The sequence below is a fragment of the Ahaetulla prasina genome, chromosome 1 (genome assembly GCF_028640845.1).
Source record: "Ahaetulla prasina isolate Xishuangbanna chromosome 1, ASM2864084v1, whole genome shotgun sequence".
Lineage (NCBI taxonomy): Eukaryota > Metazoa > Chordata > Lepidosauria > Squamata > Colubridae > Ahaetulla > Ahaetulla prasina.
The window spans coordinates 362937021-363190239 of NC_080539.1; the positions used below are offsets into that span (position 1 = coordinate 362937021).

Consider the following 253219-nt stretch of genomic DNA (forward strand, 5'->3'; position numbering starts at 1 on the left):
TGCATAGGTTATGATGAGTCCCAGAAATTTGAGTGAACAAAGGAAGTTGATTTCTTTCCCCCTGACATGTTAATGTGGGTTTTTCTCTTCCTTTCTTCTCTAGTCTTCCTCACACACGCAAACACACACAACTGCTTGTGGACAGACTCCAGGCTTTCCTCCTCCCTTTTCTCCATTAAGTGACACACCATAAACCCCTTCCAACCCTGAGACCCTCTGCAGGGAGCCGGTTTACAAGAAGAGCCCACTGCTTTCCCAAACAAGAGAACCCAACGCACCACACATTTCCAGCTATACATAATCTAATATACGTTACCATAGCGCCAATCAATAACTCAGCAGGCCAATGCCGAAAATTTTTTCTCTTAAAGGAACAGCTTTTCTCAGCCAGCTTCCGAGCTCTTCCAAGCTGACTCTTGCAAAAACAGCCCCAAATGTCTAGAGGAAATAAAATGGCAGTTTTTTTCTGATTGCTCATGGCTACCTCCTACCTAACAACTTGTTACGGTGGATTGTGGCCTTTAATGATGTTTCAAACTCAGTATGAAAGCAGAAGCATGCTTCTTATATTCCTCCCAAGCCTATAAAATCAAAGATTTGTATCATCTACTCAGTGGTGGGTTTCAAAAAAATTTTACTACCAGTTCTGTGGGTGTGGCTTGGTTGGCATGGCTTGGTGGACATGGCAGAGGAAGGATACTGTAAAATCTCCATTCCCTCCCCACTCCAGGGGAAGGTTACTGCAAAATCCCCATTCCCTCCCCACTTCAGGGGAAGGTTACTGCAAAATCCCCATTCCCTCCCCACTCCAGGGGAAGGTTACTGCAAAATCCCCATTTCCTCCCTATCAGCTGGGACTTGAGAGGCAAAGACTAGATGGGGGCAGAACCAGTCAGAATTTTTACTACCGGTTCTCTGAACTACACAAAATTTCCCCTACCTGGTCAGAACCTGCTGAAACCCACCTCTGGTCTACTTGTGTTTTTCAAACTTGGCAACATTAAAATGACTTCAGTTCCTAGAATTCCTCAGCCAGCAAGCTGTCTGTAGAATTCTGGTAGTTGAAGTCCACCCAACCTAACATTGCCAAGTTTGAAAAACACTGATCCAATCCAGCCCTCAACAATGGACAGATAGCAACATAGAGACTGCGCCTACTGTATATCTGAAGATCTCATTAGTTGTTTAATGATTGAAATCTCTGGGATTCCAGCAAGGATCCATCTGCCTTTCATGGAGTCTTGCCAGATGCAGGATAGGAAGCCTTGGAAAATATGGAAGAAGTCGATGCAAGATAAGTTTTTTTCTCTCTCTCTCCAGTAACATCCAATTGGCTGCATTCTGCCAGAGTTGTGAGGAGGTTGAGCACGGACCATAAATGTTGGAGCATTTCTGACATTCAAAGAGCTGCTGCCATTAATGAGGGTTGGAAATTCTTTCTGCAACTTCCAAGATTCTGAACTTCAATACTAGCATTAAAGGCACATCCTTAAAGCTGCTGCCATTTTGGCTGTTTTTGCTTTCCTGGTCTTGCCCAGCTGGGTGGGGCTTGACCGTTTCATCCAATCCATTTAACCCAATCAGCCATTAACCCAATTTTTAGCTCCTTGTTATTGGCTCTGGCAGGCCACTCACATTGACCCGATCAAAGATCATCTTTGAAGGAACACAGAGCCTGCTTATCCCTTGAGCCCTTGGACCAGATATCATTATTTCAGTCACCTTCTTCTATTGGCCAGGTAACCAGCAGTAGTGGACTCTATTTATTTCAGTGCTCAAGGGAACTTACAGCAATTTTAAAACACAATTAAAACCTAAACCAAAATGCTTATGGCTATGTTATCTATTGCTCTTTTGTCCTTATAAACATCAGGTTTTTAGACACTATTGTGGGTATGTAATTGTATTATTTATTCCTATGTAAGCCAGGGAGTATTTTTTTGAATTGCAATAGGATGGCAATCTGTTTTAAAAACAAAATTACAATTAGTTTAGTAGTATGCAGAATTAGATCTGTATACTACGGGAGGGAGGGAGGGAGGTATTTCTGATGCACTCTGCTAGTTTCCCACAAGGAAATGGGGAATCCAGTAGGAATGCTCATTTTATTTCTCTGTGTACATAAAGAAGTATCTCTGACCTGAATGGGGCATGGATTACCTAGTAATTTTTTAAAATGTTATGAAAGAGGCATTATAATAATAATAATAACAACAACAACAGTGTTGGAAGGGACCTTGGAGGTCTTCTAGTCCAACCCCCTGCCCAGGCAGGAAACCCTACACCACTTCAGACAAATGGTTATCCAACATCTTCTTAAAAGCTTCCAGAGTTGGAGCATTCACAACTTCTGAAGACAAGCTGTTCCACTGATTAATTGTTCTCACTGTCGGGAGATTTCTCCTTAGTTCTAAGTTGCTTCTCTCCTTGATTAGTTTCCACCCTTTGCTTCTTGTCCTGCCCTCAGGTGCTTTGGAGAATAGCTTGACCCCCTCTTCTCTGTGGCAACCCCTAGTTCCGGAGCCATCACTTTCTTAATTACCTTATTCAAGAATGTAATTAAAAGATTTTCCAGACTGAGGGAGAACTTTTTCAATAAAAGTATTCCAACTGCCTCCGTTAACCAGGATGAGACGTATTCTATACTCAAGGAGGAGTGGATCAATTCCTTAAACATGGGGCTAGTCCCAAACGTCTCCTGTATATACCCTTCTCCACATTGTGATGGAGGCACGGAGTATGGAGAAGCCTCGTGGGCCTGTTCTGTGCACAGTGGAGACACAGAAGTAAGGCATAGGGTTTTTATTTACCAGTAGTCCTCAATTTACAACTGTTCATTTAGTGACCATTCAAAGTTACCAACAGCATTGAAAAAAGTAATTTACATCCATTTTTCACACTTACGACCTTTGCAGCATCCCCCTGGTCACGTGATCAAAATTCAGACACTTGGCAAATGGGTAACATTTATGAAAATTGCAATGTCCAGGGGCCATGTGATCACTTTTTGAGCCCTTCTGACAAGCAACGGCAATGGGGAAGCCCGATTCACCTAACAACCATGTTACTAACTTCAGCAGCTATTCACTTAACAAACTGTGGCAAGAAAGGTTGTAAAAAGGGGCAGAAATCACGTAACGATTGTCGTGCTTAGCCACAGAAATTTTGAGCTCAATTGTGGTCATAAGTCTTGCTTACTAACTTTGTTTGTTTGTTTGTGTTTGTTTGTTTATTTCTACAGCCATCCAACTCAATGAAGCCTCCCAGAGCTGCTCAAAGGATTTGAATAAGACTGTTTCCTTTGATTCATGGAGTCCAAATGAGTTCTCCCATTTGGACTCCAATCTCCTACCTATCCACTTCATCACTCTCAGTCTTCTGGTAAATCAAGGTGCCGATTGCTGCAAGAAAGAGCAGACTTACAACTGATTGTGTCAACCACTCACCTCTTCTCTCTATTGTTGAGACTAGACTAGACTTCAGCAGCATCCCTGTGTTTTACAAGCTGATCTCTTTCAACCCTCTCCTCCCAGGACTGGTTTACAGAGAATTGACATTTCCATTATATATCACTCTAAGACTGTACTAAAGGGGTCTCTCACAGCCTTAAGACTCCGAATCTCAATAAAATAAGAGTTTTAGTAAAGTATTATATTTGTATCTTTCCAGGTACCAGGAATGAGCCAATAGTATTGCAGAATCTGTCTTACAAATGCTGACAACACATTGTCACTCCATGCTCATGAGCGTGATACAGGTGATTTTCAGTTTGTATCTTTCCTTCTACCCTGCTGTACATACCACAGGCAGAATTTAATCCCTAAAGAGAATATAGGTAAAGGTAAAGGTTCCCCTTGCTAGTCGTTCCCGACTCTAGGGGGTGGTGCTCATCTCTGTTTCTAAGCTGAAGAGCCACCGCTGTCCGAAGACATCTCTGTGGTCATGTGGCTGGCATGACTAAATGCCAAAGGCGCATGGAACGCTTTTACCTTCCCACCAGAGATGGTCCTTATTTTTCTATTTGCATTTTTTACGTGCTTTGGAACTGCTAGGTTGGCAGAAGCTGGGACAAGTAACGTTAGCTCACCCCGTTACATGGCACTAGGGATTCGAACCGCTGAACTGCTGACCTTTTGATTGACAAGCTCAGCACCTTAGCCACTGAGCCACTGCGTACCTGTGAAAGAGAATATAAGGCATCCAGAATTCGACACTGACTTTTATTCTAAAGTCTCACTTTTTAAAGCAATCTCTCACTTTATAGGTTTTACATTTTCTTCTCTGTCCCATTTGAAAAAACAGGAATGGCATTACTGGAGCCTTTTCACATATAAAACTATGAGTATTTATTATTTATTCTGTTATTTCTGCAGTCCGGGGAAAATGCTGTGTTCTAAAAGCCTGAGATCCTCTGGCTGACAGATAATTTTTTTTCAACCAGTCTGTGCCAACTTGGTCCCCTCCAGTTGCATTGTCTAGATCATCAATCATCCCAACCCAATTGCCTGGTATGATGGGATTTGTAGGCTGACACACTTAGTTCAAGAAAACTGTTTAAAACACATCTACAGGTAGTCCTTGACTTACAACCATTCTTTTAGTGACTGTTCAAAGTTACAAAGGCACTGAAAAAGTGACTTATGATCATTTTTTACCGTTTTCATATCCCCATAGTCACATGATCAAAATGTGGACAATTGGCATTCTTTTATAATGGTTACAGTGTCCCGGGGTCACATGATTGCCTTTTGCGACCTTCTCATAAACAAAGTCAATAGGGAAGCCAGATTTAGTTAACAACCATGTTACTAACTTAACAACTGTAATAATTCACTTAACAACTCTGTCAAGAAAGGTCAAAACATGGGGCAAAACCTCACTTAACTGTCTTGCTTAGCAACAGAAATTTTGGGCTAAGTTGTGGTCGAAAGTCTAGGACTACTTATATATTTTTTATTTTTATTTATTTTTTAATTTACATTTATATCCCGCCCTTCTCCGAAGACTCAGGGCGGCTTACAGGGTATAAGGCAATAGTCTCATTCTATTTGTATATTTACAAAGTCAACTTATTGCCCCCCCAACAATCTGGGTCCTCATTTTACCTACCTTATAAAGGATGGAAGGCTGAGTCAACCTTGGGCCGGGCTTGAACCTGCAGTAATTGCAGGCAGCTGTGTTCTAATAACAGGCTTCTTACCAGCCTGAGCTACCACGGCCCTTACCCTATATATAGACGGACAAATCTTTGACTAACTGGATGTATCACCCCACATGGCACTCTTCTTCAAATTTGTAAAAGATCAGAATCGGAATTAGAATAGATCTGGAAGGGACCTTGGAGGTCTTCTAGTCCAGCTCCCTGCTCAAGTAGGAGATCCTATACCATTTCAGACAAGTGACTGTCCAGTCTCTTCTTAAAAACTTCCAGTGATGAAGTACCCACGACGTCTGAAGGCAAGCAGTTCCACTGATTAATTGTTCTCACTGTTAGGAAGTTTCTCCTTAATTCCAGGTTGCTTCTCTTCTTGATTAGTTTCCATCAATTGTTTCTTGTCCTGCCCTCTGGTGATCTGAGCAACCCTGCTCAGGATCAAGATCCCTCTTGTTATGCATTCTCTTCCTCAGTTGTTTGAAGGCCTTTAAGTGAAGTTGTTGCCAAACATAATCCCAGGCAGACAGAGACGAGCCCAAAAGGTGACAAAGTGATATTTTGCTGGCCAACGGAAGTCCTTGCAAACTGGACGGACCTGCTTACAGTGATGATGAGGCCACCATTAGACGAGCTGAAGGACCAGGTTAAGGACAGGTCATCATGGAGAAAATCTATCTAAAGTTTGTAAGTTATGACGATTGTAAAGTGACTAACCCAAATTTACAACCTTGCTTGCAGCGGTTGCTAAACAAATGCGGCAGTCATAAAACAAACACATTGTTCACTGTGGAGTGTTTTTGCCAAAAACTAAAAATGCCAGTTTTGGGCAAAAAGTCATAAAATACAAACTGTCATAAATGCGGGCTAATTACCGAGTTTCTAACATGCAGTCAGGTAACCACATGAAAGGGTGACCGTCAGAACTTGGGAACCAGGTCATCAGTATTTTGTAACTTCAAATGATCACTAAGTGACTGGACATAAGTTGAAGATTTCTGTGTGTGGTGGTCACTAAGAGTCAATAATTTAATGGCATGTAGTCAATCAATGAATGGAATTCTACATGGTAACTATAGCTAAGTCAGTTATTCTAGTAAATTCTCTCATTCATGATAAGAATAATACAACACACAAATGGACAGATACACAAGGATACACCATTTACTGGCCTGTAAGAGCACCAAAATGATGCCTCCCAGAGATGCTGACAGTAACAAGGGACAAGGTGTAGTGAGATTCCTCCCAAAATCATGTCACTGAGCAAACCCCTCCCCTTGACATGCCTGCATTATGAAGCTCCTGTGGGATAAGACTTACATGATGATGTCACTTCACCTGCTCAGGTGCCCCAAAACTACATCTTATTCTTTGCTTGCTGGCAAAAAATAGACTCTCCTCCCAGACCGGCTGGCTTATTTTCTGCCTGTAATTGCCAAGTGCTGCTAGGCTGCGTTTTTGCCAGGAAACAATAATTCAAGGACCATTTTTTAAAAAAATGGCATCCTCTGTTTGATTATTTTTTAAAGCTTTTCTGGGAATCAAGCTATGTCCATTGACTTCACCAGAAATAATGCAGACACCCTCTTGAAATTGGTGGAGAAGCAAATGTCTTTGTATTTGGTTTGGCAGACCTCCTAGCTGAATTGGAAGGGGCCACATCTAAGTCCCACAGGAATCCCCTGGCCTCTTCATCCCAACATCCATAACTTCCATTAATTCACTTCACACCCAGAGCATTGATCCTAACTATTCATCTCTCTCTGTCTCTCGCGCGCTCACTTCCTACCCCCGCCATCCCTCACCACCACCACAGCCCCCAGCCTTGCTGGCTTCTGTCCATGCAGTCTGCTTTGCCCAACGGACATCTCATCCTCCCTGCTGAATGATCCATGCAAACTCATTTACTCGAAGAAAATCAATGCACGAGAAATAGCGCACCAGGCAAAGCAAGGAATCTGTCTGAAGATTGACCGGGCAGGCAAAGAGACGCAGAGAAACCACGATAGGAATTGCCCTGACAGGCTCTCCCATGGCGAGCATGCGGATACCAAAACAAGGGAAAAAAGTCCTTCCGAAGAAGAAGATGTGCAAGAGACAGAAATCCAGAAATGTTGTCCCCTTAGTGGGGAAAAATAGGGGGGGGGGGAAAGAGCGCATTTTCATATTCTGAGGTTGGATTTACAGAATTGTACAATTTAGGATGCTCTTGAAATTCTGAAAATGAATTAAATTGCACAGTAAACCTAGTCTAAAAAACCACAAATGCTAGCAGGTTATGTCCAAGCAAATAAACCATGATAATGGTTTAATAGGATAGGCTGAGTCTCACAATATGCTGAGACAATGACTTGGATTCCTGTAACATTGAAACAACAACTATTTAATCTCAATTCTTGGCTTCTAATGTTGTAAAACCCCAAGCAGTGAAACCTGTGGAACTCAGGGCTACAAGATCAGTGGTAGCACATCCTGCTTTCCTTTCTATCAAAGACTTTGTCCCTGACTCCCCAGTTATAATAGACATTTGAGTAGAATATAATGGGAAAGACTGAATAACCGAGGTGCAGCAAGAGAAGTAGGATGAGACTATATGGATCAAGAATCAGTGTTTCCACAGAAATCTAAAGTATTTATGGAATCATAGAGAATCTAGCATCATCTAGCTCAACCCTCTGCATTATGCAGGAAAATAAATTAAACCATCTATCAAAGGTGATTGTCCAAACTCCTCAAAATTTCCAATGATGGAAGACTCATAAGCTCCATGTAGACTGTTCTAATGCTGTGCAGATATTTCTCATTGTCCATTCTGTTGACAACAACTCCCTCTTCTGAGGATGTTGGCACAATCTTTATTCAAGATCCAGCAACTGCCATGGGGCATCCTCTTAACACATCTTCTTATTTGTGTATATTCCCACTACTAAGTTCAACCTAGTCCTGATGCCCTACAACAGGGGTCTCCAAACCTGGCAACTTTGACTGGTGGACTTCAACTCCCAGAATTCCCCAGCCAGCATGAGCATTTGCTACCTCCTTCACTAAATTGTCCCATCAAATGGACTCTGACTCCTCCTATTGGCCTTGATCAACCAACCAACATCTCAGGAGACCACAGCTTTCCGTGGTTGTTGCTATGAAGGAAAGCCATTTGGGTTTGCAGCCTAGCAAGAGATGAAGCTGGATGAGCCCAAAGGCCACCAAATCCTAATTATATTTGACCAGAATTCATTTCTTAGGAATTGAATGTTGTTACTTGGCTCTCCTTGGGAACAATAACCATCATTCCTAGAAGAGAAGTCTTGCTGAAGGAACCAGAACCAGGTCATGGTTGCTGATCTTCAGAGTTAGACTGCCCTAGGATGAGCTAAAGCAGGGGTCTCCAACCTTGGCAACTTTACGACTTGTGGACTTCAACTCCCAGAATTCCTCAGGCAGCATGTGCTGGCTGAGGAATTCTGGGAGTTGAAGTCCACAAGTCGTAAAGTTGCCAAGGTTGGAGACCCCTGAGTGAAAGAGACATGGAGGGACTGTTGTGCAGAGTTCTGGGGAAAACCAGACCAGCTTGACTGGCTTAAGCAGACCTGACCCAGATCTTCATTCCTTCACCTTTCACCCACCATTTCAGAACCGGATCCTCATAAGGAAGCCCACCTCACATCTCTCAACCCCTGTCTCCATTTTGCTTTCTCTAACCAAGCTGTCGGGCCTTTTCCTTTGCTTCCTTCCACGTATGCACAGGCCCATCGATCCGAGTTCTGCAGTGACCTTTTTCATTTGAATGCAATCAATTGACCTTTCTGAACCCTGGCAGGGAAAAGGTCTCTTCTGAGTATCGGAGGTCACTAAGACGCTGACCAGCTCCTGTTGCCACGGCAACCTCCATCCATTGTCCCCCCCCCTTGTACTCCTGAATCAAGAGCTGTGGAGAGAAGCCATCAAGATTGACCCAAACATGTCAGGGGCTCTTGAGCAGCAAACCACAGAGACCATTCCTTATAATGTTGTAGTTATAGACCATCTTGGTGGCTTTTGACACCTTTCTCTCCCTCTCATTCTGCATCACTTGTTCCATCTATAATATGGGGATAACTGTCTTGAAAAGATCCCTTCCAGGGTACCAATTTAGCAACCTTCCTTCACCGTGCAATTTGCCCAAGATGGCTTACTTCTTTTGTTTTATATGACTTTTATATATTGCTCTCTATAACATTGATCCCAGAGCAACTAATAACATATTTTGTCCGTCCCTTTTTTTTTTTAACATTCCCTCCTTCATAATTAAGATCAACCAAGTTCTGAAGCAAAGGAACCTTCCACCCATCTAAACTATCCTTGGACAGAAAGGCCTGGAAGGATGAAGACCCCCATTTTGACATTAAAAAAAAAAACCACCTGAATGCAATTCTGCAGAATGATGCATGAAACTGTCTGAAAGCAGCATGCACCGATTTGATTGTCCCATCTCCCAAAAGATACTACGGAGCTGGGGAACATGCAAAGAAAGGCAACCCAATTAATTAGAGAAGCAAGGTGCTGCTAATTAAACACATTTTTCCTCATTAATAGGGTCTTCTGGATGAAGCTTTGACTGTGCGTTCTTCCTTACCATTCACAGAATGGCTGAGTCCTGGATGATAACGTACAAGCATTTCCTTAAATTATAGATACTTTTATTTTTTAAAAACGCTGTCAAAAGCTGCCATGCTGCAAAGCAGAATACTGGTCACTAACTTCATTTTATTTTCCAAGCATATCTCTGGGCCCCACACAGATCCCACAGACATCCACAGGAAGGGGGAAAAAAGGAAAATACTAAATTGCTATAGATCAATATTCTGTTTGGAAGTGTTCCTGCCTACCTAGAAAAAAAAATGTAACAAACCAAAGTTGGTAGAAAGCATTGCAAGAGAAAGGAAATCCACCTAAGTTTGCTTCCTGGGAAAACAAATCTTTCTGTAAAGGACCTTGCCCATCAGGATCAGCCATTTTGTGAAAAGACAAAATGTGGCAGCCATTTTGTGTGCGCATCCCTGCCTTGTAATATCTCATTTCTTGGGTTTTCAATTATGTTGTAATCTACTTGTCACCCTCTCTGCTTTCCTTAGCACCGTTTCTGATTTTTTTTCCCCCTGCTAGTGAAGAAAACCCTCAGGAGACCAGAGAAACACAATGGTGCAATGTATTGTGATGAGTTTTGAGCATTGAAACCATGAGTCCCAGCACAAACGAAGTGGTGCTCCAGTAGGGGTGGGGTGAAGAATCAGGTTCTTCAGAAGATCATAGCCTGACTATGGTGACTTGGTGGCTCAGTGGCTAAGACCCTGAGCTTGATCAGGAAGGTCGGCAGTTCAAATCCCTAGTACAGGTCTCCTGCGTGAGCAGGGGGTTGGACTAGATGACCTCCAAGGTCCCTTCCAACTCTGCTACTGTATCTCCTGTATCTCTTCTCTGAGAAGATCCAGGAGAGGGCAAATGCAGCTGGAAAGTCAATTTTCTAAAAGCAGTGTTTCTCAACCTTGGCAACTTGAAGATGTGTGGACTTCAACTCCCAGGATTCCACAGCCAGCATGTTGCCAAGGTTGAGAAAAACCTGTTTTAGAAGTTCTCCAATATGAGACTTTGGAGAAGTTCTCCAAAGCCTTGCAGCTTTGGAAGCCGTGCCAGGCCAGATGTGAAAACATTTCTTCTCCCTCGAAATTGGGAAGAACAAATGAAACCCCCCCAAATTTGTTACTACTATCCAATTCCTGACTGGTGCAGGTTTACAGCTTTCCCACCAAAATGATTCAGGCAGGTCAATTTGGCTTTCTGCTTCTGTTTCTCTATATAAAAGGAGAAAAATTAGGTCCAGGGACAATGAAAATTAAGAAATAACGTTCTTCACTAAGTGGGGAGGGAAGGAGGAGGAGATATTAAACTTATATGCCACTGGACAACTCTGGGTGTGGCATATAAACAAATTAAAATCCATAAAATTGAAATAAAATAAAATCGACACGGTTAGTCCTTGTTTAGTGACCACAGTTGGGACAGACAATAAAGTCATTAAGCAAAGCAGTTGCTAAATGAAACTGAGACTGTGTTTATGGTCTGCCTTCAGCTTTCATTTGCTTATACCGATAGTCTTCAACTTGTAAGCACAATTGGGATGGGACTTTCTATGGCTAAGTGATGCACTTGGTAAGTCATCATGTAACCAGATGATTTCTCCACAATTTTACAATCATTTTTTATCCTGGTCCTTATGTCGTTGACCATTCACATGGTTGTTAAGTAAATCATGCTGTCATTAAGCAAATCTGACTTCCCGAATTGATTTTGCTTGTCGGAGCTGGTTGGGAAGGTTGCACTATGCAATCAGCGGCTGCAAGATGTTGCAACTGTCATAAATGTGAGCCAGTCGCTGATGCCCAAATTGCAATCATGTAACCCTGGGCTGATGTGATAAGTCATAATTTCGCCTTTGAACAAATCAGAAGTCACTTTTTTCGGAGCCCATTTTAACTTTGAATTGGCATTAAATGAATGGTTGTAAATGGAGGACGCTGTAGGCCTGCGAAGGTCATAAATGTGAGGACTGGTCGCAAAGTAACTTTTAACCGTCACTGAATGAGGCAGTGCTAAATGAGAACTACCTATAAAACATAAAAAAGAAAGTCTCTCTTCTTTGTCGATTAAGATGAGCATAGGTAGCCATTTTAAGCACCAGTAGAGGCAGGATTAGATGAGGTCTCTTCCATTTTTACTTTTGATGATTGCAGCTAAAGCTTAGGAGAGATGAACCACAGAGGTTTGTAAAATGATGGTAAGGGTTTTTATGTTAAGTGTCAGATTAGATCAGGTTAATTTTTTTTCCCTGAGGAAGGTCTCTGAATTTATCAGGACAATCAACTCCTAACCTCTCTTGCTTCATAGGCAAGTGGAAAATTACATAAATGTATTGCCTGAAAGAAAGACGTCATATGATTGTAATGGAAAATATGGGTGAGGAGAGACAAAAAGATGATTATGGACATCTGTTTGAATGCTGAGTCAATAATGAAAATATTTGCAAATCAATACTGCTTTCAAAGGAAAGCAGTTCCTTACAATGCACTGGATTAATCTGTGGAACTCACTGTCACAGGATGAAATGGCTGCCCCTAAAAACAAGACCAGAAAAGAGACTAGAGACTAGATCTACCCATAACTATCAGTCACAATAGCAAAACATCTGGGTTCATATTGCAAATATTGCAACATCTATTCTCTCACACATGCCTAAACCAGCATTTCCGTAACTTGGGCTGCTTGCTCTCATTTTACAGATGAGAGGGGGAAATGAGGCTGAAAAGAAGAGTTTAGCCAAAGTAATCTAAAGCCACTTTATTTCTGGTTAAAGTTAGGATCTGATTTGTATTCTACAAGTTTGAACCAATTCTGCTGCAGATCCTTTAAAAATATAAAGATTTTAATTTTCTGAATTTCATAAGCACAGGTACCTCATCAGCAGGCACTCCTTCTCACACCGTTGCCAAAGAAGCAGACAAAAGAAGGGACTGATTCTGTAGCAGCTGTGCCTGCTGATTTAAAATCACCAAAGTAAAAGGAGGACACATGGCTAATCCAAAAGTTTAAAAAGAAAAAGAAATCTAATGCTATTGAGGGGGGGGGGGAGAGGAGCCAATTGAGTTGTGTGACCATCTGCATCTATGTACTCCTTAGGATGGGTCAGCATCCTAAATGCCTTTCCTGAGCTCACTTTTTAGATCTCTTCAAACATATTTCTCAAAATAATGAAGGGTTTTTCCATTTTCAGCAGGCTGTAGGAACCTACCCTGTTGCGCCCTCTAGTGTTGAAGGGGTGTATTATCACTTAACATACCAATTCTCCAATGAAGCAATAACCCAGAGATTCATTTATTTCACCCAAGGTCTTTCTTTCAAGAGCATCTCAGCAGATGCCTCTAGGATGTTTATAAAGGAGGCCTGAATGCAGGTCCAGTGTTTGATCACAGTAGTTTAAGATTAGACTGTCACCACGCATGGAAGATCCGTTGGGCTATCAACTTCCACTAACTGTCATGCTACCAGAGTGGCATCTGCTAAACGTTACTTAGGAGTGTAGGGTTCTTGGTGCTCTCTAGACTTCGTTTTTCCCCCAGACATTTTATTATCCTACTAGGTAACATCATCAGTGCTAGAATTCATGTTACCTAGCACTGATAATGTTACCAGTTGGGTAATGAAGTGTCTGCAAAAAATAACCAAGCTCAGCAGTGGTGGGTTTCAAATTTTTTTACTATGGGTTCTGTGGGTATGGCTTGGTGGGCGGGGCATGGCTTGGTGGGTGTGGTTTGGTGGGCGTGGCAGGCTAAGGATACTGTAAAATCTCCATTCCCGCCCCACTCCAGTGGAAGACTACAAAATCCCCATTTCCTCCCGATCAGCTGGGACTCGGGAGGCAAAGAACAGATGGGGGTGGGGCCAGTCAGAATTTTTACTACCGGTTCTCTGAACTACTCAAAATTTCTACTACTAGTTCTCCAGAACTGGTCAGAACCTGCTGAAACCCACCTCTGAAGCTCAGGGAGCACCTAAATTTCAACTCCAGACTACAAATACTTTCTTTTATTGATACTCCTTAGGAACGCACAAAACTTCTTCTCTTCTCCTTTCCACCAGACTTTCTGAGAAATAAAACCAATTAAAAGGGACGAAGCCAGATGGAAAGCTTAGCTCTGCATCGTGCCAGCATTTATCAGCACCAGCTCTAAACATCTCCCGAATGAGCTGTTTGCAAATTCAAGGCCAAACCTTGATTGCTGTCAAGCCATTTGGCCCATTGGCCCATCCACACACTCACACTTTTTTACATTTCAGCCCTGCAAGCAAAGTTCCTTTCCCTCCCTGGAAAGCCTTCCCAGATATATCCTACAAGTGACTTTAAAGAATGAGATCCTTTTTTAGAAACTGTATTTATCAGTTGCAGATACTCACAATCTAGAAGCTTAAATGGGGAAGAGGTTTTTTTTCCCCCCATGAATATTGTGAGGGGCCACTGATCTCTAGCCTGAAAGAAACTTTGGGTAGGGGGGGGTCACAGGCCCCAGAAGCACCACCTCAAGTCCTATGACTTGAAACCACACCTTCCCAACAAAGCAGACCCATCTTGTCCTCAGTGCATCCATGCAGAGTACGCACACGCTCGTACATGCTCCCCGCATTGCTTCTTCACACACATACACACTTACCCCCCTCCCTCAATGACTTGCTGGCATCTGGTGTCCTCCCACCAGGTCACCACCTCTGACCTTTCAGACTGACCTCCCTTGTGACCTTGCCACTCAGACCCCGGCTCCTGTCGGAAATCAGATGCTCCAAGGGGGTCATTTGGAAGGAAGCAATTCAGCCACCGTTTGCTGGCACGAGGCCAGGTTTGCCTGGAGGGTGTGGGTGGGGGAGGGAGGGAGGGAGGGGAGAGAGAAGGGCTCAGAAATGGCTGAAATGGAGGCCTGAGAAGGGTCCCAGACATCAATGAGATTGTCTAGTGTCTCCTTGAGTCACAGTGCCACCTAGCCAAGCAGAACGCAGGATGTCTTTCTTCCTGTTTGACCTCTAGTCCTAGAGCCATCTCACCCACGGTCAGTGATGTCCCGGATCCCTGTCTTTGAGTCACTTTGCAGCAGGAGAAAAGAAAACACTTGTAACTAAGCTTCCCCCCCACTCCCCATTCAAGGTTCTCTGCATCAATCTCTAGCTGGGAAACTGTTGTGGTCTACCAGCAGTCTGCAGACCTGGCAGTGGAGTCGGACAGTGAGGAGGCTGAGGAGGACAATGGGCCAGTCCTGGGGTCAGGGATACGAGGGCTCTGCGTCAGAGACAGAGATGGGGCCAGGACCATCTGAGAGCGATGCTCGGACTCCGGAGCCTCCAGAGGCAGACAGCAGAGAGACAGAGGAACAGGAGGAGCCTGTTCCTAGTGCACGCATGAGAAGAGCTGCCAGAAGGCAAGAGCAGCTGAAGCAAAAAGGACAACTCGGGAGTAAGGCCAGAAGATGATTGGCCACTCCCATAAGGCTTAAAAGAGCAGCAACGAACCATTGGGTTCTTTGTAGAAAAGCAACATTGATTCCATTGCTTCTTGTCAGCGGCTCTTGAACTTTGTGGGGGTTTTGCTAAGAAAAACCTTTGGCAGGTTGCCAAAGACAACAAAGGTTGGTGATAAGGCCTAAGGACTGTTTAGGAAGAATTTGTTTTGGACTAAATTCAGTGCAGCGGCCTGCACTGGCTACCGGTAGTCTTCCGGGTGCAATTCAAGGTTTTGGTTACCATCTTTAAAGCGCTCCATGGCTTAGGACCGGGATACCTTCGAGACCGCCTTCTGCCACCGCTTGCCTCCCCACGACGAGGCGCTCCCACAGAGTGGCCCTCCTCAGGGTGCCGTCGACCAAACAATGCAGGTTGGCGACCCCCAGGGGGAGGGCCTTCTCTGTGGCGGCACCAGCCCTGTGGAATGAGCTTCCTCCTGGATTACGATAACTCCCTGACCTCCGGACCTTCAGACGTGAACTGAAGACTCTATTATTTCAGTGTGCGGGACTAGCCTAAGAACAAAATGTTTTAACCAAATTTTAATGGGGGTTTTATTGGTTCTTATTGTTTTAGTGATCAGGCTTTGATAATATTTAGTTTTAATCTGGGTCTTAAATGTTATTTATTATATTGTTTTATATTGTTTTAATATGCCTGTGAACCGCCCTGAGTCCTATGGGAGATGGTGCGGTATATAAGTTTAATAAATAAATAAATAAATAAATTGAGAATGAATTAATTCTCAGCTGTTTTAATAAAATAAATTTGTTCAGGACTAATTGTGTTTGGTAATCAGTACTTGGGCCTCAGTCACAACAGAAACATTGCTATATAAAGTACAGGTTGTCCTCAGCTTGCTTACTTTATTTATTTAATTAATTAATTTGTCGAACATGTACTAGATAGATAAATATGAACATGGACATGAACGAAGGAAATGAATACAAATAAATGGGGATAGTAGGACAGGGGTGGTAGGCACGCTGGTGCGCTTACGGACCTCTTAAGAATGGGGTGAGCTCCACGGTAGACAGTTTAAGGTTGAAGCTGTGGGGGTTAGAGGATGTAACAACGGAGTCAGGTAGACCATTCCAGGCGTTGGTAGTGTACAACCACAATTAGAACCAGAATTTATGTCGCTAAGCAAGGCAGTTGTTAAGCGAGTTGCACCCAATTTTATTACCTTTTTTTTTTGCACAGTTGTTAAGTGAATTCCTGCAGTTTTTATGTGAATCACACAATTGTTAAGCAATTCCGTTTTCCCCCATTGACTTGGTTTGTCAGAAGCTGGCTGGGAAGGTCACAAATGGTGATCACATGACCCTGGGACATCCCAACCATCGTAAATACACGTTGCCAAGTGCCTGATCATGAGCAATGGTTATAAGTGTGAGGATCGGTTGTAAGTTATTTTTTTAGTGCCGTAAATTCAAATGGTCACTGAATGAATGGTTATAAATTGAGGACCATCTGCAAATGACGGCTGCATTTTCACTACAGGTGTATTCTCATTACATCCTTCCTGTCTTTGCTGAATTACTCTCTTTTCTCAGTTTGCACAAGACGTGTAAAGCATAAACTTGTGTGTCAGATTCAGATTTAGAATGTGTGCTTTGAGAGAAGATGCACACTTCTCAGCCAGTGCCAGAAAAAAGTGATCTTGCAATTTTAGTTGGGAACCTCTTCTGATTAGTCCTGTTTGCAGACCACGCTTAATGGAAACATAGAGAAAGTCTTAATGGAATCATAGAGAAGGCCTTAACGGAATCATAGAGAAGGGTTTAACACAGGGCTGTCAAACTCATGGCCCGTGAGCCGGATGCATCACATGCTGGCCACGCCCATACCCGATTTAGTGAAAGGGGAAAAAGTCCCAATAAGTCACATGACAATGCCATGATGCGAGTTTGACACCCCTGGCTTAATGGAATCATAGAGCTGGGTTTAACAGAACCATAAGAGGGCTTCATATCCCAGCCTAATACCTAAACCCAAGCAGCTGAAATAGAGACCCCGAACCCAAAGAACCTTTTATCCTGAAACAAACCGGAGGCATTTGAAGTGAAAATGATTTTGCTGACTAGCAAGTTTGTGTGAATAGCATAATCAGAGTAAATTGCTTCTTCCTTCTCTTAGAGCTGCTATTTACGACTGTGAAACCTGGACTCTGAAAAAGGCAGATAAGAGAAGGATGGACACCTTCAAATTGTGGTGCTGAAGTCGACTATTACACATCCCATGGACTACGACAATCACAAACAAGATCGCCAAACAGAGGCTGTCGTAGTTTAGCCATGTCATGAGAGCTGACTCACTCGAAAAGTCAATCATGCTAGGAGTGATTAGTGGAAAAAGAAGAAGAGGCCGCCATAGTATCCATTGGCTGGACACTATAAAGGATGACACCAGAGTTGTGGTCCGCCAGCAGCCTGTGGAGCTGGCAACGGAGTCAGACAGCGATGAGGCTGAGGAAGAACATGGGCCAGTCCTGGAGGCTGGGGAAGGCCCAGACGAGGGCTCTGCGTCAGAGGCAGAGGTGGGGCCAGGGCCATCGGGGAGTGATATGCGGACTCCAGAGTCTCCAGAGGCTGACAGTAGTGAGGCAGAGGAACAGGAGGAGCCTGTTCCTAATGCACGCATGAGAAGAGCTGCCAGAAGGCAAGAGCAGCTAAAGCAAAGAGGACGACTCAGGAGTAGGGCCAAGAGATGATTGGCCCCTCCCATAAGTCTTAAAAGACCAGCAATGGCGTTTGGGCTGTTTGCCAGAAAACAATGTTGATAGCTTTGTCTTGTTGCATTTGTTTCGTATTGGCGTCTTCTGAACTTTTGCCAAGAAAGGCCTTTGGCAGGTTGCCTAATTAGACCAAGGTTGGTGATAAGACTGAGGGATTGTGTTGGGAGGAATTTGCTGTGATTTAGTTTGGACTACGCTGAGAATGAGTTAATTCTCAGCTGTTCTAATAAAGTTTGTTTGTTTTAATAAAGTTTGTTTTAAGTTGAGTTTGCTACTACCTACTTGGGCCAACAACCAGGATGACCATGGCAGATCTAAAGGAGCGGTGCAAGACAGAGGGCCATGGAGAGTGCTGATCCATAGAGTGGCCGAGGGTTGGACACAACTGAATGGATCACAGTAATGATGATCTCTTAGAGCAGACCTTGCAAAAAATGACACTGCTTACTTTACTTTGGCGTCGACTGAGGAGTGTGTAGCTTCTCTTACAATACACATTCTGACTCTGACACAAGAATTTCTGCTTTGGGGTCTTTACTTGGGGGCCCCCAATATCTGTGGTAGGTTACTAGAGGAGCAAGGAACTAAGAGAAAGCACCCCAACATCTATTAGTTTTAACCCTAATTGATTCATTTCTGTGCCATCAAGTTTTTTTCAATTCAGTTCCTATGGAGCACACAGAGGTAGTACTCGACTTACCACCATTAATTTAGTGACCATTCAAAAACACTGAAAAAAATGACTTACAGTCATTCCTCATACTTACGACCATCACAGCATCCCCTTGGCCCCATGGATTAAAATTCAGGTGCTTGGCAACCAGCGTGTATTTTTACCAGCGTGCATCCCAGGGTCATGTGATCACTATTTGTGACCTTCCCTGCTGACTTCTGATCAGCAAAGTCAATGGGTGGAAACTAGATTCACTTAGTGACAGTATGATCCACTTAACAACTGCAATGATTCACTAATGACCACAGCAAAAAAAAAAAGTAAAATCAGACATGACTCACATAACAGCTTACCAAGATTGCTTAGCAATGAACAACAACATAGTTTAGAAATGAAAACTCTGGTCCCAATTGTGGTTATAATTCAAGGATTACCTTTAGATAGATTTTTATAGTAAGAACAGAGTTGGAAGGGACCTTGGAGGTCTTCTAGTCCAACCCCCTGCCCAGGCAGGAAACCCTACACCACTTCAGACAAATGGTTATCTAACATCTTCTTAAAAACTTCCAGTGTTGGAGAATTCACAACTTATGCAGGCAAATTGTTCCACTGATTAATTGTTCTAACTGTCAGGAAATTTCTCCTTAGTTCTAGGTTGCTTCTCTCCTTGATTAGTTTCCACCCATTGCCTCTTGTTTTGCCCTCAGGTGGTTTGGAAAATAGTTTGACTCCTTCTTCTTTGTGGCAACCCTTGAGATATTGGAACATTGCTGTCATGTCTCCCCTGGTCCTTTTCATTAAACTAGACATATCCAGTTTCTGCAACCGTTCTTCATATGTTTTAGCCTCCAGTCCCCTAATCATCTTTGTTTTTTCGCAGCTGCTGGCCCATATCTAAATGATTGTCCACTAGGATTCCAAGATCCCTCTCACAGTTACTACTATTGAGCAAGGTAATAATAATAATAATAATATTTTAATTTGTATACCGCCCTTCTCCCGAAGGACTCAGGGCGGTGAACAGCCATATAAAAACAACAATCAAAAAACACAATACAAATAAAACAATAGCTAAAAAACTTATTTAAATCTGGCCCAAATTTAAAATACATTTAAAATCCCAAAAAAATTATACCACATATATGGTACCTGTGCATTTTGTGATAAAATAGATGAACCATATATGAAACATATATATATATATATATATATATATATATATATATATATATATATATATATATATATATATATATATATATATATATCGTTTGAAGTCTCAATTGTCATCTTCAGGCTTCAGCTTCGTGAAGCTTTGCTCCCAGAAGCACGAAGCTGAAGCCTGAAGATGACGAATGAGACTTCGTCGAAACGTCGCCAAGACATTTCCAATTTTACGCGGGAGAAAACCCGAATAACCAAAGACCTACATATAAATGTTTATATATATAAAACATATGAAAACGGCTGCAGGATTTGGGTTTGGCTAGTCTAAAGAAAAGAAGAATTAGGGGCGACGTGATAGCAGTCTTCCAGTATTTGAGGGGTTGCCACAAGAAGAGGGGGTGAAATTATTCTTCAAAAAACCAGAGGGCAGGAAAAGAAACGATGACTGGAAGCTAATCAAAGAGAAAAGCAACCTGGAATTGAGGAGAAACCTTCCTAACAGTGAGATGATCAACCAGTGAAATGACTTGCCTTCAGAAGTTGTGGGTGCTTCATCACGGGAGGTTTTTAAGAAAAGACTGGACAGTCACTTATCTAAATTGGTACAGGTTCTCCTGCTTGAGCAGGGGGCTGGGCTAAAAGATCTCCAAGGTCCACAGGTGGTATTCAGTCGGCTTGGACCAGTTCAAGTGAACCTGTAGCGGAAATCGCGGGTGGGTCCGCCCACCTGCCCTGGCTCCATGCTGTCCTATTTAGGCATGTTTTTTAGGTTGGGCACATGTGCGGAAGGCGCACACATGAGCAAAGCGCGTGCACGGAAGGCAGGGCGCATGCGCGGAGGTAGTGCATGTGAGTGAAGCAAGCACACACACAAACACGCTCATATTTTTGCTGCTTTTGATCCAGTAGATAAATTATATGAATCCCACCTCTGCCAAGGTCCCTTCCAGCTTATTCTATTATAGAAGGTCTATCTATCCCTAACTTTGTAACTTTGTTGCTGGCAATCCTTATGATTTATATTGATATATTGACCATCATTTGTGTTGTAAATGTTGTACCTTGATAAACGTATCTTTTCTTTTAGAATAGAATAGAATAGAATAGAATTTTTATTGGCCAAGTGTGATTGGACACACAAGGAATTTGTCTTGGTGCATATGCTCTCAGTGTACATAAAAAAAAAAAGATACGTTCATCAAGGTACAACATTATGTACATCAAGGTACAACATTATGTACACTGAGAGCATATGCACCAAGACAAATTCCTTGTGTGTCCAATCACACTTGGCCAATAAAATTCTATTCTATTCTATTCTAACTTGTCTCTTAACCAGTATACTTTCTTAAATTTCGTGGTAGCTATCGCCACCTTGTGGCACAGCTATGCACTTTGTTTTCCTGCAATTTTACACCTAGAAACGTTCCTCATTTATCAGCCAGAAGATAAATCCAGGAAACCTCCACTGGCACTTGCACAGCATCTGCCCAACAACGTTAACATCGATTCCCAATGGAAAGCCTAATGGGTCGCTGAGCATCCAGACATACAAATGACCCCACAAAAATGGTGGCAAGGCTTTCAATTGCCACATCAGCAATTCTGACTAGGATTTGCGCCTGTGGTGAAATCCAATTTTTTTAACCTACGGGTTCTGTGGATGTGGCTTGGTGGGACTGGCAGGGGAAGGATACTGCAAAATCCCCATTCCCTCTCCACTCCTGGGGGAAGGATATTGCAAAATCTCCATTCCCACCTCACTCTGGGGCCAGCCAGAGGTGGTATTTGCCGGTTCTCTGAACTGCTCAAAATTTCCACTACCAGTTTTCCAGAATCTGTCAGAACCTGCTGGATTTCAGCCCTGATTTGCACCTCACAAAGTGTCTACTGGGACTGTCTGTATAAATGGGCCATAGGGCTCTCCCCTCAGTGTGACTGCAGGGTCCCATGTCAAACTGTAGACCCAGTGGTGGGTTTCAAATTTTTTTGCTACCGGTTCTGTGGATGTGGCTTGGTGGGCATGGCTTGGTGGGCATGGCAGTGGAAGGATACTGCCAAATCTCCATTCCCACCCCACTCCAGAGAAAGGATACTGTAAAATCTCCATTCCAGTGCACTCCAGGGGAAGGATACTGCAAAATCCCCTTTTCCTCCCAATCAGCTGGGACTTGTGAGGCAGAGAATAGATGGGGGCGGGGCCAGTCAGAATTTCCGCTACCGGTTCTCCAGAACTGGTCAGAACCTGCTGAAACCCACCTCTGCGTAGACCACATCGTGACCAACTGTAAGCTGAGGGCATTAGACCGATCCAGTATCTGATTTTTTTTCCCCCACATAAAATATGCTGTGCTTCAATGGTTAGATTAGAATAACAGAGTTGGAAGGGACCTTGTAGGTCATCTAGTCCAACCCCCCACCCAAGCAGGAGACCTTACACCATTTCTGACAGATGGCAGTCCAGATTCTTCTTGAAAGCCTCCAGTGATGAAGCTCCCACAACTCCCGAAGGCAAATTCTGTTCCATTGGTTGATTGTTCTCACTGTCAGAAAATTTCTGATGGCGGCCTAGACATTGGTTTTTGAACTTAGATCTTTTTAACATTTATATTAAATGTCAAATATTGAACATTTTACTGTGTTTTTATTCTGTTTTACTAATCTAGTAAACACAATTACGCAATTTACACAATTTTTTCATGTTTTACTAATCTAGGTAAAACGTTAATATATATTGCTAGTCCATGTATGATATGCCATACATTAATTAATAAACAAACAAGCAAACAAACAAACTCTGAGACACAAGTTACTATATTGAATCTCATCTCTCCTCACGGAAAAAGAAATCAAACAAATTCCTTGTGCAATGAACAAGTCATTCTCTCTCAGTCCAACCTACCTCACAAGGCTGTCATTGTGGGGTGGTGGGCAGGGGTGGGTTCTACTTACCTTTACTAGTGGTTTGCAATGGGAGCGTGCGCTTTTACTCATGCACAGGTCACCAAATACGATGTCAGGGTGGGTGGATGGAGCCTCCCGCCGATTTTACTACCGGTTCTCAAGAACCAGACTGAACCGGGAGTAACTCACCATTGGTGGTGGGAGAGGCAGAAGAAGCATTGTGTATAATACCATGAACTCCTAAACAACAGATAGATTAATAATTAATAAATAAATATTTCTAAAACCTGATTTCAGATTGGGCGGTTGCGGCAGCCACAGCCTGAAAAGGAAGATACTTTTTTAAAAGGGTAGACTATTTTTTGCAGTCATTAGCCAGCTGCAAAATTTAATTTATTGATCAAATCTTTAATGCTAGGGTCCAGTCTTCCAGAATCGAGAGTAATGTAGCTGAAATTTCTTCTGAGTGAATAATCAGAAAACTGCAGTCTAAACATTTTTCATCAATTAAAAACATGGTCTGACCAAAGTTTTCTTAGATGACCAGCAATATTTATTTTTGAAAACTGTGCAAACTATATTTACTCAGAACTAAGTTCTATTGATTCTTTGAAGGAAAACCAATATAATATTCTTGTGCATGTGTGCTTGCTTTTCAACCAAGGCTGACTCTTGGCAACTGCCTGGACTAGTCCCTGCAGTTTGGCCTTAGCAAAGCTGGCTGAGGAATTCTGGGAATTGAAGTCTACAAATCTTAAAGTTCCCAAGGTTGGAGACCCTTGCTTTAGTGACAGGTCTAAGTTACAATGGCACTGAAAAAACTGACTTATGACCACCTTTCACACTTATGACTGTTGCAGCATCCCAATAATCATGTGATTAAAAATCAGATTCATATTTATGACAGATGCTGTGTCCCTGGGTCATGTGATCACCTTTTTTTCAACCTTCTGACAAGCAAAGTCCATGGGGAACCCAGATTCTAAGCTAATAATTGCAGCGAGTCATTTAACAACTGTGGCAAGAAAGTTCGTAAAATGGAACAACATCCACTGAACAATTGTTTCTCTTAGCAACAGAAATTTTGGCTCAATTGTGGTCATATGTTGAGGACTGCGTGTAGATAAAATCATAATCAATCCACAGAAACTTTTCACTGAAAGGGAAGACTGTAAATATGAAAGTAGTTGAATCAATGGAAGGGCGGGAAATGGTGGCCTTCAGTTGGAAGTGCTGTCATCCAAGGAATCAGAAATGATTGGCAAAAGTAGTGGAGTACCCCAAGGCTCTGTTTTAGGCCCAGTACTCTTCAACATCTTCATCAATGACTTGGACGAGGGGATAGATGGGGAACTCATCAAATTTGCAGATGACACCAAACTGGCAGGAATAGCCAACACTCCAGAAGATAGGCTCAAGTTACAGAAAGATCTTGACAGACTTGAACATTGGGCGCTATCTAACAAAATGAAATTCAACAGTGAAAAAAGTAAGGTTCTACATTTAGGCCAAAAAAACAAAATGCACCAGTACCGTATATGTGGTACCTTGCTCAATAGTAGTACCTGTGAGAGGGATCTTGGAGTCCTAGTGGATAACCATCTAGATATGAGCCAGCAGTGTGCAGCAGCTGTTAAAAAAGCCAACACAGTTCTGGGCTGCATAAACAGAGAGATAGAATCAAGATCACGTGAAGTGCTAGTACCACTTTATAATGCCTTGGTAAGGCCACACTTGGAATATTGCATCCAGTTTTGGTCGCCACGATGTAAAAAAGATGTTGAGACTCTAGAAAGAGTGCAGAGAAGAGCAACAAAGATGATTAGGGGACTGGAGGATAAAACATATGAAGAACGGTTGCAGGAACTGGGCATGTCTAGTTTAACAAAAAGAAGGACTAGGGGAGACATGATAGCTGTGTTCCAATATCTCAGGGGCTGCCACAAAGAAGAGGGAGTCGGGCTGTTCTCCAAAGCACCTGAGGGTAGAACAAGAAGCAATGGGTGGAAACTGATCAAAGAAAGAAGCAACTTAGAACTAAGGAGAAATTTCCTGACAGTTAGAACAATTAATAAGTGGAACGACTTGCCTGGGCAGGGGGTTGGACTAGAAGGCCTCCAAGGTCCCTTCCAACTCTGATGTTATGTTATGTTATGTTATGTTAAGTCTGGGGAAAACAGCAGATTATTTTGCCTGTACTGTTCAGACACCGCTTCAAGCTCCACTCCATTTGAACACTCCACTATCAGAATGTGCCACCATTGACTCGGAACACTTTTCATCTTGAGTTCTACCAACCTAATGAGGCTTTAGTTAAGCCCTGAGCCCCCAACCATAACGGCCAGTTTGGTCTACTGGTTAGAGCACCAGACTAGAAACCTGGAGTTCCAGTCCTGACCTTGGCATGTGTTGTGATCCGCCAGCAGCCTTCGGAGCTGGCAGTGGAGTTGGACAGCGATGAGGCTGGGGAAGGCCCAGATGAAGGCTCTGTGTCAGAGGCTGAGGTGAGGCCAGGGCCATCCAGGAGTGAGGTGCAGACTCCAGAACCTCCAGAGACTGATAGTAGTGAGGCAGAGGAACAGTAGGAGCCTGTTCCTAATGTGCACATGAGAAGAGCTGCCAGAAGGCAAGAGCAGCTCAAGCAAAGAGGACAACTCGAGAGTAGGGCCAAGAGATGATTGGCCCCTCCCATAAGGCTTAAAAGATCAGCAACAGCGTTTGGGCTTTGCCAGAAAACAACTTTGATAGCTTTGTCTTCTTGAATTTATTTTTTGTATCGGTGTCTTCTGAACGTCTGCCAAGAAAGGCCTTTGGCAGTTTGCCTAATTAGACCAAGGTTTGCGATAGGACTGAGGAATTTGTGTTGGGAGGAATTAGCTTTAATTTAGTTGAACTACGTTGAGAATGAAGTAACTCTCAGCTATTCGAATAAAGTTTGTTTGTTTTTTCACTGACTTAGTTTTCTACTACCTACTAGGGCCTGGGTCACAACAGTATGAAAGCTGGCTGATAGACTTTGGGCCAATCAGCAGGGAGACTGTGAGTTCTAGTCCCATCTTAAACTTGAAAGTTGGCTTGGTGACTTTGGGCCAATCACCAGGGAAACTCTGGGTTCTAGTTCCGCCTTAGGCATGAAAGCCAGCTGAAGGACTTTGAGCCAGTCGCTCTCTCGCTCTCTCTCAGCCCAACTCACCTCATAGGGCTGGTGTTGTGGGACAAAGAGGAACTAGTATTGTTTGCCACCTCGAGTTTATAAAAATAATATAGGTGGGATATAAAATAAATAAAATTAAAATGTTAAAAAGAGAAGTCCTTTGGAGTTTCATTTTGCTCAGGCCAGAGGAAAATGCATGAAAAGTTGCTAATGAACTGTTTTGAAGAAAGCTGAGAAGATCATGTTATAAGCCCATCATAGTCATTTGATGTTTTGCTTGGCAATGGAGTAGCTGCTCCCATTTGGGTCACTAAGCAAGGACTGCCTGCACTGATGGGTGGGTTGTTCAGGGAAGGGGAGATGAAGCCAGGGGAATGTATCAATCATTTTCTCTTAATTTGCCTCACTCTGGAATTGCAAAGACTGGAGCACTTACTATCCTAGTTACTTATCAGCCCAGAGATCAGCCAACTCTCTTACCCCCATCAGCCTTATTCTAACCCAACTGGTTGGGTAAGGAAGGTAATAGGTATCTTAAGGAGCCATGGTGGCAGAGTGATTAGAATGCAGTATTGCAGGCTAACTCGCTGCTCACTGACAGGAGTTCGATTCTCACCAGCTTAAGGTTGACTCAGCCTTCCATCCTTCCGAGACGGATAAAATGAGGACCCAAGTTGTTGGGGGCAATATGCTGACACTGTAAGCCAGGAGTCTCCAACCTTGACAACTTTACAACTTGTGGACTTCAACTCCCAGAATTCCTCAGCAAAACTGGCTGAGGAATTCTGGGAATTGAAGTCCACAAGTCGTAAAGTTGCCAAGGTTGGAGACCTCTGCTGTAAGCTGCTTAGAGAGGACTGTAAAGCGGTAAGCGGTATATAAATCTAAGTGCTATTGCTATTACTAAGGATCATCAGTTAAAACAATTTTGACTGGCGGGATCCAAGAAAAGGGCCTTCGCTACTGTTGCTCCACCCTTGGGAATATCTCCCCCCCAAATTAGGTGGGCCCTCTCTCACCTGGCCCTTCAAATTTAAAGAACCCTGGTGGTGGCGGGTGCCTTTCTCTGCCTTCTAACTTTTTACTTATTCTATTCTTGTTGTTGTTGTTTTTTTATCTGGCCCTTTTTATTGAGGCATTATATTTTTTTATATATATTTGGTTTTTTAGGCTTTTATATTTTTAATGGTACATCACCCAGAGTCACTCTGTGAGCAAGATGGTTTGTATTTAAAATTTGACAAGTAAATAAATAAATAAAACTAGGTAGCAAATGTCACATTGTTACATTTTTCTGCCAGCTCAAGGACTGGAGGATTGCACTTTAATGCAGCCATCTGCTGTACCCAGAGGGAAATTCTACCAGCTAACATCCGTAGATAGCTAATAACTTTATTTAAACAACCTAAAGATCCCCTTTAGTCAAACTTGGCTCCTGTTTACAGCTTTCTGCTTTTTTGGCATTGGATGGGTTGTTTTCTTCTGGATGTTGTTAGCAGGGGCACTCGGACAGGAGGGCAAACGGTGACCACATGAACCATGACATTGTTATGCAAATAATGTAGCTTTGAGATTGTGTCAAACGTTGTGATACAAGCACACATAATTGTACGATTTGTGTAGGAGTGATATTTGGACATTATTCTGGCATCTGACGGTCACAGCTAGTCTTAGACACTGTTCCCTCTAAACTGCGCGCGTGCGCAAATGCGCACTGCTGACACGGTCTCCGCGCACAGAAAATCTGTGCTGCGCAGCTAATCAACGCCTGTCAAAACTTTTAGCTAGCCAATTCTAGCTAAAAGTTTTAGCTAGAATGGCTAGCTAAAACTTTTAGCTAGAATGGCTAGCTAAAAGTTTTAGCTAGCGAATCTGTGCTGCGCAGCTAATCAACGTCATTTGACAGGCGTTGATTAGCTGCGCAGACAGAATGGCTAGCTAAAACTTTTAGCTAGAATGGCTAGCTAAAAGTTTTAGCTAGCGAATCTGTGCTGCGCAGCTAATCAACGTCATTTGACAGGCGTTGATTAGCTAAAACTTTTAGCTAGAATGGCTAGCTAAAACTTTTAGCTAGCCGAATCTAGCTAAAAGTTTTAGCTAGCCGAATCTGTTTGATTCTTTTAATAAATCATGTGACTTGAATGGATGGATTTAATAAATGAATAATAATAATAAATAATAATAATAATAATAAATAAATAAATAAATAAAATAAAAAATAATAATAAATAAATAAATAAAATGAATGAATGGATTTAATAAATCATGTGACTTGAATGGATGCGATGCTGGCATGACCCGCACGTCTGATGTTGCTCACAGTGGTCCAAGGGACCGCTCAGGGAGTTAGTGTGCTTGCTCAGACTCGTGAAAAATTAGAGGGAACATTGGTCTTAGAACCAACCCAAAGTGCAGGAAGGAGTTTTCTTATCAGCCCTGTGAGGTAGGCCAGTCAAGAAACACATACAGGAACAATTGTAGGAATGCTACTTCTTCCTTACAAAAGTTTGTCCCATCATATACCAAACATATTCAAGGTGGGGTTATTTGAATCTTTGTCTCACAATTGGTTCAGTCTCAGTTGGAGCAGTTGACAATTTAAAGCTGTGTGGGCTTTAACTCCCAGAATTCCTCAGCCAGTATACTAGCTGAACAATTCTGGGAATTGGATTCCATGCCTCATAAAGTTGTTTCTGGACTGCGCAATCTGTTCTCCCTCCCTCCGTCCCTCCCTCCTTTCCTTCCTTCCTTCATGTGTGGTTATGATGCTGAGTTTTTAGATACCTTTCCTATAAATGCTCCTGAAGCAGCAAGTTTAAATCTAGACCAGATGTTTTGGCCATAAGGTCTGCAGATAGACACCAGTCCCAAGATAATTGCGATAGTGAACTGAATGCAAAGTTAGAATTAGCCATGCCAGTATCAAATTCCTTCTAACATTCAGCAACATAGAGAAAAAGGCATTTCCCCCATCCCTGGTTGCTGTTTTTTCACATGTTTTGGTGAAAATAATTGAGGAACTGCGCCTCTCTTTTGTGTGGCTTTGAGTTGTTATATATTAGACTCCCATGTGGATTTTAGATTTCTCTCTCAGTGTTTGTGAACAGCTGTGATGGTTTTTGATCAGTTCCCATTAGGACCAGCAGAGGGCAGGCCAAGCTTAAGATTCCCCCTCTCCCCCCCTTTCCCCCCCCCACTCCTGTTCAATTGTTTCCAATTCTCAGACAAGTGTTGTCTGAGCTTTGATTGTTTTCTTGCAGACATTTCATGACCCAAACTAGCTAACATCATCATTACACCATGCGTAACCAAGCTCAGCGAGCACCAAGACCCCCGATTTCAACCCTGAGCTACAAATATTCTCCTCTATCTGTCTCAGACAAATCTCTGCAGGATTTTTAGCAAGGTTTTTCAGAAGTGATGTGCCATTGTCTCCAGGGGTGGGCTTCCACTTACCTTTGCTACCGGTTCGCAACGGGAGCGCAGGCGCAGGTTTCTGCGCATGCGCAGATCGTATTTGATGACGTCCGGGCGGGTGGGCGGAGCCTCCCGCCACCGTTACTACTGGTTCACAAGAACCAGATCGAACTGGTAGCAACCCAGCACTGATTGTCTCCTTCCTAGCATTGAAAGAAAGTAACTGGGCCAAGGTCAGTAGCCAGCTTTGTACCTAAGGTTAGACTAGAATTTTGGGAACTGAAGTCCACACATAGAATAAGAAATAAGAATAAAAAATAATAAATAAGAATAAAAATATGAATGGATAGGATAGGATAGGATAGGATTAGGATAGGATAGGATAGGATAGGATAGGATAGGATAGGATAGGATAGGATAGGATAGGATAGGATAGGATAGGATCAGGGTTGAAATGCTCCCGGTTTGGACTGGATCGCCCAATCCAGTAGCAATGGTAGTGGATGGTTCGGAGAACCGGTAGCAAAAATCCCTGCCCCCACCCCACTCCAGCTGAGCCACGCGATCATCAGAGGTTTTTTTTTTACTTTTAAGAGCATTTTTTCTTCGGCCAAAAAATGCATTTAAAAGTTAAAAAAAAAAAAGCCTAACAGGTTGTAGAAAATATGCTTTTAAAAGGTTCTGGCGATCAGGCAACTCAGCTGGGATCATCAGAACCCTTTGAAAGCTTTTTTTCCTCTGGCGATCCCAGCTGAGTTGCCTGATCATCACAGGCTTTTAAAAGCATTTTTTATAACCTCTTCGACCAAAGAGGTTTGTAGAAAAAATGCTTTTAAAAGTAAAAAAAAAAAGTTGGTTGCACCCACCCAGTCACATTACATGCCCCCCACCAAGCCACACCCACAGAACCAATAGTAACAAATTTTTCATTTCACCCCTGGATAGGATAGGATAGAATAGGACAGGACAGAAGAACAGAACAGAACACTTTAGTGTACTTTGAATATACACTAATCAGTATACATTAAAATGAAATTACGTTGCATTGGCCAAGGCTGAGAATTACTGGCTTATGCGAATCAAGAAATTTGCATGGTCAGACTTCAGATTATTATTAATTTTTTTTGTATTGCTGACTCTGTTCTAGATTGACGGTGTAAGATGCTTTCAGACACAATAGCCTTCATCATGCGTTGCCTGTACTACTATATGTTTGCATCATTGTTTGTCACGGTTGTCTTTTCTCTTTTTTAGAAACTTTTACGGTTCCTTCATTCAACCAGGGACGATTTATTCTCAGCCTCAGGATTAGGTGAGCGGTCTCTTCAAATTCTGGGCATTATTATCTGACTTCCTTTGAATGTGTGAAAATCCCAAATTAATGTCTTCTTGGAGATCTTGGGTCAGGACAGGAGTCTGCAAACTTGGCTCTTTTAAGACTTGTGGACTTCAACTCCCAGAGTTCCAAAGCTGGCTGAGGAACTCTGGGAGTTGAAGTCCACAAGTCTTAAAAGAGCCAAGTTTGCAGACCCCTGGGTCAGAACATCAAATTCACATGGTATATATTTAGGGTTTAGTGCCTTCCTCCATAATCTCACAAGTTTGCATGAGAGAGGGCTGAAATCTCTCTCATGATTTGACTATCGGGGGTTTTTTTTTTCCATTTAATTTTGGTGGCCATATAGTTCTTCACAGCAGTTGCCACGTTACCAAGTTCTGATAGAATTCTTCAATCTGCGTCACACCTTTATCTGCTCTGTTATTATGGTTGTCTAATTTGAGTTGTTAGCACTGGACTGCACTGTAGTCAGGGATGGACTTCAAACATTTTAGCAAGGGGTTCTCTGCCCGGTTTGCTGGGTGGGTGTGGGCCAAGGTGGGCGTGGCTTAGTCAGCCTCCTGCACCACAGCAGGAGGGCGTTTTTGCCTTCCCCAGGCTCCGGAGGCTTTTCTTGAGCCTCCGGGAGGGCAAAAACGGCCTCCCCAGGCTCTTGAGACCTTCTGGAGGGCCTGTTTCTGGCCTTCTCGAACTTCCTGTAGGCCCGTTTTTCACCCTCCCTTAGCCTCCGCACATGCCCTGCACTTACCTGCATCCAAAACAGGCTGCGTGGGGGCTCCTGGGAGGAGAGGGTCAGGTTGGGCAGGGCCAGCCAGGAGTGGGATTTGTGGGATTCTCCGAACTGCACAGAATCGTAGCTAGAGGTTCTCCCAAACCCATGTGAATCCCGGGCAGCCCACCCCTGATTGTATTGTATTACATATTAAGTGATTTATAATCTACATTGGCCTTTCTACCTTCCTTCCTTCTTTCCTTCCTTGGATTTATATGGTTGCCCAAACTGAACAACTGTAAACAGCTGTACCGTTTTTAGTAGTAAACAGCTAAAAAACACAATACAGCTAAAAATAACAACCAAAATCAATAGGCAGTTGGAATCCAAAATTCTATTACAGCTCTGCAGATGGCAACTCCAATAGTACTGGTTCCAGTGAAGATCAGCAAGATCAGACCAATCCTATACAGGTCCTCAACTTACAACAGTTCATTTAGTGACCGTTCAAAGTTACAACGGCACTGAAAAAAGTGACATAACTACTTTTCACACTTATGACTGTTGCAGCATCCCCATGGTCACACGACTTACATTCAGAGGCTTGACAACTGACTCACGTTTATGACGGTTGCAGTGTCCCAGAGTCAGAAACAGAAATCTGTTTTCCGAATATCCCCTTTTGCGACCTCCTGCCAAGCAAAGCAGGGGGAAACCAGATTCATTTAAACAACCGTGTTGCTAATTTAAGAACGGTGTGATTCAGTGAACAGATGGGGCAAGAAAAGTCGTAAGATGAGGCAAAACTCACTTAGCAAGTATCTCACTTAACAACATAAATTTTGAGGCCAATTGTAGTCATAAGTTGAGGGCTACCTATATCCTCCATTTGTAAAGTGGCCTAGACCAAGGGTCTCCAACCTCAGCAACTTTAAGCCTGGCGGACTTCAACTCCCAGAATTCCCCAGCCAGCAAAGTTGGCTGGGGAATTCTGGGAGTTGAAGTCCGCCAGGCTTAAAGTTGCCGAGGTTGGAGACCCCTGGCCTAGACATCTTGAGCTGGCCCATCTGGATGGCAGCAGGACAAAGAAACTAATCTTAGTTAACGGTATCTTATATGATATGATAAAACGTAGAGTTTTAGAAAGTACAAGTAAAGATTTCCCCTGTCCAGTTGTGTCCGACTCTGGGGTAGTGGTGCTCATCTCCATTTCTTAGCCAAGGGAGCTAGCACTGTCTTCTGTGGTCATGGAGTCAGCATAACTAAATGCTGAGGCACATGGAACAGTGGTGGGTTGCTACCGGTTCGCCCAGAATCGGGTAAACCAGTAGCAGCGGTGGCGGGAGGCTCTGCCCCCCCGCCCAGATGTCACTGCACATGCGCAGAAGCACGAGCACCCACGAGCAAACCGGTAATGGCTGAAATTGAAACTCACTACTAACATGGAATGCTGTTACCTTCCCACCAGAGTGGTACCTATTTATCTACTTGCATGTGCATCAGGGGTGAAATCTCCCAGTTTGGACCTGATTGCCTGATCTGGTAGCGATGGCGGTGGGTGGTTCGGAGAACCGGTAGCAAAAATCCCTGCCCCCACTTCCCCTGCATGCCCAGCTGAGCTGCGCGATCATCAGAGGTTTTTTGTTACTTTTAAAAGCATTTTTTCTTCAGCTAAAAAAATGCTTTTAAAAGTTTTTAAAAAAGCCTCTGATGATCACGCGGCTCATCTGGGATCGTCAGAACCTTTTTAAAGCATTTTTTCTACAACCTCTTCGGCTGAAGAGGCTGTAAAAAAATGCTTTTAAAGTGTTCTGGCGATCAGGCAACTCAGCTGGGATCATCAGAAAAGCTTTTTTTCTCTGGCGATCCCAACTGAGTTGCCTGATCATCACAGGCTTTTAAAAGCATTTTTTACAACGTTTTGTAAAAACGTTTAAATGTTTTTTACAACCGTTTTTTACAATATTTTTAAAAGTAAAAAAAAAAGCCACACCCAGCCAATCACATTACCACCAAGCCACACCCACAGAACCGGTAGTAACAAATTTTACATTTCACCCCTGATGTGCGTGCATTAAAACTGCTAGGTTTGCAGAAACTTTCCAAAGTACGAACACTCCTCAATTTATGATCGATAATTTAGCAACTGTTCGAAGTTATGATGGTGTTGAAAAAGTGACTTATAACCAGTCCTTACACTTAGACAGTCGTAGTATCCCTGTGATCCTGTGATCAATACCTAGGCATTTGGTAACGGGCTCACATTTATGATGGTTGCGGTATCCCAGTGTCACATGGTCCCCATTCACAACCTTCTGACAAGCGACGTCAAAATTGGAAGGCACGCAAGGGTTGTAACATAAGCATTCCCAGAATCTTGCAAAGACGCTTCTCACCATGGTTAAGCAAGCTTCATCCTTGTTGTACATACATGCGTGGCGCAATTGTTCATACAAAAGGTGCAGGTTTAATTCAGAGTGGTGTAATCCTATTTTTCTTATTTTATCCCTCCTCTCCTTGTTTCTGTGTGGTCACTAGGCAGCCAAAATTACTACGAGCCTAGAACATATTTCTTGAGAGGCAAAATTAAAATGCTCGTAGGGGGGGAACATGATAGAGGTACACAAAATTAAATATGTCAGGGAAAATACAGGCAAAAAATATTGTTCTTTCTTTCAGCCAATGTTACAACTTTTTCATTCCTGCAGCTTAAATGGTGAGGGAATTAGAAGCTGTTTCTTTATGCAACATATGTACAAGGGAAATCTTGATATCCTGGAACTTATAGGCAACACACCATATTTCCATTGTGGTTTACATGATTTGTGTAATAATAAAAATCGACACCAATGGCATACATTGATCTAAATCTTCGTTATAACATTCTCTCTGATTTAATGGACACTGCTTCCCTCCATCCAGTTCAATAAAACAAGCGTGAGATTGTTTGGCAGCTATTTGACCGCATGATTCAATTAAGAACTGTAGTATGTGTATGGAGATTCTCAGTCATCCAGATCAGGGGTCTCCAACCTTGGCCACTTGAAGACTTGTGGACGTCAACAATCAAGAACTGTAGTATGTGTATGGAGATTCTCAGTCATCCAGATCAGGGGTCTCCAACCTTGGCCACTTGAAAACTTGTGGATGTCAACTCCCAGAGTTCCTCAGCCAGCAAAGCTGGCTGAGGAACTCTGGGAGTTGACATCCATAAGTCTTCAAGTGGCCAAGGTTGGAGACCCCTGATCCAGATCATGGTTGACCCAAAGGTGGTTGGGGGTTTTTTCCCCTTGAAAACGTTTCGCTTCTCATTCAAGAAGCTTCTTCAGTTCTGACTCAACAGTGGAGGATGGAAGGAGTTATATTTCAGTCATCTGGTCCTTAGCACTCTCTCTGAGAGTCATTGAGGCCACGTGAAGGTTAGGGCACAGGTGGCCTCAACGACTCTCAGAGAGAGTGTTAAGGACCAGATGACTGAAAGAAATATAACTCCTCCCATCCTCCATCATTGAGTCAGAACTGAAGAAGCTTCTTGGATGAGAGGCGAAACGTCTTCAAGGAAAAAACAAAGTCCAGTTGCCTTTTGAAAAAGTACCTTTGGGATAAGAACTGTAGTGATTCTCTTAAGAACCCTGACAAAAAAAGATCATGGGTCACGACTCACTTAGCAACGGCCTTGCTTAGCAATGGAAATTCTGGTCCTCGGTTGAGGACTACCCTGTGTTCATCTGATCGGTTTATAAATTTCTCAAATCCAACCTGCTGGTCACCATAGCACACAGGAAGCTGGGCTAGATAGCGTTGTTCATCTAAGTCAAAGGTGCCTCTTGCTCTTTTTAAGAAGAGCGAGGGCTCGTGACACATCAAAAGCAGCAACAGTTGTTTTCCCCCAGTAAATAAATCCATGTATCTCAGATGTTCCCAGGTGCGACCTTCAATGGAACAAGAGAAATATGTGTCTTTGGCCGTGAGTCAAAAAGTCGGCTGCAGTTCAGTCTCCGGAGTATTGGGCTGGATTGATCAAGACTGTGGCTTGGCTTGTATTATCCCCTGAGGCTGCAACTGTAGAACGAATTACAGTATATGCGTTGGATTAGGGAGCCAGAGTTTGAGGGGGGCTCTAATGTTCACTCTCAGCGTTGTTGATACAGTCCTAGGCGGAATAAGGGGGAGGGCCGAGGGAAGAGATGGGTCAAAGGACAGCCCCGGAGTGGGGAAGGCGGTCGTCGCGTCCTCCGCTTGGGGACTCATTGTTTAGCAAGCCATCTTTTCAGGTGGTTTGTCACACTGCGTTATTTCCACTACACCAACCCCAACTGCAAACCTCAGAGAGACAGATGCTATGAGCTGGGCGAAGGGGAGGAGAAACTTTAACCAAGTTTGACATAAGAACAGAAAACCGGATGGCCAAAGGACTAGAGAGGATGGGCTGAGGGCAGAGGGTTGCGTTGGTTGCTCTCCTGCAAATCCTCGTAACAGGAAAAGGAAAAAAAGGAAAATCAGAAGGAGTCTGACAGCACATTTTCTGACTGGCCAATGTTACTCAAAGGCATCAGCTCATTTCATCGGTGGCGTCCATTTTAGGCGTGGGTCTATGCATTGGATCAGGGGTGGGCTTCAAAAATTTTAGCAAGGGGTCCTCTGCCCAGTTGCTGGTGGGCGTGGCCATGTCGGCCTCCTGCACCATGGCCAGAGCTCCGGAGGCTTTCTTCGAGCCTCCGGGAGGGCAAAAATGGCCTCCCCAGGCTTCGGAGGCCCTCTGGAGGCCAGAAACAGCCCATTTCTTCCCAAACTTCCGGTAGGCCTGTTTTTCACCCTCCCCGAGCCTCCGTGTGTGCCCTGCACTTAACTGCATCCAAAACGGGCCGCGTAGGGACTCCTGGGAGGGGCAGGGCAGGCAGGGCCAGCCAGGAATGGGATTTGGGAGTTCTCCAAACTGCACAGTATCTTAGTTAGAGGTTCTTCCGGACCCCTGCAAACCCCCAGCAGCCCACCCCTGCATCGGATCTATGACATCACGCTCTGCATTACTGTATACATCAGATGAAATGAGCAGCAGCTTCCAGAAGCTGACAGCTTTTAATAAAATTAGTCAGGCAGAAAAGATACTGCTACATTTCTCCTGAATTCTCAGCTTTATGGACCACTTTAAGATGTGTGGACATCAACTGCCAGAACTTCCCAGCCAGCAAGCTGGGGTTGCCGCCATAGATCATTGTTTCTGAACTTTGATAAGTTTAAGATGTGTGGACTTCAAGCCCCAGAACCCCACAGCCAGCAAACTGGGATTGCCATCATAGACTACCTATGTTTCTCAACCTTGGCTACTTTAAGATGTGTGGATTTAAACTCCCAGAATTTCCCAGTCAGCAAGTTTAAATCCACACAACTTAAAGTAGGCAAGGTTGATAAACAGTGAGACTAACACAGCTCTCCTCCACAATGCTGTTTACAGCTATGAGGGACTGTTCTCCAAAGCAGGGGTCTCCAACCTTGGCCACTTTAAGACTTGTGGACTTTAACTTCAATTCTGGGATTTGAAGTCCACAAGGCTTAAAGTGACCAAAGTTGGAGACCCCTGCTCCAAAGCACCCAAAGGCCAGACGAGGAATAATGGATGGAAACTGAACAAGGAAAGATTCAACCTGGAAATAAGGAGAAATTTTCTGACAGTGGGAACAATCAACCCATCAACAGCTTGCCTTCGGAAGTTGAGCGAGCTGTATCACTGGAGGCTTTCAAGAAGAGACTGGACTGCCATCTTTCAGAAATGTTGTAGGGTCTCCTGCTTGGACAGGGGGTTGGACTAGATGACCTACAAGATCCCTTCCAACTTTGTTATTCTGCTATCAATCCACTTCCAATAAGACAATGCTTCCAAATTTTTCCTTCATTACCCAAAACCACTTATTTATTTATTTATTTATTTATTTTTTATTTATTATTTAAATTTGTATACCGCCCTTCTCCCGAAGGACTCAGGGCGGTTCACAGCCAAGTAAAAATACACAATACACTATAAATACAATTAAAATACAGTTTAAAAACTTATTAAATTGGCCACGATTAAAATTTAGGACTAAAAACCCATTAAAACCCATAAACTTAAAAAACTAACCCAGTCCAGCGCAGATGAATAAGTGGGTTTTAAGCTCACGGCGAAAGGTTCGGAGGTCCGGAAGTTGACGAAGTCCTGGGGGGAGTTCGTTCCAGAGGCGGAGCCCCACAGAAGGCCCTTCCCCTGGGTGTCGCCAGACGACACTGTCGCGCCAACAGCACCCTGAGGAGTCCCTCTCTGTGAGAGCGCACGGGTCGGTGAGAGGTATTCGGTAGCAGCAGGCGGTCCCGTAAGTAACCCGGCCCTATGCCATGGAGCGCTTTAAAGACGTTCACCAACACCTTGAAGCGCACCCGGAAGGCCACAGGTAGCCAGTGCAGCCTGCGCAGGATAGGTGTCACTCGGGAGCCACGAGGGCTCCTCTATCACCAGCGCAGCTGCATTCTGGACTAACTGTAGCCTCCGGATGCCCTCAAGGGGAGCCCCATGTAGAGAGCATTGCAGTAGTCCAGACGAGACGTCACAAGGGCGTGAGTGACTGTGCACAAGGCATCCCGGTCTAGAAAGGCGCAACTGGCGCACCAGGCGGACCTGGTGGAAAGCTCTCCTGGAGACGGCCGTCAAATGGTCTTCAAAGACAGCCGCTCATCCAGGAGAACGCCCAAATTGCGCACCCTCTCCATCGGGCCAATGACTCGCTCCCGACAGTCAGCCGCGGACTCAGCTGACTGTACCGGGATGCCGGCATCCACAGCCACTCCGTCTTGGAGGATTGAGCTTGAGCCTGTTTCTCCCCATCCAGACCCGTCGGCTTCCAAACACCGGGACAGCACTTGATAGCTTCATTGGGGTGGCCGGTGTGGAAAAGTACAGCTGGGTGTCATCAGCGTACAGCTGGTACCTCACACGAAGCCACTGATGATCTCACCCAGCGGCTTCATATAGATGTTGAACAGAAGGCGAGAGAATCGGCCCTGCGGCACCCCACAAGTGAGGCGCGGGGTGACCTCTGCCCGTCAACACCGTCTGCGACGGTCGGAGAGATAGGAGGAGAACCACCGATAAGCGGTGCCTCCACTCCCAATCCCTCCAACCGGCGCAGCAGGATACCATGGTCGATGGTATCAAAAGCCGCTGAGAGGTCTAATAGGACCAGGGCAGAGGAATAACCCCTATCCCTGGCCCTCCAGAGATCATCCACCAACGCGACCAAAGCCGTCTCAGTGCTGTAACCGGGCCGGAAGCCGGACTGGAACAGGTCCAGATAGACAGTTTCCTCCAGGTGCAGGGGGAACTGATATGCCACCATACTCTCTACAACCTTCGCGCGGGCGGGTTGGAGACCGGACGATAATTACCTAAAACAGCGGGTCAGGAAGGCTCCTGGGGGAGGGCCCTCACCACCGCCTCTTTCAAGGCGGCCGGAAAGACTCCCTCCAACAAGGAAGCACTCGTAATCCCCTGGAGCCAGCCTCGTGTCACCTCCTGAGTGGCCAGCACCAGCCAGGAGGGGCACGGGTCCAGTAAACACGTGGTGGCATTCAATCTACCCAGCAACCTGTCCATGTCCTCGGGAGTCACAGGGTCAAACTCATCCCAAACAACATCACCAAGACCGCCCTCAGATGCCCCGTCCGAATCGCCACAATTTTGGTCCAGACCGTCCCTAAACTGAACGATTTTATCGTATAGATAACCGTTAAACTCCTCAGCACGTCCCTGCAACGGGTCATCCCGCTCCCCCTGGTGAAGGAGGGAGCGGGTCACCCGAAACAGGGCAGCTGGGCGGTTATCTGCCGACGCAATGAGGGAGGAGGCGTAGCAACGCCGCTTCCTCAGTGCCACTAGGTAGGTCCTAGTATAGGATCTAACTAGTGTCCGATCAGCCTCTGAACGGCTGGACCTCCAGGAACTCTCTAGGCGCCTTCTCCGCGTTTCATCCCCTCAGCTCCTCGGAGAACCAAGGAGCCGGTTGGGATCTGCGCCGGGTCAGAGGCGCAAAGGCACGACACGGTCTAAAGCCCCAGCCGCAGCCCGCTCCCAGGCTGCAGCTAGTTCCTCTGCCGTGCCGTGAGCCAGACCTCAGGAAGTGGCCCAAGCTCCGTCCGAAACCTCTCTGGGTCCATCAGGCGCCTGGGACGGTACCAACGTAATGGTTCCGTCCCAGTGCTGTAACCGGGCCGGAAGCCGGACTGGAACAGGTCCAGATAGACAGTTTCCTCCAGGTGCAGGGGGAACTGATATGCCACCATACTCTCTACAACCTTCGCCGCGAAGCGAAGGTTGGAGACCGGACGATAATTACCTAAAACAGCCGGGTCCAGGGAAGGCTTCTTGAGGAGGGCCTCACCACCGCCTCTTTCAAGGCGGCCGGAAAGACTCCTCCAACAAGGAAGCACTCGTAATCCCCTGAGCCAGCCTCGTGTCACCTCCTGAGTGGCCAGCACCAGCCAGGAGGGGCACGGGTCCAGTAAACACGTGGTGGCATTCAATCTACCCAGCAACCTGTCCATGTCCTCGGGAGTCACAGGGTCAAACTCATCCCAAACAACATCACCAAGACCGCCCTCAGATGCCCCGTCCGAATCGCCACAATTTTGGTCCAGACCGTCCCTAAGCTGAACGATTTTATCGTATAGATAACCGTTAAACTCCTCAGCACGTCCCTGCAACGGGTCATCCCGCTCCCCTGGCGAAGGAGGGAGCGGGTCACCCGAAACGGGGCAGCTGGGGGGTTATCTGCCGGCGCAATGAGGAGGCGTAGCAACGCCTCGCTTCCTCAGTGCCACTAGGTAGGTCCTAGTATAGGATCTAACTAGTGTCCGATCAACCTCTGAGCGGCTGGACCTCCAGGAACTCTCTAGGCGTCTTCTCCGGCGTTTCATCCCCTCAGCTCCTCGGAGAACCAAGGAGCCGGTTGGGATCTGCGCCGGGTCAGAGGCCGCAAAGGCACGACACGGTCTAAAGCCCCAGCCGCAGCCCGTTCCCAGGCTGCAGCTAGTTCCTCTGCCGTGCCGTGAGCCAGACCCTCAGGAAGTGGCCCAAGCTCCGTCCGAAACCTCTCTGGGTCCATCAGGCGCCTGGGACGGTACCAACGTAATGGTTCCGTCTCCCTGCGGTGTTGGGTAGCGGTCAGAAAGTCCAGGCGAAGGAGAGAGTGATCTGACCATGACAAAGGTTCAATGACTATTTCCTTTAAGTCCAGATCTCTCAACCACTGACCAGAGACAAAAATCAGGTCCAGTGTGCCACCCCCGATGTGAGTGGGGCCATCCACTACTTGAGTCAGGTCCAAGGCCGTCATGGAAGCCAAGAACTCCCGAGCTACCGTCGATGACGAGCCGGCAGATGGCAGGTTAAAGTCCCCCATGACTAAAAGTCTGGGGGTCTCCACTGCCACCCCGGCAAGCACCTCTAGGAGCTCGGGCAGGGCAGCTGTCACGCAGCAAGGAGCCAGGTACGCGACCAGCAAGCTCATCTGACATCTATGACCCCACCTCACAAAGAGGGATTCACACCCGGCAATCTGAGGTACAGTGGTCTCCCTCGGCTCCAGACTCTCTTTGATAGCAACCGCCACCCCTCCACCCACCCTTAGCCGAAAGTCCTTATTTAAATATCCCTGTTGTGATTGGATATTGAGTTTATGTATCATTACCCAAAGAAAAAAAAAAACACTTTTACCCTGTTTTGGATAATTTGCCCAGATTTGGGAAGGTTTCAATTCAAGATCTGTCTTCCAATTCATACTACAGAAAGACTTGTCCTCCAACTTTTTAAAAACCTTTTTCCCTTGCAAAAAAAAAAAAAAAAAAGGGTGGCGGGTAGGTGTCCCTATACTGAAACCCCCCTCTTGGAGGGTTTTGGAATTTCTTCTGAACTTTTCTGGATGGTACAGTTAGCCCTCAACTTGCAACCACAACTGAACCCAAATTTCCACTGCTAAGCAAGACAGCTGCTAAATCCCCGTTTTATGACCTTTCTGGCAATCGTTGTTAAGTGAATCACTGCAATTGTTAAATTAATAATACAGCTGTTAAGTGAATCTGGCTTCCTGTTGAATTCGCTTGTCAGAAGGTTGCTAAAGGTGATCACATGACCCCGGGACATTGCAACTGTCATAAATACATGCCAGTTACCAAGCATCTGAATTTAGATCATGAGGATGCTGCAATGTTTCTAAGTGTGGGGAAAGGGCATAAGTCCCTTTTTTCAATGCTGGTGTAACTTTGAACGGTCACTAAATGAATGGTCCTAAGTCGAGGGGTTACCTGCATCTTTAGTTGACTTTATTGTTGCTAACACCAGAGGGTGCTACTTTACCTGCTTCGTTTTCTGCTACACACCTTTCCCTTCTTTAGGGGCCTCTCTGGCAGTCACACCTCCCAAACTGACAACTTCCCTGTGGGAAATGTCCTCCTCCTGATACTTTCCTCTGGAATTTAGTGGCAGCATGAGAAGCCAAGAAGACTGGGGGGTTCTGGCAAGAAAGTGGGGTACAACCAGTGATGGGATTCAGCCAGTTCGCCCCACTTCTGGAGAACCGGTTGTTAACTCTCTGAGCAGTTTGGTGAACTGGTTGTTGGAAGAAATCATTAGGGCAGAGAACCGGTTGTTAAATTATTTGAATCCCACCACTGGGTAAGAGAAGTGACAGGACGTGCCGATGGGCACCAGCTCTTAGCTCAGGAAGTTTCAGAAGTTTCCTAGATTAAATCCACAAAATTTATTCAACGCAAGATAAGGGAGAAACAAGAGTACTATATGGTATGGAATAAATGGTATGAATGGTTAGAGGACAGGTGTAAAGGGTAAAGGAAGATTAAAGGAAGAAGATATATAGGAGTTAGAACTTAGTAACAAGCTCGTAGAAATGGGAATGACACATAATGTATGATTGTATTTTAGTATATTGACATATTAATATGTATAAATAAATAATAGAACCACATGTATAGATAGGTAAATTGAAGTAAGGGGGGGAAAGGATATATATAAAAGATGTATACTGGTGTGAAAATGTTGTAAAGAAGAAAATTGTCAAAAAACTTTTTTTAAAAAAAAAACTGTTTAATAAAAAAAATTTTTTAAAAAATAGCCAACATTCATTTCTCCCTTTTGAGGGATATCCTCAAAAGCAAACTCTCTTCCATCGGACAGAGTGAGCATTAGTAGGAAGAAGGAAAAAAGGAGCGTAGAGGAGTTGTTTGTCTTCAGGATCCTGCTTTCAATAACCCCATTGTGCAGTATGAATCACAGATGGCCCCTCAACCATCGATGCACTTAGATCAGGGACAGTGAACTCATGTCGCACCTATCAAAGGTGAGGTGCCACTACATTTTGGGTGACACACCAGCATTCACCAACAACACCCAACAACAACTGCAGGTAGTTTTCGACTTAAGACTACAATTGAGGCCAAAATTTCCATTGCTAAGCAAGACGGTTGTTAAGCAAATTCTGCCTCGTTTTACAACCTTTCTTGCAATATTTGTTAAGCGAATAGCAATAGCAATGGCACTTAGACTTATTTACCGCTTCGTAGTGCTTTTACAGCCCTCTCTAAACAGTTTACAGAGTCAGCCTATTGCCCCCAACAATCTGAGTCCTCATTTTACTGACCTCGGAAGGATCGAAGGCTGAGGCAACCTTGAGCCTGTGAGGATCGAACTCCTGGCAGTGGGCAGATCCAGCCTGCAATACTGCATTCTAACCACTGCGCCACCACAGCTCTGTACTTGTTAAGTTAGTAATATGGTTACTAACACAGTTAATGAATCTGGCTTCCCCATTGGCTTTGCTTATCAGAAGTTCTCAATAGGTGATCATGTGACCCCAGGACACTGTACTCATCATAAATATGAGCCAGTTGCCAAACATCCAAATTTTGATCACATGACCGCAGGGATGCTGCAACTGTGAAAAATGAGAGCAATTAACCAATGGAATAAGTTGTGGTTGCTCCCTCACTGAAGGCTTCCAAAAAGAGACTGGACAACCATTTGTCTGAAATGATATATAATATAACAACAGAGTTGGAAGGGACCTTGGAGGCCTTCTAGTCCAACCCCCTGCCCAGGCAGGAAACCCTACACCATCTCAGTCAGATGGTTATCCAACATTTTCTTAAAAATTTCCAGTGATATATATATAATGATATATATCTCTTGCTTGAGTAGGGGGTTGGACTAGAAGACCTTTGAGGTCCCTTCCATATTTTTCTATGTTCTATGGTCATAAGTCATTTTTTTTCAGTGCCATTCTAACTTCAGATGGTTACTAACCAAATGGTTGTAAGTCAAGGGCTATCTCTTTTTTCAAAAGCATACCCTGTTGTGTGATTTTCAGAGGTTGCATGTGAATGGGATCTTTTGTTTGTTCTACTTCTATTTCGTCTTTGTAATTATTTGATGTTTCTTTATATAATAACTAGCACCATACATGATTGGTCTGTATTTTTTTTCCAAGTAAATAAATATGTAAAGAATTGTTCTTTTGTTTAGGGGAAGGTGACATGCCAACAAAATCAAGGTAGGCATTTTTAGAATTTTTGACACACTTTATTTATTTTATTTATAATTTAATTTCTATACCGCCCTTCTCCCGAAGGACTCAGGGTAGTTTACAGCCATATTAAAACACCAAATACAAATAACAATTTTAAAAGCGAATTAAAACCAAATATTTAATAGGCCAGATCAACTAAAACGGTCAAGGACCGACATAAAACCCATTTAAAATTACAATTAAAATTATACCTAGGCTAGTCCCGCACGATGAAATAATAAAGTCTTCAGTTCACGTTTGAAGGTCCAGAGGTCGGGGAGTTGGCGTAGCCCCAGAGGCAGCTCATTCCAAAGGGCCGGTGCTGCCACAGAGAAGGCCCTCCCCCTGGGGGCCGGCAACCGAAATTGTTTGGTCGACGGCACCCTGAGGAGGCCCACTCTGTGGGAGCGCACAGGTCGTTCGGAGGCTATCGGTGGCAGAAGGCGGTCTCGTAAATAACCCGGTCCTAAGCCATGGAGCGCTTTAAAGGTGGTAACCAACACCTTGAATTGCACCCGGAAGGCTACCGGCAGCCAGTGCAGGCCGCACAGGACACTGAGCCTAAAAGGTTTACAATCAGTGAACTACAAAGTTAATTAAGCAGGGATGTCCATCAGAGAGGGCAAAAAAAGCAGGAAGAGGAGAGGGACTACAATTGTACTATCAAACTCCATCTCATTTCTTACATCTGCGGCATGGACAACATGCTTTAAAAATGTGCATCTGACATCTTAATTTTTGGAGTCCTGCCGCTGCGGATGCCCCTGGAATTAACCCATCTTCCATATTTTCAAAATGCATTGAACCATAAAAAGAACATATACTGGATACCATTGTTTCTCAATGTTGGCAACTTTAAGGATTGTGGACTTCAACTCCCCGAGTTCCCCTGCTGGCAAATTTCTGGATCATGCAGAGCAAGAAGTTCTAGGGGTAAGGACCGGAGAGTAGAAGTGTTTACGAGAATTAGCAGAAAGTCCTCTGGAACAGGGGTCTCCAACCTTGGCAACTTTAAGACTTGTGGACTTCAACTCCCAGAATTCTGAGAGTTGAAGTCCACAAGTCTTAAAGTTGCCAAGGTTGGAGACCCCTGATCTGGAAGAGTCATGTTGGTGCAGTAATTGAAGTGCTAGCCTTGTCCCACCTTAGGTGTGAAAGCCAGCTGGGTGACTTTGGGCCAATCACCAGGAGACTGAGTTCTAGTCCCACCATAGACGTGAAAGCCAGCTAGGTGACTTTGGGCAATCACCAGGAGACTGTGAGTTCTAATCCCACCTTAGATGTGAAAGCCAGCTGGGTGACTTTGGGCCAATTACCAGGAGACTGTGAGTTCTAGTCCCATCTTAGACATGAAAGCTGGCTGGGTAACTTTGGGTCAGTCACTCTCTCTCTCAGCTGAGCCCACCTCACAAGGTTATTGTTGTGGGGAAAATAGGAGAAAAAAGGAGTATTAGATATATTCACTACCTTGAGTCATTTATAAAGTAATAAAGGCAGGATAAAAATCAAACCTATAAAATAAATAAATAACTGACCAGCCACATCACGCAACAAAGACAAAAGAAACAATAACATTTAATAAATAAGAGACTTGAGGGCCATAATATCGAAGGGGTAAAAACCAAGGAACTTCAGGACAAATTTTTCTAATGCCCCCAAACCAGCCATTGTGCATATATCCATTCATCCATTCTACATTTTTGTGATTGGGATGGTTCAAAGTGCGTGGGTGGGGGCTCATGTATGGAGAAGGAAGGGAAGTGAAATGGAGGACATCAAGAGAAGAAAGCAAAAGGCTCCCTTCCTTCTTCATTGTCTACCTCTTCTTTCTTTCTTTCATCTCCCCCCTCCGCCTTGGAAAAACACTGCAGCAAAAAAAAAAAATATTAGCAGCACTGCAATCATTAATATGCAAAAATGCAAATGAGGAGGTAATTAAGCCACAGTCCTCAGGAGGATATTTCCATCATAATGAATTCTATTGTCAGGGAAAAGCAGCCAGGCGCATTGATGGTAGCGTAAAGGAATATCAACTACCAAGATCGATCAAAACAGGGTGCCCCTCGTTCCCCATTTTTTGGAAGTGGGCTAAAAGCTGGGATGAGGGGCTGAGGCTCTGGAGGGGGGCACTACTGTTTCCTTCCCTACTGCAAGGACGGTTTGCTCCCTGGGATAGGGAGGAGGTGAAGGCAAAGAGTTTGGGGGTACTCCTAAAGCAGAATGAGAAAAACAAAAGCTGTTTTGCACCCTCCCTGCAGCTAGGCGCCATGCCTGTGCCAGCTCATATACAAGAAAACTCATATATGGGGAACATCTTCTTCCTGGCATGCACAGAGCACCAGCATGCCAAAGAGGTGCCTGTTTTTAGGGCATAGCAACGCATGAGAAAATGTGGAATCTTTCGGCTAACATGCTCAGGATGAGCATTGCAGGATGCTTGGATACCTCTGGTGTCCTTCCAGCTTTTCGCTCACTGAAGCCAGGGCCGAATCTACACAAAGGGGGAACTCGCTGGTTCAAATGTTTAACGAAACAGTGTAAATCAAAGGCACTCCTTCATTTTTCTTGGAGATCTTTGACGTAGGTTGAAGGGAACCCCTAGAAAAATGAGAGGGCAGGCTCCCTTCTTGAGAGGTCATCTTTGGAGTCCACAGTGTTGGACAATTTCTGTCCAAACTTCAACCTTCCCCCTTTTTTTTAAGGGAAGATGGTTGAGAAGGTGGTTGGCACAAAGCAGCAGAAGGTCTTGAATCAAATGTATTATCTGGACCAGGGGTAGGCAACTATGGCCCTTTGTGACCTGTGGACTTCAACTCCCAGAAGTCATCTCTTTGAACAGCCATTTGTCTCCTGCTTGAGCAGAGGACTAGACTAGAACAGGGGTCTCCAAGCTTGGCAACTTTAAGACTTGTGGACTTCAACTTCCAGAATTCTGGGAGTTGAAGTCCACAAGTCTTAAAGTTGCCAAGCTTGGAGACCCCTGGACTAGAAGACCTCCGAAGTCCTTTCTAACTCTGTTATTCTGTAAGTAACACGTTTTAAACATTAGGAAATGCTGAGATGTTTCTTTTCTTTTTTTAAAAAAAACTTTTATAAGCCGCAATGCCACTTAAAACAGTCCTAAAGTCTTTCAAGTATAAAGATTTCTTCTCGGACAGTTCCAGGTTTGGTTCCGTGATCATGCAAAACTCTGCCCTTTTTTTTTTTTGCAACTGCTTTTCTTTAAAAAAAGATAAAATAAGCTGTTCCTGACAAATTTCAGATTTTAAAAGATGCTCTAGTTCATTCTTCCAAATTTTCTTCAAGGCAGTGGTGGGTTTCACTTACCTTTGCTATCGGTTCGCTCACACACGTGCCAGTTCTGTGCATATTTGATGACGTCTGGGCGGGTGAGTGGAGCCTCCCACCACCGCTACTACCGGTTCGCCTGAACCGGGGCGAACCCGTAGCAACCCACCACTGCTTCAAAGTTAGGAAAAGATTGGTGGATTAGAAACTTCCCCTCAAAAATCCAGTTAAAATGGGACTGATCTGCCCCATATATCGGGAGTGGTAAATTTAATTTTGGGCTTTATCCTCACTTTACATACTATTAGGTATGTAGGGGGAAGAATCAGGGTTGAGAGGGAATAAGGCATAATATGATTAATTTTCGCTTCATTTCAAGCTTCCTCTCACATCTTTTTAAAAGGAGTCTTCTGCTGATATTTTGTCAATATGCTCTTTTCTTTTCTTTCTCATTAATTAATTGATTGCCTGGGGGAAGAAGTAGAGAATGAATCAGCTGAATGACTTCTAAAGATGGTAGATTCTTCAACCTAGTAATCCAGTCAATGGTTAGAATTCATAAAGATACAGAAAATAAAGTTTCACACACTAAAGCGCTGTTTCTCAACCTTGGCCACCTGAAGTTGTGTAGATTTCATCTTCCAGAATTCCCCAGCCAACTTGGAGATGATGGATGTTGGAATTCCACCCAACCTCTCTACGGTTAAGAGTTCCTGAAGATACAAGATACAAAAATGAAGTTTTACACACTAAGGCTGTGTTTTTCAATCTTGGCCACTTGAAGTTGTGTAGATTTCATCTTCCAGAATTCCCCAGCCAACTTGGAGATGGTGGATATTGGAACTCCGCCCAACCTCTCTATGGTTAAGAGTTCCTGAAGATACGAGATACAAAAATGAAGTTTTACACATTAAGGCTGTGTTTTTCAACCTTGGCAATTTGAAGCCAACATAAGGAATTCTGGGAGTTGAAGTCCACACATCTTCAAGCGGCCAAGGTTGAAAAACTCTGCTGTGAGGAGAGGATGAGTTCATCCTTCCCAGGGCAGGCAATTCTGGGAAGTTATGAATTCATTTTAAACCACTTTGGGGGGGCGTTGTTTCATGGCTTTGACAGCCCTCAAATTTTTTAGCAGCTGTGTCAATAGGGACAGAGGGAGGGTAACATATATGATGTGTGGAGAAAGGAAGTGACAGGTGTGTGGCAACAGGCCATATGTGTACGTCTGTGTGTGTTGAGATTAGTAAGTAGATGGTTCTCTATGATGCTCCCATCTCCATTTCTTCTTGGACTTCTGCCATATCCAGTATAAAGCCTCTGGCTATATTATTGCTATTTTTCAAGGATTTCTCTTGCTGTATATATGAGATGCTTAGCTTGCCCCCCACACACACACACACACATCCCCAAGAGGAATGGAGGTATTTAGCTATGATGGAGGCATCATCCAAACATAAATGGCATCTCTTAGTGGTTTCAAATGAGAAAGTTCCTGTTTGCAGGCACTTCTTTTTCCATTCTCCTAGCTCTTAATCTTAAAATCTAGACTCTTCCCAAGTCCTACATACATGCCTAGTCATTTAAATCAGTGTTTCTCAACATCAGCAGCTTTAAGATGGACGGACTTCAACTCCCAGAATTCCCTAGCCAGCAAAAGAAAGCTGGCTGGGGAATTCTGGGAGTTGAAGTCCACCCATCTTAAAGCTGCTGACGTTGAGAAACACTAATTTAAATAATTTACCCTCCCTCCATGCTGGCCCTTGTACCCAAAACGTCTACCAATATCTTACAGCACAGGTAGTCCTTGAGATATGACCACGATTGCGATCAGAATTTCCATTGCGAAATTAGGCAGTTGACAAGTGTGAGACATTTGATTGTACGACTCTTTATGCCATGGTTGCAAGGAATTGTTAAGTGAATCACGCAGTCGTTAAAAGTGAATCTGGTTTCCCACTTTGCTTGTTGGAAACTAGCTGGGAAGGTCACAAATGACATTCATGTGAACCTTGGATGGTGCAGCCATTGGAAATACATTCCAGTTGCCAAGGGCTTGAATTTTGATCATGTGACAGTGGGGATGTTTTGTTATGTAAGTGCGAGGATTGGTTGTAAGTCACTTTCTGCAGTGCCGTTGTCTCTAAACGAATGTTTGTAAGTCGAGGACTACCTATATCCCATTTTTCTAAAAGGCTTTCCTTCTCACCCATCCCCTTATTGTGACAAATCCTTCACAAATCTTCATTCTATGACTCTTTCCTTCCTTCTGTTGCTTGCTCTTATGGTGTAACCCAGGGATGATATTCACTTACCGTATTTTTCAGAGTATAAGACGCACCTTAGATTTTGGGGAGGAAAATAAGAAAAAAGCTGATTGGCGGGTAGATGAGCCTCCCGGAATATCCCCAATCAGCTGTTCCCAGAGGTGAATTTTAGCAACAGGTTCCTTGGTTGTGAGCTTTGTGCCTTGCTTTTTTTTTTTTTTTGCTTTTTTTTCTGCCTCTAAAAATCCTTTCAGAAAAAACTTTTTTCTGCCTCTGAAAGCCTCTGAAACAGAGCTTCAGAAAAAAAGCCTCTGAAGCTCTGTTTGGGAGCTTTGTTTCTGAAGCTTCGTTTCTGATGCTTTTTTCAGTCTCTGGAACCTGAGTTTGAGAAGCTGAGTGGGGCTACATTCGGAGTATAAGACCCACCCAGATTTTCACCCTCTTTTTGGGGGGAAAAAGGTGTGTCTTATACTCGGAAAATTCAGTACTTTCCCTACCAATTCACAAATGTAAGCATGCGCCCAACGCATCCACGCATGCCCCATCCATGCATGCGCCCGGCCTTCTGCGCATGCACTTTTCTGGCGCACGAACTTTCCCCGCAAGTGCCCAGACTCAAAAACAGGCCTAAATAGGATGGCAGAGCTGGGACGGGTGGGCAGGCCCAGCCACAATTTCCGCTACCGGTTTGGGTGAACCGATTCAAACCTGCTGAATACCACCTCTGTGTAACCCGTCTTACAAGACCCATGTTCTACCTTTCTCTCTTTTCCACAACCTTTCTTCAAATCCTTCTTTCGCACTTGAACTTTCTTATCATTGCAATTATTATTATTATTATTTGCACCTTTTGATTCCAGAAACAATCCCATCAAAACAATGGTCTTCAGGAGGTAATTCAGAATCTGTATGCACCAACAGGTCCATATAGGAAAGAGAGAAAGGGAAGGGAAGGAGAGTTGCAGAGGAAAAGGGAGAGAGCAGGTGAAGTTAACTTTTTTTTTAAAAAAGTGACAATTTTTACTGAAGGGGATATTAAATATGCTCTTTTTAGGGCTCTTGATGGCTGCTAGCAAAGAAGATATGAGGTTAGAACAGTGTTTTTCAACCTCAGCGCAGGGGTGAAATCTACTTACCTTCCCTACTGGTTTGGAAGTGTGCGCTCTTGTGCGTGCGCACATCACATGCGATTTTGGACCCTCTGCACATGCGCAAAGCCATAAAAGCAGAGGGTAAAAAAAAGTTAACACCAGGAAGTAACAACAACCAGGCGGATGGGCAGAGCTTCACACTGCCGCTAGTACAAGTTCTCCAAACCACCCGCCCCAGCCGCTGCCACCAGTTCGGCCAAACTAGGCCAAACCCCTGCCTCAGCAGCTTGAAGATGTGTGAACTTCAACTCCCAAAATTCTGGGAGTTGAAGTCCACATATCTTCAAACAGCCGAGGTTGAGAAACACTGGATGGAAGTAAGATGGTCAGCCAGATTGTGTCCCACTGAAAGAAACAAGAATATTGATGACAAAAGTTAAGGTTGCAAGGAAAGGAGTAAATTGGAGAGAGGATGTGTGGACTTCAGAATTGGCGACAGGAAGGGCATCCGGCCATTAAAACACTCTGCTAGCTCAATTCTGTTGCCCAAAGTCCACCCGGCAAGGGATTATGGGGTCGTTAAATGAAGATGATAATGATGATGTGTGAACTTCAAAATGCTCAGCCAAAGCTATTGAGTAGGGGAATGCTTGGAATCATAGAGCAAGCTCTATCTACAGATAGTCTTCAACTTACAACCATTCATTTAGGGATGAAGTTACATCACTGAAAAAAACATGACAGTTGCAGCATCCCAAATGGTCACGTGATCCAAATTTGGACAACTTGGCAACTGGCTCATATTTTTTTTAATATTTTTTTGGTCACAACAGTATATACAATCATCAACATAAACAATAATTCATCATGAGAGAAAAAGTATATATAAGTAAAAGTATAAGTAAAAGTAAGCATATAATACTATAATGAAGAGAACAATAGGACAGGAACGGTAGGCACTTTTGTGCTCTTATGCACGCCCCTTATAGTCCTTTTAGGAATGGGGTGAGGTCACTAGCAGACAGTTTTTGGTTGAAGATTTTGGAGTTTTGAGTAGAGACTATAGAGTCAGGTAGTGAGTTCCAAGCGTTAACAACTCTGTTACAAAAGTCATATTTTCTGCAATCGAGTTTGAAACGGTTGACATTAAGTTTAAATCTATTGTTTGCTCTTGTATTGTTGCGATTGAAGCTGAAGTAGTCTTTTACAGGAAGGATATTACAATAGATGATCATGTCGGAGTCAGCGGAGTTCTAAGTTTTCTAAACCCAGGATTTCAAGCCTGATGGTATAAGGTATTTTGTTGTTTTCAGAGGAGTGAAGAAGTCTTCTAGTAAAATATTTCTGGACGCGTTCGATAGTATTAATGTCAGAGATGTGGTATGGGTTCCAGACGGATGAGCTGTATTCAAGAATAGGTCTGGCAAATGTTTTGTATGCTTTGGTTAGTAGTGTAGAGTTTTTGGAAAAGAAGCTACGTAAAATTAAGTTTACAACTCTTAGAGCTTTTTTATTGATGATGGTTGCATTGTCCCAGGGTCACGCGATCCCCTTTTACGACCTTCTAACAAGCAAAAGCAATAGGGGAAGCCAGATTCGCTTTACAACCGTGTTACTAATTTAACAACTGCAGTGATTCACTTAAAAACTGTGGCAGGAAAGCTCATAAAATAGGACAAAACATGCCGTCTCGCTTACGAACATAAATTTTGGGTTCAGTTCAATTCAATTCTGGTCGTAAGTTGAGGACTAGCTGTACTTAGAGCAGGGATCTCCAACCTTGGCAACTTTAAGACTTGTGGACTTCAAAGATGGCTGAGGAATTCTGGGAGTTGAAGTCCACAAGTCTTAAAGTTGCCAAGGTTGGAGATCCCTGACTTAGAGAGATCTGGACAAGACAACAGAAAGGGGCATTTTGTCAGATAAGTAGGACCAAACCCATTTAAGTTTCAAGGTATGGCTTTTAGTCACCAAAGGAATACAGATAATCCTCACTTAACAACGATTTATTTAGCAATCGTTCAAAGTTACAATGAGTGACTTATGACCAGTCCTCGCACTTATTGCAGTGTCCTCATTGGGCACATGATCACGATTCAGGAACTTGAATCCAATGGTATTCAATGGTTCACTTGATCACCATTTGCAACTTTCCCAGCCAGCTTCTAACAAGTTAATAAGGTAGCTGGCAGGAGATCATTAGTCACTATCCTGGGATGTTTTGCATAAGAAGTGCAGGTGATTCCCTTACCCATTGCAATGGGACTGCCACGTCTGCTATCAATAAACAGGGCAGACATGTGCTGTTTTGCTTAATGACCGCTTTGCTTAGTGATGGAGTTTCCAGTCCAACTGAGGTTGTTGAGCAAGGACTACTTGTATTTTCTTAAAAGTCAGGGAGGAGAAGGAATCTGATGGGATGCTAAGACAACCTTACTGGGGCCCCTGGGTGTCATATTGGGGATCCTAACAGCACTCCAGTTTGCTTGGAAATAACATGATATTGCAGAAATAGATTGTCATATATACACGAATCATCATCTGTCGGTGTAATTGACAAGGCAGCAGTCTTAGAACTGAACTGATCCAATACACAATTTATTCTGACATTTACATGTGTGCTTACATGAACACAAAGATCTCTTCGTGATGTGCAGAGAAATGAGGAGGCAGATTGAAAAAAAAATTAAAAATGATGTCCTATTACAGTATATCACTAAGTTGGCTGGGGTTTCTTCTTTTGAAAGGCCAAGGGACTAGCAACTTAAGATTGCTCCTGGATTTAAGTTGCACGCCGCTTCCTGGATTTGGCCTCAGTTTAACATCGCCCTTCTTTCTTTCTTTCTTTCTTTCCATCTCTGCCGAAAAGCAAAGGCTGACTCAAAATGAGCGGGGTTGGCTTGATGCCATCTTGCAGCTGGTGTCTCGCATCTTAAGCCTGTCGTTTTTCAAATGTCAGCCAGCCAGAGAACCCAGGCGAAGGTTTGCGAGGGTGCCTCAGCCCTAGGATGGGGCGGAGAGGAGAGTGGGGGGGAGATGAAAAATCACACTTGAGGGAGGAAGAGGAGGGGGGCAGAGGAGGGAAATGGTGTGGTGAGGAGGTGGGGGGGAGAGACTCCATGAGGCTGCAGCTGTTACCAGCAGAGGTGGCAAGGGGGGGAGGGAACGGTGGGGGTTGAGGGAAGTGTCAGTGAGCAGCGAGGGCTCAGAGACCCCCTCCATCTTCTTAGCACTTTTGTGGTCATTAAGCAAGGGTAGAACTGGAGATGGAAGAGCTAAACAGTTGCTTCTACGGTTCTTGTCCCCCCTCCCGCCCCTCCTTCGTAGTTCTGCAACCATGCTTGATCTCAGCCAGCACGTGTTCCAGCTGTCCCAATACAAGTGGGACGGCCCCTTCTTTTGTGGAAATCGTCCCTGTTCAAACTCTGCCCTTATTTTCTTGAGGGCAATGCCTTTGAAAGCAGCCACCGCAACAAAAAGACTCGGATGCATGCGAGGTGGCCTAACATTTGCAAATCTCTAGCAGCTTCAGTGTCTTGGGTGCCAATAGACACAAGTCTTATCTCTTGATGGAGCAAAAGAGTGTGGGCAAAAGTTTTTTTTGGGGGGTGGGGTTGCGCTTCAAGGGCAGGCTGCCCTTCAGAAGAATCGGGAGGGGCAAGAAAACAGAAGAGGTTTAGATAGAGATTGTGGGTGTCCGGAAGGTTAGAAATGGGAGACACTGTTCATGGTTTTGAGTGCGAGTTTCACGTCTAAGACGTAGCAAGAGAAAATGGAAAGTGGTCTAGCAGAGGTGTAATTTTCCCACCAGCAGAATAAAATGTAATAAATATGCCAATTGCCAACAGAGGCAATTGAACTGACGGAGGCCCCATCTGGGTCTCAAGACTGGTGGAGAGAGAAGTTCCCTGAGAATGGGTTCCAGCATGGATCTGAAAGCTCGGAAGACTAAACCTCTGGTCCTGGTGACTGATCCAGATTGGATCCTGCAAACATTATCCTGGGACATGTATATTTTGTCTTCATTCGTAGTGAATGGAAGCTGAGTGCATTAAGACAATCTACACATTTTCTATTTGAATTTGGTAAATCCTTGGATACTTTGCTTTTTAGTGAGAATCTGAATACTAAATAGCCTTTTAGGAAACCATTCTGCTCCGTTTCGTAACACTTTTCTTGCTTCAGAAGCTGATGTTAAACAACAGGTGCGGAAAACTCCAGCAGTGTCCCAGATCCCTAGGTCTGCCCCTATTTTTGCCCATGAAAATATTAAAGGCTATGTACACAATAAGTAGAGAAATGGAGGAGGAAACTAGGCCTAAACAATAGCCAGTAAAATCAGCAAAATCCATCACTGCAGATTTAAAGAAAGAATTTCCTGTACTGAGGCTCCTCCTCTTTCTTATAAAACTCCTACTATTGCCCAAACTCCTCCTTTTCTGCTGGAATTATATAAGTTAGTTTGGAGATAGCCTTGAAGATGGTTTGGAAAACATGACTGTAGCCCAGAAAGAGGGCATGGGGTAAGGTAGAAACTCAAGGTTGTCCCATCTTGACTCTCTTTCGTATAAAAGGGAATCCTTAACTTACGACCCCGATTCGGATTAGAATTTCCATTGCTAAGCAAGGTCATTGTTCACTAAATCATGCTTGGTTTTACAACCCTTTTTACCATGCTTCTTAACTCCAGCTGTTAAGTGAATCAACAGTCATTAAGAAAATCTGGATTCCCCCATTGACCTTGCTTGTCAGAAGCTGGCTGGGAAGGTCACAAATAGCCATCGCCTGACCGCAGGAGTCATACAGGCTGGTTGCCAAGTGCCTCAATTTTGATCATGTGGCCACAGCAGTGTGGGTTTCAAATTTTTTTTACTACCGGTTCTGTAGGTGTGGCTTGGTGGACGTGGCATTGCTTGGTGGATGTGGCTTGGGCGTGGCAGAGGAAGGATACTGTAAAATTTCCATTCCCTCCCCACTCCAGGGGAAGGATACTGCAAAATCCCCATTTCCTCCCAATCAGCTGGGACTCGGGAGGCAGAGAATAGATGGGGACAGGGCCAGTCAGAATTTTTACTACCGGTCCTCCAGAACCGGTCAGAACCTGCTGAAACCCACCTCTGGGCCACAGGGGTGCTGCAACAGTCATAAGTGTGAGGGCACTAATTTTTTCAGTGTTATTTGAACTTTGAACAGTCACTAAATGGATGGTTATTAAGTCGAGGACTACCTGTTTCAGTACTTCTAAGCTTTAAGATCCCTAATATTAAAATGTATGGACTTCAACTCTAGTTGGATAATTTTGGGAACTGAAGACCTCAGCTCTTAAAGTTTGCAAGGTTTTCTTGAAATACTGCCCTAGGACAGGGCTCTGCAAACTTGGCTCTTTTAAGACTTGTGGACTTCAATTCCCAGAGTTCCTCAGCCAGCAAAGCTACGAAGTAAATTACAGGCGATGATGTCCCTTGTGCAGGAAGATAGTCCTGATGAAGATGACTGTCTATTTAAAATGGGTGAAATGACACATTGCAAAAGCTATTGGAGAAGAGCTGGAATGGATCTGTATAGAGCAAGAAATAGCACTAGAATTGTGGACGAAAACATTTTGCAGCCCCACCATGAATGAATCTGTCCTTATTCTGAGGCAGATTATTCTCTCGTTCTTTTGCAGATCAATCGCGGGTAGACATGATTTCTTTCTCATGAGGCTTAATTTCAGCATTTGGTTCAGACAGCATTTGATTACTGACATGTGATATTCTTCAGTGTAGCAATTAACAGGAACACACAGTGACACCCAACAACAGTCTCTAGTATTAGCATTACAGAAATAGGAATAAAAATATGTTAAAAATCATCAGGCTAGGAACGATCAAATCACCTTACATAAGGTATAAAGTAAATGAGCTTCCATGTTTGTCAGTTTGCAGGACAACACAACTCTTGACAACACAAATGACGAAGCCACATGATTGCCTTTTAACAAGGCTTTTAAAATAAATATGAAATGACCTATACAGATTTCAAAGTACAGGTACTTACACCACATGCAACTATTTCTTTAGTGGCCATTCAAAGTTACGATGACGCTGAAAAAATGTCACTTACAATCAGTCCCCGCACTTACGACTATCGCAGCTCCCCATGGTCACGTGACCAAAATTTGGGCCCTTTGGCAACTGGCATGTATTTTTTTTTTTTTTTATAAAAAAGTTTTATTTTTACAATCTTGTCAAATAATTCATCCAATGTACAGTTATATACAATTAGTCGGGCCTGCCCAGTCACCACCCCCCTTTTTAACCTTCTTCCCTCTTCTACCTTCTTTTACTTTCCAAACCTTCCTCTCCTTCTCTTATCTACCTCCTCTCCTCCCTCCACCCTACACTCTTCTCCCTCTTCTACCCCTCTTCCTTCCTCTTCTCCTCTTTCCTACCTCCTACTCTCTCTTTTTTCCCTCCCCACGGTTCTAAAATGGGAACTGGTCAGACCCGACCCTACATTAATTATATTTATACATCTTCAATAATCCCTGTACATTAACCATCACTCCATCACTGACCTCAACCCCCAATTCCTTCCCTTTACCCCCACCCCCACCCCGACTTCCCAGAACAAAATGCAGGGTATCAAAACTAACAATCATAATCTAAAATAATTCCTAAATTATAATCTCTAGTCTCTCCACGCTTATTCACACTCTCAATTCCCCTCTCCTTCAAAAATATATCTAATACAAATTATTTCCTAAATTTACTCATATGCTATTTGATATTTTTTTATCTGATACTTATTTTGAATATAATCAATCCACATTTTCCATTCTAAAATATATTTTTCTTGTGTATAGTCTTTCAAGTAAGCAGAGATTTTTGCCATTTCTGCCAGATTTGATACTTTGAGAGTCCATTCTTCAATTGTAGGTAATTCTTCTTTCTTCCAATATTGAGCAATCAAAAGTCTTGCGGCTGTTATTAAGTTCAGAATCAATTTAGTCTCTATAGCTACTGGCATGTATTTATGATGGTTGCAGCTCCCTGGGGTTATGTGATCCTCATTTGCAACCTTCCCAGTCGGCTTCCAACAAGCAAAGTCAATGGGGGAAACTAGACTTGCTTAACAACTTCGTGATTCGCTTAACACGTGCGGCAAGAAGGTTATAAAATCGGGCACCGTTCCCTTAACCGCCACCTGGCTTAGCAACGGGAGTTCTAGCTCCAGTGGTGGTCGTAAGTCAAGGACGACCTGCATTTGTTTCAGTTCAGATACAACACCCAATTAGTGAACAAGACAAGGAGAAAGAGCTAGCCCTTTTCTCCGACGATATCCTGACCTGCTTCTTCTTTCTTTTCGGGTGAAAAAGAACCTACTGCCAAATGGGTTAGCCACACCTAAATTTAGAGGTAGCCCTGTGCCGTTGGTCCCCTCACCCACCTCCCCATGATACCACACTCCCCATTCCCTGAAACAGCAGAGAAGCGAAACAGATTGGGAGGGGGGCTGGTAGAAGTTGTCTTTGCCACCTGCAAAGGGCTGTGGGATTTCTAATTACAGCTGGCCCATCTTTGCCCACAAGGAGAATGTTGTTTCCATTCTGGGCTAACCACAACGTTACCTCTCCGGCTCCGCTCTTCAGCAGAGTGCGAGTTCTCCTACCATCACCACCCGGCTCTTTGATGACACAAAGCCTGCAAAAGCACAACTCTTGACAACACAAATGACGAAGCCACATGATTGCCTTTTAACAAGGCTTTTAAAATAAATATGAAATGACCTATACAGATTTCAAAGTACAGGTACTTACACCACATGCAACTATTTCTTTAGTGGCCATTCAAAGTTACGATGACGCTGAAAAAATTTCACTTACAATCAGTCCTCGCACTTACAACTATCGCAGCTCCCCATGGTCACATGACCAAAATTTGGGCCCTTTGGCAACTGGCATGTATTTTTTTTTTTTATAAAAAGTTTTATTTTTACAATCTTATCAAATAATTCATCCAATGTACAGTTATATACAATTAGTCGGGCCTGCCCAGTCACCACCCCCCTTTTTAACCTTCTTCCCTCTTCTACCTTCTTTTACTTTCCTCACCTTCCTCTCCTTCTCTTATCTTCCTCCTCTCCTCCCTCCACCCTACACTCTTCTCCTCTTCTACCCCTCTTCCTTCCTCTTCTCCTCTTCCTACCTCCTACTCTCTTTTTCCCTCCCCACCGTTCTAAAATGGCAACTGGTCAGACCCGACCCTACATTAATTATATTTATACATCTTCAATAATCCCTGTACATTAACCATCACTCCATCACTAACCTCAACCCCCAATTCCTTCCCTTTACCCCCACCCCCACCCCGACTTCCCAGAACAAAATGCAGGGTATCAAAACTAACAATCATAATCTAAAATAATTCCTAAATTATAATCTCTAGTCTCTCCACGCTTATTCACACTCTCAATTCTCTCCTTCAAAAATATATCTAATACAAATTATTTCCTAAATTTACTCATATGCTATTTGATATTTTTTTATCTGATACTTATTTTGAATATAATCAATCCACATTTTCCATTCTAAAATATATTTTTCTTGTGTATAGTCTTTCAAGTAAGCAGAGATTTTTGCCATTTCTGCCAGATTTGATACTTTAAGAGTCCATTCTTCAATTGTAGGTAATTCTTCTTTCTTCCAATATTGAGCAATCAAAAGTCTTGCGGCTGTTATTAAGTTCAGAATCAATTTAGTCTCTATAGCTACTGGCATGTATTTTATGATGGTTGCAGCTCCCTGGGGTTATGTGATCCTCATTTGCAACCTTCCCAGTCGGCTTCCAACAAGCAAAGTCAATGGGGGAAACGAGACCCGCTTAACAACTTCGTGATTCGCTTAACACGTGCGGCAAGAAGGTTATAAAATCGGGCACCGTTCCCTTAACCGCCACCTGGCTTAGCAACGGGAGTTCTAGCTCCAGTGGTGGTCGTAAGTCAAGGATGACCTGCATTTGTTTCAGTTCAGATACAACACCCAATTAGTGAACAAGACAAGGAGAAAGAGCTAGCCCTTTTCTCCGACGATATCCTGACCTGCTTCTTCTTTCTTTTCGGGTGAAAAAGAACCTACTGCCAAATGGGTTAGCCACACCTAAATTTAGAGGTAGCCCTGTGCCGTTGGTCCCCTCACCCACCTCCCCATGATACCACACTCCCCATTCCCTGAAACAGCAGAGAAGCGAAACAGATTGGGAGGGGGGCTGGTAGAAGTTGTCTTTGCCACCTGCAAAGGGCTGTGGGATTTCTAATTACAGCTGGCCCATCTTTGCCCACAAGGAGAATGTTGTTTCCATTCTGGGCTAACCACAACGTTACCTCTCCGGCTCCGCTCTTCAGCAGAGTGCGAGTTCTCCTACCATCACCACCCGGCTCTTTGATGACACAAAGCCTGCAAAAGCGCAGCTCTTGTGTTCCGAGACCAAAAAGACCTACATTGGACTCGGGGGTGGGGGTGGGAGGAGAGGATGAGTTACGTTTTGAACGATTTATCCTTAGCTAAAAATTGGGAAGGACGGAAAGAGGGAGGCAGGGAGGGAGGGAAGGAAGGAAGGAAGGAAAGGAAGAAAGGAGGGAGGGAGGGAGGAAGGGAGGGAGGGAGAGAGGGAGGAAGGAAGGAAGGAAGGAAGGAAGGAAGGAAGGAAGGAAGGAAGAAGGAAGGAAGAGGGAGGAAGGAAGGAAGAAGGAAGGAAGGAAGGAAGGAGGGAGGGAGGAGGAGGGAGGAGGGAGGAAGGAAGGAAGGAAGGAAGGAAGGAAGGAGGAGGAGGGAGGAAGGAAGGAAGGAGGAGGGAGGGAGGGAGGGAGGGAGGGAGGGAAGGAAGGAGGGAGGGAGGGAGGGAGGGAGAGAGGACGGGAGGAAGGAAGGAAGGAAGGAAGGAAGGAAGGAAGGAAAGAAGGAAGGAGGGAGGGAGGGAGGAGGGAGGGAAGGAAGGAAGGAGGGAGGAGGGAGGGAAAGAAGGAAAGGAAGGAAGGAGGGAGGGAGGAAGGAGAGAGGACAGGAAGAAGGAAGGAAGGAAGGAAGAAAGGAAGGAAGGAAGGAAGGAAGAGGAGGGAGGGAGGAGGAGAGGGAGGAGGAGAGGAGGAGGAAGGAGAGGAAGGAAGGAAGGAAGGAAGGAAGAAGGAAGGAAGGAAGGAAGAGGAGGAAGGAAGGAAGGAAGGAAGGAAGGAAGGAGGGAGGAGGAGGGAGGAGGAGGAGGAAGGAAGGAAGGAAGGAAGGAGGGAGGAGGAGGAAGGAAGGAAGGAAGGAAGGAGGAGGAGGAAGGAAGGAAGGAAGGAGGAGGGAGGGAGGAGGGAGGAAGGAAGGAAGGAGGAGGGAGGAGGGAGGAGAGGAGGGAGGAAGGAAGGAAGGAAGGAAGGAAGGAAGGAAGGAAGGAGGGAGGGAGGAGGAGGAAGGAAGGAAGGAAGGAGGAGGGAGGAAGAAGGAAGGAAGGAGGGAGGAGGAAGGAGAGAGGAGGAAGAAGGAAGGAAGGAAGGAAGAAGGAAGGAAGGAAGGAGGAAGGAGGAGGGAGGAGGAAGGAAGGAAGGAGGGAGGAGGAGGAGGAGGAGGAAGGAAGAGGGAGGAAGGAAGGAAAGAAGGAAGGAGGGAGGGAGGGAGGGAAGGAAGGAAGGAAGGAGGAGGGAGGGAGGGAAGGAAGGAAGGAAGGAAGGAAGGGGGAGGAAGGAAGGAAAGAAGGAAGGAAGGAGGGAGGGAAGGAAGGAAGGAAGGAAGGAGGAGGAGGGAGGGAGGGAAGGAAGGAAGGAAGGAGGGAAGGACAGAGTTGGAAGGAACATTGGAGGTTTTCTAATCAAACTCTCTGCTCAGCAGGAGACCCTATATACCATTTCAAACAAATGGTTGTCCAATCTCTTCTTTAAAAACCTCCAGTATTGGAGCACCCACAACTTCTGGAGGCAAGGGGGAAGGAAGGAAAAAAGGAAGGAGAAAATCTCTCTGAAAGTCAACAAGGCCTCACAAAATATTTTCCTTTCAAGCATACAGTATGTGTAGGCTACTTTCCTCTCTGCCAAAACTACAGGTCCGGAATTAGGCAGCTGGGTTTGGCCAGGTTTCCAAACCCTTTGACTAGAGGTCACAGCTGCCATTGTGCAGGGCAGCATTCCCCGGTGATCAGTGCAAATATGGGTCAGATTCAAATGGGTCATCCTTGTCCAAGGGGATTAGGAAAATAGGGGCATTGCCAAGGCTGGACATTCTGCCGACTATTTCAGCCTGGCTTTCTAGCAGGACATAGAAAGGATGAATTTGCTTTGGTGGATATCTCTTCACAAATCCATCAATGTCAGGAACAGTGAGATTCGGGTACCAATCTTCACATAGCTCTGTGTGGGGGTGTCAAACTCAAGGCCCATGGGCAACATCCGGCCCATGGGGTGCTTCGATCTGGCCCACGGAAACAGCGGAGGACCGGCCCACGGTGCCTTTGCCAGCGAAAACAGGCTCTCAATCTCCGTTTTTGGCTGGGACAGCCTCCTACAACCCTCTGCCAGCAAAAACGGCACTCAGGAAGGCCACACGCGTACCCCCACTGGCAGAGGGTTGCAGGATGCTGTCCCAGCCGAAAACGGAGATTGGGAGTCTGTTTTTGCTGGCAGAACCCTCGGGCCTGACACGAGTGACATTAAGCTGGCCACACCCACTCTGGCCATGGCCCCCCTGGCCCCCCCCAGGTCAAACACAACCCTGATGTGGCCATCAATGAAATCGAGTTCGACACCCCTGGTATAGTCTTTTTCAGCTTGACCAAAACTTGTTTGCTATAGAGAAAGATCTCTACTTCTAAACTCCCTTGAGCTCTCAGAGATTTTTATTAATTTAACTATGTGTTTCTTTATTTAATTTATTTGCCACCCAGCTAATATCCAACAACTCTGTACAAAAGCTGTACAAAAGAGATGGTATGCATCCATCAAAGAAAGGGACTGAGTTATTTGGCATTAAATTCAGGGATTTTTCTGGCGAAACATTTAAACTAAACAACGGGGACAGAGAATTAATTAATGCAGAACATTCCTGTCCTCAGCAATCTAAAACTAATAGGATTGTCAGTACTTGTAACATACAGTAGATGTTTGCGTGGATAAGAATATCAACCTTGCTGTCAAGGAAAGTCACGCTTTTGATAGTGTGTGCCCACACCATATGCCCTAATCAAACAGGTGGTAAGGAAATAGGGGAACTCAAGACACCAAACAGGTTCTGTAGAAAGTCTACACAAGTTCTGTCAAAAAGGACTCAAATGCCTATACATCAGCATTTTTCATGGAACATGAAAAATATCAAAAACATTTTTTAAAAAACATCCATTATAAAACAACAGATAAAACATTAACGATCATAGAGACAAGATGGTAGAGAAGGGAACCGGACACGGGGGGAGGGCCCCCCTAAATCTAATTAGCCAACCACCTCCAGAATGAAGCCCCCCTAATTGGGTCCCCAAGCTATCTGACACAGCCAGGTCTTCAGGCTCAAGCAGAAGGTCAGGGGGATGGGGGCTGATCTCACTTCTGGGGGCAAGATATTGAATAGAATAGAATTTTATTATCACCTTAAATGTACACTAATCAGCATACATTACAATGAAATGTTGTTGCATTCAGCTCTCAAAAGATAACCATTATGCATATACCAGCACACACATACATATATGATATACAATATATATGTTCTAGAACAGGGGTCTCCAACCTTTGCAATTTTAAGACTTGTGGACTTCAATTCCCAGAATTCCTCAGCCAGGCTGGCTCAGGAATTCTGGGAGTTGAAGCCCTCCAGGCTTAAAGTTGCCAAGGTTGGAAGACCCCTGTTCTACAGCAAGGATCTCCAACCTTGGCAATTTTAAGACTTGTGGGCTTCAACTCCTAGTATTCCTCAGCCAAGCTGGCTGAGGAATTCTAGGAGTTGAAGTCCACAAGTCTTAAAGTTGCCAAGGTTGGAGACCCCTGGACTAGAAGACAGGACCCACAGCAGAGCCCAAGTTTCTAGTATGAGCAGGAGGCATCTGGGGTCCTCTGTCCCTTATGTATCACTTAGGAACAGCTTTGTCCAGCATGGTGCCCTCCAAATGGATTGCTCTCAACCCACCATCCACCCATTATATATTAGACCAGTTTTTCCCAATCTTGGGAACTTTAACAAATATGGACTTCAATTCCCAGAATTCCCAAGCCAGTATGTGTTTTGGCAAAGTTGTGGGAGTTGAAGTCCACATTCAAGATGGACACAAGATTGAGAAACACAAACATTGGATTAGACTAAAATGAAGTTGGGTTGCACATGACCCAATTAATGTGCTATGAGAATCAAGCCGCCAAACTGAGTTATAATATAGTTCCTTCCTTTGAGCGTAACATGATCTATAGAGATTATTGGGGGGAGGACGTTCAGTGAGGATTGGGCATGTTGAGCTGGAGGAGCAGTCGAACCAATTAAACCAACTTCCTACTAAAGAAAGGAACTCAGAACAACAGCATCCTTAATAGGTGGCTGTCAAGCCTTTGTATGAATATATCTAGCAAACAAAATCTTTCCATAGAACAGTGTTTCTCAAGTTCAGCAACTTTAAGATGTGTGGACTTCAACTCCCATAATTTCCCAGCCAGCATATTGCCTTGGGAATTCTGGGAGTTGCAGTCTATACATCTTAAAGTTGGTGGACTTGAGAAATATTGCCCTAGAGCAGAGGTCTTCAAAGTTGGCAGCTTTAAGACTTGTGGACTTCAACTCCCAGAAGTCTATTTTATTTTATTTTATTTATTTTGTCACAACATCATACAAAAAGATTATATAGTATATACACATATAAACATATATAGGAAGAAGAAAAGAAAAACAATAGGACAGGAACGGTAGGCACGTTTGTGCGCTTACAATCTTAAAGCTGCCAACTTTGAAGACCTCTGCCCTAGAGACTGGGTTCCTCTTACTGAGTTACCATCAATATCCAGATGTGGTTTTTTTGCCCTACCTTTGATTGTGGTGTGTGTTTGTATGTATACATATATGTTACTAGTGGGCCTAGAACAAGGTATTGCCAAATAGTCTTCAAAGTGGCAGATTCTGAATGGACTCTGGAATTCTTACCCATCAAACAGTAGCTACTGATACAAAGGAAGTTCTAAAGTTCTTCTAGAAATTTGGGGAGATTTTGCACCCACTGATTTCCTCCTCCTAAAATGCTTTTGTATATATGTAAATTTGGGGGCTCTCCCAAGCCTCTGGCTGCCCTCCTCTTCTGTGCAGGTGGTGCCATGTTCCCACCGTGTACAATTATTGTCACCAGCTAAACGTTAGAATGAGAAGAAATGAATTTATTTCACCTTGTGGTTATGTAACACATCCTTGTGGGTTATTTTGGCCAGCTATTCTCTCTCAGCCCAATTCATCTCACAGGGTTGCTATTTTGGGGGAAATAGGAGGAGGGGAGGGGAATATTAGAAATGTTTGCCACTAGTGTTACTTTTTTAAAAATAATAAAATCGGGATATCAATAAATAATAATAATAATAATAAATTGTTTGTATAAATAATACAAATAATAATTGTTTGTACAATACAAATAATACAAATAATAATTGTTTGTACAATTCGCCAGCCATCGTGTAGTGCAGTGATGGCTAACCTTTTCTGGATCGAGTACCCAATGTGCGGGTGGCCCCCACGCATGTGCCCCGCCCCCACGCATGCATGCGCTAGATCCACACCCCCACATGTGCATGCAGCCTCACACAAGCTGCCCAGCACATGTGCGGCAGAGACCAGATGACCAGCTGGCCAGTGGAAGGCACACACACATGCTGTGCAGTGGAACTGAACTGTGACGACGGCTCACGTGCCCACAGAGAGGGCACTGTGTGCCACCTGTGGCACACGTACCATAGGTTCGCCATCACGGGTGTAGTGCATTATGTGAAACCCACTCCAAGGGTGTGAGGCAGAGGTGGGTTTCAGCAGGTTCTGACCAGTTCTGGAGAACCAGTAGCGGAAATTTTGAGTAGTTCGGAGAACCAAGTAGTAAAAATTCTGACTGGCCCCGCCCCCATCTATTCTCTGCCTGCCGAGTCCCAGATGATCAGGAAAAAATGGGGATTTTGCAGTAACCTTCCCCTGGATTGGGAAGGGAATGGAGATTTTACAGTATCCTTCCTCTGCCATGCCCACCAAGCCACACCCACCAAGCCGTGCCATGCCACGCCCACCAAGCCAAGCCCACAGAACCAGTAGTAAAAAAATTTGAAACCCACCACTGGGGTGAGGGATGTGGGATTGTAGGTTTTTTTTTTTTTTGCATTTATATCCCGCCCTTCTCCGAAGACTCAGGGCGGCTTACATTGTGTTAAGCAATAGTCTTCATCCATTTGTATACTATATACAAAGTCAACTTATTGCCCCCCAACAATCTGGGTCCTCATTTTACCTACCTTATAAAGGATGGAAGGCTGAGTCAACCTTGGGCCTGGTGGGACTTGAACCTGCAATATTGCAAGCAGTTGCTGTTAATAATAGGCTGCATTAGCCTGTTGCGCCACCAGTTAGCCATGTTAGATTTTGCAATACACTTTGTCCTTGCCCTACAACTGTTGGCTTAACGACTGTGTGAAGTTAAGGATGGACTTACCTGGAAGCTAATGAGCAGATTTGAGATTTCAATAGTTGGACACCCGCCTGAGGTCACATGACCACATTTTGGCCAACCCGTTCGCATTTACAGATATTTGCAGCATCTCATGGCCACGTGACTATTTCTGATGATGGTTTTGCCAAAAATCAGCGTTTGCTTCCGGTTTTTCTTCAAAACTGTTCCCATAGTGAGCCACTTGGTTTGCTTAATGACTCTGGCATTTGATGGCCACAAAAACGGTCGTAAAATTGGGTTCAGTCACATGACCGATCCGTTTGTGCAAGCTTCACGCCTGACAACTGTGATGGGCAGGCGGCCCCACTGCAGTTGTAAATCGGGAACAACCTGTGCACATTTGTGCATCAATCCAAAGGTCATGGGTGGTTCAGTGGCTAAGACACTTAGCTTGTCAATCAGAAAGGTCGGCGGTTCGAATCCCTACTACAGGTCTCCTGCTTGAGTAGAGGGTTGGACTAGATGACCTCCAAGGTCCCTTCCAACGCTGTTACAGCTACTGTATCCGAGGAGCAACCATCACCACTGGACCAAGCGCACATCCATCACAATGCTTGTGAAGTTAAAGAAGAAAGCTTTAAATTTCTAGTTTCTATCATATCGCAAGATCTAAAATGGACAGCTAACATCAAAAACATCATCAAAAAAGGACAACAAAGAATGTTCTTTCTGCGCCAACTCAGTAAGCTCAAACTGCCCAAGGAGCTGCTGATTCAGTTCTACAGAGGAATTATTGAGTCTGTCATTTGCACCTCTATAACTGTCTGGTTCGGTTCTGCAACCCAACAAGAAAAACACAGACTTCAGAGGATAATTAGAACTGCAGAAAAAATAATTGCTACCAACCTGCCTTCCATTGAGGACCTGTATACTGCACGAATCAAGAAGAGGGCCGTGAAAATATTTACAGATCCCTCACATCCAGGACATAAACTGTTTCAACTCCTACCCTCAAAACGACGCTACAGAGCACTGCACACCAGAACAACTAGACACAAGAACAGTTTTTTCCCGAAGGCCATCACTCTGCTAAACAAATAATTCCCTCAACACTGTCAAACTATTTACTAAATCTGCACTACTATTAATCTTCTCATCGTTCCCATCACCAATCTCTTTCCACTTATGACTGTAACTTTGTTGCTGGCAATCCTTATGATTTATATTGATATATTGACCATCAATTGTGTTGTAAATGTTGTACCTTGATGAACGTATCTTTTCTTTTATGTACACTGAGAGCGCATGCACCAAGACAAATTCCTTGTGTGTCCAATCACACTTGGCCAATAAAATTATTCTATTCTATTCTATTCTATTCTAAGAAGGAGAGAGGGATTTGCAAAAGCAGCTCTCCCAGCGAGGCCACGTTTGAAGGGGCACAGCCCATTTCTGTTGTGTGATAACAATCTTAGGAGTTTCTCTCTTTCTTTCTTTTTTTTCAATTTTCCATTGAGAGGGCAATCCCCCACTCACTACGATCATACAGCGAAGTACAAAAGGTTTCCTGAGTCTGTAGGCGGATGCTATATTCAGCCTCCCAGCAGAAAGGGGAGCGCCACCTGAAACTAACAGCGAAAGAGTTCCCTTCCCTCTTCTTTCAAAGAGAGAAAAACTTTCCAACCAGACAATGGTGAGGCTTCCCCATTTCCTCCAAGCACCTTCGATGTTTTCTACGCTCACCCTTAAGCTTCTCGGAACTTAAAAGTAACCAAAAGTAGTATCGAAATGCAGTACTTTCAAAGGGAAAGGTAATTTTGGAGAAAGGTTTTTGGGGAAAACATACTCCTCGTTAACTTCTTTGATTGTCAGGTAGTCCAGATAGGGGTGTGTATAAACGTCAGTGCAGAAGTATCTGTCAACTTGCTGACTCCATGGTTTCTTTCGCTTTGGTTAGGACCGAAGGCAGGAAACTTTTATTTTGCAATGAATAAAAGAAGAACAGAGCTGGAAGGGACCTTGGAGGTCTTCTAGTCCAACCCTCTGCTCAAGCAGGAGTCCCTATACCATTTCAGACAAATGGTTATCCAATTTCTTCTTAAAAGCTTCCCGTGATGGAGCACCGACAACTTCTGGAGTCAAGCCCTTCCACTAACTGTTTTCACTGTCAGGAAATTTCTCCTTAGTTCTAGATTGCTTCTCTTCTTGACGAGTTTCCATCCATTGTTTCTTGTCTTGCCTTCTGGTGCTTTGGAAAAACCCCTCTTCTTTGTGACAACCACTCAAATACTGGAACATTGCTATCATGTCCTTGTCCTTCTTTTCACTACACTAGACAAACCCAATTCCAACAACCGTTTTTCGTATGTTTTAGCCTCCAGCCCCCTAATCATCTTTGTTGCTCTTTTCTGCATTCAGAGTCTCAACATCTTTTTTGATATTGTGGTGATCAAAACCAGATGCAATATCCCAAGTGTAATCATACCAAGGCATTATAAAGGGGTACTAACACTTCTCGTGATCTTAGATACAGATACAGATTAAAAGGGTTGGAAGGGACCTTGCAGGTCATCTAGTCCAACCCCCCGCCCAAGCAGAAGGCCTTACACCATTTCTGACAGATGGCAGTCCAGTCTCTTCTTGAAAGCTTCCAGTGATGAAGCTCCCACAACTTCCGAAGGCAACTTTTGTTCCATGGGTTGATTGCTCTCACTGTCAGAAAATTTCTCCTTATTTCTAGGCTGAATCTCTCCTTGATCGGTTTCCATCCATTATTCCTTGTCTGGCCTTCGGGTGCTTTGGAAAATAGCTTGATCCCCCTCCTCTCTGTGGCAGCCCCTCAAATATTGGAACGCTGCTATCATGTCTCCCTGCGATTCCAGAGAAAATTATGAAATTATTGCCATTCCCATTTCTTTGTGGATTTATTCCCAGTTAATTAGTCTTGTCTCCATTGGCTAAAAGGCACATTTTATACAGACTGTCTGCTGTGCTGTATACATAATTGCAATACAGATAGTCCTTGACTTACATTGCTTCAAATAACCGGGAACTGTGTTTAAGTGTCAGGGTTCTCCTTCAATCAAGAGGTCTGAAGTAAAATTCTGTTGCATCTTGAGCTACAGGAGAATCTTTTTGTAACAAGAGACGGAAAAGGCTCTGACTGAGATGGCAGAAAGCAGCTGCCATCCAAACAAATAATGCAGGCTAAGTGTCTGGTTCATCTAGGAGCCTTTTTTTTTTCCCTACAGTTGGAACAGGCTTTGTTAACCTTTGATGTTAATATCAATTAGGATTCTGATCCAGAATTAAAAAAAATACAAGAGAAAGTCACTCTTGGCTGATCTTGACAAGCTAAGCGGGATTAGACCTAGCTAGTACTTGGGAAAACTTCAGGAAATCCAGGGCTGTAAAATTAGATTGGATTTACAGGGATGTCAAACTCAAGGCCCACGGCTGCGGGGTGCTTAGATCTGGCCCGTGGGGCCACCCTGGAAACACAAAAGACCAGCCCATGGTGCCTCTGCCAGTGAAAATGGAGCTTGTGAGGGCCATGCGCGGCCTTCCGGAGCTCCGTTTTCAGCTGCAGTGGCCTCCTGAAGCCCTCCGCCAGCAAAAATGGAGCTCATGAGGGCCATGCGCTGCCTGCCTGAGCTCCGTTTTCAGCTGCAGTGGCCTCCTGAAGCCCTCTGCCAGTGAAAATGGAGCTTGTGAGGGCCATGCGCTGCCTGCCTGAGCTCCGTTTTCAGCTGCAGTGGCCTCCTGAAGCCCTCTGCCAGTGAAAATGGAGCTCGTGAGGGCCATGCGCTGCCTGCCTGAGCTCCGTTTTCAGCTGCAGTGGCCTCCTGAAGCCTTCTGCCAGTGAAAATGGAGCTCGTGAGGGCCATGCGCTGCCTGCCTGAGCTCCGTTTTCAGCTGCAATGGCCTCCTGAAGCCTTCTGCCAGCAAAAACAGAGCTCATGAGAGCCATGCGCGGCCTCCCGGAGCTCCGTTTTCAGCTGCAGTGGCCTCCTGAAGCCCTCTGCCAGCTCCATTTTTACTGGCAGAGTACTCGGGCTGCCAATGGGCCTCCCAACATGAGTGATGTTGAGCTGGCCATACCCACCCTGGTCATGCCTCCCCAAGCCCCCCCTCCCCCGAAGTCAAACACAACCCTGATGCGGCCCTCAATGAAATCAAGTTTGACACCCCTGGACTGGAAAGTCAAATATAATCATGAAGACTTCTCGGTTTGTCCAAGGAAACTACAGGTTGTCCTTGACTTACAACAGTTCCTTTAGTGACCATTCGAAGTTACAACGGCACTGAAAAAACTGACTATTTTTCACACATGACCACTTTTCACACTTATGACTGTTTCTCACACTTACGAACACTGCACCATCCCCATGGCCATGTAATCAAAATCCGGATGCTTGGCAATGACTCATACTTACGACGATTGCACTGTCCCAAGGTCATGCGATCGTCTTTTTATAATCTTCTGACAAGCCAAGTCAATGGGAGATTCACTTAACAATCATGTTACTAACTTAGCCACTGTGGTAATTCATTTAACAACTATGGCAAGAGAGGTCATAAAATGGGGAAAAACTGATTGAACAAATTTCTTGCTTAGCAACAGAATTTTTAAGCTCAGTTGTAGTCATAAGTCGGGGACTACCTGTACGTAAATATTGACATGTAGTCACCAGGAGTTTGACTCGAGGGGATATATTTTGGTTTTGTTTATCTGGCACGGCAATGTGTTTAACTATCAATCATTTTCTGCATTTGCAGAAAACAAAAAATTATACAGTGACTTACAACCATTTGCACTGCAACTGTTTGAACTTGCAGGGGCACTAAAATGTGACTTACAACTAATCCTCACACTTAATAGCCATCACAGCATTCCCAGTGGTCACGTGATCAAATTTTGGATGCTCCAATTTGGTTGCAGTGCAATTGGTTGCAGTGACCCAGGGTCATGTGATCATTATGAGCCGTGGTGGCGCAGTGATTAGAGTGCAGTGCTGCAGGCCAGTAGTAGGTTCCAAATCCCATTGCTACCGGTTTGCTTGTGGGCACATTCCTGAGCATGTGCAGAAGTGTCCGGGCAGGTGGATGGAGCCTCCCGCCGCCGCCATTACTGGTTTGCCCGATTCGGGACAAACCGGTAGCAACCCACCACTGCTGCAGGCTACTTCTGCTGACTGCCGGCTGCCTGCAATCTGGCAGTTCAAATCTCACCAAGGTCAAGGTTGACTCAGCCTTCCATCCTTCCAAGGTCGTAAAACGAGGACCCGGATTTTTGGAGCAATATTCTGACTCTGTAAACCGTTTATAGAGGGCTGTAAAGCACTGGGAAGCAGTATATAAGTCTAAGTGCTATTGCTATTTGCAACTTTATAAATTTAAATTTATAACTTTACAAATCTAAATAATAAATAAATAAATGAACTTCCCAGCCAACTTCAGACAAGCAAAGACAATGGGGGAAGCCAGATTGACTTAACAACTACAGTGATTTGCTTCACAACCATTGCAAAAAAGGTCATACAATCAGGTGTGACTCACTTAAACACCTTGCTTAGCAACTGAACTTCTGGTCTCGATGATGGTTGTAAATTGAGGACGACCTGTAGATTAAAAATGGGTTGATACAGGTCATCCTTGACTTACAACACCAATGGAGCCCAAAATTCCTGTTGTTAAGCGAGACATTTGTTAAGTGAGTTTTGTCCCGTTTTACAACCTTGTTGTTAAGTGAATCCCTGCAGTTGTTAAGTTAGTAACCCAGTTGTTAAGTGAATCTGGCTTCCTCATTGAGTTCGCTTGTCAGAAAGTGGCAAAAAGTGATCACATGACCTTGGGCCACTGCAATGGTCATAAGTATGAACCAGTTGCCAAGCATCTGAATTTTGATCACATGATCGTGGGGATGCTGCAAAGGTCGTAACTCTGAAAAACAGTCATATGTGTGTTTATCCTGTACTGTGCTAAGAAGAGCTGGAAGTCATTGCCTTTTCTTTCTTTTTCTCTTCCCCCTTGTATCTCACACCCCTTTTTCCCTGCTCCCCTTCCCTCCCTTAATTTCCTATTTTCTTCTTTTTCCTTTGTATTTTATATAATAAAAATAAAAATGACAATTGTTGTAACTTCAAACGGTCACTAAATGAGCTGTTGTAAGTCGAGGACTATCGGTAGCCATGGGTTTCTGTGATGTGGAGATGTTGCTGAAGAAACTGGCTTAGAGGAAGCCAGTGGAGTGGTAAAAAAATAAAACACTCATCATGATGGCCAGAGTCATGTGATCAAAGCCACATTTTGAAAATGTGCATTAAAAGGGGGCAGAGCTTCGGTTGTGGCTACCATGTTTTGACTCTCCTCGCAGAGCACCCTGAGCTGGGTTATCAGGTTCAGCCATTTGGGAATAATATTCTAGATCCGGGGTCTCCAACCTTGGCAACTGTAAGCCTGGAGGACTTCAACTCCCAGAATTCCCCAGCCAGCAAAGCTGGCTGGGGAATTCTGGGAGTTGAAGTCCACCAGGCTTAACAGTTACCAAGGCTGGAGACCCCTGTTCTAGATGAAGTGCACAGGCTGAGGAATCAGTGTACCAGCCTTAGACTCTTTTGAACATCATCCCCCATTTCTCTGTCTGCCTCCCCCTCTCCGATCCTGCCCTTCTTTCTCTCGTTCCCTCCTATGTCATTTTCTCGGATCTCCGTGTCTCTCTTCCCCAGTGGGAGCCCGTCACATTTTAAAATCTATAATCTGATGTCAGTTGGATATTCCATGTTTATGCAAACAGAACAATTGACTTTTTTATTCACCTGGGTTCAGAGCTTAGTATATGCTGTGAAACTGAACCCAGCTTCTCTGCTTCTTCTTTCTGCACCCATTTAACAGGCGTGAGTCCCTCCCTCTCTCCTTCCTTCCTTCCTTCCTTCCTCTTCTCCTTCTCTTCTCCTTCCTCCTCCCTCCTTCCTTACTTCCTTCTTACTTCTTCCTTACTTACTTCCCTTCCTCCCTCCCTCCCTCCTTCCTTCCTTCCTCTTCTCCTTCTCTTCTCCTTCCCTTTCTTTCCCTTTCCCTCCCTCCTTCTTCCTTACTTACTTCCGTTCCTCCCTTCTTCCTTCCTCTTCTCCTTCTCCTTCCCTCCCTTCTCCTTCTCTTCTCCTTCCCTTTCTCCCTCCCTCCCTTTCTTCCTCTTCTCTTTCTATACTCCTTCCCCTTCCCCTTCCCTCCCTCCCTCCTTCTTCCTTACTTCCTTCCCTTCCTCTCTCCCTTCCTCTTCTCCTTCTCCTTCCCTCCTTCCTTCCTTCCCTTTCTCCCTCCCTCCCTCCTTCCTCTTCTCCTTCCCCTCTTTTCCTTTTCCTTTTTCTTCTCCTTCTCCTTCTCCTTCACCTCTTCTCTTTCTCCTTCTCCTTCTCCTTCTCCTTCTTGTGAGGCTATGGTTGAAAGGAAGCCAATCACAAGAAAGAAACTCTACTGATTTTTAGCCAAAGATGCAGGAAAACCTTGTAACTGGCTGAAAGTCACTCGGAGGGCTTTCATGCCTAAGGCGGGACTGGAATTCACAGTCTCCTGGTGATCGGTCCAAAGTCATCCGCCTAAGGAGAGACTGGAACTGACAATCTCCTGGTTTCTAAACTGGCTCCTTCACCACTAGACTAAACTGGCTTATTTAATGAACATCTCCAGTTATGGCTAAAACCCAAGGGAAGTTATGTTGCCAGGAAAAATAAGGTCAGGGCTCATTGTTTAGCGTTTACCGCTATACCTCCCTGGCTTCTATGTCTAGCCTAATTCCAGAATGCCAAATTTAAGAGAGAAAAAATTGAAAGGGCCATGGGAAGAAAGGCAGTAGCAACGTACCCACGCTATGCTTAACCGGTTTGGCTAAAAACCTAGCAACTGACTAACGTTTTTGGATTGAGTTTGGTGTGGGTGTGTTATATGAACCCAGCCTGTTTTGCTAGTTAGCTTAAAGTCCTCCAGGGAATTTATCTGGCTGAGGGGAAGTGGAACATGGGTCTCCCTGCTCCTAGTCGAGTAGCTTCACGCCACAATCTCCTGCCTTTAAGGCTGGTAAGTCTAGTCTAGTGAAAAGAAGGCTTAGGGATGACATGATAGCAGTCTTCCAGTATTTGAGGGGCTGCCACATAGAAGAGGGAATCAACTTATTTTCCAAAGCACCAAAGGCAAAACAAGAAACAATCAATGGAAACTACACAAGGAGAGAACCAACCTACAAATAAAAGGAAATTTCCTAACAGTGAGAACAATTAACCAGCGGAAGGGCTTGCCTTCAGAAGTTTAGGTGTTCCATCACTGGAGGCTTTTAGAAGAAATTGGACAATGATTTGTCTGAAATGGTATAGGGCCGTGATGGCGAACCTATGGCACACATGCCAGAGGTGGCACGCAGCGCCCTCTCTGTGGGGACGCAAGCAGTCACCCCAGTTCAGCTCTGTCACGTATATGCGTGCTTCTGTCGTGTCCCACTCCTCCGCTGACGGCCGGGTCAGGGAAATCCGAATCAGGCATGCCTCTGCAGCTCTGCCAAAGTCCTAGCAAAGTTCTCAAGGCAGGCAGGAGACCAGAAAGTGACTTCAGCAAGATAAGGTAGACTTTGCCTGACTCAGAGAATGCCAGAAAGCAGATCCTTTATATAGGCCATGGGGTGTGGCTCCATGACTCAGCACTTATCCCGGCCTGCCCCTCCCTTCCTTCTGTTGACGCCGCCTATCAATTCTTCTGAAGCGAGGGTCACTCCAGTCTGCAGCTGTTGGTAATTGACCTTCCTCAGGCTCACATGCTGTGGGGGAGGGGGAGGGGTCTAGTTGCTCCGTTTGCCTGGGCATGGAGCCAGGGCTGGGGGCTGGAGGCGCTTCTTCTTCCTCAGCCTGTCTGGGCATGGAGCCAGGGCTGGGGCCAGGAGGCATGCTAGGACATTCCTCAGCGTTCAGAAGCAGATAAGAAGGCCCCGGCTGCGGGGAAAGCGGACGAGGCACAACAGCTTCCTGCCGGCCAGCTGGTCTTCAGGTCCCTGCTGCGCATGTGCAGGAGGGTGGTGCCCGCATGCGTGGGGGGTGCATGCGAGGGGCCATGTGCGTGGGGACACACACCGGGCAGGGATGCATGCATGGGGGCTTTGCACATGCAGGGGCATGTAGGCCTGCAGGGGGTAGGGGGCATGCATGGGGCAGGGGCATGCATGGTGCCGCACGCGCATTGCATTTTGGGGGTTCGGGCGCACGCACACACATTCGTGCGCGCAATCACACGCTTTGGGCACTTGGTCCGGAAAAGGTTAGCCATCAGTGGTATAGGACCTCCTGCTTGAGCAGGGGATTGGATTAGAAAACCTCCAAGGTCCCTTCCAACTCTGTTATTCTGAGTGGGGGGGACTGGTCCAAAATCTGCCTGGAAGCTTCCTTAGCTGAGAAGGATTCAAATCTGCCGGTCCCCACTGCTAATCAAATCTTTTTACCACTGCAGATAGTTCTCGACTTACAACCAGGGGTGAAATCCAGCAGGTTCTGACGGGTTCTGGAGAACCGGTAGCAGAAATTTTGAGTAGTTCGGAGAACTGGCAAATACCACCTCTGACTAGCCCTGCCCCCATCTATTCCCTGCCTCCCGAGTCCCAGCTGACTCGGGAGGAAATGGGGATTTTGCAGTATCCTTCCCCTGGAGTGGGGTAGGAATGGAGATTTTGCAATATCCTTATCCGGCCACGCCCACAAGCCACACCACACCCACCAAGCCATACCCACAGAACTGGTAGTAAAAAATTTGGATTTCACCACTGCTTGCAATCATTTGTTTAGTGACTGTTTGAAGTTACAATGGTACTAAAAAGAGTTACTTATGACCAGTCCAGTTATGACCATCATAGCCTCCCCACAGTAACGTTATCAAAATTTGGGCACTTGGCAACCAGCCTGTATTTATAATGGTTCCAGAATCTTGGGGTCATGGGATCCCCATTTCCAACCTTCCAAGCTGGCTTCCAACAAAGGAAGGCAATGAAGGAAGTTGGACTTAATGAATGTGTGATTTGTGAGCCGTGGTGGTGCAGGGATTAGAATGCAGTATTGCAGGCTAACTCTGCCGACTGCCAGCAGTTCGATCCTGACTGGGTCAATGTTTCCATCCTTCCGAGATGGGTAAAATAAGGACCCAGATTGTTGGGGGCAATATGCTGACTCTGTAAACTGCCTAGAGAGGTCTGTAAAAGCACTACAGGTAGTCTTCGACTTACAACAGTTCACTTAGTGACCAAAGTTACAACAGCAATGAAAAAAGTGACTTATGACCATTTTTCATGCTTATGAACTTCAGATGCTTAACCACTGACTCACATTTATGATGGTTGCCATGTCTTGGGATCACGTGATCCCTTTATTGCGACCTTCTGACAAGCAAAGTCAATGGGGAAACCAGATTCACTTAACGACCAGATTACTAATTTAACAACTGCAGAGATTCACCGAACAAATGTGGCAAGAACAGTCATACAAGGGGACAAAACTCGCTTAACAAAATTTCTCACTTAGTAACATAAATTTTGGGCTCAATTGTGGTCATAAGTCGAGGACTATCTGTATGAAGCAGTATATAAGTCTAAGTGCTATTGCTATTCATTTAACGGCTGCAATGATTAGCTTAATAATCATGACAAAAAGTGTTGTAAAATCAGGCATGACTCACTGAACGCTCAACTTGATTATCAATGAAAATTCTGGTCATAACTTGAGGACTACCTGCACACCATTTGAGACCTCGTGTATACTGGCTATGAAGAGGGGAGAGGGGTCACCAACCTTTTGGACCTCAGGGACCACTAAGTTCATAGTTTTAAATCCCACGGACCACTAATATGATCCGCCTAAGGACCAGCTGGGTGGGCGTGGCTAGGTGGTCATGTGATTGGGTAGGTGTGGCCAACTCAATGTCACTCATCTCGAGGGGTACCTTGCCAGCTTCTACTCGCCCCTCCCCTCCCAGCCACTCCTCACCTCCCCATCCAGGCTCCTTAGGGCCCCAACAGGAAGCAGTTGTTGGAGCTAAGCAGCCGCCACGAGAAAGAGTTGGCAAAACAGCTCAGTTCAAATTGGATCTGGCCGAGAAGGAGGCTCAGCAGATGCACCTCACTGAGGACTACGAGCATAGGCTTTCGAAGCAGAGGGAAGATCTACGGGAGTGCAAGACCAGGTACCGGCGCCTGGAGGCTCAGTAGGCTGAGATGGTCAGCCAGTTCCAGGCTATGATGCAGTCCCACTGGAATGAAGTCCTCCGGCTCTTCTCCACAGCGCCACTTCCCAGGAGGCTGAAGCAGATCTCAAGTCAGAATTTCTGCCCCCCCCCCACTTCAACCCGCACAAAAAGACCCCGAAGGGGAAGACTCTCTGCAGCAACACAAACATTCGTTGCACATATCTGGCCCAGGGGCCTTAGTTTGAGGACCCCTGATTTAGTGCAATATAAAAAATGCAAATAATTTTTCTGCGGACCACCAAAATTTTCTCACGGACCACCAGTGGTCCACGGACCACCGGTTGGCGACTACTGGTCTAGGAAGCCCCCTCCCCCAGGTGACAGGCCTGCAACTCCATCATTTCAGGGACTTTTCCCACCAGCCCTGGCTCTAGCCCCATGGACCCCCTGGAAATCACTCTGACATCTCTCTTAAAATCATTTTATAACCTCTCACTTTCGATTGCAAGGGCCATCATTCTGCCAGTTTCTCTTTCCAAAGGATCATTAATTTTGCTGGGTGGATGTTTCCTTTGGGGCCTATTCATTATCAGCGACAGACGCTGACAGGCTCTGGGAACATTTTGAAGCAGCCTCGGCATGATTATAATTCTATCAGCTGAATTATGACAGTAAATATCTCCCCAAGGGGAAAGGAGAGGACTGGGGGAAACCACAGCTATTGATCCAAACAGAGTCCGGTTGTGCTTGGCTCTGCCGGGATGTGTGTCAAAGAACGATCGCCAGCATCGTTCTTGAAAAATTAAGATGCGTGCTGCCTGCCAGCAGAGCAATCAAAATGGGAAGAGGCTCTCCGGAAGCTGGTGAAGGACGGAGGCTAGAAAAGAGAGAGATGGAGGTGCCAAAGGAGGACCTACAGGAAAGGGAGAACTGTACTTCCTACGGAAAAGTTTTCAGGTTGGGCCCTGCCAATTTCCACTAAGCTAGAAGGCATCATCTATGATTAGGGGACTGGAGGTTAAAATATATGATGAACGGTTGCAGGAACTGGGCATGGCTAGTCTAGGGAAGAGAAGGACCAGGGGAGGCATGATAGCAGTGTTCCAATATTTGAGGGGCTGCCACAGAGAGGAGGGGGGTCAAGCTATTTTCCAAAGCACCCGAAGGCCAGACAAGGAATGATGGATGGAAACTGATCAAGAAGAGATTCAACCTAAATTTTCAGGAGCCAATATTATTGGAAACTTGGGAAAAAATTTGGGTTAGAAATGTTAAATTCACGCAGGCACAGAATCTGAGGGAAAATTTTTATAAAATGTTTTATAGATGGCATCTAGATCCTAAAAAATTATCGTGTATGTATCCAGATATGCAAGCAAAATGTTGGAGATGTAATTGTGATGACGCTACATATTTTCACATTTGGTGGACTTGTAAGGACATAAAGACCTTTTGGATAAAAATTTGGTGGATTTTACAAAATGTTTTGAAAAAGAAGATAAAGTTCCTGCCGCAATTTTTCTTGTTGGGAATTATTACGGATTGTACAGTAATTGAGACTAAATTGATTTTAAACCTAATAACAGCAGCAAGATTACTAATAGGACAATACTGGAAGAAAAAAGAAGTACCTACAATAGAAGAATGGATATTGAAGGTTGCCAATTTGGCTGAGATGGCGAAGATATCAGCCTTTTTGAAAGACAATACGCAAGAAAGATACTTAAAGGAATGGAAAAAATGGATTGACTATATTCAACGAGAGTTATCAGACTGTTTTTGAATGATTATGATGTATTATTCTTGATTGTTTTTGGGGGAAGTTAGGAATTGATGATTGTAGGGGTATAATTAAGTTGGGATGAAAATTTTTTAGCATATGTTTGTTTTATTTTTAACTATACCTTGTGCCCGTTCCGGGAAGTCGGGGGGGGAGGGGGGTTGTGAAGGGAGGGGAGAGGAGGGGGGAAAGGGGGAAAAAATTTTTGTAAAACTTTTTGAATAAAAAAAAAAAAAAAAGAAGAGATTCAACCTAGAAATAAGGAGAAATTTTCTGACAGTGAGAGCAATCAACCCATGAAAAAGAAGTTGTCTTCAGAAGTTGTGGGAGCTTCATCACTGGAAGCTTTCAAGAAGAGACTGTTAGAAATGGTGTAGGCAGGGTCTTTTGCCTGGGTGGGGGGGCGGGGTTGGACTAAATGACCTACAAGGTCCCTTCCAACTCTGTTAATCTGTTAATCTAGTCTAAGAGAGCCATAATAGCAGTTTTTCAATATTTGAGCAGCTGCTAGAGGAAGTCAACCTATTTTGCAAAGCACTAGAAGACAAGACAAGAAACAATGGATGGGAACTATTCAAGAGAGAAACAACCTAGGACAGGGGTCTCCAACCTTGGCAACTTTAAGCCTGGCGGACTTCAACTCCCATAATTCCCCAGCCAGTTTAGCTGGCTGGGGAATTCTGGGAGTTGAAGTCCGCCAGGCTTAAATTTGCCAAAGTTGGTGACCCCTGACCTAGGAGATATTTTCCAATGGTGACAAAAATCATCCAGTGAAATGGCTTGCCTTCAGAATTGCTGGGCAGTCCATCACTGGAGGCTTTTAAGAAGAGACTGGGCAGCCACTTGTCTAGAATGGTATAGGGTGCTTGAGCAAGGGGTTGGACTAGAAGACCTCCAAGGTCCCTTCCAACTCTGTTATTCTACATTCCAAATCATGATTAGAGGTAGTCCTCCACTTACAACAGTTCGTTTAGGGACCGTTCAAAGTTACAATGGCACTGAAAAAAGTGATTTATGACTGTTTTTCACACTTAACGACCACTGCAGCATCCCCATGTTCATGGGATCAAAATTCAGCCGCTTGGCAACCGACTCATATTTATGATGGTTGCAATAGTCCAGGGTCACGTGATCACCTGTTGCAACCTTCTGACGAGCAAAATCAACCACATTCACTTAACAATCATGTCATTCACTTAACAACTGCTGTGATTCACTTAACAAAGATGGCAAGAAAAGGGGCAACGTGGGGCAAAACTCACTTAACAAATGTCTCAGTTACTAACCAAAATTTTGGTTAGCTCTATTGTGGTCATAAATTGAGGATTAGAACCAATGGTTTGCTATATGCACGGCTTTGCTGAAAACCCACAGGTAAAAGCCAAAACAGCCCATCCCCAGATAAGAAAGAAGCTCAGGCTGGATCCTCCCTCATTTCATTGGGTTATAAGAGGGAGAGAAGGGGCAACACACCTGGGGCTCTCAATATTCAGGTAATATAACATATGTCAATAAAGTAAAGCTCCTGAGAAAAGTCTGTTTCTTGACTTGGGCTACTTTGGAGGGCTGGCACCTATTGAAAACAACCCCCAAAAAATGGCAGGGCAAAGGCATCCGTAGACGGCAGACCAAAAAAGTCGAATTGGGAGTCACAACTCTTGTGATCCAAACCTCATCTGATGCTTCAATGTCTTACTGCACAACTTAGTTTTTGGTCTCCTACCATACTCAGTTTAGTTGTCCTTCCTTGCAGCTGTTCCAGATTGTCTGAACCAGTGGTGGACTTCAAATTTTTTTATTACTGGTTCTGTGGGCGTGGCTTGGTGGGCATGGCAGGGGAAGGATACTGTAAAATCTCCATTCCCTCCCAATCCAGGGGAAGGTTACTGCAAAATTCCCATTTCCTCCCAATCAGCTGGGACTTGGGAGGCAGAGAATAGATGGGGCCAGTCAGAATTTTTCTACTGGTTCTCCGAACTACTCAAAATTTCCACTACCGGTTCTCCGGAACTGGTCAGAATCTGCTAAAACCCACCTCTGGTCTGAACCCTTTGTCATGCCTTCGGTGCCTTATATTTTTCAGGGAGGGAGGGAGGGAGAAAGAGAGAGAGAGACTGGTACTTTGTACAAATGCAGATGTTGGACAGAACTGCAGCTTTACTTTATAATCTATCCAAAGAATACATGTCATTTTTCCTGCTTAGTAAAAGATAACATGAAGTTTGAAATTCTAAATAGAAACACAATACCGCAAATCCTAAATCCATTTTTAACAAAAGAGCTTTCTGCATACCTGAAACAGACTCTGCCGGGGCATCCAGAGTCAAAAAAGTCAAGATGGCAGCTGCAAACACACAAATCAAATTCAAATTCCTGCCTCCTTCTGTGTCTGCTGTATCCCTGTGGCCCACCTGAAAGAACAAGGATTTAATGCATTATGGTTTAACAGGATAGCCCAGTACCATAAAAAAAAGGCCTTATTCTCACAAGACATTGAATTACAAAATATATAATTGCATTTTAGCCTAGTGCCTTTGTCCACAACAAATATTTCCCAAGGGCCAAGGTTGTTGTGTTAGAAAATGAAAATGAATGAACAATTTCAATATAAAGAGTGAACATTTAAAACATGTACCGTAGGTAGATTTGTGGCAGAATTCTTAGTAAAGATGGGGAAATAGATGGAAAAATGAACGAAGACTTGTAGAAAGGTAATAGGAAGTATCCATCTTTATGAGGATTGAATGTCTAAAGAAGCAAAATTGTTTGCTTCTGCTATCTATCCATCCATCTATCTATCTATCTATCTATCTATCTATTTATCATTCTGTTCTGTTCTGTTCTGTTCTGTATTGTACTGTAGCTTACTAAAAAGCAAAGACATCACCCTGCCAACAAAAGTGCATATAGTCAAGGCTATGGTTTTCCCAGTTGCAATATATGGCTGTGAAAGCTGGGCCATTAAGACAGGCTGAGCGCCAAAGAATGGAGGCCTTTAAACTATGGTGCTGGAGAAGACTCCTCCGAGTCCCTGGGAGTGCATGGTGATCCAACCGGTCAGTCCTAGAGGAGATCAACCCTGACTGCTCTTTAGAAGGCCAGATCCTAAAGATGAAACTGAAATACTTTGGCTACTTAATGAGAAGGAAGGACTCACTGGAGAAGAGCCTAATGCTGGGAACGATTGAGGGCAAAAGAAGAAGGGGACTGCAGAGAACGAGGTGGCTGGGTGGAGTCACTGAAGGAGTCAGTGTGAGCTTAAATGGACTCTAGAGGACGGTAGAGGACAGGAAGGCCTGGAGGAACGTTGTCCATGGGGTCGCGATGAGTTGGACACGACTTCGCAACTAACAGCAACATTGTACTGTCCTGTACTGTCTGTCTATCTACATCTATCTGTCTGTCTATCATCTATCTATCTATCCGTCCGTCCGTCCGTCCGTCCGTCCGTCCGTCCGTCCGTCCATCCATCCATCCATCCATCCATCCATCCATCCATCCATCCATCTATCTATCTATCTATCTATCTATCTATCTATCTATCTATCTATCTATCAAATTTATTGGCTTCCCATTTTACCACAGGATAACTCTAGGTGGCTACTTGTTACTTGGGAGCAAGACCATTTTGGGAGAAACAAAAATAAGCTGTCAGGTGAAAAATGGTCATAAAACACTTCTTTCAATACCCTTGTAAACTTCAAACAGTCACCAAACGAAAGGTTGTTATGTCAAGGGCTATCTATATTTCAGAACACGGAAAGTGACTCATGCACAGATGCCACAGAGAACCTCTGTGCAAACCTAGCGGAGCTTGGATATTATTTTATCTTCAGCTTTGGCTTCTGGGAACAGCTACTGTACAACCTTTGGCTTTTAAAGAACCCAAGACGGAAGAATTTTTAAAATATCCATTTAAGAAATAATTCAAAGAGTTTTTTTTAAAGAAAAGAATCCAGTTAGAGCTTTATTAGCTAAATGTTGATGTTACGATTGAGGGGATATTTTTCTAAGAGGAGAGAGGTTCCACTCTATGTTTGAACTTATTACCTTCACCAGTTGGACCATCGTGCCCTGTTCCGTCAACGCCCTGTCAAGGCCACTGCTGTGGGGAAGAAAGCAAATTTCAAGGAAGGGATCATTAGAAAAGGATTTGAAAATAAAGCATCCATTGTTATAATGCCTCTATTTAAAAACTATGGTGAGGTCACCTTTCAACATACTGCGTAGGGTTCCAGATGCCCACATTTTTCTTCTTCTTCTTTAAAAAAAAGAAAAAAGTAGAACTGAGAAATGTGCAGGAAATAACCACCCCAAATAAGCTAACAGTTATTTCACCTTTCCTGAAAGAGAGGCTTCTAGCAAGAGGTGAGATTTATAAAACAATAAATAGCAAGGAGAGAGTGAGATGTTTTCCCCTTCCAAATAATTCTAGATCTTCTTCAGAGATTCTTTGTTCTTATATCTGTCGTGTCCCACTCCTCCGCTGACGGACGGGTCAGGGAAATCCGAATCAGGCGTGCCTCTGCAGCTCTGCCAAAGTCCTGGCAAAGTCCTCAAGGCAGGCAGGAGACCAGAAAGTGACTTCAGCAAGATAAGGTAGACTTTGCCTGACTCAGAGAATGCCAGAAAGCAGATCCTTTATATAGGCCATGGGGTGTGGCTCCATGACTCAGCACTTATCCAGGCCTGCCCCTCCCTTCCTTCTGACGCCGCCGCCTATCAATTCTTCTGAAGCGAGGGTCACTCCAGTCGGCAGCTGTTGGTAATTGACCTCCCTCAGGCTCACATGCTGTGGGGGAGGGGGAGGGGTCTAGTTGCTCCGTTTGCCTGGGCATGGAGCCAGGGCTGGGGCCGGGAGGTGCTTCCTCCTCCTCAGCCTGTCTGGGCATGGAGCCAGGGCTGGGGCCGGGAGGTGCTTCCTCCTCCTCAGCCTGTCTGGGCATGGAGCCAGGGCTGGGGCCGGGAGGCATACTAGGACATTCCTCAGCGTTCGGAAGCAGATAAGAAGGCCCCGGCTGCGGTGAGAGCGGGCAAGACACAACAATATCCATATTTTTTCTGGGAAGACGGTTTGTGAAAGAATGCATGGGGTTGGTGTTTTTGTTTTTGTTTTTGGACTAGACACTGCCAGAGAAATGGAGCCGACTATGGATTCAGGATAGACAAGAAAAGGCATTTCTTCACACAGTAGCTGCATTCACATGTCATACTAAACCAGCACTTATTCATGGTTTGTAGAATAAACCTTAATGCTCTGATTCATATACTGTATAATGCTAAGCCATAACGAATATGTCAATAACAGGAAAAAGACTTAGTAAGACATGTGAATCTGGCCATAATATAATTCTGAATTAATCACATTACAGCTGGATTCACGTCTAATGTTAAGCTATGAATGGTACTAAGCCATCAATCATAAGATCATAGGATTGGAAGAGGATTGGAAGACATTCTCTTCCATCATAGGATTGGAAGAGAACTTCTAGTCCAAGTTCTTGCCTATCCCAAGATTCCTACCCTCGGCAGAGATTTGGACCAGAACCCAGAATAATAGAGTTGGAAGGGACCTTAGAGGTCTTCTAGTCCAACCCCCTGCTCAAGCAGGACACCCTACACCAATCCAGGCAAATGGCTATCCAATCTCGTCTTTAAAACTTGCAGTGTTACAGCAGCCACAACTTCTGAAAGCAAACTATTCTGCTGATTAATTTTTCTCACTGTCAGGAAATTTCTTCTTAGAAATCCAATTCTTAGAAATTGGATCTCTCTTTGATAAGCTTCCATCCATTACTTTTTATTTATTTATTTATTTTTCGCATTTTTATACCACCCTATCTCCCTAGGGACTCAGGGCGGTTTCCAGCCAGAATAAAACATACATATAAATACAGGATAAAACAACAATTAAAAAACTTATTAAATAGGCCGAATATTTAAAATAGAAATACAAATAATAAAACCCCATTAAAACAAAATTCAAAATTTAAAAATTCAAAAATTCTAGTCCAGTCCTGCGCAAATAAATAGATGTGTCTTAAGCTTGCGGCGGAAGGTTCGAAGGTCAGGAAGTTGGCGAAGTCCTGGGGGAAGTTCGTTCCAGAGGGTGGGAGCCCCCACAGAAAAAGCCCTTCTCCTGGGTGTCGCCAGTCGGCACTGCCTGGCTGACGGCACCCTGAGGAGTCCCTCCCTGTGAGAGCGCACGGGTCGGTGAGAGGCAATCGGTGGCAGCAGACGGTCCCGTAAGTAACCCGGCCCTATGCCATGGAGCGCTTTGAAGATAATTACCAAAACCTTGAAGCGCACCCGGAAGGCCACAGGTAGCCAGTGCAGTCTGCGCAGGATTACGTCTTGTCTTGCTTTCAGGGGCCTTGGAAAATAGGTTGTCTCTCTCTTCACAGAGGCCCCACACACCTGTGGTCCCTGGTGCACAAAACACTTGGGGGCCACTCATCTAGCACCTTCATCACTGAAACACCCTGGCTTTCTGAGGAAAGCACATTTGTTGTGCAGAATGTTTGGTGTACCCGTAATGGCATGTAGGCAGACATTGGAAGACAAAGCAAAGAGACACAGTCGAGGGAATGATCAGATAAAAGGCAGCTGAGACCATAGCAAAAAATATGAATGGGGCAAGAAACTCAAAGAGACTCTCCCTAGTTTTTTGGGCCATAAAAGCAGTGGGAGTGGGGAGAGATATACTTTCGGACTTGCAAGATTTTAAAACAGAACAGAACAGAATAGAATAGGAACCGTGATGGCAAACCTATGGCAAGCATACCAGAGGTGGCACGCAGAGCCCTCTCTGCTGGCATGCGCGCCATCGCCTCAAGTCAGATCTCCGTGGTGTTTCTTTTGTGAGCTTCTGTTTCATCGTTTGCAGGGAAACAGAAGCTCATGAAAGAAAAAGATCTTACCTTTTGCCACACTGCCAGTGTTGGGATGCCCTGCCTCCCTCTGGCCAGCTGGTCTTCAGGTCTCTGCTGCACATGTGTGCATGTCTGTGCATGTTTGCATTCATGCATATCCACGCATGCACAACGCGCATATCCACGCATGCACACACACGCATTTCCATGTGTTGTGACCTAGGCCCAAGTTGGTAGTAGGAAACTCAGTCAGTGTAAAAACAAACAAACTTTATTCGAACAGCTGAGAATTACTTCATTCTCAGTGTAGTTCAACTAAATTAAAGCAAATTCCTCCCAACACAAATTCCTCAGTCCTATCGCAAACCTTGGTCTTATTAGGCAAACTGAATTTTCTTGGCAAAAGTTCAGAAGACACCAATACAAAATAAATGCAACAAGATGAAGCTATCAATGTTGTTTTCTGGCAGAGTCCAAACACCATTGCTGGTCTTTTAAGCTTTATGGAAGGGGCCAATTATCTCTTGGCCCTACTCCTGAGTCGTCCTCTTTGCCTGACCTGCTCTTGTCTTCTGGCAGCTCTTCTCATGCGTGCATTAGGAACAGGCTCCTCCTGTTCCTCTGCCTCACTATTGTCAGTCTCTGGAGGCTCTGGAGTCCACACCTGACTCCCCGATGGCCCTGGCCCCACCTCAGCCTCCGACGCAGAGCCCTCATCTGGGCCTTCCCCAGCCTCCAGGACTGGCCCACGCTCTTCCTCAGCCTCATCACTGTCCGACTCCATTGCCAGCTCTGCAGGCTGCTGACTTGACCACAACACCATGCATGCACGCGTTCACGCACACCTTTCCATTTGGGCATGTGCGCATGCGCAGTTTGGGCACTTGGTGTCTAAAAGGTTCGCCATCACTGTCTTAGGATCTTCAGCTCCATCAGCCTACTTTATAACAGGGGTCTCCAACCTTGGCAACTTTTAAGCTTTGCTGACTGGGGGAATTCTGGGAGTTGAAGTCCGCCAGGCTTTAAAGTTGCCAAGTTTGGAGACCCCCTGCTTTACAAGACATTGGACAAAGGAACAGAGTTTAAGCCCAGGGATCTCAAAATTCTGTGTTCTCATGTAATTAGCCTGGCTCCTTCCAGATATATCTTGAACTGCAATTCCGAGAACATCCAAACCTTTCTAGAGAAAGTGAATTTGGAGAAGCTGGGGAAGGGAAAATATGTGCCTTGAGAGGTTGGGGAGTGATTCTGATGAAGGAGGGGAACAGAAAGAGAGGCCACCTGTGTCAAGAAGAGAGAAGTCCGTTCAGAGACGTTTTGGCCACAGAAGTTTTGGGATGCCTGGTTCATGGTATAATCAATGCTTTGCTACTGTGTGAAGCTTCTGTAAAGGGAAGCTAGCATGCAAAAACTGGACAGGGAATAACCCTCTTCCGTTGGCCATGGTTTCAAAGCGGTCAGCTGCCTATGATGAATGTGAATTTGCTTTACTGTAGGAAGACCTCAGTCTTTTAAGTTCTCTTTTCCTTTTTCTTGACAATGACTTCCTGTAGGGAGATCTGCTCTAATAAGGTAATCCTCGACTGACAACCATTTTTTTTAGTAACCATCAGGGGTGAAATCCAGCAGGTTCTGACAGGTTCTGGAGAACCAGTAGCGGAAATTTTGAGTTGTTCGGAGAACCAGCAAATACCACCTCTGGCTGGTCCCAGAGTGGGGTGAGATTTTGCAGTATCCTTCCACCAGGAGTGGGGAGGGAATGAGGATTTTGCAGTATCCTTCCCAGTGGTGGGATTCAAATAATTTAACAACCGGTTCTCTGCCCTAATAATTTCTCCCAACAACCAGTGTGCCAAACTGCTCAGAAAGTTAACAACCGGTTCCCCTGAAGTGGTGCGAACTGGCTGAATCCCACCACTGATCCTTCCCCTGCCATGCCCAACAAACCACACCCACCATATTCACCAAGCCACGCCCACAGAACCGGTAGCAAAAAAAATTGGATTTTTTAAAAAAAATTTTTTAATTTACATTTATATCCCGCCCTTCTCCGAAGACTCAGGGCGGCTTACAATGTGTAAGGCAATAGTCTCATTCTATTTGTATATTTACAAAGTCAACTTATTGCCCCCCCAACAATCTGGGTCCTCATTTTACCTACCTTATAAAGGATGGAAGGCTGAGTCAACCTTGGACCTGGTGGGATTCGAGCCTGCAGTAATTGCAGGCTGCTGTGTTTTAATAACAGGCTATCTTACAGCCTGAGCCACCACGGCTGAGCCACCACTGGTGACCATTTGAAGTTACACCACCACTGAAAAAAGTGAACAATGACTGTTTTTACAACCGTTGCAGCATCTCCATGGTCACAAAGATCAAAATTCGAACACTTGGCAACTGGCATGTATTTATGAAGTTTGCAGTATCCCGGAGGGTCATGTGATCACCTTTTGTAACCTTTTGACAATCATAAACTTAATGGGGAAGCCATATTCACTTAATTAACGGTGTTACTAACTTAACAACTGCGGTGATTCACTTAACAACTGTGGCAAGAAAGGTCATAAAACGGGGCAAACCACACTTAACAGCTGTCTTCTTAGCAACAGAAATTCGGGGGCTCAGTTGTGGTCGTAAGTCGAGGACTCCCTGTAATTCTAACCATTCTGTACCCATAACATTAAAAAGGTGGCCTTTCCTAATGTTCATGACTTTCCCAGAATGCACCCAACTGCACTATGCTAAGACATCACAGTAAATCAGCCAGCAGATTTAGGCATTAGCGTACACGCTAAGTCTCAGCTATTGACTCGTGATTCTTTCAAACAAATAAACATCAAACGCTATTGTCTGGGCATTCAAATATTCTTGCAAATTTTTTATCAGAGATCAGCTGCTACGTGTACTAAATGGGTACCTAACAGCCAGATAAGGAGGTGGGCAGACAAATAGACATTTCCACCTCTTTCACCCCTTCCTGGTGGAAAATCTGTTGAACTAATTTTGCTCTATTTTTGGAAAATGTCTTGGCTGCTTGCTTGAGCTTCTGCGTATTAGAAGAATGATTCCATGCTGATGCAGGAATGTGAAACCCATTTGGATTGTTGTTCAGCTTTTCAAAAGTGAATTTCTGTTGTAGTTGCTGTGGTTCTTTTCAGTTTTAAGTTAAAATGGAAGCTGGGAAGAGGAAGGAAAGAAGGAAAGAAAGAAGGAAGGAAGGAAGGAAGGAAGGAAGGAAGGAAGGAAGGAAGGAAGGAAGGAAGGAAGGAAGGAAGGAAGGAAAGACCTCCCCCTCCAAATATGTCAGATACGAACATAATAAAACTGATTGATTACATGACATCAAGTCATTGATTGCTTCAGTGACTCCATCCAGCCACCTCGTTCTCTGCAGTCCCCTTCTTCTTTTGCCCTCAATCTTTCCCAGCATTAGGCTCTTCTCCAGTGAGTCCTTCCTTTTCATTAGGTGGCCAAAGTATTTGCGTTTCATCTTCAGGATCTGGCTTTCTAAAGAGCAGTCAGAGTTGATCTCCTCTAGGACTAACCAGTTTGATCGCCTTGCAGTTCAAAGGACTCGCAGGAGTCTTCTCCAACACCATAGTTCAAAGGCCTTTTTGGCGCTCAGCCTTCCTTATGGTCCAACTTTCACAGCCATACATTGCTACTGAGAAAACCATAGCCTATGTGACTATTAATGGTTATTTTATCAGAATGCCAAGCTTCTAGAAATTCCCTAGTGGTTTTGGACTTGGCTTGGTCTAGGCTAGGATGATCAGTTTCCCAGTTGAAACTATGGTTAAGTCTGTCCACATGGTATGAAAGAGCTTTCATCGTATCTTCTGACTGCTACTTGGTGTTCATGAATGTGTTCTGCCAGTCTTCTGCCTGTTTGTCCTATGTAGTTGCTGTTGCAGTCATTATATGTTGTAGATGATTCCTTGCTTACTAGCTGCAGTGTTTAACGACAATTCAAAGTTATGAGGGTTGAAAAAAATCAGGTTTGCAACCAATCTTTGCATATATAGCTATTGCAGCATCCCATGGTCATGTGTGCACCAGACAATTCACCAATGGCGCACATTTACGACCACTGCAGTGTCCCACAGTCATGGGATCACTGTTTGTGAACTTCATAGATAGCTTTCAATAAGCAATATTAATGAAGAATGTGAAAATCAAAATGGAGGCCATAGTGATTACAAAAGATTAATAACAAAAGTGGATAATAAGTCCAATATAGTTCTAGGATTTTTCGCTTAGTAACCACAGCACTTAGTGATGGAGTTGCCAGTCCTAATTTTGGTCAGTAAGTTAAGATTACCTGTAAAGGTATGATTGATTTCTACATACAGGTAATCCTTGATTTACGACCGCAATTGAGCCCAGCATTTTATTTATTTATTTATTTATTAATTAATTAAACTTTTATACCGCCCTTCTCCCGAAGGACTCAGGGCGGTGTACAGCCTTCATTTAAAACAATTAATATACATATTAAAATAACAATTAAAAAGCTTATTCAATAAAAGGCCGAAATTAAAACCGTCCAATTGACCATATAAAATACCCAGTAAAATTACAATTTAAAATTTAAAATTTAGAATTTAAAAATCAGGCCAGTCCCGCTTGGATAAATAAATAAGTTTTCAGTTCCCGGCGAAAGGTCCGAAGGTCAGGCAATAGGCGTAAACCGGGAGAAGTTCGTTCCAGAGTGTGGGAGCCCCCACAGAGAAGGACCTTCCCCTGGGGGCCGCCAGCCGACACTGCTTGGCGGACGGCACCCTGAGAAGACCCTCTCTGTGAGAGCGTACGGGTCGGTGGGAGGCGTGTGGAAACAGCAGGCGGTCCCGTAAGTACCCTGTTTCTGTTGCTAAGCAGAACAACTGTTAATTTTGCCCCAGTTTACGACCTTTCTTGCCACAGCTGTTAAATGAATCACTGCAGTTGTTCAATAAGCAACTCAGTTGTTAAGTGAATCGGGCTTCTGCATTGACTTTGCTTGTCAGAAGGTTGTAAAAGGTGAGCACGTGACCCGGGGGAAATCTGCAACTGTCATAAATACATGCCAGTTACCATGCATCCAAATTTTGATCACATGACCATGGGGATGTTGCAGAAGTTGTAAGTGTGGAAAACAGTCATAAGCCACTTTTTCAGTGCCATTGTAACTTTGGTCACTAAATGAGAGGTTGTAAGTCTAGAACTACCTGTATTCTGTCTGTTGTTATCTGTGTATAGAAGCACCATTTTGGTTCTTTAAAGACTATTTATTATTATTTATTATTATCATTTAGCATATGATGAGAACATGACCGAAGTGAAGTAAAGATATATGTACAGCCTATGTAATTATAAGAAAAACCTCTATGGGGGGTATTCCAGTGGCCTCATACCTGGTGCCCACTTGATCGTCTCTGGCATTACTTTGTGCAAATCTTCTAGGGAGCCAGGGACCACACCTTGTGGGCACTTTTGCACAATATATTTAATAGTTTGCATATCAACACCACAATCGTAACAAGGGGAATCCTTTTATCCCCACGGATACTGTTTGAAGACTGTGTTAGCTATGAAGAAACCACCAGAGTGCAGGGGTGGGTTCTACTTATCTTTACTACCAGTTCCAGCGGGATTGCGCGCATGCGCAGAAGCTTCCTGATGATGTCGTGATCGGTGGGCGGAGCCTCATCCCAGTTTTACTACCGGTTCGCAAGAACCAGTCCAAACCGGGGGCAACCCACCACTGCTGGAGTAGCAGAAATTGATAAATCTGCCTCCTGCTTCATTCCAATGTCCTAAGCCACACACTCCAACTGCATTTGCCTTTTTTCATCTTTCCAACTTTGGCACTCCAGTCTTTGATCACAAATAGCACATCTTGCTTGCATGTTCCGTCAATTTCAAATTGAACTTAAGCCTCAGACTTATCAACTTGCTCTTCTTCTGTATTGGTAGCTGCGGCATAAACTTGAATGATCATCACATTAAAGTGTTGTCCACGAAGTCTAATCGATATTATTTGGTCATCGATTGCATTGTAGTCAAATACGGTTCTTGCTATACTCTTTCTAATTGTAAAAGCAATACCGTTTTCTTCTTTGTTTTTCATATCCTGAGTCATAAGTCACAACAAAAAAAGTCACAACAAAATACCTTATGCCACCAGACTTGAAATTTTGGGCTTAGAAAATTTAGAACTATGCCGCCTTCGGTATGACCTGAGCATAGCTCATAAAATCATCTGCTACAATGTCCTCCTACCTGTCAATGACTGCTTCAGTTTCAACCACAACAATACACAAGCACACAACAGATACAAACTTAAGGTAAACGGCACCAAACTCGATTGCAGAAAATATGACTTCAGCAACAGAGTGGTCAATGCCTGGAATGCACTACCTGACTCTGTGGACGCATCCCAAAAACCCCTAAATTTTAACCTAAGACTGGCTACTGTTGACCTCACCTCATTCCTAAGAGGTCTGTAAGGGGCGTGCATAAGAGCACCAGCGTGCCTACCGTCCCTGTCCTAATGTTCCCTTTAATTGTATTCATTTCATGTATTCAATTCATGCTTATACTTATATATATTATCTAACACGCACTCAACAAATAAATAAATAAAATAAAATAAGCAATAAAATAAGCAATGCAATCTTCTGATGGAAAGTGTCCGATATCAATTTGCTGCTGCCTCAGATGTCAGTTTATAGTTGTTTCGCTTAATCTTTCAGAATGTTAAACTTTCCTAATATTCATGCTGCTTACATTCCAAGTTCTTACTGTAATTCTGACTTTGCAGTTTTGGATGTTCTTTTCCTGTATGGTAGGGATGTCACATTCAAGGCCCGCAGGCTGGATCCGGCCTGCGGGTACTTAGATCTGGCCCCGTGGGGCTGCCCTGGAAACAGCGAAGGACCAGGCCATGGTGCCTCTGCCTGCGAAAAAAGGCTCCCAATTTCCATTTTCGGCTGGGATGGCCTCCTGCAACCCTCTGGCAGCCAAAATGGAGCTCAGGAGGGCTGCATGTGGCCCTCCCAAGCTCCGTTTTTGCTGCCAGAGGGTTGCAGGAGGCCATCCCAGCCAGTGATAAAATCCAAATTTTTTTAATACCGGTTCTGTGGGCGTGACTTGGTGGGTGTGGTGTGGCTTGGTGGGCATGGCAGGGGAAGGATATTGCAAAATCTCCATTCCCACACCACTCCTGGGGCCAGCCAGAGGTGGTATTTGCCGGTTCTCCAAACTATTCAAAATTTCTGCTACCGGTTCTCCAATACCTGTCAGAACCTGCTGGATTTCACCCCTGATCCTAGCCAAAAACGGAGATTGGGAGCACTCGGGCCAGCACAGGCATCACTGACACGAGTGACATCAAGCTGGCCACGCCCCCCCGCCACCCATCCCAAGGTCAAAGACAACCCTGATGCGGCCCTCAATGAAATTGAGTTTGACATCCCTCCTGTATGGCAACATCAGCAACTAGACGTCACACCCCAAAGGTGTTTTTTCAAAAGACAACTGGAGGTGGTGCCCAGCAGGTAGACTTTGAGGACCGCTGTCTTGAAATGGGGGTCAAAGAAGCCATCTACTTTAAGATTGAACAGGCCTCTCTCAACAGAGGGGGAAAGATACAATACCACCAATCTCCTATTTACAACACAGTCCTTTCAGTGGTTCCAAGAAGGTGCCACACACCCATTTGCACTATTCAGGTGATTCTGATAGCACAGATAAAACCCCAAGTGGCCTCAATGACTCTCAGATTGAGTACTAATGACCAGATGACTGCAAGAAACCTAAATCCTTCCATCCTCCATCTATTCAGTCAGAACTGAAGAAGCTTCTTGGATGAGAAGCGAAACAACTTCAAGGAAAAACAAAGTCCAGTTACTTTTTGAAAAAGCCTCTTTGGGATATCCATGGCCTGGATAACTGAGAATCTCCAAAGATGTTTAGACGTCACACACCATTTATACTCCAGAAACATCCTCAGACCTTCCTCACTAGCATGGTGAGTGCCGTCTAATAATTTTATATTCTCTGTCCATGTGATTTTTCTTAGCAAAAATACAGGTGTGGTTAATCACTGACATCTCCTGCATAGCACAGATAGTCCTTGATTTGATTTAAATTTTAAATGTCTAAATTTTAGATTTGGTTTTAAATCGGGTTTTATTATTTATATGTCTATTTTAAATATTTGGCCTATTTAATAAGTTTTTTAGATTAATGTTTTACTTTGTATATTTATGTGTTTTTTATATGGCTGTACACCGCCCTGAGTCCCTAGGGAGATAGGGCGGTATAAAAGTATGAATAAATAAATAAATAAATAAATAAATTTGCAACCCATTAAGCAAACCTGTTTTCATCAATGGCCATTTTTTTGTTGGAAACTAGAAGTAAATGCCAGAAACCAGCAAAAAACCACCATCAAAGATGTTTAGACTTTGGAAAAGTACAAAGATGATTAAAGGCCTGGAGATTAAAACATATGAGGAACAGTTGCAGGAACTGGACATGGCTAGTCTAGCGAAGAGAAGGACCAGGGGGGACATGATAGCAGTGTTCGAATACTTGAGGGGCTGCCCCAGAGAGGAGGGGGTCAAGCTATTTTCCAAAGCACCTGAAGGCCAGACAAGGAAGAATGGATGGAAACTGATCAAGGAGAGATTCAACCTGGAAATAAGGAGAAATTTCCTGACAGTGAGAACAATCAACCAGTGGAACAGAAATTGCCTTCGGAAGTTGTGGAGCTTCATCACTGGAGGCTTTCAAGAAGAGGCTGGACTGCCATCTGTCAGAAATGGTGTAGGGTCTCCTGCTTGGGTGGGAGGGTTGGACTAGAAGAGTCTCTTCCAGCTCTATTCCAAGGTCTCTTCCAGTTCTATGCTGATTCTATTCTATTCAAAGTGAGTGCAAGACACTGCAAACCGCCGTAAAAGGGAGCGTGAAATGTAATCTTGTCACCGTGGGGGCTGTGGCCATGGAAACTTCAAAATGAGGTCCTAAGCAGCTCTGGGAAGGTCCATCATAACGTTGAACGGCCACTAAGGAACTGGTTGTTAAGCGAGTACAACCTGTATTTATATACTCCCAACATTCTTCACCCATCTTTCCCAGGAATGCTAACACAGAGACATACAAGCATACACACAGCCTGAATAAGGCAGCAAAACAGGATTTGGGGGTTGTTGAATGAAATTAGTCTTATATAAATATTTGTATCAGTTATACAATTAAATTATTAACAAGCAAGTCCGTTTACTTAACATTGGGGAGGGAAAGGAAACTAACCTTATACACTAGTATCTGCAATTCAGATTTCTAAGTAATCCTGTAATTGGGAGAATCAGCAATAAAATGCCTGTTCAAATATAGAGATGAGGCTAGGTTCTCAGTTATCATCTTATTCCTGCCATTCCCACTGGACTTTCATTTACAATGGCTTTATCACGGTTTATTGCTGCCTGCCAGTGCTGTGAATCACAGGATTGAATTACACCGCTCCATCTCCACAGCAAGCAACAAAATGCCTTGCCGAAAGATGGGGTTGCATTCGTGAAATATCAGTCAGGGCTCGTCTCCTGAAGCCATCTCTTAATACAGTATCACTTGGGAGTGGGTGGGTGTTGTAGGGGCATCAAGTTGAAATCTCAACTCCTCCCATGGATGGTGCGGCCCTTGAGATCACTGCAGGCTAACCAATGGCAGCTCGGAGGTGCCGGAAGGCCCATGCATGGGACTGTAATTGAAACAAATGCTTCATTTTGTTAGGCCTTCTTTTTACAGCACAGAATCAGTGGGCCTCTTTTCAAAATGGTAGCGGGCCAGCCTGGTGGGAATGTCTTCAAAGGCTTAGTAGGGGCAGCTGGCTAGGAATTAATATCCTAAAGTGATTTTTCAGGCCCAGGTCTGCATTCTGAGGTACAAATAATTCTCAATTTACAGCCATTCGTTCAGTGACCACTCGAAGTTCCAAGGGCACTGAAAAAACTGACTTATGACCAGGGGTGAAACCCAGCAGGTTCTGACAGGTTCTGGAGAACCGGCAGCGGAAATTTTGAGTAGTTCAGAGAACTGAGAAATAACACCACTGGCGGGCCACAGAGTGGGGTGGGAATGGAGATTTTGCAATATCCTTCCCCCAGGAATAGGGAGGGAATGGGGAGTTTGCCATATCCTTCCCCTGCCACGCCCACCAAGCCACGCCCACCAAGCCACGCCACGCCCACAGAACTGGTGGTAAAAAAATTTGAATTTCAACCACTGCTTATGACCGTTTTTCACAAATACAACTATTGCAGCATCCCATGGTCATGTGATCAAAATTCGGATGTTTGGCAACGGGTTCATCTTTTCGACGGTTGTAGGGTTCTCCGGAGTCATGTGATCCCCTTTTGCAGCCTTCTGACAAGCAAGTCAATGGGGAAGCCAGATTCACTTTACAACTAACTTAACAACTACAGTGATTCACTTAACAACCATGGGAAGAAAGGTGGTAAAATGGGGCAAAAGTCACTTAACAACTGTTTCTCTTAGCAACAGTAATTTTGGGCTCAACTGTGGTGGTAAGTCGACAATTACTACCGTATAGTAAAATCTTGCAGCAGAGAAAATCTTGCACCTCTCCTCTTCTACTAGTTCTCATTCTACAAGGAGTCCTCAGTTAAGTATTGTAACTGGAAGCAACAATTATGTCACTAAGCAATGGAGTCATAAAGCCGAAAATCACATGACCATGACAATTGAGGATGGCAGTTCTGGTTGTGGTCACTAAGTGAATCACAGAGTCATTAAGCAAGACATCACATGACCACAATTTCTTACACCGATTTCCCCATTGACTTTGCTCCTCAGAAGCCAGCTGTGGGGGCCGCAAATGGTAATCACATGACCAGGGGGACACTGCAACAGCTGCAAATTTGAGCACAGGGATTGTAAATCTCCTCCTTCGGTGCTGTCATAACATTGAACAGTCACTGAGGGAGGGATCATTACAAGACTATCTGCATTTGATAAAAGAAGTACCAAAATGCAATACTTTCAAAGGGAAAGGTAATTTTGGAGAAAGGTTTGAGGGAAATATGCTGTTCTTTAACTACTTTGTTAGGCAGCCTAGCTAAGCGTGTGTATAAAAGTACAGAAGTACCTGTCAACTTACTGACTCCATGGTTTCTTTCACTTTGATTATGTCCCCGGGCAGAAAACTTTTACTTTGGAATGAATAACAATAACAGAGTTGGAAGGGACCTTGGAGGCAGGGGTGAAATCCAGCAGGTTCTGACAGGTTCTGGAGAACCGGTAGCGGAAATTTTGAGCAGTTCGGAGAACCAGTAACAGAAATTTTGAGTAGTTATGAGAACTGGCAAATACCACCTCTGCCTGGCCCCAGAGTAGGGTGGGAATGGGGATTTTGCAGTATCCTTCCCCTGCCACACCCATCAAACCACACCCACCAAGCCACACCCACAGAACCGGTAGTAAAAGAATATGGATTTCACCACTGCTTGAAGGTCTTCTAATCCAACACCCTAATCATGCAGGAGACCCTGTATCAGGGGTGTCAAATTCAATTTCATTGAGGGCCACATCAGGGCTGTGGGTTAACCTCAGTGTGCGCGTGGGGTGGGGGGCAACTGGATGGGTGTGGCCAACTGGGTGGGCGTGGCCAGCTTGACGCTACTCCCCAAACTGCTGCCACGTTTCCTCTTTGCATTGGGTAGACCAGGCCGAAGCAACATGGACATGTAAGAAATCCCTCAAAATTATCCATTTAATTTCTCTGTTCATTCAAGTTTGGGGAGAATCTTACCCACTCATTTGCCCCCAACCTCCACTTTTAATAGTGTGGAGTAGTGGTGGGTTTCAATTTTTTTTACTACCAGTTCTGTGGGCGTGGCTTGGTGGGCGTGGCATGGCTTGGTGGGCATGGCTTGGTAGGTGTGGCAGGGGAAGGATACTGTAAAATCTCCATTCCCTCCCCAATCCAGGGGAAGGTTACTGCAAAATCCCCATTTCCTCCTGATCAGCTGGGACTCGGGAGGCAAAGAATAGATGGGGGCGGGGCCAGTCAGAATTTTTACTACCAGTTCTCCCAACTACTCAAAATTTCCGCTACCGGTTCTCCAGAACTGGTCAGAACCTGCTGAAACCCACCTCTGGTGTGGAGGAGAAAATAGGAAAGGCAAAATTGTGAAATACAGTATAGAAATCTTGCTAGCTTGGCTGCGAGCCTTCTGATCAGGAGCAGTCTATCTGACCAGTAGAGACTAGGGATTTCCAGAAATGGATCCATTTATTTATTTATTTATTATCCTTGGGCTAATTGTTTAGCTGGGGATATGAAGGAAGTGGGATATTTATTATTTATTTATTATTTCTTTTGTCGAGTACATATTAGATAATACAGTATATATAAGCATGAATTGAATACATAAAGTGAATACAATTAAAGGGAACATTAGGACAGGGACAGTAGGCACGTTGGTGCTCTTATGCACACCCCTTCTTGGTCTATGTTTGAAAAATAGGGCAAAAAAAGTTGGCAGTCTTCTTTGACCCACACTTAAGAGGACTGGTGACATATTCTGCTCTAATGGGAACAGGACGTGAATAGGGGAATACCATAAACTGTGCATTTAGCTCAGGAAGATACTTACTAAATGACCATGTTTCTAATCATATCCTAAAGTTTCAGAAGGGTTTGTCATGGGTGTGACAAAAGCATTTTAAATATTTCTCAGGCAGTGCTCATCTGGCATTCAAAAATGGAGATATTCTCTCTTCCCCCCCCCCCCCCTCTGTTCTGTGCCAGAGAAATAGAACTACAAACTAAGTTCAAATTACAATATATAGTTCAAACTATAACAAAGTTAAAGGCGGGCAAGGGAACAAGCTTATCGCATTAATTTATCAGAATTAAAAAGCCTTATTGCCTTCAGTACTTAAAAACTTGAGGGGGGGGGGAGAGAAATCAGCTCTTCCCTTTCACAGGGAAGTAATCCAGAAGGAAATGTATTGTTTCCAAGTTCCGTGTGAAACCAATGTAAGGAATAAATAGAAAGCCTGAGAAAAGTAGCTGGATGGCTGGACATTTTGACCTGTTTCTGATAAGGACAGAGAGGCAATTCAGTTCGGGCCTCTCTAGTCGCTATTTCAGAGCATCGGAAAACTTATCTAGCTCTAACAGGAGGCTGCCTACTGGGGCTCTGGTTGAGTCCCTGTCCTGTACAGCTCCATTCTAGCGAAGATGTCTAATGTCCTTTACGTTCATTAGGTGTGACTCTATTATTCTGGTGCTCCAGATCAGAGGATATGCCCGGAGTTTTTGTGGTTACCCCGTTTGATTCTTTTCCAAATTTTTATTTGGAAAGAAGTTGTAGTTTACAAATACAGGTAGGCCTTGACCAGTTATAATAATAACAGAGTTGGAAGGGACCTTGGAGGTCTTCTAGTCCAACCCCCTGCCCAGGCAGGAAACCCTACACCATTTCAGACAGATGGTTATCCAACATTTTCTTTAAAATTTCCAATGTTGGAGCATTCACAACTTCTGCAGGCAAGTTGTTCCACTGATTAATTGTTCTAACTGTCAGGAAATTTCTCCTTAGTTCTAAGTTGCTTCTCTCCTTGATTAGTTTCCACCCATTGCTTCTTGTCCTGCCCTCAGGTGCTTTGGAGAATAGCTTGACTCACTCTTCTTTGGGGCATTGGAACACTGCTGAGATATTGGAACACTGCTATCGTGTCTCCTCTAGTCCTTCTTTTCATTAAACTAGAAAAGAAGAACTAGGAGAGACATGATAGCAGTTGAGGCCAAAATTTCTGTTGCTAAGCAAGGCAGTGGTTAAACATGAAATGTTTTGTTTTATGACCTTTTTTGCCAGCTAAACAAATCACTGCCATTGCAGTTCAGCGAATCATGCGGTTGTTAAGGGAATCTGCCTTCCCACATTGACTTTGCTTGCTGGAAGCCACCTGGGAAGGCTACAAATGGCGATCACATGACCCTTGGATGCTGCTACCATTGTAAATACATGTTGTTGTTGTTGTTGTTGTTAGTTGCAAAGTTGTGTCCGACCCATCGCGACCCCATGGACAACATTCCTCCAGGCCTTCCTGTCCTCTACCATCTAGCATGTAAATACATGCTGGTTGCCAAATGCCCAAATTTTGATCACGTAAACTATGAGGATGCTGCAAGGCTCCTGTGAAAAATGGTCATAAGTCACTTTTTTTCCCATGCTGTTGTAACTTTGGTCATTAAACAAATGGTCGTAAGTCAAGGACTTTTATAAACAAGAATGTGGAGGGCATGCAAATTCTTTTTCATATTGATTCTGGAAATTAAGTTTGTGTGTGTGTGTGTGTGTGTGTGTGTGTGTGTGAAGCAGCCCTACTTGAAAACCGTGCCTCAGCACTTAAGATATTTGGGAGAAAACAGACAAGAAAGCAAATCTCTTTTAGTTTTGAGTGACTAATGTACGTTTTTCTCTACAATATAACCATAAAGTCCTGCTGTCCCCATTTATTCGTACTCATTTCCAGTGTTCGTGTCCATGTTTATACATGTTTGTGTTCATGTCCGTGTTTATATGTTTTCTCGTACATGTTTGACAAACTAAATAAAATAAAATACATAAAAATAAACCACGGCACTTTCTTTTTTTGCAGCATACAATTTCCAGCAATAATATTGTGGAATTATTGTTAACACTCAGTTCGAGAATAAATTCAAAGTGCTGTTTGGGGAGTTTGGGAGAAAACTGACGAGTGGGAAATACGACTACAACTTTAATCAACAGAGCTTCCCCTCCCCCGCTCTATTTTTCTCCAAAGTGATCCTATTTCTCCTCCCCCCACTTTTTTTTTTTTCTTTCATTCTTTCTTTCTTTTAGCTCCACCACTGGTCTATGAATCAGCCCAGACGGATTGATTTCTTGTTTGCTATTATGAACCTCGCAAAGAAAGACAGGGTAGGGCAAAAGCGTAAAAATCAGAACTTTTAAGCCTGTAGCCGTTCAATGTTTGTTTGCCCATAAAATAACATTAGACTCAGATGGGTTTATTTCTGAGAAGACACACATAAAATGGGAGTGTCAAGTCGTCTGCTGCTTCCATGCAATATCTATTCTACCAACTTACAAGAATGCATAACTTTGGAAAAAGTACATTAAGAATGTAATCCCTAGACCAAGTCACTATACATTTTGGGACTGGATTCTTAAATTCTGTTCCATTCTGGCATCAGATGTGATTTAATAGTGCAAAAGCAGCTGTTGTTTTTTTTTAATTACCTATCATACCTTGCTTTGCACATGCAATTCCAAGCCAATTACGGAAATGTATCAGCGGTTCAAGATGCTGGAATTTTTATTATTACAAAATACATGATGCCAGGAATTGCCAGCCATAAAAAATAGATCCTATGGTTCTATAAAGGCACTTTATATAAATGCTATTGGTAGCATAAGCATATAGAGGTCTAGCCAGAGGATCAGGTTGAATTCAACATACTCTAACATGGAAATTATACATTCCCGTCTTTAAAAGTCAAGATACCTCATTGAATTCAATGCACCTTGCTTCTGAAGTCATATTCGCAGTTAGATATTTTGAATACTCCTATTCGCAGCTTTTGCACGTTTCAAACACTTTCTGAAGAATGTAAAGCTTTAAAAAAACATTTTTAAAAAGTGTAACGCATCTCCGCTCTAAATAGATAGATCATATTTATGTTCATCTCTTTCTATCACTTGTCTTAATAAGCAAACGAGAAAGTAACCAAATAAAAGCAAAATTACGACCGTTTGTTTTAAACTATTATTTTTTTACAAAAAATATCACTCTCATCCCAGCACTTGTGTTACATTCACTTCTTTTCAATTTCTCCTCCCGATTCTTTTTTTTAATCAGCCAAACCGCTAAACAAAAACAATTCACAAAAATAACTCGGCCGAGGCCCGTTAAACAAAAGATCACGGCAGCTGCCTGCACGGCCTCCCCCTTGCTCAGTGGGCGAAAAAAGGGCTCGCAGGGTTAGGCAGGCAGTCAGTCAGATGGAGGGATGGAGAGGAAAGAGAACGGAGGCTGGCTCTGATTGGTCAATCTTCTTGCTACTCCACGGCATCGTGCCGTTCCATTGGATCCTACCCCGCGGCCTTATCATTCCATCTCTTCGGTGCTCCCATTTCGTCACGCTGCTGCTGCTGCTGCTCTTGCTCTCGTTTTCCCTACAACAATTTTTTGTATCACTCCGCTCTGAAAAATAGTTCGTATTCCTCCACCTCTCGGCATGGCTCCTCCCAGTTCCACCCACTCCACGGAAACTCCTCCCACCCTACCTTTTTCAATGATCTGTTTTCGACAAGTGCAATTGTTTCCACAGACGAATAAGAATCCTAAAGAAATTTATGTATACACATAAAGTGTATACATAAATAAATAAAATAAAAAAATAAAATAAAAAAGTATACATCTTAAAGAACTATACATTGGACAAAGAAAGTTATGGCATGAAAAATAATGCTAAGGATAGCACAGCAATGTTGACTACTATAGTATAACAGAAAATTCCAAAATTTGTATAAATGCGTACTCTTGATTTGACCAACTCAGAACTTTAAAAAAAAACAACCCTGTTCAATGTCTCCAAAAATTGTTATCAGGCAGAAGGAAGGAAGGGGAATATTTGTAGCTCAGGGTTGAAATGAGGGGTGATCGGTGATCTTTGAGCATTTTTATTTTCTTGCAGATGTTTCATTACCCAAACTAGATAACATCATCCTAGCACTGCTAGCATTGATGATGTTACCTAGCTTGGGTAATGAAACATCTGCAAGAAAACAATCAAGCGCAGAGAGCAACAAGGACCCCTCAGAGCAACCCTGTCACTACGTTGTCACGTGACGTATAGCGACTTTTCCCCTTCGATAAACCAGGGGTGGAGGTGGCCGTGGCCCAGGGGCCACGAATTTAACACCCCTGCCTCAGAGGAAACCTAGGACAAAAAATGGAACAAGGGAAAATGAAAAAACTATGTCTTCAAGCTTCACTTTGGGAAAACCTAGTTTTGTGAAATGTTATACATATGTTAAAATAAAAACCTCATAAGCAGAGACTGCAGATATTCAAATTAAGGTAAACCAGGTTAATAACTTAGAGCTTTTTCAAAGAAAAAAAACTTTGTCTTGTGTCACTGAGGTCACATGGACATATACCCACCAAGGGGTCAAATTTATCCTTGTTTAAGTTTTATTTATTTATTTAAACTTTATTTAATTTTAAATTTGGTTTTAAATGGGGTTTTATTATTTATATTTCTATTTTAAATATTCGGCCTATTGAATAAGTTTTTTAAATCAATGTTTTATTCTGTATATATTTATGTTTTTATCTGGCTGTAAACCGCCCTGAGTCCCTAGGGAGATAGGGCGGTATAAAAGTATGAACAAATAAATAAAATAAATAAATAAATAAAATATTGATATTGATTGTTTCCTGATTGCTTATTTGTAGCCTAGAACTAACATTAAGTGTTGTATCATTAAGTGTTAAATTTGTACCCTATGACTATCACTAAGTGTTATAAGTGTTGTACCTTGATGAAGGTATCTTTTCTTTTATGTACGCTGAGAGCATATGCACCAAGACAAATTCCTTGTGTGTCCAATCACACTTGGCCAATAAAAAATTCTATTCTATTCTATTCTATTCTATTCATTTATACAGCTTACCTACCATCTCAATAGTCTTCACAGCCTCTAAGATTGAGGATTGTCAGTTTATGGAATTCCTTGCTACAAGGTAAAAATAATCAAGATTGTATTTTTTTAACCAGACAAAATCACAGAGAAGAAAGGGTTAATTGTGAGCAAGCAAAGAAAACCTGTGTTTAGAGACTGCTCAGCTTTGAAAGCAAAATACTGTGGACCGGCCACCAAGGGATGATGGAGTTAGTGCAATGTAGAGGATCTGCCTGGCAGTTTTTAAAAATAAAGACTTTTCCATTACAGTATTTGAGCCTTTGCTCTGACTCATCTTAGATCTTCTTATGCCTTCTTAACGAAAGAGAACATCCATTGGTAGACACAGACTACTTTTTAGGAACAAGGTGCTAGGATTAAGCAGTAGAGCAGCATTTCTCAAGCTCGGCAACGTTAAGAAATGTGGGCTTCAACTCCAGGATTCCCAGCAGCCAGGCTGGCTAGGGAATTCTGGGAGTTGAAGTCCATACATCTTAAAAGTTGCCGAGCTTGAGAAATGTTGCTCTATATTCTCCACTTTGAAATCCCCTTTCACTCTCCCCTTTCCCAAACAATATTTGGGTATTGTATTTGGCCTACACGAGGGAATCTACCATGCTGGCTGGGGAATTCTGGGAGCTGAAGTCCGTGAATGTTAAAGTTGCCAAGGTTGAGAAACGTTGCAATAGGGCAGGGATGTCAAACTCAAGGCCTGGGGGCCAAATCTGGCCTGTGGGGTGTTTAGATCAGGCCGCCAGGCCGCCCTGGAAACAGCGAAGGACTGGCCCATGGTGCCGAGGCTGGCCCGTGGAGCAGAGGCTGGCAGAAGGTTGCAGGAAGCCATCGCAGCCAAAAATGGAGCTTGTGAGGGCTGCGTACGGCCATCCCGAGCTCAGTGGCAGAGAATTACAGGAGGCCGTCCCAGCTGAAAACGGAGCTCTGGAGCCCATTTTCGCTGGCAGAGCGCTCAGGCTACCACAGGCGCCCTGACATGAATGACATCGAGCTGGCCACACCCACCCCAGCCACACCCATTCTGCCCTCCCCAAGGTCAAACACAACCCTGATGCGGCCCACAGTGAAATTGAGTTTGACACCCCTGCAATAGGGGAAGGCTGCGTCTCTGAAACATAGCTGTTAGTTACAGAGCAGATTAATATTACTGCTGAGAGCAGCTAATAGGACTTTATCCTCTTTTGTGGGCATTCTAAAGTCATTGTAGAATCCCATTTAACTGCATTCAGAATCCAATCCTTACATCCTCATTTCATCTCGCTAGGCCTGTAGTGAGGAAGCACTGGGTGTGATGTCCCTTGTGATGTCCTTCTGCAAAATATATTGTGCACGTGCAGTGGTGCGTTTCAAATTTTTTTACTACCGGTTTTATGGGTGTGGCTTGGTGGGTGTGGCATGGCTTGGTGGGCGTGGCGGGGGAAGGATATTGTAAAATCTCCATTCCCTTCCCACTCCAGGGGGAGGTTACTGCAAAAATCCCCATTTCCTCCTGATCAGCTGGGACTGGGGAGGCAGAGAATAGATGGGGGTGGGGCCAGTCTGAATTTTTACTACCGGTTCTCTGAACTACTCAAAATTTCTGCTACCAGTTCCCCAGAACTGGTAAGAAAATGCTGAAACCCACCTCTGATCACGTGTCATTGTGTTTAATACCTGATATCTATGTTATTGCTTAGGATTGGAATGATGGTGGTGGGGTTCAAAAATATCAAGATGGCAGCTTTGGACCAGGCTTCAATCATGTAGGTTGCTGACACTGTTTTGATGCTTTTCAACCACCACCCCCTGCAGATACCCCTGGGCCCCATCTAAGAAATTAGACTAAGCAAATGGCTTCATATATTGTGTTAGGTCACTATCTACCTACCCATAGTTTTATCGCAGTCTTCCCCAAGCTGGTGCCCTACTATGATGTTAATCTAATTCTCCCAATCTCCAGCTAGCACACTAGCTAATCATGTTAGAGTTTAGTTAACCATTTCTGGAGATCTGCAAGCTGAGGCTATGTGATTCAAGGTCTCAGTTCCAATTAGTTTCAACCATGAACCAAGATATAAACCACGATTCACACACCATCATAGATGGATTCACATAACATGCTAAGCCAATACCAAATACACCCCATTATGACTCTGTGCAATATATGGGCATTGTCTAGGACAGCGGTGAGAAATTATGACCAGCGGTGGGCTTCACATTTTGTTACCACCGATTCACTGCATGCGCACCTTCCATGCAAGCACTCGGCCTTCACGCATGTACTTTTCTTACATGCGCGCCTTCCGCGCATGAGCCCTGCCACAAAAACATGCCTAAATAGGATGGCAGAGAGGTGGGGGGGACGATTTCTACTACCGGTTTTCCCAAACCGGTCTGAACCGGCTAAATACCATCTCTGACTATGACCCTTTTATGACCTGTGGACTTCAACTCCCAGAATTCTGGGAGCTGAAGTCCACAAGTCATAAAGTCTCCCTAGTTCCCCACTGCTGGTCTAGGAGTTTTTGAATGGGAATGTATGATCCTGCAGAAAGAGCAATTGCATAGACCAGGGGTGTCAAAACTCGCAACATCACATCGTCATGTGACGTATCACTTTTCCCCCCTTTGCTAAACCGGGGGTGGGTGTGGCCAGTGCGTGACGCATCTGGGCCATGGGCCGCGAGTTTGACACCCCTGGCATAGACAATCAGTATGTGTTTTCCTGTGCAGTATTTTAGTAGGAGGTCCACTCAATAATCATCCAATCTTTAAATTGGCAGGAGCGGAAAATATTTGCTTATTGTTCTTTTAAAAATATTCTAACATCTCCCAACCCACTTCACAGGGTGGGGAAAACTGGAGGAGGAGGGAGTATTAGGTATGTTCCTCGCCTTGAGTTATTTATAAAAAATAATAAGATGGGGTAAAATAAAAATAAAAACTGTTGATTCCTGATGATCTATGGACATGCATCTGGGCGATTTGTTTGCAACAGCGTGGAAGAGCTTTGCCAGCCTTTTCCTACATAATGTTTTTGAAATTTTACAACCAAGCCCTCAGCTTTGGCAGCCTCCTTTCCAACCATGAACAACATCCAATTCTGCTTAGCATCAGATCTCAGGCCCTATCAGATGGCTAAAGCCCACTTCTTAAGATCAGTCAATTCCTCAAGATGGTTCTATATTTTTGATGGGGAAGGGACAGATGCTGTGGGCTGCATATTTGCGGGATCACTAATGTGTTTTGCATGGGATTTTAATTGAATTGGACAGCTGTGCGAAGAGGTTTTTTTCTTATAAAAAAAAAGGTAAGCGAGTTGGGGTGGAAATGGGAAGATGTGCTCTAGACATTGGGCAGTGCTTATGTGGAATAATGTGTTCATATCAGGGGTGGGTTTCACTTACCTTTGCTACCAGTTTGCTCATGCGTGCACCACTTCTACGCATGCGCACATTGTATTTAATGACGGGTGGGTGGGTGGAGCCTCCCGCCACCGCTGCTACTAGTTCGCCTGAACTGGGACGAACCTGTAGCAACCCACCACTGGTTCATATGACATGGCATGTCCCCCAATAAAATCAAATTATGGCATAACATGATGCTGGCGTTCACGAAACATCTTTAAAATAATGGCTGGGTTCCTACACCCTATTCATCCAGAAACTAGCAACCCATTTATCCCAACAGGTTGAGGAAAACCAGTCATTCTCTAAGGTTAGAGCACAGATGTCAAACTCACCGCATCACGTTGCCGTCATGTGACATTTTGCGACATTATTTCCCATACACCGAGCTGGAGTGGGCGTGGCCTGTGTATGATGTATCTGGCCTGCGAGCCACCGGTTTGACACTCCTAGGTTGGAGGAACAAACATATAATTATGTTGGGAACCGTGGTGGGTTTCAAAATTTTTTACTACTGATTCTGTGGGTGTGGCTTGGTGGGTGTGGCTTGGTGGGCATGGCAGGGGAAGGATACTGCAAAATCCCCATTTCCTCCCAATCAGCTGTGAATTGGGAGGCAGAGAATAGATGGAGGCAGGGCCAGTCAGAATTTTTACTACCGGTTCTCCGAACTATTCAAAATTTCCGCTACCGGTTCTCCAGAACTGGTTAGAACCTGCTGAAACCGACCTCTAGTTGGGATGAGTCTTAACATTATTGGGACCCACAAAACCAATAGGGACAATCCTTTGGCCACTGTCTTCCTCTCTCTTTCACACTCAGAATTGAGAGTCATGGCTGTAATTCCTTGACTCTTTACAGGCAGTCCTTGATTTACGACCACAATTGGGATCAGAATTTCTGTTTCTAAGCAAGGTGGTTCTTAGGTGAGTCGTGCCCAATTTTATGACCTTTCGTGCCAAGGTTCTTCTTAAGTGAATCACCGCAGTTGTTAAGTGAATCATGCGGTCATTCAGCGAATGCAGCTTCCCCCATTGATTTTGCTTGTCGGAAGCTGCCTGGGGGGAGAGGTCACGAATGTGACCCCTTGACCCTGGGATGTTGCAACTGTTGTAAAATACATGCCAGTTGCCAAGCATCCGAATTTTGATCACGGGAGTGTTGGGGGTTGCTGCAACAGTCCATAAAGTGCAAGGGCCCATTGCAGAGGTCTCCAACCTTGACAAGTTTAAGCCTGGTGGACTTCAACTCCCAGAATTCCCAGATTTCTGGGAGTTGAAGTCCACCAGGCTTAAAGTTGCCAAGGTTGGAGACCACTGGCCCATTGTAAGTCCCACTTTTTTCAGCACCCTTGAACGTTCAAATGGTCACAAAACAAAATGAATGCAAGTTGTAGACTACCTGTACAAAACTACCTGGCTAGTGAATCTTAATTGCAAAAAAGAAAAAGAAAAAGAAAAAAAACCTTACTACCAAAAAGAGCAGCAGAATGTTGGGATGGGGGGAGTGGGAGCGGGAAGTGTGTCCTTAATCTTTCTACTCCTATCTGTAGTTTGCCTGGAGTTTTGTAGGCAAGACCTACTAGTCCATTCAAAAGCCCTCCTTCTCCTTTTCCACTTTCCCCGGAAATATTTGAGCTTGCGGAGTTTTTACTATCGGCCGGTTGTTAAGTAAAACGAGAAAAAAAATCCCATTGGGAAGAATCCCGCTTCCCATTCTTTTCCCAACTACTTGGGAGCTCCCAAAAGAACCCTGTGGGCAAAATCAACCGTGTCCCTCCCTCCTTCACTCCTCCCCCCCCCGCTTTTTTGGGGGCTTGTGCAGCTGGTAGTGATGGTGGCTGCTGCGGCGGAAGGATACGCCAGAGAAGGAGGGGGAAGGTCTTGATGCGAGTGTGTGTGTGTTTTCTCTCTCTCTCCCTCTCTCTCTCTCTGCGCGTGTGTGTGCATGTGTGTGTGTGGATGTGTGGAAGCAAAGGAGGAGGAGAAGGCGGCGAAGGAGAAGGGGGCGCCCGTCCGCTGCCCCAGCGAGCGAGGGGGTTGAAAAACGCAAAGAGAAAGAAGCTCAGCTATCATGAGCCAGCGAAGCAAGCGCTAAGTAGGGTCCGCGGCCGGAGGATCGGAAGCACTTTTATCTTCCAAACGCGGATGGAACGTTGAAGAGGCCACATCAAAAGCTCCTGGCGGGGGGGCAAAAACACCCGATCGAACGTTGGGACAAACATTCGATCGAACGTCGGCGCGGCCGAACTCGCAGCCCGAGGGGGCACAGACAGACTGAACCTTCGGGGGGAGCGCCTTTCCCCGTCCTCTCTTAATTTATTTTCCCACTCTCGCTTTTTTTCTTCTTCTTCTTCTCTTTTTCTTTTTCTTTCTTTCTTTTTTCTTTTCTTTTTTTTAAAAAAAGCCTCCCTCCCTCGTTTTACTACACTGTAGCCATTTCCGTTTGCTTGGACATTGTTAAAAGCTGCCTCCACCGTCTCCGTCGCCGCCGGGAGAACAATAGGAAGGCAGGAGGGGCGACCGGGGCGCCCACCCCGGCTGCGCCCCGGGAATCTTCAGCCATACTTGTGGATGTAACCCTCCCCCACCACAAAGCTGAGCAGGTAAGCCCGAGGAAGGGGGGGATGGGTTAAGCAACTAGGGGAGGGCCTCTGCTTTTAATTTGGGGGGTTCGTTTGTGACTCCTCCTCCACGGAACTATTTTATTTTCGGAGGGGGCAGAGTTGACTTAAATCTTGAGTCTTTTCTTCTCTTTCTTGCGGCTCTGTAGATTTAACTTTGCTACTTTCTTCGGCTCTGTCCCTTACTTAGTAATTACTGTTACTCTCTCTGTTGTTATTTAGGTGTATTTTTTCCTATTCTTCCCCCAAACGCACACTTGTCCTTTCTTTCTCTCTCTCCCCCCCCCCCGGAAGTGGCATTAAACTTCATGGGGCGGGAAGTTAGCTGAAGCAAAAGGGGGGGGTCTTAACTCCTTTTGAGGGTCTGGGGAGGGGAAAGCAACAAGCTTTTTACTCTATTGAGCTTTCCTTTAGACCTGCAGGGGAAGTTCAGCTTTTTTTAGGGGGGGGAGAGTAATAACCTAAAGCAGAAGGGGGCTGACTTTCCCCCATTTTCTTGCCTGTGAAGTTTATTGTCCTTAAAGAAAGAAACACTGGGAAGTGATGTCTTAATTTCCCCGGCAAAGAATATGGATGCTTCTTTTCAGTTGCAGTAGTTTGTTCATTTTAATGAAGGGATCCAGAATTCACTATAGTAGATTACGCACATGCACAAGAGTCGTCCCCCCACAACCCCAAAATTCCCTCTTGCCTATGGGAAGTTTTATTATACTTTGCCCAGCACCAAAACTTGGTGTGTTGGCTCTTATTATTTAGTGTGCAATTGGCTATTGTTATTTAGTGTGCAATTGGCTATTGTTATTTAGTGTGCAATTGGCTATTGTTATTTAGTGTGCAATTATCAAACGGTGTGGATTCGAGAGGGCTGAATCCAGAAGATACAATCAGGATGATTGTATTCCTGATTGTCCCACTTTTGCAAGACACCCTTTCTAAAGAAAGTTTTTAATGGTCTCTCTTCACACTCTCACTCTGGAGAGAAAAGCACCCACCAATTTAAGGTCCCTGATAACAATATCGTCTCCCTTTTAAATCCCAGTTTGTCAATTCTTTCCCTTTCATCCCACAGACGCCCACCCTAATTTATATTTTACCCTCCCTTTATATTATACGACCCTCCCTTTATATTATACGACCCTCCCTTGCTTAAAAACAAAACAAAACCCCAGCGCACGCTAATGAAAGTGACAAACTTTTAAAATGAGAACGTTTCACATCAATGTCACTGCTTGACTGGATTATTTATTTTAATTTATAAATTCCCTCTCCCCCCACAACAAATCTCCATTCCTTTTGTAACTAATATTTCTACAGCAGATTTGATGTACCAAACCCAACGTATGCCACCCTCCTCTCCACAATTACTAGATGATCTACACAAAGGAAATTGGGAAAATACAAGGTTTAGGCCACGGATGAAATTAAGCAAAGCCTTGGGATTAAATGCCTGCTTTATTTAATTATTTATTTCAGCTTTTTGACTTTATTTAAGGTATGGTATGGTTCACCCCCCCACCCCACCCTTCTCTCTTTTCCCTTCAGCAATTTCCTTGCGAAGTTTGTATGGCAACAATCTAGGCCTACTTTAGAATATCCCAGAATTTAAGTGCAACCACTAGATTTTTGGAACTCTGTGGGGAGAATTCTTTCTGAGAATTTAGTCTGTCGGCAAAACTATTTCTTCTGACTTCGGTGTCCATGTGTATAAAACAATTGTCTCTGGTTTAAATATTTGTTGTTGCTGTTTGCCAATCAAATGGGCACAAACCTCTGTTTTTTTTAGTTTTTGAGAAAGATGACAAATAGCTGCAAAGTTCTTGTGTAATTTGAAATAATGCTTCAAATGCTGAGTGAAACTGTTCCCCAGGCCTTAAATAAAACAGGTCATTATTTATGCTGAGTTGTACGTAGATCTTTTTACTTTATCTGCCTAGATAATGTTTTCTTCAATCACTTGTTCCTGTACTTATATATATCACATGTCTAAAATCTATAAGTTTATCTGTGTGAAATCATTCTATATACCTGTGCGTAGTATTCTCGGAAGCAGCACAATATATTAATGAATCTGCTAATTGGCTGCTTTATTGTGAGCAAGTTGTTGATGGCTGTAAAATAAGTTAGGCCTCAATTGCTGAAAGAGAAAAGGGAGACCCCCACGCCAGTCCTCAGATACAGCATTTATCGTCCAGTAATATGGGTGCATTTGAGGAGGGGGGTGAGGCCCCAGATGGCAGCTGCTTGCATATAAGAGATTCCTTGTCTGCTGCATTAAACCAAACTGGAAAGGGGGGGGGAACCTAATGTGAATTCTCCCCCCCCCTTCCACCAGTAATTTAAAAAGAAATTCTAAAAAGCTCTGTGTGAACATTGGAAGTAGATGTCGGGAGCCTTTGAGCTTATTACAAACTTTTCTTTTTAATGCACAGGCAAGACCTCCCCCTCATACACACACACACACACATACACACTTTGCTTTGTGTTAGATTTGTTTTCCCCTGGCTGGCTCTCCACCTTCCCTCCCCCTCCGCTTTTTGATCTGTTTGTGGCTACTTTAAGTTGCCTAAAGAGACTTCTAGCAAATATCCATGAAGCTGCCTGGAGTTTGTTTAATTTTTTTTTCTTTAAAAGTATGGTAATAGGGGATGGGAGAGGAGGAGGGGGTGGAGGAGGGGCCTGGGGGTGGGGGGAGGGTCTGGGGGAAGCTGGTTTGGAGTCTTTGTCCTGAAGGGGGGGAAAAAATGTTCCGCTTCTAGTAGTGAAAGGAACCCCAAATGAGTCAGGTTGAAGGGCAGCAGGGAGAGAGGAGAAGAACTGCTTGGAATGGGGGGGGGAGCAGGTTGGGGGCCGCCCATCAGCTGGGGGGACAGCAACTTTCTCGGGCAGGAGCAGGGGAAGGGGGAGATTTGAAGAAATATTTTGGGGAGGGGAAAACTCAACGCCACCGCGTTTCCTGCCTGAAGTCCAGCCGCCTTCAGTTTGCCCTTGTGTTCTTGTGTGGATCTTTGCCAGCAGAGAGCAGAGAGAGAGAGCACCAGCCGACTGGCAGGGCTGAACCCCGGGCTCCTAGAATATCCATATCCGTGTCTGGAGTTAGTAAGACCGGGTTCATCGGTTCATCGGCCGGATCCAGGCAATTGCTCATGCTGAGAGCACGTGTCTGGGATTCTGCCATGCCTCGGCTTAAGACTGGCAAGTGCCCTCAACGAAGGAGGGGTGAAATGCCGTTTAAGGGGGTGCTTTTTCCATCTCCGCCCCCACATATGTCAATGGAGCAGGGGGAGATTTATTTTTGTAAAAAAAAAAACACCTTGATAAGGAGGTAGATTGGTAGGGTACCAGTTCTTTCTCCCATCCGTTTCTGCTCCTCACCCCAAAGTGAGGAGAAATTCTAGGGATACCCCACATCTTACTTTGATTTCATTGCTACCATTCCTCCTGTGTAGCAGTCTGCTTTTTCCAGATTATCTTCATGAGGTAGGCTGGAACTGAGAGGAAGAGACAGGCCCGGTGAGTTTTCCAACAGTGAGTTGAATCCAGGTCTTCGGGAGTGCAATCTGGCCTTCTGGGCGAATGATCAAAAGTTTTTGTTTTCCACCTTCGAATTTAGCCCTTATTACAAGGAGTTTCTGGAAACACGCTTAGCAACTTTCAGATAAAAAGTAATTGCCAGATAGTTGGCTGAAATTAAAGGCTCTATTGCACCATTACTCAATTGCCTTCACTAAGTTCATAGAGAAAGTGAGTGGGTGTGAGGCTTTCTTTTTCCTTCTAAATTACAGAGTAAACTGGATTGGCTGCACAGTCTTGTAACCTCATAGTATTCAGTGGGACTCTCTGCCCATTACATGGCGTAGCCTGAAAAGTCTGGATTACAATCCTAATTGTGCTTTGTGTGGAGTAAGGCCCGTTGGCAATCATGGAGCTTACTTTCAAGTAGACATGTCTAGGATTCTGGAGTTTCTACCCACCCACTCAAGTAACACACATCTATCTATCTATCTATCTATCTATCTATCTATCTATCTATCTATCTATCTATCAGCAAAGGTAAAGATTGCTATTCCCAATGTGTCTGTTACATAAGATCAACAATGAATATATAAGGCATAGTTAGAGTTTTTTATTTACAAGGGGCAATGGGGCCTGGGGGCATCAGAAAAGGAAGAGAACCAGTAAAGGAATCACAGGAAAACAGAGCAATTAAATTTGTTGAGTTGTCAACCCCTGATTAGCATGTATTGTAGAAAGTGTGCTCTGGCAATTTGGGGCAAACCCCACTTGTGCATTTCTATGGGGGGGGGGTGTCTCCCATTTTCATCCAAGCAGAAATAGGAGCATTGAGCAGGAGAGTTGATTGATCTAGTGATGAAGGCGCCAGGCTAGAAACCAGGAGACTGTGAGTTCTGGTCCTGCCTTAGGCATGAAACCTGGCTGGGTGACTTCGGACTAGTCCCTCTCTCTCAGCTCAACCCACTTAACAGGGTAGTTATTGTGAGGAAAATAGAAGGAAGAATAGAATAGAATAGAATAGAATTTTTATTGGCCAAGTGTGATTGGACACACAAGGAATTTGTCTTGGTGCATATGCTCTCAGTGTACATAAAAGGGGTATTAGGTATGTTAGCTGCCTTGTGTTATTTATAAAAACAATAAGGGAAGGATATCAATAAATAATTGGGTGTATCTTTCCTTCCAAGTCTGATTCCATGTGAGCGTAAGTCCACAAGTATCTTTCTGTTCACGAGCCTCAAAGAAATTAAGGATTCTAGTATTTGTTTTGTGCCCTGACATGTCTCATTTGGGATCAAAGGCCTGTGTGGAAATTAAATCCCACTTTTATGCTTAAGAAGTACTAAAATCTTTCATTTGTCCTCTTGTCTAATTTGAATTCCTTTCTTTTTTTTTTTTTATAATGAATGGCTTGTACCATATCTTGTGGCAGAGAGTTATACATATTTTTGTTTGTTTTTGTCGTTGGTGGGTGACCGATAAGCTCTAAAGCCTTATGAGGGGGTTTTAAATAAAATATTATTTTGGGTAATAATTATATGTTACAATTCCTGAGCCTTGAAGTTTCTCTGATCTGTAGGTTTTACCAAAACAAGCGAGATTAAATGTGAGGACATCTCACTTCACAGTGTGAAGTAATTTTTTCCCCCTGAAGACTACAAATTTAAAGATGGTACCTGGCTGCTTTCCTAGGCTGCATCCCCATTGATCGGATTCACACAACCAGGACAACTCCCCCCCCACCCGCCCACCCCCCAATGTTTTACAGCAGCCTTTCCTTGTTGACTAAGGATTGTGGACATTGTTGTTGTATATGGAGGTCCCCAGATGCACACACACACACACAAATCTGCACTTAAAAGGGTTGCTTAAAACTGGGCCAGGTTTACTCTGCAGTAGATCCCACTGAGTTGTGCAGTGTTTACTTCACTTACAAGTACAATAAACTATCTGTGTTCTCATGGTGCGAGTATAAAGCTACGCTCTTACAATCCAGCAAGTAATTTGGGTCTTTATTTTGTAATTCTTGCGCTGGCTGAGCAGGGGGCTGGATTTGATGACCTCTGTGGCCTCTTTCAAGCCAAGGAGCCTGTTAGTAATTATTGTTTATTTTACATATTTGCATGCCACCCACTCCCAAATGATTCTGGGTAGCTTGCAAAAAAGACAGACGTTAAAAACCACACAGTCAGCAGCATGGGGCAGGCAAAATTAACAAAGGCTCTCTGCCCCAAGGACACTACAGTGTTTATTTTTTTATATAGTTTTATTTTTTTATGTGGGGAGAATGAGGCTGGGAAGGATTGAAAGCGAGGCCGTTGATTAGAGAAAATTGTTCCTCGTCAACACAGCTAGCTCTTCCACAGATAAAGCAAAGCCTGTGTGTGCAAAAGATGGAATTTTTGTGTTAGCTGTTAACCTGAATTTTGGTACATACGACATGCCATTTATTTATTTATTTATTTATTCATTTCATTTCATTTCTGCTCAAATGTTCAGGCAGATCAACAGAGGTTAGTGTAAGATTTCACTGCAATTGCCCTGCGGGGGTTGGATCACACACTGATTTTTAGTTTTTAGAGATTTTAAGTATTTTCTACTGTGTCTCTTAAGGGTGCAGAAAATGAAACCCTTGCTTTATTATTTGCGGGAACAAGAAGTCCTCTAGTCCGTATAAAAAAAAGAAAAAAAATGGGGGGGGGTTGTGATTGATGGATTTGTAAATATTATTAGTATTAACTGCAGAATTACTTTGGTAACTGGAGTAACAGGTGATAAGGCTAACCTTTAGATTTCTGCTGTCTTCCCATTCCTGTGTTTATTTGTGATTTTTAAATTTTTTTAAATTGATTTTGAAGTGACCCCAGTCAAGAAATTGGCACTTAAAGATACTCTGTGTGTGTGTGCGTGTGTGCGTGCGCACGCGTGCCTGTGTGTGCAAGAGAGAGAGAGAGAGTTTTAATTACTCACTTGTTGCTTGCTAGAGAATTTTTGCCCGGGAGGATTTATAATTCTGAGAAATAGTTGCATATTGTATCTAGTATTGAATAACATGAGCTTATTTTGAAGCGCTTCCATTCCATTAAAAAAAAAATCTCTTTCTTCTCCACTCCTATCCTGCTTCCTTTCTCCTCCCGTATCGCCCCCTCCCTCCCTCCCTCCTTCCCTCCCCGTGTCCTTTTTCTAAAAAAGACAGGCACCATTTCAATCGGTGGGAATATGAACCAGCAACAAAGAATGGCTGCAGCAGGAACCGACAAGGAATTAAGCGATCTCCTAGATTTCAGTATGGTAAGTGAGACGCTGGGGGCGATGGAGGCTCAGTAAATTTCCTGAATTTGGGGTCGTTTTGTGTGTGTGTGCGCGCGCCCCGCGGGGTGTGGGGGGGAGATGTCTAAAAGAGCAGCAGCTCCATTTTGTACCCGGCATGCTCTGGGCTTCAAGGGGAGGGGTTGGAGGATACCCCTGGCAGAAGGGAGGGGGGTTAACTGGGAGTCGCAAACTACAAGCTTCAACTTGTTTGTTCTCTGTACTTAAGAGTGTCAAGGGGGACCAGTAATTGCATAGTCTCCTTGTTGTGAAGGCTTAAGGAGGTACAGTAGTTTGGCCTGATGGGAAGAAAACAAAGCAGGTAATCAGTCAGATGTCTTCTTCCACCCTTTAAATTCTTCCCTCCCCCCCAAAAAAAAACCCCAGATAAAAGTATAAGGTTCTCCTAACTGACCAAAATGCTACCGTTAATCCTGGATTCGCCTTCAGACCGCCCCTCTCTCTCCGTCTGTTTTCTGGCCAAGCCCAGAATTTTAATTTGTGTTTATTGTAACTGGGAAATAAGTCCTGCTGGCCGAATTTCTTGCAAACCATCTGAAATGGACAGGGAATGTAGCGTTGGCTTGTTTGAGTAGGTACGCTTGCCTAAAGCAGGAATTTAGAGGGATGTGTCAGAGAACAGGCGAAGCTCAGAAATGGGGGCTGATCAGTTTTTGTTTTTACTGGAATGTATGGCGCCCAGGTGCCACACACTGTTCACGCATCGATTTGACATTTTTATAAAAAAATTTTTAAAAAAAACTTAAAAAAAAAGAAAAAGAAATGGGTGTTGTTTGGGGGCTGCCCCAAAATCTCTTAATTCTTCCAGAGAGGGTATTAGTTGGATTGGATTGGCTTCTCTGTTGCATCTTTCTATACCTGTATTAAACCCAAATGTCCCAGACTAAGCGCTAAGGATCTGAGAAAATATCGAGGGTACTTCCTTTGCCCTGGAGCTGTGTTTTTCAAAACTTGGCAAGGTTAAGATCTGTGGACTTCAACTCCCAGAATTCCCCAGCCAGCTATGCTAGGAGTCCACACATCTTCTCCAGCCAGAATTCTGGGAGTTGAAGTCCACACATCTTATAGTTGAAGTTTAATGAACTGTGTATTAGGTCCTCATGGCCATTGGCTCCATATTTTGCTGGATGTTTCACCGGTAGGTCCACCATCTCTTTCTCTTCTCAATACTTTTCTCAGCCTTCACTGACACCAGGAGTAGATGCAGTTGGAAAACTGTCATTCAAATTGTACTTCAAAGGGTGGGAGACTTTGGCTTTTTAAGATAAAAGCCTTTTTAAGATAAGAGGCTCTTTGGAAGGAAGCTGGCAGAGACTCTCCACACCGTGGAGGGAGATAAAGAGATAAGCGCAGAGCAAAGGATGACTAGGGACGATCCTTGCTGGATCCTTGCTCTTTTCCTGGCTTGCTTCTGGCTTGTTCAAACGGGGAACATCCTGGTTCTGCAGCAGTGTCCCTTCTGCCCACGTATGTGGTTTGTTCCTCAATATTCTGTGGCCCATGGGAGGATCAGTGGGCAGATTGTGTATTTTTTGTTCTGGTTAGTTCCCTTTGCTCTGTTAATGATTGGTTAGTATTTTCTCCTGGTCATGAATGTTTGGGGGCGTCATGCAGTGATCATCGAGGGTTGCTGCAAAGGCTTGGTGTTTTTTTTCCCCCCACATTGTTCCACATTGGCAGGAAAAGTTTTCTGCTTAAAAGGGGCTGCCATCTTCTTTGTGGTCCGTTCCCTTCCCCCAGTTTTCTCTTCCTCTAATTTTTTTTATTTTTTATTTATATCCTGCCTTTATTGTTTTTATAAATAAGGCAATGAACATATTCAACACACCTTCCTCCTCCTCCTATTTTTCCCATAACAACCACCCTGTGAGGTAGGTTGGGCTGAGAAAGAGTGACCCAGCCAGTTTTCATACCTAAGGCAGGATCAGAACTCACAGTCTCTAGGTGATAAGTCCAAAGTCACCCAGCTGGCTTTGATGGCTAAGGTGGGACTTGAACTCGGTCTCCTGCTTTCTAAACTGGCGCCTTAATCACTAGATCAAACCAAATTCTTACTCTTTGCAAATGAATGTTACGCCCCTTAACGTGGTGATGGGAGTCCACATTTTCAGGCTCTTTTGAATTAACTATGTATTTGCATCATGAAGGTAAGTCTTATAGTTAAAAGCTAGAAGCTGGGAGACTGTGAGTTCTAATCTTATCTTAAGCACAGCTGGGAGATCTGGTGCCAGCCAGGTGTCTCTCAACCCTAGGAAGCTGACAATGGCAAACCACTTCTGAAATCTTGCAGAAAACTATAGGAACTTATCCATGTAGTCACCAGGAATCAAGACTGTTTCAAAGATACAGGTTGTCCTCGACTTACAAGGGTTCATTTAGTGACTGCTCAATGTTACAATGGCACTGAAAAAAGTGACTTTGACCATTTTTCACACTTATGACCATTGCAGCATCTCCATGGCCACGAGATCAAGATTCAGATGCTTGGCAACTGGTTCATATTTAAGACTGTTGCAGTGTCTCGGGGTCATGGGATCCCCTTTTGTGACCTTCTGACAAGCAAAGTCAATGGGGAAGCTAGATTCACTTAACAACCATGTTACTAACTATACAACTGCGGTGATTCACTTAACAAATGTGAGAAAAGTTGTAAAATGAGGAAAAACTCACTTAACAAATGTCTCACTTATTAGCAACAGAAATTTTGGGCTCAGTTGTGGTCGTAAGTTGAGAACTGCATATACATATGACCACAGTTGAGCCCCAAAGTTCTGTTGTTAAGTGAGTTTTGCCCCATTTTACAACCTTTCCTGCCATAGTTGTTAAGTGAATCACTGCAGTTGTCAAATTAGTAACGGTTGTTAAGTGAATCTGGCTTCCCCATTGACTTTGCTTGTCAAAAGGTCGCAAAAGGTGATCACATGACTTTGGGACATTACAACTGTCATAAATATGAACCAGTTGCCAAGCTTTGAATGTAAATCATGTGACCTTGGAGATGATGCAACGGTCATAAGTGTGAAAAATGATCACATATCACTTTTTCCAGTGCCATTGTAACTTTGAACCATCACTAAATGAACTCTTGTAAATCGAGGACTACCTGTATTACACAGAATGGCCTAATATGGTGTGTTCCCTCACCATAGCTATCCTGGACTGAAACAATTTAGTGCGATCAAGCAGAGGCAATCTACCCTAAAACTAATGTGCCACAGAAAATGCCACCTGGCCTGTTAATTTTCTGCATGCAAGTATCTCAACGTCGCATATCATAGTCACATCTCCTGCAATTTCCAGGGCTGGAAAAAGAATCTCGCCTGGAAGATCGGTTACCGACAGAGAGTATCATGGTTGGCTTCATGTATCTTTCTAGGATTTTTTGTTTTTTTCCAACTGAAAGAGCATTCGGCTCAGTTAGACACTGGCCATGTCTGAAGGAACTAACCTCGATTCCCACAAGATTTTTCCAGAGCCTTAGCCAATCCCTTCTCTGGATTGAGCCTACACCTTAGAGCAGGATCCATTCTTCTTTACAAGTTGCTGGATTTTCTGACAGGAGCTTCAAACCAGACATTTTTATTGGCAGAGAGGAGCAGCTAGGACTGTGATGGAGAACCCATGACACGCATACCGGAGGTGGCACCCAGAGCCCTGTCTGTGGGCATGCGTGCCATCGCCAGCTGTTGTTCTGGTTTCCGGTGCGTGCGTGTGTACCAGCCAGCTGGTCTTCGAGTTTCCGGGGCTCCGGCGCACACGGACGTCCTGGTTTGGGCACTCAGGGCCGAAAAGGTTCACCATCACTGGTTTAGGAGGTTAGGTGGCTTGAAAAGCAGTCTGTGTGAATGATGGGAGGCCCAGCGATGAATTGGAGCTGAATCAAAAGCCATAAATTGATAGCATGCAACATAGTAAAACTGGGAAGCCAGTAATTGGATCTATCTAAGGAGTTCATTTTGATAGTGTTAACCATCTTACTTGAAAGCAAAGCAATAGCAGATACATGATTGCTATTGTAATAGCTGGCACTTGAAGACTAACTAGCTTTTAATATATGTTATCAGTTAGATACAATTTTGTGTTTGTGATTTTATAAACAGGTCTCATTTGAAGCCTCCTCAGTGCTGGATTGATAAAGATATTTTCAGAGGCCTTCCTGTGGGGTACAAGCAGAAAGATTTTTTTATTTGGAAGGGAACTTCCAGCTGGACTGAGACTGCGAATGTGTATTAAGCAAGGGTAAAATAAGCGGAGTGATAAATGTGGGAGATCTTTCCACTTTTATGATTTTTTTTTTTGCATCGTGCAAATGTTTTTGAACTGGTCTGAGTTTAATCTGCCTTCCTTCCTTCCTTTCTCTCTTGGCCCGAAAGAGAACATTTCCCAGACAGATGGGATTAATTTTGTCGTGTTCGGCAGGTCACTGCAAGTGCTGCCTGTTTTACTGTTTTGCTATTGTTCTTAAGATTTGGCGTTTCTTATCTTACACAGCCTGTCACATTTGAGGGTGAGCAGGAAGTAGAACTCCCAAGGATCTGGTGGGGGTGGGGCTATGCAAATAAGGTCTCGATGGGTATTGGATGTTTTTTTTTAATCCATATGTTTAGTGTTAATGTTGAAATTTGACAAAAAAGTTTTCAGAAAAGCAGGATGATTTTTTTAAAAAAAAGACTACTCCTTTGAATTAAAATGGAATAGTATAGTATTTGTTAGCGCCAGTTGTTTTAACCTGGCTGTTGAGTGAAGAACTGTCTTCTGTTTCTAAATAACAGCTAAGTTAAAGGCCTTAGTCACTTCACTTGATAGACCAGGGGTCTGCAAACTTGACTCTTTTAAGACTTGTGGACTTAAACTCTGGGAGTTTCTTCAATTTTTATTAAAATTTAATAAATTTTAATAAATAAATTTAATTTAAACATTAATATTGAAATATTATTTAAATATTAATATTTAATTAAATATTATTTATTATTAAATATTAATATTTAAAAAAATATTACAATTTAATTAAAATTTTAAATTTAAAGTTTCTTAATTTTTTAAAAAAAATGTTTCTCATTTTTTTAAAAATGAGAAACATCTTTCCATTGTTTTATACATGCAGAAGGTATATATTGCAGCCATCACTCCCTGAAAACAGCATCCTCCCTTGTTCCACACGAAAAAAAATGAGGGCGTGTGGCATTACTATTTTATTAGTTCTATTTTTCTATGGTGTTTTTAGATCCTTGTAAGCCGTCTTGAGTCGCCCACGTGTGAGTAGGTGGTAATATAACTTTTCTAAATTAATAAATTGCTCATATGAATAAAGGAGAATATTTGTTGCTCAGGATTGACATTGAGTGGTCCTGAGCTTGCTTGTTTTCTTGCAGATGTTTCATTACCCAAACTAGGTAACATCTTCAGTGCACTGATGATGTTACCTAGTTTGGGTAATGATACGTCTGCAAGGAAACAAGCAAGCTCAGAGAGTAACCAAGGACCCCTCACTGCTCATATTCCCCATTCCTTAGAATAAGTGGAAATACCTTTCCACAAAAGAAGCCTTCCGTTTTTGAGAAGCAGAAAAGCAGAAAGGATCAGAGGATCCTTCCAAAGGATCTATGGGACCAACAGAAGAGATTATTTGTGGCTTAGGGTTGAAATGAGGAATCCTTCATGCTCTCTGAGCTTAGTTGTTTTCTTAGAGACATTTCATTACCCAACTAGGTAACGTCTTCAGTGCTACTGAGGTTACTTAGCTGGGCAATGAAACATCTGCTAAAAAACAACCAAACTCAAAGAGCACTAAGGACTCCGCATTTTCTATGATGCCTTGCTGGACCAGGGCAGGGATGCCTCTTAAGAGAGGGCCTGACAACTTGCGTTTCACTGGTAATACTCCCAATTGAGAATTTGAAAAATGCTTTGTAGCCTAATTTGATTAGATCACCAGTAGTCCTCAACTTGTAATTATTTGTTTAGCAACGGTTCAAAGTTGCAACGGTGCTGAAAAAAGCGATTTGCAACCAGTACAGCATCCCTAAGGTAATGTGATCAGAATTTATCAACCAGCATGTCTTTATAACAATTGCAGTGGTCCCATGGTCATGTGATTACCATTTGTGACCTTCCCAGCTGACTTCTGAGTGGGGGAAAGCCAAAGTCACTTAATGACCAGGTGGTTTACTTAACAACTGCAGTGAGTCACTTAACAACTGTAGCAAAAAAGATTGTAAAATTCGGTGCAACTCACAAGAACTGCCTTGCTTAGAAATTCTAGTCCCAATTGTAAAACCTATTTTCCAAAGCAGGACAAGGAGCAGTGGATGGAAACAAGTCAAGGAGAGAAGCAACTTAGAAATAAGGAGAAATTTCCTGACAGAACAATTAATCGGTGGAATGATTTGCCTCCAAAAGTTCAGGGTATTCCATCACTGGAGGTTTTTAAGAAGAGATTGGACATGCATTTGTCTGAAATGGTATAGGGCAGTGATGGCTACCCTTTTTGCCATTGTGTGCCAAAAGCGGGGGAAGCGCGGGGTGGTGGTGGTGGTGTCACTCATGCATGTGCCCACACCCATAATTCATTGCACCTCCGCATCCCACATATGCGTATGTGACCCCCCCTGTGTTCCCCTCGCTTTTTGCATGCGATGGCATGGTGGGCCTGTTTTTCACCCTCCCCAGGCTCCAGAGGCTTTCTTGGAGCCTGGGGAGGGAGAAAACGGCCTTCCCCACCACCCCGGAGGCCCTCTGGAGGCTGGAAACAGCCTGTTTCCTGATTTCCAGTGGGCCCGGAAGGCCCGAAAATCAGCTGGCTGGCATGCGCATGTGCGCTGGAGCTGAGCTAGGGCAACGCTTGCATGCCCAAAGATATGACTCCGCGTGCCACCTATGGCACCCATGCCATAGGTTCACCATCACGGGTATAGGGTCTCCTGCTTGAGCAAAGCGTTGGACTAGAAGACCATCAAGGTCCCTTCCAAATCTCTTATTCTGTTAATTATCTTTAGTTCAGTTCCTGGCATCTCCATGTAAAAGTGTTACAATTGCTATAGGCATTTTCCTGTGGCAGGATATTGACCTTTAGCTGTCTTATAGAGAAGACAGAATAATTGGGTTCACACAACATCTTCTCCCCTAACCTATTTTAACAAAAAACATGCCATTTCTAAGTTTCCATAACATATTATGTTGGAATTAAAAAGCCGTATGTGGGCTAAACGTGACATCCTGGTTTGAACATGTTGAGCCGGACTACTCGCCCTCTTTCTAGTCTGGTTGTGTGAATCCAGTCTGTGGTCCTTCCAGATGTTTCTGGACTGCAGCTCATGCTATCTCTGACCATTGGGCAGATTGGCTCAAAACAGAGGAATGGAAATTAAAGCTGGATAGACCCAGAATGCAGAATGGAGATAATAAGCCAAGCCCGTGACCTGACTTCTCACTGGACAGTTGCCTATGCCCATCAGGAGCATTCTTCATTCAGCCAAGACCTTGGAGTGACCCTTGAGTTGATCGGCCTTCCCCAGTTTGACGCCTTCCAGATGTGCTGGGTCTCATCCTGACACATCTGGAGGATATCAGGCAGGACTGTTTCAACTCTGGTTTGTGGGGACTGTTCAGTTATTTTCTAGAATGGGGACTTCTCTCTTCAGCCTTTATGGGCAGCTCACTTAGAAGGGGAAAGAGGCATCAAATATGTCTATACAGAAGGACCAATATAAGACAGTATAACGGCTTCCAAGGCTGTGTGGGAAAAGAGGTGAAAACACACACACACACTGCTGGAAGTTAGAGTGTGTTGGTCCTTCCTCCCTCTTCTCACTGCTCAGGTTAATCTGCCCCTTACCTGCTCAGGAACTGGTTATTGCTTCATTTAGATAACACGCCTGATAGCAGGTTGGGGAAAGCTATGCTAACAGCTGTGCTTCTACCTGTCCTTTGGGGAAGGACAAAATCTACCTTGTATTTTTTGGAACGATTCCTAAGTGAACATAACTGAGATCTTTTAGAAATGCAGTTTTAAGGAAATAGAAATGCATTTCTAACTGATCATCCACATTCATTTTAAGAATCCACTTCTTTGACTCCTTACGGGATCAGGCTTCCTCTGTGAAATGCAATCCCTAGAGATGCCCTTCTGAAATTTTTGATATCCAATCGATGTTTTCATTTCCTAGGCATTTGAAGAACTATTTCAGAATACTAGAACATTAGGGCTTCCTTGCTGCTTTATTCCGATTTTTATGCTTTAATTTATTGCCTTGATTATTGCGGCTTCTGATTTTTATCTTATCGTTGCAACGCTCTCTGGGTGGGTTTTTCTATTGTTTGCATAGTGGTTTTTAAATAGCAAACAGACCCAAGATAGGCAGCCCAATAATTTAACCCTGCAGAAGATTTATGGTCTATCTAGCAATTGCACACACAAAAACAGCAAAAGTTTTTGCAAACAGTTTGAAGAGCTCACTGATGAAATATGACAGCTTTGTTTCATTTTGGATTTTGGCTAGATAGCTAAACCTGTGGCGGTACCTCTCAGAATGTTTTTAATTGCTGAATTATTTCCCGTTCTTCCCACACCCATGTTCTCCGATGTTTAATCTTGTTATTGTTTGCTTTCTTTTTTCTAGATGTTTCCCTTGCCGGTGACTAATGGAAAAAACAGGCCCACGACTCTTGGTAGCACGCAGTTTGGTGGATCAGGTACTGTTTAACTTTCTCTTCCCTTTGAGGAGAAAAAACCCAAACTCTTTGATATAGATGTAACATGTTTTCTAATATTCAGACTATGGTTAAAAATCTGGTCCAGGGACTTAAGGCTTCCTTTCCCCAGTTAAACACCACTATTTCTTTCTCTCTCTCTTTTTTTGTTTGTTTGTTTGCCTTGATCTCATCTGGTGGGCTGTTCCCATAAAAGATGATCTGGAGCAGGGGTCTCCAACCTTGGCAACTTTAAGACTTGTGGACTTCAACTCCCAGAATCCCTCAGCCAGCAAAGCAAAGCTGGCTGAGGAATTCTGGGAGTTGAAGTCCACAAATCTTAAAGTTGCCAAGGTTAGAGACCCCTGATCTGGAGCAAGAATCTAAGGAAGAAAATGACATCCTGCTATTTTGGCTGTGCTATGGGTTGTTTTTTTAAAAAAAAGAAAACGTGGGCTTTTTTGAAAATGTACTTCTTTATGCACTGATGATGTTACCTAGTTTGGGTAGGTGAAACATCTGCAAGAAAAACAAACCAAGCTCAGAGAGCGTGAAGGACCCCCTCATTTCAGCCCTGAGTTATTCTTCCTTAATGGCACTTACTTATTTAGCAAAATGTTCATATTTTACAAGCTAAATGACATATTCTTCTTCTTTTTTTTTTTGCTTTTTAAAAGAAGTGTTTTTCAATCTTAGCAACTTTAGCATTCTGCAGGAGACTACTAGGAGTTGAAGTCCACACAAAGTTGCCAAGATTGAAAAACAGTGATTTAAGCAATTAAAGCATCTATCTCTCAGTGTTTTGTATGGCAGCTCTGGAACTGTCAGATCGAGAAACGAGAGTGCCACAACTTTCAACCCTGGCCTTCTAGCCATGGGCAAGAGATGGAAGAGGCATAGTCCCAAACACCTGGAAGGTCCCCCACTGTGAATGAAAAGCCAAACAAAGTTGAAAACGAAGGGAAATTCCCACCCTTTTTTTAATTTATTAATGGTATAAAGCTACAGAGCGCTCTCTTTTCTTTTGGGCTGGTCCTTTAGCATGAAAGTAAAGAATTGAGCTCCATTGTCACTGGGGATCACTTTCATTTGAGGTGTGTGTTCGAGAACACTCTTATTTTCTGCCAGCGGGCGATACAAGTTTGTGCAAGTGTCGAGTGTTGAAGCTACAGGCGGTGAGAACAAAGCCAAATTCCCCGCCACATGTTCTGTGCCTGAAGGTTGTCGTGTCTGCTGTGTTTTCCCCCTTTGATGCTCTTTTTTACCAAAAAAAAAAAAGTGTTTCAAAATGAAGATACTTGCCACAATCAACCCTTATGGGATATATTTGCTTGAGGGGTATTGTTGTTGTTCTTTGGTTCCATACTTAAGGAATCATGCTTGGGATTTGGATCCATAAGTTTACGCTCCAGCTCTGCCTGACTTTTGTTCTCTAGGGCTGGAAGAATATCCACCACCTTTGTGTCAGCTCCTTTTGACTCAGGCTGCCGGCTTTCTTAATTAAAAGACGAGCTGGGTGAAATGGCATGGACGCATTTAAAGAAAAGAGGGCAGGGCATGGGCCCACCTAACCCCATATTGCCACAGTACTAAGCAGTCTTTCTAGGACAGTATTTCTCAACCTCTTGTTGGCTGGGGGAATTCTGGGAGTTGAAGTCCAGGCATCTTAAAGCTGCTGAGGATGTTAAGAAAAACTCTTCTAGACTCTCTCAAACAGAGAGCTTTCCTTCCATCTCCTGTTATTTCCTCACCAGAATAGAATAGAATAGAATAGAATAGAATAGAATAGAATAGAATAGAATAGAATAGAATAGAATAGAATAGAATAGAATAGAATTCTTTATTGGCCAAGTGTGATTGGACACACAAGGAATTTGTCTTTGGTGCATACGCTCTCAGTGTACATAAAAAGACAAGATACATTTGTCAAGAATCATAAGGTACAACACTTTATGAACTGGAAGTGCCAAAGTCTTAAACTTAGGAAATTCTGCACCCAGACTTGCTCTTTCATCTCGGAGCAACTGTCTTTCTGATTTATCTCTGAATGATACGCCCAACACTTACACCCATCCAAACATGTTCCCAGGATTTCCTATCAGTTCTGTGTGTGAATTCCAGAGACCAGGAGCGTCAATCAACCACTCAGATCAGTTGTGCGGCCTGTAAAATTGGCCCGGGCCGGCTCTGCCCCATTATTCGGCGGTTTTAATTCACCAATTATTATGGTGTTTTCTCCATCCTCCTCCTGCCACACCCACTAGCTACACCTTTGCGGATGCAAGAAAGGCCAACAGCAACTAGAGGATCTGCCATTCTGGAGAAAACAACACATTACAGATTTGGAAGAATGTTTTTCTCTCTTAAGCAACAACTAATGTTTTGCTCATACATTATGCAAAACCCTGGTCTTTTTAACCATTCTTTATTGAACAAGCCATACCTATATGTTGGCAGAACAAGACTAGCTTTGGTCTGCTGGATGCACACCTCACAAAAAAACCCAAACCAATAATCTTACAATTATTATACTAGGAACCATGCCCTCTTCAGATGCTGCTTCAGACCGGCTGCAATTAATCACCCATAATATGGACAAAGAGATGCGGTGGCTCAGTGGCTAAGACGCTGAGTGTGTCAATCGAAAGGTCGGCAGTTCAGCGGTTCGAATCCCTAGTGCCGCATAACAGGGTGAGCTCCCGTTACTTGTCCCAGCTTCTGCCAACCTAGCAGTTTGAAAGCACATAAAAAAATGCAAGTAGAAAAATTGGTACCACCTTTGATAGGAAGGTAACAGTGTTCCGTGCACCTTTGGCGTTTAGTCATGCCGGCCATATGACCACAGAGATGTCTTCGGACAGCACTGGCTCTTCGGCTTTGAAATGGAGATGAGTACCGCCCCCTAGAGTCGGGAACGACTAGCACATATGTGCGAGGGGAACCTTTACCTTTTAATATGGACACCTTGCTTAGATACAGAAAAGTAAATTTGCAAAAATATCTATTTTTCCAGGACTTATTTATTCAATGCCCTGCCCTCTGGATCCTCCCATCATGCCCTCCCAACCTGGTAAAGATTACTAGGAGTTTAATCCAACCACTCAGAAAAATGTTAATAATGGAGTTATAGTTTTTACCAAATTTCACTGTGAAGCTGGATGTCCTAGAATAAGTTAGCAAAACTCAGCTCCCTTCCAGATTTTTCCTTTCTCTAATGCACTGATGGGGCGGGCGATGGATAAATTATAATCCCAATTTAATTTGATTTCATGCCAGTGTTGTCATGGGTAGTTTTGAGCTGCTGCCACTGCTGCTTTAAGCGTTTATATACACACAAGCCTTTTCTAAGGGCATGCAATGACTAGGCTATGTATATATAAGCTGTGTATAGATAAATAGAGAGGAGAGATCATGGAAGTGGGGGGAGGGGGCAATAAGTCACAATGATGGATGCAGCTGTACAGTCAAAACCTCTCTCCCTTTTTATGTGCATTTTGGTGACCTGGAGGGAGGGTTTGGGTTCAGAGTAGTGATGGGATCCTCCTGGCTTAACAACCAGTTCGATGATTGTGCGCCTCCGCAGTTTGAACAAATCTTCACTTCCAGGTTTCTTCAGAGGAGTAACACAGCTGATTCACGCGGCAATCAATTCTGCCGCGCGAATCAGCTGAGGAGATAAAGGTAGGAAAATAGTGCAGGTGGGTGGGCGGGCCCATCTGATCGTCAGGGAGAACCGGTTCGCTCCCAGCTGATTGTTGGAGCTACCAGTTCGCCCAAACCGGTCCGAACCAGTAGAATCCCACCACTGGTTCAAAGGCAGGGTGGCCTAGTATGAATAGTGCTAGACTAGGAGTGGGGAAACCCAGGTTCAATCCCCCTTTCAGCCATGGAAGCTCATTGGGCCAGGCCTCCCCCCTCAGCCTATCAGGTCTAGTGGGGAAGGGGCTGGACTAGGAGTGATTAGACCTACAGATTCTAGTTCCCTCTCAGCCATGGAAGTTAATTGATTGACTTCGGACCAGTCTCTGCCTCAAAGCCCAACCTTGTACCATTCGTGTAGGGAAAACTAGGAAGAGGGATCACTATGTAGGCTGCCTTCAACTTCTCTACAAAATGCTGTATATTGCTCAGTAAATAAATATAACAATTTTTTTCCTTCTAGAATGACCTGAAGCCTCCTAATCATCTAAGATAAAGAATGGGGTTTCTTTGTGCATGTGTGTCTATGGGGAAGGGAGGGATTTTTGCAAACTAGCTTTTAACCTTTTTTTTTTTAAAATGTCTTTCCTCTATATTTTTGAGGCAGCTTGTAGCAGTATCAAGGCAGCAGACGTGACCTTTTTGAGAAGCTGGAAGGAGGGAGGAAAGCTTCAGTATAATTGCTCATAGTATGGCAAAGGAGCTTTTACTGTGTTTTTAACCCTAGTTTGAGGAGGTGGGGATAGAAGTGTGACATTTCTGGGCAAATGGGCTGCAGGGATAGAATTTTAGCATGGCCCCTGGAGGACAGCAGAAAAGCATGTGATTTAACCTGGAGAATCCCAGGTTTGAGATAACATGCTGTAAAGTGCATGGTCTATTCCAGGAGTGTCCAAACTTGGCAACGTTAAGACTTGTGGACTTCAACTCCCAGAATTCCTCAGCCAGCAAAACAAAGCTGGCTGAGGAATTCTGGGAATTGAAGTCCACAAGTCTTAACGTTGCCAAGTTTGGACACCCCTGGTCTATTCTAATGTTTCTCAACCTTGGTAGTTCAGACATGTGGGCCAAGCAATGCTGGCTGGGGAATTGTGGGAGTTGAAGTCTTAAATTTGCCAAGGTTGAAAAACAGTCCTCTCCTCCCTGGATAGGAAGGATATAGTTCCACCACATATAATCATTTATGTGTGTGTGTGTGAGAGAGAGAGAGAGAGAGAGCGCCTCCATTTTGCCATAAGAATTTTCCTCATGCTGGCTAGAACATCTTTGAGGGGATGGGGTGGGCGTGGCTTGACTGGGTGGGTGTGGCCAGGATGGCACGGGCCAGTCCCTCGCTGTTCCGGGATGACCCTACGGGACAACTCTGGGCCTATTGCAGGCCGGATCCAGCTCGTAGGATGCATGTTTGACATGTTTGTTCTAAGCCTTCCACAAGTTGCCCCTAGACTGCGATATTTTAAAAGTAAGAAGGGGCAAAAAGAATGAAGGCATGGGAATTAAATTAACCTGCATTTAATTTACGTAATCAGATGACAAACTGCATTATTTCTCCTGGCTTAACTCATTTACGTTAGGCTTTTGGTTTATATATCAGCCTGTTGGCCCAAGAAATAATATGCCAAGCATTGTATATATTAAAAAATTACCCAGTTTTATCTAAAAATTAAAGCTTATGGTATGGCCCATTTTTTACATGCACACAGGCTGAGATATAGTTCTCATTGCCCTTTAAGAGGTTAATACTGGGAAAAACCTTGGGGCAAGTTAGTAGTCAGAAAAAAAACCTGACTCGATCCTCCCACATGCTAAGCCATAATGTGGCTTTTTGGAGAGTTGTGAGAATCTATCATAGTTTGTGAGCTACAGGTGATGATTAACAAAAGTGATAACCCAGCCAACAAAGAAACATGGCTTAGTCCAATGAGCCAGACCAACGTAGGGGTCTAAGCAGACTCATCTGGTACCAGCATTCTCCTAAGTCCCTTGAACTTTTGTGAACTTATAAAATCCCTTTTTTTAAAAAGGCCATCTGGTCTTTATCTCATCTGGCAGTGATTTGTCAAGTTGTGCTTCCCTTTTTGCCCCATTCTTCAAAAAACATTTTTGGGGGTAACTCCCCCATTCTCCCCTCATGCAGATGTCCCTAATCTTGGGAGCCTCCAGATGTTTTTCTCACCACATCTGCAGAGTATCAGGTTGAGCAAAGCTGTGCTAATATAGTTAAGAGAGGAACAGGGGGGAAACGATGTACCTTCCCTGCTGTTTGCACAGAAAAAGTTTATACCTTCATCAGATCTGCCAGCTGCTTTTATGCCTCATGTTTTTGTTGTCTCTTTGGAAAGTTGGGATTCTGCTCTTTTTCCCATGGGTGTGTTGACAGCGTGCTGGGTCACCACACCTCAATCCGGGGGTGTCTTGCTGTGGTTCTTCTCTTTGCATTCTCCCACTTTGTTTGGATTTGAGCACAGCCCCAATCTGAGCAATAGCAGGCTTGACTCTTACAGCTTTCTGGAGCATCTGTGGCAGGTAGAATATTTGCTGATATGGCGCAAGAGCATGAGAAACATGAGTCAGAATTCAACCTTCCATTAAAAAAATAATTAAAGTCCCAAGTCTGTGTTAAAAGTGTGTACGTAATCGATAGTTAAATAAGAATAGCAACTATTAGGGATGATATGTCTGTCTGTCATAAGGCCACCTGACTCCAGACAACCCTGCATATCCTAGAGGTATAAAGCATGGCGATTAACATCAGCCAATAATTAATCCAGAGGGGATGCCCCATATTCTCTTCGCACAATCACAATTGTTAAGGAACCACACCCCACATTCTAACCAAATCCTTTGAGAAAATCCTGGGGGGCCGGTGGGGGGGGGGAGAGAGACATTTTAATTACCTTTATATGCCACCTATTTTGCTGTCCAAAGTGGTTCTTGAGTGGCTTACAATAGAAGAATAAATATTAAAATTTGCAAGAATCAGGAAAAAAAAAACTTCAAAACTTTATTTATTTACCTTTATTATTACATGAACTCATTTTTCCGGGTTCGCGTAATGTATTGGCAATTTTGACCAACCAAATGGGCTGGATTCATTTGTTCAGGTAAAAAAGTGACAGGGTTGAACCCTTAACCAGTTTTTAATATGTTACTCCAGTGTAGCCACTTGGTCTTTAAATGAACTGGTTAAGTGTCTTGGGTTGAGCCACTGCTACTTGCAGTTAGAACAGACCGTACAGAACTGAAATGGATTACATAAATGGCTTCCTAAAGTAAATTAGCTTCCTTATATTTGTGTCTAATGTTATACAGAAAATTAAGAGGATATCCTGGTAAATGCCAGCATCCTTCCTTTCTTAAAAATAACCCAATGAGTGCCAATGACGTATAGGGGTTAAGGAGCTGTACTGTGTGGAGATCTGGGGTTTAGTACTCTTCCTCCCCACTTCCTTTTCTGTCTCACACCCATGAAAGCCAATGGCTGGTTTTGGGCCAATCCTTCCCTCTCAACCAATCAAGAGCAGTGAAGGGCCTGGATTAGATGTGGGAAAACCTGGTTCTGGTCCCCCCCACCTTTGGCCACGAATATTCATTGGCAGGCTTTGGACTGATCCCTCCCTCTGAGTCCCAGAACCAATCAAGAGCAGCGAAGGGGCTGGACTAGGAGGAGGGAGATCCAGGTTCTTGTCCCCTTTTCAACTGTGGAAATTCATTGGCTGACTTGGCCAGTCAGTCCCTTTCAGCCCCATAGCTAATACAATCCAATGGCAAAGGTGCTGAATTAGGAGTTAGGAGACTCGGGAGTCCAACTCGGCTTATCTTGCGAGGTTGGCATGTGGAAAAATTGGAGGGGTCATATTATACACTGCCTTGAGCTGCTCTGGAGGGAAGGTGGCATATAAATCAATATGTAAACACCGTTCCTGTCTTGGTATTTATGCCTTGAAAAGCTTAAAAGCCATGTACAAAGCTAAACATGCAATTTTGTGGACAAGGCTGCTGCCAGAGGGTGGAGCACCATGGTGAGATAGTCAGCAAATAAATTTAACAAATAAATATAAATAAAAATAATCGGGGCTGGGAAAACAAACCCTGGTTGGCTTTCCTGTGCACATCAGTGTAATTAAAATTAAACGAGTGGGTTCTGCATGGCTACCGCTCTTAAAAATTATACAGTAGAAGCCACTTTTGCAGTTTCTGGAACTTCAGACTATACATTGCTGGCCTAGAAAAAAATATGTATGTGAGAGATGAAACTTGTGTGCACAGCCACACTTAGTTCTGCAGTGAGAAAGAGCTGTGAGATCCAGGATTCAGTTTCGCCAGTCCTTTTCTTTTTAAGTTCCTAGTCCTCAAAGATTGAGACAGTGTCTTTAAAAAATGAAGAGCTGAAATTGAGGAAAATCTCAGGAAGTGTTCTAAAGCAAGGGTCTCCAACCTTGGCAACTTTAAGACTCATGGACTTCGACTCCCAGAATTTTCTGGGAGTTGCAGTCCACGAGTCTTAAAGTTGCCAAGGTTGGAGACCCCTGTTCTAAAGGCTGGTGAGATGGCAGTGCATATTGTTCCTTCTTGGACCCTCCTTGGTCCCCTAACACCTGCCACAAAAAAAAAGGAAGTGCAGAATGAAAGAAGATCGACAAAATTGGCCGAACTTCTAACAGTTTTGGGCACTGCATTTGAGGCTGTGAGTTGCCCTAGGAAAACTTGGTTTTGAAGGATGAAATATAATACAGATCTTAAAAATAAAAGTTACATATACCCCTGGGTTGTCGTATTGTTCATGCCCGCACTGTGTGATTTTTGTGCTGCTCAGATCTCTCTGGGCCCACCCAACCAATCACCCATCTCTTGACCCAGTAATCCCTTTGCTGCCTTTTTTAGCTACCTTTTTGGCAAAAAAAAAATGTATTGGGGAAGGCTTTAGAGTTCTTTCCTGGCTCTGAATTTTCTTTTTAATTGTTAACCTGGCACGCTTTGATCTCTTTCCAAAAGAGGGAGAAAGAAATGTGTTGGCAAGGCTTCTGAGAGCTGCAGCGGTCCCTGCAACAAGCCTCTCTCCCTCTTCATCTCCCAAACAAAGAATTAAACTGCTAACCTGGATAGAAGAAGGAATAAAGTCTCCACCTTTTATTGTAGAGCCGTGGATGATACCAGCCTTTCTGTTCACCTGCTTAAAAATAAAAATTTGGCAACGGTGTTTTGTAGAGCTATCCGTTTGGGGTTTAAGGAAGTTCAGATCTCCGTGCAAGATTTTTACAAAGAGCTACGTAAACGTGAAGGAAAACTTTAATAAAACCATAATTATCATTACATCCATCTTTTCCAACCCTGCTCGCAGCCTTTCTAGAACAAGGTTCTAGGCCTGGGCAGGGGGTTGGACTAGAAGGCCTCCAAGGTCCCTTCCAACTCTGATGTTATGTTATGTTATGTTAAGGTGACTAGCAGTCCCAGAAACATGATGCCAGCCTAACAAACCCCTGGCTCAACACAGCAGAACGTTTTTGAGGTCTATGAATCTTCTCATTCTCCTTTTCCAAGCTCAATAATGCAAGGCAAAATAAGATGTTCTTCCCAAAATTGGTCCTCCACTGGCTGGCCAATTTACAACGTGATGGCCTTCAGGAACAAGATCCACGACGTATTGTTCAAACACCTTGCTTGACTGGGCATCCAATTTGGATTTCGGAGCCTGTTGCAAAGTGTGTGACACCTTGCCCTCCACATTTTTGTCCAGTAATCTTAACTGGAAGAAAACAAGCAAGTTGTGTTTTTTTTTAATTAAAAAAACTGAGTTATGCAAAGTGTCTGGAGAGTCTCCAGGTTGCCCTATCTCTTGTGCACACATAAAATTTAAATTCCAACTTCTGTCTTAATCGTTGCAGACCTCACAAACTGGTGTTATTACTGTAGTAATTGGTACCATCAAAAATATTTGCTTGAGATTTTAACTAGGCTGCAGTGAAATAATGTGGTGCACATCACATAGAGCCAGCAGAAAACATAGGCAAAAAAGAATCGCATTTAAAACACTACCAAATCAAATGTTCTTGGCCCCTGCCTTAGCATTAAAGGCATTATACTGGCAGCAGGGTCTTTAAAATTTCCAGATCTTTAGAAAATGTGCTACTTTTGCAGCAACGACTTTTAGATTTATTTCCCATTCCGAGATCTGCTGTAGTGGAAATAGCAAAGAATTCTGAACTGTAATATCTGGAGACCAATGGAAAAGAAAATGTTCTTTGGATTCACAAGTTTCTTTTCACCCAAATTATTTATTATTATTATGATGACAGTATACACAGCAAACGAGATAACTATGCTGGATTTCGTATCACAGATCACTAGTTGAACACTTCCCAAGCGTTTAGGACTGCGTAATGTATCGGCGAATTATGCGAGCAGATCCCAGTAAGGTGGCCTTCTGCAGCTGACCAATGGTGATCTTGTCAGCACCAATTGCTTTTAAGTGCTTGCCTTGGTCTTTAGGCACAGCTCCCAGTGTGCCGAGTACCACTGGAACCACCTGCACTGGTTTATGCCAGAGTCTCTGCATTATTATTATTATTGTTGTTGTTGTTGTTGCTGCCTAGATATGGTCTCCACTAAAGATTAAATCCAGTACCTGAGACAAAAATTCCTTTTGAGAGGTGTGTATTTATGTATGTCAGAAAATAAGAAGAAATCCAATAGTACTTTTCAGACCAACAATTTTTATTACAAGGCATAACTCACTTTTATAACAGTAAATAGAGAGGTGGTGGCGCAGTGCTTAAAATGCAGTATTGCAGGTTAGTTCTGCTGACTGCTGGCAGTTCAGCAGTTCGATCCTAAACAGCTCAAGGCTGACTTAGCCTTCCATCTTTCTGAGGTTGGTAAAATGAGGACCCAGATTGTTGGGGGCAATATGCTGACTCTGTAAACCATTTAGCGAGGGCTGTAAAGCGGTATATAAGTCTAAATGCTATTGCTATTACTTTTGGTATAAATTGTTAATCTGAATAAGTGTTATCAGACTCCTTGGTTTTGGGACCACATAGCTCCCTTCTTATAAGTAGTCCTCGATTTACAGATGGTTCAAAGTTACAATGGCACTGAAAAAGTGAGTTGTGACCAGTGGTGAAATCTGAACCAGTTTGCTACTGGTTTGCTGTCTGTGCATGCATGCACATACACACACGCAGTTCACCCCAAACATGCGCTGCGCACGCATGCACAATACCCAGCAAAAGGAGGCTTGGAAAGTTAAGCAGAAGAACGAATCAGCTGTGGCGCGCAAGCTTCAGAACTCTTTTAAAAAAAAAATTAAAGCATTTTTTACTATCATTCGGGCGAATAGGTAGTAAAAAAAAATGCTTTAAAAAAAGTAAAAAAATAGGCTCGGATGATCACATGGCATAGCTGTGATCGTCCAAGCCTTTTTTTTTTACTTTTTTAAAGCTTTTTTTTTTTAGGGACGCGGTGGCTCAGGGGCTAGGACATTGAGTTTATCGATCGAAAGATCAGCAGCTCAGCGGTTCGAATCCCTAGTGCTGCCGTGTAACGGGGTGAGCTCCCGTTACTTGTCCCAGCTCCTGCCAACCTAGCACTTTCGAAAGCACGTAAAAATGCAAATAGAAAAAATTCCTTTGGTGGGAAGGTTCCGTGCGCCTTTGGCGTTGAGTCATGCTGGCCACATGACCACGGAGACATCTTCGGACAGTGCTGGCTCTTCGGCTTTAAAACGGAGTTGAGCACCGCCCCCTAGAGCCGGCAACGACTAGCACGTATGTGTGAGGGGAACCTTTAACCTTTACCTAAAGCATTTTTTAACTACCTATTTGCTCAAACTGGTAGTAAAAAAATGCTTAAAAAGTAAAAAAAAAAAAGTTCCGATGATCAGCTGAGCGATACGCAATCATCGGAACTTTTTTTTTTTACTTTTTAAAGCATTTTTAACTACCAGTTCCAGAGAACCGGTAGTAAAAAGATGCTTAAAAAGTAATAAAAGAAAGTTCAGACAATTGCGCGTTGCTCAGCTGATCGTTGGAACTTTTTTTTTTTAACATTTTTTTACTGCCGGTTCAGCAAACCAGTCGTATTTTTTTACTACTGATTCGGACAAACCATCCTGAACCAGTAGCATTTCACCCCTGCTTATAACCATTTGTACCTCTTGGCGCAGTGGTTAGAGTGCAGTATTGCAGGCTACTACTGCTGACTGCTGGCTGACTGCAATTTGGGCAGTTCAAATCTCACCAGGCTCAAGCTTGACTCAGTCTTTCATCCTTCCGAGGTCAGTAAAATGAGGACCCAGATTGTTGGGGGTAATAGGCTGGCTCTGTAAACAGCTTAGAGAGGGCTGTAAAGCACTATATAAGTAAGTGCTATTGCTATTGCTATTTTTCACACTTACGGTTGTTGTAGTGTTTCCATGGTCATCTGAGCAAACTCTGGGCGCTTGGCAACTGACATGTATTTATGATGGTTGCAGTGTCATGTATCACCTTTTGCAACCTTCGGACAAGCAAAGTTAATGGGGAAGCCAGATTCACTTAACAACCACGTTATTAACTTAACAACTTGCAGTGATTCACTTAACAATTGTGACAAGAAAGATTGTAAAAACTCATGTAATAATCGCCTTGCTTAGCATTAAATTTTGTGCTCAATTGTGGTTGTATGTCAAGGACTACCTGTATGTATCAAAGGATCAATTTTGGCTCAAACCCAGAATTATGCATCATGGATGAGTCCTGTTTCTCCAGGTTTATCCTTGTGTTTTTTTACCCAAAGTGGGAAAACTCCAGTTTGCTCTCTAAAACCAGAACCTCAAGACTGTTAAATAAGAATAAGGAAAAGAAGGAGTGCGTATTTCTTTCTGTATTTGCAAGCCAGGGTATTAAAAATTATATATGATTACACTAAAGACGCACAATTTAAGACCACATGGCCCGCCTCCTTTATAAACTTTGAATGCAGCTCTAGACATCCAAAAGCTGTTATCAAATTGTAATTTTAAACATGACCTAAGGGGGAAATTACAAAGACATGACTGGAGAATAATCGCATTATAACTATATAACGTTAATGAAACTAACATGTCATTGAGATTAAATTCAATTTGATTTTGCTGCACATATTACATTGTGGTGTGTAACCCCCAACACATGGCTCAAACCCCTTTGTAACCTTTATTTTTTCATATTCCTGTTTTTTGTTTTTTATTGCTTTTTAATAACAAAAAAGAGTAAGTAAAAAGAACAAAACACAATCATAATAATCAAGATACATACATTGTCAAAAAGGAGGGGAACAAAGAACACATAAAAGTATTCTAAGAAAAATGAAAGAAATACAACAAAGAAAATTATAGTATGATAAACCATTATATAATTTTCTTTGTTGTATTTCTTTCATTTTTCTTAGAATACTTTTATGTGTTCTTTGTTCCCCTCCTTTCTGACAATGTATGTATCTTGATTATTATGATTGTGTTTTGTTCTTTTTACTTATTCTTTTTTGTTATTAAAACATTGTACTGTGATATACTATTATAGGGACGTGGTGGCTCAGTGGCTAAGTCGCTGAGCTTGTCGATCGGAAGGTCGGCAGTTCAGCAGTTCGAATCCCTATTGCCGTATAACGGTGTGAACTCCCGTTCCTTGTCCAAGCTTCTGCCAACTTAGCAGTTCGAAAGCACGTATAAAATGCAAGTAGAAAAATAGGGACCACGTTTGGTGGGAAGGTAACAGCGTTCTGTGTGCCTTTGGCGTTGAATCATACCAGCCACATGACCATGGAGATGTCTTCGGACAGCGCTGGCTCTTCGGCTTTGAAACGGAAATGAACACCACCCCCTAGAGTCGGGAATGACTAGCACATATGTGCGAGGGGAACCTTTACCTTTATACCATTATAACAGTAAACAATTACACTTCCCGGCATACTTATCTAATGCAAATAATGTATTACCTAAATAATGTCAGACTGGAAAGACCAGGTCCACACATGTGAATGTCCAATCAAACTGATTTATTGCTAAAAAAGCTTACAAATAGGAATCTTCTCAAATTAAAGGATAGCACTTGCTTGGAGTTAGATAAGGCTCAATGGAATTCAAGGGAGGTTGGACTTAGTTCACTTGTGGCTACGTAGGAATTCTAGGCTGATCCCTCTTTTAACGCTGGCCCCAGGTTCTGCCACTCATCCTACAAATATGTATATATTTCTAATACATTTATGGAACTATCATTTTTATACCTACTATATTCCGCATAAATGAGTCCCATGTTTTATTATTTTGTCTATACAACGTCTACATAGGCTTTGTATATTCCTGATTTATACACTGTACACCTTCTTAAAGTTTATTTTTGACGGTCTACTTAGTGCAACTTGCCACTGCAATTTTATAAAGCACACATGAGGACATGGTATTATTATACATGAATCAGGCTACTTTCATTCATTCCACAAAACCAGAATTAAAGCACGGGTTAGCATGATGTCTGTTTGTAGCCACAGTCAAGATCACAGCTTCTGATTACTAGTTTTGGTATAGTTGGAAAGCCAGTTGTGAATTAGGGGCAGTTCTTTGTAAGCATCCCATGTTAGTGGTGGGCAATACATTTTGTCACAAATGAAGACAAATATACATGTCCTAGGATAATGTTGCAGGATCCAATTTAGGTCACGTCCCTGGGACCAGAGGTTTAATCTTCCAAGCTTTCAGACTCGTGTTGGAGCCCGTCCTCAGGGAGCTTCTCACCAGAATGCGTGACATTCCCTGAGTGGGTTCTAGCATGAGTCTGAAAGCTTGGAAGACTAAACCTCTGGTCCCAGTGATTGACCCAGATTCAGGGGTTCGCTGCTGGGGGTTCACAGGGGTTCGGGAGAACCTCTAGCTAAGATTCTGTGCGGTTTGGAGAACCCCCAAATCCCACTTCTGGCTGCCCCGCCTACCCCGCTCCTCCCAGGAGTCCCCACACAGCCTGTTTTGGATGTAGGTAAGTGCAGGGCACAGAGGCTTGGGGAGGGAAAAAAACAGGCCTATCGGAAGTTCAGGAAACCTCCAGAGAGCCTCCAGAGCCTGGGGAAGCCGTTTTAACCCTTCTGGAGGCGCAAAGAAAGCCTCCGGAGCCCGGGGAGGGCAAAAAGCTACACCCCCCCCGGCTATGGTGCAGGAGGCCAACTAGGCCATGCCCACCATGGCCACGCCCACCCAGCAGCCGGGCAGAGAACCCCTTGCTAAAAATTTTGAAGCCCACCCCTGGGCTTTAGCATGAGTCCGAAAGCTTGAAAGACTTAAACCTCTGGTCCCAGGGATTGACCCAGATTGGATCCTGCAGTTCATTTTGTGGCCAGCGTCGATTTGTGCGTGTGAAAGAGAGCGAGTTGACTCCACATTTGTGCCAGTCTGTGCAAGACACAGGCAACAGAAAAGCAGTTGGCAACTGAACTATGAAATCCCTACCCATCTCCGAAATTGCCTGGCAAGCTTAACCCTTCGTTTACCTCCGGATTTCCTTGGTTCCCCACCAAGTCCCCTGGGAAGGAGAGAAGGACATTTCCAGAGAGAAGAAACAAGGGATACCTGTAATTTAGCTTCTCTTCTAAAAAAAACATGCTCTCCATTTGTTCCCTCCCCCCCCCCCGGGAAGGAGGACATATTTGCCATTTTAACTATAGATTAACCCTTATGCTTTTGGAAAATAGCTTCAGAAAGTCCAAAAAATTAGATTGGACAAGCAGGACTGGAGCAAAGACCCCCCCCCCATTTCAGGAATCTCCTCTTTTCTTCTTCTTCTTCTTCTTTCTGCCTCCCTCCCCTCCCCCCATACTATTGGGAGCATGCTAATGAAAAAGGATGGTGTCATGGGGTGAGTGACGCTCCCCTTTTTCTCCAGCTTTTGCCCAATCAATTTCCTCTTCCTTTTTCCCTTAACAATCACAGTGGTCTCCTTTCCAAAAGCTTGCAAATACCCTATTAACATTGTTATACGAAACAGCAGTACACCATTTAATTAGGAAAAATAAGAGCTAACCTCCACCATATGTTATGCTTCTGTTGGTATTTGCATTTGAAAGTCCAACTGCATTTCAAACGCAGAGCTGGGATTTTCGCCATATGAGCAGCCTCCACATTTGGGTTGCTATGGGGGAAGACTGGGGCGGGGGGGGGGAGGTGGAGGAGAAGGGAGAGGAAATTCAGTGTACTTTCCTGATGGAATTGAAATCTGTTTATTTTTCCGGAGTGTGTTTTCCTTTTTTAAGAGGTGAAGGGTTTTTTTTAATTGAAGAAGATGATATCTTTTGCAAATTATTAGCAAGGATTGGGTTCTGGCATATGTTTTTGTGCAAGGAAGCTCTTCCCACCCATATGGACCTGTTGGAGGAATATTTATTTGCAGATGCATATATATATATATATATGCAGCCTTTCTCACTCTCTCATCAAATTGTCCTGTTAATTTGCCTTTAAAAATTAAAGAGCTTTCTCTTATTGGGTATGAGGGGTGGCTCAGGGGCTAGGACATTGAGCTTGTCGATCGAAAGGTCGGCAGCTCAGCAGTTCGAATCCCTAGTGCTGCCATGTAACGGGGTGAGCTCCCGTTACTTGTCCCAGCTTCTGCCAACCTAGCAGTTTCAAAAGCACGTAAAAATGCAAGTAGAAAAAATAGGGACCACCTTTGGTGGGAAGGTAACAGTGTTCTGTGTGCCTTTGGCATTGAGTCATGCCGGCCACATGACCACGGAGACGTCTTCGGACAGCGCTGGCTCTTCGGCTTTGAAATGGAGATGAGCACCGCCCCCTGGAGTCGGCAACAACTAGCATGTATGTGCGAGGGGAACCTTTACCTTTACCTAGTTTAATGAAACGAAGGACTAAGGGTGACATGACAGCAGAGTTCCAATATCTAAGGGGCTGCCAGAAAGAAGAAGGAAGGGGGTGTCAATCAATTTTCAAAAACACCTGAGGGTAGAACAAGAAGCAATGGAAGGAAACAAATCAAGGAGAGAACCAACCTAGAACTAGGGAGAAATTTCCTGACAGAACAATTAACCAGTGGAACGACTTGCGTCTAGAAGCTGTGGGTGCTCCAATATTTAAGAAGAGATTGGACAATCATTTGTCTAAAATGGTATAGGGCAGGGGTGTCAAACTTGTGGGCCACAGACCGGATCCATCACGCGCTGGCCACCCCCACCCCCAGTTTATCGAAGGGAAAAAGTCACAATATGTCACGTGCAGGGGTGGGTTTCAGTTACCTTTACCACCGGTTCAGCGCACGCTCGTTTGCTTTGCGCGGGTGCATGTTGTCTGTGAATTCACCCGGCTTTCCACACATGCTCTTTGCTCGTTCATGTGCTTTCCGCGCATGCACCCAGCCTCGAAAATGTGCCTAAATAGCACGACTTGGAGCCAAGGTGGGTGGGCAGGCCCATCCGTGATTGCCGCTACCGGTTTTTCCGAACTGGTACAAACCGGCTGAATATCACCTCTGGTCACATGACGACGATGTGAGTTTGACACCCCTGGAATAGGATCTCTCGCTTGGCCAGAAGGCTAGATTAGAAGACCTCCAAGGTCCCTTCCAACTCTGTGGTTCTATTTTTAAGCTGCAGAGAGAAAGATGCTGGGCTAAGACAGGGAGACTTGGCTTCTAACCCCCCCCTCCTCCTGTCCCCCAACCATGGACATTCCTCAGTGATTTGGGGCAGAAGCTGTCCTGTTAAAGACAGGATGATATTTTATTATTATACACACAACAATATGAAATCACAGCTGTCAGTTCTTTAACTGGTGTTGGCCTTCATACACATCAAGGTCTTTCCAAGAACCTAGGATGTCGTAATGTATCGACGCATATGTGCAGATCCAAGCAGTGTGGTCTTTTGTAAATATGGTTCGTCGCATAGTCAGCCAGATGTTTAGACTTGATTTGGCATTTTTATCTCCCTATCAAGTCCTTCCCAAGGACCGGAGATAGGCCTATTATTATTATTATTATTTATAATACGGATATGAAGCATCTGACGCTCTCCAGATGCAACTGAACCAAAATCCCAACAGCCGGGGTGTTGCGGTAAATATAAAATAGAGTCTAAAAACATCTGGAAGGTGATGCTGCCTCCAGCCCGGGTTAAAGCTATTCCGACCTGTCTCCAATCTTCCCTTTTTGAGAAAGATGGTCGCGCAGCAGCTCCAGAAGTTTCTGGATGAAACAGATTATCTCGACCTCTACTAGTCAGGATTCAGGCCTGGATTTGGGATAGAAACAGCATTGGTCGCACTTTTGGATGATCTCTGGCGGGAGCGGGATGTGGGTAGTGCATCCATCCTTGCTCTACTTGACCTCTCAGCAGCTTTCGAGACCATCGACCATGGTATTCTCCTGGAGTGGCTTCAGGGGATGGGAGTAGGAGGCTATCCTGGTTTACTTCCTTCCTCTGTGGCTGCTCTCAGTCAGTGTTGATCGGAGGGGAGAGATCCAGCCCTCGCCCAGTGCTTTGCGTGTTTCCGCAGGGCTCGGTACTCTCTACGCTCCTGTTCAACATTTATATGAAGCCACTGGGTGAAATCATCCGTCACTATAGACTGAGGTTTCACCAATATGCTGATGATACTCAGCTGTATGTGTCGGCCCTGGTGAGTTAAGTGATGCCATGGCCTCCTTCTTGTAGTGCCTAGAGGCTGTTTGGGGTTGGATGGGGAGCAACGGGTGAAACTAAACTCTGGCAAGACCAAGTGACTCTAGGTTTAGGGTTCATTGGCTCAGGGAGAATTGCCACCTTTGGTCTTGGATGGGGTGGCACTATCCCAAACCGACCCTGTGCGTAATGTGGGAGTTCTCCTGGACTCACGACTCCTGCTAGAAGAGCAGGTGGCGGTCATGGACAGGAGGGCCTTTGTGCAACTGCAGGTTGTGCACCAGTTACGCCCTTTCCTGGATCAACAATCCCTACTCACAGTCACTCATGCCCTAGTCGCTTCTTGTCTTGACTATTACAACGCCCTCTATGTGGGACTGCCCTTGAAGAGCATCCAGAAGCTCCAGTTGGTGCAAAATGCAGTGGCCCGCATGGTTTTGTGCAGACCCCTGTGTACACATGTATCACCTCTCCTGCGGGAGCTTCATTGGCTGTTGATTTGCTTCTGGGTGCAATTCAAGGTGCTAGTTGTCACCTTTAAAGCCCTTCATGACTTGGGACCAGGTTATCTGAGGAACCGTCTCTTGCCGGTCACATCTACCTAACCCATCAGAGCGGGGAGGGAGGTCCATCCCCAAGGGAGATACACCTGGTGGGACTCAGAAGAAGGGCCTTCTCCGTAGTGGCTCCCTCTCTCTGGAACATCATTCCCCCACTCTAATGCTCTTCCAGAAGGCACTGAAGACCTGGTTCTGCCAGTGGGCCAGGGGAACCCAGAGCGGGATGGAGCCCATTAAAAGGCTCGGGTGTTCTGCTGTCACCGGGGTGGGGGGGTGATTTTATTATATTATACTATATTAATTTATTTGATTCTTTTTATTAGTTTTATTGTGTTAAATGTGGTTTTATATTCTGTAAAGCCGCTTTGGGTCACCATGGGCAAATAGATGGCAATATAAATTCAATAAATAAATTAAATAATAATAACAACAACAACAACAACAATAATAATAATAATAATAATAATAATAATAATAATAATAATAATAATAATAATAATAATAATAATAATAATAGCTGGCAGCTCCTTTGGCCATTAATTCGGTGTGGCTTAGATTCGTTGACCACGTAGGTCTTCCCCAGCTGACTAAAACTGTAGGTCATTGGAAGCTGTGGATTGACCACACCAAGTGTCTGCATTTGACACCTGTCATTTACCCCTCAAGCAAATGAAACCTCTCCACTGCTCTGGGTGTGTCCTCCATTTTAAGAATATAGGTAATCCTCAATTTACAACCACAGTTGAGTCCAAAATTTCCGTGGCTAAGCAAGACAGTTATTAAATGGGTTTTGCCCTGTTTTATGACCCGTCTTGCCATTGTTGTTAAGTAAATCACTATAGTTATTAAATTAGTAACACACATGTTAAGTGAACCTGGCTTCCCCATTGACTATGCTTGTCAGAAGGTCCCAAAAGGTGATCCTGGGAAATTGCAACCGTCATAAATATGAGTCGGTTGCCAAGTGCCTGAATTTTGATCCTATGGCCCTGGGGATGCTTCAACAGTTGTAAGTGTGAAAAACGGTCACAAGTCTCTTTTTTCAGAGCCGTTCTAATTTTGAACAGTCACTAAATGAACTGTTGTAAGTCGAGGACTACTTCTAGTCTTCAAGAAGCTTAGGAAGATAATTCATTCTTCCAAAGAAGGGATCTAGATCAGGGGTGAAATGCTCCCGATCTGGTAGCGATGGCGGTGCGATCGTCAGAGGGTTTTTGTGTTTTTTTTACTTTTAAAAGCATTTTTTCTTCAGCCGAAGAGGTTATAGAAAAAATGCTTTTAAAAGTTTTTTTTTAAAGTTGGCCACGCCCACCCAGTCACATTATTCCCCCACCAAGCCACACCCACAGAACCGGTAGTAACAAATTTTACATTTCACCCCTGATCTAGATCCTCTTTTTCCTAACCCTGGAGACCACTTTCTTCCCTAACTCTGGACAAGAGTCTCTTCCCCAGGAGAGGCCAAGAGTGAAACGAAAGACTTGCATTACTTTGCTAAAGAGGAAGGCTTGCATAGTTAACATGCCAGGTCTTTTATATCCCTGATGACAATTCCAGATCTGGGGAATAGCGCTTCAAGCCAGGAAGTGGGCCTGAAAAACTAATTTTAACTCCATTGGACTGGCTATTTTAAATTGCCTAGGGAATTTCTTCTGCCTTCAGCTCCCTCTTTCCCTTCATTCTGGCTCCTGGATTATGGTTACTTTCCTGAAGCCATGATATTTCCCCTAGGAGAGTAGAATTGAGCCTTTAGCTTCCACAGAAGGAATATTCCCACTTAGACCCTCATTGATGAGCGGTGAGTGTGAGATCTTGCCTGGCTGGATCATGTTTGAATGAGTCTTATCTTTTAACACTTTTGCAGTTCAATAAACCATATTCGAAATCACAGAAAATCCTGGTTTACTGTTAGCATGTCACTCAGAGATATACTGCCACTGAAATGGAGGCTGTTAGTTACAATGGCCAGATGGACTATCTGGCACAGTTCCAGATAGTCCAAGTCCAGAATTTCAAGCCTCGTAGCATAAGGGATTCTGTTGTGAGTAGAGGAGTGGAGTACTCTTCTTGTGAAATATTTCTGGACCCGCTCAATTGTGTTAATGTCCAATATTACAGTGCGGATTCCAGGCGGATGAGCTATATTCATGGACCAGAGGTGGGTTTCAGCAGGTTCTGACCAGTTTTGGAGAACCGGTAGCTGAAATTTTGAGTAGTTTGGAGAACCAGTAATTATCACCTATTCTCTGCCTCCCAGCTGAGTCCCAGCTGATCGGGAGGAAATGGGGATTTTGCAGTAGCCTTCCCCTGGATTCGGGAGGGAATGGAGATTTTACAGTATCCTTCCCCTAGAGTGGGTTGGGAATAGAGATTTTACAGTATCCTTCCCTTGCCATGCTCACCAAGCCACGCCCACCAAGGAGTGCCACGCCTACCAAGCCACACCCACAGAACCAGTAGTAAAAAAAAATTGAAACCCACCACTGCCCTGGACCTTCAGGTAAACCTTCCTACATAGTTTCGAATGTAATTCCACTCAGAAGCTCTTGTATGCAGTGTCCCATTGCTGTTTCCTGTGGTATTAACATCTACATTTTATACTTTGTGTCAGGGTGGATTTGGTTTAAATCGAGTCGATTTAAATCACGATTTAAATAATTATTTAAGTCACTAGTAAAAAGGCTTGATTTAAATCAACTTGATTTAAATCATAATTTTTAAAGCGCAACTGTCATCTCTGTCCCGCAGCAGCTCCTCCTCTGACCTGCTGTTGACTCACTATATTTTGTATATTACAAAATATACAGCCTCATGCTACATAACTAAGCTCCATTTCATGCTGAATAAACTAGATTATTAATGCATCTTAAATAGAAAACTATTTTTAGATAGATTTTTACTCCAAAAGCATTTTATTAAAATAGGATAGAATAACGGAAGGGACCTTGGAGGTCTTCTAGTCCAACCCCCTGCTTAGGCAGGATACCCTACACAACTTCAGACAAATGGTTATCCAATCTCTCAAATAAATTCGATAAAAATTTTAAAAATCCAATTTAAATTTTAAAAATCCAATTTAAATTTTAAAAATCTGATTTTTTTTATTTTTTTAAAAATAAGATTTTTACCCACCCTGCTTTGTGTGTCTGCATATGTATATAGACAAACACGCTGTCATTTGTTGTCCTTTGTCATTTGTTAGAATTTGAAGAATAAGAAGGCTGAAAACTTTCCTAAATCGTTGTACACCCTATGATTTAGATCTGTGTTTATATGTGCGGGTATAATTCTGAAATGCAGAATGTTGACGCGTTCCGAATCTTACCTTTGCACTTGGTTGCGTTTGTCATTTGGGCCATGACTGGTTTGAGTTCCTGTGCCCTGCTTACTAGGCTTGTCTATCCTGAGATTTACTTACTGCATTCAAGTTATCAGGAATGAGTTTAGGGCTTCTGATTATGATGATTAGACAGGATAGATTATTGAAAGAAGATAAGATGATGTAACTGGAGAGAGAAAGAGAGAGAGGGAGGTCAAAATATATTTATAACTGCTGTAAAGAATACCAGAAGCTGCTTCTTTACAAACTTGTAGTTTTATATAAATAAATATATTGAACATTTATATTTACAACAGACAAGATGGTCGGGTATACACTAACACCACGAGGTTATCATGGAGCATATAGAGCAGGGCTCTCCAACCTTAGCAACTTTAAGCCTGGAGGACTTCAACTCCCAGAATTCCCCAGCCAGCAAAGCTGGCTGGGGCATTCTGGGAGTTGAAGTCCTCCAGGCTTAAAGTTGCTAAGGTTGGAGAGCCCTGATATAGAGCACACAGGGAAAAAAGGCTGGGAACTTTACACCCACAGCAACCAATCATAGCATAGATTGCTTCATGCAGGAGCCAGCACTCTCCAACCCTGTGGTAGTCAACCTGGTCCCTATCGCCCACTAGTGGGTGTTCCATCTTTCATGGTGGGCGGTAGGGGTTTTGTCCGATATTGAAGTACTTTCCTTTTTTTTAATTTAATTGACTTTTTTAAAAAAATGCATAAGATTATTTAAAAACATTTTCATTAAGTTTTCATAAAATTCCCCGTGACAATTTAAACTTCTGAAAATATACTATTTGTATCGCCCGCGCACAAGTTTAGTTCACGTTACTTAAGTGAAACTAAATGGCGCTATAGTGCGACCGCAAACAAAAGAGCCTCGTCCCAGAATAGCTCGCGCATCTCCCCCCACACCACCAAGCTGTAACAGACAAGCAGAGCTGGTAGCCGTCGCCCCCCCCACCCCAATCCACAATGGGCGAGAGACATGCGCAGACGACGATACACAGTACATTACTGTGAAACCGGTGGGCAGTTAGAAAATTTTACTACTAACAGAGATACAAAAGTGGGCAGTAGGTATAAAAAGGTTAACTACCCCTGCTCCAACCAATCAACTACAACAGTGTATTCTGGCCCATTATACGCTTTACTGTTCCAGCTACTAAATTTAAATATTCTAACAAACTAGAGCAGGGGTCGGCAACCTTGAACACTCAAAGAGCCACAAAGGTCCTAACCAGAAGCCCCTGTTCAATTCTGGAGCTGACCAGAAGTCTGGTTCCCCCATCATAGTCTCCTCCTAGCATGGCGTCCTTTTTCCTCTTATCAATTGCGGAGCCGACCAGCAACAGGGAGCCACAGCAGAGGGATGAAAGAGCCACATGTGGCTCCAGAGCCGCGGGTTGCTGACTAGAGAGAGAGGGGGGGTCAAAATATATTTATAACTACTGTGAAGAATGTCGGAATCCACTTCTTCATACTTCTTTGTTTCTTCTTTGATTTCTTTCCCTTTCTTACTGTCATTTGCTTGTGTTAGCTTTTACTTCTTTTTTAAAAAAAATTAATAAAAATATACTAAAATGAAAAGAGAATGAATTTAGAGCTCAAACCTGTTACCTTTAAAATACAAAGGGTGTTTTCACTTTCCATGTTAGTGTGGCAGTGCCATTGCTTGGAGTGGTGGAGGGTGGTATCATAGCTACCAACTCAGTTGGAATCACAGGATGCAACAGGGCTTATTCAAGTAGAGCTAAATTAGAAATGTTCTAGAGCAGGGATTCCCCAGCAAAGCTGCCTGGGGAATTCTGGGAGTTGAAGTCCGCCAGGCTGAAAGTGGCCAAGGTTGGAGACCTCTGTTCTAGAGTTGAAGAGTTAATTTGGCTAATTATTGATGAAAGCTGGGTTCTCTCTTGACTGAATTTACATATTGGTCAGTTTTATCCATGGTTTGTTGAAAACAGTGGCCTGATGCATACATCTGACAAAGCTGAGAACCATGATTTTACATCCTACACAATTGCTGGGTTTGCAGATCACATAAACTCAAATTCAAAGAAACCACATTATGATTGTGCAATGCACAAACTGGTTTTGCTTTTTTCATCCAGCAAAATATTTGGGAGTATATCTCTAGATTATTATCTTTTGGGGGGAAAGATTTGTCCTATTAATCTGAAAGTTTTGCCATCGTTTGATACAAGCTGATGCAGCAACGAAGTTGTTTGAGAATCCTGTTTTGGAGATTTGAGCCACTTCAACCAGGAATGAAGGCTCTTTAAGGTGTTGCTAGTTTTCTTGTTGTGAATTCTCCCAGTGACACCTGCAAAGTACTTAGGCCCCTTTTCTTACTTTGTTGATTGTATTCTACATTCCATTGCAAACTTCCCAAAATTGTTTTTAAGGTGGGACGCCTCTAAAGCTCAGAAATAAATAAGGAATATTTGTAATAAAAACAAAGCATTAAGTTTTTCCTGCTGATAAAGGAAATGATTGTATGTTAAACCAGCGTCCATCAGTCCAGGGGATGGACGGGCTTAATGTTTCCAGTTCAGTGAGTAGACTTTTACACATAAGTTTTTTAAAAAAACAACAACACCACCAGGGTGTCCCCAAGAAAAGAAAGTAATCATTCCCTTTGTTGTGGCAACTGGAGTTGAAACAACAGCCTTTAACAAAAGGCTGCCAGCCGAAGGAGTTTCCGCCAGTTTTTAGAGAGGCAGGTGATGGCGGAGGAACACTTTGTTTTAAGGAAGAAGGGGGGGGGGAACACAGTTGCTTGTTTTTTTGGTACACAAGGAATTGTCCTGCCTTGCGCTGAACAATTCTTCTTATCTCTTTCCGCTACTGTGAGTCACCGTCTGGCTTGTGAGCAATTTATTTACCGGAAGCGACCCTTGGATCATGACTCCTTCTTATATTTCCTGAGCGCCTTACTTGCTCTCTAGTGCTTAAAAATAAGATGGATTGGACACGTGTTACACATTTTCTTGCATCCAGGTTCTTTGGCTAAAAGTATCTGCCTACCACTGTTGTTTGTTATTTAACTGTGTTGTTATCACCGTTCCTTTAAGTTATTTTGGTTTGGAGTGGAAAGGGATTTTTTTTTAAAAAAAGGAAGAGTTAAATTTTTATTACAGTTGTTACCATTTTTTTTAATTTACATTTATATCCCGCCCTTCTCCGAAGACTCAGGGCGGCTTACAGTGTGTAAGGCAATAGTCTCATTTTATTTGTATATTTACAAAGTCAACTTATCGCCCCCCCCCAAGAATCTGGGTCCTCATTTTACCTACCTTATAAAGCAGTGATTCCCAAAGTGTGAGCCGCGGCTCCCCAGGGAGCCGCGCTATCGTCATGGGGGCGCCGCGGAATATCTGCGCCCGCTGGGTCTGGCGCTGATGCGCCATTTCTGGGGCGTCTGGTGCGCATGCGCAGTTGCAGGTCGGATTTCCGGGGGAGCCGCGGGCGAAAAAGATTGGGAACCTCTGTTATAAAGGATGGAAGGCTGAGTCAACCTTGGGCCTGGTGGGATTCGAGCCTGCAGTAATTGCAGGCTGCTGTGTTTTAATAACAGGCTATCTTACAGCCTGAGCCACCACGGCCTCTTCCACGATGGAATTTATAAGTCTTCCTTCAAAGAATTTGAGATTTGAGAAAGTACTACTCAATTTATTCTTGCAAGGTGAGAACATAAAACCTGAAGCCTTGTCTTGTTGGATTAGACCCCAGACCCTTCTCGTCTTGCAGTCTTTTCTCACTGTGGCCCACCAACTGCCCAAGAAAGCCTGCTAGGCTCCCAGCAGATGGCCTTTAAAGAGCAAACTCACTGCCCTCAGAGCTAATACCCATTTCTACCCACAATTTCCATGAAACTTTTCTGAAGCTAGCCAAGCTGATAGCCAGCACCGCATCTCATGGTAGCCAATCCCAAATGGATTGTTTAAAATAGAATAATCTGTCCTGATTCTTCCACGATGGAATTTCATTGGGTGACCTCTAATTCTCACATCTATAGAATGGAGAAATAGTTTCTCCTTGTTCTCTTTATCCTTGCCGGGCTTATATTTTTTATAGATAGTCCTCAATTTAAGACCACAACCGAGTCCAAACTTCCATTGCTAAGCGAGACAGTTGCTAAGTGAGTTTTGCTCCACTTCACAAATTTTCTTGCCACAGTTGTTAAGTGAAGCACTGCAGTTGTTAAGTTAGTAACACAGTTATTAAGTGAATTTGGCTCTCCTGTTGTCTTTGCTCATCAGAAGGTTGTAAAAAGTGATCACATGACCCCGGAAAATTGTAACTGTCATAAATATGAGCCAGTTGCCAAGCATCCAAATTTTGATTATATGGCCATGGGGATGCTGCAACTGTCAAGTGTGAAAAAGTCTATAAGTCACTTTTTCAGTGGTCGTGTAACTTAAAATAGTCACTAAATAAATGATTGTAATTAGAGGACTATCTTTATATCTCAAACATGTTCCCTCTTGTTCACCCTTTCTCTAGACCAGGGAGGTCCAAACTTGGCCCCTTGAAGAGTGGTGGACTTCAACTCCCAGAATTCCCCAGCCAGCAACTTGCTCATATTTATAGCTCATTCTGGCTAGGGAATTCTGAGAGTTGAAGTCCACCACTCTTCAAGGGGCCAAGTTTGGACACCCCTTCTCTAGACAAAGTAGACCCAAGTGTCACAACCTCTCTTCACAAGAAAGCTGCTCCAACCCCTTAAATCAGCGGTTCTCAACCTGTGGGTCGGGACCCCGTTGGGGGTCGAATGACGATTTGCCAGGGGTCGCCTAAGACCATCGGAAATATGGGAAGTATACTTGCGAGTCGAAGAATCGCGCTCCAATGGTTGACTCCACAAGCCAGCTGCAGGCTCTTCAAATGATTAGCCGAATTCAGCTTCAGGTGCGATGAATTAAAAAAGAGAGAAATCTTTGCTCTGATGTCTCCCTCTCAAGCCAGCTGCAATCACTCCCAATCGCTAGCCTAATCTGGCTTCAGGCGCGATAAACTTAATAGGGGAGGAGTCTCCGCTTTAATGTCTCCGTCCTCAAGGCAATCGCAAGCAGTTCAGATTGCTAGCCAATACGGCTTCAGGCGCGATAAATTCAAAACGAAAATAATTTTATGGTTGGGGTCGCCACATCTTGGGGAATTGTATTAAAGGGGTCGCAGCACTGTAAAGGTTGAGAACCACTGCCTTAAATCATCAGAGTTGTCCTTTTTCTGTGTTTATTATTAGGCTTAGAGAAAGCGACTATTCAGTGGTTTCTCACTCATTCTCACTGCTGAGCAAGGATTTGAACCCAGGATGGAAATGTAACACCTTCAAATCTGACATCTCACTCCCAAACAATAGCTCCTTTCTGAACGATACAGTTTTCATTAGGTTTTGCTGCTGTGGTACACTATAAATTAGTAAAATGGGCTAGAATGCTCATTTCCAGAGAATGCTATAGAGATGTAAACAAATAAAAAAGTTATTGCTTAATAGAACACTTAATTTTCTCCTAGCTTGGATTAGCACAGCATGTTAAACCTGGTTGAACCAAATACAGTCCCCATGTTAGTATAATTTGTTATACTTGAACAAATAAACTGCATTTTGACATGATAGGAAATCTGATTCATACCCCCCCCCCCGCTATCCATCCCCTTTTAGTTTAGCATGTGTGAATTCAATATCAGAGTATGGGCTGCTCTCAAGATGTGAGCTAATGCAATACAGTCTGGATTACAATCGGGCAAGTGAACAGCCATTTATACTGGCACCTTCTGCCCATGAATTTGCATAAATCTAATAATGAACCCATTTCTGCGTCTCCATCTCTGGTAACAAAAATCTTTCCTTTTGAAATTCTGAAGACATTTGATCCAAAGAGAGGCTGATGAAACAAGGCAGGAGTTGGGAAGTTTGAGCATTCTGATTATCTCCAACATGCAGGTTGCAGAAGATGTCACAACACATTCTATCATTGTAGACCTGTTGCCCCGCTCACATTTCTTTGCTTGCTTGCTTGTTTATTTATTTAGCTCACGCACACCCCTTTTAATATTTTTACAAATAACTCAAGGCAGCAAACATATCCAACGCACTTTCCTTTTCCTAATTTCCCCACAACAACCCTATGAGGTGGGGCTGGGCAGAAAAAGATTGATTGGCCCAAAGTCACCCAGCAGGCTTTCATGCTTAAGGCAGGACTAAAACTCTCGGTCTCTTGGTGATTGGCCCAAACTTACCCAGCCAACTTTCATGCGTAAGACAGGCCTAACATTCATGATCTCCCACATTCTAGCCTGCTGCCTTAACCAGTGGACCAAACTGTCCTCCCACAAGTGTGTGTGTGTGTGTGTGTGTTTTGATATGTGTGTGTGTTTTAAATCTGATTTTATTGTAAGACTTTGAACTCGCTCCCTCCCTCACATACACATACACCTTTTTTTTCCACTCAGTGCTGCTCCTTCTGGAGTCCTTTGTTTGCACAATTGTTTTTACAGCTGCCGGGAAGTGTTTAGGGCACTGATTTACTTCTCCATTCTCCCCAGGTGCCACTCTTCTCTCCTCCTCCCCCCCCCTTGCTGAATCAACTGCTCGCCTCTACAAACTGCTTCGTTTGCTCCCTGCAGGTATCCCTGAAAACTACCTTCTCTAGCGTGTCATCCCACTGACCTCCGCTGCTCCCAGCCATGCTGCCCAGATTGTTTTGAGAGTGATGAAATCCATTCTCTACTACATCTGGACAAGGACACCAGATTGGGAGGAACTGCTCCAAAAATGTCTGTTGTTCCAGCCCCATTCAGGAAAGGCTCTAAAACAAGGGTGTCCAACCTTAGCAACTTTAAGACCTGTGGACGTCAACTCCCAGAATTCCCCAGCCAGCCATGGGAGTTGAAATCCACAGGTCTTAAAATTGCTATGTTTGGAGACCCCTGCTCTAAAAAGAGTTTGCAGCTTGACAGCGACATTCGTTGCCTTTAACAAGTAGGAAAACTCAGCAGTAACTTAAAGCCATCTTCTCTGGATGGAGAAAAACATGCCTTTGGTTCCTTATGCAATTCCTATTCCTTTGTTTTGAGCAGGAAATAGCAGTGACTGTTCTGACCAATACTTGTTCTCCTTGATTAAAGGTCCTGTTCTAAAATATATACTTTGGTCCTTCAGACAAGCTGGATGTAGTGGTTAAGTCTGTAAAGCAGGAATTCTAGTCCTGCCTTAGCCATGAAAGCTAGTTAGGTGATTTTGGACCAATCACTAGGAGGCTGTGAGTTCTAGTGCTGACTTAGCTATGAAAGCCGGCTGGGTGACTTTGGGCCGGTCCCTCTCTCTCAACCCAACCCAACCCAATCCACCTCACTGGGTTATTGTGTGGGTAAAATCATATTAGGGAGGAGAATTATGTATATTTGCCACCTTGAATTACTCATAAAGAAATAAAGGCAGGATTTAAAAAACCCTAATAATTAAGTAAGGTCTTTTGCTCTGTGGCATACTGTTTACTTGAGGCAAGGACCTCCAGGACAATCTTCTCATTGAAGGAGGATGCTGACTGGAGTGAAACCTTTGTAATTTGCCATCATTGCTGGACAATATTAACAAAATGAGCACAGCCAGAGATTTAATGAAAGAATAAATGATGACTGTGTTGCAAGGGGCCCAACAGCACAGTGGTGTTGAGCGCTAAATAAGCAAATGGTGAGAAAGGGGGGGGGGTTCTGTGGGAGGGGGTCTCTACATCTGTTCTCTGCATAAACTGGTCCCACAAGCTTGGTGGGAAATCCCCTTTCACTCTCCCCTCTCCCAAACAGTATTGGGCCTACATGGGGGAACTACCCCTTGAAGGCTACTTCCTCTGCTCACAAATCCCCAGTTCCAGCCCCACGTGATATTTTCACGCAAGTGTGAGCCAGGATGTGTTGGCCATGCGGCAGTGCGTGCATGCAATATGCATAACATTAAGTATACTCTACAGCCCAGCTTCTGCTTCTTGGCATCAAGGTAGAGAATACAGAGCAGTGTTTCTCAACCTTGGCGGCGTGAGGATGTGTGGACTTCAATTCCCAGAATTCCTCAGCCAGCCAGCAATGACTGGCTGGGGAATTCTGGGAGTTGAAGTCCACACATCCTCACGTGGCCAAGGTTGAGAAACACAGATATAGAGAACAGAAGAAGGCAGGCCTATGGAAATTAGTCTTTGGCAGAGTTTGGCTAAATTGATGTGCCCTAATATTTATTGAGATATAATTAGAGGGAAATAACATCACTTTATTGCCTTTGTAAATGACATGGGAACGTTTAACCTGCCATTTTATTTCTCCAAGTGTGTCCCTTGGTCATGCCTATGGAAGTATCTGATGTACTTTAAAAGCCAGCACACACACACACCCAATGCACTGCTCTTAGTCTTCTTCCCACGAGAGAGCTGAATGTCTCTTCAGATGAAAAAAGGTCGTGTTTTTTGCCTCAGTTAATAAGTAGCCTGTTGATGTTACATGGAGCTTTCCTATCTGCACGTAAAAGATGTCCTGTTGCCTCAGTAATTTAGACAAGAAAATGGTTTCTTTGGCATTTGCCACACATGAAATTTGAACCAGGGAGTTTCCAATCCATGGGGGCTGGGTTGCAGAAAGTTATCCATTTTAGTGACATCCTTATATTGGATGACCAGATTACATTAGACTGCCTCAGATTGTTTACAGAATTAACAGTATAACAGAATTGGAAGGGACCTCCGAGGTCTTCTAGCCCAACTCCCTGCTCAAGAAGGAGATTCTGTACCATTCCAGACAAATGGCTGTCCAATGTCTTCTTTAAAACCTCTATCAGTATTCGATGTTGTTCAGCCAGGGATGGTGACTTGAATGTGAAAACAAAAATGGATTGTGTAAGAAGCTAAAGGCAAGAGCCGTGGTGGTGCAGTGGTTAGAATGCAGTTTTTCAGACTAATTCTGCTGATTGCCGGCTATTTGGGCAGTTCAATTCTCATTGACTCAAGTTTGATTGAGCCTTCCATCCGCCCGAGGTCGGTAAAATGAGGACCCAGATTGTTGGGGTCAATAGGCTGACTCTGTAAACAGCTTAGAGAGCGCTATAAAGCACTGTGAAGGGGATATATAAGTCTTAAGTGCTATTCAGTGGTGGGTTTCAAAAAATTTTACTACTGGTTTTGTGGGTGTGGCTTGGTGGCCGTGGCTTGGTGGCCGTGGCAGAGGCAGGATACTGTAAAATCTTCATTCTCTCCTCAATCCAGGGGAAGGTTACTGCAAAATCCCCATTTCCTCCCGATCATCTGGGACTCGGGAGGCAGAGAATAGATGGGAGCAGGGCCAGTCAGAATTTGTACTACTACTAATTCCGAACTACTCAAAATTTCCGCTACCGGTTCTCCAGAACTGGTCAGGACTTGCTGAAACCCACCTCTGGTGCTATTGCTTGTGGGAAGGAATCCAGTTTGCAGCAGGTGACTGTAAATCTCGGTTGGAGGAATGAATTTGGTGCACAGAGCACAGGGTCAGCAGAAAAATTACATTTCCTGACTCTTGTGCTTGCACACACCTAGCAGCAGATATACAGTTTATTTAATTCCAGACTGCAGGCAGCAACATTTAGCAGGCAAGTGAAACACTTGATAATTCAATTCATCTGGATTTGTGGGCTCTTGGGTTTTCTTCTCCTTTTTTTTTCTTTTTCTTTTATATTTACTCTATTTACTCTTGCCACTGCACTTCCCCCTTTAATTTTAATTTTAATTTTCTTTTAGCTAGGGTGAGGTGCACATAGAAGTATCCTGGGCAAGACTCTGTTGTAGGGCAGAGAAAAAATGAGCCTCAGCCAAAGGAAAGAACTCTACTTTGGGGTCTTTTTTATTTCCCTTCCAGAAATTATGTCTTGGGAGATGTGACAGAAAATAGATTTGCTGCCCTTAATGGCTTGAAGAGGTACCCACAGCTGGTGGATATTCTGGCCCCCTGCCCATCACCCTGTACAGTCAACCAATCCTTCTGGACTATGTTTCTCCCAAGGGGTTTCCTCAAATATCTTAGCCTCAGCAATTCCTCAATGCCGTAAATCAAGAAACAGAGAAAATGTTTCCTTAAAGGCTGCTCATTCTGGCTTATTCCGTAGCAAGGCACTATATCTCTGTCGAGGCTGTGCTACTGCAGATGGTAGGAATGGATGAATTGCTTCTGTGCGATTATATTTAAACACCCAGTTATATAAAAAAACAAATGTGCTTGTTTCCTATATTCAAGAATTTTATCATGAGGAAGGACTCGGCCCTATGTGAGAGTCTTCCCATGGTCTGAAGTGAGACAGTACAAATTTAAATTGTTTGGCTCTGTATGAAGTTCTGATCAGCATATTTATTTATTTGGGTCTGAACTGGGCCTCTGTGGGCCTGTTCACAATTTTGATCCAGTTAGGGAGAAATATCTGTTGGGTCTTTGGTGCTCTCTGAGCTTGCTTGTTTTCTTTCAGATATTTAATTACCCAAACTAGGTAACATCATCAGCACTGATGATGTTACCTAGCTTGGCTAATGAAACGTCTGCAAGAATACAAAGCAAGCTCAGAGATCACCAAGGATCCCTCATTTTAACCCTGAGCTACAAATATTCTCTTTTATTGGTAGGCATATCTGCATTAGATAGGTTAAGTAGGTGAAAGACAGACTTTTTTTCCCTCAGAAATGCTATATATTATTCTAAATATTCTTAAAAGGCACCCTCAAAAGCCTTTTAAAAGAAAAAAGTAATAAAAATTCTGTGAGATGTCAGTATTCTCACTTGAGTTTGCTCAAGGTCCATGGATGAGAACACAACGAATCTCATGATATTTAGGCATTTCAATTCATTCATTTGTTTGCTAAGTTTATGTCCTGCTTTTTTTTCCAGGAGCCCCAATTGTCATAAATAGTATTTCCTCTCCTTTTTGCTCACAGCAACAATTGTGAGAGGAAAAGTTTGGCTGGAGATGCATGGCTCTCCCTGGCTGATAAGGGGACTTGCAGCTGAATTTCTGCTCATATTCCAACCTCTTCACCAATATCCTATCTGTACTTTAAGATTTCACAATGCTATACAGTCCCTGGAAAATTTACTAGTCTTCATTTTTTTTTAAAAAAAATTCGCACAACACTCATGGATGTCTCTGCACTCTGCCCAAACTGTCTCACAAGGCTCTTATGCAAATAAAATAAGAAACCTGTTGGGCTCCCATAGAGAAGGTAAAGGATAATTGTAAACATCAGTAAACAAAGTAATAATAAATAAACCATAAGTCAAATCTTTGTGAGTTAACCCAGGTGGGCATCTTGCAGATTGGTTGAGACCAACATTTGGGGAGTGTTGTGAAAAAACAAAAGAGTTATCTTAGGTGTTATCAAGGCTTAAGGGACACATGTCACCCTTAAAAAACAAAACAAAAAACAAAACAAAACCCCAACCCAATAATTTTAAAAACATTTAGGAATTTTAAAGAGCAAACTCGGTTTGGTTTCATCAACTAGCAACCACAATCGAGCCAAAAATTTGCTAGTTGAATTTTCCTCCATTTTACAACCTTTCTTGCCACAATTGTTAAGTGAATCACTGCATTTAGTAAATTAGTAAAACGGTTGTTCAGTGAATCTGGCTTCCCTATTGACTTTGTTTATCAGAAGGTCGCAAAAGGTGATCAAATGAGCCCAGTACACTGCAACTGTCATAAATATGAGTCAGTTGCCAAGCATCTTGATTTTGATCACGTGGCCATGAAGATACTGTAATGGTCATGAAGTGTGAGAAAGGGTCATAAGTCACTTTTTTCCAGTGCTGTTGTAACTTTGAATGGTCACTAATTGAACTATTGTAAGTCGAGGACTACCTGTATAGGTAGAAGTGACTTGACAGACCTCTCCAATTAATCATGGTTCCACTAATTGTACCGTCATGATGCTCAGGCACCTCTTAACAAGCTGTGGCCAGTCAAAAATTGCTCTTCTCTAACTTACTCTAGATTGAGCCTTCCAGTCTATCTGGGTGATACTCAGATTTTTGGCCTGGCAGTTTATCAGCACTGACTCCCGAGACTAGATATAGAAATACAATTATTCATTAACTATATAGGGCCGTGATGGCCAGCCTATGGCACGCGTGCCAGATGTGACATGCAGAGCCATCTCTCCAGGCACGTGAGCTGCTGCCCATTGCTCTTCCAGCGCACCAGCCAGCTGATCTTTACGTGCGCGGGAGCGCTGGAAACCGGAAGAGTAGCCACCTGGTGTGTACATGCGCCAGAAAGATGATCTTCCGGTTTCTGGTGCACCACATAGTCTTCCAGTTTCTGGCATACGTGAAGACCAGCTAGTCGGTGCGCATGCGCACTGTCGGAAACCGGAAGATCACCTTCCTACTCTGCTCTTCCGGTTTCCGGCGCATGCAGTTTCTGGCCAGCTGGTCTTTGCGTGCGCATGCACAGCAGAAACTGGAAGACCAGGTGGCCAGTGCGCATGTGTGCGCCGGAAACTGGAAGACCATCTTCCTGACGCGCAAATGCTGCTGCTCTTCCAGTTTCCAGCACTTGCACACGTGCTCTTGTTTCGGCACTCGGTGCCAAAAAGGTTCACCAACACTGATATAGGGTATAATCACATATAATGCACATATTTAAATGCTTTCAATGTAGGCCGGGGATGTCAAACTCAAGACTCTGATGACGGATCCAGCCTGCAGGGCGCTTAGATCCTGCCTACAGGGCTGCCCTGGAAACGGCAAAGGACCAGCCCATGTTGCCTCTGCCAGCGAAAATGGAGCTCGGGGGAGCCGTGTGTGGCCCTCCCGAGCTCTGTTGTGTGTGCGTCCCCGAGCCAGGGCCCCTGCCAGAAAGTGACTCGGAAAGTGAGGGGGAAGGGCCATCAGGACTTACCTCTGGAGCACCGGCTTTCCTGGCTCAGCTCCAGGAGCCAGAAGCAGGCCAGGTGGAGGAGATAACGAGGCCTCCGTCCCCTGACTCTTTTCCCCCCTAGGCCACGCCTCCAGACCCGGCTGATGGTAATCAGGCCTGGCTGGACCCTAGGTTTCATAGGCAGGAGAGGTGGGAACAACAGAAGCAAGAGTGGGGCAGGTCTAGGAAATGCTGAGTCATGGAGCCACACCCTACAGGATATAAAAGCAGTAAGGGTTGCTATACCACTTCGTGGCAAGCAAATCAACTGCCTAACTACAGCTGAAGTACTGTTTGTTCCTGGGTGACTCATCGGCATCAAGAGAGATAACAGAGACACTTGGCAGACGTTTGGTAGTTTCTGCCAGAAGCTGATAGTTGCCGGCTAATTAAGTCATCGCTCAGACTGAAGCGAGGCGGACAGAACAAGCTCCATTTTCATTAGCAGAGGGTTGTAGGAGGCGGTCGCAACCAAAAATGGAGCTTGGGAGCGTGTTGTCACTGGGAGAGCTCTTGGGCCACCACAGGTGCCCCCATCACAAATGACATTGAGTTGGCCACGCCCACCCTGGCCACGCCCCACCCCGCCCCCCTGGGGTCAAACACAGCTCTGATATGGCCCTCAATGAACACCCCTGATGTAGGCTAGCCTTCTACTTCTGTTCTTGGTTATCTTGTTGACCGCTAGGAATCCTTTTTCAAATAGAAAAGTGAGATAAACAGCTTTAAACTGCATAAATGTGAGCAAACCGCATGAAGCAGCTGCCATAAAAGCTTATGCTCCATTAAAAGCGTAATTTCCAGATCAGGGGAATTAAAACCAGCAGAAGCATCTCACCTCTAAATTCTCCCTCTGCGGAGGGTATCTCTGTGGTGTTCCTGCCCTTCCCCCAAAAATTGAAAGAGAAAACTTTGCTTAAGGGTACAGAACCAATTGGAAAAGGATTTGTATGTATGTATGTATACAGACATGTACATCTGTGTTTGCTTTTCAGGTGTGGATTAGTGGCAGATATACTACAGTAGTGTGTTAGCATGCACAGATGCTCTCTCTGCAAGGCCTCTAAATTCATTTCCCTACAATGGAAACGGGCAGGAATACTCACAGCATGGACAAGGATAGTTTGAACCTCTTGGCTGCAGATCTTTACTTCCTCTCACTTGCAACTTTGATTTGAAAAGTTTTTTGTTTTCATAAATGTCTAGTATTTATTTGTATGTTATTTCATCATATATGCCACTCGATTCCAAGAATTCCAGGCAGATTATCATTACTAATTGTCCTTGACTCAACAACCATTTGTTTAGTGACCGCTCAAAGTTACAACAGCTTTGGAAAATGTAACTTATGACCATTGGAACACTCCCAACAATCATGTGATCAAAATTTGAGTGCTTGGTAACCAGCATGAATTTCCAATGGTTACAGCAGGGGTAGTCAACCTTTTTATACCTATTGCCCACTTTTGTATCTCTGTTAGTAGTAAAATTTTCTAACAGCCCACCAGTTCCACAGTAATGTGCTATGTATCGTTGTCTGCGCATGACTCTCGCGCATCGTGGATTGGGTTTGGTGGGGGGGCGCCGGCTACCAGCTCTGCTTATCTGTTACAGCTGGGTGGTGTGGGGGGAGATGCATGAGCTATTCTGGGACGAGGCTCTTTTCTTTGCGGTCACACTATAGCGCCATTTAGTTTCACTTATGTAACATGAACTAAACATTTTTACGCGGGTGATTCAAATAGTATATTTTCAGAAATTTAAATTGTCACAGAGAATTTTATGAAAACCTAATGAAAATGTTTTTAAATAATGCTATGAATTTTTTTTAAAAAGTCAATTAAATTAAAAAAAGGAAAGTGCTTCAGTATTGGACAAAACCCCTACCGCCCACCATGAAAGCTGGAACGCCCACTAGTGGGCTGTAGGGACCAGGTTGACTGGGTTACAGCATCCCAGAATCTTGTGATCACCAGTTGTGACTTTTCCAGCCAGCTTGCTACAAGCAAAGTCAGTCAGTTCACTTAAGAACCTCATGATTCACTTAACAACTGCAGTGATTTACTTAATAGTGGCAAAAAAGGTCATAAAATTGGGCATGTCTCACTTAACCATCATGCTTAGCAGCAGAAATTCTATATCCCAATTGTGGTCGTAAGTTGACGACTGCCTGTAACATTAAATTTAAATTAGAACCAATAGCAAGGTAGGTCCTAATAACTCACCATTCAGACAAAGAAAAATCTTACAGCTTAGACTGCGATTCTTATTTTACTGCTTTGGAATTTCTGCATGCTGCCTTGATGAATGTCAGAAAGGCCTGATAAAAATACACCTCCCAAGAAGTTTAAAAGCACGTGGGAATTGACTCTCCAGGGTCCATGCAATCGAATGTGTTTTCCTCTTTTGCAAAGCATGGTTCAGAGAAATGGGTATCCTTGTCTGTGGGAGAATGGCATTCCTGTTGTGGGCAGCTAGTGGGAAAACAATTTTGCTATGAGAATTAAAGCTAATTATCAGTCAACTAATTTCATTGATTTTTCCAAATCTCACTCAGCAGTCTGCTTGTCCCAGGCTGATTCTCAGGCTGATTAGGCAGCAAAAGCGGCTTATTATGAAAGTGTTTATCATGGCAGCCGTCTGCCACCTCTTTTTCAAATCAAATTACCGCATCCCTTATTCCCCTCTTCCTCGAAGAAGCTAGAAGGAGAGAAGCAACTTAGAACTAAGGAGAAATTTCCTGACAGTTAGAACAATTAATCAGTGGAACAACTTGCCTGCAGAAGTTGTGAATGCTCCAACACTGGAAATTTTTAAGAAAACGTTGGATAGCCATTTGTCTGAAATGGTGTAGGGTTTCCTGCCTGGGCAGGGGGTTGGACTAGAAGGCCTCCAAGGTCCCTTCCAACTCTATTATTATTATTATTATTATTATTATTATTATTATTATTATTATTATTATTATTGTTATTATTATTATTATTATTATTATTAGGTGCATTTGGATACCAAAAGGATTCTAACATTGGGTCTCACCACCTCCTTCCCATGACCTTTTAAGTTTTGGCTTTTGTTTTACGACATCCAAGAACATTGTGTTCTACATGCTAGAGTTTGGGTGTGTACACATAGAAAAAATTAGTGAAAAATTGTACTTCCTTCCTCTCCCCAAGAGGTAAAAGATTTTGAACTTTTATAGATTGTTTGGCTCAGGTGGGATGGAATGGGAACAAATAACCAGAGGGGAGGAGGAGATCCTTCTTCTTCCATCCTCCGCCTCCCACTCCTCTTTTTCCTTCCCTTCTTTCTTCTCCCTTTTTTTGTTTTTTCTCTCAACTCTCCTTTATGGATTAATTAAAGATATGAATTAAAAACATTCTTTGTGGGATATTATGAACTGCAGTGGTGTGGTGGTTAGAGTGCAGTACTGCAGGCTACTTCTGCTGACTGCCGGCTGCCTGCAATTTGGCAGTTCCAAGTCTCACCAGGCTCAAGGTTGACTCAGCCTTCCATCCTTCCGAGGTGGGTAAAATGAGGACCCAGATTGTTGGGAGCAAAATGCTGACTCTCTAAACCGCTTAGCAAGGGCTGTAAATTGCAATAATAGTAATAATAATAATAATCAGCTTTAATTGCAATAATACTAGAGCAACCAATAGATTTAAACTTAATGTCAACCGCTTTAATCTAGATTGCAGAAAATACGACTTCTGTAACAGAATCATCAGTGCTTGGAATACTTTACCTGACTTTGTGGTCTCTTCCCATAATCCTAAAAGTTTTATCCAAAAACTTTCTACTATTGACCTCACCCCATTCCTAAGAGGACCATAAGGGGCGTGCATAAGCGCACAAACGTGCCTACCGTTCCTGTCCTATTGTTTTTCTTTTCTTCTTCATATATATATATATATATATATATAGGTCTTTGGTTGTTTGTGTGATCGCAGCTGTTTCTTCCTTTAAAAGGAAGTTTCTTCCAGTTAAAAGGAAGAAACAGCTGCGATCACACATTGCTCCCAGAAGAAGATGACGAATGAGACTTCAAACGCCGCCAAGACACTTCCAATTTTATAATATATATATATATATATATATATATATATATATATATATTTGTTTTCTGAGGTTTTCACGGTGTTTGTATATAGGTCTTTGGTTGTTGGGTTTCTCCGTGTAAAATTGGAAGTGTCTTGGCTGACGCTTTGAGCCAAGACACTTCCAATTTTACACGGAGAAAACCAACAACCAAAGACATATATATATATATATATATATATATATATATATATATATATATATATATATCTATATATATATATATATATATATATAGGTCTTTGGTTGTTTGTGTGATCGCAGCTGTTTCTTCCTTTAAAAGGAAGTTTCTTCCAGTTAAAAGGAAGAAACAGCTGCGATCACACATTGCTCCCAGAAGCTGAAGCCTGAAGATGACGAATGAGACTTCAAACGCCGCCAAGACACTTCCAATTTTATAATATATATATATATATATATATATATATATATATATATATTTGTTTTCTGAGGTTTTCACGGTGTTTGTATATAGGTCTTTGGTTGTTGGGTTTCTCCGTGTAAAATTGGAAGTGTCTTGGCTGACGCTTTGAGCCAAGACACTTCCAATTTTACACGGAGAAAACCCAACAACCAAAGACATATATATATATATATATATATATATATATATATATATATATATATATATATATATATATATATATATATATATATATAGGTCTTTGGTTGTTCGGTTTTCTCCGTGTAAAATTGGAAGTGTCTTGGCGACGTTTCGAAGTCTCATTCATCTTCAGGCTTCAGCTTCGTGCTCATTGCTCCCAGAAGCACGGCTGAAGCCTGAAGATGACTTAATGAGACTTCAAACGTCGCCAAGACACTTCCAATTTTACACGGGAGAAAACCCGAACAACCAAAGACCTATATATATATATATATATATATATATGCTTATATATATATATATATATATGCTTATACCTCCTTATATTTACTCATATATGTGTTTATATACTATATAATCTTTTTGTATGATACCTACATATATTGTTGTGACTAAATAAATAAATAAATAAATAAATAAATAAATAAATAAATAAATAAAAACACTGTAAAGCGGTATATAAGTCTAAGTGCTATTGCTATTATTATTATTCAGCGAATTTCTTTGCCCAAGGCAAGAAAACCTTATTCCTAGTGTTCAATCAATACAAGATTTGGGGCACTTAAAGTTGTGGGGCTTCAGATCAGTAGCTTGCTGGATCACCCTGTAGTTTATGATGGCTCACAATTTGGGATGGCCGGGAGTGGGGCGTGAGGTTTACTGATTGACTGTACTGGTTTACTCTACCTAGCTACTTCCTTACATGGTTAAATAGCCATCCTGCATCATCTCTGCCTCCCTGTGCAATTGGGCACCATTTCTTCAGTGCCATGCAAACAGACTGGTTGAACCAATCCAAGTTCTGAACTTTGAAAAACTGAGGATGGAGAACCTATTTTCCAAAGCACCAGAGGGCAGGACAAGAATCAATGGATTGAAGCTAATCGAGAGAGAAGCAACCTGGAATTAAGGAGAAACTTCCTAACAGTGAGGACAATCAACCAACGGAACAGCTTGCCTTCAGAAGTTATGGGTGCTTCATCACTGGACGTTTTAAAGAAGAGACTGGACAGCCACCTGTCTGATACGGTATAGGGTCTCTTGCTTGAGCAGGGGGTTGGACTGGAAAACCTCCAAGGTCCCTTCCAGTTCTATTTGGATTGATTGATTGATTGTTCTCTCCCCTGAGTCATCAAACCTGACTTCGTACAATTCATTCTCATTCTGTTGCAAAATTTTAGCAGAGACTCTGTATCACGTGAAGTAGGCTTTCTCTGCGCGTGCAAATAGTGACAAGCACTTGACCCTAATCTTAACTCTTTCCTTCAGCAAGAGCACGTGCAGCTGTTATTCCTTTTTTCAAAAAAATTAAACACTATAGTTTGTTTGTGTGTGTGTCTGTGTATATATTTGCCTACTACCTAAAGTTCCCTTTTTACCCTGCCTAAATATGTCTTTAATGTTGAACTTCGGTGAGATATTTTTATCTGTGCTGTGGGTCACTGGGTGAAGTCAGTCTGTACCTACCTGCATCTACTCCAGTGTAAAAAAATGACGGACCGGGGGGGGGCGGCAGGGAGAGAGAATGTTCTCTCTTTCTGACAGCTACATCTTATACTATTAGTATATTTTAATTAGAACATGAGCACAGAATGCTTCATGAATATTCATGAGTGGGGTTATTAAAATGCATAATTAATCTATAGAGTTTCTATCTCCACCCCCCCATTTTAATAACTCTATTAATGGAATGGGGATGGGTGAAGCCAGGGGCACAGAGAGAGGGAGAGGGGGAGAGAGAGAGAGAGGGAGGGAGGGAGGGAGGGGGAGGGAGAGAGAATGAGTGTTTTCTTATCCCTTCCAGTCTGGGAAATAACATGCAATGTTATTTTAGGAAGTTTTGGCAAGCTGAAAGCATTATCTGCTGTTTATTTTCCTGTTCCTTTTATTTTTATTCCAGTTAATGCTCTCCTTTTCCTCCAGAGAGTCCTCATGTAGGGTTGCCCCCAATTGTTTATGAGCTTTGTGATTAAATGAGAATTTGAATGTAAATCTCTTGGTTTTAATCTGGTACTCTAATCTGTCCTCCATCTTGATGTGTTTCAGATATGTTGAAACATGTCTGTGCCGGCTAAGGATGATGGAAAATGTAGTAAAATAAACCTAGAGGCTGGGGAAAGCTTCTGTAACCGCAAAAACGGATGTGGACATTTTTTATGTTGCATTGTATTACGTCATTGCATTAAATATTAAATTGCATGAAGATACAATGTGCATGTATATCTGGCTGCATAGAGCGTGCCTAGCAATATTTATGTTTTTACTCTATTTTGGAGTTTAGAGGGCTCTTTGTGAGCATTTCCCCATTGGTCCCATAGCACAAGGGAAGATGTTTCTTCTCTTTTTTAAAAAAAAATGAAAAGGCTCAGCAAAACATTGAATCTTTTTGAACAGAACTGAGTTTGTAGGTTCCAGTTTAATTGGACAAACCATCTCCTTCAGCTGGTGAATGCCTTATGAAGTGTGAAATTTGAATATTTCAAATATTTGAATATTTTACACTTTCAAGATTGGTAGCTATCTTAAGAAATGGAAATGACACCATTTAAGGCAGAACTAAAGATTTCATTTTAAGGAAACTTACAGTTAGTTCTTGACTTACAACCAGTTGTTTAGTGATCATTCAAATTCATAATACACCCAGAAAATGGGACTAACACACACACACACACACACACACACCACAGTCATGTCGGCAGAGGTGGGTTTCAGCAGGTTCTGACCAGTTCTGGAGAACCGGTAGCGGAAATTTTGAGTAGTTGGGAGAACTGATAGTAAAAATTCTGACTGGCCCCGCCCCCATCTATTCTCTGCCTCTCGAGGCCCAGCTGATCGGAGGAAATGGGGATTTTGCAGTAACCTTCCCCTGGATTGGGGTGGAAATGGAGATTTTATAGTATCCTTCCCCTGCCTCGCCCACCAAGCCATGTCATGCCCACCAAGGCACACCCACAGAAGCGGTAGTAAAAAAATTTGAAAACCACCACTGCATGTCAGTACTTCTGATTTTCAGTGGAACTGTGCCCATAGTGAATCTTTGGTTCGCTTAACGACCATGGTGTTCTGTGTAATGCAGGAGTGAAATCCAGCAGGTTCTGACAGGTTCTGGAGAATCGATAGCGGAAATTTTGAGTAGTTCGGACAACTGGCAAATACCACCTCTGGCTGATCCCAGAGTGGGGTGGGAATGGAGATTTTGCAGTATCCTTCCCCTGAAGTGGGGTGGAAATGCAGATTTTGCAGTATCCATCCCCTGCCACACCCACCAAGCCACACCACCAACCAAGCCACTCCCATAGAACCAGTAGTAAAAAATTTGGATTTCACCACTGATGTAATGATTGTGGATTCTCTTATTTCCGCTTCAAAAAAGGTTGTAAAATTGTTTTGCCAACCATCAAGATTTACAACCATGATGAGCAATCTCTGGTCATAGATCATAGGTCAAGGACGATGCCTTTAATGTATAATGTATTTATTGTAAGAGGAAACATTCTGAATTGATTTGAGATGATCTTTTAGATTTGTCTCTGCCAATTGGTGCATCCATGTTATTTGTGGCTTCCTAAGACCTTGAGATGGCTTGGGGAAGAAAGATTTATAGTAATGAAATGAAAAGAAAAGTTATCCATTGTGGAAAATTTAGTGGGAGTGTGAAACCTTGGCCTTTAATAGATATGCCCCATATTACCTGGTCATCTGCCTACTTTCAATTACCTTTATGCTTTGCAGAGGCAGATTGATATTTGGATATTGAGATGGATATCTAAATTTAGGTATTTTGATAACTAAATTTAACAAATACTCATTTCCAAGGTGGGAAAGTCAGTCATATCACCTTGATTTGAATTCATAAAGCATCTCCATTGATTTCTAAAACAAGATTCGGCATCTTCTCTTCACAGAACCCTAGATAGCTTCTGAGTACTTTTCATTTTAAAAAAAGCCTTAAGTGAATATAAAAATGGGTTTTTGTGTTCTTTTTAAACATTACCTCCTGTGCTTCCTTACGTATTTCAATTACATTGTTTTTAAGCTTGAGTACTTCATTTGAACACAGTGGCTGATTATAGGTCCCTTCCAGAAAAGGGACATGGATCCCAACTCCTCCTTTATTTCTGTATTTCTTCCCCGTGTTATGCGCTTTGCAACTCCTTGGGGCAGGATCCTTTTGCTAACAGAAGACCTGGGCAGGTGGAAAAATAAGAAATTGGGTATGTCTAGTTCAATGAAAAGGGGCACGGTGGCTCAATAGCTAAGACACTGAGCTCGTCAGTCGAAAGGTTGGGAGTTCAGCGGTTTGAATCCCTAGTGCCATGTAACGGGGTGAGCTCCTGTTACTTGTCCCAGCTTCTACCAACCTAGCAGTTTGAAAGCACGTAAAAAATGCAAGAAAAAAATAGGGACCACCTTTGGTGGGAAGGTAACAGCGTTCCATGCGCCTTTGATGTTTAGTCATGCCAGCCACATGACCACAGAGACATCTTCAGACAGCGCTGGTTCTTCGGCTTTGAAACAGAAATGAGCACCGCCTCCTGGAGTCGGGAACGACTAGCACATATGTGCAAGGGGAACCTTTACCTTTACCTTTAGTTCAATGAAAAGGACTAGGAGAAACAAAGGATCAATCTTCCAATATTTGGAAAAGCTGTGGCGGCGCAGTGGTTAGAATGCAGTATTGCAGGCTAGTTCTGCCGACTGCCAGCAGTTCAGCAGTTTGATTCTCACTGGCTCAAGGTTGACTCAGCCTTCCATCCTTCAGAGGTCAGTAAAATGAGGACCCAGATTGTTGGGGACAATATGCTGACTCTGAGCCACTTAGAGAGCTGTAAAAGCACTATGAAGCGGTATATGTCTAAGTGCTATTGCTATTTGAGGGACTGCAACAAAAAAAGAGGGAGTCAACTTATTTTCCAAAGCACCTGAAAGCAGAACCAGAAGCAATGGATGGAAACTAATCAAGAGGAAAACCAACCTAGAAATAAAGAGAAATTTCTTGACAGAACAATTAATCAATGGAATGGCTTGCCTCCAGAAGTTGTGGAGGTTTTTAAGAAGAGATTGGACAACCATTTGTCTGGAATGGTATACAGGGTCTCTTACTTGAGCAGGGGGTTGGACTAGAAGATCTCCAAGGTCCCTTCCAACTTGGTTATTCTGTTAATTTTGTAAACAGCCTTTGAACGTTATCACCTTTCCTACCTTTTAAATTTTGTGTGTATCTGTCTGGAACGTACTTCGGTTTGATCACCCCCCTCCAGTTTCAGAAAACACAGCTGATACCCTTCTGAAAGAGCAGGATGGAAAGGAAGAAGTAAAACATTAGCAGAGCAAAATTTGCAGTATTGCCAGCCTTGGGAAGAAGAGGTAGCACTTTTGGTGTTTTTCGTTAGTTGCATTAAGCATCTTGCTTCCACCGCCAGCCTCAATCCTGCAACGTAATCACATTGGAATTTTTTTTTATTAGAAAACAAACTCTAAATGAGAGTTATGAATATTCATTAGGAGTGGAGATTAATATGCATAATTATGCAAATTAGACAGCAATTAAACACCAATTCTCCGGGGAAATGATTAACACAAAAGGCTTCGGAATGGAAGCATGTAATTTTGAAAGAAATTTCTGGTTAAATGAACAGTAGGGAGAGGGAAGGAGAGAAAAAGATGGTGTGTTTCTCATAATAATATGCTTTAAAAAAAACACACGTATACAAACATAGTAGAGTTGGACTTCAAAGCCTTCTTGTGATGATGATAGAGCTGTAGTTACTATCTGAGCATGAGATGAAATTAAAGGAATCGTTCTAAGATGGACACCGTCTCCAAATGAAGCTGGTTTGCCATCTTGGTCTTGGCTGATTTCCAAAGCTCTCATTCCTGCGTTAGTCAAGGAAAGGAAACATCCTATTGGAAACGAAAAATACCCATTGTACACACAAAACGTTCCCTGCCCGTAATAGGTTGGACATGGACATTTGCAATCGTATCAGAGCAGAGGTGAAGCTAAGGAAATCAGGAAATCCAGGCAGTTCAAAGGAATACATAGGTTTATTGTATGCTAAAGCTTTCTACAAGAATCTGAGCTACTAAAGCAAATTGGCAGTAGATAAGATTCAGTGGAATTCAAGGCGGGGCTGGACTTAGATCTCTTGTGGGCACGAAGGGATTCGAGACTGATAACATGTTTGACACCCCCCTCCCTGGAGCTCAGCCTGGTCATCTCCTACGATAGGACTAAAACGGTCTTCTGACATATTAAAAAATGCCTGAAGCTGTTCACTGGGAGAAGACCAGCATAGAGTTGCCATCCTATTTCGTAGGGACTTCGCTTATTTATTTATTTGCAGAATTCACCCTGTTCTCATACAAAAACACTTGGCAGCTTGAGAGGGAGGGGCTGCTCTAGTCTAAGGAGAGCAAAAATAGTGGAATAGCTTCTTCAAAAGGCAGTTAGCTCATCTTAAGCCATCTTCCTCTGAAGGGAAGCCAGGAGTACATTCTTGATTCTTCTTGTACTTTGTCAGTATTTGAGTTGGACCTTCCCCAACTTGGCAGTCTCAAAATGCGTCGGGGCTAAAATTCCCAGAATTTTCAGTTGGAATGGACAATTCATAGTGTTTGTGAATGTATATAATACTACAGCGAGATCTAGCAAGCTTCTCCCAAGCGGATGTCCATAGCCACTTCCCAGAATCTGTAATTTGCAGCTGTGCTGCTACTTCCATAACAAACACGAGGAATTAAATCTCTGTGTGGATGAGAAATAAAGAGGTCTATTTTGCTGCAACATTTCTTCAGACTTCAGGGAAAGGCGGTTTGCTTTTTGGGATCCACATTTCCTATCTGGGAGCAGATAAAGTTTAGTCAGTGCTGAAATTGGATGGAGATATCAACGAAAGAGGAAGGTCCTTGTTGATGATAACAAGGGTCTGTGAAATCTCGGCACGGCCACCTCAGCGCGGCCATCTTGCCATGGCCATGTCGCCATGTCCATCTCGGCATGGCTATCTCGGCACTACCATCTCTGTGTGGGACAGATTGCCAGCCTGCTGGAGGCTGGACCCAGATCTGGAGACACAGCCTGTTGCAACGTTGTGGTTGACAAAGGGATATGCCACACCGAGTTGAGTGAGTTTCCCATGGTGATTTGTCCTGTGCTAAGATGGTGGCACCAAGGTGGCCACGCTGAGATGGCTGTGGTGACATGGCCATGGCAAGATGGCGGCGCCAAGGTGGTGCCGCCAATATGTATCATTCTGGACCACTTATAATTTCTTCTAGAACGTAAATGGTGGACCAGTTAGGTTTGGCTAAGAAAGAAAATAATTGGTTCCATTAACTGTCTCCTTCCCACCCACTCCCCTTCATAATTTGAGCATACTGAATTTTCCCACCTCCTTTCCTGTAATGTTCCTCTAGCCAAAGCAACTTTGGAGAAGGTAAGTTGTGTGTGTTACAACTCCCTTGAGGTGTTACACATATTAAATAAAATTTGCCCTCTCACAATTTTGCCAAACATATCAACTGAGGCTCCTTTGAAGCTGAATCTGTGTGGAAAATTTGCAAAACAGGAAAAGTCAGTGTTGGTTTGGGATTTTCATCCAAATATTTTTGTATTTGTGAAAGGAAGAGTTAACTTTGAGAGAGTCTGTCTTTTGAAGATCCTATAGATCAAAGTAATCTTTGTTTTTTTCTCTCCCCCACCCTTTCCCCCAAAGGTTTGGATGAGCGACCGACTTCAGGTTCTTGGGCAACAGGAGATCAGAACAACTCCACGTTTGACCAAGTCAGGGTAAGGATCAGGAAGATCTGTTCTCTGCAAGATCCCAAATGGATCTTTGGGGGTTTGTCTATAGATATGTCTTTTGAGATGGGAAAGTGAACTATCTTAATTCCCATTTTTTCTGGAAATATAGGAAAAGTAACTTTCTTCTCACCCTAATTCTTGCTATTTAATTTTGAGGAATCAAATCTGTAATTTTAAGGAATTATTTCCTGAGAGCATCCTGTCATATATCCTGTAGGAAATCAATCAATAAGCATGAGGTGAAAACAACAACTTTCTTGCTCACATATGCTTAATGGGATCATATTTGAAAGATATTCTTTACCTTACTCTTTAGCTCCTAAATCTCCCAGACCTGCTTACATACAGTAATGTAAAATCGGTGCTGCTCGTTCAGCTTATAGTCTAATACAAAAAGAAAAAAGGGATGAAGAAGGAAGAGGAAATGACAGGCTTACGAATCAATTCTTAAAGTTCTATTGCAGTTCAAGTTAAGTTCAGATCATAAAATGATCTGCTGGAATGGAAGTAGTTGAGAGAAAAACAGAGCCTGAAGGAATTGGTATTTTAACAAAGTTGAGGTTTATTCCATGGAATCTAATGGAATGGCTGATGTACACTAAGAGATTGTCCATGAGATTAAGGTTCTGTTCAGCTATCTCAGTTAAATGTTTGGTTATCTTGTTTTTGAGTCTCATCTGTCTTCCTTCCAACATTAATCATCCATCTTTTTGAACTACATTTGACTTATTTTCTTTCCCACGATAATAGCAGGTGAAGAGAATGGTTTTTCCAGAACCTTCCCTATTCTAGAGAATATCATATTTATTTAGTTATGGAATTTAGAAGCAACTCATCTAACTCTGAGGTGGATTCCGTCTTTTATGATGGAGACTTTCTGTATGTGCTGAGGTTGGGTGATTTCCTCACTTCCCTCCATAACCCTGAGGCAGCATGGCTTAAGGGAAATGTGTTGACTTTTTTAACTTGTGCACCGCTTCAGCCGAGACCCAGTCTGGTGTAAGGCATCGGGCTAGAAACCGGGAGACTGAATCATAGTCCCGCGCCTTGGGCAAGAAGCCAGCTGGTTGACCTTGGACCAGTCATTCTCTCTCAACATAGGAAAGAGGCAATGGCAAAACACCTTGCCAAGAAACTTCAGGGACTTGTCCAGGCACTCTTTGTGAATCGGGCATGATTGAACAGAAGAAAAAAAATATTGGAAAATGAGAGTATATAGAAACAGTTTGCTAGTCAGTTGGAGTTGATTTGATCCATCCCAAGATAGCTGGCCTTTATAAGATCCAACTAAATTGAATTTTAAAAGTGTATTTTGATTTGGAAATGGTTCTGGGACACCCATAATCTTGTGGATTGAGATAGGAGCAGGTAGGCAATGTGCTTCATGACTTTGTGCGTATGGATCCTAATTTTTTTCTTCCCCTTATAGCAGGGTTATGGCGAAGGTTCACACTACAGTGAACACAGGGACCTGCCATCCCATAACAGCATATCTTCGTCATCATTCCTGGGGTCTGGAATAGTAGGTAAGTCTCCCTGCTTGGAGCAAGTCTTGACATTGTAAAATTTTGCTCATCTGGAACGCTACCCACTGGCAAGATGGCTGCTGTATTTGATGGGACTGGCCGTGTTTGATTTTAGTAGAAAGATAGATGATAGCAGAATGTAACCTACTTTCTTCCTGGTCATCTCATCAACTTTCTGATCAGGGGTGAAATGTAAAATTTGTTACCACTGTTTCTGTGGGCGTGGCTGGGTGGGAGGGGGAATGTGACTGGGTGGGCGTGACCAACTTTTTTTTTTTTTACTTTTAAAAGCATTTTTTCTACAACCTCTTCAGCCTCTTCGAAGAGGTTGTAAAAATGCTTTTAAAAACCTCTGATGAACTCAGCTGGGATCGCCAGAGGAGCCTTTTAAAAGCATTTTTTCTATAACCTCTTCGGCTGAAGAGGTTGTAGAAAAAATGCTTTTAAAGGGTTCTGACAATCCCAACTGAGCCACGCAATCATCAGAGGCTTTTTTTTTTACTTTTAAAAGCATTTTTTGGCCAAAGAGAAATTGCTTTTAAAAGTAAAAAAAACAGCAAAACCCTCTGATGATCGTGCGGCTCAGCTGGGCATGGGCAGCGGGGGCAGGGATTTTTGCTACCGGTTCTCTGAACCACCTGCCGCCATCGCTACCGGGTCGGGCGATCTGGTCTGAACCGGGAGCATTTCACCCCTACTTCTGATGATGCTTTCTTGACCACCTTGGTTATTAGTCTTTGTTTGACTTGTCTCTGAGCCATCACCATTTTCTGATTTCCTTGTGTGATGTGTGGAAAAGAATGGGAAATGTCGATCTTGCTCAGAATCAGAATTCTTAGTTCATAGGAATTGCAGGGCTGTTTAACACAGAATTTTTCTGGCTGCCCCCAGTTAAATGGAACCAGCAGGGTCGCTTTTTTTGCAAGGCCATTTCTGAAGGTGAGGGGATCCTTGGTGCTGTCTGGGTCTGGTTGCTTTCTTCCAGTCATTTCACTACCCAGTCTAGTAACAACATCATCATCATCATCATCATTATTATTATTATTATTATTATTATTATTATTATTATTATTATTAATTTATTCGATTTTTATACCGCCCTTCTCCCGAAGGACTCAGCCAAAAGTAAAAACAGGCAATACAATATACAATTAAAATACAAATTAAAATACAAATGAAAAAACTTATTTTATAATTGGCCTAAAAAACTTTAAAATATATAAAACTAAAACCCCTTAAAATTAATAATAGAAAATTTAAAATCAATAAAATTTAAGCCAGCCCCGCGCGAATGAAAAGATGTGTCTTCAGTTCGCGGCGGAAGGTCCGAAGGTCAGGTATTTGGCGTAAACCCGGGGGAAGCTCGTTCCAGAGTGTGGGAGCCCCCACAGAGAAGGACCTTCCCCTGGGGGCCACCAGCCGACATTGCTTGGCGGACGGCACCCTGAGAAGTCCCTCTCTGTGAGAGCGTACAGGTCGGTGGGAGGCATGCGGTAACAGCAGGCGGTCCCGTAAGTACCCAGGCCCTAAGCCATGGAGCGCTTTAAAGGTAGTGACCAAAATCTTAAAGTGCACCCAAAAGGCCACAGGTAGGCAGTGCAGCCTGCGCAGGAGCGGTGTTACGCGGGAGCTACGCGTAGCTCCCTCTATCACCCGCGCAGCTGCATTCTGGACTAACTGAAGCCTCCGAGTGCACCTCAAGGGGAGCCCCATGTAGAGAGCATTACAATAATCCAAGCGAGAGGTAACGAGCGCATGAGTGACTGTGCACAAGGCATCCCGATCAAGGAAGGGGCGCAACTGCCGAACCAGGCGAACCTGGTGGAAGGCCCTCCTGGAGACGGCCGTCAAATGATCTTCAAACGACAGCCGTTCATCCAGGAGGACACCTAAGTTGCGCACCCTATCCTTTGGGGCCAATAACTCGCCTCCATCATCAACAGTGATGACGTTACAGATAGTCCTTGAATTATGACTGCCATTAAGGCCAAAATTTATGTTGCTAAGTGAGTTTTGCCCCATTTTACGAACTTTCCTGCCAAAGTTGTTAAGTGAAATCACTGCAGTTGTAAAGTTAGTAACACGGTTGTTAAGTGAATCTGACTTCCCCCATCGACTTTGCTTCTCAGAGAGTCGCAAAATGGGATCTCGTGACTCTTGGGACACTGCAGCCGTCATAAATATGAGTCAGTTGCCAAGCATCTGAATTCTGCTCACTTGCCCGCGGGGATACTGCAAAGGTCGTAACTGTGAAAAAAATGGTCATAAGTCACATTTTTCAGAGCTGTTGTAACTTTGAACGGTCACTAAACAGACTGTTGTAAGTCGAGGAATATCTGGTTTGTGTAATGAAACGTCTGCAAGAAAACAACCAAGTTCATACAGCACCAAGGATCCCTCATTTCAACCCTGAGCTACAAATATTCTCCTTTGGAAGCGGGTGTTTGTACACATAAAGCCACATGGCTCACATTTTTGAGGTACTCTTTAACGGATACCCCTCCCCCACACCTCCTGAGAGTATTTGTGAATTAATCAACAGTAAGGGAGAAAAGCAAAGAGGTTGGTGGGAATTATTTAACTGTTAGGAAGGAAACCAAACCGCCTGAGTAGATCTCTTTCAAGTAATTATTTCTAGCAATTAACTCCTTTTCAGGGCTAAGCTTGCTAATCTAGCCAGCATTGTAACTGGTGTGCATCCTGGACAATGGGTTTTAATCGGTTCACAGTCTTCCGCTCCTCCCTCCCAACTGCCTTTAATCTCAACATGTTATCTGTTCCCTTGCTAGGAATTATACACTTAATAGAATGACTGGTTTTGAAAAATCCCATTTTTTTTCCAAATGCCATAGTGAGGAGGGAAACCCTTTGTGTTCCTTGAAGCAGACCCCAAAATATCCACATGTTCGTGTTTGGCCACCAGCTGAGACATGCTAGCCATTTGTAGGGCAGAGGGGTACGCAAAAGAACATTTGCATCTTTCTCCTGAATGCCAATCTTGCTGCTGCCCTGGGATGGCCTGGCATTTTTTCCGGAATTTAATCCTCTTGAACCAGAAGCTGTTGGGGTGTGTTCTGGCCAAGATCCTGGAATGTTGGGTTGTGCTTATGCCTAGGATTACATTGGCTGCGTCCTGACCTAATGCTAAGCCAGGATTTGTTAACCATTGTGTGTTGAAACATCCAAGAGCCTGTTCATTTACGCAGCATGTGGGGAAAAAAGTGATAGATAGGTTAATTGATCCTGGAAAGTCAGCTGCCAACCAAATAGCGTTTTGTGTAGATGAGCCAATGAATGCCAACCATAGTTAAACATACTTTTTTAAAAAAATCCCCACAGGTAAGGTAGCTTCTCTCCCTCTTTGATTGAGAATTAACAAATTTGTATCTTTGCCTATCATTCTTTTAGTGCGAGCAACAAACTAGGCAGAGCAAGCTAAACCATAGTTTCCACTTACCTTCGGGTGAAGACAGTAAAAAACCATGGTTATTGCGAACCCAAGTTAAGCTTGTTTGGATCGTGATTCTACTTTTGCTGGAGTTAAGCGCAAAAGTTCACAAACGTCAAAAAGTTCACAAATGTGTATCTGCATAAGGCCTATGAGGAGTAGATGTGAAATTCTGAATTTCTCCAACCTACTAATTGGATTAATTGCCTTCTCTCCTCCCCACCCCCTCCAGCCAATCTGTCTCCTTATTAACAATTCTTAACCCTTTCCTGAAACAGACGTGCTTTAGAGATGCAATCAGAATTTATTTTATTTATTTATTTTATTTGTTTTATTTTGTCACACAGTATATATAAGCATAAGCATGAAATAATTGTACAATATATAAGCATATATATGAGTATGTATGTAATGACTATATTAATTGGATATAACGAAAGGAAACAATACGACAGGAACGATAGGCTCTTATGCACGCCTCTTACAGACCTCTTAGGAATGGGATGAGGTCAATGGTAGATAGTTTTTGGTTGAAGCTTTGGGGATTTTGGGAAGAGACCACAGAGTCAGATAGTGTATTCCAAGCATTAACAACTCTGTTACTGAAGTCATATTTTCTGCAATCAAGATTGGAGCGGTTAACATTAAGCTTAAATCTATTGTGTGTTTGTGTATTGTTGCAATTGAAGCTGAAGTAGTCTTTGACAGGAAGGACATTGTAATAGATGATTCTATGAGAAACTCAGGTCATGTCGAATTCAACATCACTTCCTTCCTGCTAAGGCAACCTGCTTTCCAAGCAGAATATATTTGATCCATGCATAGAACGAGACATGTTTTCTGTTTCATATGTACGTCTACTGACCACCCTTACAGCAGTGTAGATTTCATCATAATTTCCTGAAGTTAGCAATGATGATTTTAAAATTAAATGGTCAGATCTAAGAATTATCAGGGGGGGGGGGGCAGAGACAGAAAGGTCCTAGGACTGTACCAGTTATCTGATAGTGGGGGACGGGGAAGGTCCTGGCACTGAAGCCAGTAATTCTTTAGGCATTTTGATAGTGTTAACCATCTTGAAATCAAGCAATAACAGATGCATGATTGCTGTTATAATAGCTGGCCCTTGAAAACGTACCAGCTTTTAATATACAGGCAATCCTCAACTTACGACCATAATTGAGCCTCAGATTTCCATTGCTAAGCAGGACAGTAGCTAAGTGAGTTTTGCCCCGTTTTGCGACCTTTCTGACCACAGTTATTAAGGGAATCATTGCCATTGATAAGTTAGAAAACATGGTTGCTTCCCCGTTGATTTTGCTTGTTCAGAAGGTCACAAAAAATTTTGAAAATTCAAAATGCCAAGCCTCTGAATTTTGATCCCGTGACCATGGTGACGCTGCAACGGTCGTAAATGTGGGGAAATGGCACTAGGTCACTTTTTTCATTGCCGTAGTAACTTCAAACGGTTCTGAAATGAATGGTTGTAAACCGAGGACTACCTGTATTACAAAATGAGATGGTTGCAGGGGGCAAGGAAGGAGAGATGGCTGCAGTTCTCTTCTCCCACCAGCCTCGCGTCATGTCTGAGCAGCAGCTCTGATTTGAAGGCATCCGTGTGTAAACTCCCAGTAGGCCGAACGAATTGCCTGTGCGGAACACACCTGTTCTTCCCTGATGAAATCCATTGTCAAATGGAGAAAGATATCCTAAAGTTGCTGGTGTGTCTCTCGTACTCTGCAGCTTTGCTTTAATTTGGTTCATTGGTTGCAGCTCTGAATGTTCTGTGTGTATGTGTATCTGTATGCACGCATGCAGCTAGGGCCATTACCTCAACTGTATTGCAACTCTGCAGAAAGGATTCAGGATTGTTGTGTGCCAAAATCAAGAAATCCCTGCTGGCAAAGCCTCACGGAATTTCCATCTTGACCATCCCTTTTTCAATGATGACCTTACCCATGACCTGCAATTTGTATATTAATGGCCCTTATATGATTCAGATTTCTTATTTAATAATAATAATAATAATAGCAACAACAACAACAACAACAGAGTTGGAAGGGACCTTGGAGGCCTTCTAGTCCAACCCCCGGCCCAGGCAGGAAACCCTACGCCACTTCAGACAAATGGTTATCCAACATTTTCTTAAAAATTTCCAGTGTTGGAGCATTCACAACTTCCGCAGGCAAGTTGTTCCACTTATTAATTGTTCTAACTGTCAGGAAATTTCTCGTTCGTTCTAAGATGCTTCTCTCCTTGATTAGTTTCCACCCATTGCTTCTCCTGCCCTCAGGTGCTTTGGAGAATAGTTTGACTCCCTCTTCTTTGTGGCAACCCCTGAGATATTGGAACATTGCTGTCAGGTCTCCACTAGTCCTTCTTTTCATTAAACTAGACATACCCAGTTCCTGCAACTGTTCTTCATATTTAACCATGATTTGGTTGGTGTGCTAGACCTTTGTTATTTCCAGTTCATTCATATTTGAAAAATAAGTTTGTATTTTAATTTACTCCCGAAGGCTTTTTGAAAAAGAATCATAGAGTCGTAATGAGAGAATCTGACAACTTCCATTTAGCTTAGCTGCTTATTTCTCCAGTCTTAAAGTTATATTGCCTGGTTTCCTCTCCTGTTTATGAATTTTCAAGGGAATCTGCATAAACTTGGCAACCGGCTCACATTTACGTCCAGTTGCAGCATATTATGGTCATGTGGCTGCAATTTACGATATTTTTTGCCGTTTTATAGCAGAAAATGTTTAAAAAAACCCTCCTATTGGATACACTGGATTTGCTTAACAACCCTGTGGTTCGCTTACTGACTGCGGTGACTTCACTTTACCACCATTGTAAAAATGGTCATAAAATCGAATTTGGTCACGTGGTAACCTGCTTAACCACCACCACAACAGCTTACAACCAAAATTCTGGGTTCAGTTGTGGTTGTAAATCAAGGTCTACAGTCTTAAGTCAATGTGCCATGCCCCCTCCTTTATTCCTTTTTGCTAAAATACAGGAGAAAATTAGTGCATTAGAAGTGCTTGCTGTATCTATTTTGTCTCACCCAAACAAGGCTTCACTCATTGTAGAGACATGCAATGTCCCTTGCAGCACTCAGAACCCAAGGGGGAAATAATTAACATTAAATTAAAAATTAAAATACAAATGCCTAGCCACAAAAATAATATTAACCTGGACGTATTAGCAAATACATGGCAATTGATTAAAAGAAAGTTAGTTAGAACAATTAATCAGTGGAACAACTTGCCTGCAGAAGTTGTAAATGCTCCAACACTGGAAATTTTTAAGAAAATGTTGGATAGCCATTTGTCTGAAATGGTATAGGGTTTCCTGCCTGGGCAGGGGGTTGGACTAGAAGACCTCCAAGGTCCCTTCTATTATTATTATTATTATAAAATAACACGGACTCACACTAAGCCAGGAAGTAGATTTCTAAAGTGCTTTTTTCCCCCTGGGAAAAAATAGCCAAGAAAGAGGAAAATCCCCTCCCCCACTCATTTACCTTCCCTCTCATCCTGATCTTGTCAAGATTAATTCCTGTGCACAGCTATAGAAGCTCCAATCTAGAAGGAAAGGTTTTGCCATTTGCTTTTCGAAGGCTCCTGAACTTCTGTGTTGTGGTTTAACCCGAGTCAGCAGAGTGGCAAAAAAACCACCGGGGCTATTTTTGTGTGGTGAGAGGGGGGCGGAGAGTAGAATGAGGGCAGTCATATGGCAAAATTAGTTCCTAAACCGCTTTTAAAAAATTAGGTCAGTTAAAAGATTTCGCCCTACAACCTTTTGACCTCCTGTTTACTTAATGCTAAGCCTCTCAAATGAATGGGAATGTGCGTGGCATAATGCCTGTTTGCTATTGAAAAATGTTATATCACCGCTGGGTTTTCCAACCGGTGTATATTTGAGAAAAGTCAGGATCGGCCTTGATGGCCGAATGACTGCCTCTGAAGGGCATCTGCTGGGAGATTGGTGGACTTCCTGGTGCAGGTGGTGGGCCATGGTGAGAACAGGCAGCCGAACCAGATGGGAACCGGGGATCTGAGCCAGCTGTTTGCGTTCATGTGTTGGAAGAAATATCCATCTGGGTTCAGTTCCAAGTGGGGACAAAGACACTGGAAACATGGAGACTGCTTGGAAAGATGGTTTAATGGTGGTCAGGATCACATGGCTTGAGTTCCTGAACAGAAAAGGGCGAGATCCTGTGCACTCCCTGGCTTTATGCTTTCTCTGAGCTTTGAATTTCCTGGGGCACAGGAAGAGTACCCTGATTGGCTGTCAGACTCCCAGGGGGTGGGGGTCTTAGCTAGCCTTGCTGGCTGATGTAATCTTCCCAGGTACCATGTGGTGAGTTTCAGTTGCTAGATGGGTTCTATTATGATGCAGATGATGGCCCATTGACAAAGGTGGGGGGTGGCAGGAAGTTGCAGGGAGCTGCTTTGTCTTTAAAACATGTTTCTCCATTTCTCATCCAGGGAAATATATTCTGCCTTTTTAAATATTTTCTAAAATATTTCATCTTCTAGGAGGGGGGTGGGTGCTAAATTCCTACACATGTGAATGGTACATTTATTTTAGTGTGAGTTTTCAACATGGGAGTAATAGTTATCAGGTTCACACATGAAGTTTCAATAAACTGATTTTTTTGCTGAAAGCCTATGCGCAGGAATCTTTTATTGCTAAAAGCTTATACAAAGGAACTTCTTATTACTAAAAACCTATGCACAGGAATCTTCTCAACTAACAGTGGACACCTGCTTAGAGTTAGATAAGAGTCAACGGCACTTAAAGGAGGCTGGACTCTGTTCTCTTATGGCTACGCAGGGATTCTAGCGGTGGTGAAATCCAATTTTTTTTACTACCAGTTCTGTGGGCATGGCTTGGTGGGCATGGTGTCGCTTGGTGGGCATGGCAGGGGAAGGATTCTGCAAAATCCCCATTCTCTCCCCACTCCTGAGGGAAGGATATCGCAAAATCTCCATTCCCACCCCACTCTGGGGTTAGCCAGAGGTGGTATTTGCCAGTTCTCCGAACTACTCAAAATTTCCGCTGCCGGTTCTCCAAACTGCTGAAAATTTCCGCTGTTGGTTCTCCAGAACCTGCTGGATTTCACCCCTGGATTCTTGGCTGATCCTCCTTTTCACTCCACCCCATGTTCTGCCATCCGTTCTCCCACGGTGGCTGAAATAATTTGAGCTCTGAGACACATTTATATGCTAAAGTCTAACAGCCTCTTAAGCTTTTGAACAGATGTCTATGGAGATCCTCTGTTATACAGGTCGTGGTTGTCCCCAAAGCGCTTTTTCAAAAGGCAACTGGACTTTATTTTTCCTTGAAGATGTTTCACTTCCCATCCAAGAAGCTTCCTCAGTTCTCTCATTCTTGAATGAGAAGCGAAACGTCTTCAAGGAAAGACCAAGTCCAGTTGCCTTTTGGGCGGGGGGGAAACACCTTTGGGTCTTGAAACAAATGCCATGAAGCTGGCGGACGATGAAGAAAAGAGGACCGGAAATTTGGATAATTCAGAGGAACCTCCTGTAGGAAGGCAGCTGGAGAGTCAGAAGTTCTGGCGAGAGCCAAGGCTGATCTTGCTTCTGAGCCCCCTCTCTCCACCAAGACTAACTGGCTGCTACCCAAAACAAACTTTGAATTAGATGGAATGAAGGGGTTCAGCCAGCAAACAGTTGGGAGATTGCAGTATTCAGTCCTGGCGAGATCATTGGAGAAGGAAAAAGCTGGGTTTGAATCCTTGTGGTATTTTTGACTGGCACGCCATCTTACCCTGATTACATTGCTTGAAGGATGAAAATCTTAAAAAGTAGGGAGAAATATCGATGGCTGCAAGCTAATTTGGAGAGGGGGAAGGAGGGGGGGCTAAGAAAGGAAAAAGAAGGCAGATACTGGGGAGATTCTGAAAACTGGTGAAAGCAAAGTTATCTGCCTTATCCTGGCTTTCTTGCCTTTAAAAAAAAAAAGGTAATTAACACTAAACAGTTTTATTCTTATCTCCATAAATGCAATCTGAGGTTCGTATGAGTGTGTATACATCAGTGAGAGGGTGACTTTGGCGTGCATTCTTTCCCATGGGTGTAAAATGGACGTCTAATGTTACGTCCATTCGGCCCCATAAACATCCTGTCTGTGTATAAAACATTGTTTCTGGAATAAAGGGGCCCACCGAAAAATTGTTTTATTTCATTTCCTTATAAGATTTGGCATACAAACGTGATTAAATAAATAATAGAGGGAACTGGGTTTGTGTTCTTTTTTTTTAGCGGAGGGAATAAGTATGGTTACAAGATGCTTCATCCATGTCTCGGATAAGATCTAGACTTTTGCCCAGGGCCACAGAAATTATAATGCTTTATTGATGCAAATATTTGCAGATCCCTCGCATCCTGGACATAAACTGTTTCAACTCCTACCCTCAAAACGACGCTATAGAGCACTGCACACCAGAACAACTAGACACAAGAACAGTTTTTTCCCGAAGGCCATCACTCTGCTAAACAAATAATTCCCTCAACACTGTCAGACTATTTACTGAATCTGCACTACTATTAATCGTTTCATAGTTCCCATCACCAATCTCTTTCCACTTATGACTGTATGACTATAACTTGTTGCTGGCAATCCTTATGATTTATATTGATATATTGATCATCAATTGTGTTGTAAATGTTGTACCTTGATGAACGTATCTTTTCTTTTATGTACACTGAGAGCATATGCACCAAGACAAATTCCTTGTGTGTCCAATCACACTTGGCCAATAAAATTCTATTCTATTCTATTCATAGAGTTCCCATATGAAATGGGGTCTTCTCAGTTAGAATAGGGAAAAGATGGAATCTTTTCATCAGAACAAGGGTGTCAAACTCAAGGCCCGCAGGCCAAATCTGGCCCACAAGGTGGTTGGATCTGGCTCGTGGGGCCATCCTGGTATACCCAGTGCAAAGAGGAAAGATCGGCCAGCATGGCATTGGCCCGGTCTACCCAATGTGAAGAGGAAACATGTCAGCAGTTTGGGGAGTGGCATCGAACTGGCTACACCCACCCAGTTGCCCATGCCTACCCAATTTGCCACACCCACCCGGCCCCCTGAAGTCAACCACAGCCCTGATGCTGCTGAAATTGAGTTTGACACCCCTGACCTAGAATATGGAGAAGATAGGATCTTCTCAGAATATGGAGAAAGTGGGGGTCTCAACCAGAAAATAGAGAGGATGGGGTCTTTCCAGCTAGAATGTGAAGAAGATGGGGTCTTTTCAGCTGAAGTATGGAGAGGTCTTCTCAACTAGAAATTTATAGGGTTACTTCTTTCAATTAAGAAAAAAACGCACTAATTTTATTTCATTTCATTTCATTTTAATTTTATTACCAACGCGCCAAATATCTCAGCTGCTAACGTATATTTATTTTGGATGGGTTTTTTTTTATTGTTTTAAAATGCTCCCAGTGTTTTAATTATGATTTTGAATTGTAAGCTGCTGAGAAACATTGGGATGGGCAGCTATAGAAACTGAATAAATAATAATAATTAGAATACTGGTTTGAGAAGATCTGGGATATTGGCAGTTGGTAGGGAAGTGCAATGATTTGAATCCAGAATTGAAGAGTAGCCACAAATACGGCTGCAACACCCATCAGCGCTTCCTCTGAGAAGCCATGTCTTTTTTTTGGGAACTCATGTAGCAGCCAGGAAAATATCCTTTTGTGTTATCCAGATATGCAACAAACTGTTTCAGGGTGTGCTGTTGCTATTTCCTAAACCAGGGTCTGCAACCTTAAACACTCAAAGAGCCATTTGGACCCGTTTCCCACAGAAAAGAAAACACCGGGAGCCACAAAACCCGTGCCTGACTATTTCTTGAGTGGTCACAAAACTAGCATATGTGGTTGAATTAAATGTTCTGTTTTCTTCTGAAACTTTACTTTTCTTGGATTTATCCATGGTTGGCCTACTGGGGGTTGAAAAGCTCAATAAATCGCGTGCCGGCAGGTGTCGCATATTGGCGGTTGTGACACACATATTTTGAGTATTAGGGAGCCGCAGCAGGGGTGAAAGAGCCATATGCGGCTCCAGAGTCGCAGGTTGCTGACCCTTGTCCTAAACACAAATGTATGTTTTCCTGCAATCCTACAGCAACAACACAAGCCTGGGAAAACATACAGTTTTTAAAGGATGTGCCAACCATTGCAAAGTAACTTTCTGGCTTCAGATCCAAAATGTTGCACATCCCAAGGTGTTGGCTTTCCAACAAAGCTCCAACATATCAGGAAAACCTTTGTTTTCTCGCTATATTCTGACTTACGTCTCCATTTATGGGTAATTTTCTTAACACTTCGATTTGCTCCGAACAGATTGGAGGTGAGACTAGGTATAAAATTCTCGTTATCACCAGCTCTTGGGGTGCTCATTGTTGGGGAACCCGGGTGTACATAAACAGGCTGCCTTGAGATATTGTTGAACTGTGTCTTATTTTTAACCCTGATTTGACTTTTAGAAGGTTGAATTGGGTTTTGAGAGTGTCAGATAAAAAGATGCAACAGAATTGGAAGGTGAATAGAAATGGAGGGTTAATCCCTACCACCTGCCTGCTTTCAACTATCCTAATATTTCCCCAGACAGACTTTTGTCTCTTTGATTGTTCATCTCTAGGAAAAGGTACAGAAAGAAGCAACTACCCATTTGGAAGAGATGCAGGCATGCCAGCTATCAATCAGGTAAGCAGTGCTGCTCTTTTATTTTAGTTAATTAATTAATTAATTTGAAATGCATTTTAAAGGCTTATTTTGCAAAGTCTTGATCTCTTAGATTAGAACGAAGAGATGAATGTTTTCTTTCTTGCAAGCAGAATAAGGAAATTTCACTTTTCCTCTAGGGCAGGGGTCTCCAAACTTGGCAACTTTAAGCCTGGCGGACTTCAACTCCCAGAATTCCCCAGCCAATCATTCCCCAATAGTGGGAGGGAGGCTATTTAACCCCCATTTGAAAAAGTCCACAAGAGAGAGCCATCATTTAGCCTCCAAGGAGGAATCCACAATTCACTGCTGAAGCTCTCTGGCTTTCAGATCCAGCTTAAGTCTTGCCATCCACACTTTTTATCCAAAAGAGATGTGCCAGACTAGACCAAGTCCTGCTAATGCAGCATTTTCATTTTTTCCAATTCTGATCAGGATCTGGGTAGCTTCACAAGTAGAGTTTGTTTACCTGTCCGTCCATCCATCCATCCATCTACTCATCCATCAATCCCTATCCCTATAGCTATATATCTATAGCTATAGATATATAGTTACTTATATACAGTGGTGGGATTCAGCCAGTTTGCACCACTTCGGAAGAACCGGTTGTTAACTTTCTGAGCAGTTTGGCGAACTGGTTGTTGGAAGAAATCATTAGGGCAGAGAACTGGTTGGTAAATTACTTGAATCCCACTACTGCTTATATAGCTATGGTTATAGCTATAGCTATAGCTAGCTAACTTATTTGTCTCTATTATCTAGCTATCGCTATCTGTCTGTCTACCTACCTATCTATCTATCAAAATTAGAGGTGTGCAGGTAGTTTGAAAGTAGCAACTGTCATATTGGCTGTCTTGAGATCAGTGGTGGTATTCAGACAGTTCTATCAGGTTCGGGCGAACCTGTAACAGCTGCTGCGGGAGGCTCCGCCCACTCACCTGGAATCATCACGTCCCATATTTGACGCTCTGCGCATGTGCAGAAGGCTCTGCACATGCGTGGAGGTGGCATATGCGCTCACATTTGCGAACCAGTAGCGAAGGTAAGTGAATACCACCCCTGCTTGAGATCTGCTACTTATTTATTCTCTCCTTGCAAGTGGAATTTGCATTACATTCCCATGTTCAAATACCTTCACTTCCTTGGGTTTCCCTCCCCCTTTTTCAAATAAAAAAAAAAGAGTCTTTTTTTGCAGTAGTGTAAAAACTGCCTGTCTCTGAACACTGTAAACTGGTAACCCCTGACTCTCCTTGTGAGTTTCTTGCAGTCTGCCCAGAATGCTGGGCTAAACGGACTTGGGAGATTCATCCTTCATGGTTTGTGTTACAATCTGTGGACACAGAGATGAGGTTTAGGCCAGGGGTCCCTAAACGTGGCAACTTTAAAGACAACTTGTGGATTTACAACATCATGGCTGGCTGAGGAATTCTGGGAGTTGAAGTCCCCAGTCATTAAATTTGCCAAGTTTGGAGACTCCTAGTATAGACAAATGATTTGTTGAAGGAATCAAGCACCACACAAATGAGAGATCCTCTCACTTTCACAGTTATACTAATCATTCCTGCCGGTTGATGTTCTCTAAATATTTTGGATTATAACTCTTCATTCCTAATGGGTATGTCAGCTGGGAATTACAATTGTTATTCCCAACCAACACATTTGGAGGGTGTTAGGTTGGGGAAGAGAAAGAGTGGTGAGTAACTGCTCCATTTTATTTTACACACACACACACACACACACACACACACACACACACACGTATTTTTTGGACTATAAGACGCACCTAAATTTAGAAGAGGAAAACAACAATAAAAACTTTTTGGGCACCGTGCGCTCCATTTTCAGCCCTTTTTTCAGCCCTTTTCCAGCCTTTTTTCTGCCCGTTTTTGAGGCTTTTTTGGGCCCATTTTCAGAAAAAAACAGCTCCAAAAGAGCCCCCAAAACAGGCTGAAAAAAGCCCCAAAAACGGGCTGAAAAAAGGCCTTAAAAAGGGCCCAAAAATGGGGCGTGCGGAGGCCCAAAAACAGCCCAAAAAATCGGCTTTGCCAATATTCAGTCTATAAGTCGCACAGATATTTTCACCCTCTTTTGAGAGACAAAAAAAAAATGTGTCTTATAGTCCAAAAAATACAGTATATATATATTCTCCTCCATCTCGTCCCCACCTGTTCCTGTCTGAACAGAGTGGTGCCACACTCACAGTTGGTTTAAATGTTTCTTCTGAAGGAAAAATAAGATAAGATCCTAAAATGGTGGCAGGAGAAAAAAAAAAGAGAGGGTTTTTTCCCCCTCAAAACATTAGACCAATTTTTCCAAAAACTTCTGAGACAGGCGGAGATATATATATATATATCTCCGAAATATATATATATTTCTGCTGAATTTCAAAGCAGATGTGCGAGGACTGCTGTGGGTGCCAAAATAGATGTAATTTTAAAAACAGGGCAGGAGTCTTGCCAGCCGGCCATGTGTTTAAATAGTATGGGTTTGGAGTTTGCTTGTGTTGTTGTTGTTGTTTTAATTTGCTTTCTGGTAGGAGGAGGAGAGAGGCATAATTGAAAGGGTGACGTCATGAATGGAAGAGTCAGTGGGAAGAGCAGGGCTCTTGCTGGGCAGACCATAAATCAAGGGGAAGAAAGCATAGCCTGTAAGTTTTTCTTAGGCAAGGGGTCTGCCAAATCCAACATTATTGGTGAGACACAGTCTAAACATTTCCAGCAACAACTCTTCCGCGGTAGAATGCTTTTGAACAAGGAGTTTTCATTCCCCCCCTACTCCCCACCCCCACCCCAATACAGGTAGTCCTTGGGAGTGGTGCAGTGGCCTAGAGGTGGAGCTCTCACCTCACAATCAGGAGGCTGTGAGTTCGATCCTAGGTAGAGGCAGATATTTCTCTCTCTGGGCACACTGAGAATATATCTGCAGAACAAATCTCAGCATTGGCGTCAGGAAGAGCATCCGTCCAGTAAACACTCTGCTAGCTCCATTCAGTTGCCCAGACTCCATTCCGCCAGGGATTATGGGGTCGTTAAACGATGATGATGAATATAGGTAGTCCTCGATTTATGACCACAATTGAGCCCAAAATTTTGATTGTTAAGTGAGACTTTTTTCAGTGAACTTTGCCCCATTTTACGACTTTTCTTGACACAGTTCTTAAGTGAATTGCTGCAGTTTATAAATTCGTAACACAACTGTTAAGCGAATCGGGCTTCCCCATTGACTCTGCTTGTCAGAAGGTCGCAAAACTGTGATCCCATGATCCTGGACACAGCAAAGGTCATAAATATGAAACCAGTTGTCAAGCCTCTGACCACTCATGTGACCATGGGATGCTGCAGTGGTCGTAAGTGTGAAAAACCATCATAAATCACATTTTTCAGTACCGTTGTAACTTTGAACGGTCACTAAATGAACTATTACAAATCGAGGACTACCTGTACTTACTAGTTACTGGTCTTGTAAGACTTAGTTGAGATGAACATACTGATGAGACAAAACCAGATGTTTTTCAAGTGTTCCTCAAGCAAGACAAAAAAGGAACAATTCCCGTTTACTACAGGTAATCTTCAACATACAACCGTTCGTTTAGTGACCGTTCAAAGTTACAACAGCATTGAAAAAAGTGACTTATGACCATTTTTCACACTTACGACCATTGCAGCACCCGCATGGCCACATGAGCAAGATTCAGATGCTTGGCAACTGATTCATATTTATGACGGTTGCGGTGTCCTGGCATCATGTGATCCCCTTTTGCGACTTTCTGACAGGCAAAGTCAATGGGGAAGCCAGATTCACTTAACAGCCGTGTTACTAACTTAACTACGGTAGTGATTCACTTAACAATTGTGGCAAGAAAGGTCGTAAAATAAAACAAAGTTTACTTAGCAAATGTTTCACTTAGCAACAGAAATTTGGGGCTCAGTTGTGGTCGTAAGTCGAGGACTACCTGTATTTGTCTTCCCATATCTAATGTTTATCTATTTGTAAAATTTACTTATTTGTAAAATTTATTAGTCGCCCATATTGCCACAAGGTAACTCTAGGCAGCTTAGAGTAGAATGTTTAGAATATTCTAATTGTGACACTCCAAGATTTTGCTGCCAAAGATACTCCTCCACTTACAACCATTTGTTTAGTGAATGTTACAAAGGGGCAGGAAAAAAAAAAGACTTTACAACCAATCGTTTGCAAAGCTGGCAGGATCCTGTGGTCATGTGATCACCATTAGCAACTTTCCAGAGGTCTTTTGGCAAGCAAAGTCAGCGGGGGAAGCCAGATTTATTTAATGGCCACGTGATGCATTTAACAGTTATGGCAGAAAAGGTCAAAATCAGGGTGTGATTCACTTAACTTAGCATTGCTTAGCAGTGGAAATTCTGGTCCCAATTGTTGTCGCAAGTTGAGAAGTACCTGTAATGCATTTCTTTTCTTTTTTCAGAATTGAAAATGGAAATCCTCTCTCTTGCTTGCTTACTTATGCATTTATTTGAAAAACTTATATAATCCCCTAAAACGATGGGAACCCTCCAAATATTTAATTTCCTCCTTAATCCTTCCTTCCTTCCTTCCTTCCTTCCTTCCTTCCTTCCTTCCTTCCATCCATCCATTTATTTATTTATTTATTTATTTATTTTTATTTTATTTAATCACATTTTTATACTACCCTATCTCCCGAGGGACTCAGGGCAGTTTACAGCCTATTAAAAACACAAAAACACAAATATAAATACAAGATAAAACACTAATTAAAAAACTTATTGAATAAGGTCGAATTTAAAATTATAATTAAAATACTAAAACTCCATTAAAAACTGAATTAAAATTAACATCCTAGCCCAGTCCTGCACAAATAAATAGATGTGTCTTAAACTCGCAGCGAAAGGTTCGAAGGTCGGGAAGTTGACGGAGTCCCGGGGGAAGTTCGTTCCAGAGGGTGGGAGCTCCCACAGAGAAGGCCCTTCCCCTGGGTGTCGCCAGTCGGCACTGCCTGGTGGACGGCACCCCAAGGAGTCCCTCTCTGTGAGAGCGCACGGGTCGGTGGGAGGCAGTCGGTGGCAGCAGACAGTCCCGTAAGTAACCCGGCCCTAAGCCATGGAGCCATCCATCCATCCATCCATCCATCCATCCATCTATCTCCAGGAAGTAAAATCCTCATCTTACGGCCACTATTGGGACCACAATTTCCATTGCTAAGTAAGGCATTTGTTAAGTGAGTCGCATCTAATTTTACAACCTTTTTTTAGCATGATTGTTAAGTGAATCAAGAGGTCGTTAAGCAAACCCTGCTTTCCCCATTGACTTTGTTTGTTGGAAGCCAGCTGGGAAGCCCACAAATGGTGATCACGTAATCCCAGCATGCTGCAGCCACAATAAATGCATATCAACGGCCAGATGTCCAAATTTTGATCACGTGACCATCGGGGATGCTACAATAGCTGTAAGGGTGACGACCAGTTGTAGGTCACTTTTTTTAGTGTCTTTAATTTTGAACAAACCCTAAGGAAATGGTTGTAAATCAAGGATTGTCTGTATATTGTGTAGAAATTAGTCCTTAAACTGGAGAGTACCATTTAGCCAAAGCTGAGGAACCTGCGGCCTACCAGAAGTTGCTAAACTACAACTACCAGCATCCCTTTCTTGGTAAAGGTGTGGAATCTGCGGCCTACCAGAGGTTGCCAAACTACAACTACCAGCATCCCTTTCCTCTTGGACATGCTGGATAGGACTGTGTGTCTTGGACTACAATCCTGTGCTATTGCAGAGGTTGAAGTCCATCCTACCCAGAGGTTATCACTGAGGAAGGTTGCTATGGATTTCTGCCAAGTTGGCAAAGGTATGAAAGAACTAGACTAGCCAAACCGGTATATAAACCTGGCACTACCGCTCCCATGCATCCACATCTGGCACTCGGCTCCTCGTTTTGGAAAACCATGTTCGGCAAGAGATTTGGGTTTTGTTCAGGCTGTGATGGCACACTCTTGTTTTTCTTGTTTCTGCAGCCTGGCTTTCTGCCTAGTGAAATAGGGATTTCGAGTCCCAGCACGCTCTCCCCAACGGGGGTGAAGGGAAGCTCGCAGTACTACCCATACGCCAACAACCCTCGCAGGAGAGTCGCAGACAGCAACATAGGTATGTGGCCTTGGTGAGGGTGTTGGCTGGAGCAGGTTGCCTTTGTGAGGGTTGTGTGTAGCAAAAATTCTTGGTTGTAAAGAGGAAGACCAAAAAACGTTCCCTGTCAGGACCTCATTGTAGCCCTTCCATGACAGTTCCTTTCCTATTGTTTTGAGAGTTTCTCAGATTCATCTAAACCCCTGTTGTTGAACCTTAGCAATTTTTAAGATGGGTGGACTTCAATTCTCAGAATTCCCTGTGCAGCATGCTGGCTGGGGATTCTGGGAATTGACGGCCACACAGTTTAATTGCCAAGGTTGAAAAACACTTATCTAAACCAGGGGTCTCCAGTCTTGGCAACTTTAAGATTTGTGGACTTCAACTCCCAGAATTCCTCTGCCAGCAAAGCTGACTGAGGAACTCTGGGAGTTGAAGTCCACAAGTCTTAAAGTTGCCAAGGTTGGAGACCTCTGATCTAAACCACCATTCTTGCTCAAACGGGGAACAGCCAAGGGCTTCTAAGAAACCCAATAATTAATTATGAAGGCAGTAATCATCTCTGACTTATTTTTAACCCATAAGCCAGCATTTGGAGGGAAGATTTCTATGTAATTGTATCAGTCTTGTCTTTCCTAGGGAGGGACAATTGTATTAGGCCCATACTGAATAACTGAATACTATAGAGAGGAGATGTGCTTCCCACAACTTTTCTTCAAGGTTCGATTAATTCCAGATAATCAGCCTCCTTTGAATCATCATCACCAGTAGCCTGAAATAGACCTAATTCTGAATTTGTTTTCTTCAATTCATTATTTTCCTACCATTGGATGACCCAAGAATCTTAATATTTAGAGACAGAGAGGGGAAAAAAATCTTAACACTGTAGATCAGCTGTACTCAAATTAGTTTCGCTCTAAATGAGCTATGACAACAAATTCATAGAAACTGAAGGTTTGGGATTTTAAAAAAAATTACTTTTTTTACTTAAGAAATTTTATATGGTGGCCCACCTCAGTCTCAGTGACACTGGGTGTCTTACAAAGATAATTTGGGGAATTATGATCCCAATGTATCTGGAGAGGTACCAGTCATGGGTGTGGCTTGATGGGCCTGGCTTGGTGGGCGTGGCAGGGGAAGGATACTGTAAATTCTCCATTCCCTCCTCAATCCAAGGGAAGGATACTGCAAAATCCCCATTTCCTCCCAATCAGCTGGGACTTGGGAAGCCGAGAATAGATGCGGGCGGGGGCAGGCAGAATTTTTACTACCGGTTCTCCAAACTATTCAAAATTTCTGCTACCGGTTCTCCAGAACTGGTCAGAACCTGCTGAAACTCTGGTACCAGTTTAGAGATAGAGATTCTAACTCAGTCTATCTCAAGCTTGGCAACTTTAAGATGTAAGAACTTCAACACCCAGAATTCCCCAGCCGGCATGGCCGGCTGGAGAATTCTGGAAGTTGAAGTCACATGTCTGAAAGATGCCAAGGTTGAGAAAAAATGCTCTAACCAATGCTATCTTGTTGAAACTGTGTCCGAAACCTTACAAAGTGGCCTTCCCTGTCCAAGAAGTCCACCAATTGTTGGTACTGGGTCTCCAAAAGGTGTTGATCTACTACTGACTCATAGTTTGTCCATGATGTAATATAATAACAGCAACAGAAGCAATATTTATTTTACAAAGGGAAAACGGCCACGTATATTTGTTACAACAGAAACCATCTTTTTGTGACAGTTTCCCAAGTGTTTCCCAAACTGTGAGGTGTATCTCCTTTGAGGAGGTACAGATAGAATCCAGGGGAAGTGTGAAGAATCCCGGAAAAGTGTGAAGAACTTTTTAGTGTACAATTACAGTACATCCAGCTCTCCCATACTTTCATTGTGTTATTTCCATCGTCGATTTAGGTTCCTTTTGATGTTTGGATTTTTTTAGGGAAGGTGTGATCCATGCGGTAAAGCCTTTTGTGGAATCCATGAGTCCAAGAAACCTTTGCCTTAGTAGCAATATTGTTGTCATTTTAACAATGTTATGACAACGAAAACAAAATAGACAAAATGTCATTATTACCATATCAAATCTTTCCCCTCAAGAAGCTGAAATTTGCCTGAATTGTTGTGGTTCGTTCATTCATTCATTCATTCATTCATTCATTCATTCATTTCCTGCCTTTATTATTTTTTACAAATAATTCAAGGTGGCAAACATATCCACTATACCTTCCTCCTATTTTCCCCACAACAACCATGTGAGGTGAGTTGGGCTGAGAGAGAATGATTGGCCCAGGTCACTTAGCTGGCTTCCATGGCTACAGTACAACTAGAATTCACAGTCTCCCAGTTTCTAGCCTGGTGCCTTAAACCATTAGGCCAAACTGGCTCTCTTCTTCCTGTTTTATTCATCTATAGACTATGCAAGGCAGATTCCTCTGACAGTGAATGGGTCTATTGTAAAGGCAGGCCATAGAGTAAAGATGGGATTTGAATCCAGGTCTTCTGATACCCCTCCACTCACCTTGTCATGTGGGGTGTGAAACAAATAGAGAAGGCCAGAAGATTAGTGAGCTGGGTACGACCTACTTCCTGTGTGAAGCATCTTCAGGTGCTCTGTGCTTTGGGAAGCTCAGCCAGCTGCCAGGTATCCTGCATCCCATTGCTTTGAAGTCAGTTCCCCAGAAAGCTGCAAGCAACATCAGCTAGAGAAGCTTCAAAAATGAATTGGAGTCTCATAAGGATGTTTTGAGATCGCTTCCAGCACATCCTTCCTGGCAAGCAATTTTGCCAGCCAAATCCAAGCTGCATGTAAATATTCCTTGTGTCCTCCCCCACCTGCTCGATGGGCACCTTGTCCGATTCAGAGGAGCAGAGGGAGGATGCTAGGAGATCTTCCTTTAAAAAGCCAACCTCCCATCTCTTTCCAAGCGACAACGCCCCTCCCCCACCCACCCACACGCGCGCACACACACTCACACTCTTTATGAGGTGGAATGGAGGTAGTTGCTCGATTTTGCCTTCAGGAGAACCCAGACATCTGGCATTCATTGATGGAAAAGAATCTCAGGAATGGAGTCCTTTTAGTGAACGTAGCCGTGCGGCTTTTTCTCTGCCACTCGGCGGCCAGGACCAAAGGTGGGGGAGAAATCAGCCATTTGCAATCATTATTAATGTATATAACGCTGTCTGGGTAGGCGGTGTTTTGCAAAGAACAGGTGCGCAGGTCCTGGCCCCATTTCCCTGGCCTTAGAATTTAAAACAGACCCAGGAAGAGAGAGAGAATAGAAAAGGGAGAAACAGAGGCGGCAGCAGAGTGGAGGGCCACACTAGCAAGGGATGAAGAGAAGGATGGACTGGTAGGGTAAAACACTCAGGCCTTTATCCATGCCTTCTTAATCATCATAACAAATAAAAATTAATAATTAGAGGTGTGCAGGAATCTGACCCATAGCGGGAGTGATGTTTTCAGATCTGGCATGAACATGATAAACAAGGGGACCCATTTTAGCCCCGAACCATCTTTGCTGCTTTAGATTTGTGCATTGCATATTTTAAAAAATAATACATCTAGTCCAAATTTCGCTTCAGCCTCAGCCTTTCGGGAGTTTGCTAGTCAGCCTTTGAACTCTTATGCTTGCCTCCTTTTGAGAGTTTACAGGTAGACCTCGACTTATGACCACAGTTGAACCCAAAGTTCAATTACTAAGGAAAACAGTTGTTAAGTGAGTTTTGCCACAGTTGTTTAGGAAATCATTGCAGTGGTTAAATTGGCAATTAACTCACTACTATTGCAAATAGTCCTCGACTTACAACCACACTGGAGTTCGGAATTTCGGTTGTAAATCATTGTAGCTCTAAGTTGAAGGCACCACATGACCAGACTCGATTTTATGACTCTTTTACAACAATCGTAAAGCAAGGCAACGTAGTCACGAAGTAAACCAGGAGGTTGAATCAAATTATGGCATTTTTTTTGGGTGGAAACCAGCAAAAAAATTGCACGTTGTGCTTATGTGACTGCAGGACCCTGCAACCAGTTGTAAAAGTGGGCCAGTTGCCAAGGATCTAAAATATGAACACACCACGGCACACCACATGACCAGACTCGATTTTACGACTGTTTAACAAATCATTAAGTAAATCATGTGGTTGAATCGTTGCAACAAGTCACAACTTTGACAATGGGTTGTAAATAGCTTTTGTTCAGTCCATTGTAATTTTGACCAGTTGTTAAACAACTAGTTCAAAAGTCAATGTCTGTCTGTCTATTTTTCTCTTTTCCCCTCTTTCTGCAAAATAGCTCATTTAAAAGAGCTGTTTTCTTACTTCCAAGAAAACCCTGAAAAGGAGAACCATATTTTAAACCTAAACAAAGTCTATAATGCTCAGCCTTATCCTTCTTTTTGAGCTTGTGAGGTAGAGGGGAGAATAGCTTCACAGAAGTGGAGTTAAACCCTAGCAGTTTTTCCCCCTGGATCAATTCTTCTTTCCTCTTCTTTTATGAAGATCCTGCCAAACAAAACAAATGCTTCCTTCCTACTATGATTCAATTCGTTCCCCTCATTTGTATGTCAAAAATGTTCTCAAGAAGAAAGCACCCTCCGTGATCAATTTGGACTTTCTCTCCAGCTCAGTACTCTCTGGGTACCTTGAACTACAAAATCCATCATCCTTAGGGAGTTACAAAGGTGTAGTCCAGCAGATTTGGGGATGTGCTGGGTAGAGGAAGATGGGACCTAAAGAATGTATCATGAGGTGCACAGGCAGTTCATATTTGATGAATATTTAAGGGGCCATCTGTCTCTGGTAGAGTTGGCGTGCTTTGAGTCCCATTGATTGAACAGAGCTACAATGGGCCCCACCTTCTCTGTCACAGCATCTGCTCTCCAACACAGTATCTCCAGTGGTTCAGATCACGGGTCTCCAACCTTGCAACTTTAAGCCTGGCGGACTTCAACTCCCAGAATTCTGGGAGTTGAAGTCCGCCAGACGTAAAGTTGCCAAGGTTGGAGACCCCTGGTTCAGATGACCCCTCCCCATCTGACCTTGTTTAAGCAAGTCTTGAAGATTTGGCTCTTCCCCCAATCCATGGGTTAGGGAGTACATCAGTCCCTCCTTAACCCTTGGGAATCTGCAGAGATAAGGGTTACAATTTTATGCTGTACCCGGATGTCTGTTAATTCTTTTTCCTGGCTAATAATGTGCTGTTCTTAATATTGTACATGGCTCAGAGTCATTATGGTGTCGGGTGGCTTTGGAAAATTTAACAAATGTCACTGGAAGTGCAAGCTTCACTAATAATGGGATATAATTAACAAGAACGAAAGGAAGACAAAACGGTGTGAAACTGTGAATGCCAAAAATACACGCTGCCTTTATCTCAAAACATTGCTTAGCAGTCATAAGCAGAGCTCTGTTAGATAGCCCAGTTATTCGGTCCCTAGTAAAGGACAGCTAAAGCAGGATATGAAAAGAGCGAGTAGATTCAATCACACCCTTGTTATATATATATATATATATATATATATAACAATATATATATATTTTCCCTCCAAAAGTTAAAAATGGGCCTTTTTTGTCTGTGGAGATTCTCAGTCATCCAGTTTGTGGTTGCCACAAAGGTGCATTTTCAAGAGGCTTTTTTTGTTTTTCCTTAAAGACATTTCGCTTCCCATCCAAGAAGCTTCTTCAGTTCTGAGGATAGAACTGAAGAAGCTTCTTGGATGAGAAACGAAATGTTGGCCTCTTGAAAAAGCACCTTCGCGACATGGACCTTACTTTGCTCCCCCTGGCTGATGAATTCTAACAGATACTCCATTTCTCCTTGATAAGCTTTTTTGTCCATTTTTAGAGCCATCAATATCTTTAGCTTAACATTACTGGTATACTCCGTCTTACAACTAATTGTGTCCACAATTTTAGTTACGGTCATAAAGTGGACCATCATGTGACCCATCTGATTTTATGACCTTTTAATGTGGTGGTTGTTAAGCAAATGCAATGGTCATAAAGTGAATGCCACAGTCATTTAAATGAACCCATTGTCCAACATGGGGTGTTTGAGGCCAGAAACCAGAAGTAAACACTGGTTACCGGCCAAAGTGACATAAATTGTAGTCTTATGGCTGTGGGGTGCTGCAAATTGTCATAAATAAAGACCAATGGCTGAGCATCCAAAATGAAATTACATGACTTCATGGTGGGGCATTCATCGGACCTTTGAGTCTGGGTCGTAAGTCTCATGTTCGGGGTCTGTCAAAAATGCAAACGGTCGCTAAGCGAGTGGGATAAAGTTCTCTTTTTTCTTCGTTCCAAATTTTCTTGATTTTATTGGGGGGGGAGACGGACACTCCACCTTCTACTTCCTTTCTGACTACAAAGTCCATCAGTGCAGATCAGGGTTCAACCAGACATTGGGTTCATCTTTTGTATTGAAATCAAGTACAGAAGAAATCTAATCCTTTGCAGAGGATGACCCAGGATGAGCTGGTATTTCTCATTTTAACCTAGAAGATGTACAAGATGGTTGCAAGGATGTGTTTGGGGGAATACATTTGCTGTCCTCAGCTTTATGGAAGAAGATGAAAAATAAATATGAAACCGAAATTTATGTTGATGCAAGGGCTATTTCATGATGCTGTTTTAGCTGAGTTTTGTTTTAAAGCTGGTGGGTTTTACCTGCAGTCATTCCAAATATCTTCAGTTGCATATTTTGAGGTTGATTTTTTATTTTTAGTCTGTCTCCAAACATTCATTTGGAAGAGCAGAGTACTCTACAAATTCTTAAATTGAAGTTGTTGTTGTTAAGCTCTGGTAAACCTTGGGAAAATCAAGGTAACCAATCTGTAAAATGAATTTTGAATTCTGGATCCAAATCTTCCTGCTATATAGTGCTGCTCCAAAGCTTTATCTCTTAACTGGTTTCGTTTTTATCTATTCCTTTGTTTTTCTACTCCACGTTCAGATGGACAACCGAAAAAAGTCCGAAAGGTGCCTCCAGGACTCCCGTCTTCAGTAAGTTATGATTTTCTCTACCCATCTATCAAAGTTGATCAAGAATCCAGCCATTGGTTTATGAAAGGCAGTTCCTGATCTTTCCCTCATTCTGATTGGTGGAACTGCTGTGATGTCAGAGAATATTTGAAAGCCACTGGCAGGGGGGGGGGAGAGAGGGGGGGAGGGAGAGGGAGAGAGAGAGAGAGAGAGAGAGAGAAGGATGCTGGTAGAGTGCCAAAATGGTTTCTAACTAGTAATATAAAGAAATGTTTCCCAACCTCGGTAACTTTCAGATATGTGGACTTCATCTGGCTGGGGAATTCTGGAAGTTAAAAGTCCACATATTTTAAAAGTTGTCAAGGAAACACTGCTGTACAGGATATTATAATAATTTCAATTGTAATCTTGATCTAAGCGGGTTAGATTTTGGGGGATACCTATATTTATGTAACCATATTTTGCATCATTCTGGCAGCCCATGTGTGTGATATTTTGCGCATTGTACCTTTGTTTCAATTACAAATTAGTGACAACAAAGCTGAGCGATAAAACACCTAAACCTTTCTGACAATGTGGGTGCGTACCAATATACCCAAAAGACTGGTATTTAGAGAAAGGAGCTTTCGAAAACCCCTTTTAATATTGCCTGTGAATTTATGTGCCCGTGCTTGTAAAGAAAGGCTGGAATAAGAGAAGTTGTATTCCATTAAGATATGAATCACTGCTTTCTCACTCCTAGGCAAATCAAAGGCTTGTAAGGGAATCATTTTTTATTGTTGCAATGTTGTGTTACACATCCTTTTGATGCAAATTCTTTTGGTTATTTTCTTTTAAGAAGGAATATGGGATTTTTTTAAATTAAACTGAACGAATGATTTCCACCTGTCCATTTTGGTATCTCCTACAGATAGTTCTTCACTTACAACCACAATTGAGCCCAAAATTTCTGTTGCTAAGCCAGACAGCTATTAAGTGAATTTTGCCCCATTTTGCGACCTTTCTTGCCACAGCTGATAAGCGAATCACTGCAGTTGTGAAGTTAGTCGCAGGTTTGTTAAGTGAATCTGGCTGCTTCTTTGACTTTGCTTCTCAGAAGGTCACAAAAGGTGATCACATCACTCTGGGACCCTGCAACTGTCATAAATATCAAGTCATTTGGCAAGCATCTGAAGCAATGGATAGAAACTTATCAAAGAGAAAAGCAACCTAGAATTAAGGAGAAAGTTCCTGACAGTAAGAACAATTAAATCAGTGGAAAAACTTGCTTCAGAAGTTGTGGGTATTCCATCACTGGAGGTGTTCAAGAAGAGATTGGACAATCATTTATCTGGAATAGTATAGGGTCTCCTGCTTGAGTTGGGGGTTGGGCTAGAACAGGGGTCTCCAACCTTGGTCCCTTTAAGACTTGTGGACTTCAACTCCCAGAGTCCCTCAGCCAGCAAAGCTGGTTGCCGGTGGTCTTCCGGGTGCGATTCAAGGTTCTGGTTATCACCTTTAAAGCGCTCCATGGCATGGGACCGGGATATTTATGGGACCGCCTTCTGCCGCCAGTAACCTCCCTTCGACCTGTGCGTTCCCACAGAGAGGGCCTCCTCAGGGTGCCGTCTGCCAGACAATGTCGGCTGACGACCCCCAGGGGAAGAGCGTTCTCTGTGGGAGCTCCGGCCCTGTGGAATTAACTACCTGTGGGGCTACGTCTTCTCCCTGATCTTCGGACCTTTAAGCGCGAGCTCAAAACCTTCTTTTTTCATCAAGCAGGACTGGCCTAAATAATACAGTTTTAATTGAGGGTTTTATGGGGGTTTTAAGGGGTTTAATATATTTTATTAATTTTTACATACTAAATTTTTAAATTTTCTCAGCATATTGAATTAGATTTTTAATTTGTTACTGTATTTTAAACTTTTTGATATCTATGTTTTTACCTTTGCTGTACACCGCCCTGAGTCTTCGGATAAAGTCTTTCATATAAAAATATGAAAAATAAATAAATCAAGCAAGCAAGCAAGCAAGCAAGCAAACAAGCTGGCTGAGGAACTCTGGGAGTTGAAGTCCACAAGTCTTAAAGGGACCAAGGTTGGAGACCCCTGGGCTAGAACATCTCCAAACTCCTTTCCAACCTTGTTATTCTATTTTCTATGTTCTTTTCTGCCTGTCTTCCGACACTATTCTATGGGCTCCAAATATCCTGCCTTTTGCTGCAAGCTCTTATTCACTCCCTAGATGTGAACTACTGCTCTATCCGTTTTCACATTTCCCCAGTCAGGGTTGTGCATTTATGTCATGATAGAGGCAGGCAAATAGGGGAGATGCAGAAAAGTTTAGCAATAGCACTTAGACTTATATATACCGCTTCACAGTGCTTTTACAGCCCTCTCGAAGGGGTGTTACAGAGTCAGCCTCTTGCCCCCCCCAACAATCTGGCTCCTCATTTTACCCACCTCAGAGGGATGGGAGGTCTGAGTCAACCCTGAGCCTGGTGAGATTCGGAATTGCCAAATTGCAGGCAGCCAGCAAAAGTAGCCACTGCGCCACCAAGGCTTTTCTTTAGTTTAGACGCAAAATGCTTTTTAAAAATGATTATCATTATTGAATGGGGATGAAGTTTGCAAAGTGGGAGAATTCTTCTAGTTCTCTACTCTTCAAATGAGAATTTTAAAGCAGGGGTCTCCAATCTTGGCGACGTTGAGCCTGGAGGACTTCAACTCCCAGAATTTCCCAGCCAGCAAAGCTGGCTGGGGAATTCTAGAAGTTGAAGTCCTCCAGGCTTAACGTCACCAAAGTTGGAGAACCCTGTTTTAAAGGGAGGAAGGAATCTTGTCTGTAGAATCTGGAGGATCTTCCTCCTCCTCCTCCTCCTCCTCTTTGCTGACAGCAGCATAAAATCTGAGTTGGAGAAGATGGGGGGGGGCTTCTGTGGGATAGGATGAGGGGAAATGGGGGGGGGTTTGAATAACCCACCCACAGGGGAGATAAACTTTGATTTAGTGTTTCCTGTTTGGGTAACATTTTCTGTCCTCGTCCCTTTTCCGAAGTGGATCTGGCTAGAGAAGCATTTGCAATCTGCACTAGCCTTTACATCTGGGGTTCGTTCTGGGGCCCCCATTTCTTGGCTTCCCTCCAGTGGGAAGAAGGCGATCATGGCATGTGTCCGCCTGGAGTTCACTCTTTTCTGCGGTCACTCTTTCTCGCCTCTCGTTTTATAACTGTGCAAATTCCATGTTTTATTTGCCTTGCCCATCTCTTCTTCTCATCTCAGGCTGATCCAGTGGAGGTGCCATTCATAGATAGGAGTGTATTTGGGGGAAATTCAAAATCTTTCACACTGCTTCCAGTCCTCCTCTTCCTCTTTCTCTTCTTCCTCCCCTTCTCCTCTCCTTTCCTTCCTCTCCCTCTCCTTCCTCCTTCTCTTCTTCCCTTCTCCTCTCCTTTTCTTCCTCTCCCTCTCCTTCCTCCTTCTCTTCTTCTCTTCTTCCTTCTCCCCTTCTCGCCTTTTCTTCCTCTCCCTCTCCTTCCTCCTCTTCTTCCTTCTCCCCTTCTCCTCTCCTTTTCTTCCTCCCCCTCTCCTTCCTCTTTCTCTTCTTCTTCTCCCTTCTCTCCTCCTTTTTTCCGCCTCCTCTTCCTTCTTCTCTTCCTCCTCCGCCTTCTCTTCTTCCTCTCCTTCTCCTCTTCCTTCTCTTCCTCCTCCCCCCCCTCCTCCTCCTCCTCATCTTCTCCACTTCTTCTCTTCTCTACCTCCTTCTCCTCTCCTCTATTCCTTTTCATCCTCTTTTTCCTCCTCCTCCTCTATTCCTCTTCCTCCTCTTTTAGCATTTCAGGTGTTGAGGGAGATATAAAAGTTCTCTTTTTTGCTCTTCTGACAGCCTCAACCATTGTTATTTGATGCTGTTATAGTGTTTCTCTGCTTCACCACAAATTAGATATTTTTCAGCCCTTGAAAATCCTATCAGGAATTAGAAAAAAAAAATCTTTAATAGAGAGAGTACACAGACGAGAGTCAAGATTTCTTACTTCTTTCTGTTGCATCTCATTATTTTACCTGAAAACACATATGTGGTTTCTGCTTCTTCTTTTTTTTTCCTATTCATACCCAACTTTAAAAAAAAAAAAAAAGCCGACAACCATACGGTTAAGTGTGGCACACTGGCGGAGTATCATTTTGACGCATGTGGTTGTTCTCTTTCTCTTTCTTTCTCTTTCCATTTTTCTTCTCTCTCTCTTTATTGTTATTTAAAATCATTCCCCCTTCTGCCCCTCCCTTGCTCTGCAAATAAAGCCTTGATAGAAATATGGTGGCGGCAGAAAACTACTCTGTTTGGGTAGATTGGTGCTAGAGACTGAAGCACAGCCGCCTCCATAAAGGAAAGGCTTGAATGTTTATGAGGGAAGATAGCTGGGGGGGGAGAGAATGTTTAATTTAACCCGCAAACTTTACGAATTTCAGACTAACCCTGAGTTTCAGCCCTCTCTTCCTTCCCCTCAGAAGATGGTGTGTTAAAGGGAAGTAAGGAACTTGCCAGCCATCCTTCCCCGTCCTCCAATATGAGAAGTTGGAAATGCCTTGAATTTTAAGCTGCATTTCCCCCTTCCCTGTTTCTCCCCCCCCCCCTTTCTTTTTCTTTCTTTCTTTTTTTTTTCTTTTTGTCTCTTTCCTCCCCTCCTCCCAACCCAGCACCACACAGCTGCCTGGAGAACTGGCCAGGTGCCAGGCACTGGCAGATGGCGCACGGCTATTATTCCTCCTCCTTCGCTCAAGTCCCAGTCCCAGCTCCTGCTATTTAATCAAATTATAGGAAAAGGCAATTTACTGGATTTCTTATTCTTTGCAGCGAGTTTCATTCCCCCGCACTGTGCTCTCCTTCTCTCTTCCCCCCCCGCTTTGTTTCCTTCCCCCACCTCTTTCCTTTAGTAGTATACATCTCTCTCTCTTTCCCACCCTCCCTGAACACACACACACACACACAGAGAGTGCAGGAGGTAAAGATTTGCAATTGACAGGGAAGTTGGTTTCTTGGATTCGATCCTTCCACCTTGACACACAGTAGGTTGGGTCTTCGCTAAGAAGGCCATCCAAGGGGCCATTAAGATGTACAGGCCCAACCTACAGGAAGAAAAATCCTTTAATAATAATAATAATAATAATAATAATAATAATAATAATAATAATAATAATAATAATAATAATAATAATAATAATGCATAATAAGGCAGCCCAGTGATATGCAAATGAAACAGAAATCCACCTCACTCTTTTTAATGCCTGAGAATCTTTCGAGAGGCCTAATTTTACAAGCGGTGTTCATTCTGAAACTCCTCAGTTGGTATCAAAAGAGGCCATGACTGATGCTTTTCTTTTCTTTTCTTTGATTAGTTATTTAAGCTGAGGGTTGGTCTCCGGGTTCCAGAGCCCCGGTTAAGTCTTAAAATGGCATAATAAGATATTATAAGTAGTTCTCGACTTACGACTACAATGGAGCCCCGAATTTCCATTGCAGAGGGAGACGTTTGTTCAGTGAGCTTTGCCCCATTTTACGACTTTTCTTACCACCGTTGTCAAGTGAATTGCTGCCGTTATTAAGTTACTAACAAAGTTGTTAAGTGAAACAGGCTTCCCCCTATTCATTTTGCTTTGCCGGAAGGTCGCAAAAGGGGATCACATGACCTTGGGACACTGGAACCGTCATAAATATGAACCAGTTGCCAAGAGTCCAAATTTTGAACCTGTGACCATCAGGATGCTGCGACGGTCATAAGCATGAAAAATGGCCATGTCACTTTTTCGATGCTGCTGTAATTTCAAACGGTCACTAAATGAATGGTTGTAAGTTGAGGACTACCTGGATGCCTGATGTCACGGGATTGGTTGGACAGCAGCACCCACCGTCCTCCACTATGCTGGTTGAGGATGTTGTAAAAACAAGCCAGCATATCTGAAGAGGACCAGATATTGAGAGACCTCTGGAATGTGAACAACTCTCCATCCTTCCCCAATGAGGTGCCCTCCAGATACGTTGCGATTTTATTTATTTATCCCATTTCTACACTGCCGACCTCATCTAAGTGACTCCTGGTGGCTGGGGACTTTTGTACATTGCTGTCTCCATAGGAGGAGGGTGGTAAGTTTGCCCTCAGCTTAGCAATGTTCCAATATCTCAGGGGCTGCCACAAAGAAGAGGGAGTCAAGCTATTCTCCAAAGCACCTGAGGGTAGAACAAGAAGCAATGGATGGAAACTAATCAAGGAAAGAAGCGTCTTAGAACTAAGGAGAAAATTCCTGACAGTGAGAATAATTAATCAGTGGGACGACTTGCCACCAAAAGTTCCAACACTGGAAGTTTTTAAGAAGAGATTAGACAACCATTTGTCTGAAATGGTATAGGGCAGGGATCTCCAACCTTGGCAACTTTACGACTTGTGGACTTCAACTCCCAGAATTCCCCAGCCAGCGCATGCTGGAATTCTGGGAGTTGAAGTCCACAAGTCGTAAAGTTGCCAAGGTTGGAGACCCCTGGTTTAGGGCAGGGGTGTCAACCTTGTGTCGTCACATCATGTTTCACGATGTTTCCCCCCCTTCTCTAAACCGGGCGTGGGCATCGCCAGTGCGTGACACATCCAGGCCATGAGTTTGACAGCCCTGGTATCGGGTTTCCTGCCTGAGCAGGGGGTTGGACTAGAAGACCTCCAAGGTCCCTTCCAACTCTTGTTATTCTGCTATTCTAACCAAGATCCATTGGGAGATGTTCAGTTAACAGGTGGACTAGAGATAATACCAACAGTAATAGAAATGTGTGGCTTGACATAGTATAAGCTGCCCTGAGTCTTCGGAGAAGGGCAGGATATAAATGCAAATAAAAAAAAAGGACAGGAAGTGTCATTCAACCTTAGCTGAAGGGTGGGGAGACAGTCTAGGATTTAAAGCAGAGAGAGATCTTTCCCACTGCCCTAGAAATGCATAGACAAATACAAAAACTCTTGTACAAAGCAGATGAGCCTTTCGCAATTAAGCCCAAAGACCAGGTTTTGCTCTACCTAGAAGCAATTCTGCAAGAAATCCACCAATTTCTGCTGGCAAGTTGCGGTGCCTGCTGCTCAGTCTCTCTCTCTCTCTTCCCCCCCACCCCACAATCTCTTGATGCTGAGTGTTTTTGACTGTGCCTCCCAGCCAACCAAAGCCTTGCCTTTCACTTGCCATTTTAGCACAGGCTTACTCTGTTCTGAGAAGACAAGTTACAGTATTTGTTTTAACTGATGCGATTTGAATCTTGCTTAACTGCTTGGCCATTGGTAAGGATGTGTCTCCTGAATTTTCAAGGCTTTTTTTTTTTAAGCTGCCATCTTAAATCCTTTGGGGTTTAAGGATTGGGAAAGAAGGGATCAAGTAGCTACTCCTGCTAAGCTTGAGTATTGAGGGTTACTAATTTCTCATAATGGTGTATGTTAGAGATCTTCAGAGGTCTGATTTTTTTAAAAACCACCTACACACACACACACACACACACACACACACACAGTCATCACAAAAAGCTTGCCTGTCTTTGTTGTTTCCAGAATCAGAACTAAAGCTAATCTACTCTTTGTTCCTGCTTCCAAAAAAAAACCACAACCCACCCCTTTGCCAGTTTACCCGGCAATGAGAGCTAAGTTTGTGTGTAACCGCCTAGCCTTGACTTATGACCAACAGTTGGAACCAGAATTTCTATTGCTAAACAAGGCGGCTGTTAAATGAGTCACACCCAATTTTTATGACATTTTTGCCATGGTTGCTAAGTGAATCAATGCAGTTATGTAAATACACGGTCTTTAAGTAAATCCAGCTTTCCCCATTGAAAGGACGCTGGCTGGGCGGGTCACAAATGGTGATCACATGACTGCAGGACAGGGCAACCATCCTTATTACATGCTGGTTGCCAAGGGCCCAAATTCTTATCACACGGGGATGTTGCAATAGTTTTTTGCAGTGCCATTGTAACTTCAGATCAGAGGTGGGTTTCAGCAAGTTCTGACCAGTTCTGGAGAACCAGTAGCAGAAATTTTGAGTAGTTCGGAGAACCGGTAGTAAAAATTCTGACTGGCCTCGCACCCATCTATTCTCCGCCTCCCAAGTCCCAGATGATCGGGAGGAAATGGGGATTTTGCAGTATCCTTCCCCTGGAGTGGGGTGGGAATCGAGATTTTACCCTGCCACGTCCACCAAGCCATGCCGCGCCCAACAAGCCACGTCCACAGAACCGGTAGTAAAAAAAAATTGAAACCCACCACTGCTTCAGATAGTCACTAAACGAACAGTTGTAAGTTGAGGACTACCTGTAACCCTGCTTGTTTCTTTTTCTGCCTTTGCTGAGGTCTGCTCCAACCTGCACTTCCAAAAATTGACATCCTGGGTTCCTTCCATTTTGAATTGTTCAAAGCAAAAGCTTAAAATAGACTGAACCCAGCTAAACAAAGACTCATGCGCACACACACACACACACACACACACACACACACACAAAACCCAGAGGGGGAAAAACAGCACAAAGTTTTGACCTGCCTCTCTTGCATCACTGGTCCTGCCCACTCACAGCCCTTGCCTTCCCAAAATATGTTGATTGGCTTCTAGCCATCAACAACCACCTCTTCCACGATCTAGCCAGTTGTACTTTGTGTAACGCTATTCCTTGTCCATGGGGCTGCTCCTGCCCTCTCCTCTCTGAAAAGGGGAATTCCAGCGTCTACACCAAGAAAGGTAGACTTTGCCATTTGCCCCCATATATATGCCTGCATTTGCAAACGAAACAGACATTTAAAATGTCTTCAGCTTTTACCCTTCAGAGATTAAAAACTACAATTGTAGCTCAGCGTTGATAAAATCTCTCCCAAACCCATAGATGCAGCAGCACCCAAAACAGGGGAGACACCCTGTTACAGAGGTGTGCCACTCCTTAAACCAGCCAGAACCAAGAGATTAAATAAAGAACATCATCTTGCAAAATTTTGATGCGGAGGGGAGATAACGTTTGTTTTGACCTGATATCCAATAGCCAAGGAGGGTGCTGTGAGTTTGTTCCCCTTTGGCAGGAAGACACAGAAATGTAGTTTCCCATCAACTGGGAGCTTGCAAGCCTCTCTCTATCCTTGAGGACTAGAAAGTTGAGCTATAAAACAGGAAACAGCATTTCCCACTAATGGTTGGTATCCTCAGCTTTGTCTTTAGGCATTCGTGTATTTTGGTATTAGTGGAACTGATACCAACTACACCAAGGGCAATTACCTTGACGTGGTGGGAGGACTCAGAAGCTCCAATGAACCTCAGCACGGCATTGATGGGAACGGCTGATAGACTCACTCTTGCCAATGGGGTCAAAAAGAGAGGAGAATTGAGAGATCATTACTCAAACCAGATTGGATGACGGCAACAGCGCTCTTGGAGATTTAGCCACTGTGCATTTGGGTCTTGCATCAGCTATAATCCCAAAGTGGGATGGAAGAGTGGTGATAATCTTCAAAAGAAGTGTAGTGACCGCTTCGGAGGGGGTGGGTTGTGATTGCCAAAATGTGGACTGGAGAGACCTGCTAGGTCAGGGGTCTGCAAACTTGGCTCTTTTTAAGATTTGTGGACTTCAACTCCCAGAGTTCTGGGAGTTCAACTCTGGGAGTTGAAGTCCACAAGACTTAAAAGAGCCAAGTTTGCAGACCCCTGCACTAGGCGCATGAATGTCAAACTCGCTGTGTCACATTGCCGTCACGTGATTTTCCACAATGTTTTTCCCATTCGCTGGAGCTGGGGTGGGCGTGGCCTGTGCATCATTCATCCGGCCCGCAGATTGCCAGTTTGACACCCTTGCAACTAGGGATTCTGCCTATAGAACAGGGATGTCCAACCTTGGCAACTGTAAAACTGGTGAACTTCAACTCCCAGAATTCCTCAGCTAGTTCTGGGAATTGAAGTCCACCACTCTTAAAATTGCCAAGGTTGGACATCCCTGCTGTAGAAGATAACATCCACCTTTCCTCAACTCCTGAGCTTTAATTCAAGGCTGGTTTTGGAGTGTTGGGGGGGAGGTTTAATCTCTATGCCTTTAGGTGGGATCCTGAGAAAACCTAGGAATTCAGTTTCCATGACAGCCATGAACTTATCCCTGGTAATCTTGGGTCATACTTTGGATATTGTCTTCTCTTCAGAGCAAAGTGGTGTATGATCTGAATTTGGAGGACATTTCAGTGAGTTTTTTGAGATGGTTGGATCCCTTCCTGGTTCACCTAAGCTTAGTCGCTATCCCCAACTCCAGCAGGATAGAAGGACCCACTAAAAGTTGGCTTGCTCCAGGAGGTGGATGGATCTGATTAGATCCCCACAGGTGCTGGGGAGTTCCTAGCAATTTGGAAGAGAGGTCTAAACACTTGGTCCAGCTGTGAAATATGGAAGTGACCACAGTGCTTTTAAGGAGTTCTGTTTCCTGATCCTGAGGAACATCTGGAGATGAAATAGCAAAAGGAGACAACAAGCATCATTGGAGGAGAACCAGAAGGAAAGATGTATGAACTCATGCTTGAGTCTCTCCTGTGGCAATAAAGGTGGTGAAGCTTGTATTTCTCCGCTGTTGTTGGGTTGGTGAATTTTGTCCCAGTAGCTTGTTGGGAGTAACTATGCTGTGTTGTGTAGTTGGAGTCAGCAAGACCTCCCAGTAGGCCTTCGTGAAGTTTTATGGAAACATTTTGCAATGTTGCCCAAGTGTCAACTCAATATGGGTTGCGTTGGTGGAGATGACTAAGTTATCATCGGAAAGCCCATCCTCATAAAAGCTAATAGATTGCTTCCATTGGACTTTATTGAATAATTCACAGCTGGCTGGGTTCACTGCGCTTCCAGTAGTTTGCAAAGCAAAAAAAACACATATACAGGAATGACTTACAACCATTCATTTAGCGACCATTCAAAGTTACAAAAAATGACTTACGAACCCTTTTTCACAAGCCCATTGCAGCATCCCCAAGGTTACATGATCAAAATGGGGCACTTGTCAGCTGGAATGCATTTCTGATGGTTGCGGAGTCACCTTCTGACACACTAGGGGAAGGCAGATTTTGCATAACAATCATTATGTTATTAACTTAACAACTGGAGTGCTTCACTTAACAACTGTGCCAAGAAAGGTAGTAAAATGGGACAAAACTCGTTTGACAGCTATCTTGTTTAGCAAGAGAAATTTTGGACTCTACTATGGTTGTAAGTCAAGGACAACCGATACTGTGCATTGAGTAAAGCTAGAGTCATGCTGCATAATTTGCATTGCTTAATCCAGGGGTCTGCCAACTTGGCTCTTTTAAGACTTGTGGACTTCAACTCCCAGAGTTCCTCAGCCAGCAAAGCAAAACTGGCTGAGGAACTCTGGGAGTTGAAGTCCACAAGTCTTAAAAGAGCCAAGTTGGCAGACCCCTGCTTAATCCATAGGCAGTGTTTTACTCTGAGGGACTTCTGATGAATGAATGATCCATATGTTTGTGAGAGAGTATTTTCTTTTCAGTGGATCAGTTGATAACAGGGAATAGAGAGCAAATATAGAGTTCTGTGTTTACCAAGTTATCTGTCAGTCTAAGCCACCTTTCTCAACTGGGAATGTTGAGACTTCATGGCTGACGGATGGAGACAATGGGAAGCAAGAGTTCTAAAACACCTGCAGGAATCTTAATCTGTCAGGCTGGATCAAGCAGTTGGCTATAAATCTGCTAATCAGTCCTAACACGATTCCCTTTTTAACATGCTTTCATATGTAAAGAAGATCTCGTATCGTTTTTTTAAATGTGGTACTCATTTTGGGCATAGAGAAGGGATCTCTTGAATTTACAGGTAGTCCTCGACTTACAATGGTTCATTTAGTGGCCGTTCAAAATTACAGCGGCACTGAAAAATGTGACTTACGACCATTTTCACAGTTGCGACCTTTATGGCATCCCCATGATCCTGTGATCAAAATTCAGACGCTTGGCAACTGGTTCATATTTATGACTGTTGCTGTGTCCCAAGGTCACGTGATCACCTTTTTTGCGACCTTCGGATGAGCAAAGTCAATGGAGAAGCCAGATTCATTTTAACAGCTGGTTTACTAACTTACCAACTGCAGTGATTCACTTAACAACTGTGGCAAGAAAAGGCGTAAAATGGGGCAAAACTCACAACAAACATCTCATTGACAACCAAAATTTGGGGCTCGGTTGTGGTCGTAAGTCAAGGACTACCCGTAGAACGGTCTCATTGTTCCAACTTTCATGACATGGAAAGATGGAATATAAAAGATTTAAAATTAAGGTTTCCTAACTTTGGTGACTTTAAGATGTGTGGATTTCAACTCCCATGCTGGCTGGGGAATTCTGGGAGATGAAGTACACACGTCTTAAAGTTGCCAAGGGTGAGAAGTCCTGCTCGAAATAAAGGAAGCAGGCCTTCCTTTCAAAAACCAAAAAGAAACAAACGACTAGAAATGTAATATAACTTGGAAAAAGTTAAATTCTGCCTCTTTTCCTCCCAGGTGTATCCACCCAACTCAGGTGATGAATACAGCAGGGACTCAGCCAACTACGCACCTTCCAAGCCTCCCAGCACCGTCTACCCTGGAGCCTTCTACATGCCAGGTAGGTAACCTAAAGCAGGGGTCTCCAACTTTGGCAACTTTAAGACTTGTGGACTTCAACTCCCAGAATCCTTTGCTGGCTGAAGAATTCTGGGCGTTGAAGTTCACAAGTCTTAAAGTTGCCAAAGTTGGAGATCCCTGACCTGAAGAATTAGTAGCCATCACCAACTTATATACGTTCGGGGATGCAGTGGGGGTTGACCAACTCCCAGAATTCTCTGCAGTGGCTATGCTGACTGAGGAATTCTGAGACTTTCAATTAGTAGCTCTGGGGAGTGCTAGTTGGAGAAAGCTGGACTTTGGGGGAAATGGGGTGAGGTGAATTTTTTTGTTACACGTCAGGAAGTCGTTGCCATTACAGGTAGCCCTCGACTTAAAAACAATTGAGCCCCGAATTTCCATTGCTAAGCTAGACAGTTGTTAAATGAGTTTTGCCCTTCTTTTACGACTTTTCTTGCCACAGTTGTTAAGTGAACCACTGCAGTTAAGTTAGTGACACGATTGTTAAGTGAATCTAGCTTCCCCATTGACTTAGCTTTGTCAGAAGGTTGCAAAAGATGATCACATGATCCTGTAACCGTCATAAATACATGCCAGTTGCCAAGCATCCAGGTCTTAAAGTTGCCAAGGTTGGAGATCCCTGACCTAAAGAATTAGTAGCCATCACTAGCCATCACCCAGAGGTTGCTGCAACAGAGTCATAACCGTGAAAAACAGTGATAAGCCACTTTTTTTTTTTTTGCCGTTTTGCTGCCAGTCACTAAAAGAATAGTTTGTAGAGATTTTCAGTCATCCAGGTCATGGTTGTCCCAAAGGTGCTTTTTCAGGAGGCAACTGGACTTCCTTGTTTTTTCTTTGAAGACGTTTTGCTTCTCATCCAAGAAGCTTCTTCAGCTCTGACAGGATAGTGGGGAATGGAAGGATTTATGTTCCTTGTTGTTATGAATTGTTCATAACAATTCCATGAATTGTTCCTTGCAGACAATTACCAACTGTCTGCAAGGAATATAAATCCTTCCATTCCCCACCATCCAATCAGAGATAAAGAAGCTGCTTGGATAAAAAGGGAAACGTCTTCAAAGAAAAAACAAAAGTCCAGTTGCCTCCTGAAAAAGCACTTTTAGGATAAAAGAATGCTTATTAGCTGAGGACTACCGTACATGCTCAGTGGCTAAGAGGCTGAGCTTGTCGTTCAGCGGTTCGAATCCCTAATGCCACCTAACGGGGTGAGTTCCCGTTACTTGTCCCAGCTTCTGCCAACCTAGCAGTTCGAAAGCACATAAAAAATGCAAGTAGAAAAATAGGGACCACTTTGGTGGGAAGGTAACAGTGCTCCGTGAGCCTTTGGTGTTTAGTCATGCTGGCCACATGACCATGGAGACATCTTCGGGCAGCGCTGGCTCCTCGGCTTAGAAACAGAGATGAGTACGGCCCCCCCAAAGTCAGGAACGACTAGCACATATGTGCGGGAGAACATTTACCTTACTACTGTATATGCAATATCTCATAGTATTACAGATATCATACTTGAAAATAAATAATTAAAATGACTGCAGGCGAATTCTGAGAGTTGCAGTCTGGCATGACTGAAGGGTTCCAGGTTGGGGAAGTCTATCTTAAGGGCTTCTGGTGGGAAAAAGGATGTTGGGCTGAAGGTTTAGCTGCATAATCCTTAGCTCAGGGGTCTGCAAACTTGGCTCTTTTAAGACTTGTGGACTTCAACTCCCAGAGTTCCTTAGCCAGCTCTACTTTTTTTTTTTTTACTTTTAAAAGCATTTTTTCTATAGCCTCTTTGGCTGAAGAGCTTGTAGAAAAAATGCTTTGAAAGGATTCTGATGATCCCAGCTGAGCCGCGCAATCATCAGAGGCTTTTTTTTTTACTTTTAAAAGCATTTTTTTGGCTGAAGAAAAAATGCTTTTAAAAGTTAAAAAAACCTCTGATGATCGCATAGCTCAGCTGGGCATGCAGGGGGGAGGAAAGGGTGGCAGGGATTTTTGCTACTGGTTCTCCAAACCACCCACTGCCATCGCTACGTCCGAATCGGGGGGCATTTCACCCCTGGCTTTGAGGTCTCTAGTGCCTGCCTATCCAAATGTAGATTTCCAGATTTCCAGTTATGAAACCTTCTCCTACTTGTAGAGGGTGTGAAGCGGAATGGGTAGCCAGCTCTTCCACCCGATTGTTTCTGATTCTTCTCTTTCTGTCTTGCAGATGGGCTTCACAATTCAGCAGACCTGTGGAGTTCTTCCAGCACCATGAGCCAGTCGAATTATGGGGCCATCTTGGGCGCTTCTTCCTCCCCGCTTCCCCAGTCTAGCAACTTCAGCAATCTTCACCAGCATGAACGCATGGTAATAAAACCTGGGTCTCTGGTGTGCGTGTGAGTACATTAGAAATGGGAAGATTCTTTACAGGTAGTCCTCAACTTACAACCATTTGTTTAGTGCACGCATACAGTAATCTCCCTGCTATTCCGTGTCAAATTCTGCCTTGAATTGTCCAGTTCCATGAATCTGTTTTGAATCATTTTTAAATCAAGAAAACCATTGACTTTATCATCAGTTGTACTCTTGAGTTTATATTTCTTCCCCTTGATAAAATTCTAATATCTGACCGTAGGTTATCCATCTCTCCTCACCTATTATTTCTTGTCTATAAAATGCTTCTTTGTTTTGAGAGCCCTAACAGTGTTTTCAGGCACAGCCTGATTTTGGTATCTATTCCATATTCTTAATGTGGCACGTCTCACATAACAAGTTTTGAAATCTACACTAACTTGACTTCATTGTACCATGAGTATCCATGCCACCCATAGTTCAGGTAATGTTCTTCTGACTCTAAAAGTCTTTTATTTCTCTCATACATCCTATTCTTTCATCCAAAGCAAACAATAAACTGCAAATTACAATTTCAGATCAGGTTAACCCAAGTCCTTTCCTTTACATCTTGATAAAATCTTACATTTAACTCTTGGCTTTTTCCTTTGCCATACAAACTTAGTTATATCTTTTGGCCGTTGTTTAAATGGTACATCAGTTGTCAAAACAAGTATTGTGTAAACAGAAACATCATTCTAGACAAGGCATTCATCTTTATCATAGAAATTCTTCCCAATAGTGACATATGTCATTTCTACCATCTTAGCTTGTCTTTTTAAATTTCATTCCATGTCTTTGAAATAACATATAATTCATATTTGTCACCCAAATATTTTACTTCTTTCTCAATCTTTAAACCAGTTTTCTCTATCAGTTCTGTTTGATCCTGTATTTTCATCTTTTTTATTTACATTTTCACCCTTCTGGCTATTAAATCTTAAAGTCTACTATCGTAGTTGTGAGTTCCAGATTACTCCAGACCTCTTCCTTCAGGGGGAAAAGCCATGTCATTCAGAGTCAAGGGGAGCAAATTACTTCTGTACAAACAAGAACTTTATTTTGTTAGTCCCAAAGATCCTTTTTCCAAAAGGCCACTCGATTATCTTGGTTTTTTTTTCTTTGAAAATGTTTCGCTTCTCATCCAAGAAGCTTCTTCAGTTCTAACTGAACAAAGTTAGAATTGAAAAAACTCGCTGGATGAGAAGCAAAACATTTTCAAGGAAAAAAACAAAACAAGAAAGTCTATTTGCCTTTTGTAAAAAACACTTGTGGGACAATCACCATAGGCATTCATCTTGGTTTTTTTAAAAGTTTTATTTATTTACAATACTTTTCATCTCCATCAAACAGTGTGTGAGCTGGGTACAGTTATTTGAAAATTCATAGTTCGCATACTTGTTATTATATTCATTACAATAACATTAATAATGTAACTGTATATCAAAATAATTTACAATAGTACATAACATCATCATAAACTTCTCTCCATGGCAACATTTTCTCTTCTTATATCTCCTCTTTCCTAACTTCTGTTTTCTATTCTCTAGCCATTGATAAAATACATCCCACTTCAGAAAATATTCAGTTCCTTCTCTGCCCTTAATAATAAGCGTTAATCTGTCCATTTCTGCGCATTCAACTTGTTAGTTCAACTTCAGGGCTTTTTTATTTTTAATGGCAAAAAGATCATAAAATGGGGCAAACGCTCCCTAACAACTGCCTTGTTTAACAACAGAAATGTTGGGCTCAGTTGTGGTCATAAGTTGAGGACTACCTGTACTGCTTTCCTGAGGTCCACGTTGAGAGTAGAAAGAGTAAATCCTGCTTCTATCTCCTAAATTTCTAAAGTGAGTCTGAAAGGAGAAATGTAATGGAAGATCCCCATTGTGTATCCCCCTTCCTCCCTTTGTAAATGGTTTTCTTTGTTCCCTTCTAGAATTATCAGATGCATTCGGGCGAAGTCAACGGTGGACTCCCATCCGTCCCTGCATTTTCTTCAGCCTCCACTCAATATGGAGTGTCCAGCCACACTCCCCCGATTGGTGGGACAGAAAATGTCATGGGTAAGTATTTGGTCTTTTTTCTCCATCAAAGCCATGGAAACACATTTAAGTGCTTTCTTTCTTTTTCATTTTTTTTAATTTTGCATTTATATCCCGCCCTTCTCCGAAGACTCAGGGCGGCTTATACTATGTTAGCAATAGTCTTCATCCTATTTGTATATTTATATACAAAGTCAACTTATTGCCCCCAACAATCTGGGTCCTCATTTTACCTACCTTATAAAGGATGGAAGGCTGAGTCAACCTTGGGCTTGGTGGGACTAGACCCTGCAGTAATTGCAAGCAGCTGTGTTAATAACAGACTGTCTTAGCAGTCTGAGCCACAAGAGGCCCATTTTAAGGGTTGAGCTACCATAGGAAGGGATGTGGTGGCTCAGTGGCTAAGACGCTGAGCTTGTCGATCAAACGTTCAGCGGTTCGAATCCCTAGTGCTGCATAATGGGTTGAGCTCCCCTTACTTGTCCTAGCTTCTGCCAACCTAGCAGTTCAAAAGCACGTTAAAAAATGCAAGTAGAAAAATAGGGACCACCTTTGGTGGGAAGGTAACAGCGTTCCATGTGCCTTTGGTGTTGAGTCATGCCGGCCACATGACTACGGAGACGTCTTCGGACAGCACTGGCTCTTCAGCTTTGAAACAGAGATGAGCACCGCCCCCTAGAGTCGGGAACGACTAGCACGTATGTGCGAGGGGAACCTTTACCTTTACCATAGGAACTTACAAAGTTTGAGAATCCAAATTGGGGAGACTAGATATTTTCAAGATCAGATAGCTTGCCAAAAAAAAAAAAAACTTCTTCCCCATTTCTCTGATTTAAGTCAAGAGCTATTTATAAAATATTTCTTGATTCTGTTTTAATTTTACCTCAGACAGAGAGAGAAGGTTCAAAACAGTAGCCGCAGCAAAGCAATGGAAACCAACATCTTGACATTGTGAATATGTGGTAAACATATGATTGAAAGCAGTAGTTCCAATAAGATTAAAATAATAGAATAACAGAATAACAGAGTTGGAAGGAACCTTGGAGGTCTTCTAGTACAACCCCCTGCTGAGGCAGGAAACCCTATACGCATTTCAGACAAGTGGTTGTCGGATCTTTTTTTTATAAAACCTCCACAACTTCTGGAAGCATGTCGTTCCACTGATTCCACTAATTGTTCTAACTGTCAGGAAATTTCTCCTTAATTCTAGGTTGGTCCTCTCCTTGATTAGTTTCCATCTCTTGCTTCTTGGTCTACCTTCGGGTGCTTTAGAGAATCGATTGACCCCCTCTTCTTTGTGGCAGCCCCTGAGATATTTGAATACTGTGAGCTTGTTGAAGAAATTTCAAGCACTCGGGTGGATTTTAGACTTAGAAGCATGCTAAGGGGCACCAACTATGGTGGGAGGGAGAAGAATGGGGCAGAAATAACTCTGGATGTGTCTGCTTCCTAATCATACACCCACATAACCTGCTTTGGGTGCACTGCCACTCTTCTAATGCAAATTCCTCCCCTTCTCGTGTCTTCCTGGCACATGAAGGTTAATCCCTCAAGAGTGGCTTTGGGCCAGGGGAGCCCAGCAGACGGAAATAGATCTATTTAGCTTTAAGCCCCTGTCTGGGGGACGTACTTAGTAATGTCTCCCCATTTTGACAGCCAGACATAGAATCTTCATCCCTCACACGTTTATTACATATAGACTTGAAGACTTGTTCTTAATCCTCCTGCCCTCCCCTCACACTGCTGCTTGGGGAGGGGAGGAAAGAGACGAAATGTCACCTCGATTCATCTGCCAGATCCTTCAAAATAGTTGGAAGTGGAGGTTGCCTTTACTTTACTTTACTTAAGGAAGGGCCCATTTTTAATTTAATGAACTTCAGTCATAGAGGCCCGACAAATCCTAGAGGCACCCGAGTGAGACAAATAACAGCAGTCCCTGGGAGTTGCTGTTATAAACAAGGATTAAAAGGGGGGATAATGCGGATCAAGGAAAAAGAGACCGGGTGATTTAGATCCATTGGGGAAATGATGGGGGCTGACGCTGAACCCAGCCTTCCAGTCACCTCATTCTCATGTGAACCTGTTACAAATCTTTTCTCTTAATGTTTTTAATTTAATAAAATGAGCAATTTTATAATTGTTTATTATTATTAATATATTATTATTATTATTGTTAATTATTTTATTACCAATTAATAAAAGTGGCAGGCCATGAGTTCAAGTCCCACCTTAGCCGTGAAAGCTGGCTGGGTGGCTTTGGGCCAGTCACTCACTCACTCTCTCTCAGCCCAACCTACTTCACAGGGTGGTTGTTGTGGAGAAAAAAGGGGGCGGAAGGTTTATTGGATATGTTTGCTGCCTTGAGTTATTTGTAAATATAATAAAGGCAGGATACAGTGGTGGTGGGTATATAGTGGTGGGTACAGTGGTAGGCATGTGTTTAAATGGACTCCAGAGGATGGTAGAGGACAGGAAGGCCTGGAGGAATGTTGTCCATGGGGTCGCGATGGGTTGGACACGACTTCGTAACTAACAACACAGTGGTGGGTTTCAAAAAATTTTATATCGGTTCTGTGGGCGTAGCTTCGTGAGTGTGGCAAGGGAAGGATACCGTAAAATCTCTTTTCCCACCCCACTCCAGGGAAAGGTTACTGCAAAATCCCCATTTCTTCCCGATCAGCTGGGACTTGGGAGGCAGAGAATAGATGGGGCGGGCCAGTCAGAATTTTTACTATCGGCTCTCTGAACTACCGCTACTCAAAATTTCCGCTACCAGTTCTCCAGAACTGGTCAGAACCTGCTGAAACCCACCGCTGGCGGGATACAAATAACTTATTTCCCTGCAATTAAGAAAAATTAAATAAAGATCTGCAATCCCTTTGAAAGGGCCTCTAATTCCTTCTATAGATTTCGGCAAAGTGGTTGGTGGTGGAAATAAAGTCACTGGGAGGTGACTGATCAGTTTCCCCGGAAAAGGGATCTGGTCCTGAGCGTTAAGTCACCAAACATCATCATCCCCTCTTCATGGACACATCCTGCACCCACCCACCCACCCCCGGTCACAAAATCTGAGTAGAAAGGGGCCAGTCAGAGCCTCAGATCCCGTCCCTGTAGAGGAAAGAGGTGTTTTAGCCAAGGAACAGGAAAAAACACATCTCGCTCATGTTTTCCTAAGCATTTGCATTCATCCCATCCCCAAAGACAGATGGGGGACGGACATTCTATGGATTTAATGTTGTAGCTGTTCCTTTGGGTACCATTGCTTTGTTCTGTTTGATTTATAATGGGTTCTATTTTAATGTGATTTTTTTTCTCCTGTTACTAGTCACTCTGAGCCTGGCTTGAGTGCATTGTAACTGGATGAAATAAATAAAATGTGAATTCTCTGGGTTTGGACAAAGTGTTTCCACGTTCTAACACTTTGTCCCAAGTTTTGGATAACATGAGACATTTTAATGTTCTTTCTTATATAAAAATGGGGAACTTGGAACATGTTTTGGCTCTTAGCTTTATTTCCTATAGTCATAATGTTTGGGAGGTGGTAGTCAAAGCTACATAACACCCAACCTATAAACAATTGGAATACAGTAATATTTTTTTAAAGTTAAAATTCCCAGCAGGAGCAACAATTAAGCCAGAATGCATTTTTTTTTGTATCCTACTTAAATAATAACAGAATAACAGAGTTGGAAGGGTCCTTGGAGGTCTTCTAGTCCAACCTCCTGCTCAAGCAGGAAACACTATACCATTTCAGACAAATGTTATCCAGTCTGTTTTTAAACACCTCCCATGTTGGAGCATCCACAACCTCTGGAGGCAAGCTGTTCCACTGATTAATTGTTCTCCCTGGTTCTAGATTGGTTCTATCCTTGATAAATTAAAAATAGTTTCTGTGGTGAATTGGATGGTAAGTAGCACGTGTCATGGATGACTGTGTACGTCGGCATGTCTCCAATAAAGAATGGGTGAGCAAGGGGCTTCTGCATGCAGGATACTTAACCAATACCAACAAAGCAAACATATTCAAGAAGTTTTTACAGAGACTTTCCAACGGGGATGTTCCAAACTCAGAATTTCTTGTGGTTGGTTCATTCGTAGTCCTAAAATTTCTGGGCTTGATATTCCATTTGTTTATTTGTCCTTCTTGATTTTAATCTTCCTTCAGGCAATCGTGGAACCACCGCTGGCAGTTCAGGGGATGCACTTGGAAAAGCATTAGCTTCAGTAAGTCTCATTATGATTTCTCATTCTAATAACCTTTGATTTTTATCTGCAGACGCTTTGTACATTGTTTATGGAAGACGTCCAAAACTAGCACAACGTAGATCTGTTGGAGCTACAACTGTAAGGACTGTTTGTTTATTATAGGCTGTCCTCAGCTTACAACCATTTCTTTAGTGACCATTCAAAGTTACAACTGCACTGAAAAAAGTGACTTATGACCAGGGGTGAAATGCTACCGGTTCGAACTGGTTCAACAGAACCGGTAGTAATATAAGCTACCGGTTCGAATGAACCGGTATTTCCAACAAACAGCTGTGCTGTGCGATTTATATTCACTAGAAAGCAGAAAATCCTACTTTCTAGAGAATCTAAACCCGGCACAGCTGTCCCCCCCCCCTCATTGTTCTACTTTCAGCGCTGCGTGGTAGTGCCTGCGGTGCGCAAGCGTGCATTTGGCACTCAGTGCATGCGCAGCAAACCAGTAATAGACCTCGGAGGATTTCACCACTGCTTATGACCCATCCTCGCACTTAACAAGTGTTTCAGCATCTCCATAGTCACAAGATCAGAATTCAGGCACTTGGCAACCAAGCATGTATTTACAAAGGTTGCAGCCTCCTGGGGTCACATGATCGCCATTTGCAACCTACCCAGCCAGCTTCCGACAAGCAGAGTCCATGGGGAAAGCTGGAGTCACTTAATGACCATGTGATTCACTTAACAACTGCCTTGCTTAGCAATGGAAATTCTGATTGTGGCCAACCTCAAGCAAAAAAGAAGACTTGGTTTTTCAGGAGTATTTAAGCACGATATTTTTCCCTCTGTTCCTTCTCCCAAACTCTTTTCTTTTTTCTTCCTCCCCAGATCTACTCTCCAGATCATTCTAGCAATAATTTCTCTTCGAACCCATCCACTCCGGTGGGCTCCCCTCAGGGAATAACAGGTAAGCTGTAAAATTTTGCCTGTGGAAAAGCAGTATAAATCTAGAACAAGCAGCAGTGGGCGGAAATCTCAGAGGAGAAGCTGGGGTTGGCCTTTCATCAATTAGTTTTTCAAGATAAAAGAAGCCTTCTTCTTCTGAACCTGATCCATTGTTAGACCCATGATCCAGTTTGGGGTAACATGCAGAATACGGGGTATCTGTGCAAACAATTCAGGACCTCCCTCTGTATCAAATGTCTGGATTCAGTAAAATGTGGAAAGTATTGAGTTTTTGTAAGTTCGCCCCTTACAGCCTATTGAGCAAGGTCTACACCAGTGTTTTTCAAACTTGGCAACCTGAGGATGTAAGGACTTCAGCTCCCAGAATTCCCCAGCCAGCATGAGTGGCTGGGGAATTCTGGGATTTGAAGGCCACACAACTTCAGGTTGCCAAGTTGAAAAACACTAGTATAAAGGTTCAGTCGATCAAACTTCTATATCCACCGAAGTTGGTCACCAGTGGAATTCTTTTGTTCCTCTTCTTTAAGACATGGTGAAAAATATGTCCTTTAATTCTTTTGCATGTGAACAGAACTCCGATGAGATAGGGGAAGAATACAGATAAGTACTTGTGGGTTTAACTAATGCTAATAGAAAGTTTTGCAGAAAGCGATTTAAAATTCTTGGTTTTGTAAAGTAAAGGTAAAGGAGCGTATGGATTTTACTCCACTAGTCGTTACTTACACTAGGGGGCTGTGCTTGTACCTGTTTCAAGGCCATTGAGCCAGCACTGTCTGAAGACATTTCTGCGGTCATCTGGCCAGCATGACGTCACAGAGTGCTGTCATCTTGGTTTTGTACCGGACTGAAAAGTGTGGTATCTGAATAGTTTTCTATACTGCAGGTTTCCCTACTTCCAAAGACCTAAAGGGATGTGTAATAACTACAATAGAAGAATAAAACGCAAGTGAATTTTCCTTAAGACTACTAGCTCAAGGCAACCCTTTGACCACAAAATGTCCTGTTAACCTGAGATTGAGTCAGCCTTAGTCTGAGATGTATTAAGGCTTAGCTGCACAGTTATGGCTCCAGGATATATGTGTGAAATCAACAGATCTGAAGTTTGTGGGTTGTTGGCTCCACCTGCTGTCACATGGAAGAACTGCATGCAAACTCATGGCAAGTCGGGTTTCAAAAATGATCATCTTCACTCGGCATTGTGGCATGTAAAAACTGACCTGGAGAAGGCTTCTTTCCTGCCCAATTCATTTTGTCCTGACTTTTTAAATAACATACGAAAAGAAGACTACAATGTAATTTCTATCTATCTTCTAGGTAGAGGATAAAAGCCCTTTTCATGAAACGCATTTCATTAAAACATGATATGATGTTTCCAAGATGTGGTGGTGCTTCCTTGTTGACATTTCTGTGACAGGAAAGGAAGCGAGCACATTTCTAATGGAAGGAAAAGGCTATAACCGGTTCTCAAGCTCAGCAACTTTTAAGATGTGTGGACTTCAACTTTCAGAATTACCCAGTCAGCATGCTGATTGAGGAATTCTGGGAGTTGAAGTCCACACATTTTAAAATTCCCGAGTTTTAATAAAATTGGCTGTAAAGAGCAATTGATCCTGATGGATGGAACTCCTGAAGTTCCGTCTGGCTTTTGATGCATCCTGGAAGTGTGGAGTAATTAGTGCTCCCAGAGTTTGCTTGGTTGGTTGTTAGAATAGAATAGAATTCTTTATCGGCCAAGTGTGATTGGACACACAAGGAATTTGTCTTTGGTGCATATACTCTCGGTGTACATAAAAAGAAAAGATACATTCGTTAAGAATCATAAGGTAAAACACTTAATGATAGTCATAGGGTACAAATAAGCAATCAAATCATACTAGGAAACAATCAGTATAAATCCTAAGGATGCAAGCAACAAAGTTACAGTCATGCAGTCATAAGTGGGAAGAGATGGGTGATGGGAACGATGGGAAGATTAATAGTAATGCAGATTTAGTGAATATTTTGACAGTGTTGAGAGAATTATTTGTTTAGCAGAGTGGCATTCGAGAAAAAACTGTTCTTGTTTCTAGTTGTTCTGGTGTGCAGTGCTCTATAGCGGGTAGGAGTTGAACCAATTTATGTCCAGGATGCGAGGGGTTTGTAAATATTTTCACAGCCCTCTTTTGACTCGTGCAGTATACAGGTCCTCAATGGAAGGTTGGTAGCCATTGTTTTTTCTGCAGTTCTAATTATCCTCTGAAGTCTGTGTCTGTCTTGTTGGGTTGCAGAACCAAACCAGACAGTTATAGAAGTGCAGATGACAGACTCAATAATTCCTCTGTAGAACTGGATCAGCAGCTCCTTGGGCAGTTTGAGCTTCCTGAGTTGGCGCATGAGTTTGCAATGCACTGATGATGTTGCTTAGTTGGGTAATGAAATGTCTGCAAAAACAGCCCAGCTCTGAGAGCACCCAAAATTCCACAGTTCATCCCTGAGCTACTTCTATCATCCTGAAAGTATTTCCTGGCAGTTGTGAAGAGAAAGGATGTCTTTGCTATCTATCTATCAGATGTATTTGCTAATGGGCAAAATGTCCCCTATTGTTTGTCCTCTACTCAGGTTCTTCGCAGTGGCCCCGAACAAGTGGACAGGGTGCCTTATCTCCAAGCTACGAAGGCACCCTCCATACTTTGGTAAGTAACCCTCATCGTCATACTTGCCATTGGTTTTTGTAGTAAATAATTACAGGTAGTCCTTGATTTACAACCATTTGTTTTACCAACGATTCAAAGTTAAGACAGCACTGGGAAAAGCAGCCTTTTCGTGCTCATCATTGGAGTTCGGGTGCTTGGCAACCAGCTCACCTTTACAAAGGTTAAGGGTTGTGTGATCACCATTTGTAATCTTCCTAGCTGGCAGGTCAGTGGGGAAGATGTGAGGAAAGGTCACAAGTCATGATCATTTAACCATTTAATATCTTGGTTCCTTAATAATGAATTTCCCACCCCCAGTTGTGGTCACAAATCGAGGATTATCTATACATTCCTAGAAGATAGCAGTAGAAATAGCAACCTTAGTAGTAGCATAGTTTGGATTGTCCACCAGCCTATTCTATACTGATAACATCCCCACAGCGGCTTTCTCTTTAGCCTTGGTTCTTCTGCCTGAAAAGTCGGCCTAGCAATGGCCTACGTGATCAGGAACGTAAAGAAAGCCTCGTGTCCAATCTTCAAATGTTGTCTGTGTTGTGTCTGCGCCCCCCGAGCCAGGGCCCCTGCGAGAAACTGACTTGGAAAGTGAGGGGGAAGGGCCATCAGGACTTACCTCGGGAGCTTCCCTGGCTCAGCTCCAGGAGCCAGAGGCAGGCCAGGTGGAGGAGATAATGAGGCCTCAGTCCCCTGACTCTTTCCCCCCCCCCAGGCCACACCTCCAGACCCAGCTGATGGCAATCAGGCCTGGCTGGACCCTAGGTTTCATAGGCAGGAGAGGCGGGAACAACAGAAGCAGGGGTGGGGCAGGCCTAGGAAGTGCTGAATCATGGAGCCACACCCCACAGGATATAAAACCAGCGAGGGCTGCTATGCCTCTTCGTAGCAGGCAAATCAACTGCTTAACTAGAGCTGAAGTACTGTTTGTTCCTGGGTGACTCATCGGCATCAAGGGGGATAACAGAGTCACTTGGCAGACGCTCACTAGTTTGCTGCCAGAGCTGATAGTGCCGGCTAATTAAGCCATCGCTCGGACGGAGGCGAGGGGGGACAGAACAATTTGCTTTTTGTTTTTAACTTCATGCCTGGTTTGGTGCCTGAATCTCAACTGTTGGCATGCACCTCCCCACCTGCCCGCAGTGGCTGTGGTGGACACCTCTTTCACATTCTTTCCCTCCCTTCCGTCCTTCAAGCAAAACAAAATGGAAGACCACTTGGACGAAGCCATCCATGTGCTGAGGAGCCATGCAGTGGGCCAGACCAACCACAGGGACATTCACGACTTGTTGGCATCCGCTTCTGCGCACAGCACTTCTGTGGGCAGCCTTAGCCAGTCTTTCTCCCCGGCTTCTGTCTTGCCAATTGCTAGTCGGCATACGAACTTGGTAAGATAGGAATTGGAGGGGGAGGGAGGGGGAGAGCTGTGTTTTAGACTTGCTTTACTGTTCAAAACTTTATGGCTTCTCCTTTCAGGAAGCTCTTTAAAGGCCTATTTGCATAATTTGGCGATTAATCCACCTGATCCAGGCATTTTGGTCCACGGTTCCTAGAATCCATTGACTTTAGATATACACCTGGAGGTTGGTGGGACTTGGTTGGTCCAAAGCGTCAGGAGAGCAGAAGTTCTCCGTGACTGATCGAGCTTAGTATAACTAGCAATCAAAAGTTCCCTTACTACCTTTTTCTTGAAGATGCTGGAGATTGGGGTTAGTCTCTTGTGTCCTCCACTGAACTATGGGCTGCCCATGTTAAAAATCCTTCTTGCAGGGCTGTGTAACGTTCTTCATATTCAAACGTCCTACCAAACTTAGACCCTTTCATTGTGGGCTGGGACTTTGTTGTACCAGTCGAGAAGCGGAAAGGAGAATATTCTATGAAAGGGGTCTCCAAGCGTGGCAACTTTAAGCCTGGAGTTGAAGTTGCCACACTTGGAGACCCCTGTTCTATGATATAAGGTCATGGCTGAGGGACAGAAGTCAGGATATCTTGAGATCGAAAGGCAGTTTCCAATGGCCTCTACATTCAGCAATAAAATTTTATCCAACTTTTCTCTGACAGCTGAGTTTCAAGAGCTGAGTGGGATTTTTCCTTCTTCCAAATTTGGGTTGCATCCTACAAAATGTCAGGGTGCTTATTCAGGGCTTGCTTGTAGGAAACTGTCTAATCGAGAGTCTGGGTGAAATGGGGTTGTTGTTTTTTCAATCTCATTGGTCAAATCATCAGCTTTGCACTGATCTTGTTACTAATTTGGTTAATGAAACCAAAACTGCAAGAAAGCCACCAAGCTTAGAGAACACCAAGGACCTCACAATATTGCAGAACTTGATTTATTTTTATTTTTCCATGAATCAACCTCTGCCTGTTTTTACGTACTTTATGACTCACTCAAAATCAGGTGGAGCTTCAGTAACACCGCTGTGGCGGTCATCCTGCCCTTTCCTAACTATGTCCTGCAGACACTTGATAGCGGTTGATAGAATGTGTCTTTAGGATTCTACGAAAGGGCTGCTAGATCTAAAAATTTTATCTATAGACCTGGTTCACACATCAGATTATGTCCTAATATAGGTGTACTGGGCAGCACAATAGTTCAGCAGTTAAGATGCTGGGTTTATCAGGTGGAAAGCCAGCAGCCCATGTTCAAGCCCCGAGCACCACGCGATGGGGTGAGCTCCCCGTCCTTGCCCCAGCTCCTGCTAACCTAGCAGTTTGAAAGCATGCAAATGTGAGTAGATAAATAGGTACCACGTCAGTAGGAAGATAACAGCACTCCGTGACGTCATGCTGGCCACATGACTACAGAAATGTCTTTGGATTTGAATCGAAGATGAACACTGCCTTCTATATTCGGCAACGACTAGCGGAATAAAATCCGCAGAGACTCCCTACCTATAGGCATACTGGACTAATGGCTTAGCATTATGTTCAAACCTGAATTGTATTTTTTGATTAGCAACCAGTACTTAAAACAATCCTGGTCTTCTCCACAACCATGTTGCTCTCCCTGCCCAGACCAGCTCGCTTCCTGACCTCAGCAGAGGACAGTCTTCAGATGCCTTTAGCGGTAAGGGTGAGTTGCACAGTCCGAATGCTGAATCTCAAAACCCCAGTCTCTTGGCTGGTGCAAGGTAGGGTGCCGGACAAGTGAGATATTGAAGCCCTTGCAAAATTACAGTCGATATTTTCCCTTTATAATTAAAGGAAAGGAACAAAAATAAATGGACTCTTCTCCATGAAACTACCGTACTTTTCAGAGTATGAGACAAACTTTCCCCCCCACCTAAAGGAGGATGGAAATGTTGGTGTGTCTTATACTCAGGTGCATCTTATAGTCCGAAAAATACAATAATCCTCCCTCTTCGTGTCTATGGAGATGCTCAGTCAATCCAGGTCATGGTTTTGTCCCAAAGGTGCTTTTTTCAGTTCTGATGGTCAGAACTGAAGACGTTTCTTGAATGAGAAGCAAAACGTCTTCAAGGAAAAAGCTTTTGACAAAATAAAAAAACCCTTTGGGATCTTTCTCTTCATATGAATCAAACTCAGAATCCAAAATTATTTCATTATTATCTCTAGCAGACAATCAAGGTCTAATCTTTTTCTTGAAGATGCTGGAGATTGGGGTTAGTCTCTTGTGTCCTCCACTGAACTATGGGCTGCCCATGTTAAAAATCCTTCTTGCAGGGCTGTGTAACGTTCTTCATATTCAAACGTCCTACCAAACTTAGACCCTTTCATTGTGGGCTGGGACTTTGTTGTACCAGTCGAGAAGCGGAAAGGAGAATATTCTATGAAAGGGGTCTCCAAGCGTGGCAACTTTAAGCCTGGAGTTGAAGTTGCCACACTTGGAGACCCCTGTTCTATGATATAAGGTCATGGCTGAGGGACAGAAGTCAGGATATCTTGAGATCGAAAGGCAGTTTCCAATGGCCTCTACATTCAGCAATAAAATTTTATCTATAGACCTGGTTCACACATCAGATTATGTCCTAATATAGGTGTACTGGGCAGCACAATAGTTCAGCAGTTAAGATGCTGGGTTTATCAGGTGGAAAGCCAGCAGCCCATGTTCAAGCCCCGAGCACCACGCGATGGGGTGAGCTCCCCGTCCTTGCCCCAGCTCCTGCTAACCTAGCAGTTTGAAAGCATGCAAATGTGAGTAGATAAATAGGTACCACGTCAGTAGGAAGATAACAGCACTCCGTGACGTCATGCTGGCCACATGACTACAGAAATGTCTTTGGATTTGAATCGAAGATGAACACTGCCTTCTATATTCGGCAACGACTAGCGGAATAAAATCCGCAGAGACTCCCTACCTATAGGCATACTGGACTAATGGCTTAGCATTATGTTCAAACCTGAATTGTATTTTTTGATTAGCAACCAGTACTTAAAACAATCCTGGTCTTCTCCACAACCATGTTGCTCTCCCTGCCCAGACCAGCTCGCTTCCTGACCTCAGCAGAGGACAGTCTTCAGATGCCTTTAGCGGTAAGGGTGAGTTGCACAGTCCGAATGCTGAATCTCAAAACCCCAGTCTCTTGGCTGGTGCAAGGTAGGGTGCCGGACAAGTGAGATATTGAAGCCCTTGCAAAATTACAGTCGATATTTTCCCTTTATAATTAAAGGAAAGGAACAAAAATAAATGGACTCTTCTCCATGAAACTACCGTACTTTTCAGAGTATGAGACAAACTTTCCCCCCCACCTAAAGGAGGATGGAAATCTTGGTGTGTCTTATACTCAGGTGCATCTTATAGTCCGAAAAATACAATAATCCTCCCTCTTCGTGTCTATGGAGATGCTCAGTCAATCCAGGTCATGGTTTTGTCCCAAAGGTGCTTTTTTCAGTTCTGATGGTCAGAACTGAAGACGTTTCTTGAATGAGAAGCAAAACGTCTTCAAGGAAAAAGCTTTTGACAAAATAAAAAAACCCTTTGGGATCTTTCTCTTCATATGAATCAAACTCAGAATCCAAAATTATTTCATTATTATTTTAGAGGTTTTATTTTTAGATTTTTTTTAGCCTGCCTTTATTATTTTTATAAATAACAGAACATAAGAATTATTTCTTCCTCCTATTTTCCCCACAACAACAACCATGTGAAGTGACTTGGGCTGAGAGAAAGTCCAAAGTCACCCAGCTGGCTTTTGTGTTTAAGGCGGGACCAGAACTCACAGTCTCCTGGTGATTGGCCCAAATGGCTTCCATGCCTAAGGTGGGACTAGAACTCACAGTCTCCTGGTGATTGGCCCAGCTGACTTCCATGCCTAAGGCAGAACTAGAACTCACAGTCTCCTGGTGATTGGCCCAAAGTCACCCAGCCAGCTTTCACACCTAAAGCGGGACTAGAACCCACAGCTTTCTGGTTTCTAGTCTGATGCCTTAAGTACAATTATGCTGAAGATTTCAACTTACAACTCAGGTGGTAGATGAGGGGAAAGGGTGATTTTCCTACATTTCTCACTTTATTCTTGGGTCAACCTTCTACTTGGTTTGGTCCCATTGCAGGCTTGACTGGGGGCCTGGGAAGGGCCAGCGTCTCATCTGGCACCAGTGAGATCAAGCGGGAGGACAAGGAGGATGACGAAAACACGTCGGTGGCTGACAATTCAGAAGAGGAGAAAAAGGAACTGAAGCCATCTCGAAACAGAACAAGGTGCTCACTGAACAGGTCTCAACCTTTCTCTGTTCCCTTTGGCGGCTAACCAGGCAGGACAAAATCCTGACCCTGTAAAGAAAGGCTAAGGCAAAACAGCTGCCTCCAAAAACTTTTCAGCCTTGAGGAGAATCCGCCCAGTTTTCCAACCTCTAGGAACCTACTACAAATATTAAAGGGCCAACTTCTTCGCAAGACTGGGCAGGTTGCCTTGTTGGAGAAATGGATCAGGAAGAGCCTCCAACTAATTTTTATTTATTTTATTTGGTAAATTTAGAAGCCATCCACCTCCTTCACAAAGGAGGGATTTTCCAGTCAGGCAATTCCTTCGGCTGGCTAATTGAAAGAAGATAAAATATATTGAGGTGGTGTTTTGTTTTGTTTTCCCCCAAAATTAATTTTAATTTTATTCGGGGCATGCATATTTTCAAATTTTGCTACTTTTCCCTGAGAAATTGTGGAGAAGCAGAAGCACCCTATCGAGACAACTTGACTTAAAGCTTTTGGTTCTATTTATCTTCCCTGATCCTTTGTCTCCCCATCCCTTCCCTTCCCCCCTCTCCCCCCAGCCATTTCCCTGCAAAGATCCTGAGTAGAAGAGAAAGGCATGGCTTACTTCCTTGAGCCTCTCTTTTTACCTCACACAAATGTAAAATGTGCTGTAGGACATCTGACAGTCTAGGACAAATTTTATTTAGAGAAAACGGCTCCATTCAGAACATTGGGGGGTTGGGCACCCTGTCAGGCATGCCATGTAGTAAATATTGACCAAAGATGGCAAAATAGATTAATTTCTAGTTTTTCTTTTCAAATACCTTTTTAAAAAAACGCCATTGTGATATGTTTGTTTTCTGTCGTGTGTGCATGTAGGGGTGCGCACATGTGTGTATTATATGTATTACAGTTTTCCTTTTTTTTTTTTTTTTTTTGTGAACATATTCCGGTGCCGAGGTGTGCACACACGAAAAATGTCCCCCCTTCTCCTTGTTTCATTCTTATTTCAAATTATCAGTCAAGATGAGGATGAGGAGGACGACCTTCTTCCCCCAGAGCAAAAAGCCGAGCGAGAGAAAGAGAGGCGGGTGGCCAATAACGCTCGGGAGCGCCTGAGGGTCCGCGACATCAACGAGGCCTTTAAAGAGCTTGGGCGCATGTGCCAGCTACACCTTAACAGCGAAAAACCACAGACCAAACTGCTAATCCTACATCAGGCTGTGTCGGTTATTCTGAATCTGGAACAACAAGTTAGAGGTCAGTGGAGGCTTCCGATGTGGTGACGTTTCGGAACGGCATGGGGCTGTCTGTCTGATCCTTTCAACCTGGCCCCAGCCCACCGTGGTGGGCAGGCCTGCCCGACGCTCTCCATCCTGCTGACGTTTTCCTGCATCCTTTTTTTTTTTTTATGACGATGCCTTAAGTTTGGTTTTGTGTTTTCTCTGTTCCATTTTCTTTTGTTTTTGTTCTGTTTTGCATCCCCTGTAATTCCTGTGCTGCGTTTGGAATAAGAAAGAAGCTGCACTTTCTGCATGCCAGCCAGCCTCGTGCCTGTGCGGGGACTCTGCTTCTCTCTCCCTCCTTCCCTTCTCTGCTACTTAGCGCTGTAGAGGGCGGCCCACCTTGGACCTCAGCGCTTTGTTGCTAAATACGGGGAAAGGACAGCGTCTGCAAAGACCAAGGTTCTCGTGCCTACTGAGGATGAGTTCACTGCAAAACCATGTATACAATATCCTTCTTATTGATTGGAACACCCTTTCCAGCCCCAGCCTCCTAGAACATTTTCCTACATGCCTCTTAAATATAAATAGTCCTTGACTATTCATTTAGTGACCATTACAACAGCACTGAAAAAAGCGTCTTATGACCACATTTCACATTTACAACTGGTGCAGCATCCCCATGTGATCAAAATCCAGACGTTTGGCCACGGGCATGTATTTATGACGGTCGCAGCAGTAGTGGGTTTCAATTCCCGTTGCTACTCCTGCGCATGCGCAGACGTCCGGGCGGATGGGCAGAGCCTCCTGCCGCCACCGCTACCACCAGTTCACCCGAATTGGGGCGAACCGGTAGCAACCCACCACTGGGCCGCAGTGTCCTGGAGTCATGCGATCACCTTTTGCGACCTTTGGACGAGCAAAGTCATTGGGGAAGCCAGATTCCACTTAACAACTGCCGTCATTCCCTTAATAACTGTGCCAAGAAGTCATAAAATGGGGCAAAATTTTACAACAAATTTTACAACAAATGTCTCCCTTAGCAACATACATTTTGGGCCCAACTGTGGTCAAGGGGTACCTGTAGTAAAATGTAAATTTAGGGTATAGGGAAATCCTCAATGCTGAAAAGAAATAGTACCATGTCTTCAAAGTTACTACCTCTGCTTCCCCATTCGAGATCTGGTTTTGGCGGGACCATTTCTCATCCTGTGAGGAACATTCCCTATGGAAAATACATTACCGTAAATCCCTCTGCCTAGAATAGTCTCAAGACACATGTTGTGTAGTCTGTGTTGTAGCTCTTCAGGGTCTTTCTCTCTCTCTGCCCATCACCAGGAATGACTGAATTTTGACCATGAGTGATACCTTGACAAGCAGGTATACAAAGAGAATAGGGAACATACAACTGAGAGACACATTTGTGTCCGAGCTTCTGGAAGTGTTAAGATCTGGTAGTTTTTAAGATCTGGGACCAGCAACTTGAAGCAGCAAAAGATGTTCAGAGGATCTGGGATTTTACTCACATCGCAATATGTGAGGTTCTGACTATGAAGGTCATTTTCTGTCTATAAGCCAAGTCTTCCAGTTGGGTCCCGTGGTCCCAGATCCCAACTTAAACCTCAGAAGTTATCCCTGCAAAGGTAGAATTCAAGGATTACTGTTAGGATTCTAGGATGTAGAATGTCCTGGAGGGAGGGAGGGAGGAAGGAAGGAAGGAGAAGGGGGAAAGGAAATTTGAAATGGGTCTCTACGGCTACCCTAAAGGCAAAACAGACTCCCACCCAGTGTAGTTGTGCTAATTTTTCTTCTGGGAATGCTGCAAATGCTTGGCTCTGCATGTGAGCATCTAACCTTCCTTTCTTTGGAAACCCATCCCGTGGGGTTACCTTGGCAGATTTGACTCTTTTCCTCAAGAGAGGCGGCTGCATTTACCGTCAAGATCCACAGCCTGTTTTGTACTCTTCTGTCATGTTGCAATGCTGGAATTCATTTATGCTTTTCTCTCTCTCTCTCTCTCTCTTTTTCTCTCTTTCACTTTTCGTTTCCCTTTTTTTGCCTGTCATAACATGTATAACTTTGATTTCCTTGTCCAATGTTTTCTTCTTCTTCTCCCCTTCTCCCCCAATCCTTTTACCTGCTTTCCTACAGACAGTCCCCAGCCGTGACCTCTCGGTGGTTCCCACCCTCTACCTTGTACTTGCTGCTTGCTCAGAGAGAGAGAGAGAGAAAGAGAGAGAGAGAAAGAAAGAAAAACAGGACTGGGGAGGTGGGTGTGGCACAGGGAGCAGGAAAGGAACAATCTGTGAGCAGAAGAGTTGGCGCGTGGTCCTCTCACGTGGAGTTCAGGCTCTCGGTTTTCAGTTCCCAAAAAATACATAGCATTTTACCCGAGGTAGCAGTTGAGCAAAGTTTTGGCTTGACTGGTGAGCAGTTGGCATTCCTCCATTTAATCCCCCTGCAAAAAATATATATATATTTTCCAATTGGATATCTTTATTGGAGTCCTTGCTTCTTTCTGAACTGGCTTATTTTCTTGCAGATACTCAATTAACCAACTAGGTAACATCAGTGCTAGCACTTCCCTAGCATTGATGATGTTACCTAGTTGGGTAACTAGGTAACTACCTACTGAAATGTCAGCAAGAAAACAATCGAGCACAGAGGATACGCAAGGACCCCCCGCAGTTCAACCCTGAATGACAGCTATTCTCTTCTGTGGATATTTTTGATCCCTTGGACATTTTTACCAGAGAGCTTAAGAAGAGACAGTATCCATAAAAGGAGCTTCATATTTCTGAGAGTTGACGTCTATCATCCTAGAAAAGGCAGCCCATAACATTTTCTCCAGCAAAAACACAGTAAAGATTGAAGTTAGAACAGGACCCTCACTAAACACAAGCTTCTGCGTCTTCTAGTACCTTGGATGGATTTTCTGTAGGGTTTTCTCTTCTCCCTTTCCATCCCACCAGTTACAAATTTATTTAAGAACTATGTTGCTATCCTTTTGAGAGTATGCTACTTTATTCTATAAAGGCCAAAACACTGTGGAACATCTAGCTGGTCTTAATCAGGCAGCACTACAACTGATAGCTATTCTTAAATTTAAATTTGCTTTGGGATTGCACATGATTATTACAGCACATGAACGGTCTGGATTCCTTCTATGACAGGAGCCACTGAGCCGAAGGGCTAAATGCAACCCCAAGAGTTTGGATACAGCTTCAATTTTGGTTGCTATAATCCTCAACTTATATTTCTTCAATTCATAGTTAGCTATTACAGTTTCTGTTGGGTGTGGGTATGTAGGTTTTAGTTTTAAACTGAATTTGACAATCCTTTAAATAATTATGAATTTAAAATGTGAACTTGGCTTGGAAATACGTCCTGCTGCATTTAGTGAGGCTTGCTTCTCAGCAGTATTGATAACTCCCACGCAGGTGTAGCAAAGTGACTTGGCTTCCACTTAATCATGGTTATTATTGGGGGGGGGAAAGTCAACTTGGTTAATTTCAAATTTGGTTACTTCTACTGTTGCTTAGTTTGTTGTGGCTAGAGTTTGCTTGGATAATTTGTAGTTCAGCGTATAAGGTGTTAATTCTGGGAGAATGGTTTAATTCTGTAACTCGGATAAGTAAACTGTGTGAATCCATACCTTTCTTGCCTGAATTTTGAAGACATACCAGAAAGAGATGGCACTTAAGCAAGCCCTGCATTTTTAGCCACAATTTTTAAAACCATGGGATCAAAAATCATTAGGCTGAATTCCCAGACAAGATCATAGGAGAATCCAGACTGACGTTTGACAGTGAAGCTTACATCAAAGAGTCATATTCAGAATGAAGTTTCCCAAGTAGCGAATCACTGAAAAGATAAAGTAATTGATATTTTTCTGCCTTGCCCTTTGTAGTTTAGGACAGTGTTTCTCAACCTTGGCCATTTTAAGAGGTCTGGACTTCAACTCTTGGAGTTGAAGTCTGGAGTTCAAGTTGGTGCAGACTTCTTAGAGTGGCTAAGATTGAGAAACACTGGTTTAGAAACACTTGGACATGAAGAGCACACTAAAATACATCTTACTTTGTCTTGCTAGTTGGGTAAGAAAAGGATTGCTTAATTCCATGCTCCGCAGGCCCTAGAATTGTGCCTTCGCACACTATTTCATTTCCAGTGGAAAACAGTTGCCTCGTGTCCTTAATTCATTGAGGACATCTACTATGCCTTGTCAAAAGAAGGCAATTATATCTACCTTTTCATGGATTTTCTTCTTCTTTTTTGCTCTGGGGAAAAAGGCTGTCTCCCTGTATAAAAACAGGACATGACGGGGCATGATGGGAGGGAGAAGGATTTCTTAGGTTCAACCTGCCAAGAGTTTAAGATGCTGCCAATGCTCATAATTATTTTAGAAGGGATCAGTTTTGATGCTGTGTTTGGTTATACCTGGAAGCTACAGTATTTTGCCTGATTGGGTGGCCTGGGGGGAAGATGGGAATCAGAGAAGTAAGTTCTTCTTTGTTTTTTAGATGGTGATCTCTCCAGAGCTGGTACAGGTAGTCCTCGAATTACAACCATTCTTTTAACAACTGTTCAAAGTTACGATGGTGCTGAAAAAAGCAATTTAGGACCAGTTCTCACCCTTACAACCATCACTGTGTCCCTACGGTCATGTGATCTAAATTTGGGCCCTTGGCAACCGATATGTATTTACAACAGCTGTAGCATCCTAGGGTCATGCGGTCAACTATTTGCGACCTTTCCAGGGAGCTTCTGACAAGCAAAAGTCAGTAGGGGAACTCTGGTTCGCTGAAACATCTGTGTTGTGCCTCGTCCACTGTGTGATTCATTTAATGAGTTGAGCAGTCATAAAATTGGATGTGACTCATTCAACGAGTGGCTTTGCTTATTTCTGCTGCATAGACTCCATTCGTGGCAAGTGTTAGGAAGCTGCTTTACACAACCAGTTGCGAGTTGTGGCTTCCATTTTCTATTCTCCTGTAAGAGAAGGAGTGGCAGAACCTAGGGATGGAATCAAAAGAGGACTCAGCCTAGAGTCTCTAAGTAGCCACAAATGGGTGAAGTCTCACCCCTCTTGAATTATGTTAACCTTTACCTGGTACCAAAATAGTGCTATTAGTTAGATTCCCATGGATTTGTTGTTGTTATTAGTTGCGAAATCGTGTCCGACCCATCGCGACCCCATGGACAACATTCCTCCAGGCCTTCCTGTCCTCTGCCATCCCCCAGAGTCCATTTAAGATCAGATCTTAGTAGATCAGATCTTAGTAGATCAGATCTTAGTAGATCAGATCTTAGTAGATCAGATCTTAGTAGATCAGATCTTAGTAGATCAGATCTTAGTAGATCAGATCTTAGTAGATCAGATCTTAGTAGATCAGATCTTAGTAGATCAGATCTTAGTAGATCAGATCTTAGTAGATCAGATCTTAGTAGATCAGATCTTAGTAGATCAGATCTTAGTAGATCAGATCTTAGTAGATCAGATCTTAGTAGATCAGATCTTAGTAGATCAGATCTTAGTAGATCAGATCTTAGTAGATCAGATCTTAGTAGATCAGATCTTAGTAGATCAGATCTTAGTAGATCAGATCTTAGTAGATCAGATCTTAGTAGATCAGATCTTAGTAGATCAGATCTTAGTAGATCAGATCTTAGTAGATCAGATCTTAGTAGATCAGATCTTAGTAGATCAGATCTTAGTAGATCAGATCTTAGTAGATCAGATCTTAGTAGATCAGATCTTAGTAGATCAGATCTTAGTAGATCAGATCTTAGTAGATCAGATCTTAGTAGATCAGATCTTAGTAGATCAGATCTTAGTAGATCAGATCTTAGTAGATCAGATCTTAGTAGATCAGATCTTAGTAGATCAGATCTTAGTAGATCAGATCTTAGTAGATCAGATCTTAGTAGATCAGATCTTAGTAGATCAGATCTTAGTAGATCAGATCTTAGTAGATCAGATCTTAGTAGATCAGATCTTAGTAGATCAGATCTTAGTAGATCAGATCTTAGTAGATCAGATCTTAGTAGATCAGATCTTAGTAGATCAGATCTTAGTAGATCAGATCTTAGTAGATCAGATCTTAGTAGATCAGATCTTAGTAGATCAGATCTTAGTAGATCAGATCTTAGTAGATCAGATCTTAGTAGATCAGATCTTAGTAGATCAGATCTTAGTAGATCAGATCTTAGTAGATCAGATCTTAGTAGATCAGATCTTAGTAGATCAGATCTTAGTAGATCAGATCTTAGTAGATCAGATCTTAGTAGATCAGATCTTAGTAGATCAGATCTTAGTAGATCAGATCTTAGTAGATCAGATCTTAGTAGATCAGATCTTAGTAGATCAGATCTTAGTAGATCAGATCTTAGTAGATCAGATCTTAGTAGATCAGATCTTAGTAGATCAGATCTTAGTAGATCAGATCTTAGTAGATCAGATCTTAGTAGATCAGATCTTAGTAGATCAGATCTTAGTAGATCAGATCTTAGTAGATCAGATCTTAGTAGATCAGATCTTAGTAGATCAGATCTTAGTAGATCAGATCTTAGTAGATCAGATCTTAGTAGATCAGATCTTAGTAGATCAGATCTTAGTAGATCAGATCTTAGTAGATCAGATCTTAGTAGATCAGATCTTAGTAGATCAGATCTTAGTAGATCAGATCTTAGTAGATCAGATCTTAGTAGATCAGATCTTAGTAGATCAGATCTTAGTAGATCAGATCTTAGTAGATCAGATCTTAGTAGATCAGATCTTAGTAGATCAGATCTTAGTAGATCAGATCTTAGTAGATCAGATCTTAGTAGATCAGATCTTAGTAGATCAGATCTTAGTAGATCAGATCTTAGTAGATCAGATCTTAGTAGATCAGATCTTAGTAGATCAGATCTTAGTAGATCAGATCTTAGTAGATCAGATCTTAGTAGATCAGATCTTAGTAGATCAGATCTTAGTAGATCAGATCTTAGTAGATCAGATCTTAGTAGATCAGATCTTAGTAGATCAGATCTTAGTAGATCAGATCTTAGTAGATCAGATCTTAGTAGATCAGATCTTAGTAGATCAGATCTTAGTAGATCAGATCTTAGTAGATCAGATCTTAGTAGATCAGATCTTAGTAGATCAGATCTTAGTAGATCAGATCTTAGTAGATCAGATCTTAGTAGATCAGATCTTAGTAGATCAGATCTTAGTAGATCAGATCTTAGTAGATCAGATCTTAGTAGATCAGATCTTAGTAGATCAGATCTTAGTAGATCAGATCTTAGTAGATCAGATCTTAGTAGATCAGATCTTAGTAGATCAGATCTTAGTAGATCAGATCTTAGTAGATCAGATCTTAGTAGATCAGATCTTAGTAGATCAGATCTTAGTAGATCAGATCTTAGTAGATCAGATCTTAGTAGATCAGATCTTAGTAGATCAGATCTTAGTAGATCAGATCTTAGTAGATCAGATCTTAGTAGATCAGATCTTAGTAGATCAGATCTTAGTAGATCAGATCTTAGTAGATCAGATCTTAGTAGATCAGATCTTAGTAGATCAGATCTTAGTAGATCAGATCTTAGTAGATCAGATCTTAGTAGATCAGATCTTAGTAGATCAGATCTTAGTAGATCAGATCTTAGTAGATCAGATCTTAGTAGATCAGATCTTAGTAGATCAGATCTTAGTAGATCAGATCTTAGTAGATCAGATCTTAGTAGATCAGATCTTAGTAGATCAGATCTTAGTAGATCAGATCTTAGTAGATCAGATCTTAGTAGATCAGATCTTAGTAGATCAGATCTTAGTAGATCAGATCTTAGTAGATCAGATCTTAGTAGATCAGATCTTAGTAGATCAGATCTTAGTAGATCAGATCTTAGTAGATCAGATCTTAGTAGATCAGATCTTAGTAGATCAGATCTTAGTAGATCAGATCTTAGTAGATCAGATCTTAGTAGATCAGATCTTAGTAGATCAGATCTTAGTAGATCAGATCTTAGTAGATCAGATCTTAGTAGATCAGATCTTAGTAGATCAGATCTTAGTAGATCAGATCTTAGTAGATCAGATCTTAGTAGATCAGATCTTAGTAGATCAGATCTTAGTAGATCAGATCTTAGTAGATCAGATCTTAGTAGATCAGATCTTAGTAGATCAGATCTTAGTAGATCAGATCTTAGTAGATCAGATCTTAGTAGATCAGATCTTAGTAGATCAGATCTTAGTAGATCAGATCTTAGTAGATCAGATCTTAGTAGATCAGATCTTAGTAGATCAGATCTTAGTAGATCAGATCTTAGTAGATCAGATTATTGCATATAAATTGCACTGAATAAACTTGTAGTGCCTTTGAACTTTATCCTGGCTCCTGATTTCTTGCATCTGACGCATAAATGGTTATAAAATGGATCGATCACATGACCAGCCTGAATTTAGGCCTTTTATTGCAGTGGTGGTTCAGTTGTTAAGCAAACCAGTGGTTCGCTATGGGCATGGCTTTCCTGAAAACCAGTCGAATAAGTGTCGTTTTTGGGCAAAACCATCATAAAATGCAGTCATGTGACCCCAGGACCCTGCAACGGGCTATAAATGTGGCCATGTTGCTGAGCATTCCAAGTTTGGTCATGTGACCGCGGAGGGAGGGGTGGGCTGACTGTTGGAACGTCAGATTTAGGTCGTAAGTCCCCTTTTTCGGGTTGATTGTTAACTTTGATCGGTCGTAAGTCGAGGACTACCTGTGTGAGGGTCAATTTCCTGAGGACATTTTGGATGGGCTGGGGCAACCTTTGTGCACTGTTTCTTGGTATTTATTTGTTTTTTGTTTTGTTTTTTTGCCTTCGAGGGCTCATGGCTGGTGTTCAAGTGGCATCACAGACCACTTGTTTTATTTTTGGTGATGGGGGGCGGAGTTACAACATGGTACTCTCTTTGTGCTTAAATATGTGACTGTACTGCTACAAAGCACAAGCTGAGGGGGCCCCAGAAGCCATAAAATGGTATCCAGGTTTTACAGCCCATTATTTTTAATGCTTAACTTGGATTTTACTGTTTTTTTCCCCTTCCTTTCTAAAAAAGCAGAGAGAAAGTCTGATTTTTAATTCCCTAAGGGAAAATAAAAACAAATACATGGACAATACAGATTCCTACTATTTAAGGCTTAAATCTTTACTATAGCAGTGGAGAATCTATTGTTCAGCCAATCTCTGGGGGCGGGGAACGAAGTTCCCACTTTTGCATTAGTGATTGCTTTGTTGTTCGCAAACCGTGATTCTCTCAACTTGCAAAGGAGAGTCCTCACTTTAGCGTCGAGCATTACTGGTTTCCTCTGATGAAGGAAGGAATTAATTTTACATAAAAGTCTTCTGTTTCTTTAAATAGACCGTCTAGGAAATAAAGGGCAGAGGACTTTAATCCTGCCCCAGAGTCCTTGGCAGCTTCTTAACTCTATGGTACAATTCAAGGGTTTCCCTACGATCAATTGGCCTGGCCCGTCTTGGCTTGTAGTGGCCTCCTGTGGACATTTTTCCACCACACCTTGGCACCGTCCCCCTCTCTCTCTCCCCCACCCTGATTCCCAAGTCACATTTTGCTCCCTGACTAACCCCTGTGGTGCTGTGTGAACCCAGCAGTACGGATGAGGCGCTATCCCTGGAGGACAAAGATCTGAGGGACCGGGAGAGGCGGATGGCCAATAATGCAAGGGAGAGGGTGCGCGTACGGGACATTAACGAGGCCTTTAAAGAGCTGGGACGCATGTGCCAGATGCACTTAAAAACAGACAAAGCACAGACCAAACTCATCATCCTTCAGCAAGCAGTACAAGTCATTCTAGGCTTGGAACAGCAAGTACGAGGTACGGCACTAGGGGTGCCCCACCACCCTGAGGTCATTCTCTTGCATGGGTGGGAGGCTGTCTCTTTCCGGGATGTCCCCCACATGCCCTTCTTCGCATGAGTGTCTTCTATGCCTGTCCCTTCCATCCTTTGCTCGGGGCGCTAAGCGGAGCAGTTTTGGTTGCAACATCTTCTTAGGTTTGCTTTGCTTTATTGCTCTGTCAGCTGCATGTGGACCACTGCGGAAATGATCCTCAAAGAACTGAGGATCATTCTTTGTCTAGAATGAAGGCTGAACAGCCCGTAACTCTTCAGAGGTGGGAATATGCAGAGTCTAAGCAGATCAAGTTCGAATTTGCTATCCGGAGCAAGCTGTTGCCTGCTTACAGACAAGCTGATCACTAGGTGGCAGCAAAGCCTGAGAATTGTCTGGTTTTTTCCTTTGCTGCCATCTAGTGACCATCTGCCTTGATAGCAGCCCAAAGTCTAGCTATCCAGCTAGCTAGCCCAAGTGGCAGCCTTACTGCAGCTCCCCCCAAACCGTGCTGTTTCCCTTGCTGGGATACTTTCTCTCACTTGAGCAGCATGTGTATTCAGCCTCTGTTTTTCTACTCTTATGCTTCTTGGGGAGGACATCAGAAAGACCATGGTCATTGCAAGATATTTTACCCTATCTAGGTTTTCTCCTCCTTCCCATGGCGCGTGTTTTTTGTCTTCTCTTCCTCCTAGAGCGCAATCTGAACCCTAAAGCAGCTTGCTTGAAACGTCGTGAAGAGGAGAAAGTGTCTGGCGTGGTGGGTGATCCCCAGATGGCACTTTCAGCATCTCATGCAGGCTTAGGAGATGGGCACAACCCCGTGGGACATATGTAAAGGTACTTTCTGCTGGAACTGGGATGGGACTTTTCCTGAAAACAGAAGTATGCAGCTTTATGAATGAATGAATGAATACCATATTTTTCAGAGTATAAGACACACCTTAGTTTTTGGGGAGGAAAATAAGAAAAAAGCTGATTGGCAGGTGGATCGGCCTCCAGCTGACCCTCAATCAGCTGTTCCCAGAGGTGAATTTCAGCAATAGGTTCCTTGGTTGTGAGCCTTGCTTTTTATTGCTTTTTTTTTTCTGCCTCTGAAAGCCTCTGAAACAGAACTTCAGAAAAAAGCCTCTGAAGCTCTGTTTGGGAGCTTTTTTTCTGAAGCTCTATTTGGGGGCTTCTTTTCTGAAACTTCTTTCAGCCTCTGAAACCTCTGTTTGAGAAGCTGGGTCGGCCTACATTTGGAGTATAAGATGCACCTAGATTTTCACCCTCTTTTTTGGGGGGGAAAAGGTGCGTCTTATACTCCAAAAAATTCGGTATTTATTTGCCACCCGTCTTGCTACAGGTGACTCTATAACGTTAAAAACAATAAAACCACGAGAAAGAAATATTACTGATAACAGTACAAATACAAACTGTAATTAAAGATGGGGAGGGAGGGGGCAGGATGCGCAGGGGAGTGACATCTTCCATTGGCCCATCAACTACCTCCAGTATGATATTCCCCCCCAGTGGGGGCCCAATGAACTGGCAGAGGCAGGTCTTCAGGCTTTTGCAGAAGGCCAGGAGGCTGTGAGTTCTAGTCCCACCTTAGGCATGAAAGCTGGCTGGATGACTTTGGCCAATCACCAGGAGGCTGTGAGTTCTAGTCCCACCTTAGGCATGAAAGCTGGCTGGGTGACTTTGGCCAATCACCAGGAGGCTGTGAGTTCTAGTCCCACCTTAGGCATGAAAGCTGGCTGGGTGACTTTGGCCAATCACCAGGAGGCTGTGAGTTCTAGTCCCACCTTAGGCATGAAAGCTGGCTGGGTGACTTTGGCCAATCACCAGGAGGCTGTGAGTTCTAGTCCCACCTTAGGCATGAAAGCTGGCTGGGTGACTTTGGCCAATCACCAGGAGGCTGTGAGTTCTAGTCCCACCTTAGGCATGAAAGCTGGCTGGGTGACTTTGGCCAATCACCAGGAGGCTGTGAGTTCTAGTCCCACCTTAGGCATGAAAGCTGGCTGGGTGACTTTGGCCAATCACCAGGAGGCTGTGAGTTCTAGTCCCACCTTAGGCATGAAAGCTGGCTGGGTGACTTTGGCCAATCACCAGGAGGCTGTGAGTTCTAGTCCCACCTTAGGCATGAAAGCTGGCAGGGTGACTTTGGGCCAATCACCAGGAGGCTGTGAGTTCTAGTCCCACCTTAGGCATGAAAGCTGGCTGGGTGACTTTGGCCAATCACCAGGAGGCTGTGAGTTCTAGTCCCACCTTAGGCATGAAAGCTGGCTGGGTGACTGTGGCCAATCACCAGGAGGCTGTGAGTTCTAGTCCCACCTTAGGCATGAAAGCTGGCTGGATGATTTTGGGCCAATCACCAGGAGACAGGGAGTTCTAGTCCCATTTTAAGAATGAAAGCTGGCTGGATGATTTTGGGCCAATCACCAGGAGACAGGGAGTTCTAGTCCCATTTTAAGAATGAAAGCTGGCTGGATGATTTTGGGCCAATCACCAGGAGGCTGTGAGTTCTAGTCCCACCTTAGGCATGAAAGCTGGCTGGATGACTTTGGCCAATCACCAGGAGGCTGTGAGTTCTAGTCCCACCTTAGGCATGAAAGCTGGCTGGATGACTTTGGCCAATCACCAGGAGGCTGTGAGTTCTAGTCCCACCTTAGGCATGAAAGCTGGCTGGGTGACTTTGGCCAATCACCAGGAGGCTGTGAGTTCTAGTCCCACCTTAGGCATGAAAGCTGGCTGGATGACTTTGGCCAATCACCAGGAGGCTGTGAGTTCTAGTCCCACCTTAGGCATGAAAGCTGGCTGGATGACTTTGGGCCAATCACCAGGAGGCTGTGAGTTCTAGTCCCACCTTAGGTATGAAAGCTGGCTGGATGACTTTGGCCAATCACCAGGAGGCTGTGAGTTCTAGTCCCACCTTAGGCATGAAAGCTGGCTGGATGACTTTGGCCAATCACCAGGAGGCTGTGAGTTCTAGTCCCACCTTAGGCATGAAAGCTGGCTGGATGACTTTGGCCAATCACCAGGAGGCTGTGAGTTCTAGTCCCACCTTAGGCATGAAAGCTGGCTGGATGACTTTGGGCCAATCACCAGGAGGCTGTGAGTTCTAGTCCCACCTTAGGCATGAAAGCTGGCTGGGTGACTTTGGCCAATCACCAGGAGGCTGTGAGTTCTAATCCCCCCTTAGGTATGAAAGCTGGCTGGATGACTTTGGCCAATCACTAGGAGGCAGTGAGGTCTAGTCTCACCTTAGGCATGAAAGCTGGCTGGGTGACTTTGGCCAATCACCAGGAGGCTGTGAGTTCTAGTCCCACCTTAGGCATGAAAGCTGGCTGGATGACTTTGGCCAATCACCAGGAGGCTGTGAGTTCTAGTCCCACCTTAGGCATGAAAGCTGGCTGGATGACTTTGGCCAATCACCAGGAGGCTGTGAGTTCTAGTCCCACCTTAGGCATGAAAGCTGGCTGGATGACTTTGGCCAATCACCAGGAGGCTGTGAGTTCTAGTCCCACCTTAGGTATGAAAGCTGGCTGGATGACTTTGGCCAATCACCAGGAGGCTGTGAGTTCTAGTCCCACCTTAGGCATGAAAGCTGGCTGGGTGACTTTGGCCAATCACCAGGAGGCTGTGAGTTCTAGTCCCACCTTAGGCATGAAAGCTGGCTGGGTGACTTTGGCCAATCACCAGGAGGCTGTGAGTTCTAGTCCCACCTTAGGCATGAAAGCTGGCTGGGTGACTTTGGCCAATCACCAGGAGGCTGTGAGTTCTAGTCCCACCTTAGGCATGAAAGCTGGCTGGGCGACTTTGGGCCAATCACCAGGTGACTGTGAGTTCTAGTCCCACCTTAGGCATGAAAGCTGGCTGGGCGATTTTGGGCCAATCACCAGGTGACTGTGAGTTCTAGTCCCACCTTAGGCATGAAAGTTGGCTGGGCGACTTTGGCCAATCACCAGGAGGCTGTGAGTTCTAGTCCCACCTTAGGCATGAAAGCTGGCTGGATGACTTTGGGCCAATCACCAGGAGGCTGTGAGTTCTAGTTCCGCCTTAGGCATGAAAGCTGGCAGGGTAACTTTGGACCAATCACCAGGAGGCTGTGAGTTCTAGTCCCGCCTTAGTCATGAAAGCTGGCTGGGTGACTTTGGCCAATCACCAGGAGGCTGTGAGTTTTAGTCCCGCCTTAGGCATGAAAGCTGGCAGGGTAACTTTGGACCAATCACCAGGAGGCTGTGAGTTCTAGTCCCGCCTTAGTCATGAAAGCTGGCTGGGTGACTTTGGCCAATCACCAGGAGGCTGTGAGTTCTAGTCCCACCTTAGGCATGAAAGCTGGCTGGATGACTTTGGGCCAATCACCAGGAGGCTGTGAGTTCTAGTTCCGCCTTAGGCATGAAAGCTGGCAGGGTAACTTTGGACCAATCACCAGGAGGCTGTGAGTTCTAGTCCCGCCTTAGTCATGAAAGCTGGCTGGGTGACTTTGGCCAATCACCAGGAGGCTGTGAGTTCTAGTCCCACCTTAGGCATGAAAGCTGGCAGGGTGACTTTGGGCCAATCACCAGGAGGCTGTGAGTTCTAGTCCCACCTTAGGCATGAAAGCTGGCTGGGTGACTTTGGCCAATCACCAGGAGGCTGTGAGTTCTAGTCCCACCTTAGGCATGAAAGCTGGCTGGATGACTTTGGGCCAATCACCAGGAGGCTGTGAGTTCTAGTCCCGCCTTAGGCATGAAAGCTGGCTGGGTGACTGTGGCCAATCACCAGGAGGCTGTGAGTTCTAGTCCCACCTTAGGCATGAAAGCTGGCTGGATGATTTTGGGCCAATCACCAGGAGGCTGTGAGTTCTAGTCCCACCTTAGGCATGAAAGCTGGCTGGATGACTTTGGGCCAATCACCAGGAGGCTGTGAGTTCTAGTCCCGCCTTAGGCATGAAAGCTGCCTGGGTGACTGGGCCAATCACCAGGAGGCTGTGAGTTCTAGTCCCCCCTTAGGCATGAAAGCCGACTAGGTGATTTTGGGCCAGTCACTCTCTCTCAACCCAACAGACCTCAGAGGGTTGTTGTCATGGGGAAAATAAGAGGAAGGATGTGCCTTTGCTGCCTTGAGTTGTAAAAATAAAAAGGCGGGACACAAATAAGTAAAATAAAAAATAAATTACAGGTAGTCCTCAACTTACAACAGATCATTTAGTGAACATTCAAAGTTACAATGGCACTGAAAAAAGTGACTTATGATCATTTTTCACACTAAACACGGTTGCAGTATCCCCACAGTCACGTGATCAAAATTCAGATGCTTGGCAATTGACTCATATTTATGACGGTTGCAGTGTCCCAGGGTCATGTGATCCTTTCGTGACTTTCTGACAAGCAAGGCAGATTCGCTTAACAACCATGATACTAACTTAACAGCTGCAGTGATTCATTTAACAACTGTGGCAAGAAAGGTCATAAACTGGGACAACATTTACTTAACAGGTGTTTCACTTAGCAACAAATGATTTGGGCTCAGTTGTAGTCGTACGTTGAGGATTACCTGTAGCTGGTTCTGCTGGTTCTTACAAAGTGATCTGTGTAGAACATCAAGGGCCGGTTTAGCTCTGCCTGGTAAGGCCTGTTATTAAGAACACAAAGCCTGCAATTACTGCAGGTTCGAGCCCGGCCCAAGGTTGACTCAGCCTTCCATCCTTTATAAGGTAGGTAAAATGAGGACCCAGATTGTTGGGGGGGCAATAAGTTGACTTTGTAAAAATATACAAATAGAATGAGACTATTGCCCTATACATTGTAAAAATAAAAAGGCGGGACACAAATAAGTAAAATAAAAAGGCGGGACACAAATAAGTAAAATAAAAATAAATTACAGGTAGTCCTCAACTTACAACAGATCATTTAGTGAACATTCAAAGTTACAATGGCACTGAAAAAGTGACTTATGATCATTTTCACACCCCTGCTGGGTGTCCACGCCAGAAACTGCAGTCTTGTTGAAATACTAAAAAAAAAAAAAAAAAAAAAAAAAAAAAAAAAAAAAAAAAAAAAAAAAAAAAAAAAAAAAAAAAAAAAAAAAAAAAAAAAAAAAAAAAAAAAAAAAAAAAAAAAAAAAAAAAAAAAAAAAAAAAAAAAAAAAAAAAAAAAAAAAAAAAAAAAAAAAAAAAAAAAAAAAAAAAAAAAAAAAAAAAAAAAAAAAAAAAAAAAAAAAAAAAAAAAAAAAAAAAAAAAAAAAAAAAAAAAAAAAAAAAAAAAAAAAAAAAAAAAAAAAAAAAAAAAAAAAAAAAAAAAAAAAAAAAAAAAAAAAAAAAAAAAAAAAAAAAAAAAAAAAAAAAAAAAAAAAAAAAAAAAAAAAAAAAAAAAAAAAAAAAAAAAAAAAAAAAAAAAAAAAAAAAAAAAAAAAAAAAAAAAAAAAAAAAAAAAAAAAAAAAAAAAAAAAAAAAAAAAAAAAAAAAAAAAAAAAAAAAAAAAAAAAAAAAAAAAAAAAAAAAAAAAAAAAAAAAAAAAAAAAAAAAAAAAAAAAAAAAAAAAAAAAAAAAAAAAAAAAAAAAAAAAAAAAAAAAAAAAAAAAAAAAAAAAAAAAAAAAAAAAAAAAAAAAAAAAAAAAAAAAAAAAAAAAAAAAAAAAAAAAAAAAAAAAAAAAAAAAAAAAAAAAAAAAAAAAAAAAAAAAAAAAAAAAAAAAAAAAAAAAAAAAAAAAAAAAAAAAAAAAAAAAAAAAAAAAAAAAAAAAAAAAAAAAAAAAAAAAAAAAAAAAAAAAAAAAAAAAAAAAAAAAAAAAAAAAAAAAAAAAAAAAAAAAAAAAAAAAAAAAAAAAAAAAAAAAAAAAAAAAAAAAAAAAAAAAAAAAAAAAAAAAAAAAAAAAAAAAAAAAAAAAAAAAAAAAAAAAAAAAAAAAAAAAAAAAAAAAAAAAAAAAAAAAAAAAAAAAAAAAAAAAAAAAAAAAAAAAAAAAAAAAAAAAAAAAAAAAAAAAAAAAAAAAAAAAAAAAAAAAAAAAAAAAAAAAAAAAAAAAAAAAAAAAAAAAAAAAAAAAAAAAAAAAAAAAAAAAAAAAAAAAAAAAAAAAAAAAAAAAAAAAAAAAAAAAAAAAAAAAAAAAAAAAAAAAAAAAAAAAAAAAAAAAAAAAAAAAAAAAAAAAAAAAAAAAAAAAAAAAAAAAAAAAAAAAAAAAAAAAAAAAAAAAAAAAAAAAAAAAAAAAAAAAAAAAAAAAAAAAAAAAAAAAAAAAAAAAAAAAAAAAAAAAAAAAAAAAAAAAAAAAAAAAAAAAAAAAAAAAAAAAAAAAAAAAAAAAAAAAAAAAAAAAAAAAAAAAAAAAAAAAAAAAAAAAAAAAAAAAAAAAAAAAAAAAAAAAAAAAAAAAAAAAAAAAAAAAAAAAAAAAAAAAAAAAAAAAAAAAAAAAAAAAAAAAAAAAAAAAAAAAAAAAAAAAAAAAAAAAAAAAAAAAAAAAAAAAAAAAAAAAAAGAAAGAAAAAAAAAAAAAAAAAAAAAAAAAAAAGAAAAAAAAAAAAAAAAAAAAAAAAAAAAAAAAAAAAAAAAGAAAAACAAAAGAAGAGAGATGGTACAAGAGAGGTTTGCATTTTGGCGCTGAGAAAGTCACGTGCGTTTAGCGAGCGGGTTAATAAAATCTTCCCTAAGGCTAGTAGCTTTTATAATTAAGAGAGAAAGAGAGGGAGGAGAAAATACTGATTATCACCTCAGTTCCTTTTTGTCGCTTGGAATATTGGAGGGTTGGAGCGGGAATGAATCCGTCAGCTGCTACTCTTTGTGTCGTTGTGGCTTATGTCTTTCACCCAAAGGATGAAAGTTGCAATTCTTGAAAGCTTTGTGTTTGGTCTGGCCCTCTCCCATCTTCCCTGCCACTCAAAGTATTTCCAATCCCGTCTAACAAAAGAGGAAAAAAAAGACAAAAGAATGACACACGGCATTTCTGAACATTGGTTGGAAAACATGGCTTTGAGTTGGGTGGCAGCCTCTGTATCAGGCGCAAAGAATCGGGACAGTACGTTAAGTTTTTTTTTTTTTTTTTTTTTTTTTTTTTTTTTTTTTTTTTTTTTTTTTTTTTTTTTTTTTTTTTTTTTTTTTTTTTTTTTTTTTTTTTTTTTTTTTTTTTTTTTTTTTTTTTTTTTTTTTTTTTTTTTTTTTTTTTTTTTTTTTTTTTTTTTTTTTTTTTTTTTTTTTTTTTTTTTTTTTTTTTTTTTTTTTTTTTTTTTTTTTTTTTTTTTTTTTTTTTTTTTTTTTTTTTTTTTTTTTTTTTTTTTTTTTTTTTTTTTTTTTTTTTTTTTTTTTTTTTTTTTTTTTTTTTTTTTTTTTTTTTTTTTTTTTTTTTTTTTTTTTTTTTTTTTTTTTTTTTTTTTTTTTTTTTTTTTTTTTTTTTTTTTTTTTTTTTTTTTTTTTTTTTTTTTTTTTTTTTTTTTTTTTTTTTTTTTTTTTTTTTTTTTTTTTTTTTTTTTTTTTTTTTTTTTTTTTTTTTTTTTTTTTTTTTTTTTTTTTTTTTTTTTTTTTTTTTTTTTTTTTTTTTTTTTTTTTTTTTTTTTTTTTTTTTTTTTTTTTTTTTTTTTTTTTTTTTTTTTTTTTTTTTTTTTTTTTTTTTTTTTTTTTTTTTTTTTTTTTTTTTTTTTTTTTTTTTTTTTTTTTTTTTTTTTTTTTTTTTTTTTTTTTTTTTTTTTTTTTTTTTTTTTTTTTTTTTTTTTTTTTTTTTTTTTTTTTTTTTTTTTTTTTTTTTTTTTTTTTTTTTTTTTTTTTTTTTTTTTTTTTTTTTTTTTTTTTTTTTTTTTTTTTTTTTTTTTTTTTTTTTTTTTTTTTTTTTTTTTTTTTTTTTTTTTTTTTTTTTTTTTTTTTTTTTTTTTTTTTTTTTTTTTTTTTTTTTTTTTTTTTTTTTTTTTTTTTTTTTTTTTTTTTTTTTTTTTTTTTTTTTTTTTTTTTTTTTTTTTTTTTTTTTTTTTTTTTTTTTTTTTTTTTTTTTTTTTTTTTTTTTTTTTTTTTTTTTTTTTTTTTATTTTATTTTTTTTGTTTTGTTTTGTTTTGTTTTGTTTTGTTTTGTTTTGTTTTGTTTTGTTTTGTTTTGTTTTGTTTTGTTTTGTTTTGTTTTGTTTTGTTTTGTTTTGTTTTGTTTTGTTTTGTTTTGTTTTGTTTTGTTTTGTTTTGTTTTGTTTTGTTTTGTTTTGTTTTGTTTTGTTTTGTTTTGTTTTGTTTTGTTTTGTTTTGTTTTGTTTTGTTTTGTTTTGTTTTGTTTTGTTTTGTTTTGTTTTGTTTTGTTTTGTTTTGTTTTGTTTTGTTTTGTTTTGTTTTGTTTTGTTTTGTTTTGTTTTGTTTTGTTTTGTTTTGTTTTGTTTTGTTTTGTTTTGTTTTGTTTTGTTTTGTTTTGTTTTGTTTTGTTTTGTTTTGTTTTGTTTTGTTTTGTTTTGTTTTGTTTTGTTTTGTTTTGTTTTGTTTTGTTTTGTTTTGTTTTGTTTTGTTTTGTTTTGTTTTGTTTTGTTTTGTTTTGTTTTGTTTTGTTTTGTTTTGTTTTGTTTTGTTTTGTTTTGTTTTGTTTTGTTTTGTTTTGTTTTGTTTTGTTTTGTTTTGTTTTGTTTTGTTTTGTTTTGTTTTGTTTTGTTTTGTTTTGTTTTGTTTTGTTTTGTTTTGTTTTGTTTTGTTTTGTTTTGTTTTGTTTTGTTTTGTTTTGTTTTGTTTTGTTTTGTTTTGTTTTGTTTTGTTTTGTTTTGTTTTGTTTTGTTTTGTTTTGTTTTGTTTTGTTTTGTTTTGTTTTGTTTTGTTTTGTTTTGTTTTGTTTTGTTTTGTTTTGTTTTGTTTTGTTTTGTTTTGTTTTGTTTTGTTTTGTTTTGTTTTGTTTTGTTTTGTTTTGTTTTGTTTTGTTTTGTTTTGTTTTGTTTTGTTTTGTTTTGTTTTGTTTTGTTTTGTTTTGTTTTGTTTTGTTTTGTTTTGTTTTGTTTTGTTTTGTTTTGTTTTGTTTTGTTTTGTTTTGTTTTGTTTTGTTTTGTTTTGTTTTGTTTTGTTTTGTTTTGTTTTGTTTTGTTTTGTTTTGTTTTGTTTTGTTTTGTTTTGTTTTGTTTTGTTTTGTTTTGTTTTGTTTTGTTTTGTTTTGTTTTGTTTTGTTTTGTTTTGTTTTGTTTTGTTTTGTTTTGTTTTGTTTTGTTTTGTTTTGTTTTGTTTTGTTTTGTTTTGTTTTGTTTTGTTTTGTTTTGTTTTGTTTTGTTTTGTTTTGTTTTGTTTTGTTTTGTTTTGTTTTGTTTTGTTTTGTTTTGTTTTGTTTTGTTTTGTTTTGTTTTGTTTTGTTTTGTTTTGTTTTGTTTTGTTTTGTTTTGTTTTGTTTTGTTTTGTTTTGTTTTGTTTTGTTTTGTTTTGTTTTGTTTTGTTTTGTTTTGTTTTGTTTTGTTTTGTTTTGTTTTGTTTTGTTTTGTTTTGTTTTGTTTTGTTTTGTTTTGTTTTGTTTTGTTTTGTTTTGTTTTGTTTTGTTTTGTTTTGTTTTGTTTTGTTTTGTTTTGTTTTGTTTTGTTTTGTTTTGTTTTGTTTTGTTTTGTTTTGTTTTGTTTTGTTTTGTTTTGTTTTGTTTTGTTTTGTTTTGTTTTGTTTTGTTTTGTTTTGTTTTGTTTTGTTTTGTTTTGTTTTGTTTTGTTTTGTTTTGTTTTGTTTTGTTTTGTTTTGTTTTGTTTTGTTTTGTTTTGTTTTGTTTTGTTTTGTTTTGTTTTGTTTTGTTTTGTTTTGTTTTGTTTTGTTTTGTTTTGTTTTGTTTTGTTTTGTTTTGTTTTGTTTTGTTTTGTTTTGATTGCTTAAAGGTATTTCTGTTGAAAGGGAAGCACCTTTCCAAGGTATGTCTACACTACAAGCGCTAAGCTAGTTTCAGATCAGTTTTAACTGTCTGGAGCAGTGTTGCTCCACTTTGGCAACTTTTTAAGGCGGGTGGACTTCAACTTCCTGAATCCCCCAGCCAGCAACGCTGGCTGGGGGATTCTGGGAGTTGATGTCCACCTACCTTCGAGTTGCTGATGTTGAGAAACCCTGAGGAATCCTGCAGGTTGATAACGGTGTTAAGAGCTCTTGGTTCATGAATATCTGCGCATTCCTAATGGGATAATAATAATAATAATAATAATAATAATAATAATAATAATAATAATAATAATAATAATAATAATAATAATAATAATAATAATAATAATAATAATAATAATAATAATAATAATAATAATAATAATAATAATAATAATAATAATAATAATAATAATAATAATAATAATAATAATAATAATAATAATAATAATAATAATAATAATAATAATAATAATAATAATAATAATAATAATAATAATAATAATAATAATAATAATAATAATAATAATAATAATAATAATAATAATAATAATAATAATAATAATAATAATAATAATAATAATAATAATAATAATAATAATAATAATAATAATAATAATAATAATAATAATAATAATAATAATAATAATAATAATAATAATAATAATAATAATAATAATAATAATAATAATAATAATAATAATAATAATAATAATAATAATAATAATAATAATAATAATAATAATAATAATAATAATAATAATAATAATAATAATAATAATAATAATAATAATAATAATAATAATAATAATAATAATAATAATAATAATAATAATAATAATAATAATAATAATAATAATAATAATAATAATAATAATAATAATAATAATAATAATAATAATAATAATAATAATAATAATAATAATAATAATAATAATAATAA

General features: G+C 42.7%; 1 protein-coding gene across 1 annotated transcript; it reads left to right on the forward strand.

Moving 5' to 3' along the window:
* Positions 1 to 109066: 109066 nt before the first annotated feature.
* TCF3 (transcription factor 3) lies at positions 109067 to 242371 on the forward strand. Its single transcript, XM_058163370.1, is given in 21 exon segments — positions 109067 to 109816; positions 116540 to 116638; positions 125296 to 125368; positions 172941 to 173014; positions 174459 to 174555; positions 186678 to 186742; positions 192766 to 192895; positions 199831 to 199880; positions 212369 to 212471; positions 214683 to 214822; positions 216786 to 216912; positions 221057 to 221115; positions 221980 to 222058; positions 224656 to 224729; positions 225938 to 226129; positions 226325 to 226342; positions 228031 to 228050; positions 229132 to 229241; positions 230256 to 230403; positions 241254 to 241480; positions 242190 to 242371. Coding segments are annotated over 20 exon segments (2001 nt in total). The 5' UTR covers positions 109067 to 109816; positions 116540 to 116566; the 3' UTR covers positions 242333 to 242371.
* The last annotated feature ends 10848 nt before the right edge of the window (positions 242372 to 253219 follow it).